Below are 288,358 nucleotides of genomic sequence, written 5' to 3' on the forward strand. Positions count from 1 at the left end.
ATCCAGCAGTTGTGCAGCCTCTACAACGTGGGTCGGTCTCGCACTAGTCCCTACCATCCAGCCGGTAACGGCCAGTGTGAGAGGTTTAATCGGACCCTGCACAATCTGCTGCGAACCTTGCCTACCGGGAGGAAAAGGGACTGGGCATCATGCCTGGCGCAAGTGTTGTTTTGTTATAATACCACTCCCCACCAGGCCACTGGTGAATCCCCTCATTTTTTAATGTTTGGGCAAGAACCAAGGCTGCCTATTGATTTCTTGCTCGGCCAGATACAAGAACCTGTGGCAGGCCGAGTACACAGGTGGATGGAGGAGCACCAGGCACGGCTAAATGTTGCCATGGAGGGGGCTCGAGAACGGCTGCAGGTTGTGGCAGGCCGCCGTAAGGCAGGACATGATCAACGGGTGAAGGAACTACTATTGAGCGAGGGCCAGTTGGTCTACCTGCGGGATTATGGGGTCAGGGGTCGCCACAAGATCCATGATCTGTGGAGTTCCACTGTGTACCAGGTAGTCAGAGCCCCTCAGGCTGGCGGTTCGGTGTATACAGTGGCCCCGGTAAGCGATCTGAGTCTGGTTCGAAATGTCCATCGTTCCGCATTGAAACCTCGAGTCCAGAGCGAGACCCCATTGGTCGATCTTCCCGAGAGCCCAGTTGAGTCATCGGTGTCCTTGGAGGCCCAAGTAGAACTGGAAGATGGAGATATGGCCTATGTTGCATCTAGGGCACCTTCGATGGTTTGTGAAAGGACCACCGTAAGTATGCTTCCAGCAGAAGAACTTGACACCGCTTCTCATCCGACTGATTTAGAGGTAGTGCCTATAGCGGAGGCCAGCATAGGTCCAGTGCCTGTGCTAAGGCCCTTTTCCACAGGACCATCTGATCTTTCTGTGATGGCTCCACGCCGTACAAGACGAGTAGGGGCGGGGCAACATTCCAATGTCCATCACTTACCGCGAACGGTAGGGCCCGGAGGGGTGGGAATTCCGGACCCTCCGGTGTGTGGTGTTAATACCGTCGCTGTCTTGTTTAGGCCTTGGAATTAGGATCTTGTGGGGTAATATCCTTTAGATGTTTCACCGTCGGGACGACGATGACAAAGGGGGGGATAGACTGTAGCAGTACTGTTTACTGTCTGTTGGGGTTACTCCATATGAAGGGGGAGTGCCCTTTAATTACGTTCTCTGTGTATATAGGGGTGTCGCTATGTGCATGCGTTCTCTCTCTCTCTGCGTCATCAGAGTGAGACACCGTGTTTCCGGCGGGACTCGTGAATGCTGTAGGGTTGGACGGAGGAACTTCGTGTGATGTCGCCATTTTAATGAGTGCTTAATACCAAGCTGGTTGGGTGCCGTGTGAATCTCACTACCAGGTGCGGGCCAACGTGCGCAAGACGTTACAGTGGGTTTCCTCTGGGTTCATCTAAAACGCCGGGTGGATGTTTCCCTTCTGCGGTTTGCATTGTGTTTGCTACTTTTTCTGACTCCCGTCAGACTCTTCACCGTGATAATCACACTGATTATTACGTGAGGCGGGGCTGTTCCGAGTGTGTCTCGCTCATTGAACTGGCGAGCGCGCTTCATTGACTGGTTTCAGCTCGTGTGTGACGCGCTGCTGCTTAACCCCGCGTCTCGTCCTTTGTTTACGTTCAGCGCGCGCTCCATCAGCTGGGCCGTGGACTGCCTGTGGGCCGTTGGCACGGTACATTATTGACGGTGTGTGAGTAAATAAATTGAGCCATAAACCTCCAGTGGCGCCCAAGTACTAGAACCGCCACTTAACTGTCACCAGCTCCTTTACATTTTGTTGTCTTTAGTTTGTGTTTTTTTTGTGAGTTCACTGTTTGTGGGCTATATATCCTTTCCCTTTGATTTGTGTTTGCTGAATGTGTTATTCATATATTCATTTGGTGTGACATATTCACTGTAACCACGCTTATTTATGAGTATGTTTCTTGTGTGGATAATCTGAGGGCAGGTGCTCATTATACCAGTGTTTGCTGTTTTGCCCATTTCTGTCCGCCCAATATTGTAGGGTGGCCGGACGCGACACCTTAATCTGATGCGCCAAACTGATTGTGGTGAACTCTTTTAAAATTGTGCCTTAAACGGCCAGCTGCTTTGTTTAATGTTTTAAATATTGTGTGTGTGTTTCGTGTTATTTTCCTTTTTTTCTCTCTCTTCAGAAATGGGGCAGCCAGTGGCAGAGAAATAAGCGTCTCTTCCTGATTGTGGTGGTGGGTTCTTTGGCCTGAATGCTGTGGTCACCGTGAGGGGTGCAGTGAGTGTGCAGTGAGTGTGCAGTGAGTGGGCACGTATGATCGCTATATCCGTTCTGCTAAAGCGAGCCAGTGCCCCATTCTGAAGTGAGCGTCCGTATCATTTTGTGTTTAGATTATGTTTATTGGTGTTGTATTGAATAAAATTTAATATGGTTTTATGGAGAAAATAAAGCTTTGTACTATTTTTCTACACATCCATGTCTGATATCTGACTCTGATCAACGAACCTCTGAGCCTTAGTTAACCAAAGGGCATTTTTCCCGGAAAGAGGCCCCCGGGTGGCGTAGTCGGTGACTCTTTTAGTATACCTCTAGTCAAAGCTGCCACAATTGGAACCAATTTTGTAACGCTAGCTCTAAACATTCCTGTCTATCTTCGGAAGTAAAAATGAGAGAAAAATAGCTCAATGCATTCCTTTTATGGACTAAAAATCGTGATTTACAAACTAAGAAAGAACTTCCCAAGACATCTTGAAGCCAACTAACTTTTAGCATCTTTATCTCAAAGGCTACTCCTTACGCTATTGTTTTTATTGTGTCTAATCAAACAGCAGCTTTTTCAGAGTGAAGTGCTAATAAAGGACCATTGAACTCCTAGTGTAAGTGTTTGTAGTCACTGAAACATGAAGGCTTTGTCTTATTAGTCATGGGTTCACAGATATGAAGAAGCTACATACTGTGTGATGAAATATGCCAACCTATATGCTTTTGGAGTGCCGATTATCAGTAGGCAGGACTGCTTTTACATGTTAGTATGACCAAATCATTAGTTATTGTGAAAATACAAAGCAGGTCATGTTCCAAACAAGTCAAATATTACATAAAAAAAAGAAAAAAAAAAGAATCAAGTGATTATTTTTAAGTGCTTTTTATTTGTGTAATATTTAATTAACAATATTACCCAAAGTAAGCAAGTATCAAATGGTTATTTTAAATGGTTATTAAAACAATTGTAAAATTTAAACTCAGAATTGTAAGGGAAATAAAAAAAAAATAAAATAAAATAATAATAATAATAATAAAATAAAAAGTGACATTCTTTATTTTTTTTCTGTGTCAAAAAAAAAAAACAATAATTTTGATTACTGAATACCATTACTGTGATATAAGATACTTATAATTATTATATTATATTATATTATATTATATTATAATTATAAAACTTATAATTATATAATTATAATAATTGTCAGAATGCTATACACACTTCTTATGTCTGAGAAATATCCTTCAACACAGGTGATGGTGGATCCAGTTTTATTGAATCATCTCATTAGTCTGAGTTTTATGCATGTATTCACTGAGTAAGGCAGAGTCTTTACTACAGCTCATAATTATCTCGAACACTGCTCCGGGTCACACAGCAAAACCGGCCATCAATTACCATAAATTATCTTTGGGGCTGCATGCATCAGGTAGCTGTATTGTAAGTAAGGTTGTGAGGTGAAGATAAAAAGAGAGGGAGACAGAAAGATGAGAAAGCGATTGGCCCCACGAGTGGTTTTAGCGGTGCAGATCTGAGCGGTATTCCCTATGAACATTATGGTGCTAATGAGGAGAGAGAACATGACACTTACTCAGCTAAAATGCTGAAAAAGGAAGATCTAACGGATTACACATGCTTTACATGGGAGAAAATGAAGGGTGTGCATTGCTCTTGAATATGATATTAATTTTTTTTTTGCGAACTATCGAATTAAACGACATTGGGATTTTTACTGTTTGTATCACTCCAATTATCTGTGCATTACTGTTATGGGATTTGTCACTGATTCTTTCTGCACATTATATAGTGGTGGTGGTGGTGACTGATTTATCTGTCAGCTGATTTGTTCAAAACACTGATTCAATCAGGAACAAAACAAATGACTGGGTGACTCAATGAATCATTTACTCAACCAATTTGTTCAAAATCGCAGATTCATTCAGAAATTAAACAAATGACTAAGTGACTCAGTGAAACATTTACTCAACCAATTTGTTCACAAACGCTGATTCATTCAGTAACACAACAAGTGACTGAATGATTCAGTGAATCGTTTATTCAACCAATTGGTTCAATATCGTGGATTCATTTAGGAGCAAAACAAATTACTTATGTCTAATTCTCATTTGTAAGTCGCTTTGGATAAAAGCGTCTGTTAAATGATTAAATGTTAAATGTTAATTTTCCATTACATAGTACACAAAAAACAGCACGCCCAGAGAGAAGTATATGTCTGAATTTATAGTATCCTGAAAACATTGCTTAATTGATCCTTTAGGGATTTTAAAAAGTCAGCTGTGAGGCGAAGCACAACATTACAAACTTTGATTTGTAAAAAAGTATTTACAAATTGGATAAAAAGTGTTCCTTTTGACTCAATTTGTTTGTCAGAATTATCTGATTGGTAGAGATTTTCTGAACAATAATGGGTAATGTAGTTTTGTAATTAAATGTACCCGGAATTCTGCTGTTAAATATACTTTAATAATAACAATAATAATGTTATGGGAGGATATTTCTGACTTATTTCAAAAGGAACTTCAAAGTGTATTTTCAGTTGTGTTTTCCATAATTGGACGCATAAATTGTGACAAAATCCAAACGCAATTGCAAATCTTATTTAGTTTACATCATTACATCTTTATGTTGTTTTTACCCCAAATGCATATGTCCTGTTAACAGTACAAACCACAACGGTATGCAGAATAGGTCAATATTCACCATTAACCAAACGCTTTTCACCAGCCTCAAGACCTCTCAGTTTACACTCTGACTGATGTATGTGAGCAAACAGACAGAGCGAATTCACTATTTTTAATAAATTAGCTATTTACTATTTATAACTATTGCACACTATAGGAAAGGTATCTGGCAATTGCGTCTAAAACGCAACTAAACTTAGGCTTTTCTTAAGACATTCTTTTTTATTTTAATTCATTCTGATGTTTGGAAAAGTGTTGCGTTTTAAAATACACCACAGTTATGCACTTACAATGAAAACCAGTAAGAAACAGCCATTTTAAATTTGTTCTCTTACGAGAGCACTCTCGTACTGCGTCTTAGCTAAGACGCTACGGGAAAAGTCTCTTTTCACGAAATACTAAAGCAAAAAATTATCCTTAATTTTGTATTTTTGTAAAGCGCATTTGCAGCAGTACACAGCCATAGGCGAGACGGCTCGTTCGCTCATTGGCTTGTTCTGCGGCAACTGCACAGCCTATCGAGCGCAGGCTGATGCAACATCAGACCAAAAAGGGCGCTTCGCGCCCTTCTTGCCACTTCCCGCAGAAACGGGTGTGGCCCAACCTATAAAAGGAGCTCGAAAAGGCTGACTCACCTGATTTTTCATCTGTTCAGCGAAGCTCACGCATCGCTGGATCACGAGGAAGCAAGCACCGTCTGGAAGAGCATATCAGCAGGACGAGCCATCCTGAAGCCGCTGGCATCGCCGCCTTCCACTGCCGTTCCTGCTGCGCTATCCGGCGCCCATATCCTTTACATCCTTGTTCTGTTATATCCTGTGTGTGTGTTCGCCCTGCGACACACATTCACAAAAGAGCTGCGTCTTTTTAAAGATGCCCTCGTGCGGCTCGTGCAGAGCCCCGCTCAGCGAAGGAGATCGTCACGTCATCTGCGTCTCCTGTCTGGGTGAGGACCATGCAGCGCTCGCGCTCGCTGACGGCGGATGCCCTCATTGCGAGTTAATGCCTATGGTGACTCTGAGGACACGCCTGGCATTCTTCTCGAAGCCTGCATCATCCGCTGCGCCGCAGCGCCGTAAGAAGCGCCGCTCGCAGCGACTACCAGAAGCTCGGCCGAGCTCGCCGGTTCCCTCCGCTTCGCCGGCCTTCCCTGCATCGCTTCCCGATGCTCAGCGTCCGCTGCTTGCCGACGCGTCATCTGAGGAAGTGGATCTCAGGCCCGCGTCGGAGGAAGAAGACACGTGCTCTCTGCTTGCTTCGGACAGTGAGGGTTGGGCGAGCTCCGTGGATCTCCCGCCCGCTGCTCAGAGGCCCAGCAGATGGGGGGATATCGATAAGGAGCTGATGCGTGTACTCTCGCTGGCCGCGGCGATATCTTCCGGATGAGCGCTCTTCCTCAAGCTCAAAGCACGCCCCTTTTCTTCCTGAGCTTCACGAAGAAGTCATCTGTTTCGCCAGCATTCTCCACACTGGACGGTGCTAAGAACAGAGGCTACCGGTCACTTCCGCCGGTGGAACAGGCTATAGCAGCGCACCTTTGCCCGCCCTCTGCTGGACGGCGGACTAAGGCGGCGTTGCCATCCAAAGCCTGCCTCATGACGTCATCGCTGCTCGCACAGATATTCTCTTCTGCTGGGCAGGCTGCGTCTGCGTTACACACCATGGCTACGCTACAGATTTTCCAGGGCGATCTTCTCCGCAAGCTGGATGAGATGGCACCTGAAGCGATCTGTCTCGCGGATCTGAGGAGTGCTTCGAATCTCTCCCTCCGCGCTACTAAGTCCGCTGCACAGGCCATGGGACAGGTTATGGCTTCCGCTACGGTGGCTGAGAGGCATTTGTGGCTGACGCTTTCTGACATCAAGGAGTCTGAGCGCGCTGCGTTCCTTGACGCGCAGCTAACTTCTGCCGGCCTCTTCGGATCTTCCGTCAACGAGTTTGTGGAGAGATTCGCCGAGGACAAGAAAGCTTCGCAGGTGTTCAAGCACTTCTTGCCGAAGCGCTCCAGTTCTGCAGCTAGCCGCTCTAGACCGGCCCCACAGAGCTCTCAGTCACGCCCACCGCCTCCTGCTGCGTCATCGCGACAGCGTCAGCAACGCAGCTCGGGACCCCGTTCTCGCTCTTCAAGCCGTCGCCCCGCGCCACGGGAGCCGCGGCAGAGGATTGCGGTGAAGCCAGAAGCCCCGAAAGCGCCGGTGCTCGAGTTCCGCTGCGGCCGAGCTCTCACCCAAGCGTGCCGCTGTTGCAGTTCCAAGAGTTGTGACTGCCTCAGTGTCTTCTGCAATGCGCAAGCCTGCACGAGTGCCCGCTTGCCTGCACACAAAAGCCGTTATCACGGCTACCCAGATGTTTCACAAAAAGAGTGTTTTTCTGGTGTTCCGGCCACGGCCGATGGTGCTATAAATGTTGTGACGATGCCCACTCCTCAGTGCCCATATCCACATGTAAGCACAGCCCTGCACACAGGGCCTGCGCCCATAATGTCGACTCAAGTCGGTCGCGCACACTGCATAGTAAGCGTGCCCACCCCTCAGTTCCCACAATTACAATGTCACACGCGTCATGTGGTTTCTGTAAAAACAAAACCCGTGCATGCTCGTCCGGCCACACTGCACAGGGCTAGCGTACATAAGATCGACACAGATCGGTCGAGCGCGCCGCAGAGTAAACGTGCCCACTTCCTAGTGCCCACATACACTATGTCACATACGGCGCGGGGCTTCTGTAAAAGCGAGGCCCGTGCACGTACATTCTGCACAGGCAGACAGCGAGTTGAAAGTGGTAAATGTGCACACATGCAGCCCACGGTTACTCGCAGATATATCGAGTCCCACGGGACCCGTTCAGCCTCCCCCCAGTCGGTTAAGCGCCGGAACAGGGTCGAAGAAGAGCGATCTGCCCGCTGTGATCAGCGCGCTACCCGCCTCAGATGCGCAGCACACTCGAGCGCTGCCATTGCCCAGTCAACAGAGCACGTTTCGCATCCAGCCCTTAGCCATTCATGCAGATGCATGGTCAGCACTTCCAGGGGTTTCGGATTGGGTGCTAGGCATTATAAAGAGAGGCTACTCGCTACAGTTTTCTCGACGCCCACCGCGCTTTTCAGCGCGCGTTGAAACTACGGTCAAAACAGAAGTAGCACACATACTTCGTGCCGAAATATCAAAACTGTTGAGCAAAGGGGCTGTAGAGCCTGTGTCTCAAGCTCAAAGCGAGGGGGGGCTGTACAGCAGATACTTTCTGGTGCCCAAGAGAGACGGGGGTCTCAGGCCCATACTGGATCTAAGACAGCTGAACAAGGCATTGATGAAACGCAGTTTCAAAATGCTCACGACCAGGAAGCTCCTCGCGCAGATTCGCAGAGGGGACTGGTTCATGTCAATAGATCTGAAGGACGCGTATTTTCAAATACAGATAGCGTCAAACCACAGGCGATATTTGAGATTCGCCTTCGAGGGCCAGGCATACCAGTTTACAGTCCTGCCATTCGGCTTGTCCGTAGCTCCTCGTACGTTTACGAGGTGCATGGATGCAGCGCTCGCTCCTCTCAGACTCAGAGGCATACGAGTGCTGAATTATTTGGACGACTGGCTGGTTCTGGCCCGATCACGAGCGGAGATCATGGACCACAGGGCCGTTTTACTCGATCACCTCGAGAAGCTCGGCCTCAGTGTCAATTGGGCGAAGAGTTCGCTGAACCCCAGTCAGACGATCCTGTTTCTGGGTATAGTTCTGAACTCGTGTTCCATGACGGCGCGGCTGTCACCACAGCGCGAGATGGGCATTCAGCGCAGCGAGTTCATTCCAAGAACAAAAGCGCGCTGTCACGGAGATGGCCGTGCTGCCCGCTTTATGCGTTCCCTCCCGTCTCCCTCCTTCCGCAGGTGATAGAACGGGTGAGAGAAATGAGATGTTCAATACTGCTTGCAGCACCTCTTTGGAAGAACCAACCATGGTTCCCAGATTTGATGCAGTTAGCAGATGTCGCCCCGTGGCCGGTACCGTTGAGGAGGGACCTCCTCTCGCAGGCCAGGGGCTCCATTTGGCACCCTCAACCGGAGTTGTGGTCCCTCCATGTGTGGGCGCTCAACGGTTACCCGCTGATCTCGCAGTGGGAGTGCTAAATACCATCACTCAGGCTAGAGCTCCGTCGACACAACGTCTGTATGACTCAAAGTGGTCGGTGTTCTCCAGCTGGTGCACAGCTCGAGGTTATTCACCTCTTAGTTGTGAGGTGACGGAGGTCCTCTCCTTCCTACAGGAGCTGTTGGATAAGGGCAGAGCCCCATCCACGCTCAAAGTTTATGTGACGGCCATCGCGGCGTTTTCAGAAACGGCGTCCGTTCAGTCAATAGGAAGGAACGATTTAGTCATCCAGTTCCTCAGAGGAGCTAGGAGGCTGAATCCTCCCAGACCTCCGTCAGTCCCTATGTGGGACCTCGCGGCGGTTTTGGAGGCCTTGAAAGGTCCCCCTTTTGAGCCTATCCAATCGGTTAGCCTTCAGCATCTGTCGTTCAAAACAGTATTTTTGTTGGCTCTCGCTTCTGTGAAGTGTGTGGGTGATTTGCACGCGCTCTCGGTGAGCCAGTCGTGCTTGGAGTTTGGGCCCAATGACTCAAGGGTCATACTCAAACCTAGGCACGGTTATGTGCCGAAATCCCTCAACATACCGTTTCGGGCTCAGGTTATTGCTCTGTCTGCCCTGCCGGTGTCAGGGGAGGATGGAGACTCGAGTCTTCTTTGCCCTGTCAGGGTTTTAAGAGCTTATGTGTCTCGCTCTGCTGCCTTTCGGCAGACGGAGCAGCTGTTTGTCTCGTTCGGTGGACGTTCCAAGGGAATGGCTGTTTCGAGACAGACTCTATCCAGATGGATAGTTGACGCCATAGCGTTAGCTTACGCTTCCAGGGGCCTTCAGTGCCCGTTGGGCGTCAGAGCACACTCCACAAGAGGCGTTGCCTCGTCGTGGGCGTGGTCTACTGGGATCTCCTTGCAGGATATATGTATGGCGGCAGGTTGGGCCTCACCATCTACATTTATCAGGTTCTATAACCTGGAGGTCCCCGCCTTGCAAGCAAGGCTGTTGTCGGTATAGTCGAATCAGGGCCCTGAGGGGAATTCTGAGTTCATGGGCGCTATGCGCTGCCGACTGTTATATGGGCAGTATTGCGTAAGACCCGCATTGCCACATTGGTCAGGCCTTGCCTCGGCTGTGTGATGTCATATTGCAGCATCTAAGGATGCTGCTAGATATAGGACGGAGGGCTTTTTCCCTTTTCTGTCCTGGACTCTCTGTGAGTCGCTCAGGTGACTGTGCACTGTAAATCCTGGGCGTTGCTTCAGGTTTATTGGTGTGTGTTCCCTGCGCGCACAGCGTTTTACATTGGGTTCCCGTAGCGTCTTAGCTAAGACGCAGTACGAGAGAGCTCTCGTAAGAGAACGTACTCGGTTACTAAACGTAACCTCGGTTCTCTCTAGAAGAGCGAACGAGTACTGCGTTCTCTGCCGTGCGTACGATTCACTCTGGTTCGCTTCGGCGATGAAATAAATCAGGTGAGTCAGCCTTTTCGAGCTCCTTTTATAGGTTGGGCCACACCCATTTCGGCGGGAAGTGGCAAGAAGGGTGCGAAGCGCCCTTATTGGTCTGATGTTGCATCAGCCTGCGCTCGATAGGCTGTGCAGTTGCCGCAGAACAAGCCAATGAGGGAACGAGCCGTCTCGCCTATGGCTGTGTACTGCTGCAAATGCGCTTTACAAAAATACAAAATTAAGGATAACTTTTTGCTTCAGTATTTCGTGAAAAGAGACTTTTCCCATAGCGTCTTAGCTAAGAGGCAGTACTCGTTCGCTCTTCTAGAGAGAACCGAGGTTACGTTTAGTAACCGAGTACGTTTTTAAAACTCAAAATGTGGTAAAAGGTAAATATTTTCAAATCCTATTTTGTTCCCTGCGAATGTGTTTTCGACAGAACAGGTACCAGGAGATAAACACTATCAACTCTAAAATAAGTCCTGTTGAGAATGAAATGAGAGCGAGAGAGAGAGAGAGAGAGAGAGAGAGAGAGAGAGAGAGAGAGAGCGCGAGAGAGAGACCATTGAGGCCTGCTTGTTCAAAGAGCCCTGTTTTCTTAAAGGCCAACTGACCAGCAGAAATAAACTCCATCTAAGAGAGTCTGACCTGGGGCGATCAGGCCTTGGATGATAGCAGAGACGCAGGGAGGAAATGTCACAGCCCATCCTGGAGAGCAGCCCTCAGTGAAGTCATCTGCCCCTGTTTCTGCTGGAGTATCGCAGCGGTGTCAATCATGATTTCTGCACAGAGTTTAGTTTTCTTAGTCCTGAGTGCACAGATGGTATTTTAAAGTCATAAAATGTTGCATTTAAATAACTGTGCATATTACATAATGGTGCATATTCTTAACTGTGGATTATGCAATTTGGCTGTAGGTCAGATGCAATTTCCATTTTTAATGTTCTCGTAAACTTTACATTTCATTTGCTTATGAGACATGGCATAGTTCTAAAAAACATGTAGATGAAACACTTCTCTGTGTATTGCATTCATTATCATGTACTATAATTACCTTACAGTGTCTGTGCAATTACCCATGAGTGCAAACACTCTTGCAGCGATAAATATATATATATATATACAGTACAGACCAAAAGTTTGGACACACCTTCTCATTCAAAGAGTTTTCTTTATTTTCATGACTATGAAAATTGTAGAGTCACACTGAAGTCATCAAGGGCTATTTGACCAAGAAGGAGAGTGATGGGGTGCTGCGCCAGATGACCTGGCCTCCACAGTCACTGGACCTGAACCCAATCGAGATGGTTTAGGGGTGAGCTGGACCGCAGACTGAAGGCAAAAGGGCCAACAAGTGCTAAGCATCTCTCGGGGAACTCCTTCAAGACTGTTGGAAGACCATTTCAGGTGACTACCTCTTGAAGCTCATCAAGAGAATGCCAAGAGTGTGCAAAGCAGTAATCAAAGCAAAAGGTGGCTACTTTGAAGAACCTAGAATATGACATATTTTCAGTTGTTTCACACTTTTTTGTTGTGTATATAATTCCATATATAATTCCACATGTGTTAATGTATAGTTTTGATGCCTTCAGTGTGAATCTACAATTTTCATAGTCATGAAAATAAAGAAAACTCTTTGAATGAGAAGGTTTGTCCAAACTTTTGGTCTGTACTAGGGGTGTAACGGTACGTGTATTCGTACCGGACCGTTTCGGTACAGGGCTTTCGGTTCGGTGCACGTGTGTACCGAATGACCGAATGCAATATTTTGTTTGCGGAACATAGGCACATTTTCGTGTTTCCAAACGAACATATTCAGTGGCGGATGTCTCCGCGTTCAGCGCAAATCCCGCCCTGCAGCTGATTCTAACTAAGGCTTGGTGACACACTGGCTGCGTGGCGTGAGTGTGCGTTTCTGCTGCGTGTCAGTTGCTTCGCGTTTTCTGTGTCTTTACACACCAGAATCGTGTCTGACGCGGCGCTGGTGCGCTGCTGCTGCTGTAGGTGACATAGAGGGAGACCGCCGAGGCGCCGACAGACCAGGATCTTGTCTTCACGACAACAATATCTATACTTCATGTTGAGCATAAATATAAAGCCTACTGATAAAGGACACCGTCAGCAGTATTGACGGCAAAATAGACTATGTTTGACAGGTGCAATATGCCAGTGTGTCACCGGCCTAAGGTTTTCAAAAACGGTTGATGCTGCACTTTACACTTTGGAAAAGTTATATATATATATATATATATATATATATATATATATATATATATATATATATATGAGCAGGCCTACAAGCTGGGATTGGTAATGCTGCAGTAATCATAGTTATTTATTTATATTTTTCATTATATTTTATTATATGATATTGGTTTGAGACTGAGAGTATTTTATTTAGTGGAGAACTTTGCAGCAGCATTTTATTTCTTATTCTTTTTTAATTTTATTATAAATTATATTTTATAATTTATTTTATTAAAATGTATTTTAAAAAAGTGTAAACAAATTGTTTAAAAAAGTTTATAGTAATAAACAACCTGCAGTTAAATTTTTGCATTTCTTTCCCTTACTGTACCGAAAATGAACCGTGACTTTAAAACCGAGGTACGTACCGAACCGTGATTTTTGCGTACCGTTACACCCCTAGTCTGTACTGTGTGTATATATATATATATATATATATATATTAAATTGTTGTTCACAAACAAGAGGGATTTGTACAATGATTGTAGTATATGACTAGGTTATATTTTAAGTAAATGTATATTCATAAAAATAATCAGTATGTGTCTAATAATTCACAGTTTTGACATTTGTGCCTGGGTTATTATAGTTAAATAAAACTAAGACCATAGAAAACCATGTTCATTACTTAATATAAAATACAATTAATTAATATTAAATTCAATTAAATTTAAATTAAAGTGTTCTAATTTTAGCTAGTTGGCATTTCTCACTTTCATTTTAACAAAATGAATAACAACAACAACAAAAAGCTAAAACTAAAAAAATAATAAAATAAAAAAATAATAAAAAATACACATTTAAAAAAAAATGTTCAAATGAAAAAAATAAATAAATTACAAATTACAAAAAAAAAATAAAAAAAATAAAACTTCAATTAGAATTGAATTAACAACAGAAAACATAGTATTTAATATTATTTAAATGATACTAAAATAATACAAATTACCTGCTGATGAAATAATTTATGAAATAAAAATTAGGCAATTTTTTTCACAACATACTCCTTGTCTTAAGGGAACATTATAACAATATGATAAAAAATAATAATAAATCAAATGAGGCTTTTCTCATTAATTGACCGGCTTAATTCAGATTTCCTGTCTATGCCGTTTCATTCACATTACTGTGTCTAATATTTCTTCACAGAAAAATATCAATAAAAAGCTTTGCAATGTTTCACTTTCACTGAAAAATACTTCCACAACACAAACCAGTACTAACTGTTGTGAGCTTCAAATTGTTTGATTAATATTGTACCACATCATTAAAATATCAGTATCAGTGTGGGGGTCTGTTGTCTGCATTAATCAGATTTAAACAATAAACGATTTAGCTGACATAACCATGTTGGAGTGGCACGTGGCATTAAACATTGATACATGCACCAATAGGAAAAGGTAATTTGTGGTAATCAGTGTCATTCATGAAAATAACCCCTAGACTAATGCCATGCTAATGACTTTATGAAATATTTAGCGGTTTGAGTGACTAATTGGTCTGTAATTCTCATGGACAACAAACCAGAAAGCACTTTCAGGGTCGGGCAAGGGCCAATAAATAAATGCACATGTCTGGTAACATCATACAACCATTGGCAGAGAAAAAAAACATTAGTGATTTACCCAAAAAAACTCACAATTACACATACACACAATTTGGACTCGTAATCTTTCTTTCTTTCTTTCTTTCTATCTTTCTTTTTCTGAAAATAAGACCTTATATGACCAGACAGTTTCTGGTCCCCATCGACTTCTATAGTAGTTTTTTACATACTGTGGGAGTCAGTAGGGTTCAGCAACTGTTTGGTTACCCACACTTTTTAAATATTTTATTTTATGTTCAATAAGAAATAAACTCAGATGTTTGGAACAACTTGACGGTGAGTAAAGCAGGTTTTATACTTTTGTCTGGCTCCGCTTCGCAAGCCTCCGCTGACAGGGACACTCTTTCCCAAACGGACGAGGCTTTTCTATTTGTCGCGTTCGCTGTTCGCTGTACTGTTCTTTGAAATGAAAGGGGGCGACGGGGAGTAATTGTCCTCTAAAACCATCAGGAATCACCAGTGAAAAGAAGTCCCTTGCTGTGCCATGTCATGTGATTAACAAGTTGATAAATTAATAATATACAAACTTAAAACAATCTTAAACTATTAGATTTATTTCGCATCAAACACAATACTTAAACAAATATGTGTATAACTAGTATCTAAGGAATTTTTATTCTATTTTTAACAGAACAACAAAAAGCCTTGGACAAACTATGCAAAAAAATAAAATAAAAATAATACAATTATGCATTGTTTTCCGTCAAAAAGCACCTGATGGAGTTTGAACTTCACATGAAACTGTTTTACACAAATGCCGGCACAGACGTGCATGTTTGACTAGAATCGCCCTGAACTCGTTCATCTTCAGCTTTGTGGAAAGTTACAAAAAAATGCCGTGCACACCTCCACGCAAAATGAGTTCGCAAGCAGTCAAAGCAAACTTCTGGCAACACCGCAATGATGTCATATTTTCTGCATGCACCCATGCGATCTTGCGGAAGTGTCGCATATAAATCAGCCTTAAATGATAGAATTCAAATTTTTGGGTGGACTAGCCCTTTAAAAATCTTTAGAAATTTTTATAAAGACACAAATACTGATGAAGAAAATGTTGTTGTAGTTTTACATTGTGTCTCCAATTCTTCACAAAGCAAGTCTGTGGAAGTGAGAAAAGTACCTTCCAAGGAAAATGAATGCATGGGAGTGAACGAGAGCTGGAAGGCAATGGGTGGAGGGTGTTTTGCATGACTTTGAAGGTTGTGCATAAATGACAAATGATATTTCAGACACATTATCAACAACAACAGCTGCTTTCCAAACGCACCTCCGGGATGTGTTCCTGGTTCGACAAGGGAAAATACCTTAAAAGCATTACCCCGAATCTGTCAAGCAACCAGGGATGTGTCATGGAAACGGCACTAAGCAGACACTCGTTTGATCGACATCTGCTGAGATTGATAAGAGGCGCTGATAAAACCCCTACAAGGGCCAAAAGAGAGGGGATCATTTAACAGATATCCATCTCAGACCCCAAGCCTTGTTTACAAGTTCTTCAAACGCACACGCCTCCAAAACAGATTTCCTCTCGTGAGCGCTGACTTTTCAAGATCTGAGCCGTAAACATCACTAAGCTATTATTTCAAAGTAAACAATTACACTGGAGTGTGTGGCGAAGCCTCTTGGCAACATCAAAGCTAGTGGGCCTGTCATGGCCGAATCCATATACGTGTATAATTTACACCCTCGGATGGACACAACCTCCGTTTGTGTTCCGAACTGCTTCAGAAGATGTCTGAGACAGGGATGGAATTGAAACTCTAGCCACACAAGCTGCTGAAGTAGCACATCCTAAGGGCCTTGGAAGAAATAGAAGGCTTTTGTTTGATAAGTGCGATGAAGGCAGAGGTCTAAGGGTTGAGGAACGTGTGCGTCTATAAGTGTAGGACACAAGGCGCAACTGTAAATTTTCCAACATTGTACATCTCACTCGGGTGGCAACAAACTAATCGGTTGATTTGTGAAAGTGTTGTCCGACTGGTCCTTCGTGATTGCAATGAAACAAGTGTGAATCACTAGATTAGTTCAAACAGTTAAAACCTGAATCTGAAAAGAAAGAGTGTAAGTTTATTACTGATCTAATATCACATTTTTCCTCTTTCAAAAAGGTGAGGTAATTTCTGCAACACTGGCATCACCAGAAAATCAAAATAATGACTCTTTCTAAGCAGGTTTCCAAAACCTGTCTGCCATTGGTTAACCAAACAGATAGCCCCGCCCCACAATGCTATTGGTTGAGCCATTGTTGGTCAGGATAGTCAAATAAACAATCAATAACAAATGTTGCCTACTTAATATTATAAATATATCAAATAAATATACCAATAAATATAATACTTTTTTCTCAACTCATTAAATGTATTTCTCTAAGTTCCATCAAATTATAAGTAATTTAGTTTAATTAAATTATAAATAAACCAATAAACAGACCAACAGCAACTCATTAAATGTCAGTTAAAACAGTTTTTATTTTTGGTGAGGCTGGGAGAGTTGGTTTTATATATATATATATATATATATATATATGGTTATTTCTGAGAATTCTGGGAAACAGTTCTTCCACTATGGTTTATTAAGAACGAATGTTAATACAAAATTTAATTGGTTATTAATTAAATTTAATGCTTCAATAAACAGTGCGTGTTTTGTGTGCAAGATAATGTTTTTAAACGATTAAAACCTACTCTCTTAAATTTTGAATGAAAACCCTGCTCCTCTGATAAAGTCAAATGTGAATGATTAAAATAAGATTTTTTTTATTTTTTTATCGAACTATAAAATCTGAATTATGAATGATGGGATTCCAAGGGAGTCACTCGACATGAGAAATATTACAGGCTGAAAATTACTTATTACGAACAAATTATTCACAGCTAGATTTTCAGGTTCAGCTAAAGCTTTTAAAAAATATTGCTTGTAGAAATAACAGCCTGCTGAAATGTAAAACTTATTTCCATAAAGGTTATGCAGCATCAGTGTCATTTCACGCAATTATCCCAGGATCTGATGGAATATTACACTCATAGCAGGTAAACATATTTAGTTTGGTCTAGATGTGTACCTTGTCTTCAGAGGTTACTGGGTGCTCGGTTTTTCATCTATTGTAATAGACAGAAAAACGTAACTATTACATGCATGAAGACCATTTTCTCTAATTTAGTTTGACAACTTTGAACCAAGACTGAATGAGTTTCTGAATCTTACATCGAAAATGTATTTATTGCACTGACTGTCTGGCTGTCAACGGGAATTTTCTAAACTCAATCACATGAAGTCAGACAAACGTACAAGGGATGAGAGATTTCTGATTTGTACTTTGGAGATAACCATTAATGGAATTTCCTTGCTTAACTTCAGGGATGTTGTGTTAGCAGATGCTCAGAACCAAGCAGAAAAAAAAATGCATTTGGATGTTTGAAACATAGTCTGCTATCTAGTAAATTTATAAAAAAAAAAAAAAAAATACATAAGCATAAGTTAATATATTATAATGTTTTCATACTTAAGGCTTTTAAATGAACCAAACAAAGATCTATTTGTATGGACCAAAAAGTGAATTGACTGAAAATCCCAATTTTCTTAGCATGAAATTTGTAGTTCCCACAGCTATGACAGATCCACTTTCAATTCATACTACCAAAGACCACCAGATAATCATAATAATCATAATATTCTTCATGTATAATGCTAACTACGAGTGCATCTCAGTATTAATTGTATTTGCATGTAATGTGTGGTTAACTTAACATACCATTGTCAGTATAATGAAGCTAAATGTAATTATTTGACATATTAACTACTTTACAGACAATGTTTCTATAAATAGAATATATAAAATATTCTATTAATTTTATAGGTTGATTTAATATACAAAATCTGATATCCAGTAATGTAAAAAAGAAGATGAAAATGAATGAAAAATGTCTATTGTATTTTAGCTAAAATAGTTGATGTATATCTTTGTATTGTTGAGAATTGGTTAGTTTTAGAGTACTTTTACATAATGGATGTTGTCAATATGTATTGCATGCTTGTGTATATCCAAACATATAAAATGTATATGTTAATTTTGCTTATTAAAATCTACAATTTTAATGAGATCATAACTACCTAATACATCAGCTTTAGGTTAAGAATATTGGTAATAAGACAGTTTTAATTAAAGATGTTGGGAATTAAACGGTTTTAGGATAAGAATGTTGGTAACCAAATGGTTAAGAATGTTGTTAATCAAACTATTTTTGATCCCACTGACTTCCATTGTATTTGTGGCCATACTATGGAAGTCAATGGGACCCGAAACTACTTGGTTACCAGCGTTCTTAACAGAAACCATTTGATTACCCACATTATTAACTAAAAAGGTTTGATTACCAACATTATTAATTTAAAGAGTTTAATTACGAACATTCTTAACCATTTAGTTACCAGTTCCATTCTTAATGGAAACTGTTTGGTAACCAAAATTCCTAACCAAAACTCTTTGATTACCGACATTCTTAATGTAAACCGCTTGATTACCAAAATTCTTAAATATTTGGTTAAAAAAAACATTTGAAACATTTGAATCTAATCCAAATCCAAAATCTTATCCATTTGATTCCCAACATTCTTCAAAATATCTACTTTCATGTTATAAAGATGAAAGATGTCATACATGCTTTTGAAATTACATGAGGGTGAATAATGATGACAACATTTGCATTTTTGGGTGGACTATCCTTTTAAGTTAAAATCTCCGTTCTAAATAAGTTACTTGTAACCGAGTTGTCTGATTTGTTTGCTACTTTATGCTCAAACCACACAGTCTCATTGATGTGATGTTAACAACACAGACAGCCACACTACTGCTATTTTGTTCAAACTTGTGCTTCATTTGGAGAGGCTATAAGGTCTCCATATCAAAGCCGCAGCTCATCTCTCTCCCTAGCAATGAACAAGTTCGACAAAAAGGCTCTGCTGACACACATTGCCAGCGAGACTAGACTTTCTTGGCGAATCGGGATCTACATCAAGAGCTCAGAAATCCAATTCAACAGACATGGGTGGCACTGGAGAAATCAATCAAAGATAGCATTAACCAGCTGCGATTCCATGATCGCCTCTATATCAGCCATTTCACACCTGGGCCTACTAAAAACGGCACAAAAATTCTCGCACCCCTACTTAAATGACAATAAAAAGGGTGATGAGCGCTCTGAATAACAAACCATAAAATGGTGCAGCCAAATCTATCTCGATGCTGCTTCCTCATTCAGGATGTGCTGTGTTTTGCATGTTGTTTCAAGAGGAAATGCTAATGCACTCCATAACTTGAAAGATGTCATTGTAATTTGGTATATCATGGTGGCCTGGGCCTGATCCCTTCATTCTTAGCTAATGTGTGACCAAATAAAAACCGCCAATGATGATAGCGAGTCAGCAGCAATTAACAGCAGTTCAGCTCTGAATCAAAAATTGCTACGGCCTCAGATTACCCATCATTTTCTATCTTTTTTTTTTTTTCTCATGTCAGTCACTGAGGAATAAATACATGGACACAAAAGGAGAAGAGAATGTGTACTTTAAGAAGAAATTTATGCATACCTCATACTACGGGGACCGTTGAATGCTTCAATCTGATTGGCTGACGAACGTTCTGAGGTGTGCGATTATTTTCATTGAAACGCATGGCGAATGTAGTTCCAGGCAGCTCTCTTGACCGCATTACAGTTCCATATCACTTCGCACAGTTAACTGTAGTAAGTGTCACACAGTTTGCACAAAAAAAGATTTTGTCAGTTAGCCTCTATAGTGTAGCAACTTGGCTACACGTGACATTTCTCACTAGTGATGTAATAACAGCGCTGTTTAAAGATGCACAGAGGTAGCCTAAGTTCTATCTCTCTTTCTTTCTCTTTGTGTCTCTGTCTCTCTCACTCTCTTTCTAATAACTTAATTAATAACTGCATTTGAATGTTATCAATGCCTTAAGTCTCCATTACAAGCTTTAAAATGATGTTTTGGAACTAGCAAAAGAAGCACTGGATGAGATGCGGAAGAAATAATCCTACTCAACTACACGATTTAAGATAATCCTACTCACAATAGCGATTTAAGTACAAACACAGGACGAATCCCTTTAAATATATCATCTGATCGATGTCTTGAGAAATAATTGACTCCGGGCAGTTTAATAATATTAAAAATAAAAATAATATTAGAAATATAATGCACACTCGCTTCGCGTCGTGGCCGCATCAGCAGAAGTGGAAAGAGTACAAAAATATTCTACTCAAGTAAAAGTACCATTACATTAATGAAATTTTACTTAAGTACAAGTAAAAGTACCAGTCTAAAAATCTACTCAAGTAAAAGTAAAAAGTAGCTCATTTAAAATTTACTCAGAGTAAAAATTACTTAGTTACATTTTAACAGTGGGAGGGAGTCAAAATGGGACAGGCCAAGGGTGTCAAACTCAGTTCCTGGAGGGCCACAGTCCTGCACAGTTTAGATATAACCCTAATTAAACACACCTGATCCAGCTAATCTAATCATTTAGGTTTATTTGAAAACTACATGATATGTGTGCTGGAGCAGGGTTAGGACTAAACTCTGCAGGGCTACGGCCCTCCAGGAACTGAGTTTGACACCCCTGGGATAGGTCTATTAATCTCGAACTAGTTGTTTTTAATTAAAGGAATCAGTTATTTAGAATAATAAAACATTTGGGCTGTTACCAGGCAAATCAGTATCAACAAACTCATCTTTTTATGCAGAAGATTCATTGGAAGTGGCATTTAGATGTATTACACTGTTTAGTGCAGGACAAGAATGCATTTAACCTGCAGTTACAAATGCATGAATAATGTTTTGATATACAAGACATAAAATGTTGAATACTCATTTGAAATGATAAGAAATTAATTATTTAAAAAAAAATCAAAAGAGACTTTAAATGTGAAATTAAAATGGCCAGTATGTGTCAGCAAGTCACTGTTAATAAGTGAGTCATTGCGATTGAACCGAATCATTTAAACGGTTGATTCATTCAGGAACGAAACACTGTCACGTTGCTCAGAGACGCAAAACTGTGCTTTGGTGGTTGTGTTTGGAATTATTTTCTATTGTAGAAATAGAGCTAAAAAAGGCAATATGGTGTCTAAAACGCAAGTCTCTTAATTAACTTGTTTACTGAACTGTTATATATATGTATGTATATATTCATGATGATTTTTGGAGGAAAAGATGGCATTCTTTGTGTGATTTTGATTTAATATACGTCTAAGTTGTACGTTTTTATGTGCATGAAAACGTAAGTAAATGTACGTGTGGTAGAACCACATTTAACGTAAAAATAGACACGTATTCTCATGAGATTGCGTTGCAACGCAGCATGTGAATTTTCTGCCCCTATATCTTAAATTTTGTGATCATTCTAAATGCATTTAGGAGACTGAATCACAGAGTGAAAGAACGCACTATAAATGCGCGCGCACATCATTAAAACAAAAATAGCACACTCCTCACCACTGTCTTTTTGGCTAATTTGTGCAAAACCTCTTGCTAAAATGTCAAAGCTTCATTTTAACCACCAATGCACCGATGCAATTATTTAGATTACCTCTACATTTTGCGAAGGGTTGATGTCTTGTCGAGATTTTATAAGCTGCTAGTTTGGTCTTCCTAGGCAAGTACAGCTTACACTGCATAATAGAGCATACATATGGCCAGGGGTTCACTTCATTTCCTTCGAGTTCAACTTCAGAATATGACGGGGTTTTGTTTTCAGCGGTGTCTGCACCACTAACGCCTGTTTTGTCCGTCTGCATCTATCTTGTGATTTTAGCGCCAGTTTGCCCTCCTGGCCATTATTTACTGCCGTAGTTTCCAGGGAGCGATTTATTTTTTTTATTTTTATTTTTTTTTACTCAGTAATTAATGTGTTTTAAAATGTAGCGAAGTACAATACTTCAAACAAAATATACTTAAGTAAAAGTAAAATTACAGATTTAAAAAATTACTTTAAAAAGTATTAGTACACAAAAAAGCTACTCAATTACAGTAACGCGAGTAAATGTAATTCGTTACTTTCCACCTCTGCGCATCAGCACATTTGGTGTGCATTATTTTTCGAATAATTCAACGGCCCGTCATAACTCATGAAAAGAGGTGGGTAGTAACGAGTTACATTTACTTCGTTACATTTACTTGAGTAAGTTTTTGGGGTAACTAATACTTTTCGGAGTATATTTAAAGATGGGTACTTTATACTCTTACTTGAGTACATTTTTGGGGAAAAATCTGTACTTTTACTTCGTCACTGTGGGCGACGCTGCTCTCGTTACTTTATCTTAATGCAATAAATGTTATAACTGCTTCAGTTTATTCCAAACGCGCCGTCTACTTTTCTCTGGGCAATGAGCGATGCCCATTCGCGAATGATTCATTCTTTTGAGTCAATTCTGTTCAAAGGCTTGATCAAACCAATTGGCAAACGAGTGAATTGGTTCATGAATCAGTTTGAAGGATTCGTTCAGTTCCCTGCCGCACGCGCTGAGCGTCTGAAGCGCTTCACTCGGAGTTGTAACGTTTAACATCAGCAGCGTTGAAAACGGGGCTATGGAACTGCACTGAATTGAAAGCAAATCTGCAAAGGCTATTATTTGCTAGCGATGGAGATCCTTATTAGATGAACACCGCGTGTGCTGTCTACTGTTTAACAGGTAATAACTTGGGCTTCATTCGATTACAGTACACGATACCACTGTGACATTAGTTTGTTGTACGTGTGTGGCTTATAACAGAGGGGAGTCAAGTTGAATGCAGCTTCCAAAAGACAAAAATTAGCCGATTAAGATTTTATTAATTTTAATACAATCACACCGTTGTGAGTACGTTCAGCAAGTCATAGCCTATCATCAGCTGCTTCAGATCTGTGATCGTTTGCTGGCGCTGAGTCAGAGATAGATGTGTTTTTACAGCACTGCGCATTATAACCAATCACACAAGATTATTTTGATCTTATTAAAGCATTGGCCAATCAGAGGCGTTCAGATGAGTCATCGCTAAAATGCCGGTGCTTCCTTCACTCGCTCACTGACTCAGAAACAACAAAGTGCAGATGTTTGTACGAATCTTTAAATAAGATATTGATTTCACAGTGTTAACAGGTTTAGTGATTTTAATGGGAGTTTCTGAGAGTGATTGAAATCTAGACTGTCAGTGAAAATTATCTTTAATAATGTAAATGTTATTTGCTCTCTTTCTGAACAATGAAAGATTAGTAGCAATATTTATATCACATTAACTTTCAATGTTAAATTCACATTTAATATAAAGTCAGTCGTATTAAAAATATGTTATGGCATGACACCTATATCTGTTACTTAAGTAAACAGACAGGGTTTTATAATAAATTACATAAATTGGAGTAAAGGCTGATGAAATATATAAATTTATACACGCACACATACATTACATACATTTTATCTATATATCTAAATAAAAATAGGCTCAGTATATGACCCAAAGTAACTAGTAACTAACTACTTGAGAAGATTTTTTATCCGATACTCTTTTACTCTTACTCAAGTAACTATTCAAGACTAGTACTTTTACTTTTACTTGAGTAAATATTTCTAGAAGTACTTTTACTTTTACTTGAGTACAGTTTTTGGGTACTCTACCCACCTCTGCTCATGAATTATTCCTTGCTGAAGTAGCATATGTAATTGCAGACTGTGTGTTAAGTGACACTTTCCATGAATGCTGTGTATCTTGGTGTCTTGTGTTTGTTAATTAATTAATTAATGTTTTTTTTTTGTTTTTTTTTTAAGTATTAAAAACTAAATTTCTATTTTTATTTTATTTTTTGAATTATAAATATACAATAAACTGTTATATTCATATCATGAAAAATATCCATAATTGTAAATATATCTGTATATGCCCTATATAAATAGTAGTTTTAGCAGACACAAACCAGGGTTATTATAGTTTAATAACACTAAAACTCAAAAAAGCCATAAAAACTGTCATTACAATATATATACAGCTACTGTAGTTCCCAATGAAACTTTTTTTTTAATTTAGCTTAACTTGTACAATAATAATAATAATAATATAATATCCAAATAAAATAATAAAAACCATGGTATATACAAAACAAATAAAGAATAAAATCAGGAATACAAATTATTCACACTATTAATAAAAATATATTATAACTATATTATTAATACAAAAATATTAACTGTATTTAATTAGATTCTTTTATAATTTATTATTATATTCATAAAATAATATAATATTTTATATAAATCATAATATAATCAATTTATTTGAATTCTTGATATTCAGAAAAAATATTATATTATCAAATTTTATTTCATAAAATGTAATATTTTGTGCAAAATATCTGTAAAATAGCCCATATTTTGAAAAAAAAAACAATTACAATAAATTAAATAAAAATCCTTAAATAAAGTGACTTCATTTGGCATCAGCATATCGGGCGCCGTTTGTAAAGCTGCTCATGCTGAAAATAACAGCAACATTTTGTCACATTTAGCTTCAAACAATGTAAAAAAAAACGGTATGAATTTTTTGACGGTCACTTTTTAGCACATTTACAACAATATTTATCAACTTAGAGATATTTTAAATAGTTAAATATAAATATTAAATGTTAAACCTAAATGTTAAATGTTAAATCTAAATGCAAAATATAAATATAAATATTAAATCTAAATCTAAATGTTAAATCTTAATCTAAATATAAAATCTAAATTTTAAATATAAATATAAATGTTAAATCTAAATGTTAAATCTAAATCTTAAATCTAAATATAAATATAAATGTTAAATCTAAATCTTAAATCTAAATATAAATGTTAAATCTAAATACTAAATCTACATCTAAATGTTAAATCTAAATGTTCAATCTAAAAGTTAAATCTAAATCTAAATGTTGAATCTAAATGTTAAATCTAAATCTAAATGTTGAATCTAAATGTTTCGATTGAAACTAAATATTTAGCTAATATGCAAATTCAAAATGCCGGAAGTGGCAAAATAAAAGCTCGATGAGGTCAGTGTGTGTTTATAGCATTGTGTTAAATAAGGAACGAATAAAAATCATCTCATCCGAGGAAATTGACTCTTGGACATGGATTATCGTGATAATGACTACCGTTTTTTCCAGACTATAAATCGCACTTTTTTAATAGTTTGGCTGGTCCTGCAACTTATTTATCAAAATTAATTTGACATGAACCAAGAGAAAACATGACCGTCTACAGCCACGAGAGGGCGCTCTTTGCTGCTCAATGCTCCTGTAGTTTTTATATTTTTTATATAATTAGAAAACCCCAAATCGTTATCTCTATAATATTTTTTCAATTATTTTATGTGATTTTATTTTTCTTGTATAGGATCTCATATGATGAACACGTTAAATTTTTATTTACTGTTTTATGGCGTTATGATTGTTATTGTTAAATACAACCGTCTTACCCTGATCTTTTATGTTATAAGTTTGGCAATAATAATAAAAAGAGGTACAGGTGCACTACCACTTCACAGCATCACTAACTCCACAGTCCAGTACAGTTTCTCTCAGCGACTCTGCAATGTCTGCACACGTCGAACAGCTGCTCGAAGATCTCACCTTTGGAGAAGACTGATGATTTTATACTCTAAAAATGTAAGTATTACTACTCAACAATGAAGATTACCCCATAATGAACTGCATCCTTTGCCAACCCCAACACTTACTTGCAATAATAATGATAAATGCCAACCAATAATTATATATTTTTTTTTCCCTTAAAATTACATTTAAATAAAATTAAAATTAAAATTTTAGTAAAAGAAGCCAAATGTATTTTCTGTCGTGACATAGCTATACATGAATATACACTAATGCAGTTGATGTGAATGCATCAGTTTTCAGTCAAGCAATTAATACACGAATAGATAAAATATTTATATTTTATTTACTGACAACAAGAAACATGTCTAAATGATTAAAAGAATGTATAAATGTTAGCATCACAATAAATGCATACATGTACAAGTCAAAAACACATGAAACAAAGCTTCATTCAAACTTACTGTTCTAACAATCATGTATTTACAGATGGTGAACCCCACATCTTACTCTCATCTCAACACAGCTGTTCTGATTCTGCTGCTGCGCTGTGCTTCACAGTCTCACTCTTCTCAACGGGGATGTCTTTGAGCAACAGGATGAGGAAGACCATGATGTCGGCTCTCTGAACCACACAACCTTGAAGCGAGAGCAGAAGAACACGTGCAGGACAATCTGACTGCTGTGTCTGCTCCAAACAATCGTGTGCCTGCTCTCCACGAGCACCACTACCTTTAAAACATTTACACATAGTTTACAAGTACATGCATTAATTTATTACTTTTGTAGTGGGCTAAACCACTGAACTGGTTCAAAACCACCAGTAAGTCTGTGAGCACGGCTCTTTTCTCCAGGTGGATCAGAGGATTGTAGGCCCCTGTAATAAGAGCACTGTCAATCACTTCAGATAAAGTGAAGTGACATTCAGCCAAGTATGGTGACCCATACTCAGAATTTGTGCTCTGCATTTAACCCATCCGAAATGCACAGACACAGAGCAGTGAACACACACACACACACTGTGAGCACACACCCAGAGCAGTGGGCAGCCATTTATGCTGCGGCGCCCGGGGAGCAGTTGGGGGTTCGATGCCTTGCTCAAGGGCACCTAAGTCATGGTATTGAAGGTGGAGAGAGAACTGTACATGCACTCCCCCCACCCACAATTCCTGCCGGCCCGGGACTCGAACTCACAACCTTTCGATTGGGAGTCCGACTCTCTAACCATTAGGCCACGACTTCCCCAGAATAAATGCTTTTGAAGCTTCTGAAAGTCAGCCTTCATTGTATAAACAGAAACCAGCAGAACAAACTTTACCAAAATCAAATCCTCTGTGTCTTTTGGTCTTTCTCTAGATGCTCTCACTGCTCTGGGGCCACCGATGAGGAAGAGACCACAGCAGCATCTGGTCCTGATGAGACAGTAAGAGCTGGAGTGATGGAGCATCTCATCCATATCTCTGGACCATTTCCGGATGCTGCAGTGGACTTCTCCATCCTCAGTGCACACACCAGTCTGCAGACATTTTCATAACCTACACAAATACACACACACACAATACAAAAAGTCATTCCTTTATTCTTTTGTTTCAGGTATTTCCTTTTTTCCCCTTTCCTTGCAGGTATTGCTCCACCACAAAAGATCTTCAGCAAATGCACAGAAATCAACAATAAGAAAAGTGCTGTTATAACTCTTTGAAATTACACTAATTAAAATGTTTCATTTATTTTTGTAGTGTTCTTACACAAATCCTTTGATGGCAGCATTCCTTCATCATTCACTCTACAGCAGATAAACATAATCTGTTCCTGTAACATCCAGACAAGAGTCAGTCTCCTCTGTGATTTATCTGTGATATACTGCATCTGCATGTTGAGTTAGTAAATGATGTAACTCGCTTTTTATCCAACACAAATGTTCCTAAAATTATCAATATTGCAAATGGACAAATAAAATAGATAACCTGTGTTTAGTTACTGTATGTAGGTTTGTTTGATTACATGACTTACACTCATCTAAAGCAGTGTTGACAACAATGAGTGAACTCAGATGCCTGTTTCATGTCTGTTAAATGTGCTCACCTGCGATACTTATCAAAGACTATCCTGTCAGATGACAGACATTTAGCAATAGTCTTCAAGATGTATATATGGTTTATGTAAATCCACTTTTGAGTCGTGTACTTAATGGAGCTCCCCTGTTAGTTATTCATTATAAAACGTGTTTTTACAGCACAATCACAAATATGCTATATTATGTAAGTAACAAACAGGGTTTAGATTAAGCCAGGATCAGGCCATGGCTCAATTAGTCTTGCCTGTGAAACCGGAGGATAGCGTCTTTACACCTTTTGCTTATATGTTGCTGACTTTACACCTTAGATTTAATAGATTATTAACTCCAAAATCAATACCACTGTATGAAAATAACTTGTACCCTTGCTCAAGGGCACCTAAGTCATGGTATTGAAGGTGGAGAGAGAACTGTACATGCACTCCCCCCACCCACAATTTCTGCCGGCCCGGGACTCGAACTCACAACCTTTCGATTGGGAGTCCGACTCTCTAACCATTAGGCCACGACTTCCCCAGAATAAATGCTTTTGAAGCTTCTGAAAGTCAGCCTTCATTGTATAAACAGAAACCAGCAGAACAAACTTTACCAAAATCAAATCCTCTGTGTCTTTTGGTCTTTCTCTAGATGCTCTCACTGCTCTGGGGCCACCGATGAGGAAGAGACCACAGCAGCATCTGGTCCTGATGAGACAGTAAGAGCTGGAGTGATGGAGCATCTCATCCATATCTCTGGACCATTTCCGGATGCTGCAGTGGACTTCTCCATCCTCAGTGCACACACCAGTCTGCAGACATTTTCATAACCTACACAAATACACACACACACAATACAAAAAGTCATTCCTTTATTCTTTTGTTTCAGGTATTTCCTTTTTTCCCCTTTCCTTGCAGGTATTGCTCCACCACAAAAGATCTTCAGCAAATGCACAGAAATCAACAATAAGAAAAGTGCTGTTATAACTCTTTGAAATTACACTAATTAAAATGTTTCATTTATTTTTGTAGTGTTCTTACACAAATCCTTTGATGGCAGCATTCCTTCATCATTCACTCTACAGCAGATAAACATAATCTGTTCCTGTAACATCCAGACAAGAGTCAGTCTCCTCTGTGATTTATCTGTGATATACTGCATCTGCATGTTGAGTTAGTAAATGATGTAACTCGCTTTTTATCCAACACAAATGTTCCTAAAATTATCAATATTGCAAATGGACAAATAAAATAGATAACCTGTGTTTAGTTACTGTATGTAGGTTTGTTTGATTACATGACTTACACTCATCTAAAGCAGTGTTGACAACAATGAGTGAACTCAGATGCCTGTTTCATGTCTGTTAAATGTGCTCACCTGCGATACTTATCAAAGACTATCCTGTCAGATGACAGACATTTAGCAATAGTCTTCAAGATGTATATATGGTTTATGTAAATCCACTTTTGAGTCGTGTACTTAATGGAGCTCCCCTGTTAGTTATTCATTATAAAACGTGTTTTTACAGCACAATCACAAATATGCTATATTATGTAAGTAACAAACAGGGTTTAGATTAAGCCAGGATCAGGCCATGGCTCAATTAGTCTTGCCTGTGAAACCGGAGGATAGCGTCTTTACACCTTTTGCTTATATGTTGCTGACTTTACACCTTAGATTTAATAGATTATTAACTCCAAAATCAATACCACTGTATGAAAATAACTTGTACTCTTAAATTTAAATAATTATTTCGTGAAAAAAATATATTCTCACCATTGTAACACACAGCAAGCCGTCATATTCGTCTTCTTCCCAGTTTAACGGCGGTTGGCATCCAGCTTATTGGCGCAATACCGCCCTCTTCTGTTCCGGAGTGTGGATCAGATAATAAAACTAAACGTACACATCACTCACATTGTTCCCTAACATTAATATCTACATACACTAGCGTACTCTTCAAATACAGTTTCTCCAAACGTGTTTATTACTTTAGGTAGTATTTATCAAGATAATCCATGTCCAAGAGTCAATTTCCTCGGATGAGATGATTTTTATTTGTTCCTTATTTAACATAATGCTATAAACACACACTGACCTCATCGAGCTTTTATTTTGGCACTTCCGGCATTTTGAATTTGCATATTAGCTAAATATTTAGTTTCAACCGAAACATTTAGATTCAACATTTAGATTTAGATTTAGATTTAACATTTAGATTTTACATTTAGGTTAAGATTTAACTTTTAGATTGAACATTTAGATTTAGCATTTAGATTTAGATTTAAAATTTATATTTAACATTTAGATTTATATTTATATTTAACATTTATATTTATATTTATATTTAACATTTAGATTTAACATTTAGATTTAAATTTATATTTAATATTTAGATTTAAATTTAACATTTAGATTTTATATTTAGATTTAACATTTAACACTTAGGTGTAACATTTAATATTTATATTTAACTATTTAAAATATCTCTAAGTTGATAAATATTGTTGTAAATGTGCTAAAAAGTGACCGTCAAAAATTCATACCAGTTTTTTAAACATTGTTTGAAGCTAAATGTGACAAAATGTTGCTGTTATTTTCAGCATGAGCAGCTTTACAAACGGCACCCGATATCAGCAGGGAATAAAATTTCTAACGTATAGGGTTTTAATATATAATACATTTAATACATTTGATATTTTTGATACTTAAAGTTTAGTCAATTACTAACAATATTTAGACATATCACAAATTTCAGTAACAGGTTTGTAAATATATGATTCTAAAAATAAAATTATAGTTCAAACACTTCCTTTGACTGAATTTTAAAAAAAATAATATATATATATATATATATATATATATATATATATATATATATATATGTGTGTGTGTGTGTGTGAATTCATATTGTTTGGAATTATTTGCGGTGCTATCAAGGAGCGATCTGGGAGCCGTACATCGGACACTGGATGATATCGGACTCATTTTTAATTAGTTCTATTGGCTCAGCAAGAGAGGATTTTCTAGATCATTTATTTTTTCGGCCTAAAACATCCAATTATTCACTTTATGGGGCCCTATGATGACTGCCATAATTCCAGACCCTTTTTATCGAGCAGGACAAGAGGCCTTTCTTAATTAAGTAAGATGCCTATTTCCATTTACTTCAACATTGGCTGTGAAGTCAAGTTCCTGAGACTCTTCGTGCTGAATAAATAGAGGATAATAAAGTGTGGACCTGAGAATGGTGTGTGTGTGTGTGTGGCTGAGATCTATATCTCAACGTCGACGGTCGTCTTGTTGGGTAATAATGCATTATGCAAATGCAACCCTCCACTAATCCTATTAAAGAAGATAGCATACCATTATGCATGCAATGAAATGTTTTTTGGAAGAGTTTCTTAATGTATTAACTTGTTAAAAAGGACACCAGATGCAGAACGTACTGTGACATGGTCTGAATAATAAAAGCACACATGTTCTTTGTATATTCAGCGCATGTAACTCACTTGAAAGGAAACAAACTAGTTTATTAGCGTCTCACACGGTCTGAAATTTCACGCTTCAATGACAGCTCATTTAATTTGTTGTCTTGTGTCTATTAGCACAGATTATTATACAAAAAAAAAAAATACTTGGGAATACAACACAGATCATCAATCTGATAAAAACGTACTGTTCCGGTTGATGCCTAAATTACTTTTAAGAACAATTTCAAAGTTCCCCTTCATGGTACTGCCGGATTTATCAAGGGCCTTCCAGTCATTAGGGACACACGGAAACACATTGTACAAAGAAAAAAATGCAATTCATAGAGACTCTATCATCATCCAAGCTATCATTTTAGATTAGCGAGAAGCTAATGTATAATAAAAGCAATCCATAATGCAATATAACAAAGACTCAATCGAAGACATCACTTGGACAGCTTCATGGTTTCAAAGTTCATGGAGATGTGCCATTCTTCTTGACATCATTGATCTGATCGCAGTGTCTTGTTAAATAAACATAGAGAGGCCAGGTGGCAGAAATAATCCTATCTTTTATAGAGGACTATAGGAGTGATTATCTGGCAACAAATCAAAGTCACTGGATATTAAGTTGGCATGGCCACCTGAGGCTCCCTCCTCGCTCGCTGTTAACAATTACCATGACAAAGAGATGCTTGCTCACTCACTCATTCGCTCGCTTTCTTTCTCTTTCTCCCTCGTCTCACTCTTTCACCTTTGCTAAAAAGTTGATAGCTGAATGACTTTGGATATTTGTCTCCCAACTCTTTTGGTGTGTAAATGGATGTTCCGACAGTCTCCCAAGGGCCTGAAAAAAAGACACATTACTATCACCAGGGATCAGAAAGAGACATGAAAGAATAATTATGAGGAATGGCATCACTCACTGTACACACATTGCATCTCCTGCTCTTGAGCGAACAGATTAATGGCTGTCGGGAAGAGTAAGAAACACCTGCTAACTATTCATCAAACCAGACACATTTTGGCAAGCGACCGGTTTAGGATGTTTAAGCATTATTACATTCATCTGAAAGCTGATGTAGTACATGGACAGGTTCTTCCAGATTCTATATTTCAGGGTATTTCTTGCTTTTTTGTAATTATGGGATTGAGATGATTATAACCATAATCATCGTTAGTGCAATTAATTATTTAATAATTACTCCTGGCTCAGTGTTAGGTAAGTCTGATAGAAGTTCTTTGGCAGAAGTTTATAGCTTGGCAGATGAACACCAATATCAAAAAACACCAAAAAAGTGCTCTCTTCAAAATATAGTAATAAACAAATCCTAAATCTGGAAAAGGATAAAGGAGAGATGTGCATTAAAGAAAAAAAAATTGCTCACTCTACACAACTGACTGTAGTACTTGCACTTGAGTAAAATTTAGCAAGGGGTATCTGTACTTTTACTCAAGTAATGAATCTGTGTACTCTGTCCGCCTCTGCAAGTATATGATACATCCATACAGTCAAACTGAAATTTATTCAGACACCTCATTTCACACATTATCACAATTTATTCACTATAGTTATATAAAATATGACAAGAATTCATCTTGATAGTGTGAGATAACACTTAAGCAAAACATGGTCAGGTCAAATTGTCTGAATAATTTTTGGTCATTTTTTTTTATCAGTTTTACTGGTAGTCCACTGTATTCTTTGAAGAATTTTGGGGTATAATATTAATATGTACTATATTTTGCTACCCTCACTTAAATAAATAAACTATAGTGTCCCAGCTAGTTAAATAAAAGTCTAAAATTATATTTGGTGTCTAAATAATATTTTGGTGTGTGTATATATATATATATATATATATATATATATATATATATATATATATATATATATATATATATATTGTAATAATGTACAATGTTGACAGAAGAAAACAGACTCTCGGCCACAGAAAGTTCAGGGGTCAAAAGTGCATCTTTTCTGTTTTTATTACACACTTTCAACTACACAGCCACTAACAGATTCATCTGACTTACGACTGGCTCTCCTTTGGGTCAAGGCATGTCCAGATGAGGCCTGTCATGCCCAATGTCTGCCTCTTCAATCTCCCAGCAGCCTCTGTGAGCTCACAGATCCATGTTTGCTGTCATCTTAGCATTCTATGTATTTATCCCACTTTTGTTTCTAATTTTAACCAGAATGGAACATCAGTATTTTGCAGAACACAAAATTCTGTTGATTTTTCTGATGCCCATGCATTTATATTTTTGCAGCCATGTCTCAGAGAAACAAAATATGGTAAACGCTTACCTCACATATACAGAAACGATTTATTGTTCAAAGAAAAATCTCCTCATGAGCTTATCCCTTATTGTTTGCTGGCAACCTGACACACTGTGGCCTGAAAAAGAAACATATTCAGAAAGTACGGGAATAAAAATGTCAAACGCTGGAGGTGGGGGCGAGACAAGCTCTCGGGTCTTTCACCTCAGTGGGAGGGCCCCGTGGACACTGAGCACACAATCTGGTCAGAGGGTGGCATCGATCACAATGACAGTCTCTGCCCCTTGTAACGTCGGAAATAACAACTCTTTCAAAACATTGCAGTGGGGGGTCACGACCCTGTGTCAGACGTGGGAAAGTCATCTTTGACAAGCTGCGGAAAATCTGTTTTGAGCACAAAGCCTTCAAAGGGCAATTTGCTTTGATTCTTTCACATGTTTTTTTTGTTTAAACTTTCTTTAGATTTAATAGATGATCCATTCCTTTCACAGTGTTCTTTATTCCATGTCATGTGATGGGCGAAGACAAATGGACAGAGGCTTTATGCTGTATTGCTATACACTTTCCCATAGATTTTCTTATATGGAAAAATATTAACTGCCCCTCACTGACTGTAAACACAAAATCTATTAAACTAAACATAAAATCTAACCATATTAGCCTAGTTCTCTCAACTGTGCACTGCCTCCCTAATAAACATCATACAAAGATTTAAAATCTTGCTAATTACTTATAAAGCCCAGAATGAGTGAGCTCTTATCGCATTATTGTCCTTAATGTCTGCCCAATCTCAAACCATTTGATAATACCTAGAATATCAAAATCAACAGCAGGCGGCAGATCGTTTTCCTATTTAGCTCCCAAACTCTGAAACAATCTACCTAGCATTGTTCGATAAGCATAGACACTTTTTTTTAGTTTAAATCTAGATTACGTCTATTTAACCTGGCATTAACATAACACACAATCACATTTCTATAATTCAGATCCATTAAAGGATTTTTAAGATGCATTAATTAGGTCAACCGGAACTGGGTCACCCGATGCACTCACTACATTGTAAAAAGGATGGCATCTACGCCAATATTAGTCTCTTTCATTCTTATTCCGAGGTCACTGTAGCCACCAGATCCAGTCCATATCCTGACCAGATGGTGGATCACCCCTACAGCACTGAATGCCAGTAAAGATCAATTCCATTTTTATGCCCAAACTTGTCCTTGGTGGCACAAAACTACAACCAATCACATCACTGATGTTTAATCAACAGGTATGTAAAGTGGAATGTTCAATAAGATTTCACTGTGGGCGGGGCTAATTGCAGTCAGTTCCGTCATATTTAGGACACGAGGAACAACTGGAAATAAAATTAAATTAAATAAATTTGTTTTGAATCTCCACAGTTTCATGAACGCACAGTTTGAGAATCACTAATTCTACAAAATGCAAGCAAAGGCAACCCATGTGACTCAGAGACAATAACCAGGAAGCCTATTGTGATTGGGAAGAAATGTAAGTGATTTAAAAAAATAAGTAAAATCGATGAACATCAGTCATATGAAAAAAGTTTGATAAAATGAAAGGATAAACAAGACGCGCACAAAGAGCAGAATCAATTAACCTCACTGAAAATTCATAAAATTTTCAGAATAGACAAACTTTACTTCAAGGTCCATTTTTCAACATCAACAAATTGCCCATTAAATGTTTTCACCCTGTAGATTGAACATTAGTACTTGATACCCAATCAAAAATAGCAATAATCTATTAAGAGGCTGCAAGGAGCAGGCATCAGTAGTTCTGTATTACATAAATGGATGTTGACCCTGCAATGTTGGAGGTGACATGAATATCATTATATTAGTGGATTAACAGGCCAGGGCTTATCCTCTAGCCCCCTTCACAGGACTCCTGTCATTTAGAGGACACCTCTGAAAACTTATTACCCAATTCAATATGCAAATGATTCGATTTTCACAGAAACCCAGTTTTCCAGTATTACTTTGCTAGCCCCCCTGAGGCCCACGTCTAAGACTCAGTTCTATTGCTCAGCGAATCGATAGCACCGTGCCAGTGTCAGCACATGTCAGAACTTCTAAACTTCTAACTTCTAAAGATGAAGGCCACCAAAGTTCTTGCTTTGACGTGCACAAAATAAATAAATAAAATAAAATAAAATAAAACTGTCATTGATATTACTTTATGACCAGAACTGCATTTACCATGGAGGAAACGTGCACTCACTGTCCTCGTAAGCTTCATGCTTTGATGATTTTTTCAACTTTTTTTTTATTATTCAGCAAAGGTACATTCAATTGACTTTTACATTGTTACAAAAGTTTTTGTTTCAAAAAAATGCTGTTCTTTTGAACTTTCTATTAATGGAAGAATCACAAATGCATCTCGGATTCCACAAAAACAGTAAGCAGCACAACTGTTTTCAATATTGATATTAATAAGAAATGTTTCTTGTGCTGCAAAGCATATTAGAATGATTTCTGAAGGATCATGTGACACTGAAGACTGGAGTAATGATGAGGAAAATTAAACTTTTCCATTGCATTTTAAAATATATAAAAACAGAGAAGTTGTTTTACATTTTAATAATATTTCGCAATAGTACCATATAATTATGAAAACAAATATTGTGTGCATTAACATCATCTATTACGTCACAAAAAAAAAAAAAAATATATATATATATAATAAAACAGAAGTGGAAAATATATATAAAAAAATTATATATATATATATATATATATATATATATATATATATATATATATATATATATATATATATATATATATATATATATATATATATATATATAATTTTTTTAAATATATTTTATAATTTTATTTTATAATTATATATAATTTTTTATTTTATTTTATAAATATATCTCTGTCTAAGCAGCTAATTTATCACTAGCAAAACATTCAGAGTTTCCCCTGAAACATATGGAGTCAGACAGAGGTGACAGTGACGGATGCTCTCTGGGAAGCATTTAGAGCCCAGGAGTTCCTAATTCTTGGCAAAGTTTATATTTCATATAGTAAAGACAAAATCCACCTTCTAGATGCACCTTTAAAACAACAGAGTTAGTGGTTATCAGTGTTGGGGGCATTACAAGTAACGTGAGTTATGTAATTGTATTACTTTTTTCAAGTAACTAGTAAAGTAGCAAATTACTTTTATATTTTTCACGAAAATATCTAGTTACTTTTTCAAATAATTAACACAAGTTTTTATTTTAACACTGACAACTCTGCCGGGCCCCATGTTGAGAGAAATTGAAGTACAGAGGCACAGGCACTTTCTTCAAAAAGTAATTAATTAATGATTTATTTATTTATTTATTTTTAAATGGAGTAACACAATGCTGTAATGCATTACTTTTAAAAGTAATTTTCTCAACTTTGTTAGTTCTCTTATTTTTACAATTTCACATATATTACAACAGCAATCCTAATGCGAAACCTTGTCTGTGTGTACAGATGAAAAGTTTCAGGCACCAATTATTTGAAAACTTTTATGAGTGTCCTTTAGATCCAGACTGATGTATTTGCCAAGCATAACGGTGAGTTTTAAATTGCAATGACTGAGTTTATTGAGTGCGTGATACAGGCTTTAATTGTGTTGTATTTCACCATATTTATGCATAAAAATCCAGTTTATATTGAGAATTCATTTTAAATGATATCCATTGGGTCTTGAGGGGCATGAAAACCGATTTTTCTATAAATCTGTTGCATGTTATTGAATTTTTATCAATTTTAGGCAATGTTGGCATATTTGTTACGAGTAATTTGCTGCTGTATTGAAACAATATGCAAAATTCTGAAGTCGTTGTTGAAGCAAGTCACATTATTCCATAAAATCATCAATCGTTGCTCTCTAATTTGCCTGTGATTAAGGAGCAGAATTAATGAGCTCATTATAAATGCTGATGATCAGCGTCCTAGCAATAAAACCTCTAATGGCAAAGTGATTAGTTGTGACATATTTTCCCATCTGAAGCTATTTGTTCTATTGCCTTTGGAGGGAACACTAGCAATCAATACAGTTTACCACACATAGCTCTGGTTATGTTACGGACCACACACACACATGCTAAAACGTATGCTAAACTCTATGCAGATACTTCATTTTCTCATGCCCTTTGTGTAGTTTATAATCCTCACTTCTAGACCTAATGCTATTTGAAAGCCCAGTTGAAAAATAGAGACAAATGGAGGGTCGGGGAGCATTAAAAGAAACTAATTAATGGCACAGAAGGAGCAAAATTTTTGATTTTGAGGGTCTGAGAGAAAAATTATTATGGCACAAATTTGGGGCAGGGAAGGAGTGCCAAAAGTGAATAGGAATCAAGGAAATAAAGTCTAGGTTCAGTGCTCACGTGTCAGACAAAACAAAGTGAATACTAATCACCTTGAGTGCCTCTCTGTGCAAATGGGAGCTATAACTCCAATTTAGTTGCGAGCTGCCTTCTCGTGTTAATAGCTAATTATGTACAGAGACCCTCCATTTAAGGAAGGTCTGAAAAGACGAGAGAAACTGGTCTGCTGAGCACAAATGGCTCTGAATGCCAAAGAGTTGTGTTTTTCGATACTAAACCGCTAATGTAATGCAAATGGCTGGTTCTTTAATTAGAGGCACTTTTGATGACTTGAAATCTTGAAAAATCTTCTTTCATCTGTGCTAAAACATTCATTGCATGGCGTAAAACATGATGAATGCTATAAAATATATATTAAGCAAGTGATGGCAATGACATTTTTCACTTTTTGGAGAAAAAGTTGGATGAGTTGTGCACGCAACAGGTTTGTTAGCTATAACTGATCTTGGAACCAACAAAAGAGTTTGTTTTTCAATTGAAATAGTAAATAGTAGGTTTTGTCATGGTACTTAATGCAGCTACTTTCAAATATGATTTATAATTATGTTAGAAATTATTATAAATAATAAAAATAAATAATATTTAAATATTATAAATATATAAAATTATAGTAAATTATCTTTGGACTTGAAAAATCTTAAGATTGTTTGAAAATGAGTTGGTTTTATATGGAATTATTATTTTTATTATTATTATTATTATTATTATTATTATTATTATTATTATTATGTTATATATAACATTTATAAAAACTATGAATATACTAAAATTAATAACATCCTGACCTTTAAATCATGCCTGTCATGGCCTGAAAGATATTTATATTTTATTTAATTTATATTAAATTATTAGTATTGCTGGCTCTTGGACAGCCTGCTTTTGTTCTTCTAATGGATAAAAGCATCTGCTAAATGCATAAATATATGTGTAAATGCTATACATATATATATCTATATAGCTATACATATATATATCTATATATCTATATATATATATATATATATATTATTTCTAAAATGTTTTGTGTGCTGGTAATGACAAGATTTCTTACAAATACATGTTTTCTCTAAAATGTTTTGTGTGATGACAACATGTACATAAAAAAAAAGAAAAAAAAGAAACAAACAAAAAAAGAAGGTTATTTCAATCTTGTCTAAAAAAAAAAGCTCCCCTAATTGATGAATCACCCATATAAAATAACCATCTGCAAGAATTAAATGCTGAAAAAACAACAGAGCTGGATCATAACTAGTTTAAATCACAGCATTTGGCAGTTTATCGACTTGTTTGGTTTTACAACATGATAGTTTGCATGTCTTTTACAGCAAAGATTTACTAGTAAAATCCTCACAGATTGTTTGTAGAATGGATATGAGAGGAATTATTTACAGGGAAGCTATAAAACGAATCATTTTAGAGATTATGGACACTAAATGAGCTCTGAATGATACACTGGGTCTCTAATGTCAGTGAAGTTATGCTGTGGGATGCAGCCACTGAATGTGAAAGGAAATAGAAACGGTTCTCACAATCGTCTTGTGTCATTATCACAGGCTTCTGTGGACGCAAGGACAAACACCAGAACCCCATCTGCCGATAGTGAAAGATGGAGACCAATCTTTGAAGAAGCTGTGATGAATAATGTCCTGTTGACTGTGTGGATGGAAAGACAAACACATTGGATTGCAATTAAAACACTATTGATCGTGGTTTCTGTGGGCGCTGGTGGAAAGTGAAGCAGATGAAGGTGTTTCTTAAAGAATACAAAAGCTGCAGCTGTAAATAACCATGTCTGATTGTGGATGAGAAATGATCAAAGTATGGCAGAATACATTCAAAATGATTATTTATTACTAAATCACAACTTAAAGAGGAAAATCTGACAGCATTAAAGGTAACTTTTTCTTTCTTTCTGTGGAACACAAAATGAGATGTTATGCAGAGAGTTATTTAGTTAACTTTTTATACAATATTATACAATAAAATTTAAAATGAATTAAAAGCATCATTAAACATACATGTAGTCAATATGACTTATGAATATACTTTGTGATTTGCATATCAAAATGTTAGTAAAACTTAAAGAGATACTGTAGAAAATGTCAAAATCCTTACCTCACCCAAACCTGCACTTTTATATTTTGTAGAATGATGGTAACAGTTTAGGTTCCCATTGACTTCCACTGTATGAAAATAAATAAATAAATAAATTGAGTCATTGGGAACTGTTTGGTTATCAACAACCTTCAAAATATCTTCCAGAGAAGAAATAAAGTCATACAGGTTTGGAACGACATGAAGGTGAGCACATGATGACAGAAATTTCATTTTTGGGTGGACTGTCCCTTTAAGAGTCTAAACGATGTGAAAAAGAGACATTTTCCAAAGCGTTTTCTGGCATTCAGAACTGCTCCAAAACTAACATATCACTCCATCTTCGTTCCAGCCACATGACAGGTCTTTAAGCTAGTCGAGATAGCTGTGTAACTCCAATATAATCACATTAGCTGAGCCACAGGGACAATCACCGGAATCGTGTTTCAGCGGGTTTGTGTAATGAGAAATACTGGAATGTTTACTGAACTTCCTTGATTTCGCCAATGATCACAGACAGCAGCACTTTAACAGAGATGTATTCTGCACTGTCTACAGCACATATGAATAATCACAGATGCTTTACCTAGCAGATGGAAGCATGATTTAGTTGTGATAAAAAGCTAAAGAAGACTGACAGTTGCAGTTGTATGGCTGAACATACATGTTTATAGTTTTTTCATAAAGAGTTTAACCTAAATTAAATTATAAAATAAAGTAAAATATTTATAAATTACTAATTGTTCATAAAGCTTACGCCACCACACAGAGTAAAGATTGTTTACTTTTTTTAGATTGAATACCAGATTTTTTTTTATTCTATTGCATTTTATTTATTTTTGTGCATGCCATGTTTTTTTTTTTAATAGAAACAGCAGAAAGTGTGTGTGTATATATATATATATATATATATATATATATATATATATATATATATATATATATATATATATATATATATATATATAAACAAATAGCAAAATGTATTTTTAATGATTGTTGAAGTAAAATCGCCCGTGTGTGTGTGTGTGTGTGTGTGTGTGCTTGTTTTTGTGACATCAGGACACAACTTTGTTTAATGACATGGGTATGACATAGTTATTACAAGGAGAGGGTGACTTATGAGGACATAACCCATGTCCCATTCCTGTGAGGGTTAGGGTTAGGTGTAGGGTTGGTGTAGGGCCATAGAATATACAGTTTGTACAGTATAAAAACCATTACGACTATGGGATGTCCCCACTTTCCACAAAAACAAACGTGTGTGTGTGTGTGTGTGTGTGTGTGTAAATGGGAACAGCCCAGCACTGAACTCCTGAACATACAGTGACACTTCCACAAACATACACAGCACTGAGCTTAACAAGAGCTGTCTAAATCTCAGGGGTGAGGAGATGAGAGGCGTCCACCAAGCTCCTGCCATTTCTCATTCATGTGTGAGAAAAGTGTGGACGTGTCATTCCTGCTGTCTGCAGACTGACACGAAGGATGTCAGTCCCCTGACACTGAAGTGTGGAGTCATTACCGGAAAGGTCACACTCCCTCAGATCCGTCTTTAACCCAGACCGTCCACTTCCAATCCTTTAAGCTGTTTGGTTAAAGTTAATTTGTTTGTTTCGGGAATCTAGCTACTGTCTAGTTTGGTATTTACAGTTTTTCTTTGACGTCTTTTGAAGTGCTAACTGGCTGTTTCCCTTTTTAACTCTGTCTCTGCAGTGACATCGTGAAAAGGACATTACATTCCCAAATGGTTTGGCTTTGACGAAGAGGCGCTGACATTTGGCACAATATTAAAAATCCCATAAAATCGACATGGAGTCTTAAATTCTCCCTCAAAGTCTTAAATGACTTTTTGGAGCTTCTGAAGGGCAACACAAATCTGGAGCCCATAATCAGAGAATTACCTGATGGGTAAGAAATGTCTTTTAGCTTGAATTATCGGCCTCATTTTCATGTTGTGACTGCTTCTCTGAAGCCCCTGTGCTGCTGACTGTATACAATCTCAATTTCAACAAGTGTATTTAGATATTTAGGATCCAGTAGGCTGAAAAAGAAGGATATTAGGTTAATTTGCATATACAGTAAATAATCACAGAATTAAATAATTAATATGTATATATATATATATATATATATATATATATATATATATATATATATATATATATATATATAGGGATGTTTATTTCCTATCAGAGAAACAGCAAGCCTGTACAAACATGAAAAATAAATAAATCATATTCACTATATGATAGCAATATATGTAATAAATATTATACTATTCATTGTATTTGTACATAATATATTATATAATATTATGTAAAAAAATTAAGATGAACAACAAATATAGACATAAATAAATAATGCATTTAAAATATATAAAACAACAACATATGTGAGTATAATATAATATACTGAGTATCTATATTGAGAGAAAAAAATTAAGATTATTATTATTATTAATTTATTAATTATAACAATTATTATTATTGTTATGTATTGAAAATTAAAAAATGTGCAATAAATATATTTTTCATAAAAATTTTTATTTTAATTATATGTGCAAAGTAACCTTTTACTCTCTATACAAACTTAACAATCATTGTTATTTTTGTGGTAAAATAGTTGCCTGATAATAAATCAACATTTTCCACATCTTACAGTTTGTTTATTGTAAAATAAAACCAGAAAAACTATAGAGTGAGAGTCATAAAAAAAAAAAAAAGTGGATCAATAGTTATAAATTCAGAAAGAGGTTCAGCTTGGGGTATTGAGCTTTCCATTACTGTGGTAAGCTTTTAAACACACACACACACACACACACACACACACACACACACACACACACAAAAGAAAAACCTAGTATTTTCTTAAAATAAAGCACTTGTAGGCTGGGATTTGACACTTAAATAATAAACTAATAAACCTTTATTGACTTTGGAGTATTAAAAATGTCAAACATCACTGTTTATAATGAAACTTATTAAGCATTTATGATGAAATTATAATTATGAGGAAAAATGAAATTAAGGTTGCTGAAAGCTTGACAGCTTGAGTTGTCTAAAGCTACACTGATTTAAACAATACAAACCTAGTTTAGATACATGAATCTCTAAACAAATAAAGCCATATGAGCCGTAATTTGAGTGAAGACAGGCAATATAGTATATGAGTATATTTTCATTGCAAGTTATTGTAATATTTCAGTCTATAGCAATTGCGACCCGTAACAAAAGCATTATCAGTAATGTGCAAAGCAATCATGCTCCAGCATTAACTTCAGCCAGTATGTAAATGGTTTTATAGCTTTACAAAAGATTTATTGCTTCTGTTCAGTGATGGGGAAAAATTTAATTGTTACGTAAACAATTAAGGAAGTCAGTGTTAAGTCAATCTTGAATGTACCTCTAGCACATAGTCACTCATGTGATTTGGTTTAAGGGCCCTGAATTTAATTACCACTCTCTGTCCGTTATCTCCATATTCTAATTTAATTAGCAGCCTGCTGAACAAAACCAAAATAAAAAGCACTCAGCTCATTAAGAGGAGAAGAGCAGTTATTTCACAGGAGGTATGGAAACGTGCTCCTTAATGTCTCCAATCTAATTCCTCATTGCTCTGTTTGAAACAGAAGTGATGATACCTGCATGATGCATTAGCTTTTATGAAGTGGCCATGCGCTGGTAAAAATGAGCTGTTTGTACATTTAAATACAAATGGAAGGGACAGTTTGCATAGCTTTTTATGAGCCGAGTGCATTTTCTTAATTAGTTTGTATTTATAATCTTGACTCCACTTAAAATGTCAAGTTGCCATAACTCAAAATCTGTCCTCATTATGAGTATTACATATTAAGTAACAGAAGATTTCTGTTTAAAGTTCTAAATTGTGGTCTCGTGTGTGTATGTGTGTGTGTGCGTATATACATGTATATATATATATATATATATATATATATATATATATATATATATGCAGAGTCTGACATGCACAACAGGTGGTAACTACTTCTTAAGAAGTGAAGTACAAAATTCTAATAAATCTGTACTGGAAGACATGCTCAAGTTAGCACAGTATCTTATTTTGCTTATTTGTCTGTGTGTCTGTGAGTGGCATTTGTTTGGCCCATGCTTAATTTATATTTCTCCCACTGCCAAGCAAGCACTTTAGTCACTGACATGGCACAACCTGTTCCTCCGCTTCCTGCTGACCCTGTCTGCCTTGATCACCGCAGGCTTCCACTGTCTACCTGCCCTGTCTCCTGGGCCTGGGCTATTTCAGTTCAGCTGACAGCAAGACGCTTCGGTATGGGGTCTCCCTTGAATGTTTGTTTCACAACACAAGCCTGCCATTAGAAAACAGAAATCAAGCATAAAGATGAGTCAATATGCATACAAGTTACAAATGTGCAAAAAGAGCTGAGGTATCAATAACCAATACAAAGCCTGCGATTACACTTTCTGTGTCTTCACCCTTTTCCACACAAGCAAAATTAATCCAAAATCAAACTTACATGGCAAGGATGATGGAGCAGAATCAGGTTGGGCATTTTGTCCATGTTTCCCTGGAAACAGTAACACACACAGCCAATTCAGAATGCCAGATGCTTTACCCCCATAATGCACTGCTCTCCTCCAGCACACATATAGCTATACCACTACATTAAAGGAATAGTTCACCCAGAAATAAAATTTGCTGATAATTTACTCAGGCCGATTAAGATTTGCAGAAATTAGGATTACATCACTTGTTCACCATTTGCATGTTTGTAATAAACAAATTCATCAAGACATTTTTAAACTCACAAAGTTGCCTCTATCCGTAATGTTGCTTTCTCCAGTGAAAAAGTAGACTTTTCTGAATCAAGAGAGAAATATGCAGAGATCAAACACTGTTTAGAAGCAAAAACAGTTTTAAACAAATATGTAGGTGAAGTGAGAGGTGATTGACTTTTATTCACTGGAGGAAGCGTTATTATGAATTATGGATTGGTATTTTGCCCAGAAAAGATAGTTTAAAATTAAAACACCATAAGGATGTTTGGTTATTTATTTCACAAACAAGCAGCTCAGAACAGTAACTGAACATCTGGAGTTGTGTGGATTACTTGTGGATTATTGTGAAGTTTCAGCTCGTTTGGACTCTCATTCTGACGGCACCCAATCAATGCAATGAATCCACTGGTGATCAAGTTATGCAATGCTAATTTCCCCAAATCTGTTGTGACGAAGAAACACATTTTTCGTCTACATCTTGGATGGTCTGAGGATGATCTGAGAAAATTTTTCAGCAAATGTTAATTTATGTGTTAACTATTTTTTCAACACTAAAGCACAAAACATTATATGTAAAATACCTATGAAAAAGTTTTCCAGTGGTGTCCCATTAATAATACTCATAATTGTTAGTATTAATATTATTATGTTAGTTATTAATAAAGAAGCTTTTGCTAACTTTTTCCAATAAATGCTCAACAAAAGTTCTAAAGTAATAATTTCATGTCAGATTGTGTTTGCACATTCATTTTTACATTCAAAACAGTGAAAGTGGGGGTGGGGGATTCACTTTAGTTAATCAGATCATTCGGACAGTTCACATAAATGAACCGGTTCAAAAATATGACTCATTGTTTCAAGTTTCTACACAAAAAGCATGCAACATTAGCATGTTTTATGGAGAAATTTTTATTTAATTATTTTGTTTGCCATCATGCTTTCGACCTAGAAGCTGGACATAAAATTAAACTAATCAAGTAGTTTTCTTTCCAATTGAGCCAGATTCGTAAACAAATCATTAAGACAAGAAACTGATTCAATTAAAAGATACGACTTAAAAGAATGATTTGTTCACTAATGAAGGATTTTAAATTGAGAAGCTTAACAAATAACTTGCAGCAAGAAACAGATTTATTAAAAGTATTGTTTTTTTTTATTAAAATATAAATAAATAAATAAAATTAAGGGAAATATCAGATTTTCCCATTTACTTGGAAATGATCATGATGACAGAGGCATCTAACGCAATATGGAATGAGACAGACAAACTTCACAAAGGAAATTAAGTGCAATATCTGTTGCCCTTACATCAACCTGTCAGAGAAACTGTAAGTGATGGACTCTTTATTCTGAAAAAGGATCTGTTAACTTCAAACAGCAAATATGGCTGTGACTGGCCTGGCTTGCAGCCTAATGTATCCAACTGGAGTGAATTCCTCCCTTCCAGGCATAAAACCACCATCAGCATGATTTAAGAGCTGCTAACATTATTAACAGTGAGTATGCTTCTGAAAACAATGTCTGGATTTTCATAGAAATCCACTAAGGGCGTTCAAAAACAGCTTGATATCATACAGACATATCAGTGTTTAAATAAAGTGTGGCTATACTGAACCTGCCAACGGTCGATTAAAATATTGTCAAGTGTCTGAATCATTTCAATCCTCCACTTCATGTGTTGACCTTGAGCAAGACTGTACTGACCCTGCATTTGCGTTTCCTGGCTTGTTTGTCAAAGTGAATGATTTTAAAGTGTAGGCAGAAAGCTTCACTTCAAAAGAAATAGGCGTGAAAAAAAGTCAGCCCACATTTTATCTGAACTAGAGTACAAGAGGGAGGGAGTGTGGTCTTTTCTGTACTCCAGCTATATTTGGTCAATGTTATGAATAAAAAAACAGATTAAGGAGCGTCTTGAAACTCGAGTCTGCAAAAACTTGGCCGCCGTTGCATCAGCTGTATCGGGTCAGTAGTAGATTAGATTTCCACAGAAGCTATAAATAATGTTTTTGAGGGAGTATGTGCAACTTTTGCAACCTGTATTTTACCCTCTGTCATTCCAGGAAACGCATTTGACTTGGTTTCTTCTGTGGAATACAAAAGGTGATGTTTAGCAGAATGTTCATGCTGCTCTTTTCTTTACAACGAAAGTGGATGGTGATCAGGGGCTGCTTTTGTGGTGTCTGCAATAAAGAAATTGGGTGATGAAAAACATACATTAAGTCACTACTATTTTTTTTGCAGCTGAGATAAATAATGACTCTTACATAGCACTTGCTAGGGTGCTGGTGTGTATATTTGTTAAACCTGCTCCGGAACTAGCGATACTTGGCTGCACGTTTGAAGGTCACAGTTTAAGAGGTGAATTTTGCTCCTTGGTACCATTCATTAATCTGAGCTGCAACCAAGAAGGAAAATGAATCTTTGTGATAAATGCTGCAGTGGAGAGCTCAGGTGTGTGCTGTGACTGGGAAATAGAACCAGAGTTTTATTTTTGCACTGATTCCACTGAAAGAATTTAACACACGCTAATTTAGCTAATTACAATAAAGATTACACAATTAATCAAGCAAACTGACTGTACTGTATGTATATTCTGCAATAAAATTTTGGGTGCTATTGGGAGTTTTGGGAACATCTTATAACAGTCGAGGTTTACTTGTTGTTGAGTGTGTGTGTGTGTGTGTAATATATATATATATATATATATATATATATATATATATTCTGTTTCACTGATGAAAATGGTTACAAACAAAGCCAAATAAGATGCATTTGCTTTCGAATGAATCATTTGAGTTAATGATTCATTAAATCATTCACTTGCTTTGTTTCTAAATTAATCTACTGCTTTGAACAAATCGTTTGGATACACGGACTTGCTCAGCAAAATATTGTTTAATAATCTTTTTCGAAAAAAAAAAACAAAAACAAATAATTATCTAAATTTAAGTTTTTAACATTTTTTTTTTTGTCAGTATCGGCAATTGCAGATGTTTACTGGAATGTTCTAATACAAAAAAAATAAAGATATTATATGTAACATTAATTTACAAAAAAAAAAAAAAACTTATAAATAATAAATAATAACATCAACAACAGAAATAATCATAATAATGCTAGTACAAATTCTGGAGCTGTGTGTACAGTATGTGATTTTATGATACACACATTGTTCCTAGAAGTCTGTAAATGTAATTTATGTTAGATCTCCTCTGTACCACACAGATACTGTCTGATATGTTTTATTGTACTGCTTTGAGTGTTCTATCTGAGAAAACATCGCTATTTTGAATAGGTGTGATTCGAGACTGAGTCTAAGCAGTAGAGCTAAACAGTCATAGACGGTGAGGAAATTCCTTACGGGTCAGAGAGGGAACAGTTGGGAGTTGTGGGATTGTGAGTGAAACAGTGGGGCTGGTTCGTCCCTCGATGTCTGCGGGAGTCACTTTAAACATAAAGAGTGTTTTAGTTTTTATCAGTACATTAAATTGTTTACTCTCAGAGTCACACATCCAGGTTTTCTCTCAGTGTGGCGTCCCAGCTCCTGTGTAGCTCTCATTCAGAGTACAAGTGATCTGGGAGAAAGCATGAACCAGAAAAGCAAACATTAAAAAGCTAGCCCATCTAAAGTGATCTTCACGGGCCTTTAAAAGCACCTGGTTGGACATTTTATGTCTGAATAGTTCATGAATAAATGTTCTTGTTGTTTGGCTGGTAGAGTTTGGAACAAGGAAAAAAAAACAAGGTCAATTATTATTAGTTTTATTTTTACCTGGATTTTTTGCATTAATTAATCATAAAATTAGTTCTAAGATTCAGTCTGTGAAACATGATGGAGGTAAATCACCATATCAGACATGGTCTCCACATGGTCAACCCCTGGTCACCACTACATTAAACAAAGACTAAGTACATGGAAGCAGCCACGGGTGTCTAAGAGAACGTTTCTGAAGTCAACAAAAAAAAGCATCTGGATGTTACACTGAGCTACTGAAAAAAAAAAAAAAATTTGAAAACAAAAAACAAAAACACATTTGAAAGCTGAAACCAGTGGAGTTGTTTGGAATAACACACAAGACTATGTTTGGAGAAAAGAAAGGCACAACACAGTATAGTATATTGGCCATCAAAAACTAATACAAATTTGAAAAGTGCATAACAAATTTACACAAATTAAAATGAAAACTTTCCATGCCAACAAATCCAAATGTATTTGCATATTTTGCTAATAGTTTTCAAATTAGTTTCTGATTATCAATAGAGGAACATGTTAGCTCTGTGTGCACAGCGATGATATACTGAGTTACTGCAATTATGGGCCATCCTTTTATCCTGTAACATCTGCTGACAGTCTGAACTAAACATCTCAAGACACTGACAGCTCACAGTGTACAACGCACTAGCATTTTGGGGCTTTGGTTCTCTTCACCCCAGACTGTGCAAAGGTGTAAAATGACTCAAAGCCATCACACCTGTCTGTTTTTTTTTTTTGTTTTTTTTTTCTCTGTCTACCTTTTTAGATCCAAACTGCATGCATGCAGTCTCCCACAGACATTCCTGTGGACCAGTTCTCCAGGGAAGTGCATGATACAGACAAAAGTAAAAGTTCACAGAAGCCCTAGAGGAGCCACCTGTAGGATGTTTTATGCTAATTCGGGCCATGACGGATGAACACTTTTTCCCTTTGGCCTCCCGAGGGAGATGGCATACATCATCACTGCCTATCGCTCTGAGAACTTTTTGCTTTGTGCTGCTGGTGGGCGACTTCTAACACTACGTGTACCAATACAGTTCAATACAGCTTTTTAGGTATTGCTTTTTTTATTTTAATTTTTTTACTGTCATGAGTTTTATTGATTGACAGGCGGTCAGTCTGTGCAGAAGTGGTGTCTTCATAAGTTACATTGAGTCACTGGTTCACTAACCAATTAATTTAAATATCAGCCGCAATCTTTATAGGATTCCCATGCAGCTATTTTTTTGCAGCCATAAAGTGGTTGCTCCTATCGACTTGAATGAGGAAAGACCAAATCTCTCTCTAAAAAAAAAAAAAAAAAAATTCAAGATGTCAAAATGACATTTATGCAATTTCACATGAGCGATATAATCTGTAGGGGCAGAGTAATGAAGGTAAGAGCGATTTCAAGGGCCTGACAAGGGAGATGGGTCAATATGCTCAAGTCAATTTTCGGTTCAGGGGGTCCAGAAACCATATTGGTGCCCAAGAAAATCTGATTTTTAGAGAAACTAAACTTACTGTACAGCGAAAGTGTAGTCAGATTCCAAAACAAATGACTAAGTCTCTAAAGCAAAACAAAATGACTCTTCCAAAACAAATGACTCTCTGAATCTCTAAAGCAAATGACTCTTATAAACTGGTTCTTAAGAGGATTAAAAAATACAGCGAAAGTGTAGTCTGATTCCAAAATAAATTACTTTTATGAGCTGGTTCTTTTTAGTGAATCAAAAAATACAGTTTAAATGTAGTCTGATTCCAAAACAAAGGAGTCTTATAAATTATTTATTTTTAGTGAATCAAAAAACACACAGATCGATCAGTAGTCTACAGATTCCCGAACAAAAGACAATTCTTTTTATGAATAGCTCAAAAACTGGTTACTATTTTGAATCAGTCTGTTACAAGTTTGAATCCTTCACTGAACTAAATCCAAAAGTGTTATTTGACTTGCGTACTAAATTAGCTAATATTTCTTTGGATTGGCCTAATCATGGTTAAGCAAGTTCTGTTTTTCAGTATAATAACTGACTGTCCATATGGCAATGAGTGACCAGGACCCAGACTTGACGCAGGAGAGACAAAAATGAAATAAAAATCCACAAAAGTCTACAACAATCCCTTTACATTCTTTGGATTGTACAGACTTCCCATTTTTACAGAAGCAGGTGCAGCTCTATTGGTATATAGTTCTCAGCTGCAAAAGCCATGATATTAATGTAACATTTCTGTCTGGATCAGTGAGGCCTCCCGGTGCCATAAACCCTTCAGCTGCTCGGAGAACATACCTACTCCCCAAAAACATCATTTCCATCTGAGCGAAGATGCATATGAATTGATAACAGGATTCTGTACCTCAAATAAGCACTTTATCTTCTTCAGTGCAGAACTCCAGCATACAGGAGAACACGGGAACATTCATTATTTCAGCATCCAGCTTGCTAACACCTTTGATCCTTATTACTAATACGGGCTAAGAGAGTGCTATATTTCAATTACCCTTCTCATCTGCACAGTCTGAGAGATGTAAACAGTAGGACACTGCGCATATCTTTGAGATCTGTGCACATGAATAATAGAGAACCCAGAGCTGTATTTTCTGAAAGTATATGAATAAATCAGAAACTTTTAATGTGGCAGCTTTGTATTTTTCATACTTTAAAATGCCTGGAGTTGCCCTTCATTTGACTGTAGTTTACTTTCTTTGTGGATATAATATCATAGCTCAAACATCTGCTCATTGTTTGGTCATTATAATTTCAAGCTTTTCGGTTGTTTTTCTTACATTAATTTAGCGCGTCTGAATGCTTTTGCATTGTAATGCTTCAGTAGCTAAATGATTGGCACCTAGGTATTTCAGCAGAATGCCCCTGTTTTTGAAGGTCAACAATATACAGTATAGGCTATTAAAAATAAAAAAAAAATCTGAAGAAGAAATAAAATCTAAAAAAATAAAATAAATGACAAGTTCAAAATCAAACAGTTAATAACAAATATTTTTGACCATTACATAGGCTATAATTACTGGACATAATGCATGTTTACTCCAGTTACTTAATGATTCCTGTAATTCACTGAGCGTTTGGTCCATGATTGACAGCGGCAGTAAGAAAACGTGACAGAAGGGTTTAGCTAATTGCCATTTCCATGCATTCTATGAACACAACGATATTGGTTTCACAAAATTTAAGTATTCAAAACTTCCTTCATTTCTAAAAGAACATCACTAAAAATAACAAGCCGCTCACTCTGGATCCAGGTCACTGGTGAAGGATATCTCACGGATTCCAATTTGTGATTCTTTTCGAATGTTTAATTAAAAGAACCGACTCATAAGAGTCGTTTGTTCATTGGATCAATAAAAATAGATTATTCCTGCATTTTGACTCTTCATTAAAAAAGATTTTAGGCTACATCAAGAACATGTACATGTTAGGAAATTTTGCTGATTGATAAATCGAAAGTAGGACTGTACAGTTAGTATTGGTAGCCACACAAAATAAGCGATACAAACTTCCGGTAATGGCAGCGGACTGATCAGTCACATTTTCAACTCTCCCGTTCCACGTTCCTGCTGTTCTTTATCTATCTTCACCCATCTTTCTCAAAAGCCATTATTTAGTTGCTTTATTGCTTCTTTATCATGCCCAAGCCGTCAAAACAGAACAAGCCGGACCATTCCCGAGGTTTTACGGAAGAATGTACTGATTCGAGCGAGGCTAGTGCTAGCAGTAGCCATGCGGTTAGCAATGAGAGCTCGTTACCTGATTTATCACATGGTGCTTTGTTGAAACACATTGCCGAAGTTGTTGCAGAAGAAGGTCGGCACACGCAAAAATTGATGAATGACTCCTTTGCTAAGCTGGAGACGGGGCTGGACGTTTGAGTATATACAACAAACTAATACAAATTTGAAAAATGCATAACAAATTTACACAAAATTTACACGCATCGATGAGGTTGCTGCAGCCACCGACTCCCTTGCGACGCGCCAGGCTGAAACAGAAACTCTTATCTCTGTCCTGGAGGATGACATTGCTCCACTTAAAGGGAAACTTAACTCGGCACTTATGGAGAAGGTTATGGATCTAGAGGGGCGTTCCAGACGGGACAATATCAGAATCCTTAATCTCAAGGAGTCCATTGAGGGAAGTGACCCCATACTTTTCTTTGAAACTTTCATTCCAAAACTGCTTGAGTTGTCAGTCCAGAATATCGCAATTGACCGCACACACCGAAGGCTCGGTACTCCTTCGGATGGTCGGCCTCGCCCTGTTATTATCGAGATTCATCGCTCTAGAGACATTTCTACAATTCTGACCGCTGCTAGACGCAAAGGCCAGCTTCAATACGAGGATTAATTTCTCCGTATCGCTCCTGACATTTCTCCTACAGTTCGTGCCGCGAGGAGAGCCTTTAGTCCTATTTGCGCTGAGCTCATTAAGAAAGGCATCCGCTTCCAAATGAACTTCCCAGCCGTGTTGGTCTTCAAAGCAAACGGCACGGAGAAAACTTTCAGAGAGCCGAAAGACGCCAAAGCCTATATGAACGGTAACTTGTGAATTCTCTTGGCTTTTCGATTTGCTGGTAATATGATCCATGCAACGGGTATGTTTATTCAATGATGGGTGTTGCCAAAAGGAATGGGAGAGTTTTCACATGTGTAAACGGTTATTATCGTGAAGTTTTTTTTATTATTATTTAAGCTGGGATTTTGAACAGGTGCATATCTTTTTTCTGTACTTTTAATGATTAATAGATCCTAGTTTTCCATTTGTTTCACAGAAGTTATAGACATGGGTGCGGCCAATCTTCTCCTTGTTCTGTTTTTGTTTTGTTCTAATGTTAGGTTTTCAAAGCCTGAACCAGAGAAGTTCCTATTTCCTCCCCATCTTTTTCCCCTATGGAAACTTTGTTTTTCCTGTTTACTGCATAGTTTACCTTGCTATTACTTTTTAAATGATTGATGGTGCCAAGCTAAATATTTTCAGCCTCAATGCAAGGGGCCTGAATAACCCAGTGAAACGAGTTGCTGTTTTGGACTTTCTGCGGAAACAAATAATTAATATAGCCTTCCTACAAGAGACTCATCTGTTAAAAAGGGATGCAAATCGCATGGATTATCGCTTTTTCCGGGTAGTTGCTTACTCATCAGCTTTAAACAAATAGAAAGGGGTGGCAATCATATGTCAGCGTAATTTGCGCTTTAAGTTGTTAGATACTTGGGCAGATCACAAAGGCAGAATAACAGTTGCGAAAGTTCATATAGAAAATAGAAGTGTTGCCTTCGTCTCAATTTATGCCCCTAATACTAAGACATAAATTTTCCTCTCGAATTGACTTTATTGTTTCTTCTAGATATTTGTTTTTTAATATTGTTACTGTTAACTTATTACCAGTTGCTTTTTCTGACCATAATACTGTGATTGCTTCTGTGTTGTTAAATTCAAATCCAGCTCGGGCCCCTAGATGCTGTTTAACACCTCGCTACTCCGAGATGAAGCATTTAAAACCAAGTTTTCAAGTCAACTATCAGATTTTATAAATATAAATAAAGGCTCTGTGGATGACCCAAGGACAGTCTGGGATGCTGTTAAAGGTTTTATTAGGAATTTTACTGTATGTTATGCCTCCAACATAAGGAAAGCTCGGTCATCCAGATTATACGATTTAGAGTCCAAATTATCAGTGTTAGATAGCCTATTACAACAAAGTTATGATGAGGAGGTTAGGCTTCAATTTGACCTTGTGAAAAAAGAGATAAATGCTGTTATGAAATAGCGGGCCAAATTTTTAATTCATAGGATGCGACAGTTGTTCTATTTTAATGGGGCTAGACCCAGACGTTTATTAGCCCTTAGATTGTGGTTCAATGAACATTTTGCAGATATCGGCACAATTAAATAAAAAAATGGTGATATTCTTAGTGTGCCCTCACAAGTTAATGCTACTTTCCGTAGCTTTTATGCTGATTTATATAGCTCTGAGATATCACATAATCAGGATACTTGTGACAATTTTCTAAACAAAACACTGCTTCCTAAGCTGTCTGAGGAAGACTTTCTAGAATTAAATACCCCCATTACTTTAGCTGAGCTTAAGGAGGCTGCTTCTGATATGCGTAGCGGTAAATCTCCTGGGTTGGATGGAATTCCACCTGAATTTTATACCACGTTCTGGGACAGTCTGGGCCCCCTACTCTTTTATATGATTCAAGCTGCTATTGAGAGAGGGTCCTTTTCCAGAGATGTGAATATTGCAGTTATTACGCTTTTGCTCAAAACAGACAAAGACCCCAATGATTGTTCAAATTATAGGCCTCTGTCACTTCTAAATTCTGACCTAAAAATTTATGCTAAATTGCTCGCGTGGAGGCTCCAGCCGGCCATGACTAAGCTTGTTAACTGTGACCAGCTTTATTAGGACTAGATTAGCATCTGATAGTGTTAGGAGGTTACTCCATATAATACATGGGTCATCTTCTCTGACTCCTCCTACCGCGGTCCTTTCCCTAGATGCTATGAAAGCCTTTGATCGTCTGGAATGGCCATATTTGTGGTCTGTGTTGAAGCTCATGGGTCTGGGATCCTCTTACATTCATATGATCAAGGTGCTGTATGCGAACACCACAGCCATGGTTTTGACAGGTCTTCACTGTTCAACATAGCCAGAGGTTCTCGATAGGGATGCCCTCTAAGCCCGCTGCTTTTTGCACTCTCGCTAGAGCCACTGACCCAGACAATACACATAGATAAAGGTATCACCCCAATCACAATGTGTGGGACCAACCATCATATTTCTTTGTATGCAGATGACATCCTTCTTTTTTTAGGCAATCCACTGCAGTCCATTCCTAACATTTTAACTATCTTTGGCAGTTTTGGTGAGATTTCCGGATATAGAATAAATTGGACAAAGTCAGCACTTCTTCCACTAAATGACGCAATGAGAAACTTAGCACTGCCCTCGGGTATACCAGTGGTCAAACAATTTAAGTATTTGGGCATTATGATTGGTGCTTCATTGCAGTATATAATTAAGACCAACTATGAGGGCATCCTGTCTAAAGTTTCTTGTAACTTGGATAACTGGTCATCACTTCCAAATTCCCTTAGATCGCGCATCTCGATTATCAAAATGAATGTACTCCCTCGAATTAACTTTGTGAGTTCTATGCTGCCCTTGCCTCCCCCTTCTCGTTTTTGGGATAGGCTACAGAGCATAATTACCAAATTTGTATGGAATGGCAAACGTCCACGTCTTAAACTTTCCACGATGCAACGAGATAGATTCACGGGTGGACTTGCACTTCCGAATTTTAAGATATATCACTGGGCTTTTACACTACGTCACCTGCTTAGCTGGTATAATGACAAAATGAATGTTTCGTGACATTCCTTGGAGGGAAATCTAGTTCTTCCTCTGAAGTTAGATGAAGTTTTATTTGCCAATATTCCTCTAAAAAAAGTGTACTCTCCGTTTCGGTCCTATAGTGTCACATGCTCTGTCCGTCTGGAGGGCAGCAGAAAAAGCTTGTAATATCCGTTCTAATTGGAATCCCTACTCTCCTATCTTTAATAATGATGGTTTACTAATTGGTAAGCACCCAATAAAGATTGGCCAGTGTCGACAGTGGTTTGAGACAGTGGCACAGGCCTTTACTCCTTTGAAGAACTTTCCATTCAATTTAACCTTCAGAGCTCTACCTTTTTTTTATTTACAGTTGAGGGCAGCCATGAAGGCTTATGGGGTTGCTTTGTTGGCTCCTCTTAAAGATCACCCTTTACTTAAAGTTTTACGTGAGACTCGGGGAACAAGAGGTTTGGTTTCTAAATTATATAATTTTTTACTGGAAAAAATGCATCCTCCTCATAGACTACTCATGGCGGGCAGATATTCCGGACCTTTCCCCCAGTTTTAATTGGGACAGTGTTTGGATGATGGTAATGCATGCCTCCAGGAATCCGGATCATCAACAAATCCATCTTAATTTTATTCATAGGACTTATATGACTCCACGTAAACTCTATAGTATGAAGCTTAAACCTGATCCTAATTGCACGCTGTGCCATACAGGGGAAATTGGTACTTTTTTTCACATGATTTGGGAATGCCCTGGGGTTGCTTACTTTTGGAATATGGTTAAAGAAAGTTTGTCCACTTTATTGAATGTTTCGGCCTCTTTGTCTCCATCTGTTTTTATTTTAGACTATCCAACTTAACAAAACTCAGAAACGAGTGTTTTTAGCTGGTTTGACAGCTGCTAAGAAAATAGTAGCAACGAGATGGAAACCTCCACATCCTCTTAATAAGCAGTATTGGGTTCTCACATTTATAGATGTGGTTTATCTCGAATTGTCCACTGCACGCATTCATGGCGCAAGAGAGGACACCATTAGACTCTTTTTTCCTTATTATTAATCATATATTCCAACTGTCGTAGATCTCTTTCAGCTCTATTCCACTGCCCCCCCCCCCCCCTTTTTTTTTGTGTGGATATTTTCTAACAATCTGTATTATTTATATATATTTGTGTATATTTTGAAGTACATTCTGTTTGTTTGTTTGTTTACTATTTGTTCATTATATATAGTTTTTGTTTCTGTATCTTTGTTATCCCACTGATATAGTGCCCTTTATATACTTATTTTACATTGTTTACATCTTAATTATTTATTATTATTTGTATTAATTGTGTTTTTATTTCATACTAGGGTAATTGCTGATTGTTTGTCTTTGATATGTCATGTTTAAACGATGTTATAACAATAAAAATTTGATTAAAAAAAAATAAAATAAGCGATACAAATTAATAAAATATGTATAGGCCATTTTGCATAATTTATCTTTAAAGTGTTTTACGGATATTACAAATTTTTAGTATATTACACTTTAATTATAACCTTTCTTGGAAATAGTTGTAAAAAAATGTTGCTCTTTTTTTTTTTGCATTCACATTGTTTTAACCAGTTCTCAAAGTATAGAGGAATGATTTCAAATGATTTGAAACAGCAAATCATTTTTGTGAAGCAATTGGTTCAGTTGATTCAGTCTTGAAAAGCCAAGTTTCTCGAGATGGAGCCATACTTTTAAGTTTTTTTTTTTTTTACTTTGTTTACTTTAAGCATTCCCACAAAACTTATTTTCTGTCAGTGCTGCATCTGTAACCGCATTCTCTCTGAGTAGATATAGGCACAATTACTTTGCGATTGGTAACATGGGTGCTTTTATTTTATTTTTTCTTATGTAATCAGTTTATTTTTTTTATGAATAATGTGAATTCGAACACACTACTCTGTTTACATATGCTAGTGTTTTTCGCCTATATATTAGGGAAATAAGCTAATTCGGATGCAGCCGTTATGTACTGGATGCTAGCATAGCATGCATGTAGCTCTAGTACCCTTATGGAGTCCATGGTGTAATCTATCACGCTTGGGGGAGACAACCAAAATACACTACTCATGCAAATTAAACTCGCAAGAGCTCTGGGCAAATCACTTTATTCTCTTATTCATTTATGTTTTTCCAGCCTATCATGGAAATCTCTTCCTCACTTCGCCGCCCATAATAAGCCAGGGGAAGGTGCTGATTCAATGCTTTGCGATAAGATTAGATCAGACATGCTTTGATATTCCCTCTGAAATATATCGACTTTTATGGCCCCCTCGGAGTGAATTCTATGCCATCTGGTAAATGCAGTCGAAGCATGTCGGTCAGTGTATTCTGTCGCCACAAAGGCAATAAAAGCCCCACTCAGAGTCATGTAATGTGATGTATGAAGTGCAATAAGTCATCTTCCTGTCTCGCGTGGCTCTCTGAGCTGCTGTGAAGCTCATCTTGATAGGTGTAATAGGCTAAAATGGAATATGACTTAGGTTACATACATAGTTTGCCTGTTTCTTTACAACAGTAAAATCTGCATTTGCATAAATGTTGCAAGCTGGGGAGTAGCAAAGAAATTGAGATTGAGTTATGTTGCTGTTTAAATTAAGCTGTTTAAATCTTCATAATTATTATTATTTTTGTTAGTAACATATTCATACAAGCTGTATCCAAGCTGTTGCCTGTTTTTAAGGTCTTTGTCTGATCCACAGGTTTTCAAAAAAAAAAAAAAAACTCCCAGAAATGCTCAGCATGTTGGAAGCCTTTCTAAAAGCGATTTTGTTTGGTTAAACAGTTTGATTCAGAAGATCACATACCTTTATTAAATCCAAAAAATAAAAAAAATAATTAATTTAAAAAGAGAGAGAGAGAGAGAGAGAGAGAGAGAGAGAGAGAGAGAGTCCAAGTGTTACAATCATTTTAGCATGGTTAGGCATGACGCTGAGTAAGACAACAGTTTAATTATTAATAATAGTAATATAGTTTATTAGCCCGAGTGTGGTATGCATCTGCATTTTTTTTTTTAAATATAAATTATATACTTGATGACTTCATTTTGTTCGTGCTGCCTTTTTTTTTTTATTGCCATGCACACTCTATTTAAGTTACTGTATGTTATCAAAAGATAAGTAACCTTGCCAGGCATTTCTCCAAACAGACTCAAAGAGCTCTTCCAAAAAATATATACAAGATCACTGAACAAATGTTGGCCTTTCGAGTATAATGGGGCATGTTGCCACTCTGGGAATCCCATTGTAACGGTGAAGAGTCAGAGACGTTCGGACCCAATTGCAGTATTTATTTAAACAGAATGGTCAGACAGGCAGAAATCAGGAATGATGTCAGGTGTGTCAGGGATAACCAGAATCGAGACCAGAAACAAGCAGAGATCGGGGCAGGCAGCAGAGAATCAGAGTCAGAATACACAGTCCAAACGTCGAACACGGGAATAACAAACACAGGGAAAAACACAGGAAGTGACAGTGATTCAAAAGGACTCAGATAAGAGGGTGCTGATAGGTCCGTTAAGGTGCCTACACTATCACCCCAGCCCAGAATGGGGTGAGACACGTAGAACATACAGGATTCATATTTAAATGGACTTTTCCGGCTTAATATTTACAGATATTAGTCCATATCGTGATTTGATGTAAGTGCAATGACCTATTTTGGATTAATTCATTCAAAATTTGGCAAATTCCGTGCCATTCCGCGTTAAACTAAATTCCGTTTTTATGACTGGATTCCGCGATTCCGTCCGCGTTTTCTGCATCGCGGAAATCATAGGGCCCTAGTTGTGGTATGCCAGCTCTATCTTGCAATGGACACATGCCACGACGTTCTCTTTACGTTTGCCCGCGCCCCCAAATCAAAACACTGCTGACTCCTTGCAGTATGCGATTTCTGATGCAGAGCTTGTGTCTCCTTCCGCTTTGTGGGTGACGTAAACACGTTGGGTCACATTAAAAAAATTATTGCGAAAGAACCTGACGTGAGATTTAAAATAAATTAAAAGAGACTTCGAGGCAGAGGAATTTGCCTCAATCATTTTTTGTAATCGAGTAACTCGAGGAATCATTCCAGCCCTAAGTGATAGCGATTGTGCTGCTTATCTATATGTGTAAATGAGGTGCAGGTGTAGCAAGGAAATTGCCTGATGAATGAGGTGCAGGTGTGGCAAGGTGATTGTGACTCATGGGGAATGTAGTTCAGGTGTGGTGCAACAGAATGAAAGGTGCTAGTGTCCAAGTGATGATATGATGACATCTGGTGGTTGATGGAAATAGAAGATGCCAGAGTCCTGAGTGGACTGCCCTCTGTAGGAGTTTATGGGCACTCCAGCTGATGATTGTAACACCCATATTGAAAATGATTTGAGAAACAAAAAATAAATAAATAAATACTCTTTTGAGATCGGTCAAGTATCTAATTGTAAACAAAAAAGTAGTCTGATTATATGACCTTATTCATTCCACATTGCGTGTGTGTCTGTGTGTGTGTATGTGAATAAGCAATTCATGAAGGAGTATTTGTGTAACTGTATTCTGGACGCAAAACCTGGTCATCAAATACAGCCCGTCTCCTTATATAGTAAGACTGTTGAGTTAACTTGACTGCACTGAGCCATGATTTTCAAATATATGAATGGTGTCTGCTGTCACATGAATTCATCTCTCAAGAGACTAACAAAATATATCTACCTCTATATCTGTTTATTTTGCAGATGCTGTTTATCTTGTGCACACAGTGTGAAATATTTACAGTCAAGATAATGTCTGGAGCATGCAGATAGAAATGAAAGCAGAACAAATAACTTTTCATAACACTGCATATGCATACATATCAATCATAGAGTTGATTTGTTAGTTTTTTATTTTTATTTTTTATGTTGCTAAAATATTTGAAAGCATGCTGCATATGGCTTTTGTTTCCTCATGCTGTATGTGTCATTGTCAGCATTGAACATATGTAAAAGGTTATGATATGACCCCTGGCCCAGAGTTTTGAGCTGTGTGAATAAATAATGTAAACTGACAAAATGACAAAGTTCTGCTTGCTCACCTCCAAAATTTCACATATGGTGTCTCACCAAGAAATATGCTGAACTGGACAATGAATTAGTGAATAATTTGTTTGTTTTCTTGGGATGAATCAAACGTATTGCACCACATGGAATCACAACAATTTATTTGCAGCTGGGGACCATCTTTTCAGCTGTTGCCCAGACCAAAAAAATCTGGGCAAATAGAGCAAATAGAAAACAAGTTATCATGGGAAATTATCAAAGTACACAAACAGCAGACTTTATACAATAATAATGATGGAGAAACGATACAGGATTAGGCATGAAAATCAAATTTACTGTATTTTCTTTTTTTTCTTTTTTATAAAGATGGGATTATAGACATGAAAATGTGGTTTATTTCTTTATATATTTATTTATTAATTACAAAAAAAGATAAGATATGGAATTTGAATGAACAAAAATAAATGAAATTAATATACAGGATTGGATTTAATTATTATTAATATTATTATTTTTATTTTTCATTTAAATGATAAAATATGAAATAAATGACATGGGATGATTTATTTATTTAAAGATAAAATATGTGATTAGGCATGGTAAATAAATGTATTTATTTATTTAACTAAAGATGGAATTACAGGCTTGAAAATTTGGTTTCTTTCTTTATACATTTATTAATTAATAATAATAAAAAGGATATTATACGGAATTGGCTTGAAAATTTTTAAATAAAGATAATATACAGGATTGCATGAAATAAAAATTATATATATTATATGAGATGGAATTATTTATTTCTTTAAATATATGCTACAGTATTATATAGGCATGAAAACCTAATGCCTATATGACTAAATTAAATAAACCTAACTAAATAAACTTTACTTGTATAATCCCAAATTGTACTTATGGTATTTATTTATTTATGAAAACACAAGTAAATAGAATATAAATTAATAAAGTAATACATAGATATATCTCTTTCATAATCCCATATATATATATATATATATATAGAGAGAGAGAGAGAGAGAGAGAGAGAGAGAGAGTCAAAATGATGTGTGAATCTGTCTGTTTAATCTTACAACAGACCACTCACTCACTCACAGACCAAAAGTTAAGACACACCTTCTCATTCAAGTTCGACATTCGAGTTATCTTCATTTTCATGACTATGAAAATTGTAGAGTCACACTGAAGGCATCAAGGGCTATTTGACCAAGAAGGAGAGTAATGGGGTGCTGCGCCAGATGACCTGGCCTCCACAGTCACCGGACCTGAACCCAATCGAGATGGTTTAGGGGTGAGCTGGACCGCAGACAGAAGGCAAAAGGGCCAACAAGTGCTAAGCATCTCTCGGGGAACTCCTTCAAGACTGTTGGAAGACCATTTCAGGTGACTACCTCTTGAAGCTCATCAAGACAATGCCAAGAGTGTGCAAAGCAGTAATCAAAGCAAAAGGTGGCTACTTTGAAGAACCTAGAATATGACATATTTTCAGTTGTTTCACACTTTTTTGTTATGTATATAATTCCATATATAATTCCACATGTGTTAATTCATAGTTTTGATGATTCAGTGTGAATCTACAATTTTCATAGTCATGAAAATAAAGAAAACTCTTTTAATGAGAAGGTGTGTCCAAACTTTTGGTCTGTACTGTATATATGGTTTTTATGTAATTTTATAAATAAATAAACAGGGTTAGACATGAAAAACTAACACTTAATATATATATATATATATATTTATTGAGTGAGTGAGTGAGTGAGTGAGTGAGTGAGTGAGTGAGTGAGTGAGTGGTCTGTTGTAAGATTAAACAGACAAATTCACATATCATTTTGACTTGAGACAGAGTTCAATTGCCAATCTACCATGTCACTGGATAAACTGAATCTCCTGTCAGTCAAGACTGAAACTGGCCCTCTCTCTCTCCACATCTTTTTGGCAGCCAGACAGATATCTCAATTCTCCAAAACTTAGATATAATTTGTGTATACAAATGTCAAAATGTCAATAGATGTAATCCTTTCAAGAGGTGCTGGGGTATGTCCATTGACGTTTTGGCTGCTTTCCTTAATCCAATACCAGCTGAGTGTTTTTCACAAGCTGCCGTGAGGAAAGGGAGGGCTCTGTTCTGTGGAGATGGCTTTTCTGATGGGATTTCTCGACCCTGGTGGAACTGATAGTGTTCCAGTGTGGATATCATATCAAGTGGACGCTGACATTTAGCCATTTGCTATGAAAACCTTAGATGGCTCATGAACTATTATCATTTCATTTATCTATCAAAATCTAAAACATATAAAACATAAAAAGAAAATACATACACTACTGTGGGAAGTCTGTAAAGTGTTATTTTTTATTATTTTTTGGAATGAAATTATAACTTTTTTTCAGCAATGATGCATTAAATTGAACAAAATTCTTTTAGACTGATTAAATTTGAGGATTAAATGCATTGGCTGAATTGACACTGAACTAACACGTTTTATAAAATCGCTGTATACATATACATTATAAAAAGCAAAATGTCAGTTATATACCGTATTATGTATATTTTATAATGCATTATGTATTATAGAAAGAGATTTGCTTACATTCAAAAATAACTTACAAAGTTTTACAGAAGAAAAAGTGTGTGGTTCTGGCACGCTGCTAGGCTGCTGTGGGTGGTTGCCAGCGCACTGCTATCTGCTTGCTAAGTTGTTCTGGGTGGTTGCATACTGGCCCAAGTCAAAAAGAGTCCACCCCCAAGAATCTTTGATATTTTGACTCGAGTTCACTGTAAGTCAGTGGGATTTCTTTCTCCCATTTGATCAACTTTCAGGCAAAAATCAAAAAAGTATTAGCAGATTGCATTGCATTACAACTGGATGTTGCCAAATGATGATGATGATAATAATTATTGTTATCATGTGACAGTTTGAAAGGTTTAAGAATAACACTTAAACTACAACAAAACTCCATTGTGAACATTTATTTTTAATTACAAATAGTGATTTAGGATTCATTTCAGACATAACAGAGAAAAAATAAAAATAAAACACCTCACAGCAGGGATGAAGCCAGTTGCCAACTCCATAACGAGTTTGAATCACTGAATCTCATTTAAACATAATGCTAACTTACAAACGAGTTCAAGTTTAGTGAATCATTTCGTTTTACTCAAAAACCTGATTCATAACACCGGATGCATCAGTTGTCACAACAGCTTGAGGCTATCTACCCTGAACGCGACAAAGCGACCGCTGCAAATCATTTGAACTTTGTGTCTGCATGTCATAAATAGAAAGATGCATCAATTTACTGTCGGAGATTTGTCGTGTCGTGTCATGTCGCACCATGCTGCATCCAGTGTTAGCAGCATCACTGATTATAATGGGTTCTATAGTATTTTGTCAAGAGTCATTTGTTTTCAAACAATCATGACTCGCGCCATTTGGAACATCGCCGGGACGCCGGCACATGCAGGTTTAACAAGATATCTGACAAAACCGCATTTTATAGAGTTTCCACGTTTGTTGTTTGTTGATTCAGGGTTAGCATCATCTGAGGGTCCTCTGAGGGTCAGCATCATCTCTTCTCAGGTGTTCTGGATCCAGACTGGAGCTTGTGTAAATCCTAGTTACCATGGGATGTAAATCCCCTGGCAAAACATAGAAACAAAATAGAGACATCATTAGCATAGCTGCTGATCCAACAAAGAAAAATTAATTAGTTTAACCCAAGCTAAAGAATAAAAATGCGCATTTGATCAGATGCAACTACACTCACAATTTAAGAGATACATTTTTCAAATGCTTGGTGAAAGAGATGCGTTTTTAATCTAGATTTAAACAGAGACCGTGTGTCTGAACCCCGAACATTATCAGGAAGGCTATTCCAGAGTTTGGGAGCCAAATGTGAAAGAGCTCTACCTCCTTTAGTGGACTTTGCTATCCTAGGAACTACCAAAAGTCCAGCGTTTTGTGAACTTAGGGAGCGTGATGGATTGTAACGTGGTATAAGGCTAGTTAGGTACGCAGGAGCTAAACCATTTAGGGCCTTATAGGTAAGTAATGATAATTTGTAACTGATACGGAACTTAATAGGTAGCCAGTGCAGAGACTTTAAAATTGGGGTAATATGATCAGGGGCGGGTCTATGTGGTGGCCAGGGGGGGCACCGCCCCCCCCCTGAAATTTGATTGGCCACCCCAGGTGCCCCCCCTATAAGATGTCTTTTGATTGGTTCATTTTATGGCCAATCAGTCTATAGACTCTACTGAAGTTCGCGATTCAAAGAAGTTCAGCGTCGTCAGAGAAACAACACTCGTCGCGATCTTGGACTTTTATTTATCAAATGTGGGAAGTCGAGACACTAGTGATGGGAAGTTCAGATCATTATACCGACTCGGACTTTTGAGTCCCGTTCAGCAAAATCTTTTTTCGAGTCATTTCGTTCATTTTAGCAAAATGTAATTAAAATGTTACGTGTTACTTCCCCAACACATCTAGTACTTACGCAAACGTTGATCACACTACAAACAATACAAAAATAAATGCTATAAGATACAGAAAAGATTAATTAATTCTTTACCTGGGTCTTCAGTCTGTGATTAACTCACCTCTTGTCTGACAAGTCTTCGGGTTCAAATCATTCCTTAATCACGTGACAGATCCATGCGCTATTTCTGACATTTCTGTCACTGTGATTTTGTTATTGTTTCTTGAGGATCTGTGGTGTTATTTTATAAATAAATAAAACCTTTTTATAAATAAAATATTGATTAATTTGTCTTTGACTGTCTATCAGTAAATAAACACTAGGCTATATAAAAATATAATAATCCAAGTATTTATAGCCTAGTTTAATTTTTAATCCAATTTTGAGTTTGCTGGTATAATAATTGCTTTTCCTAGGCAGAATTGACAAATTGGTCTAATATATGTATAAGATGCTTGCTCAAAAAGGACATAATGACATAAATTAAAAGCAAATAACATTTTGAATCCTAAACAAGTAACACTACAGTTCTGTAGACTAATCTGAGGGGTGAACTCAAAAGACATAAATCATACAACAAAGTAATTTTTGAAGATTGGAATCCACTGTAAAAAAACAATCAAAGTGATGTCGCCGTCATAGAGATGACTTGTTTTTCTCTAGTCACATTAAAGATTCGTTCAAAATGAACGAATTGTTCAACAACGATACATCACAAGACACCAAACAAAGAGCTGGTAGGTAACCTTTCATGTATGGTTTAATATGTTTGTATGGTTTTCTCAGATCAATGTTTTTACCCTGTCAGGCTCTGCTCGCGTTGGTCGTGGTTGATTTCAATCGAATGTTCAGTCAACGTTTAATAAAACACAATAAAAGTAAAATATGCTGGGCACTATCAAACAATATACAATCATGTTGATTTGCATATTTTGTATCAGATTATTTTGTGACAGTGACCACATAGCAAGATTGCACCAAATGACAAAATGCACAGAATGTTCCATAATAATAATTGTCTGGTGACACGTTACTTGTTAATGCATGAGAGTAAGTCAGTTAGATAGTCAGTTAAATTGTCAGGCCTAACTTAGTCATTTACACGTGAAATGACATGAATGCATTCTGTACATTTCATTCACAATTTGAATTTGAATAACAGACACACATAAGTGTTTCTTTTGAAGGCAGGGACGACAGCAGTGCCAAGCCATGAAAAGAAGATATAGGGAGTTTCTTTCAAAAAAAAAAAAGATTTATTCTCAAATTTAACTTAATGGATATATACAGGGATGACAAAAAATTTAATTAATCAAAAATGTGCTTTATTACTGCATTTGTTTACAAGTAAATTTATTCAAGTAAAAAAAAAAATCAATAGGATTTACGTAATATACTGTAGAATTTCGCTTTTTTTTTTCTTTTTTTTTTGGTCACTGGCGGCCACCCCATTTGGAGGCAGTGCCCCAGCATGGAAAATGCTCTAGACAGGCCCCTGAATATGATATTTTCTTGACCTGGTAAGGACTCTAGCTGCTGCATTTTGGAATACCTGTAGCTTGTTTATTGACGAAGCAGGACAACCACCTAGAAGTGCATTACAATAGTCCAGTCTAGAGGTCATGAAAGCATGAACTAGCTTTTCTGCATCAGAAACAGATAACATGTTTCGTAGCTTGGCAATGTTTCTAAGATGGAAGAATGCAGTTTTTGTAACATGGGAAATATGATTTTCAAAAGACAAGTTGCTGTCTAATATAACACCCAGATTTTTGACTGTAGAGGAAGTAACAGAACATCCGTCTAGTTGCAGATTGTAATCTACAAGATTCTTTGTAGTGTTTTTTGGTCCAATAATTAATATCTCTGTCTTATCCGAATTTAATTGGAGAAAATAATTTGTCATCCAATCTTTTACATTTTTAACACACTCTGTTAGCTTAGATAATTTAGAAATTTAATATGGTCTCGTTGAGATATATAGCTGAGTATCATCAGCATAACAGTGGAAGCTAATTCCGTATTTCCTAATAATATTAATAAACGTGGTGGGACTGTAAGTATACAGAACGCTGTATACTTACCCCGGACTTGTGAGCGTCAGCCCGGGATGATTCCAGCACGGATCTCTGCTCTCTCAGCTGGGCCTGCCTCACCTCCAGGTCGTGAATCTGCTTCTCCACGGCCTCGAGCTCGAGCTGCAACGTGTCCTCACCTGCAATCAAAGGTAGACATTCATCCACCATTAAAGCAAGTAACAGTGAGTACAGCAGTGGTAATGTGTGTGAATAGAGTATTAGCAATGTAAGCGCGTTTAGCAACAACCACACTTGCTGATGCTAACGGGCTATAAGCTAATAGCGGACCCAGGAGATCAAAATAAAACTAGTGATAACGAAGCGCTCTGGTTGTTTTAGTTGTAGAATACAATAGAGGATATATTCACACGTTATATAAACGGAAATTATGGTGTATAAAATTGATTTTTAAGATAAAAAGTCGATAAAAAGAATAGTGACGGAGCTCAAATGCAGTACAGGCACCAACTAAACAAATGAGACTTGGTATTTATGAAAGTTATGCAAGCAGAGTAATTGGTCTTTGCATGACTGTACAAAATGTTCTGTTGACAAATCCATAAACGTGGTGTTGAACGAGGTCAAATGGAGCTTGAAATAATTATGTCATGAGTCATGATCCCTTTCTTCAGATGTCCAGTGATTTATGTTCAAAGAATTGCTCACTTCCTGTTTGCCCAATGGAGTTATTGATTGAATTTAATTGCTCAGCGATCTCATCAGCTGCTGAGGCTAGGTGGTGATATTTATATATTTTTTTGATTGTTCATGATGCTTTCAAAGAGTTCACCATTTATCATTAGCCACCAATCAAGCTTGTTTTGCAATGATTTTGATTCTGATTAATTTTGCACTGCTTCTCAGTGGACACCAGACACAGATCAATACATGTGGCGTTATCTGAAACAGATGCAGCCAGAGATGATTAATCTCGATCAATCTCGCTGATGGTGTTTAATATAATGGCACGCTTCCTGTTTTTCCCTCTGCTGATATCGATTAAGTTTAATTAACATGAAGCGAAGTAACAGGAAGACCTTAGAGGTCAATGGCAGGAAGTTTCCAACTTAAACACTTGAAAACCAAGTATTTACCTATGATAGCATGATAGCAAAGTAGTTATATATGATACAGTTATATATAAATTTGTGACACAGTTTTCGTCCTCATGTTGATTATCGATTTGATTCCAGGTGTGTATTCTTAGTCCCTCATGATCCTGTGTTTAAAAGCCCCAGTCCTTTCGGTTAGTGTTTGTTGGTTCTTAAACGTCATTCTTCAGTTAGTTGGTATCGCTTTGTGTTAAAAGTGATTAATGCGTATATTTTAAGTCAATTATTTTAAAGTCCCACAATATCTTTGTGTGAGAATAAGGCTTAAATTATTCACAAGTTACCATCCTTTGATAATTGACAACTCAGTTTATTTCTTTATGGCCAAAAGATTGATTATTTTGTTTGTTGGCAGTCATCAATGTTTTGAAATACAAATCCTTTATTCCATTCAAGTGGCCTTTTTGATAAATCATCATGTGGTGGCTTTTTTGTGTTTTTACCATTTACTCTTAAGCTTTAACCTTTCCACTTACATAATTGATTTTTAAGAACTGGATGTATACCTTTGGCCTTAAAAACACTTGATGAAATTGAATGCAATTGAATTATGGGAAATGCAATTTTCCTAACAAAAGATTTTCAGACTGATTGGCAGGGGAAACATAAGGCCAATATGAGCTCAGATAAAGGAGTGTTCTTGGCAACGTCTACAGCATCAGTCATTTAGGACAATGTTACTGCAAGAACCTAGTCCAAAAGAGCATGTTTTTCAAAGTGGGTTAAGTGTAAAAACTCTTCTCATATGTGGAAATGAGTAACAGCGATTTCAATGTACAGTATGACAGAGACTAGTACAAACCCTATCTGAAAATGAAAATATGACCATATCAAAAACTGATGCCAAAAAAACAAACAAACTGTGAACTGTATCTCCAATGAACTCGGGACTGAATGTTCCTAAAACAATTCCTCCCCCATGAGGATTAAAACAAATGCTATAAGGAGGTTGAAGTAGACAGAAAAGAGACAAATATGGATTTAGAGAGAAAACCGTTTTTGTGATTGTGCTATTGCTACACATCTGTTTTTTTATCTATTTATTTATTTTTTATTTTTGGACAGACTGACTGGAGAGCAAGTAATGCTAAAAGCATCTTGTATGGCTAATTTTCAACTACTCCTTTAAAATTTAAGCATTATATAAAACTGAGGTTTTCATTCATCATTCATTCAAGTTTTCCAGTCGTACAGTAAAAAGGATCAGGGGAAGTGTTGCCTCTCTTGACATCCTAATCATGTGCAAAGCTAAAGCTGTCACACAATTTACACCAAACACATAAGGCAAAACATATTGCAACAGTTATCTTCTGAAAGCGGCTCACATGGGCCTGCAGAAATCTATACGTACAGTCTTTTAAAATTCATTGCAACTGAAACTTTTGTGATATATCCATAAAATGGCCCTAAATCCAGCTACAGGTTACATGCAGTGGAGTCAGCTCTTCTCCCGGCATCTCCAGCGCTGCAGCTCGATCTTGCAAGGGATATTAATCTAGCAACAGGGTCCTTGTGCCCAACCACTGCTGTCTCGCTGTCTACGATGACTAAATGCTCTTGTGTCGCTAACAGCGGGACCCCCGACATTAAGCCCCAGCACACACCACACACTAATGAAAACTCAAACACTCACCTTGAGAGGAGACTAAGGAGGCTTAAAGTGATAGTTCACCTAAAACTCTGTATTCTGACATCACTCATTCCAAATCTATGTTTTCTTTTCTTCCATGGAGACATTAACTAGAAAAAAATAGAAAATGTATTTAGCAAACAATCATGATAAGACATGTAGATTATTTTCATATAAGAAAAATGAAAATGAAAAGAGGTAAAATAAAAGTTAGCTTTTACTTTGCAATAACTTACATTGCAGTGATAAATATTTTATATATAAATATATATGAAGATTTTTACCTAAAATATATTGTGACAGGTTTTATATATAGCAATAAATAAATAAATAATGGTAAAAAAAAAAGTGCTTTACTGATATATAAATGGCTGCTAGCTTTTGTGAATATCTGTCTTTAGGGCTCAAACAAAGCCTCTTTACCAATATTTCATTATTCCGTCTTGTGAAATTAAACTGACAAATACTTTTTTCCCCTCATCATGTCTCTATGATCATTGGTCTTCAGGCCCTAGAAGTCACAAAAAGTGCGAGACGTTCCTCAGAGCCATGCACAGAAGTTCTTCTTCTAATTTAATTGCAACATATACTCGCTGATATTCAGATCATAGGCGCGCTGGCAAATGTAACTGACATTTGCACTCCACTAGAGGTCTATTGCTATGTCAGGTTTCACCAGAGAGCAGATGGCCGCAGATGGTTTGTGGAAGCTCTCTCTTGTGCCCTTGAATTTCCTCTTGATCTCCAGGATGGAATCGAGCAGCACATAAACCAGATTAAACAAATGTGCATCTGTGTTGCAGGAAATTGTTAATCTAAAATCAAGTATCCCTTCAGAACGTGATTCTGGATGTTGTCTTTTTACAGTCACAGCTTAAACATGGCATGTTGGTTTCACTACAGTGTACAGCAGAGTTATATTTCACAGATGTGTCCATAAATTTGTAAAAACCTGCATTTCCCTTTTCATGTCTTGGCACAGTTTTCCCAGAAATTCACACATCTCTGCTCACAAATTGCTTCTGTTACTGCCATTATTACAAGTAGCGAATACATTGAAGTGGGATATGAAGTGGAACCACAAATTTATGACCATGTGACATCCTCAAAGTGAACGCTTTGGGGAATTTGTCACAGTGTATGGAGGCAATAGATTATTTACTGTAGAAGTCATTAAACATGCTCAAAAGCGCTGGTTTTGCCTAATAAAAAGGACATTTATTAAAAACCGCTTTGTATTTCCCAGTCGCCTACTTACTAAGTATTATTAACTGGATTTATAAGTTGACACTGAGTTGTCTGGAGAGCTTCAAAGGAGCCATAAAGGCAGACGTCCTGCTGGTGTGTCATTAAAGAGGTTTGTCTAACAGTGGATACATTGTTCATAGTTAACCCTGTATTGCTCATTGCCTCGGAGTAACAAAGCCATTTTATTATCTTTGTAAACTTGATAAACGATGGCAATAACACTTTAAAAAATTAAGAAATTAATAGAAAGATATATCTTGTTCTAGATGCACTTGTGTTATTTATTTATTCATTCATTCATAAGTACATACAGTGTTACTTCCAGGTAAAATGCATTAAATGATCCCAAATATTATTATTATTATTATGTTCTTTCTTCTTTCCATGTTTTTTCAAAGTAGGCAGTTCTTGGCCATAATTGAAAGTTTCAGTGTGGACCAGATTTCATTCCGACTATTAAGTTTGTGGACGCCAGACTAGAGTGAATGAAAAGTTTTATATAATTTTGAAGAACCTGAAAAGTTCCTTCATGTGTGTGTGTGTGTGTGTGTGTGTGCGTGTGTGAAACTCTCTGTTCTGTAGTGTGTGTTCTGTCAATTACAGAGGCGTGGTGATGCTCTAAATCGGCCAATTACATTCATTCATCCCTCGTTCATCACTCTGTTTGTCTGTCGAATGTTTGCTGATGGATCAGATCCATGGATCCATTCCAGCCCTTTTCCACATGATTAGATGGAACTAATTATTCTCACATCTCAAGCTCAGTCTGGAATAAACTAATTACCTTGTCTCTTTATGAAGGGAGAACGGAATCCTACTAGAAATTCTGCAAACACCTTTCAAATAACATCTACAAATATTTGTCTGGAAGTTAATTGGAAGTCCAGAAGATTGAAAAAAAAAAAAAAACCTGCAATAACCAATAAAGAAAAAACCAAAACGCATATAAGTTAAATAAATGTGGTGTGAGACATTTGTTTTACCTTAGGGAGCAACACATTGCTGTTAATTGCTCGCTTGATTAATAGATCTGGTTAACCGAGAGCAGTGATTAACGTTTGTGACCAGGGGAGAGGAAGCTCATATAATTATTACACAAATCATTAATGTAAATATGAAAACAGGATTATGTTGTTTATCTAATGGACCAACCGACAACACATATTTAAATGTTTTTAATTATATTAAAAACATTTAAAAGCGTTAATTAAATTAAAGCGTTCCTATATATTGTTCACTGTTGTGCCCGGAAATAGCTATTTTTTACATTTGCAAAAGGCAGCAAAAATAATAATAAATGAAATAAATACAAACATATAATAATAATAATAATAATAAAGTAATGTGAAGCATTTATAATTATTCAAATGTATTTTAAATTTACGCCACATACATATTTAATATGTATATATGAAATCTAATTTATATTTTATATTTAAAAGACAAATGTACATAAAAAAGTTTGTGCATATATAAAATATAATATAATAATGTTAAAACAATTATGAATCTAATCTATATTTTATCTTATATTTTGATTGATAAATGTTACAATTAAATAAAATAAAATATTACACACACACACACACACACACACACACACACACACACATATATATATATATATATATATATATATATATATATATATATAGAACATATTTTTATACAATAAATATTACATCTGAATGAAACTGTTTAATTTCTTCCATTTATTTAGATTACATATACATTAATTGTTCATATTTAGTGTGTGTCTGTGTGTATGTATATATATATGAATGAAACACACACTGCATGAGAGTTTAGCGCTCTGTGATGTTCATCTCGCTGTATCCTGGGTCCGAATGAAATATCAGGTCATGCGCAAACTATCATGTCTCTTTGAGTTTGAATCTATATTTATTCACACCAGCTCTTGAAAACAAAGTGATGTCATGCCGCACACGTTGCTGTTTCTGTGTGGAGTCAAAAGGGTCTAACTCTGTGCCACCGCATAACAAAAGATGTGTTAAAAAGTAATGAGAATATATATATATCCGAGTCCTGATCGGGAGGTAACGTCCGATTCCGATCGAGTCTGAAACCACGCGATCGGGCCCGATTTTCGATCACGTGATCGGATCTGGACATCCCTAATATATATATATATATATATATATATATATATATATATATATATATATATATATATATATATATATACATACACACACACACACACACACACACACACACACACACACACACACAGTATATGCACACACACAAATAGTATATATGTGTATATATGTAGTATATACATATATTTAATTAAATTATATCTAATTTATATTACATTATACTGTATTAAACAATGTTAAAATGTTAATGTTAACATAACAATGTTATTTAATATAATTTATTTTATAAATTGATGTTATGTGATATCCTACTTTATATTATTAATTTAATATTTAAACGGAAAAATATTAAACTTCAAAAAATATATATACAATACAGACCAAAAGTTTGGAAACATTACTATTGTTAATTTTTTTGAAAGAAGATTCTTCTGCTCATCGAGCCTGCATTTATTTGATCAAAAATACAGAAAAAAATATAATATTGTGATATATTATTACAATTTAAAATAATTGTTTTTAAATGTATTATACTTTAAATTCAATTCAAATTTAAAATCATTTATTTCTGTGATGCAAAGCTGAATTTTTAGGATCATTATCACATGATCCTTTAGAAATCATTCTAATATGATGATTCATTATCAAAGTTGGAAACAGTTCTGCTGCTTAATATTTTTTCAGAACATGTGATACTTTTTTAGGATACTTCGATGAATAAAAAGTAAAAAAAAAAAAAAAAAAATCTATGTTTTTAAAATATAAATATTTTGTAATAACAATATACACTACTGGTCAGTAATTTTTTTCTTTCTTTTTTTTTAAAATAAAATCAATACTTTTATTCAGCAAGGATGTGTTAAATTGATAAAAAAGTGATAGTAAAGAAATATATAATTAGAATATATATATTATTAGATTTTTTTTTTTTTGTATTTTGAATAAATGCAGTTCTTTTAAACCTTTTATTCATCAAATATATTAAACAGCAGAACTGTTTCCAACACTCATAATAAATCAGAATATTAGAATGATTTTTAAATGATCATGTGATAGACCTGATGTTACATGTGACACTGAAGGCTGGAGTAATGATGCTGAAAATTCAGCTTTGCATCACAGGAATACATTTTTTTTAAGTATATTCAAATAGAAAACTATTATTTTAAGTTGTAATAATATTTCACAATATTACTGTTTTTTTCTGTATTTTTGATCAAATAAATGCAGGCTTGATGAGCAGAAGAAACTTCTCTCAAAAACATTAAAAATAGTAATGTTTATTAAATGCAATATAAATAAGGACAATCTCAGTACTCCCTCTGGCCAATCCACTCGCAATGGGGGCAACACAGACCTGTCCAGCCTTCAGATCAGCCACCAAAGATCTGGGGCAGTTCTGTCAGGCTGACAAGGGGCATGCTGGTGATGTGGTCATAGGCTATAGGGGCCAAATGTTGCTCATTTTTGCCTGGACATATGCGTCCTTCTTTAATCGGCACACAAACATAACTGTGAGCCACAGACCCAGGGTTGTTGTTTTTGTGCTACTGTAAGCTATTCACTCCCTGGAGCATTTTTAAACCACTTTGAGCAAATACAAACAGACATTTTCCTTGAGAGGTATCGGGGGACATCCGGTTTCCTTTTCTTTCTTTTTTTCAATGCAGCTATTCAGCATAAAGCTGTGTTCAGGACGCAATAGGGAGATGCAGAGCTGAGGTTCACAGACAGGGCTAATAGCGAGCAAGAGAGACAGAAAACTCGAGGGAAGTGTTCAGAAAACAATAACATGCAACGTATGCAGCACTACAAAGGGCGCACAGCAAAATGTAATCAAAACCAAAACGCTCGGTTAATTGCTGCCGAGTGAATTGTGCAGCTCTGAGTGAATGTGCCTGTTGTCTTCGCAAACATGGCTTTGCTCTCATCTGCTGCTTGACATTGTTAATGAAATGCAAAGATTTGAATGCAAAAATGTGTCAGTCCTTTGCGAGAGTCAATAAACCTTTGAGCTGAACAACAAGGGAATAATGATTTAGTAAGAAACTGCCCAAAACATCTTTTTTCTCTCTCTCTCTCTCTCTCTCTCTCTCTCTCTCTCTCTCTCTCTCTCTCTCTCTCTCTCTTAAAGCAAATAAATGTACTCACCCTCATGACGTTCCAAATGCGTATGACCTTCTTTCTTCTGTGGAACACAAAAGCATAACTTTAAGGATATTCAAGAATTAAACACAAAGATTGGTATTCAATCTAAACAGTGATTTTGCTTACTTTTCTAAAATGCAGCATTATTAATGGTAGAAACAGACATTTTGGCCTTCAGCTCCATAATTAGTCAGTTCAGCAGGACATGAGCAATGTGAAGCAGGAAAAAAAACAACACGGACCTCAAAAAAGGGCTGCAAAATACAGGCCCAAAGCCATATCCAAAAATGTCCTTTCACACTTAAAAAGTCTCTGCTCTGCATTTAAACTTACATCCAAGCTTTTCTAGTTTATTCCCAAAACTTGCTATTGCAACATTGCTAATGTTGTTGACTCATGTATAACAAAAACATTAACTGCTAAATGATTAAATACAAAAGTGATTAAATGCTACTTTATTTTAGTGATAAATGTTTGATAAATACTATAATAAAACACTGCTAAAATAAATATGAGTAAAATATAAGTCTCTTTTTGATGTCGATCCAAACAGATGTTCCTTCTCTGCTCTTAAATATCGCAATTATATTCATTAAAACAGTCAGGCATGACTAAAATGAGTAGAGCTTCATCTCTTAGGTGTTTGTCTCCGAGCACAGCACTGGAAAACAGCACCGCGGTGCTCATCGATGAACACAATGAGGCAGTCAGTGAAATGTATTCATACTGCATTACATCCAGCTGCTTTAGATCTGCAAGGAGGAAACATTTCATCTGTCTTTTCTCAATTCACCCATTTCTAATACTGTCTAAAACTACAAACAACTGGTGGAGCCAGTCACACACTACATACGGCCTATCAATGAAAAACATCCATTCATGCACAGCATGATGTGGTTGTTTTGAAGCACTAAAACATACACAAATATGTTTTTCCAAAGCTGAAATGTGGAATATAAAATACAAGACAGTGTTATTAACATTGGCAGTTATCGTTCTTGTTTTGACACAATAAACCTTAGTGAAAGAAAACTAATGAGACAATAAAGAAAAGACAATGTTTATTTGTAACCTTATTTTGTGTATGAACTACAAACTCTGATATCTATAATCGATCTCCATCTTTTTTAAAGGTCATGAAATAATGTTTACATGAAAATCAATCCAGTTTTCTTTTCTCGCTCTCGCTCTCTATCTCTCTGTCTTGTCTTTTTTTTTTTTTTTTAGAACAGGTTGGCACATGTAAAATTAATTTAAAAAGGTTTTTTTTTTTTTTTTTTAGTTTATTTTTGAAATTTATTTTTGTAGAAATCTACCACTAGAACAGCATTCCCTCTCAGAGACGAACAGAAAGTAGTTACGTGAAAAGGAGAGAAAAGCATCTCATCCACTCCTAAACTGAAACCCAAAACACAGATGCATGATGGGATTGAACAAACATACAGAAAAAAATATATAATAAACCACAATAAGTTGAAAAATAACAAAGACTATGAAAAAAAATTATAATATTATAAAAAACGACAAAGACCTTTTCCAAAAATAATGACAGTAAGAGAATGATTAAATTTCTTAAAATAAATAGAATGCAAAAAAAAAAAAAAAAAAAAAAAAAAACCAATGACTAGGTTTACTTTTGTGCTAAACTCCATTGATGATAAAAACATTTTTCGCTTTATGTTGAGGTTGATATCAATTTCAGTGATAATGCAAACTAAATTCAGTAAGACAAGGAAATTAATTAAAATTTGAAAGAGCAGCATATTTAGATGAAGAACAGTCTTTTTTTTTGCACATTTTGATATCTTGATTAGAGAATGTACCAGATGACCTTTGCTTCTAGTGGGCAGGAGGTACCCTCAAAAACTTTTTTGTAATGATCTGAAAAAGCAAAGCTGACAAGCATAATTGCATCAGATCTTTAAAAATTAGAGTGCATCTGCTGTGTGATCAAAATATGATCCAGAAAAGTTAACCAAATGCAACATGGTATCAGTCGGCATCTGTATTAAGACCAAAAATGCAAGAGAAAAATCTCCTTGACAGTCCCCTGTGTGATTTGCATGAATTATGAATGGCCAAAAGAAAATGCAACGAATCTGAATATAATGGCACAGGTTTATTGGTTTATTTCATATTACCTATAGACCTCTAGACTGCTTTATATTTAAAATGATGCACTTTAAATGAGTCTACTTTGGCTCTTTCAACCAGACTCACTCTACTCATAGATTTAAAGTGTCAAGCCAATGTCAGTCGTCTACCCCCTGCCCGCACCCCCCACCCTGTCCAAGGTCATTAGTTGCTTTAGTGACCATCTCAGTCCATTCTGATTTCATAAATTAATTCATAATATCAAGTCATTCCCCCTGCAGCCGAAGGCTACTGCGTGTGTAAAGCCGAAGATGGATGTATCATCCTCTGTCTGTAACGAAAATAAACTAAAGTGACTGAATATGATTTAAAAGTTTAATAAGAATTGCATAACTGCCTAAAAAGATTGACAGTGCAGAATGATGGAAGATAGAATATGAAAGAAATTCAGAAAAAAAGAGAAATAGTGAGAGGGGAAAAAACACAATCGGTTCACAATCTATAAAGACACACCTGTGGCATCTTTGGAAGCTTTAGATCTGAGCTGCACCGACTTTGCCCACTTATTTAGGGTTCAATGCCCAGCTTTTAGACCATTCCAGAATGAATTCAATCAACTCTATCCATGGTGAGCACCAAGACAAATGGATTGAAATGGAAATGGTGCTACGTCAGTACCAGCTCTATGCTTTTGACACATTAACCACTCTGTCGGCCTTCAAATAAAGGACTACAATCTTCAGCCCCCTGCCCATATAGAATAGGATGGCATAGAATGAGTGTGCTGCATCTGCAAATGCATCATAAGTATTGGGAAACTTTAGTACGGTATCAAGGATGAAATGCCACAGGAACACACAATGTTATGTTATATGAGAATGAACATGTATTTAAGAGCATGTGGGCCATCCCAAAATGCTAGCTTTATCCATAAATCTTCTGGTCCAAGCAAAGAAATTATTTGAAATTGCCCTGCATGCATCAAATATTCAAGTGTTCTTGACTTTTGGCCTGGTTTTAAATGGGGACATGTTTCCAGGGCTACTTGTTCTAAATTTTAGGGTGTAGAAGCCAGGTATACATCTGCATCTAATTTGTAATCCCTCTTAAAAAAAACTGATGTTTTAAGCACGTCTTCCAGCCTGTTTCGGTTAAAGTACTCAACACCACTCTAAAATCAGCCAACAGATGGACCTGACCAGGCTGGGAGGCCAGCAAACTGGCCTGATATGATTTACAATCCTCATTTTCAGCAAGGACTAAATAATGTTATATTGCCTAATACCAGTAATGGAGGAGAGTCAAGAAATTAATTGTTTTTGAATTAACATGGTCAATTTAAACAATTATTGTGTGGAAGTTTTCTAATATGACAATCTGTAACCTAAGATTTTAAAAGTATCACCATTGAATGGGAATCTTGAGATTTCAGAAAGATTGAAAGTTTCATCTGAAAATGACTTGGGTCCTCACATACAGAGCAACAGATTTAAACAGAGTTACAGATTTAAACAGAGTTTAAAAGCATATTAGTAAACCAACAACCCTTAAAATAACATTAAAAACATGGAGAAATAATAGCTGGAAAAAAATATAATTGCAGATTACATATTTTCTTGATTAAACCACAATAGTTATTTTTCTTAAATAAATAACTTCTGTTATGTAAAGACACTTTTGAAACGGTTGACGTACACTCAACTCCCAATGTCCTTTTCTACCTGTCCACATCCTTCTCATACGTCTTGCATGGGGCTACTGTGTCTTTGTTTTTGACAATCTTCAAAATCGATATGTCACTTACTGTTCCTTAAGAGTTTTAGAAGTCTTTTTTTTTTTCTTTGTTTAATCCCCATTATGAAAAGCAGTTCAGATCTGGGTTTCTTGTACATTGTCTTTTGAGCTAGCCCGAATTAGTAAAGGTTCGTGGGCAGAGCTGTGTATAGAATTGATGGTGGAGGCATGGCTGTACGCAGTCTTGTAGGCGTTGTAATGATTCAGGTGCTCATGCTCCAGTGGGGCAAGGGTGAGGTGGCCCTCCATTGTAGGTCCACCCGTTACACAATCCTCATCCACGTTGATAATCTCGATGGTTCGTGCCGGTGCATGGTGGTTCTGCTGGTGATGCTGTTTGCGCATTTTATAAAATATGATCAGCATGACAGCCGCCATCAGGGTGATTGCCACAAAGCAACCTATGATGATCTTTGTAGTCTTCATGACCTCATCCAAGGTGTTGAGTGAGCCGTCAATCAGGGCTGTGACAGGGATTGTGTAGGTCTTGTCGGTAGCCTTGGTGGACAGTGGTGTCCGTGCTGTTGTGGTGGTGGTGGTGAAGGAAGGTAGTAAAGTATCCCATATTCCAGAAGAAGAAGTAGGGCCACCCTTCGGTTGTACCGTAGGGTGGCCCTCAACATGTGCCGCTTCTGTGGTCTCCACGGTAACTGTAGTGAAGTAACTGAAGCCGCTGTTCTCTGTTGAGGACACGTTGAGTGTAGCTGAGGCTGTCGTGTTGCCTGCAGAGTTGCTCACCATACAAGTGTAGGTTCCCATGTCCTGCATTGTGACATTGGTAAAGTTTAAAGTCCCATCATTGAGCACGGATATGCGTACCTTGTACGCCCCGTGCGTCATGATGGACCCATTAGGTGTGATCCAGCTGACTGAGGTCAAAGAATTTGCTCTACATTTGAGTTCTGCTGCCATGCCCTCAGTCACGTTCAGGTCTGCTGGTGGCTCCACGATCACTGGTGCATAACAATTGAAATAGTTCTGGTCGAGTTCGCCAATGTAGCGCCCTTTGTGGCTGGTAGGTGATGCACAGCGGGCACAGCAACTGGTATTGGCCGGTACCATTTCCTTTAGCCACCAACTGAGCCAGAGGATGTCACAGTTGCAGTTCCAGGGGTTGTGATGCAAGTGCACCCTCTCCAAGTGGTGTAGTGGGGTGAAGAGGTCATGGGGCAGAAGGGTAAGGTTATTGTGGGCCAAATTGAGCTCCACAAGGGACTGAAGATCATCGAAGGCATTTCTTTCAATCGTCTGGATCTGCGCATGCATCATCCACAGTTTTTGTAAGTGGACGAGGCCTTTGAAAGACCCTGGCCTAACTATAGACAGCTGGTTTCCTGACATCTCCAACTCATCCAAACGAACAAGTGGAATGAGGTTGGGGATCTCCTTCAAGTTGCACATGCCCAGGTTCAGGTACCGCAGGTTGCTGAGGCCTTCAAAGGCACCTTCTGAGATATACGAGAGCCTTTTCAGCTCACCCAAGTCCAGCCTTCGCAGAGATGGTACACGGTTGAAGGCATATGAGGGTATACTCTCAATAGGGTTATTCCTCAACCAAAGCTCTTTAAGTTTGGACAGGTACTCGAATGCCCCATTGGGGATTGTGGTTAGACGATTTTCGAAGAGTTCTAGAGTGTTGAGGTTGGCCAGCCCATTGAAAGCACCGATTTCAATGTTGCGGATGTGGTTCTTGCTGAGCTGCAGGATCTCCAAGTGCCTTAGATGTTTGAAGCTGTCAACCTTGATCACCTGGATGAGGTTCTCCTGAAGGTTCAGGTACCTTGTGTTGGTGGAAATACCATCGGGTACATCTCGAAGGCCACGTCGTGTACAAATTACCTTGCTGAACTGGTTGCTACAAGAGCAGACAGAGGGGCATGTCTGTGCTCGCACCAGGCCAGCCACCACCAGAAGCTGCAGGGCCAGCGACAGCACGAACAATGGGTCGGACAGGGCCCGATTCCACCTAGGACCTCTCATCGTCTGCTGCATCAGGGAGGAGGTCATCTTGTTTATCATTCATAATTCGCTGACAGGTTCTCCACTCTTTGAGAAGGGTTTTATTAGGCCAAACTGCACAAAAAAAGAAAGAGAGAGAGAGAACCATGTAAGGTTTGGAATAATACTGTAGACGATACTTTGACTAACACAAATCAATGCTGAAACGTATAGATACAATAGATAATACACACTAAAATGTCATATATATTAAAGTACTGATTTTCTGTTGGTTTTTTGCACATGCTCTTCAATGCCTGATTCACTAAACAAATTATGCAAATTAGGTAATGCCCCTAACACTGCAATAAAAGCTGCACTGCAATCGATTTCCATGGTGCAATTCTCCACCAAAAGGGCTTAAACTGTTTAATAAATCAGTGAATTGGAAAAACTAGGGAAAATAGTTTTCCTTTGTTGCACACAAGCACAGACAAAGATACATAGGAACAGCCAGTCACTATATATGTGCTCTAGCATTGAAAACACTCTCTGTCTAGCCACACAAACTTAGCTTATTGGAAGTGAATTGCAGACAAAACATTTCTCACACACACATGCACCATAGGTGACCTTGGAAGAATGTTTCATATATATTTATGTATTTATTTATACATTTATTTTTTGAGTGTGTTAGTCGTCTGTGTGTTCATGTCTCTGCACGCACAGAAATCTCAATCTAAGTCACATAAAGCTGCACCTCAATACTGGGTTTGGTTTCTCGGTTTCCTCCTCTCCTCAGTCAGGGAGATATGAACTGCCTTGTCTGTCTGTGTCGGTTTATTTATTCTTGCAGAGGAGGCATGAATAAAAGCACGGCTTCCGACTTGATTCTTCAATAAACCTCACATATCAAGTGCGTTCGGCTCTCAAAAATACTTAAAGGCATGTGTGTGACCAGATTGAGAAAGAAACCTGGGACAGGAAGAGTGTGGACAGACACGTTAGTTTTAGCTTAAGCAGGTCTAATATGAATTTACATATGCATTTATGCATATGATACACGTTTTTATTTAAGAAAATACATTTTACCTAAAACGCAATGTCTAAGTAGATTCTTTCAGTTCTTGAATTTCCAAATAATCAGAGCAATGACCTTAGCATTTATAGCAGCATGCTAGTTTAAAAACACTTTTTTTTCTGAGAGTTTTAGCATGCTGCCAGTTTGTTTTATAAATTTGTATTGGGACCTTTTTGCACTCTGTCCTAACATTTTAAATACAAGAACGAGTCTTTTCTAAACCGCCCCCTACAGAAATATAGTGTAGTAAACATGAACCAAAATCTCAATTATATAATGCTTCCTCAAGAATGACAAGTCATTTAGAAAACTCACTGACAAATTGATTATGAAAATGTGCTGCAAATAAACAGTTCACTTTCTCCTTAGACACTCTGAGCACTAGAAAAGGTTTTGGATTGCAGGATGTGTAGGTGGCTGTGGGCAGGGGCGTAGCACCAAATTTTGGGCCCTGGGTACAAACCATCTTGCTGGGCCCCCAATACCGTAGTGATACCAATAGGTAAGGTATTGCATTTTTATCATAAAAACACTTAAAATGTAAACAAAATAGGCCACACTCTGATTAATATATTTTTGTTTTATTGTCGAAAGTACTACTTACTGAGATGACAAAAGGTCTAGCAGGTCCAAACCTGGACTAAATCAAATATACTGTAAAGCAGTTCTGAAAATGACCATACCAAATGAGAAAAACTTTGGTCTGAAACACAAACTAAATAATGTCAGTTTTTACTAAATGCCCATTGACGGGTCTTTGCATGCGCAAATTTGCTGATCAGGTCTTTAAAGTCCAGTTTTTTGCTAGCATTTGAACAATAGTTTTCCTGTGCTTATCAGTAAGAGTTGTTGGCCATAATCCTGGGTCCTCTGACAATCCCTCTCCAGTATCCCTAAGTCTCTCATTCTCTTCTCTTTCCTCTTCAGCTCTGTCCTCCTGCTCCTGACTACCTTCATCACATTCTTCACTTTCCCTCTGATCACTTATATGAATATCAACCTCATCTTCTATTTCTGCCTCTGCTACAAGAGGAAATAAGCAAAATGGGTACATTGTTATTGTACACATTTAAACTTTAAACTGTAAACTTTAAACTGTAATTAGTAATTACACTTTAAAGTTTAAATGTGTACAATAACAATGTACTAATTTTGCTTATTTCCTCTTAACACTTAATTACTAATTACTAAGTGTTAAAAAGCTAACCTTGTCTCACTGTCACACTCACATCCACCTCACTGTCACTGCTTTCACCTAGCCATGATGAGGGGCCTGCTGCTGCAGGGTCTGACTCTGAAACTGAAATATATGGCTTCAAATGGTTGCTAAAATATCCTTTATTGTCACAATACCTTTTTTTTAAAGTGTAGGCTAAGTACAAGATAATTGATGATTATTTGTCTGTTTAAAATAAATGCAGACTAGACTATAGAATCACAGGGTAAACTAACCGCCAAACTAGACATTCAGTCTTTGAATTATGTTTTAAAATAAGTCATTTTTCAATCATTAAGATGTGCATTATTATACTGAGAACAATCCTGTACTTAATGTAAGAGCGTGTGCGAGCTAATTTGCATAACAATACGGTAAAATAGGCGCTAACGATCTGTGTTTTCTCGGGTGTTAGATTTTGACAATGGAGGGAAATATACAGTGTTTTCATGTAAACTTCTGACTCTGAGAGTGGGGAGAACTGCAGCAGAAGAGGAGACAAGCGTTTAGGCAGCTGCCTGGAGTGGCAGTGTGTTGAGCTCCGTCTGCTTCTCACTCCCTGTTATTTACGTAAGGGATAATGTATAACGTTAGATTACATTATCCTCCGCTTCGTGTCGGGGTCCTGTTCAGCCTGTCAGGGTTGTTATTCGCTATAACGACCGCCTCTCTATACATTATCCCGCTTATTACATGGCTACCCACAAAATAAATAATTTGCCACGAATTATTGATTTAAAAAGGAGTTTATTGATTTAAAAACGATTGTATTGCTTCCGCCAAAGAAAATAGTCCGTTCCGCGTCCATAGCAACGCGCTGTTTTTCATGGCAACGGTCTGTTATACTTCGCAGCGGTCTGTTATCAAGAAATAACAGACCGCATTCTACATTGGAATTCAGCCAAGCCATGTAATAATCAGAAACATTGTTTGCTCGCTATGAAGGGTGTGATACTGTAAAGTATTGGTATATTATTCATAAATGCAAACATAAATGTATGCTATTCTACCGGGAGTAGATATTTATGTTAAAACAATGTCAATGCTTGATGATGCATTTGGAGCTCACCTCTCTTTTCCAAAAAATTTGTGAGCAACTGCTTGCCCTCATTTGCCCTTCTCTCTTTATTCTGCTTCTCTTTTCGTTTTTGAGCCCCTGATATTCCTTTCTTAAGGAGAGACATGACTCTTCACGGCTCACTCCAGCTCCTGTCTCATCAACTGATTCAATCACCGCGGGTCCGCAGCAGAAGCACCTGACCTGCGGGTCGTACCATTTGCATTGATTCGAGAGGGGTGTGGGGCCCTGCACAGCATGAAAATGACTTTTTTATACCAAACCAGCGCCTAACTACAAGTTTAGTTTTGCACAGGAACTTTTTTAGTTGTACATAAATGCTATACAAATGTTAGTGCATGTATATGTATGTATAGAAAACTGACTTCTAAGGGCCCCCCCCCTGCCTCGGGCCCTGGGTACTCGGTACCCTTTACCCCCCCAGTCCGACGCCCCTGGCTGTGGGCATTAAAACACCACGTTGAAAGCACTGCTAAACTGTTTGCACAACTTTTTCCTCTCTGGTTTGCCTCTCCTCTTCCTCTCGGCAGGGTGCTGGTCTTAATCTAATAGTGACTGCCTTAACAATCAATTATTTTATAGCAAATCTATTTTAATTGCTGCCCTGAAGTCTTCTTGACTGCTGGTGAGAATCACACAGGAAACATATCAACCGTGTTATCACTAAATGTTTTGAAGGAGAACGAATGAAGATAGTTAAATGATATGCATGATTGAGGGCTACGTTACTCCGCTCCGCTCACAGACAGCAGCGTGCTCGAAGAGACAGCTGTCCTGGAGCTGCCAAGAATGGTGAATGACATTTGTTCAGAAGCATGGTTTGATGCAGACAATAACCAGGTTTCCATCCAACTCATTTGCATTTAGGGATGTCAATATTCGATAATTTCCTTGATCGAAAAAGCTTTCTCACCCGAATTAAAGGGGTTTAGTCTGAATAAATTGTTAGTAGCAGGACTGTAAAATGAATAGATGTGATTATGATCATTTGATAAAATGAAGAGAGCGTGCCATACGTTTGAGATCATTTTACTTTGTTGACTGTTTCCCATCAAGGAGACCGCTGAATGCGCCTCTTTAAATGGTTTCGTGGTGCTCGTTGTTGTATTTTAAAACGCAATTCAAATGTTTTCAAATGACACTAGTTTTAAAAATAAAATGATCCCAAATGTTACTGTGGCGCTTGTGGCTGTGCTGCGCAGTCAGTGAACCGCTTTTTCACATCAAACATTTTATGCAAGTATTATGACCAGTACTTTTTTGTTTGATCCTGTTCTGCAAAATGTTCGATTTTGAATTTTTGAATATTAAGCAGCACAATCATTCAGCACTGATGATAAATCATTATTTAGACTGATTTCTGAAGGATCATATGACACTGAAGAAAATTCAGCTTTGGATTCACAGGGATAAATCAGATTTTAATGTATATTAAAATAGAAAAATTGTATTTTACATCATAATAATATTTACAATATAATTTTTCCTGTATTTTTGATCAAATAAATGCAGCCTTGGTAAGCAAAAGAAACTCCTGTAAAAAAAAAAACAAAAAAAAAAAACAAATATATATATATATATATATATATATATGTATGTATAAAATTGTTCTGATCCCAAACTTTTGACCGGTAGTGTATATAATATTAATTATAACATTTTTTAAAAAGATTTAACAGCCAATGATCATACTAATGACATACCAATATATACACTCAACTAAAGGATTATTAGGAACACCTGTTAAATTTCTCATTAATGCAATTATGTAATCAACCAATCACATGGCAGTTGCCTCAATGCATTTAGGGGTGTGGTCCTGGTCAAGACAATCTCCTGAACTCCAAGCTGAATGTCAGAATGGGAAAGAAAGGTGATTTAAGCAATTTTGAGAGTGGGATGGTTGTTGGTGCCAGACGAGCCGGTCTGAGTATTTCACAATCTGCTCAGTTACTGGGATTTTCACGCACAACCATTTCTAGGGTTTACAAAGAATGTTGTCAAAAGGGAAAAACATCCAGTATGTGGCAGTCCTGTGGGCGAAAATGCCTTGTTGAGATCATTTTACTTTGTTGACTGTTTCCCATCAAGGAGACCGCTGAATGCGCCTCTTTAAATGGTTTCGTGGTGCTCGTTGTTGTATTTTAAAACGCAATTGCAATGTTTTCAAATGACACTAGTATTAAAAATAAAATGATCCCAAATGTAACTGTGGCGCTTGTGGCTGTGCTGTCCAGTCAGTGAACCGCTTTTTCACATCAAACATTTTATGCATGTATTATGACCAGTACTTTTTTGTTTGATCCTGTTCTGCAAAATGTTCGATTTGTTAGGCCTATTTGTTTTTTAAAAATCCAGCATTTACAGTGCATTAGATCGTGCATGAGTGCTTGCATACGAGGACGAGCGAGCATGGGTTTGGCTAGATGTATTTGAAGGTTACTGCTCACGTCTCGTTCTGCACATATCCAAATGTTTCCATATTCACAATGTATCTGAATGTTATATAGTTAATATATATATATATATATATATATATATATATATATATATATATATATATATATATTATTATTATTATTTTATTTTTTATTTTTTTTATGTAAACTAGACGAAAAAGATCCTCCTCTTCACATGAGCAAAAACTTACTTGACATAACAGCAGAGTGGACTGGTATACTATGGTCTATTTAAACTGACCAGTGTAACCTTTTAAATGTTTGGTTGACAGTACTTTATTTTAATAACGAACATACTGCAATGTAAGTTTGAAATTAGAATGTACTTTGTTCTGTGTCATTTATATATATATATATATATATATATATATATATATTTCAAATAAGCCTAAATGATTACAACCCGAATTCCGGAAAGGTTGGGACGTTTTTTAAATTTTAATAAAATGAAAACTAAAGGAATTTCAAATCACATGAGCCAATATTTTATTCACAATAGAACATAGATAAAGTAGCAAATGTTTAAACTGAGAAATTTTACACTTTTATCCACTTAATTAGCTCATTTAAAATTTAATGCCTGCTACAGGTCTCAAAAAAGTTGGCACAGGGGCAACAAATGGCTAAAAAAGCAAGCAGTTTTGAAAAGATTCAGTTGGGAGAACATCTAGTGATTAATTAAGTTAATTGATATCAGGTCTGTAACATGATTAGCTATAAAAGCTTTGTCTTAGAGAAGCAGAGTCTCTCAGAAGTAAAGATGGGCAGAGGCTCTCCAATCTGTGAAAGACTGCGTAAAAAAATTGTGGAAAACTTTAAAAACAATGTTCCTCAACGTCAAATTGCAAAGGCTTTGCAAATCTCATCATCTACAGTGCATAACATCATCAAAAGATTCAGAGAAACTGGAGAAATCTCTGTGCGTAAGGGACAAGGCCGGAGACCTTTATTGGATGCCCGTGGTCTTCGGGCTCTCAGACGACACTGCATCACTCATCGGCATGATTGTGTCAATGACATTACTAAATGGGCCCAGGAATACTTTCAGAAACCACTGTCGGTAAACACAATCCGCCGTGCCATCAGCAGATGCCAACTAAAGCTCTATCATGCAAAAAGGAAGCCATATGTGAACATGGTCCAGAAGCGCCGTCGTGTCCTGTGGGCCAAGGCTCATTTAAAATGGACTATTTCAAAGTGGAATAGTGTTTTATGGTCAGACGAGTCCAAATTTGACATTCTTGTTGGAAATCACGGACGCCGTGTCCTCCGGGCTAAAGAGGAGGGAGACCTTCCAGCATGTTATCAGCGTTCAGTTCAAAAGCCAGCATCTCTGATGGTATGGGGGTGCATAAGTGCATACGGTATGGGCAGCTTGCATGTTTTGGAAGGCTCTGTGAATGCTGAAAGGTATATAAAGGTTTTAGAGCAACATATGCTTCCCTCCAAACAACGTCTATTTCAGGGAAGGCCTTGTTTATTTCAGCAGGACAATGCAAAACCACATACTGCAGCTATAACAACAGCATGGCTTCGTCGTAGAAGAGTCCGGGTGCTAACCTGGCCTGCCTGCAGTCCAGATCTTTCACCTATAGAGAACATTTGGCGCATCATTAAACGAAAAATACGTCAAAGACGACCACGAACTCTTCAGCAGCTGGAAATCTATATAAGGCAAGAATGGGACCAAATTCCAACAGCAAAACTCCAGCAACTCATAGCCTCAATGCCCAGACGTCTTCAAACTGTTTTGAAAAGAAAAGGAGATGCTACACCATGGTAAACATGCCCCGTCCCAACTATTTTGAGACCTGTAGCAGAAATCAAAATTGAAATGAGCTCATTTTGTGCATAAAATTGTAAACTTTCTCAGTTTAAACATTTGCTATGTTATCTATGTTCTATTGTGAATAAAATATTGGCTCATGTGATTTGAAAGTCTTTTAGTTTTCATTTTATTAAAATTTAAAAAACGTCCCAACTTTTCCGGAATTCGGGTTGTAGATTAGCTGTGTTTAATTAGGGATATATATATATATATAAACTGTGCAGGGCTGTGGCCCTTAAGGAACTGAGTATATACACACACATATATATATATTACCTGTTTTATATATTTAATACTTGGTCAGTTTATTGATTTGTTTTGTTAACTTTAGATACATTTTTTATTTTAATACCGTGCAGTGCACAAAATTAAGATTCGAGAGATGGTTCAAGTCAGTGCTCAATAAATGATGATAAGTTTAGAAATGTTGTGCATCCACTTATTATTAGTGTGACATTTAAGCATGCAAATTAAGGGGAAAACTTCAAGATATCGGCTCTAAAAATCGACAGCACATATAGGCCATCAGCTGACCCTGATCTCTAAATATCGGCATCGGCTATAGAAAAACCCATATCGGTCTATCTCTATTTACTATAATACAGATTTCTCGCTAGAATTAACATCAAGAGTGCAAAAAGTTAGTCAGAAAGATATACTTAAGCAAAAACTGACCACCAAACGCAACTTTCTGACGGCATCTTTTTTTTTTAGCTCAACCATCACGGAATGGAAAGCACAGGATTGTGGGATATCAAAGGCAGCGAAGGTTACATCTATGCTGTCTTCAAAATTCGATCAGAAGAAGGTACCTCCAAAGACAGGAAGTAAAGCAGAATTTGAATTTGAACGTGCCTTCTGAGAATGTTGTCTCCGAAGTCAGCAATTTAGAGTTTCCGGATGCAGCCGTAGATTTCAAATAAGCCTAAATGATTAGATTAGCTGTGTTTAATTAGGGATATATATATATATATATATATAAACTGTGCAGGGCTGTGGCCCTTAAGGAACTGAGTTTGACTCTCTTGACAATCTTATTTTTGCCTCCCTCCAAATGTAATCAAGCAATTTTTACTCTGAGCAAATATAGAAGATAATTTTTACTTTAACTTGAGTAGATTTTTAGACTTTTACTTGTACTTAAATAAAATGTCATTAATGTAATGGTACTTTTACTTGAGAAGAATATTTTGTACTCTTTCCACCTTTGAATGCAGGTTACACCCATGCTACAGATGCCAGTGATGCTTACAGAAATGGATAATTAGTCGTGAGTAATGCTGTCATTTTACAAACATGGCATTACATAACTGCTCTATTCAAAAACTTAAGCTATTGAGAAAAATAAAAGATTTCCTTTATATTTTTTCAACACCGTCAGAGAAGGAGTGAGTCCCTGAGCCCGGTTTCATTTATCTGCAGGCCTGCAGGAGCACAATTCATAGGTATGCTGGAAAGCATCAATAAACTATGATAGTTTAGCCACTGGTTTACAAGACTGGGGATTGCTTTATATAAAAGAAAGCAGGATTGGAAGTTCTCAACAGGGTCATTCATCTGCAGCCAAATGAACAGCTTATGGGCTGTAGAATCACCAAGTTACCTGCAGCAGCTGTGGTAATCTTCAGATATTACGATCAAGGACAACACGACCAGTAATTAGCCAGAGTAATCTTCCTAATATTTAGTAACTTCCATTTTTGTCACAACATCACTACTTACTTTGTCTATATTTTGCTTTGCCTGAGAAAAAACACTGCAGAACCAACCAAATTAATGACAATCTTGAAATAATCTTTTAAATATTTTTTTTTTCACAGTGCTTCAATGACTCACTCTTAGTGTCATTTGCTTCATCCTTCAATCAATGTTTTGAACAAATTGGATGAATGAATGCATCAGTGACACACAGTCATTTACTTCAATGATTCAATAACTTATAAAGATGTCCCTTCATTTATTCCTAAATTAATCAGTGTTTTTGAATGAATAGTATGAGTGAATGTTCAGTGGATCATTTATAAAGAGTAATTTGCTTCATTCCATCAATGTTTTGAACAAACTGGCTGAGAATGATTCAAAGACTCTTAATTTCTGAATGGATCAGAGTTATGATGCAATGACTCACCCAATAAGAGTCATTTACATGCTTTTTGAATGAATTAGTGTTGCGAACATAATTCGAGTGATAATTACTCATTCACAAAAGTCACTTGTTCCATTCCTGAATGAATCAGTGTTTTGGATGAGTTCATTAATTTATAAAGCCTTTTTACCACCTACTGGTGTAACAATGCAATTTCAATCACAAACAGATTTCAGTGATTTTGAAACAAGGACCAGATTCCAGAACCGGGAGTAATTGCTGTAGAAATTATCATTACTTACCTATAAGGCCCTAAATGGTTTAGCTCCTGCGTACCTAACTAGCCTTCTACCACGCTACAACCCATCACGCACCCTAAGGTCACAAAACGCTCGACTTTTGGTAGTTCCTAGGATAGCAAAGTCCACTAAAGGAGGTAGAGCTTTTTCACATTTGGCTCCCAAACTCTGGAATAGCCTTCCTGATAATGTTCGGGGTTCAGACACACTCTCTCTGTTTAAATCTAGATTAAAAACGCATCTCTTTCGCCAAGCATTCGAATAATGTATCTCTTAAATTGTGAGTGTAGTTGCATCTGCATTTTTATTCTTTAGCTTGGTTTAAACTAATTTTACTTTGTTGAATCAGCAGCTATGCTAATGATGTCTCTATTTTGTTTCTATGTTTTGCCACGGGATTTACATCAACTACAACAACTAGGATTTACACAAGCTCCAGTCTGGATCCAGAACACCTGAGAAGAGATGATGCTGACCCTCAGAGGACCCCAGATGATGCTAACCTTGAATCAACAAACAGAACTAACAATTATTGCTACATGTGTGACTGCATCATATAATTACTATTAATTAATAATATTGATAGTTCATCGTCTAGCTGACTACGTCTTGTACTATTATTATTTTTTATTTTTTCTAAAATCCTGTCAAACGTGCACAAACTACTAGCTACTACTAAATATTGTAGAAACATAATTTTCTGTAAAGTTGCTTTGTAACGATTTGTATTGTAAAAAGCGCTATACAAATAAACTTTAACTTTCTACAGTTCAATTCAATTCAATTCATGTACACAATAAGCATTTTTTTACAAGGTAGATAATTTCCCATTCTTAGAAACAAAGCTCCAAATAAGCATCCACCAAGTAAAGAGAGCTTCTCCCGAGGGCTCTCAGTAATCCTGTGAGTTCTGCAGAGAGATCTTGGTTCCACTAAAAAAACAGATGAAAAGGAAAAGACATGCCAAATCAGTAAAAGGCCACAGTGTTTTATTTGTAGGGCACTACGAAACTGCAGCTCTTTCGAAAACTATGGTGGAAAGGCAGAAAAAGGGGGGGAAGGGGTAACTGCATCCATCACTGTACATCATACTTGGGAATGATACAGAATAAAGTATGTTGGCTCTGTCAGACGGTTGCAACTGGAGGTTATGGCAAGGAAATGGGTTTTGGCAACGGCAAAAACAAAAGCAGGCTAGCACCATGCAAGTCCAGACCCCTGCGGCGGTGGCAGGTGGAGATGCACTGGCAGGGAGAGTGGTGGAAAGGCCCCCACAGAGAAAGACGAGGCAAGCACTGTCAGAAAAGCTCGCCTGATGAGTCTGCGACAGAGGATATGGAAAGAGGTGTCTGGATGTACACAATGACAACAAGGAAATACGTAAAAGATAAGAGTGATATAAATACTGGAGCGGTCAGCTGCATTTTTTTACAGCATGGAAATTAAGGGGAGAACAGTGTGCAATTAAAATGGTGGAGATGCCATTAAGCTGGATACTCTCTCTTCATCATCATTCCCAAGCTGAGCATATCCAGTGCCACAGCGGGATAAAGTACAGCACAGGAAAGTGAATGGATTCTTCTAGAGCTTATGAATGGATATTCATTCAATAATAGCCATGTTTATGCACAGGTGAATGATGTTAGATTAGGACCAGCAGCAAAAAAAAAAAAAAAAAAAAGAATAAAAATATTTTCACTAAATGTTTCTGGGGTGGGGTGACATACATGAATGTACAAGCAATAAACAATTTTATAACTACAATAACAATTAATATCATTAAAATGTGATTTTCTTAAAAAAAAAAGCTTAACAAAATTTGATAGAGGGAAAAGAATGTCTCAGGTTACGAATGTAACCATGGTTCCCTGGGAGGGAACGAGACACTGCGTCCTCTGAGGGGACACTATGGGGAACACCTCGTCGTGACCCGTGTCTGAAGCATACTTTGAAAAACGCCAACGTGTTGGCCGGCGACAGTCTCTGACGTCACTACCAGCGCGACAATAAATACACGCCCATAGGACCCGTCACTATCTTCTTCGTGAAGCTTGCGTCCGAAGCATGGCAGGGAGCTAGAGGACGCAGTGTCTCATTCCCTCTCAGGGAACCATGGTTACATTCGTAACCTGAGACGTTCCCTTTCAAGGGAACTTCGAACTTCCTCCTCTGAGGGGACACTATGGGGAACAGTATACCCACGCCGCCATGCTGAGGGGAGTGCAGACCAGAATCATGGCAAACACTAAGTACCAACTCTACCGCTTTTCTCTTCACCGGGAGTCGCCCCTGGGACGGTCTGACGGCTGCCTTATGACATTATCCCTTACAGCCAAAGGCCTAAGCTACATACCCAACTTATCCTGTAGGGCCCTGGCCCGGGGTAGAGCTAAAGGCTTGGAATCACAAAGATTCCTTTAAAGGGATACGGCTAAGAGCCTGGCACTTTCCTCTACGAAGTCTTTGCCTGTCACACAGGGGCTACTGCTAGCTTTCGCAAAACTTGCCGAAAGGGCTGTCCCCACAGCACTCTAGTAGCGGCGCCCTGTTCTAGATAGGTATCCGAGGATACCTAGGTGAAGTGGTGCCCAAGATGAACGGGGCTTAAACCAACTCAAGAAAGGGCACGAAGCAGCCGCGCAAAGCCCTTGCCATCTAGGGTTTTTAGAAAGAACGCAGAGACTAGCGTGCGAACTTACCACAATGTGGATTTCAGAAAGTGTGCAAAGACTTCACGTGCACACTTACCATAACATGGATTTACAAATACTGTTCTAAGGAGGGGCTCTCGTGGAACTCTGTCAGAGCAGCTCATAGAAGAATGGCCCGGGAGCAGGCAATTGGAGGCCTCAACCCCTGCCTCAGCAGGATGCCTGTTCTCACAGAGCGTCTCAAACAGTATGTGGTACTGGAGCGCTCTGAAGAACCGGGAATCAGTCTCCCAAGAGAGGAAGACTCCGAGCTCTGAGCAACATGCTCATAGGTGACCCTTTCAGAAAAGGGGAGCGCTGCTGAACTACCTGAGAATTGCCCACACAGCCCCCCCAAGTTGAGGGGGCTTGGGGTGTACAATAAGTACGCACCGGTTGGATGAAGCCCAAGGAACACCGGGGCGAATCATCCCAAGAAAGGGAACGAAGTGGAGGGCGTAACCCTTACCATACAGGATTTTAGAAAGTGCGCAGAGTCTTGCGTGCACACTTACCACTTTATGTGGATTTCAGAAAGTGCGCAGAGTCTTGCGTGCACACTTACCACTTTACGTGGATTTCAGACAGTGCGCAAAGCGTTAACGTGCACACTGACCACCATGTGGATTTGAGAAAGTACACAGGCCTAGCGTGTGTACTGAAAGGTACTTGAGAACCACCGTATGTGGGAGCTCACATTCAGAGAGGCCTGTGAAGCCTGCTACCTGATAACCACAATATGTGGGAGTTCACCTACAGAGAGGCCTAGAGAGGCCTACTATCTGTTACCAGATAACCACCTCAGTGGAAACTGAAAGCAATATGGAACTCGACTCCAGGGAGGCCTGGTGAGGCCTACTACCTGACAACCACAAATCGCGGGAGCTCGCTTTTTAGGAAACGCACAGTATGTGGGAGCTAAATCTCCAGGGAGGCCTGGTGAGGCCTACTACCTGGCAACCACAGTATGTGGGAGCTCGTCTTCAGAGAGACCTGATGAAGCCTACTATCTGAAAACCAGAATGTGCTATTTAGTGGAACGCACAATATGTGGGAGCTAAATCTCCAGGGAGGCCTGGTGAGGCCTACTACCTGGCAACCACAGTATGTGGGAGCTCGTCTTCAGAGAGACCTGGTGAAGCCTACTATCTGAAAAAGCCACAATATGCTATTCCGTGGAAACGCATAGTATGTGGGAGCTAAATCTCCAGGGAGGCCTGGTGAGGCCTACTACCTGGCGACCACCGAACGTGGGAGCTCGTCTTCAGAGAGACCTGGTGAAGCCTAATATCTGAAAAAGCCACAACATGCTATTCCATGGAAACGCATAGTATGTGGGAGCTAAATCTCCAGGGAGGCCTGGTGAGGCCTACTACCTGGCAACCACAGTAAGTAGGAGCTCGTCTTCAGAGAGACCTGATGAAGCCTACTATCTGAAAAAACCACAATATGCTACCCCGTGGAAACGCATAGTATGTGGGAGCTATATCTCCAGGGAGGCCTGGTGAGGCCTACTACCTGGCGACCACCGAACGTGGGAGCTCACCTTCAGAGAGACCTGGTGAAGCCTACTATCTGAAAAAAACACAATATGCTATTTAGTGGAGACGCACAGTATGTGGGAGCTAAATCTCCAGGGAGGCCTGGTGAGGCCTACTACCTGGCAACCACAGTATGTGGGAGCTCACCATCAGGGAGGCCTGATGAAGCCTACCACCTGATAACCACAATATGTGGGAGTCCACCCAGCCCCTCATGTTGAGGGAAGCGATGCTTGAGGTGTATAAAAAAATACACACTGGTTGAATGAAGCCCATGGAACCCAGGGCTAATCATCATAAGAAAGGGAATGAAGCGAAGCGCGTAACCCCTACCGTACAGGATTTTAGAAAGTGCGCAAAGTCACGCGTGCACACTTACCACTTTACGTGGATTTCAGAAAGTGCGCAGAGTCTTGCGTGCACACTTACCACTTTACGTGGATTTCAGACAGTGCGCAAAGCGTTAACGTGCACACTGACCACTATGTGGTTTTGAGAAAGTACACAGGCAAGCGTGTGTACAGAGAGGTTCCCAAGCATCGCAGAGGCGCTGGATCGCACGGGAGCGGTGAGCTCCAACCCTCTTTTCTAGGCGGAGGGAGCATCACCTGAGGCAGTAAATACAGAGCTTCTTGCCGTAACCACCACCTCCCCGGATGCGCCAAGCGGCCAAGCGGCCCCTCAGGGTGACCTGGCCGGACATCTTTGGAATTCCCTGCAGTGCTGTGCCAATTCTTTGGCCACCTAGCTACTGTAAAGGAAACTCACAGAGATTGTTAGTAGACATATAACCACCAGCAACATAACGTCCATAAACAGGTAGAGCAAGGGTTACGTACTCACCCACCCTCCTGTACTGGAGTCCCGCTTGCGGGGCGCCCCCTTCTGGTCCGGACCGCCAATAAGGTGGTTGCTATGAACATAGACCCAACCAAAAACATCATCGGTCCAGGTAGGAGACTGTTATGTGAGAGACTGTCCACCTAACCTCGATCAGGTGGAAAGCTGGTGGCTACAGGGGAATTAGGCAGGGGAGGACAAAAAACAGAGGTCAAAACAGAGGTTAAAACATCCGGAGCTACTAGGTCTTCCTACCGCTCTGACCCGGGCGAGGACGCAGCCTCGTCTGAATCATGTCCCTCAGACCCTGCTTACCACACCGTAACCCGCGGTTCCTCTTGCCCCTGCCCGTAGGCGGGGGAGGAGCGCGAGCCACAACACTAGCCTTCTGCGCCCATCTAAGATCCTCAGATCGAGATGGGCCAGGACCCCTGTGTTGTTCGGGCTCGGACCTGGACTCTTTTCTTTCGACGGTATCCAGGTCCTTCAGCAGGCCAGCCTGGTAAGCCTGAAACACTGCCATCGTGTGCAACGAAGCCACCGCCTGACCTGCTGCTGCGTATGTTTTGCCATTTAAGCGGGATCTAAAAAAGGGGGAATTGAGAGAGGACGTTTCCCCCACCGAGAGATAGCAAGCCAGCATCTCCCTACAGGGGGCATCCTCTCATAACCGCTTTCGTGCATGCCCCCGATATCAGCATAACTTGTATGCTGAAACCGATGGATGTGAGAGAAAAACGGCCTCTTCCATTCCCTTTCGACTTCTGCAGCTAACAGCTCCCCATACGCAGGGCAGGAGGATTGAGAAAGGCTCAGCCTCAGCTTCTTCTCCACTCTCAGACATCTCCTGCTCTTCCTGGGAAAAAACCCAGCAGAGCACTAACTTCAGTACAAGAAAGGGTTAATGACAACGCATTTTCCTCCCGAAGTTCACTCTCGTTTGCCGCCGGAGAGTGTGAAAGGAAAAAAGTCCCTCTCTACACTCAGTGAGATCCACCTGTAATCCCCCCGAGCTCATCCTCCTCCGTGCCTCGGCAACGGTGGGTCCTGAGCCGCGGGTTCCAGATGGCTGTCCCTCTTTCCTCGAAAAGAGAGGCAAATGAGAGAGGAGCTTTTTCACCGAAAAACACCCGCAGTGCACGCAGATTGCCCCCTCGAGGACATCACGCGCGTGCTCTCCGCCCAAACAAGAGACGCAATTGTTTTAATATCCTTTCAAATATTATTCATTTCTGTGATGTAAAGCTGAATTTCCATCAGCCATCAACTCTTTTTGTGTCCCAAGTGAATACTCTGTAAGCAAAAATCTGCAAGTTGCAAGCAACATCACTTAATAAACTTTATAAAAATATATGTTGATGGTGCAACACAACTAGACTTATCAATTAATGCCAGTAATTATCAAAGAAGCAAATACATGCTCAAGTAGGGCATGTTCTTCTATCAACAGCTTTGTTGGTTCTGGAACAACATTCTTACCAAGATTTTAATAAATTGAGCGCTTGGATTTGAGGCTATGTTGTTGCAGGACCAACACAAGATACTGACCTAAGATCATGTCAAATTTGAGTAAATCATGTTATGAGATGACTGTTTAAAACTGCAGATTATGCAAACGAAACAGTCAACGTCTATTCACACTGGCCTTGAAGACACACAACCTCACTAGATGTCTGACAACTTTTGCCTTCATGTTTCCAGCTCCAAAACTTGCTAATTGAATTAAGTTCCTATTTTCCAATCTGCACGACTTAGACTGAAGCATCGTAATTCTGCAACAGAACATGCACTTCAAAAGTAACAAGTGGCCATCTGGCATATTCTGTATTCCAGAACTCTTTTCAGAAACCACACTGTTTATGCAAATTAGTTATTTAGTCTAATAAGCATCTCTGCAAATACATCACTTCCCTGAACACGCCCCCTTATTGCTAGCCCCACCCCATTCCCGATTGCCAGATATCCTTCCCACTCGTTTCAAAGTTTCAGCTCAATGTCTCCTTGGTGACCACTTTTTCAGCTGGCACTGATTTACTTCCTGTCCTTGGTTGCCATGCAAACTATTGCCGGAGGCGCCTTCACTACGGATGCATGATGGAGACAAACTGTGATCAGAATCATCTCAATAAACAACAAAATACATCTTGACATGAAACAGTGACTAGACATGAATCTAAAATATCATTTAATGTAGATAAAAAGACATTGAGCTTAACAGATTTCAGATCTATGAATAGAAACTCTTCACAGCTATTTCTTGCTAGACTCAGATGAAAATACACTTAAGATGGATTTGGATTTTCCTCTCCAAACTTACTCTATTCCTGACACCGAATGGAACGATTCACACCACTAAGAGTTTTGAATTGTTAATGTCTTCACAATAAGACACACTGAAAGCGTCTCTTCATTGGGCTTGATTAAAATGTCAGTAAGAGAACCAATCTTCTCTCTGCCAATCCAACAAACAGACAAAACTCATTGTCCTGTGGCAATTTTTCTATTTCTATTCATCTTAAAAACCCCTGGTGGATTTTACGCCCCTTGTGTATGTTATCTAGAGGAATGAACCAATGACTGGTGATTGAAATACATTAAATAAACATATTCACCACAAATGCCACATGGCCTTTGATGTTAGCGGATGAGGGATTTTTTAAGAGACATTAATGTCAGCATTTTGCGCAGCTGAAATGGCTGAGGGATATTTTGGGGATGAATTTCTGTGATTGTTGGAGCAATAAAGTAGAAGAGAAAGAAAGAGTGTTAAAGAGAACCGGCGCACACACAGCAGGATTGTATGATGTAAGCTGTTCTTATGTAAAAATGCTCCCTAAAGGTTCATTCATGTAAATTGGATTGTGCAGAGCAGCACGTCGTTCATCCATTTGCAGGACTTATCATGATTATACAAATGGCAGGTCTGTGGGGAGACATTGCTCTGGGACTAAGTCTAAAGAACCTTTCGTAAAAAAAAAAAGAAGAAGAAAAAGGTAAACATCCTAAAATCTAAATATGATATGATTATGCTTTCAAAGAATGTTTAAAACCCACTGGATAAAGTTGTTTAATAAATAAAGCTTAAAACAGATTAAAGAAAAAAAAAACTTTAAAAATGGGGTGAAAAATGGGGTGTAAAGTAATTATCAACTATATATATACAGTATATATATATATATATATATATATATATATATACACACACACATATATATATATATATATATATATATATATATATATATATATATATATATATATATATATATAATAAATTAAATTAAATTAAATTAATAATTATTAACATTACATATTTAAATATATTAATAATATATCTGTGGTGAGTTGAAAATACAAAGTTTTTAACGTTTCTTACAACAGTAGCCTAAAATATTTAAATTATTAATACTTCATACATACACACACACACACACACACACACACACACACAGATATATATATATATATATATATATATATATATATATATATATATCCCACTTTGACATCCCTCTCTCTCTATTTCTAAAACAATTACACATTCGGATCCACATATCCCATGAAAACTTGACTAGAAATCGTTAACGCAGATAATCTCCTCACAGATACATACAGACATGATGTTATCGCCTACATCACTGCCACCTGCTTTGATGTATATCTGTAATTAGGCAGAACTGTGTCTGACACACAGATGCCGTATTGATCGGATCAGGAACGGACACCGCTGATCTACAGAGCATTATTCATGCTACTGTACGTATACTTCTTTGCAAGAAATCACATGATGTGCCATCTGTGTGCATGCAACTACGCTTGATTTCTCCAGCCTTGGGAGGTAGGTTGTCTTATTGAGGAAGTATTGATGTATGATGAAGTTTAACCTCTGGTGAAGGCATCTGTGCGTTCGCAACCGATGTTCCTTTCACAGCTGCGTCTGTTCGGCATCAAGGATGGCGGCCGACTGCCAACACATGGCTCGGAGGTACAGGCCACGTCTGGTGGCACATCGTGAGGCACAGCTGTACACCATCAGAGCTCATCAGGAAGAAAGTTGCCTGGACAGCACTTAAGGAAATCCACGAAAAAAAAAAAAACCTGACAACCTGTTTGCACCCTTCAATAATAATAATGGCCTCCCCGGAGTGTCTCTGGTAATGATACCACATTTGTCTTTGTTCCCTGTCATGTTACAAGGTTGTCAAGTGAATGTAGGAGGAGGAATACCTCTTTCAGGATCATAAAGTCAAACGGCAATTCTGAGCCTCTTCAGTCAGTTCCCGAAGTTGCAAAAACATTCACATCTGTGAAGCAATCACAACAATTTGTATTATATGGACACCTCAGCATCTCAACTGACATTTTGTCTTACAATTCAAAATAAATGAATACATGTTTCAGTTACACATATATACAGTCCAGAGTATGGATGTTTTTAAAATAAGACCCAAGCACACGTTCACACCACAAAAACGTGGCAGGGTAAATGTGCACAGCTCAAAAAATATCCTGTCCAGATTGGCCTGTTACCTGCAACAAGCAACAATATTGGTTTGGTTTAAATTTTTTCACTAGTCACTAGATGCATATATATATATATATATATATATATATATATATTATTTCTCAACAATATTATTTTAGATTTTTTTGTGCATGTTAAACAAAACTGATGTCCCAATAATGATATCACAAATTATTGCAAAAATGTTTTTATTTATTTACAATAACTAAGTTTACTGAGTAAAACTGGCCCACCTCTAATCATTTTTATTATTATTATTATTATTATTATTATTATTATTATTATTGTTATTATTGTTGTTGTTGTTGTTGTTGTTATTATCATCACTTGTCTCCCTCTGTCTCTATTAGATAATAAAAAAGAAAACAAAATAAACAATACAATATCATATTTTTACATTAATATATTATATGTACTCAGCATAATTATATTATTCTTAGAGTTTTTTTTTGCTTTAAATGATAATATAATATAATATATTCTCAGCCTCCCTGGGAAAGGGTACTGGAGAGGAGAATCCGGCCAATAGTACAACCTCGGATTCAGGAGGAACAGTGTGGTTTTCGTCCTGGCCGTGGAACACTGGACCAGCTCTATACCCTCTACAGGGTGCTGGAGGGTTCATGGGAGTTTGCCCAACCAGTCCACATGTGTTTTGTGGATTTGGAGAAGGCATCCGACTGTGTCCCTCGCGGCGGCCTGTGGAGGGTGCTCCGGGAGTATGGGGTCCGGGGCCCTTTGCTAAGGGCTATCCGGTCCCTGTACGACCGGAGCAGGAGCTTGGTTCGTATTGCCAGCAGTAAGTCAGACTTGTTCCCGGTGCGTGTTGGACTCCGGCAGGGCTGCCCTTTGTCGCCGGTTCTGTTCATGATTTTTATGGACAGAATTTCTAGGCGCAGCCAGGGGCCGGAGGGGGTCAGGTTTGGTGACAACACGATTTCGTATCTGCTCTTTGCGGATGATGTTGTCGTGTTGGCCTCATCAAGCCAGGACCTTCAGCATGCACTGGGACGGTTTGCAGCCGAGTGTGAAGCAGCTGGGATGAGAATCAGCACCTCCAAATCCGAGGCCATGGTCCTCAGTCGGAAAAGGGTGGCTTGCCCTCTTCAGGTTGGTGGAGAGTTCCTGCCTCAAGTGGAGGAGTTTAAGTATCTTGGGGTTGTTCACGAGTGAGGGAAGGATGGAACGGGAGATTGACAGACGGATCGGTTCAGCTTCTGCAGTAATGCGGTCGATGTACCGGTCTGTCGTGGTGAAGAAAGAGCTGAGCCGCAAGGCGAAGCTCTCGATTTACCGGTCAATCTACATTCCTACTCTCACCTATGGTCATGAGCTTTGGGTCATGACCGAAAGGACAAGATCCCGGATACAGGCGGCCGAAATGAGCTTTCTCCGCAGGGTGGCTGGGCGATCCCTTAGAGATAGGGTGAGAAGCTCAGTCACCCGGGAGGAGCTCAGAGTAGAGCCGCTGCTCCTCCACATCGAGAGGGGTCGGCTGAGGTGGCTCTGGCATCTGTTCCGGATACCTCCTGGACGCCTTCCTGGGAAGGTGTTCCGGGCGCGTCCCACTGGGAGGAGACCACGGGGAAGACCTAGGACACGCTGGAGAGACTATGTCTCCCGGCTGGCCTGGGAACGCCTCGGTGTCCCCCCAGAAGAGCTGGAGGAAGTGTCTAGGGAGAGGGAAGTCTGGGGTTCTCTGCTTAGACTGCTGCCCCCGCGACCCGGCCCCGGATAAGCGAAAGAAGATGGATGGATGGATGGATGGATGGATGGATAATATAATATAATATAATATAATATAATATAATATAATATAATATAATATAATATAATATAATATAATATAATATAATATAATATAATATAAAGTTAAAAGAAGTGTCTGAATAACAGTGTTATTTGTACAACGTTCAGCAAGAATAACAGTGAAAAGAAAAATAAATTAAGGAAGGGATTAAAGATTGGATGTCTGATCTGAAAGCAAGTCTTTCTACTGCATCAAAAGCACGAACTGTAAATGTAGCACTAAAACCCTGTGGTAGCAGGAGATGCAGATCGCACTCGAAATTCCTGCAGGGGTTTTGAGACAAGATATTCTCCTGTTACACTACATTGGTTGAATTACTAACAGATCATTTAGCTGCAGGTGCAGGCACACACTGTGCTCCCCGTGTTAAACCCAGCATCCAGGGTCTCCTCTCAGCAGATCTGTCACTGAACGGACTCCTGGATCAGAATAATAAAGCTGCTACTACACAATATGTTACTGCGCTTCCCCACTGAAAACAGCACATCTGGGTGTCCTCGACAGGCATCCGTACTTGGGGTCCCTAGACGAGTAGGTCTTATTTACTGACAGCTTTGTACTTTGCCCTACATAGCGTCCGGACAACAACAAAATATGAAATGAGACCCGAAAATGAAAATTCTGTTATCATTTGCTCTTCATGCCTTTCAAAAGCCCCATATGACTTTCTTTTTTTGTGGAACACTGAAGGAGATCTTTTGCAGAATGCGCTGGCAGTAAAAGCAGGGGCTGTCTAGAATTTTCGATAAATGAATAAATAAATAATTAAAATAAATTGATGTGTTACTTGTTGTTTCTTCATAATTATTTGTGAAATCAACTAGCAATTTCTGAGTGAAATTTTCTGTACAGAATTATTTCCATCTACTAGTGATGCGCGGGTCGGCTTTTTTTCCAACCCGCGGGTCCGGCTTTTCTGAAATTATTTGGCCCGCCCCAGCCCGCCCCGCAAATAAAGTAACATTTCTTGACCCGCCCCAACTCACCCCGCGCATCGGGGACATCACGGAAGTTACGTTGTTGCTTAGACCTTCGTATTGCGACCTTATCAAAGAACCTAATAAAATATTAAAATATATATTCCAAATATTTAATATAGGCTATAGGGAATTACACTAGTGATGGTTTGTACGTAAACGAATATTTTAGGTGAATGAGAATGATTCATTCACCTAAAATATTCGTTTACGTACAAACCATCACTAGTGTAATTCATTGACTCATATTTCTCGTTCACTGAAGTTCCTCCCTCCACAGCAGCGCATGAGCTCAGCGCAATTAGCAGCGCATGCACAGCTCGTGAACAACTCTGTGAACTGTTTCATCCTGTCAAAGAGTTACTCAAGATGTGACGGAGCATGTGATTTGTTGAATGTAGTGAACGAATACGATCTACTCGTAGGTGAACGAGTTGAATGAACTGATACATCTCGTTCAAGAACAAAATGAATGAGAGTATACTGGGTCAGTCGGCCAAGCATGTAAATCTTGATCAGCAATCAGCAGATACAAAGCGCAGTTATAGGTGCACATACCCTCATTTTTGTATTTAGCATAAAGAACATAACTCCACGTTTAATCACCGATTTATTAATGTGAATATATAATATATGAACTGTCTGACCAAACAATTAAAATGTTTAATTATGCAAGAAAACCTTGTGCTTTGTTTATCGGAACAACTAGACTATTTATTTAATGCGATCATACACGCACTTTAATAAAGCCAAATCAGTTTTTGTCACAAGTAAATACGTTCGTTGACTTAAGACATGACACAAGACACTCTTTTTCGCCACCTGCTGTGGCGTATTTGTGTAATATGAAGAAATGGTCACTGAACAAATCAGTGAACGAATCTGAACTAATCATTTTGGTGAGCGAGCTGAAAATAAACGAAATCTCTTGAAAGAATCTAAATTTCCACCACTAAATTCCACGCAACATAAATGGATTAAAAAAAACATTTTTAGTGACCCACCCCAACCCGCACAGCAAATAAAGTGCCAATTTCTTAACCCGCCCCGACTCAACCCACAGGTTATGAGACGACCCGCACATCACAACCGTCTACAACTACAAAAAAAAAAGGACAAAAAAGACTTATGAGTAAATTAATTTAATTTCATAAAAAATTAAAAAATTACCAAAACTTCTTTCTACTTCATGATTAATTCAGTGAGTTACTTGCCATTTATTTGTAATTATTTGTGAAATTCATCAGCAATTTCTGAGTGAAAACTGCTTCAAAATAGAATATTTTCAGTATATTAGAATCCCAAAACAATGACTTAAAAATTTTAATTAATTGCACAAAATTTACCAAAAGCACAATGAAGTTTGGAAAAACAAGATGTGGTATCTGAATGAACACAAACTTTTTCAGTACTATCCTTTTAAGAAAGGGTCCATTTTCATTTCCTGTTGTATTTAAACCACTTCATAACTTATCAGCCCAGTTCAACTATCGTTCAGGACAATCCAACCAAAGCTTCTGCCACGTGTACAAACAAACCCACTCACACAGTCATCCCTTCAATAAAACTTCTCCTGATCAAATGTCGATTTGCATGAGTCAGGACGGCCTTTCTGAAGGAGGCAGTCTCGTGCTTGATGCTTCGGACGCCGTGGGCCTAATAAGTGGTGTTTAATTTAACAAAGCAACAGAAAAGGCTGAGACAACTAAGGCGAGGGAGCAGTTGCCTTCCAATGTCACCATCTGTTATTTATACAGTTACCCCCTCCTACGGGAGACAGCAAAAGGCCACATATTGCAGAAAAAAACATAAATCTATCACTTCAACTCATTATCTTTTTAATCAGTTGACCCAGGCTCCCTTCTCAGGGGAACGACACAGCCGGGGTATGTTTAGGACAGACCCATAACTCACCAAACACTCCCCCATCCAAAGTAAAAAAAAGAAAAAATAGAATGAAACCTTACAGCCTGTTACAGTAAATGTGAGTGTGAATAATATGAAGTGCACTGGAGAAATGGTATGGAAAAACAATCTGCAAGTCTGGACTGTTAATGCAGGTTTTGATAGCACATACTATGTCCATCTATGTCTGAAAAGGTTATAGATTTATATATATATATATATATTTATTTTTATTTATTTATTTTTTTTTTTCTATTTAGTGCCATTCATACTACTTACAATTTGATTTACATAATGGTCAAGATTTTTAATCTTTGTTAATAGAGTTATTTCAGAACTCTGCGTCGACTTAAAGGCAGCATTTATTTAATTCAACATATAATCAAAAACAGTAATACTGTGAAATATTATTCCAGCTTAAAATAACTGCTTTCTACTGTTCATGTGATATTCATCGTTTCTTTTTCTTTTTTTTTTTGGGGGGGGGGGGGGGGTCGTAATACTTTTTTTTTCAAGATTCTTTGATGAATAGATTTTATTGTAATATATTGAAAAATTAATTAATTTTTTCATGTGGTGGCAAAACCGATGTTTCAGCAGCCATTAGAACATCATTTTATATTTTATTTTATTAAAATATTATTTAATATTTTTGTGGAAACCATGATAATGGTGACTCCCCCTCAACCTAAATTCTTGCTGAGTAGTAAGGTCATAAAACAGCATTTATAATTAAAAAAAAAAAAAAAAAAAAAAAAAAAATTTCACATTAAATACTACTGTCATTTTTTTATGCATCATTTAATGCATCCTTGATTAATAAAAGTGTTATTTATATAAAAATATTATTCCACCACAAACTGTTATTAGACCACAAACTGTTGAATGGCAGTGTTATTAAAAATATGTTTTTACAAAATATAAAACGTTTGAAAAGATCTAATATTATTTTCAAAGAAAAAATTTAACATGAGTAAAACATATAATGCGCACAGTTACCATCAAAGAAGATTTCAACTGTTTTGAAAAATATTTTACTCACTTACCAAACTTTTTTTTTTTTTCATGTGTTGTTGATCTGCTCTGTTTTGCAAGCCCTACAAACCATTGCATCAGAAAATCTGCATAAATATTTCATGAAAACAATTCCAAATGATGCGAGCAATTTCACTGCTGATTGGAATCTGAAATTACGCTGGTGAAAATGGTGGAGCTTCGCAAACTAAAATCATAACTAGTCTTTTTTTGGTGATTTCAGCACACGACTGGTAAAACAAAAGCAGAATTGAGTACAGAAAGTGTATCTTAACTCAAAATATTCTTTAGGAAATGTTTGAGATGGTTAATATATAAAAAGATTAGCTTGAGAATTAAGCTGTTTATTAATTTACCAGACAAAGAAATGAATAAACGCTAGACACATGGACTAATTGTAAATCAGTCCTGTTCGATCTCATCCATCTTCCTCTCCAATGAGACGGTTTCTACATCAGCTTGTGTATGTCACATAAGATCCCATCTTCAGACAGGGCTCAGTGCCTGATCTCCAATCAGCCAAAGTGTGTAACTCACAACCTGTTCCTGTACACTCACCTGCCAAGTCTTCCACAGTGCCAGCAGTTTCTGGACATCTTCATTCTCGGTCTCGCTAGCTGGCTTCGCCCTGCGCACAAAATAAATAAATAAATAAATAAAAAAAGAGAGAAGAACAGCCAAATAATAATTTCAAACCACTTGGAACCTGTTGCTTTCTCCGGCTCCAAATGTTAAAAAATGGAACCTCGGGAAGACAAAGTTTTGTTTGCAAATGCATTAAACTAGACGCCAAACTGTTCTCTACCTGGTTCTGAATACTAGATGTGATGTGCTTAATATAAACGCTAATATAAGAAATCCCCACTTGGACTTGGAGTGTTTCCTGAGTAGAGGAGATGACTCAGACGCACAGCACTGCTGCTAAACAAGCAGAAGCATTTCTGTTTGGTGCTAACATTTCTCATGTCTAATTGGTTTTGGTACTGTAAGTGTATAGTGTTTTTATTTTTTTTTCTGTATAGTTTGAAATGTAAATTTTTTTTTTGACCCAACAGCAGTGCATGTTCAAATAAACTCAAACTGGCTTCACATCAATATGATCAATATGGTTATTATATTTAACATTCTTAGATCAATATAAATTACAGGCAGTCGATCATGAGGACGAATCTGATCCCACACACATTTGCAACCGCTATGACTATTATTATGCAAACAAATATAAAGGAAACTAAATATAATGCATAATGCTCTCCTCTTAAAATATAGGTGGGCTTTTTTCTGTCTAAAGTGCAGTAGAATATGTACTCATCTCCACTAATGTTCCGCTCCTCCTGTCCCAGAAAATGAGGAGGCGTGTCACGAGCTACACTAGATGCTTTTCATGAAGTCTTATATAATACAGAGAGACTGAGACTAATAATATGGAGAGAAAGAGACGCGATATACACAAATGCACACATAAGCATTACGAGGCATTGTGTTACACTGAATCTCCCATGAGAGCTGCATCTCTCTGCAGTCTTCAGAGAGCGTGGTTCCTCAAATTAATGAAACCAAAAGACAACCTACAATCCATTCACTGACCATGGAATGCATATTTAACATAAAACCAGCAGGGACTTTCTCAAACCAGCAAGCTCTAATCCGATTGGATGGCATGATACCACTTCTGTGATCTACAGTGGATCGGATTTTAGTGGTCTGATTGGAAATAAAGTTCTTTTTACAAGGTACCCGCAACTAAAATGAGATCTGAGATTCATTTCAGACTATAACCTCTAAATGTGCCAATCAAAATATCTCTTTCTCTCTAAATAGGCGAGAGCTGCAAAACGGATCAGATTTTAGTCAGTTAGAGACTTTGATGTCATGCATTCTTCCAATAACTGTCCAGATCCTCTCAGCAAATTAATGTGATACCATAAGCATGCATATATACAGTACAAAGCAGCTTGAGTCTGTTTTATGTGCAGCTCTTGCTGAATGCTTTTGTTTCATCAACCCCAGACTGCACTTCATATGTTCCTGCAGCACTGATGCTAAAAAGAAAAGTGATTCCGTACTCGAGCTCCTGCTAATGCTTAGACTCATCATAGCCATGGTGAGTGCCACAGTCCATTCACCAGTTCCGCTCTCCCTTGACAGCGCACTAGATCGGCTTTTTACTTTTTCCCACCTCATTTGAAATAGCCACATATTCCAGGCAGGAATGTGGCTGACAAATAGGAACACCCATATTACTGAGAAATTGTATAATCACAAATAGTGCTGTCAAATCGATTAATCGCATTCAAATAATAGTTTGTGTTTATGTACTATATGTGATACACACACACACACACACACACATTCTCTGATAGTAATATATAATTTTTAGGTTTTATTTTAAATTATGGGAAATTTATCATACATTTATAATATTCATATAACTGTATGACCTTCATAAGTGGATTTCTGGAGAAAAGGATAAATATACCATGCATATTTTGAATTAGGAAAGAGCTTTGAGTTCTCAAAACTACATCAGCCTATTTTTCAAGTACACAATTTATTTTAATTTTTTAAAAAATTTTATCTCAAAAGATCTGATGAAATGACCCCTTTAACACCAACTCTGAATAAAAGACACATATCTGATCGATGTTAGCAGACTCAAACAAATATACAGCGGAGTTGTGAAGCACAATGTGTCGGTCCATATCCCACAATCCACCTTCACTGCCCACACATCCTTTGCCTGCTACCGGCAGCATCAACCCTGACCCGACAATCTATAAATATGTTTCCCATCACGCTCCCGAGGCTGGTTTTTGATGCACTCCACTTTGGAGCCCTTTTATCTTTAAACTGCTGCTGTGCATAGATCAAAACACCAACAGTGCTTTTGAGAATGCAAATGCAGCAGCGTATTTCTGTTGTACTGTGGTCAACTTGTTTGATCACCTCTGTTGTCTTGCCCCGCCCCCCCCCTTTTTTTTTGTTCTTTGTTGTTCAGTGTAACCTAGACCCATCCTTTAGTCCCTGAAGCATAACTCAGCTTTGATTCAAACCCTAGGGTTAGGATGTATCATCCTCGATGAGAAAAAAAAACACACATAAATGCAGAAGGCCCTCTTCTAGAAACGAATGCCGAGAGAAGCTTGAACTTATACAAGATAGCTGAAACCAGCAAGGTTGTCTGGTCCATTTGTCTTCTTTGAATGGTAAATCTATCTGTGTCTGAACAGGGTCCCACAACGCATGGGAAAAATAATGATGACCCTACGGGAGACATAATGAGGCATCACGTAAAGGTAGAGAAGAGACAGCGTGAGATTGAGAGAGAAGTAAGGCCGACCATAAATCATACCTCAGATCAAAGGCTACCTTGACTTCAATATAAATGTACTCTTTAATGCATACTTTTTATAACATTTGCGAATTTTACTTTCTTAATCTGACTGAAACTGGATATTCAACAATGAAAAAGTAGTACATGTTTAGTCAATGCCTTAATTGTTAAAAGTTGATCAAAAGTGATAGTAAAAATTATACTTACAATTCTAAATTCTTTCAATAAATAGTGTTCTTTTGAATTCTCATCAACGAAATCCTAAAAAAAAAAAAACACTTTCCACAAAAAATATTGAGCAGAAAACTGTTTTCAGCACTGATAATAATAAGAAATGTTTCTTCTGATGGCTGCTGAAAATTCTTCTTTGCCATCACAGAAATAATTTTAAACCGTTATTCTCAATATCAATGTTTTTACTGTATTTTTGATTAATGTATAATAAACCCTGGCCGCAACATTTTACTTCCTTCATCTGACATATCATTCTGAGTGAAACTGGGCATTCAATGAGAAAAAAAAAGTTGAGTGGGACTATTTCATCTATCACTATTGACTGGATCATAAAACGTGGGTGTTACATTCCAGAATCGAGACAGATGGTTGAAGGCTGAAAAAAATAAAATAAAAACACTGAGGGCTTGGTAATGTCAGCCAAAAAGGAAAGTCGTTTCAGAGACGGAGCAAGTTGTTACATTTTGATAAAATATTTAATCATGCAATCAGTACACTGATAAGTCTTCCAATAAGTCCGGGAATCAGTATTAAGTCATTATTTCTACTTTGTTGTACCAAAAAAAGTATAGCTACATCAGAAACACACACTAGAGCACGACTCATCAGGAAGACGTAAAATTTAGGGTAGTTTTCCACCCTGTCTTTCGACTTTCCTGAGCTAAATTGATTTCATTCATTTTTTTCTTTTTTCTTTGGGCTGTTAATGTACTGATACAGCATGCTGATCATTAAAGAATATTAAAAAGGAATTACTGGAAAGCACCCCAGACATTTCCAATTTGGTCCAACCACATTCATGCTGTGAGGATTTGAGATTCTAATTAATCTATATTCAAATTTATTTTATTAAGGATGCAGTAACTGTAATTAATGTAATATCACACATGCTGTCCTAACCTGTGACTAGAAGTGCTCTGAATTGCTAATTACATGTCAGTTTGTACATCGGCAAGAGTGTATGGCAAAACAACAGTTCAGACTGTTATAATATGTAATATAAGGAGCAATATATATATATATGCTTTTCAGGAAAATATATTATTTTAACCTTCATATATTTGCAATTTTAAAATATTATACAGATTCAAAACTATTATTAAATTAAATGACAAAAAAAAAAGATTGAAACCACATTCTAATATTAAAATCATTAAAACAATAATTATCTGAATAAAAATTAAATATTTCATATTTAAAAGAATAATAATAGCAATAGTATTATAAATAACACTCACCTAGTTAATATCAAGAAAAAGCAAGGTAAATAAAATGTATATATTTTTTTTTTGTAGGTAATTTACAATCAAACAGCAATTTGGAATTAATTATGCATAAAGAGTGAAAAGTGTAGTCTTTTCTGCAAGAGAGTACATAATTTAACTTGTGGGGGAAATTACATTTATCAAATATATAGAATTAAAAAGTGAAAGAATTATAATGTATGTACTGCATACTGTATATTACATATAATTGTGAATTAAATCAATACTTTATACAGCAAAGATCAAAAGTTAAAGTGAATACGTAACAGAATATTTATATTTGTACATGTGTATATATATATACATATATACTGTATCAGTGGTGGGCCGTTATAGGCATTAATGTGCTGCGTTAACGTGAGACTTTTATCGGGCGATAAAAAAAATATCACCGTTAATCTATTCTCAAAGTTGGGTTGGGAGCTGGGTCTATACTATGCGAGCTATGATGACTTTCACCTTGATATTTTAGCTCAGATGTATACCTAGCTGAATCTGTAGGGGCGAGAACGAATCTTTAAACATGTGTGTATGCCTACTGTGAAATTACCACATCAAACGTGACGTGCTAACATGGATGCAACTAAGATGCCGCCGGGTTTGCTTCAGGGAATTTTTTTTTTTTTTAAAGAAGCTTCCCAATGGAAACCTCGACAAGACGCATGCCTGTTTCACACATAATCCGTCTGCAGTGCGTATGCAGTCCGTGTGCGTTACGTATGTGGTGCTGAAGCAGCACGGACTCTATGTGCTTTCACACAGGATGTGTTTGCAATCCGCTACTCGGTACGTGAACGATCGCTGCACTGCAGCAGACGCAACACTCCTGGAACTCACTGACGGACTGCAACCGCGTGAACGCTGGAATCCATTAACATGGGTGCGTAAAAAAAATATGCAACGCATACGCACTGCAGATGGATTATGTGTGAAACAGGCGTAAGGTTGTTTGCACCTTGTGCAATGTGGAATTAGTTTACCGCTTTCTCAAGCAGTTTGTGATGCATTTTGGAAACAGGAGATGAGCCCCTGGTCTAATGCACCACCTGGCTTGAGAAACCCGTTCTAAAAGACTTACTTTTAGTCATTATTTTATTTAGGGAAGCACACATATTCTGAATGCCTTCGGCAGAATTCAAATGAGACATTTTAATCTAGATTTATCTAGATTAATTCCAAGATTACAGTGAGATTAATCTTGATAAAAAAAAAAGATCTATGTCCACCACTAATATATATATATTGTGTGTGTGTGTGTGTGTGTGTGTGTGTGTGTTTACTGTATCTTTTATCTAATAAACTCTTGAGAGACTTTTTTTAAACCATTTTTTATTTTTTTCTGAAAAGCATCTGTACTCATTAATGTATGCATAAATTATCATCTCAAAATAGCACCAGTTTAGATACCACCACTGCTGGATGCAAAGTGAATGTTAAAGGCAAAGCAATAGCAACCAAAAAACAAAAACAAACAAAAAAACAAAGCAATATCTGGTTCTTTATAGTGATATACACCTTCCTTTAATACCTCCCTATGAGAGATCACAAAACGGTTTCCAAAATCAGCAAAAAAAAAAAAAGTGTCTTTCCAATGACATAGCATCACAGTAATGGCCTTGACAGATGGTGTGTGAATACCCTGATCAATACCATTCCAGACCTCTTAACCTTCAGTAGCGCAAAGCAAGACCTGAAGAAAATGAGACTATTGATCAGGGCAATAGAGTGGAAGGATGCGTGCGGCATGCTAGCAACACGCTAACTGCTGCATTTGTACTTCCACTAATATACTACATCACAACCAATGTGTATCGAAGCAAACTCTGTAATGGAATTACAAGTGTATGTTTTATATCCACACCCCCAACAGGAAAATAACAACTCGTGCAATTATATCAGTAGAGCTAGTGTTAACCCCACCAACTAGTGCAGGTTTTTTTTTTTGTTTTTTTTTTCGGCTGTTTAGTCTTGATGCTTGACCCAAAATTAAGTCAAGGGAACAGTTCAATTTGTCCATTCAATATGTAGATAAGTTTGTTTCTTCATCAGATATGTGTATAGTTCTCAGGTGTTGCTCAGATCTTGGGATTCTGGTTTACTTAAGACTGAGAATCGGTACCGATAATAAAACCTGTTTTGGTCTGGTTCCGGGGCCATGTGTGGCCCGGATCTGGGCCAGAAAACATTTGCTATGTGGGGAAACACTGACGAGAACTGACGAGAGCCAATGAGCGTTTGATACCGCTGCCATAAAACTTGTTGTAAAACTTCTTAACAGCAATTTTTTTTTATTACTATAGCTACAGAGGAAGGAGATACATATTGCCAATGAATGCGGTTTGAATTTAAATCTGTTCCTCACACCAAGCATCACATGGATAAAGGATTTAAATAAAGATAAAATACTTTCATGATTATTTTATTTAATGCTTGTGCATGACAGCATACTAATAAAAATGATGCGCCCCCACTCTATTATAAATCAGTGTTAGCCCCATGGTAAACCAATAAATATTACATGATAATGGTTAAATGATCTCTCTCTCTCTCTCTCTCTCTCTCTCCATGTAAGGATTCTAAGATTATTTGTACCAAGAATAATAATAGAAAATGTTATAAAATTATAATTAAGTGCAGTTTAATGCACTTGACTGATTTGCTTAATTTTGAAATGATAATGTTTCATTCTGTTTTGACTTGCCATTTCAAAGACTACATTTTAACAATACTACACTTCATTAAAATGTATGTGATCATTTAACTATTATCATGCACAAAGAAATGTGCACAAAGCATTGTTTACAATTGAAAACAGTCCAAAACAGTTCTTAACAAATACGTGAGTGGATTTTGATGTGAGAGAACAACAGGGGATGACTTTTTAACTGGATGACGCATTTTTACTGTATGGGTTATAGACAATTTAAAGTTAAAACATATTAATGTTGGATTTGTTTCTTACAAACACGCAGCTTGCCACTTCATAAAATGTTAATTGATGGATTGGAGTGTTGTGGATTACTTGAGGGTATTGTGATGTTCTTATCAGCTGTTTGGATTCTCTTTCTGACAGCACTTATTCACTGCAGAGGATCCATGTGTGCAAGATATGTAATGGCAAATCTGTTCAATGAACAAACAAGCATGGATGCCCTGAGGGTGAATAAATGTTCAAAAAATATATATTTTTGGGTGAACTATTCCTTTAAAGCGTAACCATGTTTGTGTTTACTCTAGCTCTAAGATCTGTCCTTGATCTACTAGCAAAAAGTCTCTGGATCCAGACTTCCCACTGCGGTGGGAGCTGATCAGTGCCGTAGTCCGAGAGATTAGCGGCTCCTAGAGCATGTAAGCTTCTGTAACCACACAACTGACACAGAACAACAAACACTGAAGTGACTCACTCCACATGCTCAATCAAGGTATTGCACAAAATCAGAAAGTTGGCTCCTCCGAATAAGAGAGAATTCTGTGTATGTGCAAAACCGTCGCTACAACTCGATTTTCTTAAGAGGATTTGGGATATCAGCTAAAAGCAGAGCGCTTATACAGGTATCTGTAGAGTTTATGGCTGAGTTAAGTCGAGTCGTGCTGATGTTGTGCCAAGAAGCAAAATCTACACACTACAATATATCACGAGTAATGCGGTTTGGCTGAATCAAATGTGTTAAGTGTCAGATAAATGTTTGCGCTTGCAAATCTTACATAAATGCAACGCTAGCTTGATTGTAGATCATTGCAAGCATTTTAGTAGGTGTTGCTCTTACATTCTGATTTGAAACCAATTTAGATATTTTCAGTATTGGAAACTAAGATGAGAAAGAACGAAATTGAGAATGTAAAGGTATAGTTCGACCAAAATTGAAAACTCTGTCATCGTTTACTCATTCTCATGTCGTTTTAAACCTTTATAACTTTCTATCTTCTGTGGAAAAATAACAAATCTTTATAAAAATAGCGTCTGTCTCATACACCGTTTAGTTATTGTTAACTAAAAAAAAAGAGTCAGATGAACTGGTGATGTGCAATGACCCAATGAGAGTAGCATTTAGCATAAGCAAAGCTGCAACAACTGTGAATACGCCTTAAACAAACTTGTCAGTTCCTCTACAGTGTTACTGAGACCAGTAACTCATCTTCTGGCTTATTTGTACTACTACCATCCTCATAAAAAAAAAAATTAAAAAGGTAAATAATCCCACTGATAATGAAACTGATGACAAGAAAGAAAGAAAGAAAGAAACTAAAGACTAAATAAAAAAATGATAAAATATATGAAAACCCTGCCAGTTTACCCATTATCCATTTAACTTAATTATTGCAGAGTAGACTACAACTATCATAATTCCTTAAAAATACATTAATGTAGTTACTTTAACAATGACTACAAACTACTAGACAAAATGACACTTTCATTCTGCCTCGACAATCATGGCCACTTTCCGACCGAAGATTTCAGAGTCAGTCAAGCTAAGCTTCCAGCATTAGCTTGACTCCCACAGCGAGGGCTTCCACATCGGCCAATCACAAAGCCATCAGAGCAGTAAAGCTTCATGACAACACTGATACCATGACAACCCAGACACCATCCCCTCCATCTGTAAACATAGTCCAAGTCCACTATCACCTGCGCATGAGTTCACAAACAAGCCGCTGGCCGCACTTCGGGCGATAAAAGAGCAGTGGGAAGATGGTTCCGTTATGGTTCCTGATGGAGACAAAACAAAAAGGTCAGTCTATTCAAGTTAAATTTGCTGGGTTCTTCTGTGTTTGCCGGAGAGTTAATGTGATATATGGCCATAGGCTGAATCTATTTGCATAAGGGCCTCTGCCCTAGGCTCATAGATCAGTCAAGCAGCCCTTGCTTGCTCTGTACCTTCTGTAATGAATGACTGCAGAAAGAAGCAATGCAGGTGCACCTTAAGAAACCCTAAACTGGGGAACAAGCCACGGCAGGGAAGTTAGGCAATCAGGCAGGTTATAAATATTTGCTCAGGCCATTCTTCTTTTTCTAGTATCAAAGAGCACCCCCAGCCGGGTTGAGGAGAAATGAGATGCATTAAAATATGAAACATGAGGAAGTGTATTCTTAAAGGGATAGTTTACCCAAAAATTACAACTTTTCTCATTTAGTCATCCTTATATAGCTCTATATCAGATGATATTTTTTTTAATGCAATTTTATTATGCAATTCTTGTAAATATGTAATTCTGCAATAAGTGAAAAATGTGAAAATATGTCATACTTTTTAGTTTTAATAATATTACATAGTTCTAAAAGAAACCCAAGAATCTTTTGAGTGTCTTCAATCAGCTCTGATTCTAGCACTCACGTACTCTAGTCTGAACCAGCGATACAAACAGTGCCGAACTTACTCCAAATGACAGTTTACAGCCTTTGCTGGAATACATGACAAAACTAGCCTTCCCAATCTTGACGTCCAGCATGTGTCTGAAAAAGAAAGATGGGTTGTGTGTGAGCGACTCCAGATGAGAGCGAGAGCAGGGCTGATACAGATGGAGAGTGATAGTGGTGTTCAGGCAAGCAAGGTGGCGGACACCTAGTGAAAGAGAGCAGGTTTTTTTGCGGCAGCTTTCAGTGCGAGAAGAGGCCTGTCTGAAGAGGTTATTTATTTTTCATCTAGAAATGGAAGGTTGCTTGAATTACACTGGAGACTGTGAAGGCGCTGGAGTCTCTCGCTCTCGGCCGTCTTGAGCTCGAGGAGGGAACCGTTGCTCGATGTTTCTCTCAAAGGCTCCTCAATAAGTGTCCTCCTTCTCATTTCCAACTCAATTATAGCAGCAGTAAAAGCATAGTGCTCCATAATCAATCCACAGTCCCATAAGGACTCAGAAATGTGCACTTCGTGGGATGGCTCATTAAGGGCCCACTAGTACACTTTGGCTTATTATGGAAAACCTAGTTTACGTTGCATCCTGCATGACTCGGTCTCACAGAGCAAAATCTAGCACGTTTCCTGCTTAGTCTCAGTAGTTACTGCTACTTCTGTTTTGAATTAGTAAGGTAAAAGAGTGAGGACTTCTATTGCTCCAAAGTAGACTGAATTCTGCATATTTTACTATGACACATTTCTTCCCTTTTTTGTTAAATGAAGATCAAGTCTTTACCATTTTTTTATTTGTTATGTCTCTCAGGTACATATTTTTATTTATTTATTTGTTTGTTTGTTGTGTGCTTTAATCTCAAAATACGATACTGCTCACCAAACATATTTATTAATTATTGAAAGGATTAAAACTATCTTCTGATATAATTTAATTAAAAAAAATGAAAATCATAATCATTTATAAAGAGTAAAATGTACTCAGTTCAGTAAATAAAATGTAAATAAAAATAAAGTATGAATTCAATTCTCAATTTCACAAAAAAAAAAACAAACAAAAAAAAAAACATTCCAATACATGGTGTGGTGTGAAAAAAAAATATTCTTATTATTATTGTTGGTGTTTAGAATAATAAAAAGCTAGCAATGAAAAAAATTAGCCTTCCAAAAATATTATCTGCAACATAATACTAAATTTGACTTCAGGTTAAAATTACATATATGAATAACAAAAGTGAGATAATTACCATGTGATGTGCATATATAGACTGGCAATCAATAGTTTGATTAAGCTCATTAAGTTTATATATATATATATATATATATATATATATATATATATATATATATATATATATATATATATATGTATATAATGACATCAGCATATTAAAATACCTTCTGAAGGATTATATGACACTGAAAACGGTTACTTAAAAATGTAATAACAATTTTTAATGTATCAATATTACTGTTAAACATAAAAGACTTTTCAAAGACAGTAGACAACTCAATAAAATGGTTAAAAGTGTGTTTTTGGAATTTATGTTCTACAAGTCCACAGGATCAAAACTAGAAGAGCAGAAGAAACTCCCCAAAACAAATGGGAAGTCCACTGAGTGACACCAGTGGGCTTAACTAGCTTGGTGTCTTTACTCGCCACTACTTTTAATGAGCAAAAATGTCAAATTCTTTCACAGCAAAGATCTCATCGGGGAGGTTCTGGAGAGTGTCGTAAAAAGTAATATGCTAAAAATAAGCGCAGCTGCACTACCCAGCACAGAGGAACTTTCCCTGTAGTAATCAAGCAAGTTCTGAGTTCAAGTTTACCGAGGGAGAATAATTAAGGTGACACCAGTGCTGCTCTGATGCATCCTCTTACAAACTCTCACCTGATGATGGTGTTGGGTCCTTTGCTTTCTGAAGGCGATCGTGGCGAATGTACGTCAACACTCAGTTCCCTGTGCACGTAGCCACCGGAGCCGAGGGGACTCGATATGTAACATGGCCTATTTTTTCTCGTTCGGCAGAGACTGTGTGGTGCTACACCATCAGGGGCACAGAGCGGGCGGCCTTGATTATTTCCTCAAATAGAAATACGTCCACTGGCTAATCTCCTCGACAGAGCCAGAGCGGGTGTTTGCCTTCAGCCCGTGACAATGGAAGTGGGCAAAATCACATTTTCACACCTCTTTTATTCCCTCCTTTCTCTTGCCCACACACTCCTTTTCAAGGAATATTCTGGCTGCAGTACAACTTAAGCTTAATTGACCACTTGTACTGTACCTTCTTTTCTTCAAAAATAAATAAGTACATGTACAATGGAAATCAATGGGGGAAATTTGTCAAGTCAAGAATTATTAATATGCAGTTATTGCATTTATTATTATTTTAAATTATATTTTATTTTGTATGTTTTTCATATTTAATTTTATATATTTTAGTTTACATTTGTTATTTAATTTTAGTACATTATGTTTTTTTTCATATTTATATTTAGCTTTAATTTACTTTTAGTTCAGTTTAAATGTAAACGTATATGACTTAAGTTAATAATAATATTATTTATTTATTTATTTATTATTTTAGTTCAGTTAGTAGAGGCATTATTTCAAATTTCAGTTTTTCTTTTAATATTTATATTTAATTAAAGCCTTATTTCCATCTCGTGGAAATCAGTTAAAACAGTGTTGCAATTGATTAAATACTCAGTTTCAATCACAAATGCTGATAACTGAGCTTGATTTGTACCGAACCTAGAATATAAATTTAATCATCTCTCCACCTGCCACCACCATCCTCTGTCCAGTCGGCTGAGAAGGGGAACTGCTGAAGAAGCAGTCCATGGCAATTAGGCCTTGGAGTGCACATTACTTTGGTCCTCACTGCCAAATTAGGTTATATAATAAATGAGAAAGAAAGAGTGAGAGAGAGAGAAACAGAAAAATGACCGATAGAGAACAGATGAAGTCTAAATTTAAACCCCACTCAACGTGAGTCACTGCCCCCAATGCTTTGGGCTAGCCGGGGTCTCGCTGCTGTCTCAAAGTTGTTGCAGTGAATGCACTCTCGCCGACACTCACCATAAGTCACACGATACACCATCTCACCTCAGACCACATCTCTGAAAAAATGGGAATTCAGAATTGAGAACGGCTAGATTTCATGTTTTTTTTTTCTGCCAACATGCACAAATGGATCTCAGCTCTACACAACACTTCTAAAAAGGTGTAGAAAAGCCTTCACTAAATAACCACAACATTAACTGAAACCTTCAAAGGTGTGAGCGAAAGGCCACAGGCAGAAAAGAGTGTGATGCAAGCAAGAAAGGCTTGACTATATACAAAGCTGTATTCTGATGCACAGTGTATAATACCATGCTTAACAACTAACTGCTCTGAATATGTCTAATCCAGCCCATATTTATTTAAATGGAAATTTTATTTTACCATTAACAATTATGCGATGTAAGTAACTTTTGAAGTAAGTTCATGACTTTTTAATAACTTATTGTTGAATTTGTTAGGCTGATTATTGTATTCACATACTTTAAGAAAGGCTTATCATCAACTAGGAAGTTCTACCTGAAGAACAAATGATGCAATCAAATTAAGTACAGACTAACTAGCAGCAAAGCCCCTGAACACATCAAAGTTTCATTTTTATGTTAGAGGCTTGTTTAAATCCCAACACTATGTTTGAGCAATAGTAGAAGTGATGCTTGCCTTAGCAAACACCACAAATCAATATTGCAAAGTAAAAGTCATGATGGTTGATTCTAATTAAACTAGAATGTTAACTGAAATGATATGCATCTGGTTCTGGCAGAAAATGAGTTAAACATGGAAATGCATGAAGATAAAATTCAGCTTTACTTTCAAAACAGAGACCTCGCCATGGTGCATTCTGAACTCAGCAGAACCAATCTTGAATTGGATTTAAATAGATTTTGTGTCTGTTTCCCAGCACTGCAGCATTTTCAATCTCTCTTGTATTTCCCTTCAACCCCTCTATCTCAGTATCGCACAGGTTTGGCCTCTATATGATGCTTTGGACATTTTATATAAGACAATTGCAGTCACCCCAACACACTTCACCCTCATAAGCACAACTGTTTTAATAATGGAGCAGATACTCTTGTGCTTTGCTTCTCCAATCACCCTGTCAGTCCTGCGTGTGACATCGAAACAATAATAAGCAGGTTTGTGGGGTTATTTTTAGAAATCAGAGGAAGTGGGAGAGGGGATAAAAACGAAAACGAGTCAGAGATGCACACTCTACACATGGCTGTATTCAAGAATGGCACGGCCTAAATCCCTGTTATAGTCTTATCGAAAGTTTGCATTTGAATCTCGCACAGACTAATGAAATGGAAAGGCAGAGCAAATAAACCATCTAAAACAGAATATTACTCTTAAAATTTTGCCCTTTAAACATAAATAATCCTCAGCATCAGAGAAGCTAATCCGAGTAGTTTTGTCAGCTAATTAGACAGACCGAGTTAGACAAGTTGTACATGTTTGGAATCTGTTAGTCTCTATCCTGATCAACAGCCTGAAACCTTAGCAGAAACATATGCTACACAACAAAGCATGCACAAATACTAACAACACAACAACAAAAAGTTACAGGAACACTTCCTATTATGTGGAATTGCATTGTTATCCATAGTGCAGTTATTCATGCATCATAACTCGAACTATAATACTGATTTACCCCTAAATTATACATATTAGTACATTAAAGGTTAAAGAAGGTACATATTAATACTTAAGAAATGCATACTGGCATCTAAAGGTACACATTAGTACCTTTTAGCTTTTTCAATTATATATATATATATATATATAATTTTTTTTTTTTAATTGTGCCTAGGATAGCTAAATAAAGAGGCTTATCAACTTTTAAAAAGAGAAGTAAACGGCTTCCATATATTTTGTCGTTAACGTCAAAAATTAACATCCAATCTAATGCTATAGCATTTTGGGACTTTAGAAGCTAGTGTAAAAACAACTTTCTACAACATTTTAAAAGTTGGCATAATAACAACATAAGGTATGGTCACAAATGTTCATGTTCAAAATCCAGTCATTTTAATAGGAATCCACACGATTGGGAATTTTGCATGAGGGCGAAACATTGTGCAAGTTGAAGTTTCCATCACAGAAAAAAATAAGATAAATAAAATAAAATAATAAAAAAAAAAAAAATGTAACAGAACCTATAATATAACACTTGGTTTACTTCTAGCAAAAATAAACAGGATTTGTTTCATATAAATAGATTTTTATATTCAATCATTTAGTATAATAAAATATAATAATAATACATTACAAAAATATTTTAATATATACTATTGTTATTATATTTAACAAAATAGTTTTTAATTTTAATTGATTGTAATTCATTAATATGATTACATTTTATATGTTTCTTTTTTAAAGAGCGATATGTTACCATTTGATTACAAATGAAAAATCTGAGACTTGAAGCAAAACAGGTTGAGATCCTCTGAACTTTTGAAAGTTTTGTAGACTTCTGGTGTGCCTGTACTTGATCTTAAAAGAAAGGAATACATAAATGAGGGATTAACCTGACTATGTATTAGTGTCATTTTCAAGTTGGCACTGCCGCTCACAAACTGTTTTTAACATGATGTCATCATCAGCCTGAGAGGTTGCACTGATCCATGACACCTCTCCCTCATCAAGCAGCCTGTTTGAAAACTATAAGCACAGCACCTCCATTTCACAAATAAAACCTCAGCATCTGCCTCTCAAGTGTTCCAAAAAATCCCTACCCACCTTTCATGCTTATGTTACTCATAAGCATTCGTTTGCTGGTGTCTCCATCTGTTGAAGCTGTAGTCCTCTGAGACAAGCGCCACCTTTTGCACAACACAAGAGATGCCTGCAGGAGCTGCGGCCAGTGAGCGAGACATCCGTCAATGCTGGGCCAATTCCCCATATGCATGCATATAAATTACAGTATACATGCTGCCTCCCTGTATGGCCCGCAGCTCTGCAGGAGGCATGAGGACGGAGGAGAGAGATAGAGAGTGCTTATCTTAATGAAAATGGTGGAACACTGCCCTGACTATGGCTGCACCGAGTGGCCTGAGAAAGGCAGAGGGAAGAGGAAACAGACAGGATGATTGCACAGGAGGCTCTTGGCCATCCTTTCAGTGGTTTTGTCAAGGGGGTACTTAAAAGTGAGGAATGAATCGTTGTTTTGAGTGGAATCTTTTTAATGTATCAGTTTAAGGAATTCAGAACAGTCTGAATTATTTGTTCATCAGTCTGAGTCAGTAACTCCAGGGCTCAACAACAAAGATTGCACTCTGGTTTAGAGAAAGTTTGGGACAGTTAATGGAATGGTTTATAGAACAAGAAATCTTATACATACATTAAATTACAACCCGAATTCCGGAAAAGTTGGGACGTTTTTTAAATTTTAATAAAATGAAAACTAAAAGACTTTCAAATCACATGAGCCAATATTTTATTCACAATAGAACATAGATAACATAGCAAATGTTTAAACTGAGAAAGTTTACAATTTTATGCACAAAATGAGCTCATTTCAATTTTGATTTCTGCTACAGGTCTCAAAATAGTTGGGACGGGGCATGTTTACCATGGTGTAGCATCTCCTTTTCTTTTCAAAACAGTTTGAAGACGTCTGGGCATTGAGGCTATGAGTTGCTGGAGTTTTGCTGTTGGAATTTGGTCCCAATCTTGCCTTATATAGATTTCCAGCTGCTGAAGAGTTCGTGGTCGTCTTTGACGTATTTTTCGTTTAATGATGCGCCAAATGTTCTCTATAGGTGAAAGATCTGGACTGCAGGCAGGCCAGGTTAGCACCCTGACTCTTCTACGACGAAGCCATGCTGTTGTTATAGCTGCAGTATGTGGTTTTGCATTGTCCTGCTGAAATAAACAAGGCCTTCCCTGAAATAGACTTTGTTTGGAGGGAAGCATATGTTGCTCTAAAACCTTTATATACCTTTCAGCATTCACAGAGCCTTCCAAAACATGCAAGCTGCCCATACCGTATGCACTTATGCACCCCCATACCATCAGAGATGCTGGCTTTTGAACTGAATGCTGATAACATGCTGGAAGGTCTCCCTCCTCTTTAGCCCGGAGGACACGGCGTCCGTGATTTCCAACAAGAATGTCAAATTTGGACTCGTCTGACCATAAAACACTATTCCACTTTGAAATAGTCCATTTTAAATGAGCCTTGGCCCACAGGACACGACGGCGCTTCTGGACCATGTTCACATATGGCTTCCTTTTTGCATGATAGAGCTTTAGTTGGCATCTGTTGATGGCACGGCGGATTGTGTTTACCGACAGTGGTTTCTGAAAGTATTCCTGGGCCCATTTAGTAATGTCATTGACACAATCATGCCGATGAGTGATGCAGTGTCGTCTGAGAGCCCGAAGACCACGGGCATCCAATAAAGGTCTCCGGCCTTGTCCCTTACGAACAGAGATTTCTCCAGTTTCTCTGAATCTTTTGATGATGTTATGCACTGTAGATGATGAGATTTGCAAAGCCTTTGCAATTTGACGTTGAGGAACATTGTTTTTAAAGTTTTCCACAATTTTTCTACGCAGTCTTTCACAGATTGGAGAGGCTCTGCCCATCTTTACTTCTGAGAGACTCTGCTTCTCTAAGACAAAGCTTTTATAGCTAATCATGTTACAGACCTGATATCAATTAACTTAATTAATCACTAGATGTTCTCCCAGCTGAATCTTTTCAAAACTGCTTGCCTTTTTAGCCATTTGTTGCCCCCGTGCCAACTTTTTTGAGACCTGTAGCAGGCATTAAATTTTAAATGAGCTAATTAAGTGGATAAACGTGTGAAATTTCTCAGTTTAAACATTTGCTACGTTATCTATGTTCTATTGTGAATAAAATATTGGCTCATGTGATTTGAAATTCCTTTAGTTTTCATTTTATTAAAATTTAAAAAACGTCCCAACTTTTCCGGAGTTCGGGTTGTACATAAAATATTTTGATGATAAATCAGCATAATTGGCTGATTTGTCAAAATGTATATTTGTTTTATATAAGGCTTATATATGTATGAATATAATGTATAAATAATATAAATACAATGCCGTTCAAAAGTTTGTGGTCAGTAAGATTTATTTATTGATTGATTAATTGATTGACTGAAAAATAATGTATCTTTTATTTAGAAAGGAGGAATTAAACTGATCAAAAGTGACATTAAAGACATTTATGTTACAGGATTTTATTTATTAATTTTTTTGTAATTGAAAAATGTATCACAGGTTTCACAAAAATATATAGGATAGTTTTAACATTGATAACAATAGGAAGAATCAAGCCAGATAAGCATATTAGAATGATTTCTGAAGGATCATGTGACACTGAAGATTGAAGACTGTTAATTGATTTCCAGGTGTGTCTAGTTTCTTCCCCATGTGTTCCATGTCCTCGTTAATTTAGTCATTCCATACACCTGTGTTTCCCAAATTATCCTGAGTTTAAAACCCCAGTCTATTGAGTTCATTTTGATCGGAGATTATTTGTCTACGTGTTTTGTGGGTGTGTGTGTGTGTGCGCGCTCTTGTTTTTGTGACATATCAGGACACAACTCTGTATAATGACATGGGTATGACACAGGTATTACAAGGAGAGGGTGACTATATATATATATATACATTGTATACATAATACATTGTGAAAAAAAATCAATCATAAAAAGATATTAACAATAAAAGTTTATAAAACTTATAAACCTAAAGTAAACAAATAAATACTGTGGAGGATAGTCGCGTGGACTACTTTTATTATACTTTTGCATTATTTTGAAGCTTTACAGCACAGTCTTCAAATTGTTCTATGGAAGAAAGTTTAGAAAGACATGAATGTGAGTAAACAATGACCAAATTTCCATTTTTTATGTAAACTAATTCTTAACTCTTCTGCCATTTTGATTCCAACAGTGCAGTTTTGTGTGTTTTTTTTGTTTTTGTTTTTTTTTCATGAAGGGTAATGTTGACATATGGCAAACTGCACAAACAGGGTTTAAAAGACGGCGGTCTGTTGTGCTCTGACAGTGCACAGCTGCGATAAGATTCTTCGTTGTTGGGCTGAAGTCCTGGAAGACTGACTAGCCCAAAAGATCTTTATATAGACAGCAAAGGAGGGTGGTACAGGGAGAAAGAGAGAGAGAGAGATGGAGGGGGCAAGGAGGGGTCTTAATTTCGGTCCACAGAGACACTTTACCTCACCGCATCTGAGGAGTGAGTGAGCATTTAGCAATCTGTCTCATAATTAATCATGCACCCTAATCAGTCATGGCTGCCGGATCTGCACGTCATAGATTTTATACCCGAGTCCCTCATCAGTGTCTCTGGAAGAAGAAAATAATGCTCAAACTCTGCCATGCTGCTATCCTCGCTCGGTCGTCCTCTTCTTTTCCATGTCATTATGTCTAACAGTTTGGAATCTGATTCTGGTTACTATCTTTGTGGATGCTGGTCTAATCTGATTAAAAGTAGGGAGATTAAAAGCCGGGATATGTTTGCCGCTGTTTTAAAGATGTCCATGACGTTGCAGTGTAAAAATGTATTATTTATCTGTTCTGTTATTTATCTGTTATCTGGTGTGATTTAGTCCTGTTGAGATTATATAGGTACTTATCAGATCCTACAATGTCAAGTATAAAAGTACATGGATCCGATTAGCTATCCTGAATAGGGAGAAAGCATGAGGACGGTACTTGAAAGTAACAACATGACTAACAGTTCACCCCTAAAAAAGACATTTCTATCATTTTTTACCCACCCTTATGATGTTCAAAGCTTGAGACTTTCTATTAACTGCAGAGAACAACAACAACAACAAAAAAGATATTTTGAAAAATGTACTAGCTGTTTTTGTCCACTGAATAAAAATCAGTTGGACCCAAATACAGAAAAGACATGTAATTACTTTGAATCACTTCAAATCAAAACGTACCATCTGAACGAACCAATTCACTGAAATGAATCATATCTGTAATAAATGTATGAGAAAAAAAGAAATCATGCAAGAGCATGTGAAACATCTGCACTGTTCACGCTACACAGCTTCTTGTTGGAAGTGTTACACAATTAACAGAAAAAAATAAAAATAAAAAACATCATGAATAGCATCATGCAGTTGCTGCAGATTTGTTGGCTGCACATCCATGATGTGAATCTCCTGTTCCACCACATCCCAAATCTGCTCTAATGGATTGAGATCTGGTGACTTTGGAGGCCATTTGGGTAAAGTGAACTCATTGTAATGTTCAAGAAACCAGTCTGAGATGATTTGAGCTTTGTGACATTGTGTATTATCCTGCTGGAAATATCCATCTGTAGATGGGTACACTGTAATAGTAATAAAGGGATGGACATGGTCAGCAACAATATTCAGGTAGGCTATGGAATTTAAACGATGCTCAGTTGGTACTAAGGGATCCAAAGTGTTCCAAGAAAATATCCCCCCACACCATTATACCACCACCACCAGCCTGAACCGTTGAGACAAGGCAGGATAGATCCATGCTTTCATGTTCTTTACACTAAATTCTGACCCTACTATCTGAATGTCGCAGCAGAAATTGAGACCAGGCAACATTTTTTTAATCTTCTATTGTCAAATTTTGGTTAGCCTGTGTGAATTGTAGCCTCCGTTTTCTGTTCTTAGCTGACAGGTGCGGCACCCGGTGTGGTCTTCTGCTGCTGTAGCTCATCTGCTTCAGGGTTCAACGTGTTGCACTTTCAGAGATGGTATTATGCATACCTTTGTTATATCGAGTGGTTATTCGAGTTACTGTTGCCTTTCTATCATCTCTAACCAGTCTGCCAATTCTCCTCTGACCTAACATCAACAAGCCATTTTCGTCCACACAACTGCCGCTAATAATGCATTCAAAAGTAGTGTATGGTGCACTTTTTTTCATTTAAAAGTTGGCCAACTGCTATATGAACAAAAGTGTAATAACATTTGGTTTGCAAACACTTTAAATAAATAAGGTGCTTTTTACAGCAGTCTTCCTTTTACATAGTAGCAGTTAAAATATTTTTTGTAGCCAATCTCAAATTATAACATTAATGTAATTTAAATTAAATATAAAACAAGCTATTTGTCACTGCCAGGACATGAATGTTTTTATAGAAATTATTTTATATTTCGTTATAGAAAAACAAGTTATGCTCAGAGTCCAGAGCCTCGATCATAATATTGTAACAATAACATTTCTATTAGAGACCTGCACGATCGCGGGACCCATCTCAGCAGTGTGAGGCGCGGGACAACACTTGATGGGCGGGTAGAGACTCATGTGTGCGGGATTCGGGAGAATAATTAGGGTTTGCCGGAGCACGTTTGACCCCCAAAGCCTGGTTCATTTGACTAGTGTGATTGCTCCATTTAGCAGTCCCTTGCTCGGTTGGGAGAGATGGGCAAGAGTGCTGTCCAGTTATATATAGATCAATGAGTGTGAGCGTTAACCGTGTCAGAGCGCAGATCTTCTGATACGTGCTGCATGATTACATGAATATTTCCCACCCTATCTCACAGCAAATTCGTACTAATTCATATTAAATTAATTACTAAACTAGTTACTATGAAACTAATTCATATGAAGCGATAGAACTGTAAGGCAATACATTGTGAGAGGGACGTGTGTTGCAGCGTCCCATACGACTCAAAATAATAAACCACAAAGTTAACAAAACGATTAACTCCACTGTGTTGAGTGAGTTTGAGCGTGATTTCACCAAGTACAACATGTTCCTGGATCAACATCCTTGTTGATTCAGGAACATCATTCCAATCAACCAATCAGAACTGAGATATAACTTTTCAGAAAATGTCAGTTTTAGGTTTACAATCAGGATTAGGTGCTTCTACACCCTTGTTAATCAGCTATAATTTTAAGAATAAATTATGGGTAAGGTTATGTTTAGGAGTAGGGATTGGGTTAAGTTTGTATTTGTGGACAGTAATGTTGATCCAGGAACATGTCTTTCTTGGCAAAATCACGCAGACCATTGAGCGAGAGCGCTTCTCTGTTGTCTTCACGTGCTATCGGAAACTTCCTATTCCCAACTTATAAAGTCATGATTATAAGCTCACTGCATTCTTTTCTGTTAAAAATAACAGTGGACAGTGGTTTTTGAATGTTGATGCTTAGCCTAAATAATTTAATCGGGAGCATCTCCTCTTGTGACCCATGATTTGTCAGTATGTGTATACAGAGCCAGTGAGCAACTGACTTTCATAAAAATAAACTGTATTAACTCGCGATAAAATTATTGTCTGCATTAATCAATTAACATGTTAATGCAATAATAATGCAGTAACTTGCCCACCCCTAATATAAATATATACATACAGTATATGATATAGGCTACTCATTTTTCTACAATGGCCAAAGTCCAAATGTGAGGGGAAACAGAGATACACAAGTCCAAAATAAAGCCAAAAATGTCATATGAGAGGATGAAGTAGCTTCACGTCACTGTGACTGGCTGATTAACCTGTCAAAGCAATAATTAGCTGCCTCCCTGTTTGCCATATGTAAAACATAGTGCACATGCCACAATATGCAAAAAAAAAAAAAAAAAAAAAAGAACAGAACTGTGGAACTGTGGTTCCTGTGGAACAGGAACTGTGCTGAGGAGCAAAAAGACTGCCTTACTGGGGGGAAAAAAACAACCAAAAAAAAACAAACAGCTTTGTACAGCCAGTTACATGACATCCAACACAAGATTATAGACCAGAATATAGCACTGAAGGGGGTAAAAACAGAATTAAATTAGACAATGTGAGAAGGAGAAAGAAAGAACGAAAGAAAGAAAGAAAGAAAGAAAGAAAGAAAGAAAGAGAAAGAAAGAAAGAAAGAAAGAAAGAAAGAAAAAGAAAGAAACCAAAAACAAGAACTAGAACTAGAATGTTCAGAATGGCATACTAATGACATGCTGTTTTTATATGAAAGTATATGAAATATGAAGTATGCAGATTTTCGGTAAGCATAGAATAAATACCAAGTGACCTACTACATTTGACACATTGTGTAGATATTATGTTCCACAATGCATTGCACACAACTTCCATAATGTGCATACTGGAAGCAAAATTATTGCAGTGGCACACTGATAGATGGATGGATGGATGGATAGATATTTAGCTTTCAATTCCACTGTCAGAAACTGAGAGCAAAAAGCAACCGAAAGACAAAAAGCACAAAGCTGCCACGGCTTTAAGGTCTGGCACTGAGGAAAGAACAGGGATCCTTCCCTTGGCCTGGTCCGAGGTGGCCCAGCATGAAGGCGTGTGTTTGCCTGAGTCTAGCAGAGACCCTGAGGTGAGCGTTACCCTGCACTGGCATCTCAGGCTCACAGTGCTCCTCTACAGGGAGGTCTTTGAATAGACAGCCTGCCATTTCCCTCAGTACAAGGGGGTCTTTGATAATGGCACTACGGAAGCCTATAGGGGCCCAAAGGACAAACAGAAACACATGCCAATTATACTCGTTCATTGACTACAAATGAGACCGGTTAGACTACACTCTGTGCTCGTGTATTCAGACTCGCAAAAAAAGAAAATAGAAAAAAAAACGGACTCCCCAAAGGTGGAATGCCATGCATGAGAGAAGCTAAACATGCTGTTTTTGTAATAGTGTTTCCTGAAAAACCTAATGTGCCTTTTGAGAACGAATGATGAAGCAGCAACAAAGAGCCTTAGGGACGTGCAACTTTGTAGCGTTATTGATGCGAAGAAAGACTGCGCGCCTTAGCATCAGATAAAGAACGCTGCTGCATGCCGTACTGAGCAAGGTTCACTATGTGGCCTTACTATGAGCGTACAATTGTTTCTGAATGTTTGCCGGAGAGAGACCCACCACAGTTCTGTCGACTCAGCGTCTCTGAGGGCAAAGGGCTATATGGTTTTGGCTTTAACCTCAACCTCCAGAAATACAACACAACTTTTCCAGCTGACATAGCAGGATGCGGCCCTGCCATTATGCCACTGTAAATCGATATTCAATAGAGCTGCATGATTACTATATGCATCACAATTTGAATGATGAATATTTATCAAATTTTGACAAGCAAGGTTCACCCACCTCAACCTTCATCTTCAATAAGTTGCTTATTGGTGCATTTGTTTCCCAGCATGCATTATAGCTACTGGTTTTGTAATTAGTTTTCTTTTAATGAATAGTGAATATTATATATTAGGGCTGGGCAAGTTAATGCGTTATTATCGCGTCAATGCATGAATTGATTAACGCAGACAATTATTTTATCAGGCATTAACGCAGTTTTTTTATTATTATGAAAGTCTGTCGCTTACTGGCTCTGAATATACAGTACAGACCAAAAGTTTGGACACACATTCTCATTCAAAGAGTTTTCTTTATTTTCATGACTATGAAAATTGTAGATTCACACTGAAGGCATCAAAACTATGAATTAACACATGTGGAATTATATATGGAATTATATACATATAGTCTTGAAGGAGTTCCCCGAGAGATGCTTAGCACTTGTTGGCCTTTTTGCCTTCTGTCTGCGGTCCAGCTCACCCCTAAACCATCTTGATTGGGTTCAGGTCCGGTGACTGTGGAGTTCAGGTCATCTGGCGCAGCACCCCATCACTCTCCTTCTTGGTCAAATAGCCCTTGATGCCTTCAGTGTGACTCTACAATTTTCATAGTCATGAAAATAAAGAAAACTCTTTGAATGAGAAGGTGTGTCCAAACTTTTGGTCTGTACTGTACATACTTGCAAACCATGGGTCACAGGAGGGGTGGAATATTGATCAGTACTGACTTGGGATGGGTGTCATCACACATCCTCAACTAATGAGAGCATTTGAGGTGTGCCTAAGACAGCAGCGCTCAAATGAAAATTATTTAGGCTAAGCATCAACATTCACAAACCACTGGTATTTTTAACAGAACATAATGCAATGAGCTCGTAATCACGGCTTCATAAGTGGAAAATTGGAAGTTTCCGAAGACAGCAGAGAAGCGCTCTCACTCAGCATAGTGTAGTTCATCGTTTTGTTAACTTTGATTTATTATTTTGAGTGATTTGGGACGCAGTAACTGCGGCCCTCTCACAATATATTGCTTTACAGATCTATCACTTTTGTCACTCAGAAATGTTAACGCAATCGAGCTGCACGTATCAGAAGTTCCACGCTCCGGCGCAGTTAACGCTCACACTCTCTGATCTATATATAACTGAACCACGATCTGAATCACCTCTTCCAACCAAGCCAGGGACGGCTAAATGAACCGGGCTCAAAACCGGGCTTTAAGTTGAGATTTACAATACATATTTTAACTGCTACTCTGTATAATACCGCTGTAAAAAAACACCTTATTTGTTTAAAGTTTTTGCAAACCAAATGTTATTGCACTTTTATTCATATAGCAGTACTTTTAAATGAAAAAAGTGCACAATACACTACTTTTGAATTTATTAATGAATTTTGTGCATACCAGTGTGATTAATCATGATTAATTGCAAAAAATCCAGCGTTTAATTGCGATTAAAAATTTTAATCATTGCCCAGAACTATATATATATATATATATATATATAATTTATTTATTTTTGTGTCAAAAAAACTAAACTAAATTTAGCCTTTACATGTATGCATTCAGCAGATTTTATCCAAAGCAACTTACCAAGTAACAGGTAGCAAGCTAGCAAAAAAAAAAAAAAAGAAATAAAGAGAAAAATGCAAAGAAAAGCAAACTGAAGTTTATCACTGCATATATGTTTCTAACCAAATTAAGTTTAAAAAATTTAAACAACCTTGTACTTGCAATTGGATGTGACTACCTTAAAAAACTTTGTCCCTACAGTCAAATTCAGCACACTTTCTCATGTGATTCTGCTTTAGAATCTTTGACCATTCTGGTATGTCGAATACAGTGTAAGTGAATCCAACACCACTGGCCCACTTTCCGTCTTCATCAAGTCTTCATCTGCTAACCAATCACAGCCCCCAGACAGCTTCTCCTGCCTGCTTAAATGCATCATTTGCTTCTCTTGGAGATAAAACAGTTTGGGTTAGTCACCAAATTGAGAAAGCGGAAGCAAGTGAGCAAAATGTGATTACAGAACAACAGGGGCGAAGTGGGTTGGCTTGTGTGTTAAAAACAGTTCTGGTATCAGTGAGCCAAATGTTAGCAATCTGTTTGAATAGGTTTTGTTTAATGGTTTGTGTGGTAATTTGTGCAGAGGACCATTCATTTTGCACATAGCCTAGCTTCAGACAGGTGCTTCAAGTCCTTTTTTTCAGCCATTATGAATAATTGATCTGTAGTTTAACTGGTTTTGCTTAAGGACCCATATTTTACATTAGGCATCAAGTGCCCTTATAAAAGGAGATAGTTCATTCAAAAATGTATAATGTGTCATGTTGTTCCAAACCTGTAATTTTTTCTTCTATGGAGCACAACGGAAGATATTTTGCAGAAAGTTTCAATTGTCCAGTCACTGAAGTCTAAAACAACATTGATTGGACCCCATTGACTTTCATTGTATGGAAGATAATGTGTTTTACATTTACATTTACATTTATGCATTTCGCAGACGCTTTTATCCAAAGCGACTTACAGTGAATTCAGGCTATACATTTTTTTAATAATTTTTTTTTACCAGTATGTGTGTTCCCTGGGAATTGAATCCATGACCTTTTGCGTTGCTAACGCAATGTTTTACAGGATAAATAAAGCCATATAGGTTTGGAATGATGAGTAAGTGATAATGAACTATCCCCTTAAAATTCATTAATCATATTTTTTTGGACTGCAAATCCTTTTCGGAGGGTTGCACACCTCAGTAAAAGATTTATTTTATTTGTGTAGCATCACTTTCAAATGAAGTATTAATTCTAAGAATGCTCTGTTCGTCCTGTCTCTCCTGACCCAGGAAAAATCCAGCCATAAATAGATATCTCTATTCTTATTAATGTTTCCTCTCAAAATAACTGTCACTCATAGCTCATTATAGTCTATGGGTATGGCCTACATTCAGGATGAGTACAAGATCTCACACTGATCATGAAGCTTACATCACAATCAAAATTGGGGTCATTTGCATACAAGGAACATGAATCTAGGAATCGGTCTTTATGCATAAATGTCTCCTTAGCCTCTGTCTTCCCACCTGCAAATTAATTTTATCAAACTGTACAGTCTCAGAGACTGATACACTCAGAATCAGTGAGACGTAAGCTGAGTGCACAGTGCAAGACAAGCTATTCGCTCTTTCATGTTTTAATTCTGAGGAACAAAAAAGCCAGACACGGATGCTCTTGTATCGCAGATGCTATGACATATTCCAAACTATGAAGTAAGGTTAACCAGCGTTTAGGTTTGCAGCCATTTCCAACACGCAACCCAGATAGCACACGTACGTCTGCAAGATGTCTGTGAAAGATACCTTCATCTGGAAAGCATCTGCTGTGTGCAAACATCTCTAAGATGTCAGTTTTACAAACATTCTAAATCGTTAACATCTTAAAGTCATTTTTTAAACGTCAATTTGATATCTGATAGGAAACGTCCTATAGACATATTGCAGATGAGCAAACACTCATCTGAAAAAAAAAAAAAAAACATTTTGCAGATGTCAAAAAGACGTTTCTGTGATACGTGTGCTATCAGGGAAAAGAGCAGTATTGAGCAAGAACCAATGAAATCGTGAGAATAATGAAGATAGTGCAAATGAAGGGCAAGGTAACCAAAATGTTTCCTAGCCCACAACCCACATTCATCATTTTAGGCTGTTTTTCCTGCTCTACTGTGTAACAGTCTATCTTCAATTAATGAAGCTGAGTAGTTTATCAAGATGCCTTCTTATTTAAATTTTGTAAACTGATATTTTTTTTTAGCAGAAGTACTTCAGTAGTTTGCACAATAAAATCAGAAAAATTGTACATGCAATCTTTATCTTCCATACTGCAATTGGTCAACTGGTTGTTCAGGCAATCCACTAACTATTCATTGTGTACACTGTGCTTCATGACATTGATAACATGGCAAGAAACTTTTACTAAACACATCTACGCTGACCAACATTCTAGTCTGCACTTAAAAGTCCTTTTAGGACAAGATGGTTCACTCAGTGGTTTCACCTTCAGGAACCCTTATGAAAAGTAGCCATTGTTTTCCAACAAAAAAACAAACAAACAAACAAACAACAACAAAAAAACATGGTTAAAATAGTTAAACCATGGTAACCAAAAATTAACATGGTTAATTTTAATAAGGGTATCTATTTTCTACATAGGTAATACAACTACTTCAGTAGTTAAGTTGGTAAGTCCCTTTGAAATAAAATAGTCATCCTTTTGATTTGAAAATTTTTTGAGATTTTAAATTAATCTGTAAATAATTTATTGACACATTCACATGTTCACATTTCTCTGGTAATGTTGATGTTTTAAACTGTTTTAACCCTCAAGCTTTTATTTTGTGAGAAAAATGCAGGGAGAACTCTGTGTTTAGTTGACAATAAACAAGTAAAATGCCAAAAAAAAATGTATATCAACATAAATATTGAAAAGTAAGTAAATGAGATGAACCAAGCTTCCTGAGTCACTAAAAATATTTTAAGCTGCACACGTGCAATTGACAGCATTGCCATTAAATTGGAGTAAAATTGCAGCCTTTGCCATTTAAGTATTAATTGTATCAAATGTAACTTCTATAACTGAAATACTATGGAACAGAAAATGGAACAGAACCTCGAGAGATGTGAAAACAAGGAATCATGGGACAGTCGAAAAAAAAGAATGCAGGGTAACGATAAAGAGGGAAACGTGATGAGCAATGACAGGCCAAACCAGGTGAGAGGGAGAAGTGAGGGAGGAAATGTGAAAGACAGAAAGGGAGAGAGGGTGTCAAGGTGAGAACGAAAGAGAATTGGACACAATGGAGTGTGTCCATAGTTGTAACACATCATATCTCACTCTGCATCTCAACAGTTTTTCTCAGACCCAGGGGTACTGAGCCAAAGAGGTGTGCGGGGGGCTTTATTACAGAAAGCGAGAGAGAGCGAGACAGATACTGGACCCTCATACAATGGAGTGGCCAGCTGTTCCTGTAGGAGTGAATGGGTGGTTACAGGCTGTGCAGATTAGTGAAGGAGAGGATTCTGGATAACAGAATTAGAAGGGTAAAGGAATATTTTACCCAAACATGAAAAATTGCTAAATATGTATTCACTTTCAGGCCATCCAAGATGTAGATGAGTTTGTTGCTTTATCAAAACAGATTTGGAGAAATTAGAATTGCATCACATCCATTGGATCCTCTGCAGTGAATGGGTGCCGTCAGAATGAGAGTTCAAAAAGCTGATAAAAAAATTCACAATAATCAACAAGTAACAGACATGAGTTAGGTCCATCAATTATTTCTTGAAAAGTGAAAAGCTACGTGTTTTTATTAAAACAAATCCATCATTAAAGCATTTTAACGTTTTTAAATGTTGCTTCCGGCAATCCATAATAGCGCTTCCTTTCAGCAAAATGTTCATCTATTGTTGTCCTTTTATATCAAAGTCCACCAACATATTTGCTTGTTTAACTGATTTGGACAGTTTTCACTTATAAATGGTGCTTGATCAATGCATATTTCTCTCCGGATGAAGACAAGATGAATTTTTTTTTTTTTTTTTTTTTTTTTTTTTTTTTTTTTTTACTGAAGAATGCTATAAAGGACTTATTTTTAAGACGTATTTTATTTTATTTTTTATTTATTACAAACATGCAGCTTTTTGCTTCACAAATTATTAATTGATAGACTGGATTGGTGTTGATTACTTGTGAATTATTGTGATGTTTTTATCAGCTGTTTGGACTCTCATTCTGACGGCACCCATTCACTCCAGAGGATGCATTTGTGAACAAGTTATGTAATGCTACATTTCTCCAAATCTGTTCTGATAAAGAGACAAACTTATCTACATTACATCTTGGATGGCCTGAGGGTGAGTAAATGTTTTGAGTAATATCGGAAAAATTAATAATAACAGCAAAAAAATAATAATTATTATGTATATAATAGCTTGTTGGCTAATAGTTACAATTCCTCCCGAGGTGGAACACGCCTGGTCTTTTTCTTCCTTTTAAATAAACTACACTGATGAATTGTGCAAAATGACAGTGTTTCTATTCAAGTCTCTGACTAAGTCTCTAATGACATTCAGAAATAAAGTAGATCATGTGACAAAAAAATGAATAATGACTGGTCTTTACATGTACATGAACACACTCACGCTTCAGCACAAAGCCATTGCACATGCTCGTCTCTCTTACTCCACGACCACCAGGAGAACAAGACTCCAGAGAAGAAGAAATTAGATGAGATTAAATTAGATAGCTATCTATTAAACTGGGACAAATACAGTGCTATTATAAAAGACCTGTTTTATGTATGCTAACCCACTAGAGCTATCATTACATCATAATCTATCATATACACAACTGACTGGGTCTTTTTAGATCAATTTTATGCTTTGCTTATGAGTTTATCTGATGCATACCAATCAGTCAGAAGAGCAGATTTTGGCAACAGACTGTTTTCCCTTTCAAATTTCTTCTTGGAAACATTTGCCAATTAGCATTCATACGTGAGTACCTAATGCAGCATGCAGCAGATGATGTATGCTAGGCTAATGTTAAAATCTGAATATCGAAACGAGCTTTGCTGTGCTTCCGAGTGATGAAGCACTGTGGCTAAAGGGGCTCGCTGTTGTTCTAACTCTATAAAATGTGAAGGGAATCGTCCTTTGCCAGTCTAAATGACACCAGCTGTGCTTTAATGGACCTGAATGGACACATCTCAGGTGTGGTGGGATACTGTTATTGCCTGGAGCTATGTTTCTGGCTGGATGGATGCCTTTATCTTTAAGCCCATATAAAAACATCGGGGGGAGATAGTAATCGTATTGTGGCATCAGGAGGATAGCCTGAAAGTTTAAGTCAATGTAATTCAATCAAAATGTCATGAACCTTCCATACTGTATATTGTATCTCTGAGCGGTGAGGAAATGGAATAAACCTTTTCTCAAAAGACTAGTGGTTGACAGATATGGTTTTTGCCAGTAGACGTAAGGTATTTTTTGTAAATGTCTGACTTCTGATTAATGAGCCTCTATAGATAAATTACCAGAAGAAAAAAAAATTACATTACAAACCATTTTGCAGTATCTGGAAGAATAATTGACCAATTTTGTACAGATAAAATTACTAGAAGGTAATAACACTAAAAGCCTTATTAAATATAAAATTAAAAATTTAATTCAGCAATGAAATTGTATCCATTTGCAAAATCATTTTTGAATATGAGTCTTTTGTTTATCAATTAACCAAAGAGAAATGGTAATCAGTCAAGGCAAAAATTGCATAAATACTGCTCAATGCTACAAACTTAAACTGTGTATGTTTACAAAAACAAACTTTTGCTCATGATAGTCTCATGATTTGTAGAGACCTGATGTGCACTCACTTGGCTCAGCACCCAATTGTTAGAAAATAACTGTGGTCGTCAGAGCAGAAGTCCTGAGTTGCCTTCTCGCTGCTTACGATTCTGTTTACAACAGAAACTATTCTCTGAACTCAACCAAACAAACTGTGCACAGAAACATACTGCAGTTTATCTGGACAAGTTTTTTAGAGTTCATTGACAGTGGTTTTAGGTTGGTCGCTAGTGGGCGTTCTTGCCACTGACAGTCCTAACATTATAGCTGGGCTGCATGGCCAACTATTGAAGTATTTAGCTATTGAAATATTTGATGTATATGAAATATATATTAGTTTCAATAGGTAGCATTTCATCGGTCTGTCTATCTATCTATCTATCTATCTATCTATCTATCTATCTAGTTAAAAAGGTAAAATAACTTATACTTCCTTAAATTTCCCATTTAAATTGCAATTATTGCTTCAACTCAGATTCAGGAACTCTATTGGGAATCATAAGCCATTCTCACTTCAGTGCTGAATGGTTTTAGGTCACTTTGTCATTTGACATCTCTCTGACTGTGTGCACGTCCTTTAACACTGGTAGCTGTTCGGGAAGAGACACTTACGCCACTCTATTAAGAATCCTCTTTCGATCGATTCCACTGCCAAACCTTGAAGTGCGACAACCAGGGCGTTTACAACTCTCAGGTGGAATGATGTACTCACAATTAAAGTGTATCAAAACCAAGACAGGCTAGGCGGTGTCCGTAAGAGCCTCTCTATATGTAAATAACTGAAGCCGGCATCGGAGCACGGCAGCAAAAAACCCTTGTCTTCTTCAGCAGTCTAAGGCTGCACAGGCTGATCCAGTCATTATTTGAGCCAAAGAGCTTTTCTGCACAAGCCTTTTGTGAGAGGAAATTGCGTTAATGAACTCTGATAAGAACAATCAACTCCAGCGGCTCTTATTTTATTCTACTCTCTCAAATAACCTATTTAATGTAGATTCTCCCAAGCTTCACCATTAACAACACACTCTCTCTCTCTCTCTCTCTTTCTTTCTCCTATGACAGGAGGACAACTGAACCTCACCTCAGTTAAACAGGTGCTTTAGTACCAGAGGAACCAGGTGAGCGGCAGTCCGTCACCTCCTCGTCTGCTAGCTTTAACCTTTCAATTTAGCAGCAAAATTAATATGGCCAGTTCCGCACTGCCTTGAACAGATGTCTCACAGGTGCAACCCAGAAAGGGAGAACGTCTCGGGCACAGTTTTCACACACATACACAGACACACCTGTAGGTCACGTTATTGGTAACAGGCACGGCTTGTCTCTGCCCAGCTGCAGGCATCCACAGAGGTCGACTGACGTCAGCCCGACCATGACTTGAGTTACAGGCTGATTCAGGTCATTTTCTTTTAGCTGAGCTTGAATCTGGGTTGGGTGGGGGAGTTTACCCCTCATTAAGTCATAAGGCCTGCTTTAGCTGCGTTTTGGCCAGTTTTGCTTAATTATCTGAAAAATGATTGTTATTGTTAAAATTAATATCTCTGTGTATACATTTTTGTTTGGCATATTTACATTATGTCAGATGTATAAACCTGAAGAGAAATAGAAAACGAGTTAACAGTAAAATCTAATAATTGTGATTAATTTAAGTATATTTCAATTTCTTTTTTCTTTCTTTTTTTTTGTGAACATGAAATTGGCCAGTCATGACTTACATGTAGAATATATAATAAATAAATAAATAAATAATGAAGAAAAATCATATTTGGAGATCTGTGGTATAAAAAGTCTGAAAAATCTATGTTTAGTTATTATATATTATAATTTTGCCCATTTTACCCATGTATACATGTAATGATGTCTTATTGGTGAATGAATCATTCTTTTGAGTTAAATCACACTGATCTGGACTCAAAGATCTGGTTCAGTTTTGGTCTGTTCCTCACACAAAGTTTTTGCCTAACTCCAGAAAATATGGAATATAGTCAACTCTTCTCTTGATTTAGCATTTATTTTGAAGCTTGAAAGTTTTAGTCCCTGTTCAATGTAAATACTTGGAAAGGATCTACGAGCCTCACATTCAAATTCTCTCCATTTATGTTCCACGGAAGCTAAAACGTCATACAATGGAGGATGAAGTCTTTTTTGGATGAACCATCTCTTTAACAATGACCACATCATAGATTTCAACATCTGGTTCATGTCTAAAATGCAGCTAAATATCCTGAATAGAGTGTTTCACAAGACATCAAATGATGGTTTAAAAGCTCTGAGATGTATTATCGTGTTATATATCGTCATACACTCTCTCTGAAGAAAGGTCGACCGGCCCATTTCCACACACTAGTGCAGTGAATACAAAATACACAGCATTTGCTGACGGCTGAATTCTGACATAGAAAAAATGCACTTGCTTTAAGACGGAAAATAAAGAGACAAAAACTTAAATTCAATGTCATCCTCGCCACAACTCCAGCCCATTAATCAATACACACTACCTACATAACCTCCCTTACGTGGCCTTGTAGTTTGACTCCAGGGAGAGAAATCTCTATGCTGTGACATGGAAGATTTAGACAATAGAGTGAGGTTGCTTATCAAGCCGGGTTCTCTCACTTTTTAATCTGCCTTTCACTCTAAACCAAATCCCCCTGAGAGAAACTGTACCTCAGGACAAAAAAAAAAAAAAAAACATTGACAGACAGGTTGCGTTTTTGATAACAGTCTCCAGCAGTTTAAGAAATGAATACTAACTCACGCCCAAGCTGGGTTTTACACAAGCTAATCTGCCTGATTTGAAAGTGTTTATTATGTATAGAATGGGGTGTAAATTGAAGAACTGACGGATTTAGCTTGGGAATCACATGGTGGAGAAATACTGTACACACTGCAGATGGGCAAATTCAAAATGAATAACTGGCTTCCTTTTATATTCAAGAGTTGGCAACAAAACTAAGGAAAATTATTTGGATTGATTAAGTCTTCTTCCACCCTGGAAAATAAAAGCTAGTATGCTAAATATGATGGAATATGCTACAGTTCAAATATTTGAGGTCTTGATTGGAGATAAATGCTAATTAAAGATTTCAGCAGTTACAAATTCAATTGATCAAAAGTAACGTATATTTAAATAAGTTGAATTCATAATCTTGAAAATTCCACTTTGCCATCACATGGACAAATTCAAATTCGAAATATAGAAAGTTCTACAGTTCTATGATTTTTAAAATCCACTTACACTGTTATATTCAAATTCACATAATGTGCACATAATGTATGTTACATCTCTAGAGCTTTATTTATTAATTTATTTATTGCTGGAGTTATGTTCATCTTCCCACAAAGGTGATTCTCAATGGAAAATGACAAAAGAAGACTTGATTTACACCTTAAAGAAGTAGCTTTATTTTAACTGTGATTAATTGCTGTTCATGCCCACAGAAGCTCACTTTGTAGAAGCCACCCAAGAGGCTCATGGGACTGTCACACTCGAACAGTAAAATAAACCAGCCCTAAGTTGCTTGTGTTTCCAGAAATCCATCAGTATGCCCCATAAATACTACGGATATGAAACGCAGATTTTGCTTTGTGCTTGAAAAACAATGTCGTTCATCAATTATGAGGCATTGAAGACAACATAACCATTTCAGTAAATCTCAAAAATCTCACCAGAGGCAATTCCACAAATCATTTACGATGTGAATCTCAATCGTAATGCTGGACAATAAATGTATTGACATTTATATTTTATGACCGAACTGGACGTTCTGCCTTTCCCAGTGGTTTGTGCTGGGCTGAACATGTAGAAAATTTTGGAATACGCACAGAGTGAGATATGGAGTATCTCCACAGAAACATGAATCACGCTGCATCATTCACCAACAAACAAATGTCATCCCTCTACCCCACCCAACCCGACATCTTCATCATGCTAAAGCTCCTGACAGCAAAGGAACATAAAATGAGCGGCCCAATTCATCTCCCCAAGGCAACATCACGCCATCATTCCTCTGCTTCTTTTCCTCCCTTCATCAAGTGCCTGGAAGAGAGCGAAGATTTTAAAAACATCCTTCGTTCACCTCAGGGAATAGGGGCCGGTGCTTTAAGGTATGAATGCGATGAAGGCTTTGTTTCTATTCGGTTGTTAACAAGACATAAGACAGATCCGAAATAATCTAAATATAGTTATGCATGTTTTCTTATTTAACTTTCATTTGCAATTTCCTTGTACTTGTACTTATCTGAACAATGTCTGAAACTTTGTATTATGAGCACTTTCTGAGATGCATTGCTTGTTGTATTCTTCAATTCTCATTCGCTTTGGATAAAAAACTTATGCCAAATGAATAAATCTAAATGTAAATTATGACAAAATGTGTTTTTTTTTTTTGGTGAACTATCCTTTAAATGTCTATCATCCTGTACACATATAACATCTCTGTAAAGGGGTCTTGTGGTATCGCAGGCCTCTAAGCTTCAGATCGGGCGTCAGGCCAACAGGAAGCTCTCCCAAAGGGTGACGGAGAGTGGGCGGCCATGCACTGGCTGCTTTGAAGGAACAAAATGGAGTTCGTCAGACAGATGGACATTACTCAGTCATTACACACACTCAGACACTGCCTCTGATTCATCCACTCGGCTTTCAGAACAATAACATTACTATGCTGTACTTCACCTTGTGACCTCAAAACGTCAAGCAGAGCAAGAGCTTCACGTTCTTGATCTTAAAAAGGAAAGGAAAGATGAAAGGAAAGTCTAGATTGTTTATTCTGAATAAAATAAACTTTGAGAGGAGATTTGCTTTAGAAGAAAAACTGAGGTTTGAAAATGCTCTATGCACTATGAGCCAGTGTCTTCAGAACAAGTAAGCACAAAGACTGTCTGACTTCTGCTTTAAAGGTCAGTCTGGTCAACTTCTTCAGATCACACATTAACAAGGCATAAGCTGTTGGCTGCAGCCTCATTTATCACTTCCTTTTCAAACCAATACACATCAACCGGGATGCTGTGAATGCAAAACATCCTGAACTGATCTGAATAAAGAAGGTTTATCAGATCGCTTTAGCCATCACAAATTAAAAAGTAAAAAGGCCAACTTCTCTGCCAATGTTTTATTGACTTCTGACAAACGACAATGAAGTCAAAAAGAAAACCGCTGGTACCAGTGATACAAAGCCACAGATAATCGTTTTCCTCGAGTAGAGAGAACAGTTAATTATGACTGACAGCTATGACCTCAGAATATGCGGCATGGCTAATCTAGGCATGTTTGTTCAAGTCGATCCTCTTATTATCCTGATGTAGATCCTCCTTTCCTGTGAGAATGTAATCCAGTCTTTAATATTGTTGGCTTGGATTGTACGGTTAGCTATAAAAATAATACTTTGCCACCTCATACGCTGGATGTTCACAAGGCAGAGCAGCATAAGGCAGTGGGAAGTAAAGAAACACAAACAGCAGTGCAGTTCTGCTGTTTTCAGGCAGGGATTTCAGGACCACGGACAGCTACCGGACCAAGTCCAAACTCTGCCAGCCTTGAATCATATCGTGTCTATACTATGGCCTGCTTATTAAACAGCACAAATTCGGCTGTAAATGCATTATAAAAGTTGAAAAGTGAACATTATTTATTGGAATTTAGTTGCTTTTATATTAATATCAGGCTTAGTAGCAATGGTAACATTAGCAATTTGTTGATTATATATTGTCTGCATATTTAATATGTTTATATCCAAGAACTGTGTGTGTGTGTGTGTGTGTGTGTATTAGGTCATGTGATTTTTTTTATGCATATAAAATGATAAATAGAGGGGTCTGACCAATCAAACAAGCAACAGCCTGCATCTCTGCCTCCAGCACTACAACCCCGCATTCTAACCAAATCTAAACTGATAACATCTGAATAACTGCTCATTTTTATTCTTACATAATAAATTGTGTAAAAATATGACGAACCGAATCATGCCATATCACACTGAGACTGAATGAATGAAAGAATGAATGGAAGAAAGATTCGACCGCAAAGATGGAACACTGTGCAGTTGTCAATAGCGCACACATTTATCAAACACGCGCGCGCACACACACACACACACACACACACACACACACGAGAAAGAGAGAGATAAAGACTGTGAAAAAATATATAAATAATAAAAAGGCTCACTGCCGGTGAGAGAACGCTTCAGTGGATAGGTGTACGAATATATACTGAACGACAGTTCAAATTACACAAGTGATTGTGCTGTGACCTTTTTAATAATTACTGTTGTATAGTAAGTGCCATTAGACGTTAAGGGCGCAATATCTAGTAAGCTTTTACCCCAGAAGACATCTTTGGTAAACAGATGCATTAGGTGTCAGAAAGATGTCAACGTGTCCAGTGATGCCAATATCAAATCACGAATTACTTACTTTCTCAATCTGTGAGGTTCAAATTGGAGGCAAAATCACCGTTCCGTTCGCTTCCAAAGCACGAAAATCCATCTGCAATTCTCAAGCAGTGAAGCGCGATGCCAATAAAATGTTCTTCAGCGTTTACTTTGGGCTATCCAAGCTATCCAAGAGCAGTTTTGCATTCACAAGCTTCTATGAGAAGAAATTTGCTCCTGTATATCCATTCGGTCTTCCTGTCAGTGCCATCATATGGACGAGTGCCCCTAGAGCAGATATCTCGATGCTTTCTTGCCCCGCATCATCAAAACCCGGTGTACCAAGTCTTTTTCCTGCTGATAAATCAATTAATTCGACGTCTTCCTGGTTTTGCCATTTATTATTGGCGTTTAACAACAAATAATTGGGGTTTCACATTCAGCCAATACGCATCTAGATGGGTTTTATCCCTGAGATGGATCATTCCCTGCATCTTCTTCTACATCCCAATCTTCAGCAGACCATAAATGCAGACCGGTGATGTCCTTATTCCTCAGGCATGGTTTAAAACGGAACTTTTCTTCCTCCTTTACGCACCCGATCTGATTGGATTTCTACTCACAGCCCAGTGCGGATTTCAAGATGCTTATTTCCTTGAAATGTGATTATGTCCCACGGAATGCCTTGAGAGGTGAGCCTCGTGCGTTGGCAAAGGCAAATATTCGTATATCACATCCTATCCAAGACCACCAGAATCATTTGGAAAGGGGAAAAAAAGGACAAAATCATCCAAGGTTCTTTTTTTTCTGTTTTCAGGAATGTGGATGGAAATGCGCCAAATGTGAGACAAATCTTTTTTTCTTTTTCTTTTTTTTTCTTTTATTAAATGGCAGATAAATATACTAACCACAGTCGTAGTTCCTTTTCAAATGCGTATAAACGTGTTATAAAAGAGATATTCTTCAAAAGCTACATCCCAGCAGATACTCAATGGAGTTCAACTCAACTCCGGCAAAAAGCAATCCAGTGACGCGACGAAAATCCACGAGAATGATGCTGCGCTCCGCGCCAAGCCGTGGAATTGCGCAGCGCGCGACAGCCGAAAAAGCCACAAGTGAGTCACTCCGCGAGCAGGAACATCTAAAGAGATAAGGATCGTCGAATACGTCGAGATCTTGTCGTGAATTAAGTTCTAGTGTGAAGTATCTAGCGTGATAACCAATGACGCGCGGCTCTCCGTGGGTATCGGCTCAGCGCGCTCCTCTGGTGACACCAAAAATCTTATAAAACGTATTGATGTTGCCCTCAGCCCAAAGTCTCACTCTTCTCACTGTCCTCACTGGCGTCTTCTCGGATGCGTAAAAGTCAATGGTCCAATAATCTTTTTAACTCTTACCAATGATTGGTCGAGTGCAATAACCCTGAAAGCAATAGATTATATGACGAGGTATGTAGAGCCTGTTTGACGCACACATGTGCGTGTGTGATTGTGTATAGCCTGTGTACTGAGTATGAGTGTTTGATGCGCTGCTTCTTCCTGTTTAGTGCAGAAGGGACACGACTGCCATCTACCGGCGCTCCGTCCCCTGTCTAGACGCTCAACTCAGCCATTCGACCGCCTGAGCCTTTCGTAGAAAAAAAAAAACACCTTGAAACAATCATGTAATTTTCAACCTACATATCATAAGCACGTTTTGTTGACCTGCATACGCCTCCAATGGTTATGAAGTCCGTAATATATGCTATATGTTCAGGGGTACAGTTAACGCACAGACCTCAGATCACATACATTTCTACAGTAAAGTGATACATTTACAGCTGGATTAGAGATGGAGGAGAATGCATTGTAAAGAAAGAAAGAAAAAGAACAATTGGTGAAATCAAATCAAATAAATGAATGGCCTCAAATTAAAATGAAAGTGGAATCGAAGTGACAACCTGCACTTTTACTCACTTTTAACTGAATAATCAGAGGAAATGTAGTCAAGCTATCAAATCGAATAAAAAAGCTGTGAAAATGGATAGTACTGTATATATCATATATCAAGTATATATCATGTTTCACATACTATAAAATGTATGTTTTACATATATACATTGAAACTGTAGGCTATATATATTTACATTGTTTTATGATTCAGTACACTGTAGTTCATTCCATTCATTAAGTTTTTTTTTGTTTGTTTGTTTGCGGTTTCGCTTTAGATCAGATGTGATGTACTGATTCATCTCTACACTGGTTGCCATAGTTGATGTCTTAGAATTCTTTAGCGAAGGAATTTTATTTTATTTACTTTTTATCTTTTTTGTATTATCATTTTTTGCCCTATGAAGAATGGGGAAAATATTCCCCATGCATTTTATTAGACCAAAATTAGTATTTGGATACCCCTGTTGAGTGCAAGATTAGCCTTGAATATTTTGGTCTGTTTTCTCCAAAAGAGAAAGAATGACCATTTTAAATGCACATGTCCTCTTTTACAAGCAGCTGGTCTCAAAGTGAATATACTACATCTAAAACTCATATTTTTGAAGGAATAGTTCATTTATTCAGCCTCAGGTCATCATCAGAACAGATTTGGAGAAATTTAGCATCACATCACTTGCTCACCTAAGGATTCTTTGCAGTGAATGGGTGTCGTCAGAATGAGAGTCCAAACAGCTGATAAAAACATCCCAATAAACCACAAGTAGTCCACAAAACCCAGTCCATCAACTAATATCTTGTGAAGCTTAAAAGCTGTTTATAAGAATAAATCCATCATTAAAATATTTTTACTTTAAACTGTTTAATCTAAACAACATTTGAGTCCATAATCCATAACAATGCTTCCTCCCATTAAAAAGTACATTCCCAGCTGTCCTCTCACATCTGCAAAACATAATTATAACCGAAAGTAACAGTTTGAAGTTATAATGTCTTAATGATGGATCTGTTTCTTACAAACACGCAGCGTTTCACTTCATAAAACATTAATCGATAGACTGGATTCATGTGGATTATTGTGATGTTTCATCAGCTGTTTGGACTCTCATTCCGACGGCACCCATTCACTGCAAAAGATCCAGTGGTGAGCAAGTGATGGAACGCTACATTTCTCCAAATCTGATCTGATGAAATAAACTCATCTACATGTTGGATGACCTGAGGTACAGTAAATTTTCAGCAAATGTTGGATGAACTATTCCTTTATGCATTAATTTCAAAAAGGGATCTTCTCTTTGACTCAGTAAATCCTGATTTACATGCCAAAAACACTTCCAAACTTTTGAGTGAAATTTCACAAAAGCGTTTTCTCATTGCTTCAGCGGAGTATGCTTGTCAGCATCTCGTCACATCCTCACGCTTCATGGGCATCTTGTCATTTTTCTGTCCGCGCATGTCCATCCTCCCATCAGTTGCAGCCAAATCATCTAAATATGGGCGAAGATCAGCTCCTCCTCTCCTGCTGTCTGATTGAGTCATTTTAATTGTTTAACATACAGGTGTGCTTCTTTGACTGACAGTCCAGTCTTAATTACAGTCTACTCACACACAAGCTCCAAACATGCAAATGCATTTGCCCCTTAAACACAGGGCCCACTTAACAACAGCTTTAACAAATAAATACATTATCTGAAAGCTCCAGGTTGACTTATATGCCTACAGCATCGTGAATTCTTGATGGCAAGGTAGCCTTGTTATGACAGCCTTATCTAATGGTCCAAATTTAAAGCTTTCATTTTACAGCCCTCCGATGATTCTCCTGCAACCACTACATTTCACTTAGAATGTTATTTGCTCTGTGGGAACCATCTGAATGACCATAACATCTATCTTAATGCAACCATTCATTTCTCTACAGGGATACCAGAGGAAGAGGTGATTGACGGAACATTTCTATAGCAAAATGCTTTCATTTTACTTCCAAGCATGTTGTGTGCTCAAAAGAGAAGACACTGAATTAATTAAAGCATGCATTTACCTCACACTGGCTATAATGTGAAAGTAGACAGACAGTCAATGGTCTACTGTATTTGAACATACTTTAACAACTTTACACTGTCTTGGCACCATAAATTCAAACTAATAATTATTTAAAACAATGAAAAATTAAATAATAGATAATAAACAACTGAAAATGTGGTGAGGTATTAAATTACAACTGAGTCCACAACTACACTGATTCACGTAACTTAACACTAAAATGAGCAGGCTCATAAGAATCACTCGCTCTGGAATTGATCTGATTACTGGTCATGCTGTATGTCTGACTGACTAACAAGAAACAATTTGCTTTTAAACAAATACAAATGCGGTGAGGTATTACTAAATTTGTAAATTTAACATTTACATAAAATACTATAAAATTCACTATATTGTTAACTACGCATTATCAGATGACTAGTCCACAGCTACACTGATTTAATTAGCTCATTTTGATTCACTAAAAAGAACTGGTCTATAAGAATAATTAATTTGGAAATCGGACTACACTGGTCATGCAGTTTGTGTTTGATTCATTAAAAATAAATAAATAAATAAATAAAAACCTTTATAGTATATAAAAATGAAATAAACATGCATTATTTATTTTTCTCTTCTTACTGCTGTCTCTGTGTATTTTTTGTTTCCTCTTCGGAAATGTCACAGAAATACACCAGTGAATTTTATTTTTGCAGCTGAAAGAAATGGGAATGAAATAATAAAATAAATAAATCTACAGTCTCCCTTGTATCTCTAAAGAAGTCCGTGTTCCCCTGCTATAGTTTACTACAATTTGACCTGTTCTCAGTTTTCACCCCTAAGTAAGGGTTTGTTCAAATCCCTAAGTCTAAGTAATATACTAGTAATACTGATACATGCTTCAGCAAACACATCTTATGATCTAGTAGGCCACAACAGGCGACAATGACCTTAAAAACAACTCTTCGGTGGGAATATGCCAAGAGGAAACCTCAAAATTAAACACATCCCGAGACCTCCAGCAATGCTGCCTCTAAAAACCTTTCTATTTGTCCTGGCTAATGTTGCTGTGTCCTTCAGAAAAAGACCAAAGAGTACCGTCGACTCTCCATGTGAGAGAATAAATCTTTGTCGCCCTTCAGTCCTTACATCCTTTCTATCTTCTGGGAGTTTCCAACTCGGGGGTCAAACATCACACCAAAACAATCGCTATACAGCATAACATATTGAGCACAGGGTAGGAGTTCAATATTACAGACCCTGCAGGACACCTCATTGTTATTGCCTGACCGAGGAAACATCTGGTTGCGTTTTACATGCAGCAGACTAATCTCTGCACTTAGACCAAAACAGAAAATACAGATACGAGGATGAGAGCAGCTGTGGTTTTTCTGTCCTGGGGTGAAAATGCTGCTAGCAGCTGAATTAAACATGTGAGGGATGTGGGATAATGCAATATCCATGCAGCATGCATCAAGACGGACATATTTCCTTTATACAGCAAACACCACTGATACCAGATCTCTGTCATTGCCTTTCTCAAGGTTGTAAGAAAAGATCACCATTACTTGCCGAAGCAAACAGCTTACTTGGAAAAAAAAAGAAGCAGGATCATATGGAATCAGCATGGAGAAAATCGCATATAACTTTTTATATTTAGAACGCACATCATTCACACATGCTTTGCCCCTTGTGTGTTTATTAAATATGTATCTAAATATAGTAGCTTGCCTACAGTATCTATTAAATGATAGGGGTATACAAAAATGGCAACAACCTGTAAACGATCTGTATTCATCCATATTTGCATGCCAGTTAGTGAAGTGAACAGAATCATACATACACATACACAGACACACTCACCTCCAAAAATCATGTTGCACAAACATACATATTACATATAAATATATACACAATTTGCAAATAAACACATACTGTAAATATATTATACTGTTTACAAATATATATACATATATATATATATATATATATATATATATATATATATATATATATATATATATATATATATATATACAGTACAGACCGAAAGTTTGGACACACCTTCTCATTCAAGGTTTTCTTTATTTTTATGACTATGAAAATTGTAGATTCACACTGAAGGCATCAAAACTATGAATTAACACATGTGGAATTATATATGGAATTAAATACATAACAAAAAAGTGTGAAACAACTGAAAATATGTCATATTCTAGGTTCTTCAAAGTAGCCACCTTTTGCTTTGATTACTGCTTTGCACACTCTTGGCATTCTCTTGATGAGCTTCAAGAGGTAGTCACCTGAAATGGTCTTCCAACAGTCTTGAAGGAGTTCCCCGAGAGATGCTTAGCACTTGTTGCCCCTTTTGCCTTCAGTCTGCGGTCCAGCTCACCCCTAAACCATCTCGATTGGGTTCAGGTCCGGTGACTATGGAGGCCAGGTCATCTGGCGCAGCACCCCATCACTCTCCTTCTTGGTCAAATAGCCCTTGATGCCTTCAGCGTGACTCTACAATTTTCATAGTCATGAAAATAAAGAAAACTCTTTGAATGAGAAGGTGTGTCCAAACTTTTGGTCTGTACTAATATATATATATATATATATATATATATATATATATATATATATATATATATATATATATATATATATATATATATATATATATATATATATATATATATATATATATATATATATATATATATATATATATATATATATAGTACAGGCCAAAAGTTTGGAAACTACTATTTTTAATGTTTTTGAAAGAAGTTTCTTCTGCTTTTTAGGATCATTATCACATGATCCTTTAGAAATCATTCTAATATGATGATTCATTATCAAAGTTGGATACAGTTCTGCTGCTTAATATTTTTTTAGAACATGTGATACTTTTTTAGGATACTTTGATGAATAAAAAGTAAAAAAAAAGCTATGTTTTTAAAATATTAAATATTTTGTAATAACAAGATACACTACTGGTCAGTAATTTGGGGTCAATAATTTTCTTTTCTTTCTTTTTTTAAAATAAAATCAATACCTTTATTCATCAAGGATGTGTTAAATTGATAAAAAGTGATAGTAAAGAAAATATATTATTAGAATATATATTATTAGAATTTTTTTTTATTTTGAATAAATGCAGTTCTTTTTAACTTTTTATTCATCAAATATATTAGACAGCAGAACTGTTTCCAACACTCATAATAAATCAGAATATTAGAATGATTTCTAAATGATCATGTGATAGACTGGATGTTACATGTGACACTGAAGGCTAGAGTAATGATGCTGAAAATTCAGCTTTCCATCACAGGAATAAATTATTTTTTTAAAGTATATTCAAATAGAAAACCATTATTTTAAGTTGTAATAATATTTCACAATTTTACAGTTTTTTCTGTATTTTTGATCAAATAAATGCAGGCTTGATGAGCAGAAGAAACTTCTTTAAAAAACATTAAAAATGGTAATGTTTCCAAACTTTTGGTCTGTACTGTATATATATATATCATCATGCTACAATACTGTGTTTCGGAACTTTTTGAATATCAACATTCTGCACCTCCTGCAATATGTGTCCTGGATACACTGCGCTCGCTACATCTTCTGCGCCGGCCAAAATACGTTCATAGGGCTTGGGCGCCAAATTGCATTCTGGGGTGTGTAGTGGCCATGTTGCTGGCCTCGCGAATGTAAACATACAGCAAGTTGAACGAGAAGAGCAGAGTTGGGAAAAAGAAAAAAGATGTTAAAATCGCGAAAAGGTTGTGGGATTTATAAGGATACGCTAAATAGGGATGCCAGAGACCGGTATGTGGACAAAATCGGCACTATTAACGGTTTGGATCCATATGAAATTCCCAACAAAGAGTGGAGTACCAACGAAGACTTGCTGCCGCACTTTTGCATTTCAAATATCTTCGGCTACCTTGTTTGTTTTGTGAGCGCCTACACTTCAGAATAGTTCCGAAGCTACAAGTCATTGAAGTCTCATGTACAGTTCACAAATGGATGGGCTCAGGAGCTGCAAATCATAGAACCGGAACAGCGGCAAACAGTATACAGTATTTTTAATTAATCAAATTAAGACACGGGTGAGAGGGAGTATGTCTAAACACTGTGCAGTAGTCCGAGTAGCAGTAAAGGAGGTCATCAACGTGGCGGCCACGCCAAGTAATGACGTCACGACGCCCAAGCCCTATTGAGGCTCCCGTCGGAATTTGCAAGTAAGCGGTGCCGGTGTAAACTCAGTTTGGACGCAGAGGCATTTGGAATGTCGTTATCTATCTCCGCGACTTGTTTGTCCTGCAAACTTTTCCTACCTTCAGAAGTCTACTGCATCCAGAGGTGTCCGTCTTGACACAATCAGGTTTGCACATCTGAATGCTCGCTCTATAAACAACAAGACGGCTTCGATCTGCGACATTGTTGTGGATAAAGAACTTGACTTTTTCTGCCTCTGTGAAACGTGGTATCAGAAAAATTATGAAAAATCTTTATCTAAATATGTGTGCTCTGCCTGGGTAGACTTATATAGATCGGCCGCGTTCCACTGGTAGAGGTGGTGGTCTTGCAGTCATTCATCAATTGGACTTTGCTTTAACTGAAGTTACTTGTTTTTCATCTTTTGAATGCTTGGAATTTAAACTGAATGGTCTCTCACCAGTTTTGGTTTTAAATATTTATTGTCCTCCCAAACCTAACTGTGTTTTTCTCAGAATTAACTGAGTTTCTAACGCTTGCCAGTGCAATCTGTCCAGTTGTTCTTTTAACTGGTGATTTAAATATTCATGTTGATAACATGGATTGCGCTAATATGGCGAGCTTTATGGAAATTCTAGAATGTTTTAATCTCACTCAGCATGTTAACTTTCCAACGCACAAACACGGTCACAGATCTGGTTTGCACTTCAGGAGTAATCCTTGAACAACTTGAATGTACTGATGTTTGTATAAGTGACCACAAGCTCCTCACGTTCAATTTGATTCCTCCTTCCTTGTGAAAGAGCATGTCATCTGTTTTAGGAAAATTAGGGATATTGATACTGACCATCTTAGTCTTACTATTGGTTACTTATTGGTTGTGGCCTAGGTTGACCAATATAACGCTACATTTTCATCTTATTCTGGATGAGGTTGCCCCTCTGAAAGAATGTGTTGTTTCTTTCAAGAGAACATGGAGTGATATTGCTGACATGTCCAATTATCGGCCAATTTCTAATTTACCATTCATGGCAAAAATTCTTGAGAGGGTGGTTGTTAGCCAACTCCAAACTCATCCTTACACAAATAGCCTATTAGAGACTTTTCAATCTGAGTTTAGGTCTGGACATAGTATGGAGACTGCTTTGGACAGGGTCTTGAATTACCTTCTCGTTATGGATGATTCTGGGGCTTGTGGCATTTTGATTCTGTTAGATCTTAGTGCTGCATTCGATACAATATGTCATAGCATATTACTCGACCGACTACATAGATGGATTGGTCTATCTGGAACTGTGTTGAACTGTTTTAAATCTTATCTTCAGAACGTTCTCAGTTTGTTTACCTGGGTACTAATAGATCTCAGACTTTGTCTTTATGCCAGGGTGTCCCTCAGGGGTCAGTTTTGGGACCTGTTCTATTTAGTATTTACATGCTGCCTCTTGGGCAGATTATTCAGAAGTATGGCTTGGGCTATCACTGCTGCGTGGACGATACCTAGATTTAAATTAGCACTCCTGATTCCACTTCTTCCTCTCTAACTCTTTCTGCCTGTTTGCTTGAAATTAAGGCATGGATAAAACATTACTTTCTAAAACTAAATTGTTCCAAAACTGAAATTTTATTAATTGGCACTCCATCTAATGTTAATAAGTTCAGTAATTTTAAACTTTCAGTTGACAATACTCAAATATCACTTTCTGCTCAGGCCCGTAATTTGGGTGTGATTTTTGATGCTCAGTTGACTTTTAATTCTCACTTCAAAAACATAACTAAAGTTGCTTTTATCCATCATCGTAACATTGCTCGCATTAGACCCTTTCTATCTAGGCCTGATGCTGAGAGGCTTGTTCATGCCTTCATCACATCACGGCTCGATTACTGCAATTCTCTCTTTGGGGGTTTACCAGCAAGTTCTGTTATTCAAAACTCAGCTGCCCAGGTTTTGACTTATACATCCTTACGTTATCACATTACCCCAGTGCTCCAGTGTTAAGATCCATCTTAACACACTGAATCCTTTTTGCTAAAAAATCTGCTGAAAATACAAAAAAATGTCTGTTTGTGCCGAGTCATTAGTACCATTTTTTTGATCATAGTATTCAAGATTCATTGCCATCACAGCTGTGAAACGGCACATTACTGATCACGGTTACTAATCTCTCCAAAAAGCCTGACTCACAAAAGCATGTGTCATAAATAATAATTCACCATTTCTCCTAATTAAGAAGAAGGCTTCACACACCTCTCACCACTTCTGTGTGATTTTAGGCTTCCTGGAAACGAGGGATAAAAAAGAAATTGAATGAAAAGAACTCCTCAACGGCATCCATGATATTTGCACCAATTCAGCAAATTTCACAGACTTGCTAATTAGAAGCATTGATGTGTTTGCCGTCCTGTTTAATCTCCACTTTGATCCAGTCTAATCTCTCATCGTGCTAATTATCCAAGAGTTCTTCTGGCCCAGAGGGTCTGTGATCGAAGAGCACACTTCTGATTTACAGCACAGACTGGCAGCCGACTTCATTTCTCTATTACAACCCTTCATCAAGGTACATTTGAATAATCGTATGGGTTTTTCTGTCCTACACTGGGGTCACTAGGGGTGAAAAGACAGACAAGGACATTACTGAGAGCTTTTACCCCAAAATAGTTCAGACCCAAATTATAATTCTGCCAATCATGTTGTAATGAGGAGACACAATAAAAATAAAGACTCTTTATTTGCAATTTTGGTTATTTTTAAGAATGCAGTGTGAACGTTAATCTAAAGAAACTTTTTCCACTATAAATAACTTTTTTTGTGGAATGGAAAGGTTCATCATGGCAATTCCAGTAACAAAGAAGTGAACAAAGAAGTAAACAGATTTTCAATAGTTTAAATAGTACATTACATATACGATGTTGTGTGTAAACATGATTTTAGTAATAATAATAATACATAAATAAAAACTATTAGACTTTTCTGTGTAATTATTTCCAAAAAAAAAAAAATTAGGATTTACTTTGAAATATGTTCACTCAGAAATCAGTCTATAAAAATAATAATAATAATTAAAAAAAAAAACAGTAACACATTGATTTAAACATAGGGTTGCTGAGAGGTGGACAATTTCCAGTAAATTTCAGAAACACTCAAGAAATTTAGGAAATTTTTCAGCATTTCAACCAAAATGTTGACCAAAGGGCTGTATATTGAAATTCTCTTTTTTTATGTATTGTTTTTAAGTAAAATACACACAGCACATGTACAGATATGGTGAGGGAAGACTCTGCTTTAGTGTTAAAGGTTCCCTCCTGCTGGGTGATGACATTCTAAGTTGCATCTTAATTAGTATTATGAACCTGCACAGTAGTATACACAGCAGATAAATGAAAAGCCAACACAACATGCCTCTTTGAATCTTGTCACTGCTAAGGATCTTGGGGATTAAGGAGGACTTTTTCTACTTAAATTTGGAGTAGGGTTGGAGTAGCAGTTGTTTTCTGCTAAGAAAAAAAAAACACACATAAGCACTATAAGAGCTTCCAGGCGCATTTTCAACTACATAATGGTTGCACATTACTGCTTACTACTGCCAGATTATGGAATAAATAACTGCAAATGCAGGCACACTGTACATTGCAAAGGTTGCCAAATGAAAAATAAATAAATAAATAAATAACTGCTGAAGATAATCAAGCACTCAGTTTTGCATAAATCTCAATGGATGGATGGATGGATAGATTCTAATAATATTTAAATATTTTAGATTAATAATACATATTTTAATGTTTTAGATGTTTTAGCAAATATATATTTTAATAAAGATTCAGGATTTGGCATTGTAACATCAAAGCAAATACATATGGCCATGTTGCATTGCATTGAGTTATCTGTGCAATATTTAAAGTAACACGTAGCATCTGCTACAGTGGCTGACAGTGATTGTTGTGACAAAGACTAAGACAATAATGGCCAAGATGACCAAATTTTATAGTTGAGTGCAAAGAGCATGAGATGAACCCTGTCCATGAGACCAACAAATGGATGGCAACACAGTCAACTGCTGCACCACACGACGCATAGGAGTCTCTGAGACAACGCTCTTTAGGAATCTTCCTGTATTTTTATCACTCATTTGCACTAGAAAGCTCTTTAAAAGAGACCTACAGTCCACTGAACTCTGAGGTTGTTAGCAGGTAATATATCAGTTTGATTTCAGCAGAATTTAAGAAAAAGAAAATAAAAAACTGCACTGCCTATAATCCCGAAGAGAATGACCCACCAATCAGAGCACGAGACTTCCAGTCTGAACTGCCTCTGTTAATAAAAATAAAAGGAAAATGAAAGGAAACAACAGAGGATAATAAATATTTAACACAAACAGTTATGGATTCAGTTATACAGGATTTGTTCAGACAGGCAGCAAAAAAATCTGATTATTAATTTAGTTGGCATTTGAGTCTTAGATCTGTTTAGTTGTCTGTTGTATGAACAGCTAAGTAAATAAATAATTACATTAAGTTGCTGTTCATATTACAAACAAATAATTAATAAACAGAAACAGAATAATAATAATAATAAAGAAATAAATCACATGTATACCAACCAACCAACATCCATATATAATCTTTTAAAAATAATATTACAATATGATTAAACACAGTAGATTTGCTCTGTATTTGGAACAATGTGTTTGAATAAATAAATAAATTTGATATAAAAATCAATAAATGTATTTATTTGGTTGCTGTTTAGACTACAAACAAATAATTAATTAATAAAACAGAAAGAAAAAATACCAACTAAATCCAAATCGCATCCATTTATAATTTAAATTCAAATATTGCAAAATAATAAAATAGAGTAGTTTTTCTCAATATCTGTGACAGAGTGGTTTGTCACATTATCTACAAAATGCTAAAAAAGGCACCAGAATAGCACCCTGGTTCAAACTAAAATTCACTTATCACACACAATATGTGTTTATATTTTCCATTACTATATTCTTAATTATATATTTTCTTAAGTATGCCAAGGTAAAGCACTCTGACACTTAACATTGTATGTTAAATGTCCCATATAAATAAACTCACCTAATTTTCAGTTTAAAAATATGCAGAAACCTATTTAATGGATTTCATAAATAGATTAATTATATAAATTTATAATGGTAGATAAAAGCAAAAAATGACTATACTTTTTCTTGACATTTGTAATGGCTTATTACAGACAAACTTGATAACCGTCATCTCCCACATAACGTCTTGTTTGTTGCTCGGTGGCATTATGACGTTCAAATGTGAATCTGCCAGCACGGTTGGTAATTGAAGTCATATTTTCAGCACATTAGCTCAGTGGTTACAAATAAAGTGAGTGCCAAATTGATGCGACCTCTCGATTAACCTCCACCAATTATGTGTTAATGGAGAAAAACTGTTTTTAAAAAGAAGGCATATTTTAAGAATCAAGCAGATACTTAAATTATGCCTCAAACTGCAGAGCATAAAAATCAAACTGGGCTTGACTATTAACTTAACCTTGAATCCATATTTTAATCTGGGATCTGATTTTAACATACCGTATTGATACATTTTGTAACCTGCAACTGATCCAGCCAGCAATTTGTTATCTCCACATGCAAGCTGTATCTTAAAGGAGGAAGCCAGCTGAATTTGAAAAAGTATCTTTTTTTGTTTTTTTTGTTTTTACTGTTTAAGGCACCTGCTGAGGCATACAGGAAACAGCAGGGTGAGAGGTCAAAGAACATGATGAAATGGTCAAAGGTGATGATAATGATTGAACATTTATTATAGTTCTTCCATTATGTTTTATTCGGAAAGGCACCTACAAATCGCAGAGCACGACCCCTGACCGCCCCCATGATCTTATATACCATCAAGTCTATTTTTTCTGCATTCAGGTTACTAAGGTTGTGCTTTCGGCAGGTGTTAGCCACTCTCAGAAGAACATAATAGCATCTTATCCTCTATTTTCAATGATGGATAGAAATGTTTTCCTGTTCGTCACTGTAGTCAATTTAATCTGTATTGCGTTGTGTTTTAAGGCAGTATGTAATTATGAGATAGATATTAAGTCATATAAACAAAATTGTGAAGTACTGATTCTAATAAAACGGACCAAGATGAACAATAATTGGAGTCTTGGACGATTCATTCTTCAGTGGATGATATCTAAGGGTTATTTTTGCTAGTAAAACACTTGTTAGTGGAGGAAAAAAAAACAGAAAGAAAGAAAAACAAGCACCCGCCTAACATCTAGGACGGTAATTTAACCTTGTAGATTTCTCTTTTTCTAAAAGCATGTGTTTTACTGACCAATAATGTGAGTTTTAGTCTATTTAGAAGACAGGGATTTATTGTGTGTAATTCCATGGACTATATGTATAAAATAAATAATAAACATGTTTCATAACATAAATAAATACAATGATTAGTTATTGTAATTATTATTCTTATTATTAAAATAATGTATTATAAAAAGTACATATATATTATTGTATTAACTGCAATTATTAATGTGTGTGTATGTAGTGTATATATATATATATATATATATATATATATATATATATATATATATATATATATATATATATATATATATATATATATATATATATATATATATATATATATATATATGTAGTGGTACATATATCAGTTGTAAATATATCATTTTTATTTATTATTAATATTATCAGTGCTATTATTAATATTATAACCTATTAGTAGTAGTAGTTATAATAATGATAAGAATTATCGTTAATATTATTACTTATTATCATTAAATAAATAAATATATACATACATACATTTATTTGGTTGCTATTTAGAATAGAAACAAATCATTAATAAATTCAAACAAAAGAAAAAGAAAATACCAACTTAATCCAAATCGCATTTTTGATTGATTGATTGATTTAAATGTTTATTTAATTGTATTTATTATTATATCCATAGACTCTTTGTTGGTCAAATTAAAGAAAAATAAATAAATGAATAAATAAAATAAAAACACTTATTTTCTTTATTAATTTTTTCCTCATGCGGGGTCAACTCCTAGCTACTTTACCAGGGAAAGACCTACATTTTAATTCAAATGTAATACCATATTCAAAATAGCATTAAAATCTGCTAAAAATATCACTTAGATTGATTCTTCACCTCAAATCACACAAATCATACTGTCTCTCTATACTGTAATCAGCTTCTACAGTAAAACACAGATTAAAATACCACAATAACACAGTGTATATTATGTTATTCATTTTAATTAACACCCAGCCAAAATAAATAATTTCCCTGTGTATAAAGGCCTCAAGGTAACAGACAAAGTTCAAGTTCAAGTCTGCTTTATTGTCAATTTCCACATGTACAGTACATACATACAGAGAATCGAAATTGCGTTACTCTCAGACCCCGGTGCATACAGATAAAATTAACATTAAAGCCTAAAAATCTAGATCAAATATAAAATGTAGATACAGCTATACAATAAGGGAATGTAAAAAAAAGGGCATATAATAAAATTTAAAATAAAGTTAAATAAAGCAGCGCAAGGCAAATGACAGATATAGTGCAAACCAATAAAGTGAACAACAGTGCAGATAAAAGATTTTTAGTGCAAATAAATCCCTTATTAAAAATACCTTATTAAGTCTGATTAAAGTGACAAGTGACAAAAGGCTCAAGAGCAGTTATTTTATTTAACTGACTGATGAGGTAGTGGAATGACGTCAGTTCCATGCTGAATGAACAAAGCAATCCATCTAGTGAGCAATCCCAAGCCACAGCCCCTGTAGTCATAATGAGCGAATAACTGCACTGTCAATTTGACAACACCGGAAAGCAAATTGAAGGCAGCAAAAAAGGGTGTTTTGGCATACAGGAAAAATGGCCAGATGGGTGACTAGATGAATTGCTTGTTAAATAAGAAATTCCACAGAGTGACATTATTTTAAAAGGCTCGTAACAACCTCACTGTATAATCTGTGAAAAACAATCTTTGCGGAGCGCGCTCCATTCGTGATGGCTCTCTGTATGGCATCGTCTCTTTAGCCAAGGTTTGTCCCAGCATTAAAGAATTCTCCAGAGCCATCAAGGACTCTCCCCTCCTCGCGTCCTTTTGCAATTAAACTGTGAGTGGGACTGTTATCGATCCAGTCCCTATGACGGGGCCATAAAATGTTAAGTACGACTGAACTTGTGCATGAACAGAAAGACATGACATACTTGAAGGTTTTGTCAAGCGAAAACATATATAACAATTCTGTCACGCTGTCTGGTCTCTGTTTCCCTGGGTGTCCACTAGTGGTCTCACTTCCCCGTAGGCACCTCACCGCAGGCACTACAATTCCCACAAGCCTTGTCCCTTCATCACAGTAATTGCACTCCTGTTAATTGCACTCAGGTGTCTTCACTTGTTAGTCATTATCCTCCCTATATTAACCAGTCCTTTTCTGTTTGTCTGCATGGAGTCCTTACTTTCCATCACGGGGTTTCCTCGTGTTCCTAGTTTTCTAGTTCCGGTTCTTGATCCTGTTTTTTTATTTGTTTGTTTCTGTCTCTTGTCTCTGTTTCTTGTCTCACGTCTCCTGTGTTCCCGAACGTGACAGAAGGACTCCATCATGCCAAGATCCAGCGGTGTGGGATTTCGTATATGTTCCCCAGCCACCATAGAGGAGTGGATGGGGAGACTTTCAAACCTAACCACTCTCCGTCAAAAGGGGAGTGAGGTTGGTGGCTTGGCGCAAATGTTCTGGACAATGGCAGTGGGGCTGGGGTATAATGATGAGGCCCTGAAGGACCTATTCAACGACTGCCTGGATGACCCTTTGCCTGGGTGGGAGATGAAGGGGCTGGAGATCCCGGACTTTTGGGGGTTCACCAGTTACCTACAGCATCGATCTCGGTGGGATGACTCAGCCACACCTGTCTCTCTCGGTGGGATGGCCGACTCTAGACCGGGGTCTACAGACAGTAGGACCGCCAGCTCAGCACCACTGCACAATATGGCCACCAGCCCAGCACCACAGTACAAGGTGGTCACCAGCCCAGTGCCACGGCGCAAGATGGCCGCCAGCCCAGCGCCACAGCACAAGGTGGCCGTCGGTCCAGCGCCACTGTCCAGGATGGCCGCCGGTCCAGCGCCACTGCCCAAGATGGCCGCCGGTCCAGCGCCACTGCCCAACATGGCTGCCGGTCCAGCGCCACTGCCCAGGATGGCCACCAGTCCAGAGTCATGGCACAAGATGGCCGCTTGTCCAGCGCCTCTACATGGGATGACAGCCACAGTTGACCCTCCAGAGTCGAGTCAGGTTCCCGTTGTTAATTGCAATCAGGTGTCTTCACTTGTTAGTCATTATCCTCCCTATATTAACCAGTCCTTTTCTGTTTGTCTGCATTGAGTCCTTACTTTCCATCACCGGGTTTCCTCGTGTTACTAGTTTTCTAGTTCCTGTTCTGGATCCTGTTTGTTTATTTGTTTGTTTCTGTTTTGGACTGATGTTTGGTTACGACCCCGGCTTGTTTTGACTCTGATTTTGGATTGCCCAATAAATCTCACTCTGCACTTGGAACTCACGTCTCCTGTGTACCCGAATGTGACAAATCCAGAGAGCCATCGCAAGGGATAGCAACCCTTCAAAGCTTAAAGAACAAGTGAATTCTTCACGTTTACATAGGCCAGTGTGGCAGAACGTGACGGCATCTATACAAACACATGAAATCCTGTTTGAAAAATACAGTACAGCAACAACTACACGAGGGACTGGCACACATGTACAAGGGTTGGAAACGTAGAAATAGCTGGAAGGCATATTCTCTATTTGAGTCAGCGTAAGAGTTTCCTTCTCTGCACTATGAGAATATAAATAACAGCAGAGAGGAAATACACACACACACACATACACACACAAAAAACCTGCTGGCAAAAAGGCCCTTGATCTCTGCCAGTGCATGGTATAAATACACAAACTAGCGCTAAAAAAGAGAAATGTAGCTAAGAAGCTGTTTTTTCAGTGCTTTTTGTTCAATGAAACAGGAGATTAGATGTGGTCAGGCCGACTGAGGAAAAATGCTGTGAAAATGCATTTTGTGAAGAACAGAGCAGGTGGGGAAGAGGGTTGGTAAATTGACCCTGTTGGCCATCAAGCCGTTTTAGCCGCATTTGAAGTCCGGTGTGATTTAAAGCAATGGTTCATTCCAGGGTTGAGTGGAGACAAACGAGCAAACGATGAAGCAGTTAACCTTGATTTGGGTGTAAACACACCAGATTTGGAATATGGAACATTCCCAGAAATGCCTCCATTGTGTGGGGAAATTTTGTTTGCAGAAGACCATTGCTGGAGGCTGAGTGTGAAATTGACAGTTACTTTCAAGGGGTTTGTTTTACTTCAATACAGTATGAGAAAATACTATTTAAGTTTTTTCTACACTGAAAATAAAAATAGTGTGGAAACCATTTATACTCTGAAATGAATAGTACATTTCACAAACAATTTCAAAGAAATGGCATGGAACATGCTGCTTTATTTAAAACTTTGAAAAATTTTTTACAGTGTACATCAAAATTTCACATTTAATTTATTGCATTACTTAATTGTCATTTCTTTGTAATTCCAAACAACTATTAAACAAAATTTTGTAGCAAAAGACTTTTATAGAATTTTCTTAGAGTATTTTCTTGTGTGTGTATATATATATATATATATATATATATATATATATATATATATATATATATATATATATATATATATATATAAAATGTTTTTTTTTTGTGATAAATGGAAAGGGTTGAGAAAAAATCTTATCAAATCATTGTTCAAATATATATATATATTTTTCAATAAAATTTTTATTTAATTTCGCTTTTTATTATTTTAATCATTTCAAAATAGTATCATGCAACGCTGAAGATAATGAGCACTTTTGAGTAAGGCAACAAATGTTATAATACTGTGTGAATATACTGGTCCTTCTCAAAAAATTAGCATATTATGATAGTTCATTATTTTCCATAATGTAATGATAAAAATTTAACTTTCATATATTTTAGATTCATTGCACACCAACTGAAATATTTCAGGTCTTTTATTGTTTTAATACTGATGATTTTGGAATACAGCTCATGAAAACCCCAAATTCCTATCTCAAAAATTAGCATATCATGAAAAGGTTCTCTAAACAAGCTATTAACCTAATCATCTGAATCAACTAATTAACTCTAAACACCTGCAAAAGATTCCTGGGGCTTTTAAAAACTCCCAGCCTGGTTCATTACTCAAAACCGCAATCATGGGTAAGACTGCTGACCAGAAGACCATCATTGACCGCCTCAAGCGAGAGCGTAAGACACAGAAAGAAATTTCTGAACGAATAGGCTGTTCCCCAGAGTGCTGTATCAAGGCACCTCAGTGGGAAGTCTGTAGGAAGGAAAAAGTGTGGCAAAAAACGCTGCACAACGAGAAGAGGTGACCGGACCCCGAGGAAGATTGTGGAGAAGGACCGATTCCAGACCTTGGGGGACCTGCGGAAGCAGTGGACTGCATCTGGAGTAGAAACATCCAGAGCCACCGTGCACAGGCGTGTGCAGGAAATGGGCTACAGAGAAGCAGCACTGGACTGTTGCTCAGTGGTCCAAAGTACTTTTTTCGGATGAAAGCAAATTTTGCATGTCATTCGGAAATCAAGGTGCCAGAGTCTGGAGGAAGACTGGGGAGAAGGAAATGCCAAAATGCCTGAAGTCCAGTGTCAAGTACCCACAGTCAGTGATGGTCTGGGGTGCCATGTCAGCTGCTGGTGTTGGTCCACTGTGTTTTATCAAGGGCAGGGTCAATGCAGCTAGTTATCAGGAGATTTTGGAGCACTTCATGCTTCCATCTGCTGAAAAGCTTTATGGAGATGAAGATTTCGTTTTTCAGCACGACCTGGCACCTGCTCACAGTGCCAAAACCACTGGTAAATGGTTTACTGACCATGGTATTACTGTGCTCAATTGGCCTGCCAACTCTCCTGACCTGAACCCCATAGAGAATCTGTGGGATATTGTGAAGAGAAAGTTGAGAGACGCAAGACCCAACACTTTTCATGAGCTGTATGCCAAAATCATCAGTATTAAAACAATAAAAGACCTGAAATATTTCAGTTGGTGTGCAATGAATCTAAAATATATGAAAGTTTAATTTTTATCATTACATTATGGAAAATAATGAACTTCATCACAGTATGCTAATTTTTTGAGAAGGACCTGTATATATATATATATATATATATATATATATATATATATATATATACTACAGTGATATTTCACCTGTCCAATATTGCTGTGGAAAGAATAACAATTTTGGGGTTATTCATGATCTGTAGAAAGTATCTTGCTTAAACTTTTACACTTTTAAATGTCATATTTAATTATTGCGTTCAAAGAGCGAGCCTTTTACTGAGCGTTTACAGCTTAATTGAAACTACACCCATCATATTCGCAAAGAATCATGGGGCATAGCAAATAAGGTGGATAAACTACAATAAATTTACAGATTACACATATAGCATATTTTCTTTCAAGCTAAATGCATAGTCAATAAGCTTACGCTATAGTACATTACAAATGGCCACTACTAAGAAAAGGTACAAATTTGACAGCATCCAGGTTGTAGTTTCAAGCAACTGTCATTGAGTTAAATGGGAATGCTTAGAAATATCTGTTTCCTAGACCTCCTGTTCAAACTTTAATTCACACTCAAACAGGAGAATATCATTTTAAGATGTTTGTGTGAGACTAGAAAATCACTGCAGGTTCATCATCTTTGAGTCATGAACAAAGCCTGCTAAATTAGCTGAAATGTCCCAAAAGCTATGAAATCGGATAGACTCCTTTTCTGGACACATTTAGTGATTTATGCGCTTTTAATGTACTGACACAGAAAAGGTTCTCACTGGAATTTTTAGATTGGCAGAAAACATTAATCTTCGAGCCGAGCTCGAGTCAAGATGTGCGTGCATTAGGATTACTTAATTGAGATTTGCGAACAAACCCTATCAAAGGCGTCAGAAATCCAGGTTATTTTGGTCGAGACATTGTTTAGCTAATTGATCTATGTCTTTATTCCCGTCTTAAACAGCTCCGTAGAAGATCAAGCAGCATAATAAGGCTGGTACAACCTTGGTGCTTTTGTGTCGCAGTATAATGTGGCTCATCGTGAGTGCTGGTTTCTCGGGAGTGATTTTATCAGAATGAAATAGAATGAGACTTGGAGGTGTTCAATCTCAGCAGAATGAGATCAAGGGGTGGAGACAGGAAGGTGTCTGTGACCATGTCAGAGTGTGCAATGAAGCTGCTCTCCGGAATGCGAACGTTTGCTGTTGTGTTCCAGAAAGATGTCAGTGTGACATGCGACTGCACACATTACAAAATGCAGAATTAAGACATTTTTCAATTCAAAATACACTAACTTTGATACAGTATTGCTCCGGCTTCCAATGTGTTCGGGAGAAAATAATGCAACACAATTCTAAATCACGTTCATACAAGAAACCTAATTATTGGGGCATTCTGAATGGGTGTTTTTTGGTGTGAAAATCAAAACTACAGACAATAAATTAAAATAATGAATTAATGAATTTGATTTGGTTCTGATGATTTGGCCAATTATTATTATTTTTTTTTTTATTTTTTTTTAACAAATTAAAAAAAAAAACAATTAACAAATCCTTTACACTTCTGTATATGTCTACTCACAATTTATTTTGAGACAAGTATTATTTTTTCCTATTTTTACCCAAAATAGGAGGAATGGGCTTATTGAGCGCTATAAACACATGTTATGTCTATTTCATTCATACTGGAATCCGGAGGGCGCCCTAGAGCAGAAACTCCACATATGCATAACAGAAGCGATAGAACTCATGACACTCAAGGAAATCCCTAATATGCACAAACGCCTCTTTAACTGAATAAAAAGAAGATAGAAACTTTTGAATATGTGACATAAAGATAAACAGTCAGCTTTTACAATACATCATTTATCTGTGTTCTTCAAGCCATCTCAGCTATTTTCATAATAATTAAGTATAGCCTATTTGTAATCCATTGCTAATTGCCATACTCACATAGCCTTTATTTTAGTATAGAATATATATTTTCTGCATCATTCTGTGGTAAGAAGCCACATTACAAAAATAATTTATATCAAACATTTGACTGATGTTAAAGCGTGCTATAATGTTCTCTTTTGTTGGACAACAAGTTTAGAAACACTTCTCATTACAAATCACTTACAAGGGAAGATGTTTGGCATGTTGCTATTTCAAATACATGTCATAGACAGGGAGGCATTTCCTCATCTCAGTGCGCAGACTCAAGGACACACAGGGCCAATTCGGAAATAGATCAAATGCAGAGAAGTTATTTAGACACAAAATAAAAAAAATATAATTTACAATTGTGTACAGACACAATACTATTATTAAAGCTTAAAAACAGCTTTAAATTTCACAACAGATTTATGCCTACAAGTAAATGGTGTGAACTGCATCAGCTAATGTCTTACATCAGAGCATCCAAATCTTACTATCTTATTATAAATGTCAATGCTTGCACATTACATCAACACAGAAGTTCTCCAGCAGTGTCGCATCCCCTTACTTCCATCTGATTTGCAACCATTTCTCATCTAAAATACACGAACAAGGTTATTTGTGCAAAAACACCTATTGCTGCACCTACAGCATCGCTTCTAGGAGCCCATACACATTCACAGACTTCATGAACTCCATGCAAACTTTAGCAAGCAGTTGGCTGCAGCTCGGAAAGTATAAAGCTAATTTAGATGCTTAATCCTTGTCTACAGTACCTGATGTTGAAGCTCTAGCTCCTGGTTTTCAATAATCCTCCCTGGTTTCCTCAGAGTCCGGAGTGGCATGCCGAGCTGGATCCTTTTACCCAGCAGGGATCAACACACTTTATCCACTTTACTCTCAATGTGGACCCAGTGGGACCCCATCTTGCATTAACCTCTTGCAGATGAATGGCTTAAGGCTTCAAGATTCCATCTGTTTGTCCTAATGTTCACATGCGAAACATCTCTTTCAGTATGCTGTACCTCTAAAACTAAAGAACTTTCTGTCAAACTTTCTACCCTAGCAAGGATTTCCTATATGAAGAGAATTTTATTTCACAAAGCGCACATAAACCTTTTGTTAAATTGCAATTGAACCTTTATGTTCTTTCATTTATTGTATTTTCCTTTCCTGCGTTTCTCTCAAATTGACATTGGCTCTGTTGCTGTCTGGAAATTGCAGGGTTTGTCTAGGTTCTCTGCTTGCCACAAAGCACAAAGCACACTGATAAAAACAAAGTTCACGGGAAGCTCTTAGTACATTTCCCAGCACTCAGGAGGAGATTTTTTTTCAGGAGAGTTTTCACCTTTATAAACTGCATACGCAACTGCAGATTTTCGGTTTCCGACTTTGTGTTATATTCTTTCAGGTATTGCTTAGAAACAGTCTCCTTTGTTTTTTAAGAAAAAGTTTGTAGATCTCAGAGAGATGTGATCATTCTCCAACCCTAGAGGCCTAGTGTTCCACCAGCAGGGTCAATGCTTTTGCTCTGAAAAAGGTTCTGACTGGTTGTCGTAGTAAGTCAACTGTGATGAGTATTTTTTTCCTGTTCTGGTTTATGAAAGGATGGGAAAGATAAATAAACCATGAAATTAATCACCCGCGTTTTCCACCCCTACAGCAAGTTCCCATCCACCCACACTTTCTGAGGGATTATGGGTACTGAATATGCCCCCCCCCCATATATATATATATATATGCATTTGTGATTGCAGTTTTCTCTGCAGACGTTCACACTCTCTTTGGTTGGGTTTAATGGGAACATTTTGTACAATGCTGAACCTTAGACTTTGAAAGACTTCATACAAAAAAAGTGACAAATGCTATTTGCAATCCAAAGCAAAACAAGAAATTCTCATTATGAACAGATTCATAATAAAACAAATATATTGTACAAATAAATTAGCTGTTGCTATGCTATGCATGGAAACAGAATGCTGTTCTGACACAATATTGCCTGATATTGTGACATTTTGTATAAAAGTAAAAAAAAAACAAGAAGTTGATATTGAGTTACTTACATTTTAGACATCACGGTTATTTTATTCTCTGTCATTGAAAATACGAATGATCGCATGTCTCCAAACAACACAATAGTGGCATTCTGAATTAATCAGTGATTTTGAACGTATAAGTTAAGTAAATGATTCAACGACTGGTTTCGTTATTGAACGAATCATGAGTTCCCTTTCATAGGTCACTTCGATGCTGCGGTGACGTCACCACGTATGGGAACACCTTCGGTGTGACGAATGTCTGAAGCCCTATACCATCCCGCCAATCCTATTGGCCAAATAGCGCATGGCACCGCCCATGCATGCGTACGCATATATATACCTGGTGCCGTGCACCATTTCACTCTGTTTTCATTCCTTCAGTACGAAGCGAATCTTCTGTGCCCTATTATCTCGCGTTCTCAGCGATCATCAACGAGCAGTATACTCCTCTCCACGGATGCGATGAGTCAACAAAAGGTAGGAGCCGTATGATGGGTTATCACGAGGAGGCACTTATGAAAGGTTCGTTGCAGCCTCTCTACAGGTTCTCTCCTTGATAGCCTACGGCTACAGTAAAATATGCATACACTTCCCCTGTGCACAAACGCCAATAGGAAGTATCCGCGCTCTGGAGTGTATTTCTTAAGTCGCCTCGCGTCTAACCCCCACCGTTTCGCTTCTGCGGTCGCCGAGGCCCTGCACGATGTGTTGGTTGGGGCGATATGTGCGGCTTGACTATGAATACAGCGATGCACTGGAGTTCCATGTGCTCGCTCTCCCCCACTCGAGCGCGTTAATCAGCAGTTTTGCTCTTCAAACTAGGCTCTGGCCGGCATACGCGGTTCTCTCCCTCCGAGCGGACAGGAGAAACGCGCCTCTCCTTCCTCAGTGAGTTATTTATGTGGCTACTCGCATGGTGGATTACGGCTCTCACAGCCGCCGCGTTTTCGCTAGCGGCTTGGCCCGATGTTATCTTGTTGGATTAAATCCTGCCGTGGATACGCTTCAGGATTATATACAACGAAATGCAGCGAGTTTGACGCATACGCTTTTCTTCATGTTAATATGCCAGGGACTATGCCCTTCACTGAGAGTGCTGTTAGACTGCTAATGCACATCTACCCACTTTGACCGTCTCGCAGCAAAGGCACCTCGAGGGTCATTGAACGGAGCTATCATTCGCGCGCCCCCTCAGACACTCTGCACAATCCAGCCTTCAGAGTTTGAGGGACGGCGCGGAGGCTGGCAAAGATGGCCAGCATATGACGGTTCACACAGCCGCCGCGTTCTTGCTAGCGGCGTGGCCCGATGTTTATCTTGTTGGATTAAATCCTGCCGTGGATACGCTTCAGGATTATACACAACGAAACGCAGCAAATGTGATGCATGCGTTTTTCCTTCATGTTTGCCAAGGACTGTGCCCGCCTCCAGAGAGCGCTGTTGGACTGCTAATGCACATCTAATCCTCTCACTGCAGTTTCCACACTCTAACATTTGACTGTCTCGCAGCAAGGGCACCTCGAGCGTCATTGAACTGAGCTATCATTCGCGTGCCCCCTCAGACACTCTGCACAATCCAGCCTTCAGAGTTTAGGGACGGCGCGGAGGCTGGCAAAGATGGCCAGCATATGACGGTTCACACAGCCGCCGCGTTCTCACTAGCGGCGTGGCCCGATGTTTATCTTGTCGGATTAAATCCTGCCGTGGATACGCTTCAGGATAATACACAATGAAACGCGGCGAGTTTGATGCATGCGTTTTTCCTTCATGTTCTCTAACATTGACTGTCTCACAGCAAGGGCACCTCGAGCATCATTGAACTAAGCTCTCATTCGCGCGCCCCCTCAGACACTCTGCATAAGCCAGCCTTCAGAGTTTGAGGGACGGCGCGGAGGCTGGCAAAGATGGCCAGCGTAAGACGGATCACACAGCCGCCGCGTTCTCACTAGCGGCGTGGCCCGATGTTTATCTTGTTGGATTAAATCCTGCCGTGGATACGCTTCAGGATTATACACAACGAAATGCAGCGAGTTTGATGCATGCGTTTTCCTTCATGTTCTCTAACATTGACTGTCTCGCAGCAAAGGCACCTCGAGCGTCATTGAACTGAGCTCTCATTCGCGCGCCCCCTCAGACACTCTGCACAATCCAGCCTTCAGAGTTTGAGGGACAGCGCGGAGGCTGGCAAAGATGGCCAGTGTATGATTGCTCACACAGCTGCCGCGTTCTCGCTAGCAGCATGGCCCGATGTTTATCTTGTTGGATTAAATCCTGCCGTGGATACGCTTCAGGATTATACACAACGAAACGCAGCGAGTTTGACGCATGCGTTTTCCTTAATGTTTGCCAGGGACTGTGCCCTCCACCAGAGAGTGCTGTTGGATTGCTATGCACATTTAACCCTCTCACTGCAGTCCCCACACTCTACATTGTCTGCCTCGCAGCAAACGTTGCTTTGAGCAGCATTGGATTGAGCTGTAATGCCAAACGTTCCCTCAGACACTCTGCGCAATCCATCTTTCAGAATTCGAGGGGCGATTCAAGGGTCCTGCACAGACGACCCATTTATGACCGCTCGCACAGCCGCCGCTTTTTGCTAGCGGCAGAGCCCGATGTTCAATCTGTTGGCCTAATTCCTGCCGTGGACACGTTTCAGGATTATACACAACGAGACGCAACGGCTCTTATACATACACTTCCCCTGTGCACGAACGCCATGAGCTTTTCGTGCCCGGACATTTTAACATGTATGACAGCGTTGCAGGAAGCGGAAATTTTGAGACCGCTAGTATGGTCTCGGGCCGTGTGTGAACGCTTGCCCGACATTTCTCTATGGGTGTTATGCACGATTTGTCACGGATACACCATTCAGTTTTCAATACAGCCGTCATTTTGTGGTAAAAAAAAAACAAAAAAACACGGCGGATTACGACCCATTCTGGATTTACACCATCTGAATCTTGCACTCAGGCCGAGGAAATTCAAGATTTTGATGATCATCAGGAGACTCAGGAAGTTCCTCAGATTCGCTTTAGAGGGCAAAGCGTATTAGTACTTCTCAAAGTGCATGGATGATGCGGCCCCAGGACGTTCGTGTTTGAACTATTTTAGGCGATTGGCTGGTGTTTAGCGCAATCGCAGACTCAAGCACACTCTCATGGGGATCTTGTGCTGAATCATTTAACAGCCTGGGCGTACGCATGGAATGTTTCACCCCGTTGTCTCCGCATCGGACAATTCCGGTGACACGGTGGTGTGTGATGTCGCTAAAACTATGTATGTCAACCGAATTCTCCTGACCGGAGTCCGGCTGGGGATTTGCGCTTCCCGAGAGACTGTCACGACGGATGCGTCTTTGACCGGCTGGGGAGCTGTTTGTCAAGGGAGTTGGCACATAAACAGGTTGGAATTACTGGCTGTTTTTCTGGCTCTCCAGTATTTCTCGAATCTGCTGATCGGCCGTCATGTGCTGCTCAGATCAGACAACACAGCGGTTGTGTCATACCTGAATCATCAGAGAGGATTATGCTCTCGCCCCCTGTGCAGGCTGGCGAAACATATTCTTTTGGTTTCAGAACTAAATTCTATCGATCCGAGCTGTTCATGTCCCCGGACGTTGGACTTGGAGCGAATTTGCTATCCAGGCAGACTCTGGAGCAAGCGGAATGGGGATTGACACCCCCAAATGGTGAGTCTCCTATGGCAGATTTTCGGGGAAGCGAAGTGGATTTGTTTGCGTCAAACAGGACTACGCATTACCCACTTTGGTTCTCCCTATGCCCTCCAGCACCCCTGGGCTTGGATGCATTAGCCCACAACTGGCCCAGGACCAGTTTGTATGTGTTTTCATCCAATCTGTCTGATTTTGGCGGTATTATGCAGAATACGGGTGGACAGGGTGGAACAGCTGCTGCTGGTGGCTCCGCGGTGGCACACACACAGCCGTGGTTTGTGGATCTGATCAATCTGTTAGCGGGCTCTCCATGGGAGATTCCCCTCAGACAGGATTTATTATCACAAGCACAGGGACTGATTTAGCACCCGAGGCCAGATCTATGGAATCTGTGGGCGTGGCCTCTGAGCGGAGTGAGTTCATATGTCCCGGTCTTTCTGCTGAAACTACCGAGATTATACTGAATTCTAGAGCAGCTTCTATGAGACGCTCATATGCTTTCAAGTGGAGACTGTTTACGGCCTGGTGTGAAACTCATAATATGGATCCAGTTTTACTGCCCAGTGGCGTCAGTACTGGAGTTCCTTCAGGAACGTTTTCGGATGGAGTGACACCAGCTACCCTAAGGTTTACGTGGCAGCCATTCAGCTTACCACGAATATATAAATGGTGCCTCAGTGGGCCGTCATCCACTGTTTCTCGTTCATACAGGGTGCGCGACGGCTGAGGCCTTTCCGCCATGTGCGAGTTCCTTCATGGTTTTTCCATTGTGTTGCATGGTTTATCAGGGCATCTGTTTGAGCCCTTGGAATTTGTTCCGGATAAATCCTGACTTTTATGACACAGATTCTGTGGAAGTGTTGTTGCGACCAAGGCCTAATTATGTCCCTAGGTCGCATCTATCCCTTTCGCTTTCAGCAGGTGGTCCTGGAGGCTTTTTCCCCTGCTGTGGCGAAGTCTGGGGATCTAAGTCTTGCCCTGTGAGAGCTTAAGACTTATTTGGATCGTACTGCCCCATGGTTGAGTCTGACCAGCTGTTGTCTGTTTGGACAAAGGAATAAAGGCCATGCGGTTACAAACAACGCATGTCCCATTGGCTGGTGGAGGCAATATATTTAGCCTATGAGGCGCGCCGGCTCGCTTCGCCCTTAGGAGTAAAGGGTCATTCCACGAGAGCAGTGGCTTCTTCTCAAGCTTTTCTCAGTGGATCTTCTATGGATGATATCTGTGCTGCGGCAGGCTGGTCCTCACCGAGCACTTTTATCAAGACTTACAGTCTGGATGTGAGGATGGCTCTTGGCTCCCGGGTTCTCTCCGCTTAAGCAGATGCTTCCTTGGATCCAAGCTATCAGGTACGTCAGGCGTGATGGTATAGCGTTCCCATACGTGGTGACGTCACCGCAGCATCGAAGTGACCTATGAAAGGGAACATCTCGGTTACGTATGTAACCTTGGTTCCCTGAATAGGGAACGAGATGCTGCGGTTCTGGCCGTGCCGTACCTTGATAGCATTCTTCTTCAGTCATGAAATCTGAGTGAAATGGCGCACGGCACCAGGTATATATATGCGTACGCATGCATGGGCGGTGCCACGCGCTATTTGGCCAATAGGATTGGCGGGATGGTATAGGGCTTCAGACATTCGTCACACCGAAGGTGTTCCCATACGTGGTGACGTCACCGCAGCATCTCGTTCCGTATTCAGGGAACCAAGGTTACATACGTAACCGAGATGTTTTTTACAATTCGGTTGAATAAACGATTCAAGGATTCAGTGATTCATTCATAAAGTCTCTTGTTGCCACCTACAGGCATAATGATGTAACCTGCAGAGAAAACTGCAATCACAAATGCATAAATGACTTGGAAGATTGTAAACAAGACAAATTTTTTATTTCAGTTTTCAGTGGGGTTCAACTAGGACAGTGAGCCCTCATTTTTGAAAGGTAAAGAACTAGGAAATATCCTTCTTTTCTTTCCCACTGGAGACAAACATTTTCATTTTTGAATATCATGAGGTGATTCGACAGCAACATTTTCATGTATGCTGCTATTTCTTTAAGATGTACTTCTTCATCATTGGAAATTAGGCTAATATGTGTATTTAAAGATTTTCACAGCAATATAGCCTAGAGCTTCATTGTCATAGTTTCAGTTAAACAAAAAGCGATTCACTACAATAAGCTCTCACAGTATGTTTCAGAGGTGAACAAAGTTTAAATATCTCTCCATGCGGCAATTAAACCCCTGCTAATTAGCACAGTAAACATTAAACACACCAAAAAAAATGTGTTTTGTGAAGCTATAACCCACTATTTTGTATTTCAGAGTATTTGGAGATGCAACAAAAGCACCTTTACTGATTTTCAAAAACCTCTAAAACTCTAACCTCAAAGCAAACTGATTTTAGAGCGCAGATTATCTCCCATAATAAACTATGTGGAAAAAAATCCAAAACATGCTAATTTATTTAACAAAGTAAGGAAAACTCTTTTGCTGATGATGAAATTAATCAAGGCAGGTATTATTTGAGAATTGAGTGATTGTTTTTTTTCAACAGACCTTTACATTACAAAAAAAAATGATTACAGTTAACCAATGTACAGTAGTCATGTGGGTTAAGTGTTTCTGCTGCTGGCAACAGAAATGCAGGCCTTGGACAATCAGAACCATTAAGTGAAAAGCCTGGCTTTGAACCCACAACTCTGCTGTGGACAACAAGGAGGCATTGCCAAAGGCAATAGCCGGAGCTTACAGTAAAGGTGCTGTAAGAATTATAATTATTTATTATAATTGTATATTTCTGCATGTTATCAAACTCAATTATAAAGTAATAGAACACTAAAATAAGACTTTATCATCATTTACTCACCCTCATGTCTTTCTAGACCTTCAGAGCTCAAAATGAGTCATTTTGGAGCATAGCCTTCAAGCCTCGAAAATGACCATAAACTAGCTAAGCTTAAACAAATTTCTATTAGCATAGTACATTGCCATACTCTTCTGCCAAACTAGCACTAGCATGGAAATTCATGCAGGTCTAAGCAGTTACAGAGTTACAATTATTTGAGAGAAACAAGACATCCTAGACATCAGCTTATAATAGCACTAGGAAAACTGTCAGAGAAATCAAACAAGTGAATGAATAACAGCGCTGAGCTTAATTAAAATGCCAAGGGTGAACCATAGACTGTATAAAAACATGGACGTAGTGTCCGTGACGTCAGCCGTAGACTCCTGAAGAGAGTTTTTGAAGCCTAAAGTGTGCAGAGCGAGCCGTCGCCATCTTTGCAGCGCGTCACTGCGCGACTCCCCCGGACAATCGAAAATGGGCAAAAGGGAAACATGTTTTTTTCTGCTGTAAAGTTGGGCATTTTAACATGGGGAGTCAATGGGATTGACTCTCTTTTGCAGCCAGCCTCAAGCGGCCAGTCGATGAATTGCAGTTTTAGTCACTTCCTTATTGGCTTCACTAGAGAGAGCGGGAGGTTGCCGCTTAGGGTGAACTGTGGCAATCATTGCTCAGAATCTGTCCTGATTTAGAAGGTGTGAAGTATGTGTGAGGTGCATTCGGAGGAGTCATCACTGGCCTGTATAACACTCAGATAACCTACTGGAGAGGGATTGGTCATGGGCCATGAGTCCTTATCAAACGTAACATAAATATCAGGCTTGAGTTTCCTAAAAGCCTCTTTGAGTTGAAAGGAGCTCAAGGTCATGGATTTTTTTCCCTGCACTGGTGTAGCCATTCAGCTGATTGAAAAGATAAGGAGCATTTCAAGTTACAAACTGTCAGATACTTCACTAAGAGACTAACAATTCTGATACTGATATTACCTTGATTCTGGGATTCTTCTTTTTTTTATCACCTGTCAAATTTTAATATTTATAATAGTTAATAATAGTTAAATAGTCAAACAGACTTTTTTATGTTTTTGAAAGAAGTATTTTGTGCTCAAAACGAATACATCTATATATAGTACTGTATTTTCAGCAGCCATTACTCCAGTCATCAGTGTCACATGACACATTAGAAATTATTCTAAGATTATAATTGGGTGCTTAATGGTTATCATCAATTTTGAAAACAGGGAATATTTTGCAGGGAACCATGCTACATATTTTTTAAGGATTCTTTTATGAATAGAAAGTTCTGTGAAGCATTCAGCATTTATTTCATGTTTAAGTTAAACCTCAAATTAATAATCCTGTAAAAGCTTTTTAAATCGCTAATTACAATTGAAGCATATAATAATAATGAACAAAAAAGTGATATGAGACGACCTGGATATGTGACAAAAGATTCAGAGTTTATACTTTACTAGGACTCTGCATCAGAGAATTTTGAACATGTCTGGACGAAGAATACCCGTTTTCCATCATAGCCTTGGGAGCCAAATAATGAGAAGAACTGAAGTAACACAGAGGCTTCCCAGCTGGCCATTTTTTTTTTCTTTTGCTTCCCTTTCCTGTTAACTAAAATCCGTGTGAAATGTAAAAATGACAAGCTGAAATTGGTCTGAAAATCCCTGTACCTGTCTTAAATTAAATAACTCTTTTGGAAGTCTTCAGAATAATTAATAACTATTAGAAGATGTTGTTGTGATGGTGCATTTGATAGACATGCACTGTCAAAACATCCACCTACACACATGTGAATATGCTGCTTCATACATTAGGGTTTTTGTGGTTTGTTTACATTTATTTTGCCCTTCTCAGAGTTTCCTGTTTATGCTGAGGGGAAAGGGGAATGATGATTCCGACAGATAATGACTTGATGGCCTGAGGTGTTCTCACAAAACAGGCACAAAGTGTATGTATGTGTATGTACGTGTGTTTGTGTGGGATCTGAAGTCTGGCCATACAAATCAATACCATCAAATGGCACCCTGCAGATCTCTGATCATTACAGAGCAGGATGTGAAAAGGAGAGCATAAAGGAATATTTCAACCAAAAAAAAAAAAAAAACCTTCATTATTTGATTACCCTTGTGTCGTTCCAAACCTGTGTGACTTTTCTTTGGCCTTGAAACACAAACAAGGAATTTCTAAAGAATATAAGCTAAAAAAAAAAATGAATTAAAAGTTCTAATCTTCTTAAGTTATATGATAGCTTTGTGTAATTAATGAATGGCATTTCTTAGTGAACTAACCATTTAAAGGTATGCTATTATATGTTTTTCTTCACCACTCTTCTGTTTTGTTGCCAGAATCCATCTTCGACTCCTCGCCCTTTTAAAGCTGACATATCCAGTTCACGTCAAGGCTGTGGTGGGTGAGAAACACTCTCAGGTTCTCTTCTACTGTAATACCTGTGAGCAGCTACTCCCTCCTCGACTCAGTAGAGTGAATTTATTTCCAGTGAGCGAACACCGACTCATCTTTGCAATACTAAAGTTTACCTAGGGCGAGAGACAACAACATGTGAATACTTGTTTATTTTCACCCTTCCCCTGAATTTTCTGCAATGCCTGCTCTCAACTTTATTTCAGTTTATTTTCTCCCAAGATTCCAGGAGGAAGCATGAATAAAAATAATGTTAAGGACACAAAAGAAGATACAATGAAGGCAGGAGATTTATAAACAAAAGAATCGCTTGTATCGATTGATTGAATCAATGAAGTCATTAGTCTGAACAATCATAGATCATACAGATTGGCAACCTTTGATATTGTGGCACCGAACGGCAGGGTTTAGTCAGAAGTACGATTCAAATTTCAATAAATATGGGAATTTCGTCACTGTAGTCTTTCAACCATTTAAAGTAAAGCAGAAGGTTTATATTTGCTTGCTCCGATTGAGAAAAAAAAGAAAGAAATAGAGAAAAGGCAAGAGAGGGAGATGAAAGCGAATCTTGCATTAACACTTTCATCTATTCTCACAATAATGCCCTTTAGAGTAAATGAGCTCCATGTTTCAAATGTGACAAGCCTCTCTTGAACTGATTAACAGTCATATTATACTTTCTGCCCACAGTGGCTGCAAATGTATGAACACACAGGCACAATATAGAAATGTGGACAAATGAAGAGGAACTCACCATTTTCTTATGATGAAAATGAAAACATTGTTATATTCTTCTTAAGATTTTTAATTAAGATTTTATTTTGTATTAAATTCAGCGTTGCATCACATGAATAAATTACATATGAGTTTAAATTGTAATAATGTTTCACAAAGTTACTGTTTTTACTATGGTTTTAACCAGAAAAATGCAGTTTTGGTGAGCATAAGATACATAATGCACACACACAAACAACAGTCCTAAAAATCTATTAAATGCACAAATAAGAAGCTAAAAGTGTCACGGTGTCTGTCTCTGTTTCCCTGGGTGTCCACTAGTGGTCTCACTTCCCCATATGCACCTCACCGCAGGCACTACAATTCCTACAAAGCCTTTTCCCTTCATCACAGTAATTGCACTCCTGTTAATTGCACTCAGGTGTCTTCACTTGATAGTCATTACCCTGCCTATATAATCCGGTCTGTTTCCATTTGTTTTCATGGAGTCCTACTTTCCATCACCAAGTTTCCTCGCGTTCCTTGTGTTCTAGTTTCTTGTTCCCTGTTTGTTTGTGTTGGACAGATGTTTGGTTATGACCCCTGCTTGTTTTAACTCTGATTTTGGATTACCCTATTAAACTCACACTGCACTTGGATCTTCCGTCCCCTGTGTTCCCGAATGTGACAGAAGGACTCCATCAGATCAGATCCAGCGGTGTGGGATTTTTTCTCCATTCCCCAGCCAGCATGGAGGAGTGGAGGAGAAGATTCAGTAAATTAACCACCCTCCGTCAAAGGGGGAAAGAGGTGGGTGGTGTAGCGCAGGAGTTCTGGACGTTGGCGGTAGGATTGGGGTACAATGATGAGGCAGTGAAGGACATATTTAATAGCTGCCTGGATGACCCTTTGCCAGGGTGGGAAATGAAGGGGCTGGAGATCCTGGATTTTTTGGGGTTCACCAGTTACCTACAACATCGAACTCAGTGGGATACCTCAGCCACACCTGTCTCTCCCAGTGGGATGGCCGACTCTAGACCGGGGTCTACAGACAGTAGGACCGCCAGCTCAGCACCACTGCACAATATGGCCGCCAGCCCAGCGCCACAGCACAAGGTGGCCGCCAGCCCAGCTCCACTGCACAAGATGGCCACCAGCCCAGCGCCACTGCGCAAGATGGCCGCCAGCCCTGCGCCACTGCTCAAGATGGCCGCCAGCCCAGCGCCACAGCACAAGGTGGCCGCAAGCCCAGCGCCACAGCACAAGTTGGCCGCCGGACCAGCGCCACTGCACAAGATGGCCGCCGGTCCAGCGTCTCTGCACATGATGACAGCCAGAGTTGACCCTCCCGAGTCGAGTCAGGTTCCCGTTGGCCCTCCAGAGTCGAGTCAGGTTCCCGTTGGCCCTTCAGAGTCGAGTCAGGTCACCGTTGGCCCTCCAGAGTTGAGTCAGGTCACCGTTGGCCCTCCAGAGTCGAGTCAGGTCACCGTTGGCCCTTCAGAGTCGAGTCAGGTCACCGTTGGCCCTCCAGAGTTGAGTCAGGTCACCGTTGGCCCTCCAGAGTCGAGTCAGGTCACCGTTGGCCCTCCAGAGTCAGGTCAGGTCACCGTTGACCCTCCAGAGTCAGGTCAGGTCACCGTTTACCATCCAGAGTCAGGTCAGGGCACCATTGACACTCATGAGTTAAGCACTACCACAGTGAGACCTCAGGAGTCAAGTCAAGTCACCGGTGTTCTTCATGGGCAAAGTCAAGTCACCACTGATCTTCATGTGCAAAGTCAAGTCACCAATGATCTTCATGGGCTAAGTCAAGTCACCAGTGATCTTCAAGGACAAAGTCAAGTTACCGGTGTTCTTCATGGGCAAAGTCAAGTCACCATTGATCTCCATGTGCAAAGTCAAGTCACCAATGATCTTCATGGGCAAAACGTCAAGTCACCAGTGTTCTTCATGGGCAAGGTCAAGTCACCGACTATCTTCATGGGCAAGGTCAAGTCACCGACTATCTTCATGGGCAAAGGCAAGTCACCAGTGATCTTCATGAGCAGAGTCAGGTCACCAATGATCTTCATTAGCAGAGTTAAGTCACCATTGATCTTACTGAATCCAGTCTAAACTCTGCGGAACTACCAGAGTCTCTCCACGTCTCTGCTGAACTACCAGAGTCTCTCCACGTCTCTGCTGAACTACCAGAGCCACTCCACGTCTCCGCTGAACTACCAGAATCTCTCCACATCTTTGCTTAACTACAAGAGCCTCTCCATGTCTCTGCTGAACTACCAGAGCCTCTCCTCGTCTCTGCGGAACTTCCAGAGCCTCGTCACGTCTCAGCCAAACTCTCTGAGCGCTCGACTGATCCTGTCATGGCCACGGAGGCCACCCTTAACTTGTTCATGTTCTCTGTTTCAGACTTTCCTATCCAGACTTGCTCTCCTGTGTCATCGATCCCACTGTGGTGGTCCTCGGCACCACCCTGGTGGGCTCCTGTCTCGACCGCACGGATGTGGTGGCCTTCTGCGCCGCCCTGGTGGGCTTCTGTCTCGACCGCACGTGGAATTGGACCACATTGGCACTTCCTGTCTCGGTTACCCTCTATTACCTGGCCCTCCATCCCTCCCTCTGGTCCTCCGCCGGTCCACCTCCCTCCTGGTCTCCTTGTTTTTTTTTTTTCACTTCTTGTCTCTGTTTCCCTATTATACCTGGCCCTCCGTCCCTCCCCCTGGTCCTCTGCCGGTCCACCTCCTTCCTGATCTCGGTGTTCCTTGGTCTGTTCTTGGGTTCGGGTGGAGCATCTGGTAGCTGCTCCGTGGAGGAGGGGGTAATGTCATGCTGTCTGGTCTCTGTTTCCCTGGGTGTCCACTAGTGGTCTCACTTCCCCATAGGCACCTCACCGCAGGCACTACAATTCCCACAAAGCCTTGTCCCTTCATCACAGTAATTGCACTCCTGTTAATTGCACTCAGGTGTCTTCACTTGATAGTCATTACCCTGCCTATATAATCCATTTGTTTTCATGGAGTCCTACTTTCCGTCACCAAGTTTCCTCGCGTTTCTAGTGTTCTAGTTTCTTGTTCCCTGTTTGTTTGTGTTGGACTGATGTTTGGTTATGACCCCTGCTTGTTTTAACTCTGATTTTGGGTTACCCTATTAAACTCACACTGCACTTGGATCTTCCGTCTCCTGTGTTCCCGAACGTGACAAAAAGTGACTGAAAAATCAAGGAGAGACACATCCCTGCATCCCTGAGAGCACACTTGCACATATTCAATTTTTTTCAATTCAATTCAAGTTTATTTGTATAGCGCTTTTTACAATACAAATCGTTACAAAGCAACTTTACAGAAAATTATGTTTCTACAATATTTAGTAGTAGCTAGTAGTTTGTGCACGTTTGACAGGATTTTAGAAAAATAAAAATAATAATAATACAAGACGTAGTCAGCTAGATGATGAACTATCAATATTATTAATTAATAGTAATTATAGGATGCAGTCACACATGTAGCAATAATTGTTAGTTCTGTTTGTTGATTCAAGGTTAGCATCATCTGGGGTCCTCTGAGGGTCAGCATCATCTCTTCTCAGGTGTTCTGGATCCAGACTGGAGCCTGTGTAAATCCTAGTTACCACGGGATGTAAATCCCGTGGCAAAACATAGAAACAAAATAGAGACATCATTAGCATAGCTGCTGATCCAACAAAGTAAAATTAGTTTAACCCAAGCTAAAGAATAAAAATGCAGATGCAACTACACTCACAATTTAAGAGATACATTATTCGAATGCTTGGCGAAAGAGATGCGTTTTTAATCTAGATTTAAACAGAGAGAGTGTGTCTGAACCCCGAACATTATCAGGAAGGCTATTCCAGAGTTTGGGAGCCAAATGTGAAAAAGCTCTACCTCCTTTAGTGGACTTTGCTATCCTAGGAACTACCAAAAGTCCAGCGTTTTGTGACCTTAGGGTGCGTGATGGGTTGTAGCGTGGTAGAAGGCTAGTTAGGTACGCAGGAGCTAAACCATTTAGGGCCTTATAGGTAAGTAATGATAATTTGTAACTGATACGGAACTTAATAGGTAGCCAGTGCAGAGACTGTAAAATAGGGGTAATATGATCATATTTTCTTGACCTGGTAAGGACTCTAGCTGCTGCATTTTGGACGACCTGTAGCTTGTTTATTGACGAAGCAGGACAACCACCTAGAAGTCCATTACAATAGTCCAGTCTAGAGGTCATGAAAGCATGAACTAGCTTTTCTGCATCAGAAACAGATAACATGTTTCGTAGCTTGGCAATGTTTCTAAGATGGAAGAATGCGGTTTTTGTATAATATAATAATATAATAATGCCATAAGCAAACTCTGCCATGGCTGTGACAATATTGCTCTATTTTTATTCATCCTGTTTTACAGGTCCAGAATTAGTACAATGGTTCAAGCCCGGTCATTGTTAGGTCTATAAATGTGTGTTTGTCACTGTTAATCCAATCTTTTTCAATCTATGCCAACTACAGCTCTCCCTTAAATACAGAAATGTAGACTAGAAACTTATTTAATATAATGTGCACAGCTTATATAAAATAATACTCTGCAGTGTGTGCATTGCACCTGATTTTCCAGATTACACCGAGCCACAAAAACCTCTTTTTTTTTTTTTTTTTTTTTTTTTTTTTTTATGAAGAAACTGTTAATAACAATGAGATAGGAGAACATATATCAGCATTTGTAGAATTACTTTTCTTTTCTGGAAGTGGAAGAACAGAGTAAGAGAGAGAGGGAAAGATACTAGGAGAGCCATTAGAGCTGGCCTGTGAGATCTCATTAATGCGAGTGTTGAAAAGGCATTTATAAAGGTCCTCGGCCAGTCCTAACCCAACTGTACTTCTGTAAGTAATGATTCTATCTCCATACTCCCCAAAGGACAGAGAGACTCTTATTACTGCATCAGACTGGTAATGAGTCTGCTTCCATTACACAGCCGCTTCACGTGGCATGCATGTGGTCCTCTTTAATCACAGCCACTTGTAATGACAAACACGAAGGTCAGGTCTGGATGTGGGACTCTTGAACATGACCTAGACTCTGTTCGCCTGTCTTTTTTGACGGCTTACCTATCTGTCTATCCATCTGTCAATTTAACAATACATTACTCTTTCCAGTTTATTTCTCTTTTCATTGTCTATCTACCTGTCAGTTTATTGGTCTGTCTATCTATCTGCCTGTCTATTTATCTATCTATCTATCAATTTGCCATTCTATCTGTTCTTCTGTTTGTCTTTCATCTGTCTGTTCCTCTATCAATCTATCTATCTATCTATCTATCTATCTATCTATCTATCTATCTATCTATCTATCTATCTATGCAATTTGTATATAAATCCTTATGTCTATCTATATATCAAATCTGCTTATCTGTTCTATCATCCATCTGCCTGTTTATCCATCTGTCAATTGTTCAATCTATCATATTTTAATGTATCTACTTGTATATCTTTCCTTGTGTCCATCTACAGTAGCTATACATTTATCTATCTATCCATCCATTTCTATCCATACAGTTGTCCATCTTGTCGATCTGTGCAATTCGTATATCTATCCTTATGTCTATCTACCTGTCAAATTGACTATCCATCTCACTATCTATTCCATCTCTCCATCTACCTATCTGTTATTCTCTCTGTCTATCCATCTGTCAATTAATATATCCATTCGTATTTCAGTTTGTCTATGCAATGCATGTCTATCCATGCATCTATCTACCTATTAATTAGTTTATACATCCTTCTGTCTACCCATCTGTCTGTTCTGTCTATTCATATGTCTATATACATATCTATCTGTCTATCCATTCTTCTGTATATGTATTGTAGGTACACTGTTCAAATACCAGCTTCATTTTAAATGGTTTATCACTGTAGCTACTGTAGTTTTATATTACACATAACACATGACAGTGTGTGTGTGTGTGTGTACCTGGTATTCCCTATGTTATGGGAACCAAATGTGCCCACATGTATAGTAATACCAGTACATTTTGGCCTTGTGAGGACATTATTTGGTCCACATGAGGAAACAAGCTAATAAATAACACATAATTGTCTTTTTTGAAAATCAAATCTTGTGTAAACCGTTTATGTGTGATAAATATTACTGTGATATGAGCCGAAACTATGCTTAAAAACAACCAAAGGCAACAAACCAGACTCTCAGCTCTCAGTTTCTGATATATCATTAAGTTGCTCACCAGAGGCTGGTGGAACTCATGGGACACGTCCCAGACGTTCATGGGACCTGGTGGGACACTTTAGGGAGTTGTTTGTGACTGTCTTCAACAGGACTTTGACAAGCAATTAGCAATTTTTTCATTAGATTAGACAACACATATTACTCTACAACGACTAAACTTTCCCCTCTTTTTAAAGTAACCATAACACTTGACCTTGAATGTCGTCATTTATCAATTGTAAAAACAGTGCTCTGTCTTACTGCAATATAGCCACTTTGACAGACAAGAGTATTAAAATTCATGGCTGTCAAAAATCTCTCTAACTTTTTTTTTTCATCCCTGCCTCTGCATTCACTGTCCAGCTGCGTGATAAACTCTTAATCAGTGTAAAACACTCTTGCCGTGTCTACTGATTGGCTTACAAAAACTAGCCTGTCCGCTGTCACTTCTTATTGCCGGATTGGAATGCTCTTGAGCTGTCCGACGAAAGGCAGATTTGATTCACACAACAACCAGTGAGCGGCTGTCACTTTTCACAAGGAATGAACGAGGGCAGTGTGCACAAGAGGACTTAGTGGTTTCTGATTTCTGATTGTCAGGGCTACAGGAAGCCACAATTTTTCGTGTTTGATTTGTTGACATTCAAATTGGATGCACATTTTTTTTTGTGTGTGCAAAATGAAGAATATTTAATATGGATTCCAAAAAGTCAACATGCATCAATCCATTATATATATAATATGTATTTTAACATATTTCTAAATGAAACCAAATATTCAGTTGGTTTGTGAAGATAATATTGTAATAACAGACAGAAGCAAGAGATTTTGTTTGATATTCTTTAAGCAGCTGGTTTCTGCAAATGTCACCTTGCTCTTTTTGTAGCCCTACATGTCAGACTGATCAACAAATGGAGGTCTCCTTCAGCCCCTGATGGTAATTGGTCCGACATCTCCAGGGGTTTCTTCCCGCGAGTCTCTCAGCTTGTAAAGACACCTTATATCATCACACCCCTTGATCAGCTCTCTCCATTAGAAGCTTAAGAATTATAAAAGATTAAAGGCTATGAATTATGGCTATGTAATGACTTTGATCGGAGCAATATGTGTAACACAAGTCACTAATGATGTACACCCCCTAAACGCAGTTCCAATTACACAGATTCGGATTATGAGTATATTTGTATGAAATAATGTGCCAAACAATCCATACATATAGCCTATATGTACACAAATGCAATACAAAATTCAGTGTAGATAGATAGATAGATAGATAGATAGATAGATAGATAGATAGATAGATAGATAGATAGATAGATAGATAGATAGATAGATAGATAGATAGATAGATAGATAGATAAAGTGATTGATTGTTTGAATGAATGAATGAATCAATGATTGATTGATGGGCTGCTTGGTGTCGATTAATCAACCTCTGGACAGGTTTGACGTGTTGCCTATTTAATTATCAGCCTGTTTGTTTGTTTATTTAATCTGTATGGCAAAAGCAGCAAAGAGGAGCAGATGGCATCTCAAAGAAACATCTCATCAGGACATCCAAAATCCCCAGGAAAAAAATGGGGGAAAAGGGAAAATCCACGTGAGTTTTGGCAGAGGCACACACAATGACCTTCTGTCCTGTCTGTCCGCCCATAGAGTAGCCCATATTATCCTGTTATTAAGTTCCTCAGGCCTGTTTGACTGATGGCTGAATGAAACGGGCGTCAATTTATTAGGGGAGCCTGTTCTAAGGCAGAGGACAATGAAGGACAATGGTCAATTTGTCGTCTTTTACATGCCACTACTGATTCAAGAAGTTGCTGCCACTGAAAACACAATGATTACAATGACAGTCTCAATGAAGTATATCCAATAAACTATCAACGTGCGTGATCAGCTTGGTATTTAAAATGCCTCATTTGTACATTACTCTTTGATTTGAAGAACTGAATCACAAAAAGAAATAAACTACCAAAAAATCTACCAAACAATATTATTTAGTTTAACATATAATAAATGTCTTCCAAAGCTTTCTTCAACCTTGCAAAAAATGGTGCTAGTGTAACAGATCCAGCTTGTTAGAGCTGTGCAGGTTAACCTCACTCCCCTGATCTCAAGAGGCACACTGGTGACTGATCTCGGAGGCTGCGGTCTTTAGCGTCTTTGTCAGTGTGCCCGCCTCCCATGTGGAAAATGCTGGTTTGAATTCCCCTCTGAGCGTGTGAGGCAAGTAGAACCGAAGGGGTCATATTGGTGCCGTGACCCGGATGGGAGTGAGGTTTGAGGGGGTTGAGTATAATGGAGGCCAGCTAGTAAAAGCTATGCAGGCAAACCTCACTCCCCTGCATGTGCCTACCTTCCATGCCAGAAACTCTGATTCGATTCCCGCTCAGAGTGAGTGAGGTGAGTAGAACTGGAGGAGTTACACAAGCAGTGTCAAAGTCAGTTAAAAGTGTGTATTAAATCAACAAATAAATAATAATAATAATATATTTATATATATATATATTATTTTTGGTTTCCTAAAACTGAAAATAAATAAATAAATAAATAATTGGTATTCGTGGATGATTGAAAGATACAACTAAAGCTTTTAATTTGTTCATGGTGTTGACAAGCTTCTATACTCTCAGTTTGCTTTAGGCTGGAGTACACAGAGATACAGAGATAAAGAGCACTGGTAAGTAAACTTGGGTCACTAGGCATTTGCTTTCGGTTTTACATTAGATCAGGTCCAGCTTATTGTTGGTAGCCAATAGTATCCCTCATAGCTCCATTACAACATCTGGAGACTCGCCGTGACAGCAGTTCAACTTTAGACTGATTTGCCTTACTGTCTTGGACACAATGGCTCACTAATGACTTGTGGGTAAAGATCAAGGACAATGTCTTTCTAGGACTGAGGCAGAGAAATTCAAGTTGAATTTTGTTAAGCATTTATTCTTGTTGAGCAAGGATAGAACATTTTTAACGAACACAAAAAATCCCACCAAATTTATTTTGCAAACAAGACATTAAAACGCAAAGATGAATGATGGGAGCCTGACATTTCCCACCAAATGTCTTTTCTGTCTTTACAAACAAGATGTAAAGATGCAAAGATGTATGATGAGAGCCTGAAATTCCCCACCAAATGTAATTTCTTTCTTTACAAACAAGACAGGAAATCACAAAGATGAATGACGGGAGCCTGAAAATTACCCACTAAAATTTATTTTCTTTATTTACAAACAAAATGTGAAAATGAAAAGATGAATGACAGGAGCTAAAATTTCCCAACCATTTTGTTTCTTTCTTTACAGACAAGATGTGAAAATAGATGAATGATGGGAGCCTGAAATCCACCAACCCACCAACTTGATCCCGAAAATGTTTAAAAATTAAGCAAGATTTGTCCGCAATGCACATCCACACAAAACACAGTGGCTGTGCCAAAGGTATAATGGTAGTATATTGCTATGTAAACCAAGTGCAGTTTTGGGATTGACTCCACAGTCAGATTTCATTTAACACTTTCAGAAAAATTCCCTCACTTTTTTTTTTTTAAAGGTACCTTTTATAAAACCTTTGGTTCACTCTGTGCGGAAAAAAAATAAATCGTAGGCACTCTTAATCTGAGCATGTACATTAAGGCAAAAGCACATTTGGTTGAATTTTGCTTTTAGCAATCAAATGGATTTTAACTGCTTGTTTTCCTCGCTGTATATTTGCACATTTCTGCCCTACATTTGAGGTAATTTCTATCCCACAGCCCCCCCACCACTCATTTCACACTCTCTCTTTCTCTCTCGCTCAGCATTCCGGGCTGCACCAACAGATGGGGAGTCATTAACAGGCCCCCCAGATGATTGTGTTTGATTGGCTTGCCCTGACCCTCAGCTCTGTGCTTCATAGAATGCCCCCGAGAAGAGTTCACACCTTTGACTGTCCGCCCGCTAGACTCTCCACTGTCCCACTTTGAACATCAGATAGAGAAGCATCTACTAAGGAGACTCATTTGGAATATAAAGAATTCCTGATGGTTTCACAGCGATGAGAATAACCGAGATTAAAGGACAAATGACAATGGTGGCAAGGCAATTAATCATATGTACCGAAATGTTACACAGTAAAAGTGGATGAGGACTTGGGTAGTCAAGGCTCAAAGTGACAAAAAATAAAAAAAAATAAATAAAAAAAAAATAAATAAAAAAAATAATATATATATATATATATATATATTTTTTTTTTTTTGAAATTATGGCCAGTGCGTTGTCAAAAATACTGATGTTAAGGTAGGGTTTTTTATTCTCTGTGATAAAAATGAAAAAATGGCATCAATTTGAATCTAAATATGAAAAGACAACAAAAACAAAATGACGAGGACAAAAATAAAAAGAAGTTACTAATAATGCACTTAAAAAAATCTAGAAAAAATAATAAGTCATATTAACACTGAAGTAATGTTAATACTAAAATAAACATAATAATTGACAGGTTTTTTTTTTTTTTTGGCAAGAAGAAAATTCTGAATAAACTAATCCAACAATAGTTAATAATAATGACTGGGATTTTCACACTTTACATTAATATCAATTTGCTAAAATGTAACCAAATATTTATTATATTCATGAATATAAAAAATGCTATCAAATTATATCAAAAACATGACAAGAAACAAAAATAAATATTATAATATCATATATCAATAAATGGTTGATATAATGATATAGCTATTAATAGAGCTATTCATATAATTATAAATCATTGTATGTGTATGCATGTATATAATTTATTGATATTAAAACAAACACAATAAAAAAAAAAGTGGTGCTAAATGACACATAAGATAAATAATAACCATCAGTCTAGTCATGTCCTATATAGAAACAAGAATTAGAGCAAACCACCCTGGTCTTCATTTCCTCATCATACAATCAGTACAGTGGGACCCTGAGATTCGTGCCACAGGGGGCCACATCTCTCCTGCCAAAAGGAGGTTTATTGAAGTGGGTTCAGGCCCCAGGGCTAGCCAAAGGCGATAGAGATATGGAGTATCACTGCCCGCAGATAAACTTATAAGCAGCTTCGAAGGGATGCCTTCCTGTCAAAGTACAGATGCCGCATGTCCGGGCTGGGGAAACAACTTAAGCGGGCCTGAAGAAAAACCAGAAGCCACTGGAAAAAAAAAAACGAGCGGTAGCCTGCAGACAGAAACATATGTTCACCCACAGGTTGAGGTAAAAGTTGACGACAATTTCTGGTGCTGGTGCACTTTTAAGGTGCTGGATTTACCATCGATGGCGTTAATTATAAATAATTTGTGGTAAATAAGATTTTGTGACTATAATTAATGCTGTAAGTAATTAAATTATAATTAATCCTAGTTGTAAGTGGTTGAGGAAAAGGATGCGGCTGCATCTGGTTCATAGAGCTGGACACTAATTGCATTAGCCTATTGATTCATTCACATGCACAAAATCCATTAATTCCTCCCGTATGCTTTCGTGAGACCCTCTTACAAGCTCACTGAGTACATGTATATACCACCACGCAGCACATATTGAATACTGATGTCGGTCCTAATAGCAATTCCACTGCTTTTATGGTGCTACTGCAACACTGTGCATGCATTTGTATATTTATTGGAGCATAAGCACAGAGGAAGAAATAGAAAAGGGCAGACACGGGGTAATGACATTCACAGATTTACAATTTGCTTCATTTAGATGTGAACCAATTGAGAACGAGATTTTTCTTGAAATGGCAAAACAGGATGACATGTTGTCGTCATCAGAGTTGTGTGTTTTCACCACAGTAGGATCAATTAGAAATTCTTTCATTGCTAATCTGGGAAAGCTGACACATCTCTTAAAGTGAAACTGTATGACCCTGGAAAGGAAGCAGAATATTAAAGTTCCCCTATTATGTCATTTTTACGGTTTCTAATATTGTTTTGGGAGTCTCCTACAATAGGATTACATGCATGCAAGGTCAAAAAACGCATTCGTTTTCTCAAAATATGCATGCAATATCACCTTGTTTTCCAGCGATTCTCAAATGATTAGTTTGAAGTAGTTCAGATTCACTCTCTCTAAACCCCTCCTTTCAGTGAGCCTGCTCTGCTCTGATTGGTCATAGAGCCTGTTGTAAATGGTCTATGTCGTACAGCGGTGTAACATGGAGTCAGAGACGTTCGGATCCATATGCAGTGGTTTGTTATCAGAATGGTCAAAAAGGCAATGATCAAAGGACAGCGTCAGGTATGTCAAGGGATATCCAAAATCGAAAACAGACACAGGCAGAGGTCGGGGCAGTCAGCAGAGAATCACAGTCGGTATAAACAATCCAAAGTCAAACACGGAAGGAACAAACACTAGGAAATCGCTCGGAAATGCCAGATAGAACTAAAAGACTTCGCACTTATTGAGAGTCCAAACACAGTTTATATAGGGGAGTGGTAATAGGTAACACCTGGTGGTTATTAGCCCTAAGCACGGGATTATGGGAAATGGAGTTGGGAATGGAAATACAAGAATGCCAGAGTCCTGAGTGGAGTGCCCTCTATTGGAGCTCATGGGCACTCCAGCTGATGATCGTGACAAGCGGTGTCAGAAACGATATGCCTATGTTAAAAGTTTGTATTTTGAATGCATTATAGAAAATATAAACATAAATTATTTATCATACTTACAGGTTGTGATTCAGAAGAGCAGATGCTCCTAATAAACAGGGTACTGATCCATCTATATATCATGCACTTTCAGCTTTACAACTTTGTAGATCGTTTACATTCACATACAGCTACATTACACACTACATGAAAGGCAATATTGGAAATAGCATAATGGGGCACTTTAAGGAAACTGCAACGGAACATGTTGTTTGATGCTTTAATACAAGGATTTAAGATTAAATTATTTACTAAAAACTATAATAATAATAAAAAGCAGAGATTGATGTAAAACAAACTGATATGTTGTTTACCTACAGACAAAATTGTATTTCTTGATCATGGTTCAGGTTTTAATTTAGGTTTCAACTAGGGCTGGGACAACGCGTCGAGGTCATCGATGACGTCGACGCAAAAAATACGTCGACGCAAAATATGCGCATCGATTCGTCGACCTGTTTTTATTTCTCTAAAAAACATTTGCAAAACGTTTACCTTATGTGCGCTGAATATACGCGATGGCCGGATCAACATTCTGTCCAACATTATATAACCAATCCAGGGGTTTTTCTGCATTGATCTTTTTTTTTGGCGGCTGTCAAAGCCTTATTTGATCGGTGAGTTATGTAGAATAGAATGACTGTGCTGCGCCTGACAGGGCGCGTACGAGAGAGAGCCCCGGCTGTGCGCGCGCACTCACAGTCTTCAAACAACACGAGCGCTTCTTGCTCTCTCTCTCCCTCGTGCATATTAATCAAAATCATTAAACACGATAGAAAAAGGGCGAAACACCCAAGTTTCACGCGCACTCGCGCACTCACAGTCTACACGAGCGCTGTCTTGCTCTCTCTCTCTCTCTCTCTCTCTCTCTCTCTCTCTCTCTCTCTCTCTCTCCCTCGTGCACGCGTGCTCGCGCACTCACAGTCTAAACGAGCGCTGTCTTGCTCTCTCTCTCTCTCTCTCTCTCTCTCTCCCTCGTGCATATTAACCAAAATCATTAGACACGATAGAAAAAGGGCGGAACGCCAAAGTTTCACGTGCAGCATTCGGAGATTTTTTTTTTCTACATGACAGGCTGCTGGCTCCCACTGTTAATTTTTATTTTTTATTTTTTGGAAAAGCACTCTCTGTATTAGCTTAAAGCCCTAAAGTTTACATTGGTTACTGTATTCTTTCAATTGCTCTAAACAAGTATTTTGGGTGAACTTTTTTATTGAATGCTAGACATCAAGTTGTTGTTATTTTCATCTGAAAGAAGAACTTTTTTTCAGTAAGCTAGGCCCTATGTGTTCAGTAAGCTTGTTTCAGTAAGCTATGTGTTTTCAAGGCTTCAAGGTTTTATTGAATGCTATCTCTATACAAGTGCAAAGTAATGCATTCTTAGTCAGTCTTTTATTTTGTAATTTTAAGAGCAATAAACATATATTGCAATGTTAAGGAATACATGTTTTTTTTTCATTCAGATATGTAAATCAACATGTATAACATGTATAGCCTTGATGCATGAGACTTTTCAAAATTTTAGAAGTAGCCATATCTTTTTGATCATCTCATCTCATACATACAAACAAGACAAAAATATGTGTAAGAAAATCTGAGCTGCCATTTCCCAACGCACTGCCTTATGGCGACTAAAGCACCTGCACATATGCTAACACCAGGTTGCCTCGGGAAGTATGATCCATGGCAGGTAATACCAGGGTTAATGAAAGCCGAGGATGAAAACACACTGGCTGCCTGCCACCTTCATGCAGCTTTGAGTCTCAGAGTATCCATGGGAGATGACCTAACCCATCACATTGTTCTTCTCTCTCCAGCTGAGCCTATATAGCCCTCATCTCTGACTCTCTTTCTTCTCATCCTTCTCTCTCTTGTCGTAGTATGGCCCATGCTGAGTGCTAGTTAGTCTCCTTCGCAGTTCCTCTCCAGCATGCGCTCCATTTCCCTATTCAGAATGAGATTACACCATCCTCACGGGGTTAGCATTTGATGTGCAAAATAAAAAGTTGCTTTGTGTCCTTTTTGATATTATTATTCTGCTCCTTCCCACAATGCACCTGTCTTGACCATTGTTCTTAATAATTCTATTTTAACTGCGGTATCTGAAGTAAGACCATAGTAAACAGGTAAAACCAAGAATGTTTTTTCATTACCAGTCCAATTATAATTTCTTTAAAACCAAACTAGTGGTTTATAATGGGATCAACCTTTTTTTGTAGAAATTCTACTTGCTTCCACTGACATGTAATGCACAATATTGGGTTAGCTAAAACTAGCTTCTCAAGTTAAAGCTAATCCTCATTTAAAAGAGTTAAACTAAAGTCTACAACTGTAAAGGGTCATTTACACCAAGAACCATAACTATATTAGCATCAATACCAATGCACAATAGCATTCTGTTTATTACAAGCTCACTTCAGTCATTGTTTTTATTTATTTTTTTATTTTTTTATCAACTGGACAAATAGTTTTTGAAAGTCGTTAACAGTTGTGATGTGGACTCCACTAGTCTCATAGAATTAAAATTATTATTAAAATGGTATAGTTGTCATTCTTGGTGTGAGTGTGTTTAACTACAGTGAAAAAAAATAGCATCACAAATTTTAAACTATTTTAAGCTCCCCAAGCAAATGTTCATATTTAGAGAGATTAACAACAGTGGAGCTAAACACTGAAAAAAATTGTTAGCTTTGCTAATGTCAATTTATTTTGAAACTGTAGCTTCCTAAGAAAAAACATTACTCCTCATTTAAAGTAGTTAAAGTACAGTTATAAACATTTGAAATAGCAACGTTTGCTGGCTGAATTGCAAACAACAACAACAACGACGACAACAACCAACACAATAATTCTAAACATTATTAAAAGTGTATTTCTCCAAGCTACAAGCTAATTATTTTAGTCAATCTTAAAAGTTATTTAATCTTAAAACTTTCACGTTACACCTGTAAAAAAGAAGTAACCTCTGCATACTTGATTTTTGTATTTATTTAACTGAATAATAATTATTATGGAAACAATATTTTTTTAAATATACTTGCGCAAACTGAAATTTAATGTTATTTGCAATTAATTGAAAGAGTATTACAGTACAAAATTATATGATTATACAATTAGTTAAACTCAAACTGTTTTGGCTACTTAAATAGGACTTAAGTACATACAGTATTTGTAAGTAATTTCATAATTCTATTGTCTTTGAAATATGGCTAAAATGTACTGCTGAATATACTGACAAGCAATTATATCATTTCTACTGATACAAAGAGTACATTTTAAAAGCACTTTAGTGTGTTAAGAGACATGACAGTCATTTAAGTGGACTGTCTTTAAATACACTTAAGTGGCCTTTTATTTCATTAACATTTTATTATCTTCATGTACAGGTTTTTTTTTAATATATATATATATATACTTGGACTGTCAGCTCACTCTAGACAAACACATCTCCTCAGTAGTTGCGTCAAGTTTTTTCCAGCTCCGTCAGTTATCAAAAATCAAACACGCTCGAGACAGTAGTCCACGCCTTTATTGTTTCAGGGCTGGACTACTGTAATTCTTTATATAGTGGTATTTCAAAAATGCAACTAGATCGGCTTCAATTAGTCCAAAATGCTGCTGCGAAATTTTAAAAAAATGGCCGTAAAATGACCACTCCACCCCTCTACTCCGAGCCCTTCACTGGTTACCAATCCTGTACAGAGTAAATTTTAAAATAATTTTATTCGTTTACAAATGTGTGCACAATCTGGCCCCAAGCTATCTATCTGAACTCATCTCCCCATACAATCCCACTCGAGAGCTCCGCTCTGGAAATCAAAAGCTGCTCAAGATCCCTTCATCCAGACTTAAACGCAGAGGTGACAGAGCTGTCTCTATCGCAGGCCCGAGATTGTGGAACAACCTACCAAGCCACATCAGAACTGCTCCTTCACTAGATATTTTTAAATCTCTTTTAAATCTCCATCTGTTCTCCCTTGCCTTTTTGGATTGACAGGGATAGTTTTTATTACGTTCATTAGTTACAGGTAGTCGTGTGTGAAAACATAATATTTGTGATAAAGTGTTAGACATACTGTCTACTGGAATGTAAATTTTCACACTTGGTGTCTTTAAATATTATGTACCATCAAATGCTCAATGGAAGCTATACATTCCTTTACTTGGACTGGCATGTAACATATTCTAGTGTTGTCAAATTCTATCTGCTTTATTTTTATATGTCATGCATTTTATTTTGTACAGCACATTGGTCAGTCGGGTGACTTGAACTTGAACTTGAACTTAATTATATTTTTTAAAAAATATTTAAATAAAACACATTTATTTTAAATTGTAATATTTTGTACAATAAATTGTATTGCATCAAATAAACATAGCCTTGGAGAATATAAGTGACTTCTTTACAGTAAGATGCATAGCTATTGTGAATTAACATAGAACAACAATTTTCACAGAATGTATTAATCTATCAGTTATTCACTCTCATGTCATCTTATGTCATCGTGGCCCCATATTATGTGATTTTCTTCAGAATCAGTGCAATAACATTCATGACAAACTGACCAAATATCAAGCTATTAATAGCTTATAATCATCTTTCACTTTCCTAAAATGCATTTCTTTTTTTATGAAAGCAAATAAAGCATTTTGTGAAATTTAGCTTTACATCATTTGCTCACCAATGGATCTTCTGCAGTGAATGGGTGCCATCAGAATGAGAGTCCAAACAGCTGATAAAAACATCACAATAATCCACACCAATCCAGTCCGTCAATTCATGTCTTGTAAAGTGAAGATCTGCAGGTTTGTAATAAATCACTCATTAAAAAACCACCGAAGTCCTCTATTCATGATATTGCTCTATCCACATTCATTAATTGGCATTAATTGATGGACTGTAGTGGTGTGGATTACTTGTGGGTTATTGCAATGTTTTTATCAGCTGTTTGGTCTCTCACTGTGACGGCACCCTTTCACTGCAAAGGATCCACTGGTGAGCAAGTGACGTAATGCTATATTTCTCCAAATCTTGGATGGGCTAAGTGTGGGTACATTTCCATCAGTTCATTGTCACGTTTGGGTGAACTATTCATTTAAAATCTCCTTTGGTGTTGCAGAGAGCAAAAAAAAAAAAATAATAATACTAGAGAGTTCGCGTAGATTATGACAAAAGTGTCAATTTCCTTTAATGTTACATTTCTTTAATGAGAATAAAATTAACATAGTTTTATATAAAGGCTGTCAATACTGCAGTTGTGGGCATAATTGCAGCCTGGGGACTTAAAAGGCCTGCATGGCAATTAGGTTTAAATTGCGGGTAGGCCAGAGGCGGAGAAAGTGTGAGAGGAAAAGGAAAAGGAACAGCTGTCCAGCTTCAGCTAGTCTCTTTCTTTCTCTCTCCACACACTGGAGCATCACCGTCTGTCTGTCTGTCTGTCAGAAGAGTGCATTTTAAACAATAGCAGAGCCGACATGTGGACAACATACCCATAAACATTAGTTGTGTTCTTCCTCTATCACATACACCCGACCATTAAAACAGATAAAAAATAAATAAATAAATATTCTGCACACTAAAAGTCTAATCTGAGAGCTAAAGCCCGGTTGTGCATGGGTAATAACTTTTCGGGGGCAGCACAAAAAGCCTTTTGCTGACCGCATTCAACTTCTTTTATTATATATTTATTTGCATGTCAAGCCATTGCCAGCCTGTCGTTACAGCTTGACAGCGGCAGCATTTGGAGCGTGACAAGTCAAATTTAAATAAATGCGGGGTGGGACGTAAAAAGCAGGGCAATTTCCATGTCTGCGCAGATGTAATCGAATGGTGTCAGCAGCATAAACAAATGTGTTACGGAGGCGGTTTTTTGAGATATGATAAAGTGTGTGTTCACGGATCCGAGCACGCTTGTCACTCAGCGTTTTCAAATGAGATAGCGAGGCCATTTTGCGATTATGGAGAACATTTGGCCACATGGGACTCATGGATGTTTGGATTGTCTGAGCTTGTGTGCCTGAAGTATACAGCTCTAGCATTGAAAATAAAACACTTATAAAGAAACAGCATTCCCGAAGGATTACTGCTTACTGCGGTTTGGCAAGCTGACACTGTTTCTATAAGAAAAACTGCTTTTATTAACTAATCCAAGATGGTATGGACTAGGATTATATCAACTATAATGTCTAAAGGTTAAACCAGTGTACTCTCCTGGTCTGTTGCTTTATGGTTAATGCTGAAACATGGTAAATTCCCTGCAGCTTTAAAATATGAATGTTGAGCGTGGCTTGACTGGATGTACACTTTGATAAACTAGAACCTAGGGGTTGCTATATTAAATGCTGCTTGCATTACTTACTGTTCCACATGAATGTACAGTGGCATGTAACATGTTAGCGTGGTGAGCAACTGGACTGACTTTGAGTGTCTGCCAGGGTACTTCATTGCGGCTATTTGTAGATTGAGGAATCACAAGTCAAGTATACTAGTAAACAAGTGCAATGCCATAATACAGTGTGGTGATGCATACTAATGGATGTGTCATACAAAATGGCAACAAAACTATGAAAAGGTGGTGTGAATCTATGTGAGTGTTGACCACTTATACAGAAATTGAATTGACTGTGATTAGCATAAATGAGAGAGAGAGAGAGAGAAAGAGAGAGAGAGAGAGAGAGTGTTGGTAAAAATTAAATATCTGAATTTCTGCATGCAATTGCAAACAACGCAGTTTAATCTTCATCCGAGTCACTATTCTAGACAAACACAATCTGACTAAACTAATTACACACAGTCGTGCTTTTCAGAAACAGAGTTCCGATATTATTCAAAAGTCTAATAGACTTGGTAAAGGGGTTTTCTGCTTAAAGAGGATCTACAAGTTACTAAGTTCACTTACCTTCACTTACTCTCTACACTCCATAATGCAAATCATTACTCAAGGCATTCAGTGCAGTATACAGTTATTCGTTTGCATGTTATTAATTCAGCTAGATTGTGTTTATCTAATTTTAAGGTTAATAAATATCAGACCACACTTTATGAGTAATAAATGCAGAAATCTAGACATTTTCAAGGGGTTCACGAACATATTCGTGCCAGTGTGTATGTATGTTATAAAACAGAAGTTGGTAACACTTAACCGTTAACTTTCTTTAATTTTTAAAATCAAAACTTGTATCTGTTAAAGTGCCCCATTTTTAAGGCTCCTAATATTGTTTTGAGTCTCATACAATAGGTTTACATGCATGCATTGTAAAAGCTAACAAATATTAACGTTTTGTTTTCTCAAAATATGTATTTAATATCAACTAATTTTTCAATGATTTGTTCAAAGCATTCTGATTCAGTCTCTCTAAACCCTTTCTTTCCTTGAACCTACCATATCAATAGAAAATATAACCATCTACTAATAAATCAGGCATACAGGTTGTGATTCAGTGGAGCCAGCTGGTCTAAACTGTGTACTGAGCCACCAAGCGTTTTGTGAATCCCGCGTTACACTCCCCAAGATTAGACGAGAACATAAAAAAAGACTGTAACATGTAACAACTGTTTCTATGTTTAACAACTGTATTGCCACATTTCAGAACAAACAAAAAGATGACTCATACCAGTCCACTAAACTTCTTTAAAGTAAGATATATTCATAGTGTTGCACAGCTACCCGGCATTAATCAAGTAATGCACATCGGGGGAATAATTTATTTTTGAAACAAATCCAGGACAAGCAGAATCCAGCAATGATTCCTGCTTAATTGCTCCCTATGTGAGAGCAGCAAGTACTCAGTAAAGAGAATTTACAGTTTATGCAATCAGATTTGATGTTCCTATCAGCAAACTGCAGATGACAAATAGCGAGTGAAATTTACTACATCAAGCAAGCCCTGCGTCGATAGCATACGTCGAAGATGCAAACCACAGTTTTCATGCATATCAGAATCATAAATCAATACAAACACCTATACACTCGAAATAAATTGGATTTATCGATTTATTGGCGTTAACGTGCTCCGTTAACGTGAGACTCTTATCGGGCGATAAAAAAAATATTGCCGTTAATCTATTCTCAAAGTTGGGTTGGGAGCTGGATCTATACTAAGCAAGCTATGATGACTTTCACCTTGATATTTTATATAACCGACTGACTGAGGCCAGCCTAAAAAGATGCTCAGGACAGTTGACGGGCCACTGCTGCGCATCGTCAAGAAAGCTTATCTTTTTCACGTGTTTTTAAGCCTTACCGCTTGTCGATTTAAACATTAAAGCATCCAAAAACAAGAAGCGGAAAAGCTGAACAGAGTAGTTGGTTACTCTCGCGCTGTGTTCGGTGTGCATGAGAGAGAGAGCCACGTATCACGGGCAGCGACACTGAACTGAGCTCTCTTCTGCGAAGTTCTCCTTAAAGTCCCTCCTGCACCTGAACGAACAAATACAAATCGCAGTTTGAACAAACAAAAAGATGTAAAATAGCCCAATTCAGTACTCGCGGTGTTCTGGTGTTCAGGACTCACGCAGAGAAAGGCGTCTTTAAACACTTGAACACCGAATTTGCTTCTTTTTGCTCTTGTGCCGACAAATACATACAAAATATGTCAAAATATCCACCTTGGTAATGATGCTCGAAAAAACTGTCAGTTATTTCTTAAGTGAAAGTAAACAGTTGAGGAAAAAAATGGGAGGTGTATTATATTGGATGCGTTCATCGTCTCTTAAAGTGACCACACCTAATTTAGCTACTGGCTGCTGTAATGTTAATCCAAGAAAATGATGTGCTTTCACACAGGACGCGTTTGCAGTTCGCTACTCGGTACGTAAACGATCGCTGCGATGCTGCAGACGCAACGCTCCTGGAACGCAACTGGAATCCGTTAACATGGGTGCATAAAAAAATATGCAACGCAAACGCACTGCAGACGGAGTATGTGTGAAACAGGCGTAAAGTTGTTTGCACCTTGTGCAATGTGGAATTAGTTTACATCTTTATCAAGCACTTTGTGATGCATTTTGGAAACAGGAGATGAGCCCCTTTTCTAATGCACCACCTTGCTTCATAAACCCTTTCTCAAAGACTTACTGTGTCAATTTTATTTGGGTAACACACATATTCTGAATGCCGTAGGCAGAATTCAAATGAGCCATTTTAATCTAGATTAATCTAGATTAATCTAGATTAATTTCAAAATTACAGTGAGATTAATCTAGATTAAAAAAATTTATCTCTGCCCACCTCTAATATATATATATATATATATATATTTATAATATTAACACTTCACAACATTATTAATATTAAAAGTTTTAGCTGCAAATATTATTTAAATTCAAATTCAACAATTTGACTCAGCAGATGACTTGAGCAGTTTATAATATTACCTGTAAATAAAGACTTAAAAATGTTACAATTATACATAACAGTAGTTTAAAAAATCTAATCTAATCTAATATAATATAATATCAATTCTAAAGCATTTTATAAATTTCATGTTAAGTTCAACATTTATTAATAGGTTATCAAATAGTTGTTTCTAACATTAACAATTAACAGTTGTACTTTTATAAACTAAATTTAACAGATAAATAAATACTGCAACAAACAAATTGCTCATTGTTAGTTAAAATGCATTAAATAACATTAACTAATGAGACCTTATATATAATATTAAAAAAAAAATAAATAAACAAAAAACAATCAAATTAAGTTCAGGGATAGGCCTATATTTATTTTTAAGCAAATCAAATTACGCAAAATAAAACCAAGCAGATCACGTTTAGGTACAGTAAATAATTTTAATTGTGTGCTGTTGCACGAGAAACTGTGTTTTTACAAATGTTTCCTGCTGTTTTTACAGCCCTCGAAGGAATTCAGGTCTGAAGTGGGGGGTCTGTCTCTGTGATTAAACCGTCGAGCTGTGAGCCAATCTGGCAGGCCACAGCGCGAGACCGGTTTTGGGCTCGCGTTCAATACAGCTGACAAACATTCATGGTTGCACTGTCACAGACACGCATGACCAAATGTTACTGTGAGCGAAGCTTCTGCTCAGGAAAAGAGCCTCTCACGGTGCAGGCTGACAGAGCTGAGAGGTAATCATCCGCCATGGAGTTTAAGCACATCAGTGCATTAGAGGTCTTCACGGGTCCAAAAATTTGTGCCCGAACCCGAAAGAGACCCGTAATGTACTACACCGAACCGACCCGGACCCGTCTAATATTTCAAAAGCTGGACCCGGACCCGTGTAGATCCGAGAAATGCCTACCTGGACCCGACCCGGACCCGTATATTATTTGAAAGCTGGACCCGAACCCGTCGTGAAGACACAGACCCGACTGGACCCGATTGTCACATATTCCACTTTAAATTGCTATTACAAGTCAATAAACATGTTGCGGAAAAAAACCTATATCTTAATTTAAGGAGCCGTAGTCTCTCGTCCTTGTACCTGACTGCCTGTGATGCATTATAATCCTCAGACAAGAAAGTTATCTATGTCATTCCGCTCGTTATTCCAAGTCCAAGCTTAATCCACTCATTATTTCAGCTTCAAAGTTCCACTTGATGTCACGGTGACAGACATGTACATGTACATTCTGACTCGAGTTAACTCGCATAATAACTTCGACTGTTTGCCTTTTTGAACTATAATAACGAACGCTCCTTCAGTGCCATGGCCGCTTACGCTATCATCTCTGTGCTCTCTGCTCTGCGTCGAGTCTGAATCTGACCACTAAAACTTTGAGATTAAACGGTTTATTTATATTAGTATAAAAATGGGAGAAAATGTAAAGCGCGGTTTGTCCCTCACTGGTTGCCATAGAAACATGACACGCGCTCGAGACTGCACATGCGTGTTAGCTGGATCATCCTAAAATATGATTTAACGCAATTTGAGCGTCATAGAAAACATTCATGTGACAGTTCACCTCCGATTTTGTTGCTGATTTGAAATATATTAAATATGAGTGTGTCAAGTCTGCAATTATTACCATGCATGCACTTGCATTCTGCGCTGTTTTTTTTGTTTTTTTTGTTTCTCACTCTGTTCTTTTCCTAATTTTACAAGTTGCAAGTTACAAAAAACACAAGCAGTGTCTGATCACGGCCAGGTGTTCTCCGAGTCCGATGACTCCGATCGCATGGGTATTATACACAATGTTAAACAGACCCGGGACCCGAAGTAATAGATTCGGACCCGACCCGGACCCGGCTGATCATTTAAAATATAGACCCGGACCCGTACGGGTCCCGGGTCGGGTCCCGGGTCGACGGGTCTCGGGTGCACTGCGAAGACCTCTACAGTGCATACATATTCATTACACCATCAAGCCCTGTCATGGGATACAATAGGAACCAGGAACTGAACGAGAGAGAGCATTGAAGAGTATGAGATACAAACAAGCTACCAGGAACTACTTTATTTAATTTAAAGTTGAAATGAAGCAGTCAGTCAAGTTTACATCTTTTAGGAAAATAACAAAACAAAAATATTAACGAACATGATTAATGTAATCATTTTAAAAGGTCATTTTGTTATAGCTTTTGGAGCGAGGGCGTCATATGGTTGGTTTGCGCTGATGGCCATTTTAAATTTTGTTCAATAACTAATATCCAAAAACTAACAAAACATAGTTTTTTTTCTTTAAAATGGTTACATTAATCATGTTGGTTATATATTTATAAATCAAAGTGGAAATCAGTTTACTAAATAATGTTAACTTAACTGACTGCTTCACTTCCACATTTAATTTATCTTGTTATTTATTTGCAATGTTATTACAATTGATTTGATAGAGTATAAACATGCATAAAATTAATCAGTTTTACTTCGATAGTGTGACTTAATAAGGAGTGAAACTCATGAAGCCTGAACAAACTCAAGCACATTGAATAAATAGCTGTTTGGATATTAATTAACATTAGGGATGCACTCATACTAAATTTCAGCCAATAACTGTTGTGGCCAATAAATGACAAATGACTGATATTAAATGTCTATAGCTACTGTTTGCTATGAAAAAGAATGGGAAAAAAAATTAATCTAGTACCCAAACAAAATCTTACAGATTTTTTCTCAATTTCAAATTTGGAGAACAATTAGTTTTTGGCTTTTTGTTTGTTGTTGTTGTTGTTTTTTACCATATAATCCCCTAAAAATACAAAATAATACTTAAAAAAAACATTATCAAACTAAAATATATTTCATTAATTACATTGATTTTGTTTTTTTAATAAATAATAAAATAATAATAAAAAAGCAATGTGAGGAGCACCAGAGGGATAAATAAACTGTAATATTGGCTGATTATAGTTATAGTACCATTACATTTTGCATCATTACCATTATCAAATTATTGATTGTATTTTAATAACTTAATGAAAATAATTGAAAACAATTTTGTATCAATCTCCACAAAAGCTAAAGAGGGTCAACTACATGCTCAGTGCAAGTAGCGATCCACATCAAACATGCAAAACCGCCATCCATCAGCAGAACTACAAAGCCTTTCATCACATCTATATGTCACAACAAACAAAAACCAAACTGATGTATAGTGTACTTATAAAACAGCCCTACAAATCCACTGCCTTTTCAACGCTACTGTCACTGTTGACCAATCAGAATTGACTGTGAAGCATGTGCACCTAGCTTGAAGACACTGTCTCTTTTTTTTTCAGTCAGAGACACTTGACATCACATTTTCAAGAGTCTGCAGGCAAAGGTAGGAAACACATTACACACTCCAAAGGTGTGATGATGAGCAAAGATCACAAAGCAGTTTACTGTCTCAACCCAGCAGGATTTGCCCATTCAAGACCCACTGAAACATTTAATAAGACACATCCTGTGATTTTCCCCCTCTTACTGAAGGCTCACGAGTTGACAGGCCTCACTTTTCCGTTGCCATTTTTAGAGTCTGTCTCTTTCAATTACCCAAAACTCAACCGGAGACAAGAGTCAACACCAGAATGAAATGTGACAGTGTGACAACATCGAAACGAGGCTCTTTTCCCTTACTTTTTTCCTCACTTTACCCATTCCCGCGTTGTTCCGTTCCCTTGCATTTTTTAATACTCGAGATGAAACTGCAAAACTGGGATTGAAACCTGTAATCAAACACATTTTTGGTGTTCTACATACAGATGAATGTCACTATGAGCGATACTTCCCGAGGTAATTCCAGCAAACAGGCAATTTGAGTGCCTGCAACAGCATCTTAACAGAGTCCACATTCATCTCTGAAGAGACACTCAGGCGAACCAAGTTTATAGTCTCTAATTATCCCTCGATAACGGCGGAGAACTGTGAAAACACGTTAACTTGATTTTAGCTCTTGATACGTGTCGGAGCACCGGCGAAACTGACTTTTCGAGACAGGATGGAATGAAAGTCCTATGTTGTTACTCTGTGATGCTTTACCCTGCTTGTTTAAAAGAGGAAGGAAGTCCTCTGATCATGATGCTCCCTTAGATTCCTCAGCTCCTGCTGGTCTCTATATGGAGAGGAAAGAAAGAAGAAAGACTGCGGCCTGCTGATACGAGCACAATCCCGAACCAGAAGTCTGCTCTCGGCGAGCCGTCCAACTGTGCAAAGCATCGTGAAATGTGTATCCTTGACTATTGCTGTAAAAGCAGCGTAGTTGTAACATTTTCCACCATGCGTCCTCTTAAATAATGGACCAGCGCTTTGATTCTCAGTCTCTTTAGTAAAAAAAAATCTTGTTTCTTTGATAAGGGGATCATCTGATGTCAATCCCAATGCCTGTGCAAGATCTAGGCTCTTTGGAAGTCTCTTTTATGTCCCAGAATGCTGTTCTTATAGACCACGCAAATTTAAAAAAAATTAGGTAGTAATGAATTGAACTAGACATTTGTGTTGTTCATTTGCTTGCACTGCATTGTTTTTGTATCCAGTGCAATGCAAGGAATTATGAAAATCCCTTAACGGTGCATACCCTCCAAAAAACATAAATAAAAAAAATTAAATAAACCCATGAAATTTAAATGGCAGCTGTGGTTGCCATAACTTTACTGTTAAAGAAAAAGTTTAGATTTTACCTGTACATACCTCAACTTAAATGTATATATCATTAAATTATATAATTTTAATATTCCATCTATTTTGTTCCTGTATAATATACCAATAACCACTGTAATAGCACAGGCGGTAAAAGAGACACATGGTAACACACATGCACTAAAATAATTCAATAAATGTTAAACAAACATCATAAGAAGCAACATAAAACCCAAATGTACAAAATGAATTACAAAAAAAATGACAAGAGACACAATTATTCAAACAAAATACCATCAAATGTAAAATGTCACACAGGGAATTGTGGGAATACAAAAACTGTTTACGTAAAATGTTCTATTAGATTATTACAGGTTTTTTTTTTACCTGATTTCACAGGAAAATGTAACAATTTTACAAAGTGAATACAAAAATGCACGATTTAAACCAATTATTATTTGATCATCACCTGATGAATAAGTGCTGCCATGATCACTAAAAAACATATACTAATGTTTCTAGTCAGTAAAGTTGCATTTAGGCCTGACTTTTGTCAAAAGTAATAGTGCAAATAATGGTGATGTGTGATCTATAATACGATTTACAAAAGTGCTAGCTGGGTTTCCACCATCCTGCTTTTACGCGTATTTTGAAGTATCACATCAGAATCGAGTGATAGAAATGCTGAATTTAGAATAAAAATTGCCTTAATTTGCAAAAATAAAAAAATAAAAAATTAATGCTCTCTTGAGGTGGTTTTTCACTTGTGGGAAAAAGGGTTAATGCGAATAATGGGAGATTGAAATGCATTTCCCAAATGCGTTCCCAAACAGCAGCATCCACCTCCGATAGCATCAATGCTTGTTCTGAGGTGCAAGTAGTTCATTATATAGGAAAATTATTATATTCAGTAGTTTCTCCTACTTTTTTAGTGATTTATAATGCTAGTTTATCAAGAAGTGATGATTTTGTTAAAGTTGTTAAGTTAAATTTGCAACTTTGGATGGAAACTATGAAAAATTAAAAATGACAACTCAATTTAATTATGAATGTTGTAGTATTTAATAAGCAAATTACAGGTAATATATATGGTATTTATTTATTTACATATTTATTTTTTACTAACATTACAATTCTGACCGATATCTAAGCCAATAATTATTTTCATGTGACCAAGCGCAGATAATTAGTACAATTCAAAAAGTGTAATGTCAGGTTTAAAAAAAAAAAAAAAAAAAAGATATATATATATATATATATATATATATATATATATATATATATATATATATATTAATTTTGACATTTGCTGATTACTTTTAACATTGTTAAATTATTAGTGTTTTTAAAAATCCACTTTAAGTGTATGTTAAACAACAGCAAAAGTATTCTAAACGGAAAGTAAGCATGCATCAACTATTGTATGATAATTAAATAATAATAATAATAAAAGGTCCATTATGGTCCCAATATATTGTACCTTCCTAGAGATACAGAAGTGACATTTTAGCTAAACATTGTTTTTGTAAAATAATATATGATGCATAATAGTTAATGCAATGCAAGTACCAATTGCTAAACACCTGACATTAAAACGCTCCACCTGCCATACTGGAATGGAATTTGCAAATCTGAAAAGCTGGTTCTATAGGGTCCAGATATGAACGGATTTAAAACAATTTGAAACCAGTGGGCAATACTGAGGAAAAATTAAGCTGGGTAATAAATGTATGATTTTTTTAATCCTTGTCTGCAGAGTAAATTGAATCCCAGACTGAGAGTTCCAGCGGACGAGAGCCTGCACTAAGTGGTAATAGATTTTCTTTGAAGGATGCAGTACAGCAGGGGCAGCGGCTGCTCCCATTAATGATTCCATATCTCGACAAAAACAACTCCTCTCCTTCTTTGAAGAAACAACCAGTGGTGGCCTGGTAAATTGTATGGAATGTGAATAAGCCTTTTGTTATACTGAAGCTGAACATCTTTGATTATCATTCAATTACTGATGAAGCAGTGTCATAAATATTCAGCTTTTAGTCTGAACTGTCAGAATGTCAAAGGAGGTAATTGCAAATGCATATTTTAGTGTGCACTTCTTACCAAGTGTGGCTAATTCACTTAAAATATTAAATTTCTTAATTCAACAAACACTTGTGTATCCAATTACAGTGTATCCGGTATCTGCTCCATTATTTGAATACAATAATTTTGTATAATGTATAATATAATCATGTATAATATAATTGTATTGTGCGTGTGTGTGTGTGTGTATGTTTGTGTGTGTGTGTGTGTGTGTGTGTGTGTGTGCGTGTGTGTGTGAAATTAAAATGCAACGACATTTCAGTTTTGAATGCACTTATAATATTAAGATAGGATTAGGACTATTGTTATATAATATTACATAATGAATATGAATAATTTATGTTTAAAGTGCAACCTATATATTTTTATTTTTATTTGAATGTATTTATAGGAATATTGTTCAACCAAAAATGTACAAATTTCTTTGAATTGTTCTGTAAATTAATAAATTGTGGTAAATTCCATCACTGTTATTGTTAACTAAAACTAAAACTTTTTTTATTAGCTGAATCAAATTTAAAGGTAAATATAAATATTAGATTAAAAACGTAAACTTTTAACTTTTGTAAAAGTTGTCTTGACAAGCAACCTTAATAAAGTAAGTTAAAAACAAATAAATCAATAGAAATGTAAAAACTTTAATGAATAAACTAAAATTTAAATGAAATGAAATGAAATAGAAAAATAAAAGCTATAGTTTATAAATATAACTAAAATAAAACTGAATTCTGATTAAGTGGGTGTGGCAAATTTGATTCAAATTCCAACTCATGAATTGCAAGTGAGTTATGTAATTAACGTATTCATTCATTCATTCATTCATTCATTCAGTCAGTCAGTCAGTCAGTCAGTCAGTCATGCGTGCATTCATTCATATATTATTATTAGATAATAGTGTAGCTGCAATGTTTTTGCTTGTAGCTCAAATATTTTGGAACTGTAGCTTGTCGAGTGACATAGCCCAACATTATCCTTAAAAGCACAGGCTGGAATGTATATTGTGTCTGTCTACATGCAAACTGACTCACTCCCAGAGAATCCACAGGAGTCCAGCCGGAGTTCTGCTGGAAAACAGAGGAAAACAGAGTTCAAGCCCTAGAAGTTGTAATGCTGGCCAGAGTGACAGTCCTTCAAACTCCATTAGTGGAGAGCAGAGAGAGCGAGGGAGATGAGTAGACTGAAGGATCGCTGGTGAGGGGGAGGTCTGGATGAACTGGGGGAGTTACAACCATCTACACATTGACAAGAGAGAAAAGAACCACTTGTCCCTGCAGTCCTACAAAGTGAAAAAAGCTTGGACTGGCTTTTAGGCACACATCCTCTTCACATTCACACATTAGCAAGAAAACAGATATGACATATGCTCAGTTCATGCTATATGGTGATTCAGTATTAATGCTTGCTTATAAGCATGCACAAACACACACATGATGTAATATTTTGAAGTAATCTTCTGATTTTTTTTTTCAAAGAAATTGATGAAAATTTATACACTTTCAGGCCATCCAATAGGTCGTTTCTTCAGGAACAGATTTGGAGAAATGTAGCATCACATCACATTACAAAACAGTCACCAATGGATAGTGAATGGGTGCCGTCAGAATGAGCATCCAAAAAACTGATAAAAATATCACAATAATCCACATGACTCCTGTTTAACAGTTAATGTCTTGTGAATTGAAAAGCTGTGTGTTTGTAAGAAACAAATTCACCATTAAAATGTTTTAAGTCATTTATTTTTGCTAAATATAAACTATTCCTTTAAAACCATAGAAATTCATAAAGCAAAGCTGCAGTTTTAAAAGATCAAGCAGTTCTTTCTGGTTCGCTTATTAAGATTGTGATTACTTAGCACTATGCTAAGTGACATGATTAGGATGTATATTTAGCATAGTGGTCTTGCGTTTCTCAAATTATCGCCATACTCTTTTTTTTTTTTTTGTCCTTTTGTCTTATTCTCCGCTTCATTTCTTCTGCCAGTCCCAATGTATTTCACATTTGATTTATAATTGCTCTTCATGTTTGTGCCGGAGCCATAATTCAGGAGTGGAAAACGGGGTCTCTTGGGTCTGGATCAAAGCTGGCGCCTTTCTCACATGGGTTCAGGTGTTTGAGAGTCATGGCAGGAAAGCAATAAAGCCGAGCAGCCCAACACTCACAGAATAAGATGAATGAATGAAAGAAAGCTATGATCAGAATGGAATACCAGCTTACTACTAACTGTATAAAGCTTAGAATACACTATTCTATTCTAACATAACACACAAATAATAATTAAATAATATAAATAATTGAAGCAATAATAAATGTAATGAAATATATTTAATTTATATAACTATAACATTATATTGCTGTGAGTTTGACGTTTATGCATGAAATATACAACAAAAAAAAATTGTATAAAAGTATTATTGAAAAATTAAGTTATTGAATCTTAATTGCAAATATATATATATATATATATATATATATATATATATATATATATATATATATATATATATATATATATATATTCACTTATTCAAATATATTCCATATTAATATTTTCTATATAATATAATTAACCAACCTAATTAGTTGATGTATATATATATATATATATATATATATATATATATATATATATATATATATATACACACACACACACACACACACACACACAAACACACACACACACACAGACACACAATAGAAATAATGTTATCAATTTGACATGTTTATGTATGCAATATTCTAAAAATCATAAATGATCTTATTTAATTTTAATTGCATGCATGCATGTATGTATATACCACCCCCCCACACACACACACACGCACACATACAGTACATACATATTATATTATTTACATTATTTATATTATTCACATATTATTTACAGATAGTTTTATTTATTAGTTATAGTTAGTTACTTCTATACACCACTGGTTGGCCAATAATGCAATGACAGCAGACCGATATCTTTTAGCAACGCACATAATCCCAGGTTGCTTCAGGCGATGTATGTAATAACTGTTTTGAGCTGCTTTGAATAATATTATCTACTAAATGACTTCTTATTTCTATGTCCTGTAGGAAAGCGGTATACGATTCGAGACAGGATACCACTGGGATTATGACATATTAGGTGAGTTTCAAAGTAAATCCACTTAAATGTATAAGAAGTATAAGAGAGAATAAAACATCACACATCCAGGTCTTGCAGGGCAGTAATGAAGCATGACACCTTTGCTAGCATCAGTAATTTTGCGCTAGCTGCCGCCATCTAAAACATGCATTGTTGCACAGCATGTTGTGGCCTTGAGAGAAACTGACTTCATACATCCAATGAAAAACATCATAATTTTAGTTATTTAAAAGTAACTGGGAAAATAGTTAGTTCTTCAAAAATGTGGCAAATAACATAAGCCCAACTAATCTATGTTCTTTTATTCATGTCTAATAGGCATGAACAAGTTATTTGAAAAACATCTATGACCTTTAAAACATGTCTTCATGGTCTATGTTGAGTATGGTTTCACTAATAATAAACATAGATTTGCATAAAACATCCATATTTGCCCATGTTGATTGGAGTATTAAAAACATGAAAAAGTATTAATTTAAGGTACATTTAGAACAGATAAAAATGCTTGATTAAGTTGCAATTAATCACGAGTTAACTCATGACAATCATGCGATTAATCATGATTAAATATTTTAATCGATTGACAACCTTAATTTTAATTAACAACTATGCACTTGAATTAAAAAAAAAAGAAAAAAAATCCATTATTAGAAGTTATGGTAAGAAATGAATTTTATGTTGCATTTCCTGAGTTGAACTGATGCTATTGGAATGTAAATTGAATTTGATTTCATCGACATTCTCAAAATGAATGCACCTTGAGTGACCCCAAAGCATCACTCCTACCCTCAGCTGCCATCATTACAGTCTCACAATGGGTTGCTGAAAAAGGTTGTCTCCAAAAGCCAAAATAACATGGCCTCAAATCCCACAGGAAAGCAGGGCAAGTGTCTTCCTGAACCCAGTGAACATTAACTGAAAAGGTCTTTTCACTTCAGGGAGTTCCTTCAAGCAAAGACTGGGTGTGCTGAATGTCACATGGCCAAAAAAAAGAAAAAAAAAAGAAAAGGCATATAAGTTTCATACCTACACAAGTTTCCTTGATCATAATACAATTTAAGCATAAAATAAAACATTTTAATGAGAGTCCTAATGCATATGACTTGAAAAAAAGCTATAAGACGAGATGAGTTTGTCTCTTATACATCTAGATAAAAGAAAAAAAGAAGTGAAAGTAAAGCTTAAACGTCACTATAGGTCCTAGTGTGGGAAGAAAGAAGTTTGGAGAGAAAAAAGCACAAGACAGTTCTATCCGTGTACAATATTAATGAGGTTGTCCCCTCATTTTCCTCTTTAATGAATATTAAAATGCCCAACACCCATTTAAATATATCTGTATGTGTAACCCAAAGCTGACAATAAAGGTCTATCACGTCTACTGTGCTCAATCAGAGCCCTTCAAAAAAGGCGGGAAAAGGCCTTGAGACATTGAGAGAGAGAGAGAGAGAGAGAGAGAGAGAGAGAGAGAGAGAGAGAGAGAGAGAGAGAGAGAGATGTTTGCTACCCAGCATGCCTCTCACGTACTGCCCTAATTTCAGTTGGGTATGAGGAGGAGAATTGTGGGGTAGAGCGCATCATGCACCCTCCTCGAGATTTGAGACATCAATGGCAGTTAAATCGAGCTGCATGCATTGCCAAATAAATACAAGCGTGGCCAACTGGGTGGTACTGAGAGTCAAGTATGTTTTAACAGGCAGTGCTACACTGTACATACAGTATACAGTAGGTGCAAAGCACTGGCTTTTGCATGTATATCATAACAAAATACTAATGCGTTTATACAGTAATGATTTATTTGATGCAATGAACTGCACCGTTTACATTATACTGTTGAATGAAAAAAGACTCACAAAATGATTTAAACTAAGCCAATGTAAAACTAGTTACAAACAAAGGATATTTAAGATGTTGTTCTTTTTAGTGGATCAAACTCATGCAGCACAACCAGTGTAGTCTGATTCATGAACAAATGACCCTTATGAGCCAGTTCATTTGAGCAAATCAAAATATATAAAATTACTAGACTAGAATGACTTTTTTTATGAGTGTTGGCTGATTCACAAACAAATAACTATAAAAATTAGCTGCTCAGTTGTAATGAACAATAATAATAAAAAAAAATACAAAATAAAAATAAATAAAGCACTGTGCAACCGACATTGTCCAAATCTCAAACAAATGACTCTTTTGAGAAGATTATTTTCTCTTCTTTTTGGTGACTCACTGGCAAACAGCTCAACCAGAGCAGTCTGATTCACAACGCTCACCCAAAGAACGATAACTAGAATGATAAACTACAAAGCTTTATAAAAATAGTCCATATAACAACTAGAATGACACAGAAGAATAAAACAAATGACTCATATGAACCAATTATTTTTTTGCCAATCAAAAACATATAGCACAGTCAATATAGAATGAATCACAAAAATAAAATAAAATTAATAAATAAATAAATCAACAAAACAAATGACTCCTATGAACCAATTCTTTTTAGTGGCTTAGTAACACCCAGTACAACCAGTGTAGTCTAATTCATGAACATGACTCTTATGAACCAGTTATTTTTTAGCAAATCAAAAACATATAGCACAATCAATATAGAATGATTCACACACAAAAAACTGTGATTATGAAAAACAATAACTCTTATGATTTATTTTTGTACAGTTTTCAGAACAACTAGTGTAGTTTGATAAACAAGCACATGATTCTTATGAGCTGGTTCTTATTAGAGGAGGGGGCAAATGCAACCAGTGGAGTCTGATTCACAAACAAATGACTTGTGTCCATTATGTTTAATGATTTAATTTAATGATTCAGCACAAACCTGTTAAGCCCCGTTTAAATTATGAATGGTATCAATAATTAAAAACTTAAAAGCTTTGTAGAACAGCAGAGTTCACAACAACTAGAAATTGTTTTAAGTGGATCATTTTAATGAATCTAAAACATATGACACAACCAGTGTGGTCTGATTCACAAACTTATGAGTCACCAGACTGCATTAAAGCAACTGTATGACTTTAGAAGACATGGAATATAGTACTTTTGAGGTGTATAGATGCGTTCCACTGAAAAAAAATAAAATAAAATTGTCAAGAATGTGAGTAAATTATGCCACGTTGTTATTTTTAAGTGTGCTTTCCCTTTTAAACGGTTGTTTATTTGTTCGAACAGCAGATCAAACAATACATGTGCTTTTTTAAGCATGGTTGACACACTAAAGCTCAGAGATACTTATGAACAGACAAACAAACCTAGATGAAAGAGACAAAGGCAAAAAGAATTCAGCTGTCAAATAAGCTCTGAAGGGCACTTCTATCAGACTGGAACACATGCCACTACACAACAGTATAATCAAAGGCAAAAACTTCACTTAATAGTTAAGAATGTTCTGTGTGGGACTATCATAGCAATATCCAATCAAATCCAATTAACTTCTTGGAGCCTCCCCTCCAGAAAAGTGCATTACAGCAGGATTAAGCCGCTATCTGTACTGGACTTGATTAATGACCATGTTAATTAATGCTGAAGGGGCTCGTTGGAGCGGTTCCTCACATACAGCAGCTCAGTGATCCAGCGGCGATGTGGGGACCAGGCAAATAGAACCATCATGAGAACAGACAGCCTGTCCCACAAACACTTGTATACTTCAACAGACTTTTGGCTGTGGAAGAGCTAAAGTTTGGCCTCCGAAGTACTTGTAAACTCCAGCGTATGCTGCCACAGCCTGGGCCATGATGTTTAAGGGTGGGTTGCCAAGTAGACCATACCAGGAAAAAAGAATGTTATGTTTTAATAACCATGTGGTTCAATATACAGTATATTTGGATTATAGAGTGAACTAAATGCACTGAACTGTGTGTGCCAGACTCCTATAGTGGATTATTTTCTGTTTTAATTTTAGAACAGTGACACAAATTAGTGTTGCTATCATTAACTAAAACTGAAACGTAAACTAAAAAAATTAAAAATACAAAATAAAATTAAAAAATAAATAAATAAAATCATATAAAAAACTAAGAAAAAAATATTTAAAAAACAAAGAACATTTTGAAATGCTGCTTTGGCATGTTGCTTTTAAAATAAGCTAAACAAAGGTATTTTAACAAAATGTCTAATATTTTCACTATAATTAATCTGAATAATGAAAATATAAACACAAAATCTAAAATATTATTGAAAGCTAAAATATTCATTAAATTAAATTAAATTAAATTAAATTAAATTAAATTAAATTAAATTAAATTAAATTAAATTAAATTAAATTAAATTAAATTAAATTAAATTAAATTAAATTAAAGACAAAAACCAACATATTGTTCATAAATAGGGATGTAACATTCTGGCTGATACAAAAAAGCAGATAAGTTTAATTAATTTTACTGCCAACAATCAATCAATCAATAGCATTCTAAACTACTTTTTTTCTACATAAATTAAAAATATAATACTAAAATCAATTGTGTTACAAGTTAATTCAGGCATCAGTTAATTATAATATACATTATTAAAACAATACACATTTATGACCTTTTTTAAGATAAATAAAACAAAACAATAGGATAAAAGAGCATGCATTACTGAATAGCCAGTCTTGAGTGATTTATGAATGAAAATCTAATATAATTCTAAATGATAAAATACAAAATATAATAAAAAAAAAATGCTGACTGATAACTGATATGATAGAAATGTATCGTGGATCCCTATTCATAATCAAGGAATGAAAATTCAGGAATTTTAATGAAAAGAGCTTTATATTACGCAACACATTAATCAAATTCATATCACTATAAAATGGCCAAAATACACACAACTATGACTGCACATTATTTAAATCAATAATAACGAGGCAAGTTGCAATGCAAATAAACTGTTACATTCCTTAACGAAAAGTCCTTCATCACTATCACTCATTGTACACTATCTGCTCTGTATTTCCTTTATCACCTTGCCTTGTAAATAACAATGCATAATGTCCAGCCCAGAAATTTTCCTGAAAATATATGATATCTAATGGTATAGCAAATCTGAAGCCCAATGTATATTTCATCAGCAATTACTCGCAATTACAGCAATTATAATCAAGCGTGAACATTTGAATAAAACAACTCTTTATCTCAACAACAGAAAATACCCAACCCTTTCTTCACAGTGATGCCACTCAAGATAGCCTCAAGGTAAAGCGGTTCCCACTCATCGGAAACCATGCAAACAAATTTAACCGATTGCAATCTTGGGGCAATAGTTCACCTTGTTGTTTATTCAAGCTCCAAACAGACTCACAAGACCTCCAAAATTGTGAAATTATGAAATCTGCATTACATAACAGAATATGAAAATGATCCCTCAGATTAAACAACTTTTGTCATTAATTAATATGAAAAGCTCATCTCGGATAGGCCCACCGAAGCCTTTTAGTGCTAGAAACAGCTGTTAGCTCCACAGGTACGCTAGTGCTAATCTGTGTTAGCCACTGATGGATGTAATTAACAGTTATCCAACACCTTCTCATTTGTCTTGTTAAGAAAATTGCAGATAGGGTTACGAGACGGTCTCTGCTGGAAGTGTCAGGGTTGGGAAGGTCCACCCGGGAAAAAAACAAACAAACATCAGTTTAAGATGGTAGCCATGTTTGAAAACATGCTAACTACCTCCTAGCAGGTACAAACTGAATTCCCAGGCTTTTCAAAGTCATTTTAATGAATTTGACATTCTGTTATGCAGTTATTTCCATTGATTTTTTAAACATTTTATAGGAATCATTTTAGCATTTAGAGTTTGGCAAAAGTAGAAAAAAATGTGTATTCACTATAAACAAATCCATGATTTTAACATCACTTTTCAACATTTTACTGTTATATTTTACTGAAAGCTACAAACTTGAGTTGAATTTTCCAGCAGGACAGTCAATGTCAATATACACAGCATTTTACCATGGTAAAAAAAATTCTGCTCACCCATTTAACAACAGTTCAAAGAAGACTCCAGTAAATCCAAGTAAACTCCAACCTCTGATTCTCCGTATTAGAAATCCACACCCATCCAGCTCATATCTGGAGTAAATATACAGATCTAGAATTCAGGGAGAAGATAAAATAGATCAAATTTCTGATAAGGTCAAGCTTCCTTAATATGGCTATATGATTGTCATTCATTGCTTTGAGATAATCTTTTAGATAGAGGCTCTTTCAGATCACAGATTTCAATGCTTAAAATAATTCAGAGTTGAAAAAGTGTTCAGGAAGCTTCTTTGAAACTGTAGTTTCCTAATCTACAAGTTAAATCACAGTAAAACTCCATTTATCTGGCACAAAAACAATAACGATCTCAATTAGAGAGACAGCTATAAATTTCACAGATCATTTCAAACTAAATACAACTAATAAAACTTCCCATTTGTATGTGTTGAAATCTATGAAAGTCCATTTCCCCACGAAATACTTTTTTTTGAAATTCTTCCAATTATACGAAAAAAAAAAAAAAAGTCAAAACTGATATATGCATGGAATGGTGATATTTAAACCCACATTTCTGAGGGTGGGGGGGGGGGGTAATAAATAAATACAAAAACAATAAGAATAAAATAAAAGTCATAATTGTAAGATAAAAAGTTGCAATTACCTTCCTCAGAAAACACAGCAAATAGTAATATTCAATAAAATAAGGACTGAATCTGTCAGTTCATTTAAATCAAACATCTGAACAAACTGTCTGTCCAAAATGAACAATCTTATTTTTTTGAATTATTAGAAGCATTGCTTCTATTAGTTGCATAATCGACACCAAGACAGAAAGACACTAAACTAAACTAGACAGATGCCGTCTCATCCACAGGCCATTCTCAGACATTAAAAAGCCCAATATATTCAAGAGGAAAAGTTCAGATCCATCCCAGTTCATAAATGATGGAGGAGCCTTAGTCTTTCAATATTTATTGATCCTTTTTTGCCAAGGAAGAAAATCTGTCTTTTCTTATAATCTGTCTTGCTTGTTCAAGCTCAAAATTACTTAATATCCCATTTGGAATGTTATCAGTGTCACCAGGAATGGAATGGTATATTTCTTGAATACTGAATTGTATTTGATAAAGACTGCAAATTTTGATTAACGTCAAACGTGAGAGCTATGCCTCATGTTCAAACATTTTCAGCCAGCTAGAAGAAAAAAATTGAAATGGGTAATTTACAGGCCATTACAAATTTTAGTTAGATGACATTCAACTAATACGAAAAGTCTATTATTTTCCATGTTATGTCCCGTGATAATAATGATTTCCATTTCTTACTTTCCAGTTTTCATATTGCTTTTTCATTCTCCGCACAGATAATTCCCATAACCAATTTCAGTAACACGGCCAGTTGTAAAAGGCTGAGATTATTCTATATTATTATTTGGGGTTTTAGAAGTGTGTGACCTCTTTTAAACCATTTATATATTCGAATAGCCCTTACACAGCTTTTTATGGCTCATATTATATAGTTCTGAACAATATTAAATAATAATAATAATAAATGTGTGTATGTGTTCATTTAATTTTACATTATGATATTTTTATTTTTATTTATTATTTATATATATATATATAAATCTTGAAATTAAGCATGTTATCAATACACAATACACACAATACCTGCACAAAACAATATTGTTTTTAGATACTATTTAGATTTTTAACAATTTTGAAAATTATTTAAAAAATATATTACATATAATATTTAGGATCTCTATGTCAATCAGAGAGGGACTAATTATTAAGAAATTCTGAAATGGTTAAAATAATAAAACTAATTAAATAAATGCATAGATAAATGTATACAAACATATCCATTGTCACTAGTGGTTTCAAAATGAAAACCTACTTCATAATTTTGTGCATAAAGAAAGCTGTATGGGTTAATTTGTACGATCTAAAGGCCTCACTTGAGCTTTCTTCATGCTCTCTTTGTACTGTGAAGTACAGCAGCTCACACAAGCTCGCCCCCGTTCAGCACTCATTGTCTTTGAATCCCGCACCAGTTCCCTTTAATTGAAATTCCAATGATATGTAGTCTACTGTGGGCAGTTTAAACCTTGAAGTAATCCGAGTGATAACAGGCTCACTGTTGCTGTGGTTGGAAATGGGCTGTAATGGGGAATTCTGAAGACATGCTGCTGTGTATTGACAGCTGAGCCTCTGGGGTGAATCAAATGATATTTCCACCCTGCTCTGATTTCTAGGCCTGCCAGGTAGCCAGCTGTCATAATTAAGGCCATCCAGACAGATACTGAAACACAGGCAGAATATTAATGGCGATAGTGCATCACAAACAAACACACAAATGCATGGGCATTCAGAACACTTCTAATACGCAATAAGTAAATGAAAGACGTAATAATTATGATTTCATTTAACATATCTCATATTGTTACCTAGTGTGTGATCCTGGCATAAATATTACGTGATAGCTTCAGTGCAATTCTCTATACCCTCACACTAATAGCACTCAATTTGAGTTGAGTCTTTGGAGGTGATGAGGGGAAATTGAGACAGCAGGGCAAACATGGGGTGAGAGGAATTCTGGGATTGCTTATGAATACTGAGCAGCCACTTTATGGACCACATCACCAATTTGAATATGGAGTTGCTAAATGTGGCTTACATGATTTCTCTACATGTTTCACTAAAATCTTTCCTTTATTAAAGAGACAATGCATTCTTTTACATACTGCTGATGTTTTCCAATGAAGGGAGGGGTGACCAAAGCCTGTCTTGCTGCAAAAATTACAAAAAAGGACCACAAATGTGACCAATATGAGTATATTTCAAGTATTCTGAAAGTATACGATAGCTTTGTGTGAGAAAAAGAACTACAAATTTTAATCAAATGCAAGTTTGTTTTCAAATAAATATATATAGAGATTACAAAAAAAATTACAAACACCAAAATTATTGAAATTTAAATAAAACAAAAAAATAGCTTGGCCCCTTTTCAGTGCTGCATTCATTGTCTTCTGTCTTGCATTTATATTTCCACAGTATGAAGGTAAGGTTGTACAAATTTATGAATGAACCGCTCATTTTAAAATGTCTATAATAGTACTGTATATACAAAAGACTGAAATAACACTAGGAAAAACATAAGGGTTAATAATTCAACTTTTTTCAAACTATCTTTTTAAGATGATTAATATATAAACATTATTATGCTTCACATGTTGACATCATTCATTAAACATTAGTCTGACCATTAGTATGCAGCACATGTTTCCTCCGTCCTCAAAAGCTAAATTTATATTTCAGATATTCAAACCTTCTCCTAAGTGATGGACATGACATAATTGAAATGCATTTTGGTTGCCTTGGAAGACCTCCTTTACTTCAAAGGCTAGTTTGGTCTTTCTTGGACTCAGGGGTCCTTCTTATAAGAGGGGCGCCCATGTATGAATGAGTGAATCCTGTTCATCAGTATCCAGTGACCCCTCTGGAGCCACCTGGGGCTTCACCTGAGCTGTTGATCCTGCCAGACGACTACCTGAATAATGGAGGTGCCGCTAGTTCACTTAAAGTAGCCCGTTCAGAGGTTGCTCATTCATGGTTCAGGGAACTTGCTGAATCATTTAAATGGTCAATCAAAAGTTTTTTTTTTTTTTTTTCATGAAATTACTTGAAGGAATGAAAATAGAAAATAGAACAAATGACACAAATGTCATACAGTAATTGACCTATAAATTTTAATGTGCATTGTAATAATAATAATAATAATAAATTGCTTATTTACAGTTTAGGATATTTAATGGAATTATGTATCATTTAGGTATCAACTTAATCTCAGATGTTTTGAAAAAAAAAATACTTATAAGATATATATATATATATATATATATATATATTTTTTTTTTTTTTTTGTATTAAAGTGAGATTACTTGGGTTTTTCGAAATTTTCATTTTGGCTAACTAACAAAAATATATAGATATATTTGACATCAACTTAATTAATAAACAAATAAGCCTGAACCTGGAGCTGACTTAAACACCTTGAGCTAGGGATGAGTGTATCGATACTGATCAAAGGTACCAATACAAAAATAAAAAAATATAGATACCACGTTTTTATTTTTTTAATTTACAATGATTTTGTTTATTTAACAAAAAATATTAATAATAACAATGCGTACATTATGCATTGAATTGGACAAATAACTGTGTAGGTTATAAATATTTTCCTGTTAAATTGAGCACATGCAAATGTTGCAAGACAGAACCAATCAATCAAAGAGAGCATTATAACAGTGCATTCAAACTTGGCTGAAATTCCTATTGATGCTTTTGGAAACAGCAGCCCAAAACAGAGGACAGAAAAAAACATATATGTTTTAGTTATTTCACAATGAATAAACTGACATTTTAGTCTAAATAGTTTTGAAATTACATTTATTTGAGCCCAATGTCAGCATGAAGGTCATATTGATCATGTTCTGTTCTGTAATGTTAGAATACACTGTCAGAATAAAAAGGTTGCATTGTACAGTACGCATACAACAGCCTGTCACTGGCAGTCCCTTATGAAAATGAATCATGGTTTAACTAAAGTGCGAGTAGTTCAACTATAGTATTTGTACAGTAGATTTCCATGGTTACTTACCACTACGGTAAATATATTTACAAAAATATAACTTAATATGTTGCAGTTAAGGCATATTGAATGTTAAAATTTGTTTCAAATATAAGGTTACGTGGGTATCAATACCTATTTTACCCGTAATAATTAAATAATTGAATAAATGTAATAATAAAAAAATTCAGTTTATAAGTATCGTATCGGTATCGATATTGACGATACTGGCCTTTAAAAGTATCATTATCGTATCAAAAAACAAAATAAACGGAATTGCCCATCCCTATTTTGAGACTCAAACTCCTTGTGCACAGCTATGGCATATGAGCGCTGCCCACATGGCTATTGCTCCTATAATTCTATATAATATATCTATATATACTTAAATTTACCTGGCAGAATATCTCTACTAATAGTGAAGCTGTATTTTAGTTACTATATGCTAGAACTTTTCAGATTCTAAACTATTTTATTGAGAAATACATTTTGAGCGCTACTGAATGATTCTGTGTGCTCGCGATCTGCGTGTGATGTACAAGCTACTGTCAGTAGCACCAGTGCATTAGATTAGAATGGCGATTAACTTGTACAATAAGCTGTTTAAAACGTGCATTCTTCCATTCAATTTCGAGCATGCAGATGTTATAATTACACAAGTCTTGTGGCGCATTTATTTGTTATTTTAACTGTTTGAAAACAGAGCGTAAATGAGGACTTCTGAGATTTCTTATCCTTTTGTGCCATCTATAGGGCCAGCAACTAGTCGATGTAAAGCTTAAAGCATCATGGCAGACATTAAATTTGACTAGTCAAATATATTTCTTCATCATTAAATGTTGTAAATGGCACAAAATTGAGGTATTTTTGGTCTTTTTATTTAATGTATTTTTTTTTTTATCATGGGTAATGATCACAGACTTTGGTATTATAAACTTCCTCCATTTCCTCAGTACTGTCTTGATAGATTGTCTTTGAAAAAACTGAACAATAATATTAAAGTTCAAAATCAGATTTCTGACTTTTGATTGCATGAAGTGAAAAGACTGGGTCACAATTTGGCACATTAACTTCTCTCTTCCTCTTTACTAGTTATAACATAAAGTAAACATGTTTCGACCGCAGAAAGATGTCGATACACACCATTTTACATGTTCAAGTCCACTGACATTACGCCTCTGTCTGGCAGATTTGGCGTTATGATTGGTCAGATCGCCTGTCAAACAAATGCCCTGCGATTTTAAAGAGATCTAATTTGAGTATCTCAATCTAATGTAGATTTATTTTTTTATACATTAAATCTCAAAGTTGTCTTTGGGACATAACTGAGATATTAAAACATCTCATTTGGTAATTTTTCCTTCTCATGTGCAGCAATCATAGACTTTGGTATCCTACGCAACATACTCCATTTCCTTAGAGCAGTCTAGAAGAGAAACAATTGAAATATTAAAGAAATCTTTTTGACTTTCCCCCCATATGAGGTTTTATATGCATTTCTGCTGCTCTTATATGCAAAAGCTAAGACAGGAAGTGAAATAAACAGGAAAAATAAAGCTCTCAGTATGGAAGGAAGGTATATGAGCTATACTGGATCACATCTATGAAAAATAGTGTCTTAGATTATTTGGTGTGCTTTTATTTCCAGGGCACCGACGCAAGCGTGTTTGAATAATGCATTGAGGTTCAGTACCCACTTCAATAGATTTGTGCAATCCACTTTTACCAAATTAATGTCGGCTCTGCAAAATATGGCTCTTTTTATTCCCTGCCTGCATAGAGTACCAGAAAGTAACAGATTTGCATGATAATCAAGATGGCAGAGACAAACTTGAATACATGAACGTATGTGACTCCAAATGAGCATCTGCCTCTAACATGGATTTGAGCGCACAGAGAATAGAGCGTGAATAATAGTCAGAAAGAGTCAGAGACAGAGGGAGGGTAAATGGAGATAAATATTGGTATCAGTTGTTTCACTATCACAAAAACAGTGCTGATTAATATCGCAGGAACTAAACGCCTCACCTACCGACAGGACAAGATGACTGGCGTCATTTAAACTGCCCGTTCCACCTCCAGCCTGTTCTTTAGTTGGCATCTGACACCTGGCAGCTCTTAAACCCACTGATCTGAGGCCAGCTGGATGGACTCAACAGCATATCTGTCCCACTCACGCTCAGATCCTAATACAGTCTGACCCAAATGAGATTCACACAGCCTGCCATGCTCATGCTAAGAAACTGAAGAAGATTGTCCAGCATGTTGAGAGTGAAGCATTTTGTTACTCTTAACCAATCGTTTTTGCTTCATAATAATATAATATAATATAATATAATATAATATAATATAATATAATATAATATAATATAATATAATATAATATAATATAATATAATATAATATAATATAATATAATATAATATAATATAATTAATATATGACCAGGGCACATTTAACAACAACAACAAAAAAAGGTACAAAGCAGCAATATTATGAAATACTATCGCAATAAAAAGAAAGAAAGAAAGAAAGAAAGAAAGAAAGTAATTCAGCATCGTTACTTCATTCTTCAGTGTCACGCGAACCTTCAGAAATCATTCTGAAATGCTGATTTGTTGATCAGAAACTTTTATTATTATTATCAATGTTGAAAACAGTTTTTTTTGTGGAAACTGAGATGCATTTTCCACAATTTATGTATTATTTGATGAAAAGAAAACTCAAATGAAGATTTATTTGAAATTTGTAATTTATTGTTACATTTAATCAGTTTATACTTCGTAGCTAAATTTCTTAATTTCTTAAAAAAAAAATAATAATAATAATAATAATAATAATAATAATTAAATAATAAAATAATTAAAAATTTACTGACCCCCAAATTTCAAGTTCAAATGGTGGTGGGTATATTTTCATTAAGTTTAATTATTTGTTTAATTTTTATCAAAATATTATTTATGTTTTATTGTCTTGTTTTTTGTTTTTATTTTTAACTTGCATGAATATTTTTTTATATATTTTTAAACAATTTTGAGACCACAAACTTAATTATATATATATATATATATATATATATATATATATATATATATATATATATATATATATATATATATATATAATTATATTAAAATATATAAAAAAATATTATATATGAAGTATCTTGTTTTAAGAATGTTTATGTATTTTTTTTCTTCTTTTTTACATGTTTTTTATACTTTATATTTACAGAAAATGTGATTAAGAAATAGATTTTTGTATAATTAAAATAATTTATTGTTGCATTTAGTCATCATGCAACAGATTATTTTTCTATTCTCATCATCATATCAAACACTAATTACCCATTAGCAAATAAATGAACTCATTGCCTTGGAAACAGATGGGAGAGCTGGGAAAATAATCAAGATGGAGAGATTGTAACACTAAACAAACACACGCAATGACACCAAGGTAAACACATAAATGCTCTCCTGGCTCCAGGACAAGGTGCATTTACCTAAAGCCCCTTCAAATGAGAATGGCTCTGATATTCAAAACACACACAGCGACTTCACTGGCACTGCTAGCACCTTAAAACAGCAGCGGATGAAAATACGCCTGACACCCGGTGAAGTAAATTGCAGTGGATCAATTGAAAATGTCACCTTCACGGACAGATTGATTAAACGTAAAGTGCTGAATGCTCCTTATCCCTCAGAACGGCGGCCATGAGTCTGAGATGCAAAGCAGTCTGAGTATGCAGCGATGGCTGATGAGGTAGAAAATTACAGCATGCAGCTGATTCTGTTCATGTAAGCGCTGAAATGCACTGACATACTTATTTTTGCCTTTTATGGTGCTTAATATCAATGTTAGAAGGTGCAGATATGAACTTTGTTTCTCATCACGGTACAATCTGTTACAAGGCACTTGAATTTCCTTTGAAATGTTTCTAGTGAATGTTTATTGAAGGTTATTTGGTCCTCAGTCACTTCAAATGATTTAACTAGAGAAAATGAGGGCAGTTTATCATCTGACTTTTTAAGTACTTACAAAGGGCTCTGAGTAGTACTTCCAAAGTTTTAATAATGTTAAAGTTGTTTGCTTGCTAGAGCTGTGACTTACAAGCTAGAAAAAAAGCTAAAAAAAAAATTACAAAATTCAGAAATGTTGCTCAAATTTTGACCAACACAACACAAATTTTTATTGAATTACAGAAACCAACTTTAGATCACTCATCCTATAAATGAAAGTGAAAGGCAAATAATAATTGTTTATAAGTACTTTACTTTATAATAACTTAACATCCTTAAAACATGGCTAATTTATCTAGACAGCAAAATTACACAAATGTTTTCAGAGTTTTGTTTGCGTGTGTAATCCATAATACCAGGAGCGGCTCGATCCCTCAGACTCTGACATGATTCCTCAGGTCATCAGCATATGTTTCGCCCAAATACAGCACTCTCCAAGCAGGTAGTACACTCTCTCTCTCGCTCCCTTCCTCTCTCTCAGTCCCCAGCAGTTTTGAAGTCCTTGCTATCTTTCTCTGAAGGACAGGGCCATTTATAACGGCCATCAGATTTTGGCTGCTGTATTTGTCGGCCTCCAAACAACTGCCAAGATCTGAACTGATACACTCCCGGCTCGCCCTGCCTTCGCAGTGGGTGCTGCAGTTTTGGAGTCCTTGTAATGATTAGCGCATTATGATTATATGGTCGGGTTCACAGATCAGCTGAAAAGGGCTCATAAATATTATATATATATATATATATATATATATATATATATATATATATATATATATATATATATATATATATATATATATATATATATATATTTAAAAGCTGGGATCCTATTTTGAGATTAGAAAGATGTCAGCATGCTACGCATCATTAATCCACAATTGAGCGATAGAAAAAGAGTCGCAGAAAACATTTGAAGTTTCCAAGGTCTTTCATTGCGTTTTTGCTCTTTAAAGCGGTGTCATTTTCATTCGCATCTTTCATAAGTTAGAAATCAAATCCCTGGCCATTTTTATTTATTTATAATTTTTTTGGAGGAGATACAGAATCTGAAGAGTTTACAGATAGTAACGAGCCTCAAAAACCACCAGAAAACTGATACCGAGAACCCAAGCGCTGGGAACGGTGCTATCGTAAATCAAGTCCTGAACATTGGAGGTAAACAACACCATTCAAAACTACACAATGCAACATGTTTAGTGAGTAAAGAGTCATTTATCTGTGAGATAAGAGCCTCAACCAGACCTCGGTGTGTATGAGAAGATTAATCTTCTTTACTCTCCATGGTTTACCCTGTTGCAACAAATTAAACAGACACTAAAAGGTAGGTCCACATTCAACCTGCATTATATAAAAGAATTGGAGCTGAGAGGCACTGAGAGAAGAGTGAGAGCGAGAAATATACATTAGATCGGGATAGTATGGTTGTAAAAAAATTTGATAGTCCATGCTGCTGTATAAATGCTCTGGGCAGGATGCTGGTAAAAATATGTCAATTTTTGATACGATTTAAACTGCAGTAGATATACTTGCACAGTCAAGACTGCTTTATGGCAGCTTTATGAGTTAACATGATTTTTTTTTTTTTTTTATTGTTGGCTAACAACATTATAATATCCCATTCAGTATTGCTTCTGTAAAATTTCTAGAAATGTATCTACATTCTTAAAAATAAAAGATTCCAAAAAGTGTTTTGTTTTAATTTGAAAACTCTGGGGTTGCATTTCTTTTCAAACGGACCGAAACGGAGACTTTCGAAAACGATGGCATGGCTGCGCACGTGATCTCTGCGTATTCTTGACGACCGTGTAACCGTATCATGAACAGTAATCATGCTCATTGTTGAACCTGCCAGTGACTAGCAACCGACTTCTTGTTTACATTGTAAACACATGCCCAGTGTGCCAATGGTCACGTGACATGCGTTTTCGGTTATGTAGTATAGAGATTGTTTCTGAAATGCAGCTAAAATGCCAGTGTAAATGCGGATCATTTTAATTTTTTTAACGCACTCGTGTAAATGGGGACCCTTAGTGCAAATAATATTTTACAAATATAAAGAACCTTTTTCTGGATGCTTCTTCATGGAACCATAGAACCTTTAGTTCAATGGAAAGGATGATATAGAGTCTTCATGAAATCACAGATGCAGTTGAACACTCTTGAAAATAAAGGTTCTTTATTGGCATTGATGGTTGAACCTTTCAACGTTTTGTTTAAGTGGAAAAAGGTTCTTTAGATTTAAAAATGTTCTTCACAATAAGAAAACATAATATGTGACCCTGGACCACAAAACCAGTCATAAGGGTCAGTTTTTATTTTAATTTTTTATTTAATTTTATTTTTTATTGAGATTTATACATCATCTAAAAGCTGAATAAATACACTTTCCGTTGATGTATGGTTTGTTAGGATCGGACAATATTTCAACAATTACTTTCGGACAATTAATTTGGGTGTATTTCCGAGATACAACTATTTGAAAATCTGCAACCTGAGTGTGCAAAAAAATCTAAATAGATAAAATCACCTTTAACAAGTTGTCCAAATGAAGTTCTTAGCAATGCATATTACTAAGAAAAAAATCGGTTTTATATAATTTTGACCCATACAATATATTTTTGGCTATTGCTACAAATATACCCCAGCGACTTAAGACTGGTTTTGTGGTCCAGGTTCACATATAATAGTTATTTTGAGAACTGTTTACTTAAATGGTTCTTCTATGGCATCACCACAAAAATCCCTTTTTGGAGCCTTTATTTTTAGGAGTGAAGAATAATTATTATTATACAGATACTTTTACAGATATTTTTAGTCAAATCACTATCCTACGCTGAGATGTTAAAGTTTTGATTGTCCTGTCAGGGTTTATTTTTGGTAATTATGACAGTTCATTATACCTTATATACATATGTCCTTAGTGTGATCAAGCATAAACCATTCGACATATGTAAGAATTTGGTCACACCTTTCAACCCTTATATTGTGAAAAGACGGCAAACAGCGATGTCAAACCAACAAAAGAAGAATATGGAGGACAAGAGTTCACCGGGGGACAGAGGACACACAGGGAGAACAGAGAACAGAGGCTTTGTGCGAGAGAATTAATATCAGCATGTCTTGCACAGAATATTTTTAGAGGCAGAGCACTAGCAAGCATCCATCAGTTGGACCCAGTGGCTGTACTGATGCCCAATCGGAGCTCAGAGGGGAGGGCGGGACGGGGATGAAGAGGGGAGTGGTTTGAACCATCACTAGAGCCATGTGCTCATGCCAAAGCGAATCTCATCTCATCTCCAGGCGTAAATCTAGTCAGCTTTGTTTTCCCCATTGGCGGGAAAGCGGGGGCTCTGAGACAGGGCAGATAAATCAGATCGGAGTCAGGCTTCCTGGGCCGGCGAGTAAGGTGGGACGGGAACAGAATTGTTACATGGACCCCTGCCTTTAATGACATACACTAGGACTGCAGAGAAGTGTAAATCTGGTCCCTCTCTTACCTCCTCCTCATCCTTCCTGGTGCAAAGTCACCTCTTGCTCTGAAAGCAAACTGAATATCAACGTTGACTAATGTGGAATCACAGTCAGCTGTGATAATTGCAGTTCTAAGTGTTCTCATTGTTCTAATTCAAGAACTCCAGATGGAGTTGAGTGCCGCTCCTTCTCAACCCAATTTATGTCAGTGGTTCTATGGAAGAGACAAAACCCAAAGGAAAGACAAATCACAAATGACATCTCTTTAATATCTCAACTGCTTCTACTAGATAGGAGTCCTATCATGAGGAATCAAATGTTCATTGATCTTTTGAGATAAAAGCACTTCATCTGAATATAAAAATATACTTTTTTCAGAATTCAAAATTTTCTATAGTGCAAAAAGTGTGCTGATTGAAATAATGCTGCAAAAATTACTCATTTAGAACTTTTGCACATTTTTTTAAATCAGACAGAAGTCTACATTTAAACATTAGATTATCAGAAACAAGTCATGGTGGTCCGTCCAAGTCATTGTAAGGCTGTAAGAAGAAAGCTAGACTTAAAACCGTTAAGGTTAAATATGGAAAAGTTCACCAAACTTATGCAATTCCTTCCCGATTGTAGCACCTTCTGCTCTGCAGACCTTTTTGTAGGATGTGGGAAAGTTCACCAAACTTAAGCTATTCCTGACTGAGTGTAGCACATACAGCTCTGCAGACTTTTCTGAAAGATCTCCCCATTTAAAACAAGGAGCTAAAGTTTATCATTAGCACGGTCCCTGATCATTTCCTCAACAGTTTGTGTGACATATTCCAGTTGTGCAATCCTGTTAGACATCTGTGCAAAGACATTGATATTTTTAGATGAGGATATTGGAGGGGTCAAAGAGATTGTAGGAAATGGTCATGTAATTATGAGTGGTTTTTGCACTAAAAAATTTACTAACGCCGTGAGTGGACCTCTGGGAAAAATTAAATAATTTAAAAAATGTATGTGACCCCTTTAAGTGACCCCTGCATCTCAGATGTTTCTCCAGAGGAAAAATACCCCATAAATCTCACATGTGCCATCTCTGAAATTTCAAAAAATATCTACAAACTCTGTTCAGATTTGCTAAAACTAGACAATCTGTAATCATAAATCTGAGATCTCAGTATGAACTCCATATGAACTACCATCAAATTCATCTATCACTTTATCACAGTATATCTTTATTGTGTGTCAACAATTGTCTTAATTCGTCTCATTAATTCAGAATCATATGAATTATTATGATATGAATTAATTCATAATATTTGATTAAATTTTTAGAGAAAAAAAAAACAAAAACCTTGGAGCAATATTTTTCCCTGAACTAAAAAGGTAACATCATAAACACATTAATTAAAGACTGCGAACACTTTAGAGAAAATTATTTAGCTTGCTTTATATATATATATATATATATATATATATATATATATATATATATATATATATATATATATATATATATATATATATATTAGTGCTGTCAATCGATTAAAAACTTTAACTAGATTAATCACACATTTTTTCTGTGATTAATCGCAATTAATCTCAATAAAAAAAGAAATGTTTTTGTATGTTTTTAATATATTTTTTAATGTAATAATTTCACAGTTAATCAAATTAATGTAGAAACAACATAAAGACAGTATATTTTAAATACTTGTTTAAATGGCATCTTTTTATGAAGGAAGGCCAGTATTACTGATATTAATACAGCTACTGATTTTTTTCTATTTTTTTACATTTATTATTAGGCTTCAAAAATATAACAGTTTTTAATTTAAGTAAACTTAAAACAATGCTAACATAAACCCATAATAAATGTCATGTTTACTCCTGCCCTTCCTGTCTTAACAGTTAGGAAATATACAGAAATTTAATGCAGTCTGCACTGCATAAACTATAAATTAAATAGTTAATCCTTATTAAAGCTACAAAAGTTATTTAGTCAAGAGCAGCGAGTCATTTTCTCTGTTCCCTTTGTTCTTTAACTATACTGACAGGAAGCTTTATTGGCTGCTGTCCCTTTAAGAGCAGACAGACACGCGGATCTCACTGTTTATATACTGTCTATGGATCTCGCCTCATTCTCTCACAACTCTTTTTGTTCATTTTAGACTTTATATAAATCATTTAAGATCGCTCCTATGAGGATAATCGACAAAACTGGCACTTTGGGATGTTTATTGTTAGTTCAAGCGCTTAAGAGAACTGGATTCTGGCGCCCTGTCTATGCATTGTGTGTGTGTGTGTGTGTCTGTGTGTGTGTGTGTGTGTGTGTGTGTACGTGTGAATGTACACTTTGCGAGTGGCGCCGATACAGGATGGCTGCCTCTGTGACGTGCTCTGCAGTTGTTTTTGTGTTTTTGTTAGTTTGTCCTGTCTTTAGTTATATTCCTGCAATCAGTTTCACCAGGGACGAATTGCTGGATATTCGGCAACACACATCTCCCGATATTTCACCGGTTTTCGACTATTCTGATGTTTTGCTGGAAATTCTTGTCGGCGGAGCGGCTGCGCTGATCACACGCTTCAAGAGGACGCGCAGACGGGGAAAAAGAGCTGGCGCGCTCGTGAGACTCAGAAAACGTGGATTTCGAACGCCGTTGCCTAGCATCCATCTGGCAAATCTCCGCTCTCTACCCAACAAAACGGACGAACTGCTTCTGCTCTCTCGGACAAATAAAGATTTCTCTCACTCTGCTGCTCTGTGTTTCACGGAAACTTGGCTGAATGACACCATACCGGACAGCGCGCTCCATCTGCCGGACTTTCAGCTATTTAGAGCGGATCGCGACGCAGAATCAACGGGGAAATCGCGCGGCGGCGGGACATGCTTTTACATCAATGAACGGTGGTGTACAGATGTAACTGTGTTAAAGAAGACGTGCTGCTCAAATCTCGAAACGCTCTTCATTAACTGCAAGCCGTTCTATTCGCCGCGGGAGTTTCATTCGCTCATTCTGGTTAGTGTTTACATCCCTCCTCAAGCGCAAGTAAGTCTGGCTTTACAGAAACTCGCTGAGCAGATCACAGAGACAGAACAACAACACCCAGACTCTGTTTTAATCATTCTTGGGGACTTTAATAAAGCCAATCTCTCCCGTGAACTGCCAAAATACAGACAGCATGTTACTTGTCCCACAAGAGACAGTAATATATTGGATCACTGTTACACAACAATAAAGGATGCATTTCACTCTGTTCCACGAGCAGCTTTGGGACATTCTGATCACCTTCTGGTTCATCTTATACCGACCTACAGGCAGAAACTAAAATCAGCTAAACCTGTATTAAGGACTGTAAAAAGATGGACTAATGAAGCAGAGCAGGATTTACAATCTTGTTTTGACCTCACTGATTGGAGTGTTTTTGAAGCTGCTGCCACCGATCTGGATGAACTCACAGAGACCGTAACATCATATATCAGTTTCTGTGAGGATATGTGTATTCCTACCAAGACTCAACTAAATTACAACACTGACAAACCGTGGTTCACTGCAAAACTCAGACAGCTCCGTCAGGCCAAAGAAGATGCTTACAGGAAGGGGGACAATGTCTTGTATAAACAGGCTAAATACACACTGGAAAAGGAGATCAAAGTGGCAAAGAGGAATTATTCTGAAAAAATAAGGACTCAGTTCACTTTGAACGACTCCGCATCAGTGTGGAAAACTCTAAAGAAGATCACCAATTACAAGACACCACCCCCCAGCACTGTGGAGAATCAACGACTGGCAGACGATCTGAACGAGTTTTACTGCAGGTTTGAAAGAACACCCATCACCTGCCCTGAACACCTCCCCACACAACCGTTCACACCATTCACAACTCCTGCAACCAACCCTGAATGCCTCTCCAAACAACCATTCACACCACTCACAACTCCTGCAACCCATCCTGAACACCTCTCCAATCAACCGCTCTCACCATTCACACCTCCTGCATCCCCCCTCTCCCCCACACCTGCAATACAGATCAGCGAGGATGCGGTGCGCCAGGTCTTCCGGAAGCAGAAAAGGAAAAAAGCACCAGGCCCAGATTGTGTTACACCAGCCTGTCTTAAATCCTGTGCTGACCAGCTGGCCCCCATCTTCACACAGATCTTCAACAGATCGCTGGAACTGTGCGAAGTCCCTTCATGCTTCAAACGCTCCACCATCATCCCTATCCCAAAGAAATCCAAAATTACAGGACTAAATGACTACAGGCCTGTGGCTCTAACGTCTGTAGTCATGAAGTCATTTGAAAAACTGGTGCTGGCCCACCTGAAAGACATCACTGGACCCTTGGTAGATCCTCTTCAGTTTGCCTACAGAGCAAACAGGTCTGTGGACGATGCAGTAAACATTGGACTGCATTATGTTCTGCAACACCTAGACAGACCGGGGTCCTATGTGAGGATCCTGTTTGTGGACTTCAGCTCTGCCTTCAACACGATCATCCCAAACCTCCTCTTGCCCAAACTAACTCAGCTCTCCGTGCCCACCTCCGTCTGTCAGTGGATCAACAGCTTCCTGACAGACAGGCAGCAGCTAGTGAGGCTGGGAAAATACACATCCAGCACCCGTACAATCAGCACCGGAGCTCCCCAGGGCTGTGTTCTCTCCCCACTGCTCTTCTCCCTGTACACTTACGATTGCACATCTAAGGACCCCTCTGTCAAGCTCCTGAAGTTTGCAGATGACACCACACTCATCGGCCTCATTCAGGACGGTGACGAGTCTGCTTACAGACAGGAGGTTAAAGAGCTGGCTGTCTGGTGCACTCTCAACAACCTGGAGCTTAACACGCTCAAAACAGTGGAGATGATCGTGGACTTCAGGAGAAACCCCCCTGCACTCCCCCCACTCACCATCATGAACAGCACTGTGACTGCAGTGGAGTCATTCAGGTTCCTGGGCACCACTATCTCTCAGGACCTGAAGTGGGACATTCACATTGACTCCATTGTGAAAAAGGCCCATCAGAGGTTGTACTTCCTTCGCCAGCTGAGGAAGTTTAACCTGCCACAGGATCTGCTGAAACAGTTCTACTCCACCATCATCGAATCCATCCTCTGCACTTCAGTAACTGTCTGGTTCAGCTCAGCCTCTAAATCTGACCTCAGAAGACTACAGAGGGTAGTCCGGACTGCTGAGCGAATTATCGGTACAACCCTCCCATCTATTCAAGAACTGTACTTATCCAGAGTGAGCAAAAGGGCTGTTAAAATCACTCTGGACCCCTCACATCCAGCACACTCCCTCTTTGAACTGTTGCCATCTGGTCGACGCTACAGAGCACTGAGCACCAGAACGACCAGACACAGGAACAGTTTCTTCCCTCAGGCAATCCATCTTATGAACAGCTGATAATAACTGTGGGACACACTACACTATTTATATTTATATACACTACACTTTTTATCCAACACACATACTTAGCGTACACTTAAATCTTTTGCACATAATATACATGTACATACATGGAACACACTACACTACTTATATTTATATTTATATACACATACACTTATTTATCCAACACACATACTTAGCGTACAGTTAAAACTTTTCCACATAATATACATGTACATACATAAATGCTCATTTTAATATACCTGCCATACATTGTCAATTTGTATATTGTCAATCCTTACCCACCTATTTGTATTTTTTTGTATTTTTATTCCTTATTGTGTTTTTTGTTCTGTCGCTGTTATGTTGCACTGCGGAGCTCTGTCACGAAAACAAATTCCTCGTATGTGTGAACATACCTGGCAATAAAGCTCATTCTGATTCTGATTCTGATTCTGATGTGTCACATAAGGGCATTCACAGACAGCGCATTCTCTTTTGTCTTGCCGTGCTTGAAATGTTTAAAAGCATTTAAATGAATAAGAGCGTGATCATATAATGTAAAGCTAGCCAACGGATGGCAGAAAACACGGATGATGCGTTAATTGCGTTAAATATTTTGACACGTTAAACCAGACAAAAATTAATCGCATGCGTTAACACGTTAACGTTGACAGCACAAATATATATATATATATATATATATATATATATATATATATATATATATATATATATATATATATATATATATGTATACACACACACACACACACACACACACACACACACACACACACACACACACACACACACACACACACACACACACACACACACACACACATGGGGAAAGTCGTGGCCTAATGGTTAGAGAGTCGGACTCCCAATCGAAAGGTTGTGAGTTCGAGTCCCGGGCCGGCAGGAATTGTGGGTGGGGGGAGTACATGTACAGTTCTCTCTCCACCTTCAATACCACGACTTAGGTACCCTTGAGCAAGGCATCGAACCCCCAACTGCTCCCCGGGCGCCGCAGCATAAATGGCTGCCCACTGCTCCGGGTGTGTGCTCACAGTGTGTGTGTGTGTGTGTGTGTGTGTTCACTGCTCTGTGTGTGTGCATTTCGGATGGGTTAAATGCAGAGCACAAATTCTGAGTATGGGTCACCATACTTGGCTGAATGTCATTTCACTTTCACTTTCACATACACACAGAATTTATAGCAAATGTTACAAATTTCCTTATATGTCAATAATCTAAAACTACTGTAGTGCAGAACCTTGAATATTTATTCAGTTGCATAACTTCTAAAACACTTCCTCTATACAGTATTTTTAGATTTACAATAACAAATCTGTAATGTTCAATATGTTACCAGAATTTCAGTCCCCACTATATATAATACCAAACTGGCTGCAAGACCCCTGTATGTGTCTTGCAGCCAAACATTACAATAGACACAACTCCACGGTCAAGATTTAATCAAAGCTCTTGGGTCACGTGTGTGTCAATAATTCAATCTCACAAGGAAGACTGCAGCAAATCTTTTTAATTGAAAAGACCTGGCTGCATTGATCTGTCCGAAATGCCCAGAGAGGGTGATGTGTGGTTCAAACACAGATCAGGGGAGCTCCAATGGTGTTTGGCTCATGGGTATACTTGATTGTTCCATTGAAACCTTAGGCAGAAAATCTATCTGACAATAAACTTAAACAACATGACTCTAGTGCCATACCAAGAGCAAAATCTAGACACTAATCAAAGGGTTTGAAATGCATTTTAGCCCCAAAAAGTACCAGGCTGCTTAAACAGAAGCTTTTTTGCCTGTTAACATGAATATATCAAAACTGGATCCTAAAATTACACACTCCATGCACATTTTGAAGCAAAATGTTAAGCCGTAAGCAAAGATTTTTGGTGCATGTCTAATTTTGCATCCTTATTTTGAAATTGCATGATATAATTTGTATTTGACTTCTCTAGAACACTTATGTATGATGAAATATTCATGCATGCACAGATTCAGGCTATGTTCAGGCTCTGGAGAATGGGTGCTAGGCTGATGTCAGAGTGATACACTTGACCTTGTGCTTTCATCCAGCACAGAGGGAAGATTTGCAGAGCGATCACTCCATACAGTCTGAGAGCCGAATGGGACTGAACGGATGAAGATGGCGTGCTTGTGAAAGTTGGGCATCTCATATGGAGTGAGTGAAGTTTCTCACCTTTTGTGTGCCTTGTTTGTGCCTTATGTAGTTTCAGAAGTTGAGGGAAATATTGATATGGCATAGGAGGAATATGTTAAGAAATGGAAATGAATGAGGCATGAAATGGCAGGTAGATCTAAGTTAGTTTGTGATTGTAAAAACATTTTTTACTCTTTCACATCACAAGTAAAATAAAAATTTGAAATAATGTCTGTATACGCAATGTCTTTCATGACACAATAAACTACGTCATAATTATAAATAAAAAAATGAGCTCTACTAATTAAGAAAAGTGATTTTTGTAACACATAATTTGTATTTTGCAGGTGTTATACAGACTGTAAAGTGGACAAAAAAATCCCAGAAATGGAATTGTGCCATGACAGCAAGCATCTCTGGACACATTACACCTGATATTACTACCTGTGAGGAAGGCTATTTCAAACACCATTATATGTTGTTGATGTGACATCAGTCCCATCAGAGTGCCTAATGTAACAAACCCTATCATTTCAGTTCTTTCAGAGAGTATTCAAATTATAGTAATAATAAGCAGCTATCAGTGCACCCCCGATCAGTGATAAAAGGCCATACAATTGAAGTGAAAAGCAACATTATGTTTCAGTTGATGTTGAATTGAATGGCAGATTTTTATTGTATATATATATATATATATAATTTTTTTTTTTTTCTTCAAATGGAAAAGCCACAAGGGTCTCTTACAGGTCCTTTTGATTTGTGTTACCTCTTGTCGTTTTTGATTATTAGAGTGCCAGAAATGGTGAACAATTAATTTCACACAGAGAATCACCATGCCCATACAAACTGGCACATTCCCTCTCAGAGACAGGCAGAAGAAAGAAAGAAAGAAAGAAAGAAAGAAAGAAAGAAAGAAAGAAAGAACACATGCATACATAAAGCGGGGGAACTAAAGTTGAGCAAGAACTGCCAATAGTTCCTGCCTAAAATAAATAAATAAATAAACAAACAAACAAACAAACATCTTTGTCATGTCAAGTTAGAACCAGCATAGTTATATTGGGAGTAAAATTCTAAAGAGTGGCTGTTGATCGTCTATAGGTTACGTATGTAACCCTAATTCCTCGAGGGAATGAGACACTGCGTCGAACAACACTTTGGGGAACGCGCTTAGCGTGAGCGACTCTGAATATCGTGTGTAATCAGTCCAATGGAAGAGTGTGACGTCACAGGCGGGGTGACGTAAGCAACCAGGAAGCTATAAAAGCACGTGTCGCGCAGCTGGCGTCAGCTTCGAGTACCAGCAAGCGCCGGCAGGGGTGCCGGGGGTATGGCTCCGAGACGCAGCGTCTCGTTCCCTCGAGGAACTAGGGTTACATACGTAACCTAGAGATGTTCCTCTTCAGGAACTCGAGCTGCATCGAACAACGCTTTGAGGAAAGAGTACCAACGCCGCCAGACTACCAAACCCCTGCCTAGTGTGTATCCGAAGAGCACAGCTTAGGACGAGAGGACAGAAGCGCCTGGAGTGACTGGCATGTCTAGGCCATAGAATTTAACAAACGTAGAAGGCGTGGACCACCCCGCAGCATTGCAGATTTCCAGCATTGATACACCTGCTAGGAAGGCCTTGGAGGCCGCCATACCCCTAGTAGAGTGAGCCTTGGCTCCCGACAGAGGGGGACGACCAGAGGACTCATAGGTGGCATTGATAGCCTCGACTATCCAACGACTAATAGTCTGCTTAGAAGCAGGAGAACCCGTCTTGGGGGGACAGTAGCATACAAGCAATTGGTCAGTTTTTCTCCACAGGGCAGCTCTGTGGACGTATGCGTCCAGCGCTCAAACTGGACACATACAATTTAGCTTCGCTTGGTCGGGCTCCCGAAAGGGAGGAGGACAGAAGGCCTGCAGCACTACAGGTCGTGGTGTAACAGAGGGAACCTTAGGAACATATCCCGCTCGAGGGTATATGAACGCTTTGGTCATGCCAGGTGCAAACTCAAGATAAGTGGGGGCCACAGAGAGGGCCTGAAGGTCTCCTACTCTCCGCAGAGAAGTGATACCCAACAGAAAGGAGGTTTTAAGTGTAAGATGTCTGTCTGAAATATCTTGAATGGGTTCAATCGGGGGTTTGCACATTGCCTCTAACACCACAACCAAGTCCCACGGGGGAATACGGTACCGTACTGGAAGTCTCAGCCTCAGCGCACCGCGGAGGAAACGTGTAACTAGGGGGTGTCTTCCCAATGACTGGCCATCGAGAAGGGCGTGGTAGGCCGCAATGGCCGCCACGTAAACCTTCAGCGTGGAGTGGGTCAACCCTGCAGAGAGCCTGGCCTGTAGAAACTCCAGAACTGTACCAACTGGGCAGTTTGCTGGGTCTAGATGGCGGTCTCTGCACCATGAGGTGAAGAGTTTCCACCTCAGGGCGTACAGTTTCATCGTTGAGGGAGCTCTGGACTGGAGGAGGGTCTCAACAACCTCGGTTGAGAGACCAGCTGCTAAAAGTTGTGCCCCCTCAGGGGCCACACCCACAGCTTCCACAACTCCGGGCGAGGGTGAATTATCGTGCCCTGCGCCTGTGAGAGTAGGTCTGTCCTGATCGGTATCTCCCATGGAGAGCCGTTGAGGAGCGAGACCAGGTCTGCGAACCATACTCGGCCCGGCCAGAACGGGGCTACTAATAACAGACTGACCCCTTCCTGGCGTACTCTCACCAGAACTCCCGGGAGCAGAGCAATAGGGGGAAAGGCATACAGACGAAGCCTCGGCCAGGTCTGTACCATGGCGTCCAGTCCCAGAGGAGCTGGATGAACTAGAGAGAACCAAAGGGGACATTGTGATGTCTCTTGAGTCGCAAAAAGGTCTACTTGAGCCCTGCCAAACACTCTCCATATCTGTTTCACCACCTCTGGGTGAAGCCTCCATTCCCCGGACCTCGGCCCCTGCCTCGACAGTATATCTGCTCCCATATTTAATTTCCCAGGAATATATACTGCTCTTAATGAGAGGAGTTTGCTCTGGGACCACACCAGCTTGTACAAAGGGCGCGAACGCAGACCTTGCCATGTTAGATGGCGACCGCTCCACAGACCACGGGCAGGGTGGCCACTCATGAATGCACCCCAGCCGGTGAGAGATGCGTCCGTCGCTAGTATTACACAGCGACAAGGAGCTCCCAGCACCGGTCCCTGATTGAAGAACCAAGGTTTCTTCCACATGTCTCAGGCATGGAGGCAGCGCCGCGTGACCTTGATAGTGCGAAGTAGATGCCCCTCGGGGAAAATCCCTTGGTCTTGAGCCACCACTGTAGGGGTCTCATGTACAGCAGGCCAAGAGGTATCACGTTGGACGCAGCTGCCATCTGACCAAACAACCTCTGAAATTGTTTGACAGTAAGTGACTGGCCTTCTCTGACTCTCTTGACTGAGATGAGGATCGACTCGATACGAGCAGGGGACAATCGTGCCTGCATCGCGGTCAAATCCCATACTACGCCTAGATAGGTGGTTCTCTGAACCGGAGAAAGTACACTCTTCTTGGCGTTCAGTCTCAAACCCAGCTCCCCCATATGTGCGAGAACGACATCTCGATGCCGAGCCGCTACCTGCTCTGACTGAGCTAAAATCAACCAATAATCAATATAGTTGAGAATGTGTATGAAGAGTGTATGAGAATCTCATGAACTGAACGATTTAAGACCCTCAAGTCTATAATCGGACACAACCCCCCATCCTTCTTTGGAACTATGAAATACCGGCTGTAAAATCCGGACTCCCTGTCTTGAGGAGGGACCATCTCGATGCCCTCCTTCTCTAATAGGGTTTTCACTTCCTGTTCCATAACCAGACCCTGCCTGGGGCCGACTATCGTCGGGATGACCCCGTTGAATATTGGCGTAGCTTCTATGACTGCCCTAAGATCTTGTTTAGGCTTAGAAGACCTCGGCCGAGAGCTCTGTTTCTGGGCCTCGCGATACGAGGAGCTAGGGTGCAGCTGGGACATCTCCCGCCCAGATGCCCCGAGAGAGTGACGAGGGAGGAACTTATGGAATGCCGCCGCTTGTTTGCAGGCCTCCTAAAACCTGTCAATGACAGAATTGACTGCATTGCCGAACAGGCCAGTCGGCTGAATCGGAGCGTCTATGAGGCAGACCCTGTCCCGCTCTTTCATATCGGACAGGGTCAACCATAAGTGCCTCTCCGCGGCCACCATAGCTGCCATGGACCGCCCAATCGCTTGGGCGGTCTCCTTGGTGGCGCGGAGGGAGAGATCAGCGGTCCTTCTTAGTTCTGAGATATCATGGGACTTGATCTCCTCTCCCTCATCTAGCTCTTTAAGCAGGTCGGCTTGGTATGCCTGTAACACCGCCATGGTGTGCAGACATGCACCAGCCTGACCTGCAGCCGCATACCCTTTGCCCACCAAAGCCGATGTTGTTCTGAGTGGCTTTGAGGGCAATGCCGGGGCCTTCAGAGACGATGCCGCTTAATTTTTCGGCGGGCCACTCAACGCTTAATTTGGCCACCGCCCGAGTAACCACCTCCAAGAGCTCCTCATATTGCGGCAAATGGGGTGGCGAATCCCTGTCGACCGACTCCACATCGACCTCCTCGGAGAAAGAAAGGCGGAGCGTCGATCCCTCTCCCTGGGTGGAAGGAACCGCAGAGCGTGCTTCCGACTCCAGAGATCGGGCGTCGGATCTGGCAGAAGTGGAAGGAGATAGGGACTGGCCCGTCTCCATTCCTTCCACCAAATCCACTTGCGAACCCCACGAGTGCAGCCGCCGTTCTGCCTCGGCAGAAGCGGGACCAGCACCACGGGGAACGCTGGCGAAGGCCCCCTCGTCGAAGAGGGCCCTCCAGGAACGAAGCAGCCACACCAACATACGCTCACAGTGCGGACAGTCGGCCCCCTCGAGAGCCGACTCAGCGTGCTTCGATCCCAGGCAAACCACGCACAAGCTGTGTGGGGAACACACAACCTATAACGTGATTTGGAATCGCCATCACAATGCTTAGATTTCGCCTTGCTCTTCGGCATGACTTGGAGCTCTAAATGGACAGACAACAGTAAATAAGATTCACAAGACCAACAAGTGACATTCACACACAGAGCGCTTGCTGAAAGACGCGAAGCTGACACCAGCTGCGCGGCACGTGCTTTTATAGCTTCCTAGTCGCTAACTTCACCCCGCCTGTGACGTAACGCTCTTCCATCGGACTGATTACACACGATATTCAGAGTCGCTCACGCTAAGCGCGTTTCCCAAAGTGTTGTTTGATGCAGCTTGAGTTCCTGAAGAGGAACTCTGTGACACTGTTGAAAAATAATGTTTTACACTACTTGAGGATGTGGCAAGTGCGATACTAAGTGTTTTCATTGCTCACTTTGTGTTTTTTATGCAACATCCGCGCACAAAATGATCTCTCTCTTGTACACAAAAATCACTGGTGTGTAATTGACATTAGTTGATGGGATCGAGGCCGACAACAGGTGGTTCACACTGTTAGCAGCATTGATTTGGTATCACTATGAGTCACTATGAGTTGTTGATGAATTGGGAGGTTTAATAAAGCTCCTTCTCAATAAAACTTGTAAACCTTGATGTTCGAACAACAATATGACCTTTAACACTGACCTGAAATCAGCTCTGCTGTCTTTTCTAAAATATTTAGACAGGTTTTGGGTGACGGAAGCAAAACTTGGTCTATGGAAGGTCAGTAAAACTTCCTATACTGAACATATGCATATAAAAGAAGAAAGGCATTGGAAATGGAAATTTACATCAGTATTTACAATTATGGCTATAATGCAAATTAAAAACACTCTAAATTATAAGGATTTTGCTTTACAATGCACTTTAGAAACCGCATGCCTTGCCATGTTGAAACAGAAGCAAATCTAGAACACGTCTTCCAGGAAAGGCATGTATCAGCATGCTTTTAATCATCCAAGTATTTTCCTCCAGCAAACATGGATCAATATGTAGTCTAAGAGAGAGATTTCATTTCTGCCCAGCCACCAAGCTCTTTTAATTACGGGTGAAGTGCTGTTCAACTTTTTTAGATCAAAGAAAAATGTTTACTGTGCCAAACAGAGGCCATATATACTGTAGTATAGGATATCCAAGTTAATTTTCGTATTAAATAATCTTTGAAATGAACAAATGACTACTAAATGTAAGAATAATTAATAGTCAATGTCAACCAATAAATAAATCACTGCACTGGCTATAAGAGCCTCAGTTCACGCTTCAGGCCTGAAAGTTTCTGCAAAAATTAATAAATAATAATAATAATAATTCCCCATTAATATTTCAGCTTATAAAATATTGATGGTACTGTAAGGTCTGTGAAGAAAAGGGGAGGTGATTTTTTCTTTTATGACAAAGAAGAAAAAAGATAGATAAATATGGAGACAGGGAACAAGACAGATTGGGATAATATGTACATGGACACACACTTATGTTTTGCTTTATAAAAACCAAAGCGTTCTCGACCCAATCGCTGCATGGTTCAAGTACCAAGGAGCGAGACGCAAGCATGGCAGATGAAGGAGGTCATGCTGATGCGCTCATCGTGAACAGGCTCTGGGCTATAGCTCATCTCGGAGTACTGATACGTTACGCTACTGTCACACCACATTAATATAATTACACAAAAACTATGCTGACAGGCTGGAGACACGCAGCTCTCATCAGTTAGATACACATCAGCATTTCTGGGTGGCACAGGAATATAGAAGGGTGGCAGATGAGAGAGTGAGAGAGAGAGAGAGAGAGAGAGATGTGTTATGAAAAAAAGGTAATAACTGGCTCATCCTCCAAACTTGAATAACTGTTTGTGAAACACAAAAGTGTCAATGTTTTAAATATTCTGAAGTCATATGAAAACGTCCCCAAAAAATCCATTATTTTATTACTGAAATATTCATTGAAAAATATTATGCTCGCAAATAAATAATAAAAACCCAAATTTATGTTTTATAAATATAATAAACGTAAAAGCATCATATATTTGTCACACACCTGGACTCATTTTGTGTGTTTTTGCCCCTGTGACCCAGTTTCTGTCTTCCGTGTGTGGTTTGATTAGTTCCCAGGTGTGTCTAGTCATTTCCGCATGTGTTCCATGTCCCGGTTAATTTAGTCATTCCATCCACCTGTGTTTTCCCTATTATCCTTTGTATAAAAGCCTTGTCCTTTCAGTTCTGTTTTGTCGGGTCTACTCGTTACTAGTTACTTGTCAACTTGTTACCTGTTACTTGCCACTTGCCACTTGCCACTTGCCACCTGTTATTTGCTATTTACCTTGCCTATGTTTGATTTAATAAATCCTTGTTTCGTTTATCCCTCGGCTCCGTGTTCCTTCCAGCAGCGTAAGCCGTGACAGAAGACCCGACCTAAAAAGTTAAAAACTGCGTGTTTTCCCTCCGTTTTGTTTTCCGTTTTTTCACAGTCTTTTTCTTTCCGTAGTGTGTAATGGATCCCCTCTATCGCCCCGAATACCTCCTTCTCCTGCTGGAGCAGGAGGGACTTTCTCTCGAGGACCATACTAGACGGTTTCTCTTCCTAGCTAATGCCACCAGCTACCCGGACCACTCGCTCTGCACCTTTTATCACGCCAGCCTGAACTCCAGGTGCAGAGCGTTGTCGCCCGAAGATGGTCCTCGGGAGGATTTTGCCGCATTCATAGAGTGGAATCTGGTGAGAAATGGGTCACCTCTCACGGTCGGCCCAATGGAGGATCTCGCCAGGTCCACTCTGGACCCAGAGCCCAGCCTACAATCTCCCCACGGTACGAGGCATAAGCCCGAGCCCACCGATGACGGAGAGCCAGAGAGCAACCCGTCAGACCAGGTGCGAGAGCCGGTGACACTGCCCACCACGAGGGAGCAAAATGTGGAGCGCCAAATGGGTCAAAATGAGGGGGTTTCCAATTCACCTATGCCAGATCCTCTGTTAAGCCCAGGAAGGGCTCCTGATCTTCCGTTAAGCCCAGGACGGGCTCCTGATCCTCCTGTAAGCCCAGGACGGGCTCCTGATCCTCTGTTAAGCCCAGGAAGGGCTCCTGATTCCCCGTTAAGCCCAGGACGGGCTCCTGTTCCCCCGTTAAGCCCAGGACGGGCTCCTGATCCTCCTGTAAGCCCAGGACGGGCTCCTGATCCTCTGTTAAGCCCAGGAAGGGCTCCTGATTCCCCGTTAAGCCCAGGACGGGCTCCTGTTCCCCCGTTAAGCCCAGGACGGGCTCCTGTTCCCCCGTTAAGCCCAGGACGGGCTCCTGTTCCCCCGTTAAGCCCAGGACGGGCTCCTGTTCCCCCGTTAAGCCCAGGACGGGCTCCTGTTCCCCCGTTAAGCCCAGGACGGGCTCCTGTTCCCCCGTTAAGCCCAGGACGGGCTCCTGAACCCCCGTTAAGCCCAGGATGGGCTCCTGAACCCCCGTTAAGCCCAGGATGGGCTCCTGATCCTCTGTTAAGCCCAGGACGGGCTCCTGATCCTCCGTTAAGCCCAGGAAGGGCTCCAGCCCCAGAGCTTACTCCAATGCCTGCTCATCCAAAATTCCCACCCTCCTACCCACTCCTGCCTCCTCCTCCGCTGTCGTCTGGCTGCCCCTCTGCTCGCCCTCAGCCTACCATCATTGTGGTGCGAGCTCAGCGGGACCGCCATCCTCCAGCGACGCCTTGGTCGGCGTCTCCCTCACCTCCGCCTCCAGCCTCTGAGGCCTGGACTCCGCCTCGGCCCGTTGACCCGTCGGCTCCACCATGGCTCCTAGCTCCTTCCTCTCCGCCGTGGCCCGGCAGTCCGCAGGCTCTGCCTGGCTCCCTCGTCCCTCCGGCTCCGCCTTGGTCTGGCGTCATCCATCCTATGCCTCGGGACTCCACTCTTCCGGCTTCGCCTCATCCCTCCGTCCCTCCGGCTCCGCCAGGCTCCTTCATCCCCTCGGCTACACCTCAGTCCTCGGTCACTCTGGCCTCACCGCGGCCTTCCGGATCCACATCGCCACGTCAGTCACCAGAGCCATCAGTTCCGCCTAGGACCTCCGGCTCCTCCCCGTCACCCTGGCTCTCCGTCTCCGCCTCGGGCTCCTCCTCCACTTGCTCCGTTGCCGTGGGTCGAGTCCCTGGAGTTGGTGACCATTCCTCCTCCATGGCTCCTTCCACCGTCGGCTCCACCTTGGGCCGTTATGGCTGTGGCCTGGGTCCTGCTGGGTGCCTCCTGCTTCAGATCCTTCCTGTCTCCTCCCTGGCTCCTCCCTCCGTCATCTCCTCCTTGGCTCCTTCCTCTGTGGTCCCTGTCTGCTGGCCCCCTCCTGGGAGGCTGTCCTCCACCGGAACCTCCTCCCAAGGTCCCACCCACGCCTCCCTTTGTTGTTTCTACGGTGCGAGGACGCACCTACCGGGAGGGGGGAGTACTGTCACACACCTGGACTCATTTTGTGTGTTTTTGCCCCTGTGACCCAGTTTCTGTCTTCCGTGTGTGGTTTGATTAGTTCCCAGGTGTGTCTAGTCATTTCCGCATGTGTTCCATGTCCCGGTTAATTTAGTCATTCCATCCACCTGTGTTTTCCCTATTATCCTTTGTATAAAAGCCTTGTCCTTTCAGTTCTGTTTTGTCGGGTCTACTAGTTACTTGTCCACTCGTCTACTTGTCTACTTGTCCACTTGTTACCTGTTAGTTGCCACTTGCCACCTGTTATTTGCTATTTACCTTGCCTATGTTTGATTTAATAAATCCTTGTTTCGTTTATCCCTCGGCTCCGTGTTCCTTCCAGCAGCGTAAGCCGTGACAATATTGGCATCATTATTATTATCTATTTCAAAATAATATTAGTGCATTTATTGTCATTTAAATGAGACGATAAAAATAATATATAATATAATAATAATAATATATGAAATAAATATTATTATCTATTTATAAATAATAATGTGATTTTATGTAACGCTAATAATAATAACAATTCTTTTATTTATTAAATTTATCAAATAAGTATTATTATTATTATTATTATTTTATCATCATCCTCAATGATTAACATGCAACTTCTCACAATTAAAGCAGGAAATATATTCTGAAGCAACACATCTAATACCCATCTAATATTATCATATGATATAAAACATAATATTATATCAAAAGTTTGGGGTCAATAACAACAGAAAGTAAGTCAAACTAATTTGGAACAACATTAAAATCATGTCGTTAACAATTACATAATAAGCATTCTGAGTGAGCTTTCCTTTTAACAAGCTTTTTATTTTTAATTCCGCACTTGAACACATGCCCAGTCTAAAGGTTTCACATCACCGCATTACTGATGAATCAAGCTGATTATCCTGGGAATGTTGTAACTGCAAACTATTGTGTGTGTGTGTGCGTGTGTGTGTGTTTAGTACCATGCAGCATTAAAAAGTGTTTAAGGTTCTCTACTTTTAAAAGGCATGATTTCACCAAAGCGCTACATGCTTGTTATCCTCCATATCAGCTGTTAATTAGAGAATGGGTGCAATTATATTATCATATAATTAGAGTCCTAACTGACGTTTATAACATTAACAAAGAGATGCAAAGAACTGATAATGCTAATAAAAAATACAATTTGGTCTAAAAATAAGATTCATTGGTTGAGGCAGTGAAGTTGAGCTATGATTTAACAACACATAATACAGGCATAAATAGGACACTCAGAAACTGTCTGTGAGGCAAAGCTCTTATCCAGAAGTAGGTTAAGTCCCCTCTGGATGAGATGGTCTTCTGTCCTTTATTGTGACACTAAAACCTGAATTTCTCCAGGGGTTGCTATGACTGGCCTCAGCTTGCAGACCACAAGAACTCTAATGTGCCTGAGCCACTAAACACAAGCGTGGGTGGCCTGTATTTTAAACTGTTAGGTTTGCCTCTTTCAATGTACCCACACAATTTACGGTCCTCCATCTGATGTTTTGCACAATGTAATCAACATGAAATCAAAAATGACACTAAAGTAGCACTATTAATTCAGGTTCCTGAATTTATTGTGCTTGATTAATCAGTTCAAGTTATTGCAAATCAGCCTTATGATTTAGTCTACACGGTTGCCAGGGCATTGCTACTGTATGCATTTGCTAAGGTGTTCTAAGTATATGCAAGAATGTTTTTAGGGTTTTCTAGTCAAAAGAGGGTACCACCAAATACATATGTATGTCAAAATCTATATTTTTATTTGGTATGCAGTTGAGGCCAAATTAAGAGATAATATACAGTCAGATAATGATGATGATGATGATGATAATAATAATAATAATAATAATAATAATAGATGTTTCATTAAGTCACTTTAGATAAAAGCGTTTACAAAATGTATTGTAATTAAATATTGCAATATAAAAATAAATGAATATTAATTAATATTTTACTTACAGACTTAAAGTAATATAATATAATATAATATAATATAATATAATATAATATAATATAATATAATATAATAATTCAATTAACATTCCAATATTTTAAGTTGCTTTTGATAAAACTGCATATTAAATTTACTATTAAATACTGCAATATAAAAAATTTATATTAATAAATATTTTAAAGAAATGGATGTATTCTCTAAATATAATATAATATAATATAATATAATATAATATAATATAATATAATATAATATAATATAATATAATATAATATAATATAATATAATATAATATAATATAATATAATATATGAAAAAAACATTCAGTCAGAAATAGCTAGTAAATGTCACAATTACAAAGAAATGGCAAATCATTGAAAATCAAATTTGACAAATTTGAAGTTTTCTTGTAAATATGCTCCAATAAGCTTTGTTTATCAAATTAATGATAATAAAAATCATCATCATCATCATTATTATTATTGGAAATTATCAGGAAATAATGGGAGAACATGAAGCTCAAGGGATTGAAATCATCCTAAAGGGGTTTATTCTATAATAACAACTGACTTACAGTACATTTTCCCACATATTATACATCTAATCATTATATAAATAAGCAAATGGAACATTACACATACATACTAAACATACAGTTTAGTGGTCATTACAGCGGAGAATGACACAACTGGCAAGTCCATAATATAATCAACAATTCAACATCACTCTTTTCATCATCCAGATTCACTTTAAAATACTGTACATCATATTACAGAAGTTATAAATGCCATTCAACATTGTTTGTAAAGTCATTTAAGGGCTTTATGACAATACTGACATGGTCCAGATGTCCAGAATCCATCACATAACAGCAGAGCAAAGACTGGGGCACAATATACTCTCTGTGAGCAGGGGCAATTTTACACCAGCTCTGACCCTAATGGAAAGTTCAGTGAACTGAGCCTTCTACGAGGTAGCATTCCACATTCTGCAATCCCTCGCAACGCCAAGCCACTGTCAGCTTTACTTATTCTCAGGGTGGCTGCACATACACTGAGAAATGTGTGGTTTAATACAGCCATATTACATAAATCTCACAAAACTAGATTCTGGTGAGGCTGAACCGCAGTAGTGCATGGGGCTTTCTTAGACAGGGTTTTATAGCTCACTGACAAATGCAGTTAGATTTTTCCTTGCGCTGTCCACAAACAACTTTATTGTTTGTGTAAAGGTCATACACAAGGACACTTCAGGTCTCCCCGGAGCTGATGCGGTCCTCAAGGATTTGCTTATTAATAGTAATTGGGGCACATGACCAAACATCAATCTGTAGGTTAAGAAACATCACAACAAATAAGTTGCCAACACACAAATGGTAATTTTATTTTTATTATGACATTATTTTCATCAATAAACCACATTTTGTCCGCCAACTGTCAGATTTTAATTTATGCTGATTTATAATGTTTAATTATAATTATAATGTTTTTCTTTCACATAACAGAAATTAGATATTATATATGTGTGTGCTCAATTTTCTTAGGGTCCCAATGCAATTACACACACACACACACACACACATTTACATGCTCTCTAATTGTAGGGACAGTCCCTCTGGAATATCTAACGCATTCTCAAATATCCTGCCAGTGTCTTGCTCAAGGGCAGGATTGTAGATTTAGTAATTCCCAACTGCAGGGACGCCTTTGCTCAGGACTAACCAGAGGCCTTTGTGTTGAACAACCCAACTACTTAATCATTAGGCTTGAAGAACACCTTATAACATCCAACTCCCTTTATAAAAATTAAAACCGGTCGAGTTAATGAAGTTTAAGTTAATAAAGTGCAATTCATTTGGGTAATATAGATATTGGAATGAGGGCATTAGCATCCATTTTCTGGGTCTTTAATTATAATTCAGCTTTGACTCAACAACAATTCACAAGTGTGATTTCCCAAACTGTTTTTAAGAGGAATTTATCCTCTACTTGGAGGCTTGTGTGAAGTCGATGCACTTTTTAAACAGATGCAGTAGATTTTCCCATTTCCTGAGGGGTGTTTGTATCAGGCCGTAGCACTCCAGCTCTTCCCATCGAAACAGCTGTTATCTCTCCGTTCCCTCCGAGGTTAAAAGCTCCTACATAGACTGAGAAGGTCCATTTATTATTTCTGACATCCACTGGCCAGTGGCTGAAAAGGTGGGGGTGGAAATCCGCATCTTTGCTCCATCTGTAATATAATTGGAGCGTAACAGACTACATTAAGGTCCAAATGGTTATGCGGGAATTATGCAAGTGTCGTACGCACGACCCTGGGTGCGCCAGCTCAGCGCGGTCAAATCGTTTGTGACCTCTCTGTGAATGCAGTGGCACAAGCTCAGCAAGTTGCACATGGCCGATTCATCTGAAATGAAGTGACAGATTGGGAGGACAATATCACAGGACAGATGCTCAGAGTGGCTGCACCATGGGCCGTGAGAGGCCGAAATACATCACCGTGCGATGCCGAGAGTTATAGACGGAAGATTGGTGACTCAGACATAAAACGAGCTCCAGGAGTCAAAGTTTAAGTTGTACCAATGGAAGAAAAAAAGGTTGCAGCGTAAACAAGATTTCAGGAAGAAGCATAGATGCCCACTTACAGTACATGATTTTGTTTTTCTATGATAAACAAACGCAGAGCAAAGAACTCAAACATTGTATTACAACATCCCAGTGCGAAAATCCCAGAGGCCTTATATTTAATGCTTTTAAAGTGTATTGTTGCACAAAAAATGTACTACAAACAGAAATGATACTTCAAATGCAGTGAAGCTTGTTTATAAGAGCTTGTGCAATTATTATTTTTTTTAAAAAGAAAAAAGTTTGCTTAATGGACAATAGTAGCAACTACACAGCAGCATGCTAGAAATCACTCAGTAAAGCAACGTGCCAATAACCATTCATAACACAAGCGATTGCATATAGATATATATGCATATATGCCTTATTAGTGTCATCTTGGAACAGTAAATGTATCGTCACTCACAGTAAATATCCCGACAAACTCCCGACATAGAGGGATAACCTTTGACAGGTGAGAATGTGATGGTTTGTGTTTTACCAACCCAATATTACAGGTTTTTGTTCTACGGTAACTTTTTAATGTCATATTAGCTAAAGCCTTCATCTTGTTTTAAAGGCAAGCATGTGTTGTACAAGAAAACACATCTCAGATCATCGTAGCAACCTCACAGCAATTCCCTATCCAGAACACTTTAGCATCAAATCATATTTTTACACTAGCAAAGGGAAGAAAAATAAATAAAAAGTTTACTAAAATATTTTGTGCTAAATGATTTATCTATAAGGCAAAAAGTTTAAATAAACTCGTAAATCGTAAACATTTTCACATTTGCCTAATGCTTCTAAAAAAAAAAACGTACAATGGGCATTTGTCCAAAAAACTCCAGTTCAGTTAAGACCGGTCTGATGTGTTCTTCGTATACTAACAGTACAGAAGCCTCAAAAATCCTTCAAACAATAATCAAACGCATCTACTGTAGATGTGAGAATTGCTCTACAGATCCGTTGTTAAAAGCAGATCACAGAGTTCACTTCTGGCCTGTTCTGAAAGATTCATGTGGTGGCCCTGTGAGGGTGACACATAAACATCATTTAAAAGTGACAAGACATTTTTTTTTACATCAGATGGAGGACAAAAGTATCACTTTCACATATGAATGTTACAATAGGATCTCACTAAGTGTTTGACTGCTGAAAGCTTGTATGTCTTATTGTCTTAAAAGTTTGACGTAGCCGGTGTTTACGGTCAATTGCGGCTTGTCTCAAATAAACTTGGCTTGTAGATGCTACTGAAGCCTCAGTCTCTCATGAATCTCTCATGGCTATATTCATCTCTCCATGTTATATCATCTTGGCTATGTTTTTGTTTAGTTTAGCAGTTTTGGAGATGGCGCACAACCTTCCCTTCTTGTCTGACTTTGTTTAGAGAGCAAATTTAACCTTGAAGGTGTAGAGTGCCACAGAGCCCTGATAAATCATAGTAGAAGAACACTGCACCATATAGCCAATTACGTTCACTCAAGGCTGGGAAGGGACTATGAGAATTGACACACATGTTTGTTGCAAAGATGTGTGGGCATAGTTTGTTTTGTTTAGAGGACTCAGGAGACTCAGGGCACTCAGGTGGAGACACAATGGAATAGGACTAACTTTGTGTTCCACTTGGCTGGTTACTTAAGGAATGGAAAAGAGTCAACACCACCATAAACAGGCTACTTGGTAGTTCTCATCCATCTACTTGCACAAACTAAGTGTAATTTCTGCACCACAAACAATACCAAATGGAAACACAAAAATACAAACACAAATTAATGAATGAAACAGTTTTCCCCAAGACACAAAGCCATTGTTTGCCACCCCAAGGTTATACCACTGGTTGAGCCAATACAATATTATTTTTCTTTATATATTTTCATTTCATTTTCATTTTATTTTCACATATATATATATATATATATATATTAGATATATATATATATATTATATATTAGAATATCATCAAAAAGTTGATTTATTTCACTAATTCCATTCAAAAAGTTAAACTTGTGTAAAAAAAAAGTAAGTGAAAGTCATTTGCCACTTCCCCCCACCTACAACTCCTGCCAGCACCAAGACTCGAACCGGTGACCAGCACCTCTATATGTGTGTGTGTGTGTGTGTGTGTGTGTGTGTTTGTACTGTAACAAATACAAACCCTTAAATAATTTTCATCAATTGAAATAAAACTGAAATATTACATAGAACTTAAGCTTAAGAAAATTATAATTAATAAAATAACTATTAAAATTGCTTTAAAAAAAACATTAAAATGAAACATACTAAAATTACTAAAGCCTTAACTAAAATTTAAATGAAAACCGACAATAATCTAAGTATTAGATGGACAATTTTAAGCTTAAAAAACCTAAATGAAAAGTAGAACGGTTGGCTTAAAATCAAATTAATTGATTAATAAAATAATTAATAAAATAAAAATGCACACACTCACACACACACACACACACACACACACACACACACACACACACACACATACAATAAATAAAATGAAATAAGCAAAACATATACAACGATTACTAAAACCTAAATTAGAATTAAAAAGAAAACTGAAAATTTAAAAATAAAAGCAAATTAAAATGAATTAAAATAAATTAATGGAAAAGCCTACTATAAGAGTATATAAATAACACTTAAATAAAACTGCAGGATTTACATTAAATTCATGGGCAAATGACAAGGTGAAGATTCCTTGCTGTTTTTACTACAAAGTGAAGAAAGAATAAAGTTGTTCTTGTCATTCTTTAGCAACACTGTTTCCACTGCTTGGTTGTGTTACAGATATGAACATGTTGTGAATTAGAAATATCTTGAAATGAAATGACCCAGTGAACTTTGTCTTTTAGATAAAGAGATTACATTACCGCAGGTAAGAATAAAATAGAGCAGACGAAGCTCTAAATTTGGCACAAAATCTGTGCTGAAAACAAAGACAATTCAGAGTGGGGCAAAGGTACAGAGCATCTGGGTGAACCCAAGAGAGCTCATGCATATTTCATTATCAAGGAAAACAGTCACATCCTCTAAGAAGTTAAGAATAAATCTTACATCTGAAAAAAGCTTTAGAAGCATCATATCCTGCATTTAATAATAATGAATACGGAATCAGCTTCAGACTGAAACTGATACAGTTGTCAATAAAGTGGCTTACTTCAGATATGTACAATTATCAAAAACGCTCATTAGACAATAAGTCAGTTTTCACTTGCCTGAAAAACACAAAACAGTTTAAACCACAATATGTACTATTTGTATACACGGGTTTCTTGTATACAAACAATACCGGATGCGCGCGCAACCAGGAGGCAGAAAACTGCTATCTGTTATGCCGAGTTCAGTAAAAGAACATTGTAATTAACGTAGATTTCGCATTGTTTGTAATTTCTTGTTGACTCAATAATAAATTGCAATTTCAGAGTTGGATCTGTTTGTTTGTGTTTCATATTAATATATTTTTAATATAACATTATGTAAAACGTCCAACTGTTTACGAATCAAAATCCGGACATACGTTGAACATCTGACACCCAGCACTGGCTCGGTTGGTACAATTGACAACGCAACAACTCCTTGGCATTTTGACTAGCGACAACACCACCACCTAAACCATTTACTCCAGTACGAAGAGCGCGGGTCTTTTGCCTCTTGGTTGCGTGCGCAAGCAGTGATGACATCGCCGAGAAATCTATGTATATTTATACTATTAAAAAAAGTAGAACATAGATATGTTGAGCTCCAAACATGGCAAAACACTAGAGTGTTGTTTCCTTACAACAGCGTGTTGTTTTCTCTTAGGTAAACTTCCTCTATTTCTTCAGTTTTTGGTTTAAAAACCTTTTGGCTTTTGGCTGGTGGGTCAAAACCTGTTAGCTGCAACTGAGCTCATCAAAAATTAAATGTCAAAAAATCCTCTACACTTTTGGTTTTCCCAAATGTCTGACAAAGAAAGTAACAATGAGAACTCAGACCACAAACTGTCAACTTCATTGTCCCATTGTCAACAGTAACAGCAAACACAGCTTTACAGTAAAACTACACACAAACGCAGCAACGCAAACACACACTCATCAATCGAAACCCACATATCACAGTACTGTCTGCCTTCTGAGTGTCTCTGTTCAGCTAATTCTCCAGCCCTTCTCTGTCTCAGTTTACCTTCCCATGTCCTGTGATGTCAAACACTGCAGCTGTTTTTGAAGTTTAAGCCCATTGTCGGCGTTTACTCTGAGGCAGCAAGAACGCCAGACAACGGTAATTAACATCTGATTAGTGATTTAACACACCACCCAACTGAGTAAGTGGTCAATTGTGAAGTAAACATATACTGATGCAAACAATATCTAAACAATCCCACAACCCTACCTCAGTATGTAACTGTGCTCAAGATGCATCTCATCAGGCTGGGGAAGCTATTTATACCAAAAGATGCTAATTAGCTGGCGTGCTAGAGAGGACAGTCAGAGAGCAACCAAACCAAAGGGCCTCTCTGCCAGACTGAAACCCTGATTAAAACAAGCAAATCTCCATAAAAATGCAAGCAAATACCATAAAATTTTCTGACTGTAAATCTTCTTTGGAGGTAGAAAGATGGATCGCTTCAGGTTTTCTATATGTGCCGAGAATGTACAATGAAACCATGTTGAGTACTTACATGTTCATATTCTGTCTGAGCCAATATAATAATCCTAAATGTACAGTTAAGCAGCTGATGCCATTGATTTTCAAGCATTTGCATAAAAACAAAGGCCAAAGTTAAAAGCAAGTCTGTTCTCTTGACGGCCATCTTGGAAACACCTGCAAGCTGCCATTTACTATGTAAGTAACAGGCATACAAGCTTCTTTCTGCTTAAATGGAAAAAGACTGCAATCTCTAAAACAGTTTTATCAGGATTATTTATAAATAATAAAAAATTTGCTAAATAAGGTCACAGCTCTACTCTTTTCGAAAGACATCCTGGGATTTTAAATGACCACAGAGAGTCAGGACCTCAGTATAATGTCTCATCCGAAGGACGGGGCTTTTTAGTTTCCCCATCACTATACTGGGGCATTAGGACCCACATGGACCACAGGGTGAGCACCCACTGCACCTCCTCCAACAGCAAGTTTTCCCAGGAGGTCTCCCATTCAGCTTCTGTGTGTGTGTGTGTGTGTGTGTGTTATGCCTATAGTTATATATACTTAAATTAACTACACTATTTTCTATATATCAAAATGATATATGTGTGTGTTCGTATTTGTAATGTGTGTGTGTATATATATAAATATATATATATATATATATATATATATATATATATATATCAGTGGCTACACATGCTTGTATGTTTTGTCAAATACACATACTATTATATGTGCTGTGCATGTATAAAAAATAATGTATTTTTATACATGTAATTTATATTTATATATATATATATATATATATATATAGAGAGAGAGAGAGAGAGAGAGAGAGAGAGAGAGAGAGACGATTTCAACATTTTGTTATTAAAATAGTCTTATTAACTATATGCTGTAACCTTAACAAGCACCAATGCTTAAAAAGTGCTTAGTTAACCCCAATATTTAATATATTCAAATGTTGGGAAACAAAAATGCAAAAACCCTAAGAGTCGAAGAACTCAATTCTTCATCCTTGTTTCTGCTTGTTTTATTTCAGCTTTATCCTACCAAACTTGTACAGTATGTTTTACAAAACACGGGACAAAAAAAAGGCTGACATCTTGGATATATGTCTAACAGAAAACAATGACAGGCCCAGTGTGAGCGGCAGAGAGAAACTCAAACGTAAAATCATGGTAGCCTGCGGTTGTCTTGTCAAGGGGGATGGAAGCAGACGCTCAGATACGGCATGCTCAGGAAACATTTGGGCCCGCCGGATCCGGGATTTTATTTTTAAGGCTGATGGATTTGATTCCACATGGCGCCCTCTCTGACAGCCAGCACTATGGAGCCTAGATGATTTAATCCGAAGATAAGCAAGAAGAAGGTAGGATTTTACCTGCTCACACACATATAGACACACTAAAGCAAGAGAATCATTCACTGTACCTCAGGCCAATCTCTCTCACGGAGCCTAGGCCTCTGAAGTCACCACCAAACAGATGCTTCTAGCAAAGAAATTTTGAGGCTTTCAACAGGTCCTCAGAAAAAAAAAAAAAAAAAAAAAAGTCAAATGTTAAGTGTACCCTGAAATCCCCAGAAATTCCTGCTGAGGGTGTATGCATTCAAAAAAGGAGGCAAGGACCTTCTCTGTTCAAAGGGTAGAAGTAGGTCGCATTTTCCGGTGCCTGACGCTGCGTGTGCTGCATTAGCAAAACATGAAACGAAAAAGTATAAAACTGGGCTGTAGTTTTGAGCTTACACATTTTGCTGACTTTTTGACAGAGTGTAGAGTATCTATTCCCATTTGTCATTAGCTAAGCACACCATGTAAACAAGCTGGCTTGGCCATAGCAGTGCTGTTCAGATCTGAATCTTCAATATGATGGTGGCGTTTTTTGTTTTTGTTTGAATTTTTGTTTACTGAAGTCACTCTCTTGTGTTTTGCGCAAACACATAGTATTTATGCGGGCTAAGAATCATTGGTTTGTCCGAATGAACAAATATAGCCTTTCACAGAATTTATCAGCTCGAACGAAATGAAGTGAAAGGGGCCATGTTGAACTGAAAAAACATGCGAGTCAGTCTCATTCAAAAAGGATAAAATGTGGATGTGAATCCCAATTTATTAAATGTGTGTGTAAAAATGACATTAGCAAAGCACACAATGTTAACCAGCTAGCTTAGCCAAAGCAGTGTTGTTCAGAGATGATGGTGGTGTTTTGTTGTAAGTGAACCTGTAGATAAACTAATCATTGTCATTTTTGACTTTGTATTTACTGAAACTCAAGTTCTGGCACAAACAAATAGCATTTGTGCATGCTAACAAGTTGCAAATCATTGGTTCGTCTGAACGAATGAACATGGTCTTTCACCAAGCGAGTCAGTTTTCAGTTGACTCGAAGACATTTTGTTTATGACCACACCAAACAAACTAGGACATCTTGTTTGTGAATTACTTGACTGAACGAAGGGAGTCATGTTGTTAGTTCAGTTCAACATGCGAGTCATTATTAATACAGATGACAAAAGCTTCTTTTAAAAATATAAGAGCTTATTTATTTTGGCGAATCACTAAAATTAACAATAAAGAACACTGCACTACATTTTTAGACAGTCTGCTCTGTTGCTAGTTGTCTTCTGCCTCCATTCAGTGCTAAACTCGTCACGGAAAGCCAGTGGACTTTGCTGTCTTCCATTTCCGTCACACTTTATCCATTTTCTGTCTTTCAGTCCCCACACATAAACACAAACATAAAAACTCTGGCGTTTGAGCCGAAGACCATATCAAGGTCACACTCTTATCTCCGGGCCACATGACTCACCCCGAACCCTCAGGGCAGCTTGTGTCCCTCTGCGACCCATAATCATGCACTGTGCTGAGCCTTTGAGTCATGATCCCCCTTACATTTCACGTATCCCTGAGCTGAAGCAAGCGTGCATCCAAAGCACTGCTGGTAGAAAACGCTTTATGCCTTTTATACCAGAACAAATGGCTTTTTAGTGGCTTGGAATTGAAAACAGGGAAGGTAATGACATGAGTTCTTTCTGTAAATGATACAGAGAAGGAGAAAACACTGTAAAAAAACACATATGATAATTTTGTGGGTCAAACAGACCAATTTAAATGAGTTATTGTTATGGCATATAGTTACCGGTCATGTTTACTTATCATCTTCCAATCTAATGAGAAGTTAATCAATGCCAACAAATTACTGAGTAAATGATGACAGAATTTGTAACTATCCCTTAAACCTTATGCTGTTATTTTTCTTAGGAATGTGATCAAGGCCACAAAAAAATAGGTCTGTAAAAGGAAAACTGTCTTTTGTAGAAAATAAAGTTGAAAGCGAAGCAATTAAGAGCAATCAAACTAAAGAAGTGAATACGACAGAAGCAATTTGTGGTCCAGGGAACCCACAGCTGTGCACTTGAACTCTCAGAGACTGCAGTATGAGTACAGTATGTTTGGTTCTAATCCTAACCCTAACCCTATTCTGTATCACAATTTTAATGTTTACTCTCCCGAGCCATTGTAACAACACAAACAATTGGGGCTAAAGTGGCCCAGTGTGAAAGGACACATTTTGACCTGGTGAAAAACACAGAGAGTTGCCTTTTGAAGTTGATTTCAGATCAAACCGGAGACTCAATAGCTACAGTAAGTCTAGCATAAAAAGGCAAATGTTTGCCCAGCAAAAGGGAATCTATTGAAAGTAGCACAAAGTGCGAAATGTTAACTTTAAATCACAATGTGACGAGTGGGGCGGGGCCGAGGGATGTGGGAACACGAGTGAGGCCGGTGGAGTGATTGGGAAATCCGCGACACCTGCGACCCACCACCGGTCTTGAGTCCCACAGAGGAAATGGAAGGATATAAAACTGGAGCGACGACAGTGTGGTGAATCCGCGGTGCCATCGAGCAGGCGAGGAGTGTGCCGCCATGGACGCTCGAGGCGGTGGGCTGGAGTGAGTTGCCGGGGACGGGCGAGCTCGCTACCGGCCGCCCGCGATGTGGAGGGGCGGCTGCCGTCCGTGAGGGAGCGGAGGAGTCGGCGCCGTTCGCCAGGTGGCCGGAGCCTGCTGCCATCCGCCGGAACGGGGAGGAGCAGGGAACGGGGGACTCCTGCCGGCTGCCCAAAACCAGAGGAGCTGTCGCCGTCCACCGGGTGGCGGAGGAGTGTCGTGCCATCCGCCGAGGGCCGTCCAGTGCCGCCGTCCAGTGCCGCCACCAGGCACCGCGGAGGAGATCACCCAGCTGGTGGAGGGCCAAGCAGCAGTGCGTCTGGGAACCGAAATTTATTTATTATTTTTCTCTCTCCCCTCTCTCGTCTCTGTCGCTCCTCCTTCCATCTCCTTTTCTCTCGCCTCGTCTGTCCTACCCCCAGGTTCCCGCAGGTCCCCGTGAGCGGTCCCCCCCGGAGGGAGGGGGGGGGGAGTAGAGCGCAGTCTCGAGGGTACCCCCCGGCCTGCGAGGGGCGATGGGGGTATGTGACGAGTTGGGCGGGGCCGAGGGATGTGGGAACACGAGTGAGGCCGGTGGAGTGATTGGGAAGTCCGCGACACCTGCGACCCACCACCGGTCTTGAGTCCCACAGAGGAGATGGAAGGATATAAAACTGGAGCGACGACAGTGAAGAACGAGAGAGGACCAGGCCTGGGCGTTATTTTAGGTTTTGGTTTTATTTTGTGCGCATCAGTCGTCCGTGAGGGGCTGGTGCGCTGTTTTGTTTTTATTTTGTAATTAAAGCTTCATTTTGATTGTCAGCCGGTTCCCGCTTCCTTCTTCCCGATGAATATGGAGATTTTAATCATTACACACAAGTTTATAACAACTGTGAGATATAAACTCAAAATTAAAGAAAAAATCTGAATAATAAGATGAAATGGTTTATATATATATATATATATATATATATATATATATATATATAAAGTTTATATCTCATATTTTCAAGTTATGAATTTGCAATAAGACTTTTTTTTCAGAATTTTGATAGGCTATATATGCTCACAATCACAAACCTTATAGCTCATGTTTTTTTTTTATTATATATGTGTATATATATATATATATCCTGTAATTGTATGTTTATATCTCACATTCGCAAGGTATAAACTCACAAATAAGACTTTTCTTCTTAGAACTACTAGATTTTAACTCACAATTTGCAATTGTCAGTTAACTTCGCAATTCTCAGAGAAAAATAATAAATGAAAGCCTGCAAGATAGAATTGAAGAATTGTAAAAAAGTCAGAATTGTGAGATAAACAGTCACAATAACCATTTTTATTTTATTATTCCATGACAGAAATAAGCTTCCATAGTGAGTCAGGGCCTGTTGATGAGTAAATGTCTACACGCACATACATACAGAAAACATTCACCCTCACTAACCATCACTTTAGTGCCTAGCGCATAAAAGAACCGATTCGAGAAATCTCTTTTCATTCATCCTCCCTTTTTCAGACACAGCAGACACATATTAACTTCACAAAAGGGGTCTTTTAAGGCATCCAAACCAGGGGGGCTTGCCTTTTATTTCAATTTAATTCAAGAAATGAACTCTTCATGGACAATTTAATGAGGCCAGGCTCTATTTTTTTTTTTTCCTCCAGACCTTCAGACCGTGTGCGTCCTGTGGGGTGGAGATCGAGACAAGCGTTACACAATCTGCTCGCTGTTTAGGGAATAAGACGGCAATATCCAGTTGAAATGTCAGCGAGAGACAACAATATAATACTCCCACATATCAACTTCAGTCCCTGTGGGCGTTGTAAAAGGGAGGCGACATTTACGAAACAATGCCAGCAAATACCATGCAAGCAAAGATGGAATGCATCTCAGAAAGTACCTTGTTTTAGTGTCACAGGGAAAATTGGTGCATATGCTAACAAAGTTTACTTTAATTTTTTAATTCCACATGATGTATTAGTTAAAAAGAGTCCATGTTCTTCCCTGTCTGTTGTGTGGTCCACGGAGAGGCTGTTTTTGTGCTCCTGTCTGGTCATAATAAGGCCCACGAAGGCAATGTGAAGACAGACGAATATTTTCCTTGACATTGATGAATAGCTTGCGTGAAACCATGGCTTGCTCAATAGACTGCTGAGGACATTAACATGCTACCATAAAGAAACAGTGAGCCGAATTATATATTGTATATTGTAAATATTTCTCATAAATTTATAGGCAAAATAAAAATGTTTATATATAAAACTTTAATGTTAAATATACCTTCATAGATTTTTTTTATTTTAATACATATCATTACATATATTGCTAATATTTATATACTTTTTTTTCAGTTTATTTCCAGAATATATAAATATTATGTGTAAATATTAAGCAGCTTTATAATTTTGAACATCCATCTGATGATGCATGTATTTTGGATTATTGTGTGAAGAAAAATGTTATGAAAATAACTAATTTGATTAGTTTATCTTTTAATTAGAGCTGGAATCCAAATATATATGACAATATGACAAGCCTGACATTAAAATTGTGTGTGTGTGTGTGTGTGTGTATGGGGGGTGGGGGGTAGAAAGAAAGAGATAAATTATATCTAATTTATTGGAAAAATAAATACAGATACATATTTTATTTTGTGAAATCCTGCACTTATGTCAGACTTGTCATCTGTTATGGATAATCACATATTTTGGTTTCCATACATATTTATGCATGTCTATACACAAATATTTTATTTCATTTTATTATATTTTTGCATTATTTCATATTTTGTCGTCACTGTCATATGCAATACTGCCCACTGATAGCCATGCAAAAATATACAAAAAAACTAACATAGATACATTTTGCATTTGATTTGTTATGAATTATTCGCACCTGTTTCGCAACTCATTCCTGAATGAACATGCGTCCACCTCCTCACTTGAGAGACAGATCGGAAAGAGGGGCTGCTGTGATGGGAATACGGTAGTGTGTGCACCCACTTCCAGGCATGACAGTGTAGGAACACACCCATTATTCCAACGCAAAGCTGTATGACGACACGCGGCCTCCGAGCGGGTGTCATGATGGATGGCGGCCATTAATCACGCCAGCGCCGAGGCCGGAGATTGATGTGCAGAAAATCAAATCTTAAAGCAGCGTTTTGAAATTAAAGCAGCGAGGCAAGGTTAGGGTCCTTCCTGGTGACGCCTAGGAACAATGAGCTCCCCGGGGTAAAGGAATCTCACGCAGACGTTGGGAGATATTTTAACCTTTGAACCGCCAGCTGTAAGGACACCTGAGTGTTGCCTTGTCAAAACCAGTTGGTGGAAGAACGGAAGAGATGGCGAAATAAAACTCCTCACTCAACTTGACCTCCAAATCCGAGGCCATGGTCCTCAGTCGGAAAAGGGTGGCTTGCCCACTTCAGGTTGGTGGAGAGTTCCTGCCTCAAGTGGAGGAGTTTAAGTATCTTGGGGTCTTGTTCACGAGTGAGGGAAGGATGGAACGGGAGATTGACAGACGTATCGGTTCAGCTTCTGCAGTAATGTGGTTGATGTACCGGTCTGTCGTGGTGAAGAAAGAGCTGAGCCGCAAGGCGAAGCTCTTGATTTACCGGTCAATCTACATTCCTACTCTCACCTATGGATATGAGCTTTGGGTCATGACCGAAAGGACAAGATCCCGGATAAAGGCGGCCGAAATGAGCTTTCTCTGCAGGGTGGCTGGGCGATCCTTTAGAGATAGGGTGAAAAGCTCAGTCACCCGGGAGGAGCTCAGAGTAGAGCCGCTGCTCCTCCACATCGAGAGGGGTCAGCTGAGGTGGCTCGGGCATCGGTTCCGGATGCCTCCTGGACGTCTTCCCGGGAAGGTGTTCCGGGCGCGTCCCACTGGGAGGAGACCCCGGGGAAGACCTAGGACACGCTGGAGAGACTATGTCTCCCGGCTGGCCTGGGAATGCCTCGGTGTCCCCCCAGAAGAGCTGGAGGAAGTGTCTAGGGAGAGGGAAGTCTGGGGTTCTCTGCTTAGACTGCTGCCCCCACGACCCGGCACCGGATAAGCGGAAGAAGATGGATGGATGGACCAGTAAAAGGTTTATGTAGGTATTTATGTATGTATGTATGTATGTACAGTACAGACCAAAAGTTTGGACACACCTTCTCATTCAAAGAGTTTTCTTTATTTTCATGACTATGAAAATTGTAGATTCACACTGAAGGCATCAAAACTATGAATTAACACATGTGGAATTATATATGGAATTATATACATAACAAAAAAGTGTGAAACAACTGAAGATATGTCATATTTTAGGTTCTTCAAAGTAGCCACCTTTTGCTTTGATTACTGCTTTGCACACTCTTGGAATTCTCTTGATGAGCTTCAAGAGGTAGTCACCTGAAATGGTCTTCCAACAGTCTTGAAGGAGTTCCCCGAGAGATGCTTAGCACTTGTTGGCCCTTTTGCCTTCAGTCTGCGGTCCAGCTCACCCCTAAACCATCTCGATTGGGTTCAGGTCCGGTGACTGTGGAGGCCAGGTCATCTGGCGCAGCACCCCATCACTCTCCTTCTTGGTCAAATAGCCCTTGATGCCTTCAGTGTGACTCTACAATTTTCATAGTCATAAAAATAAAGAAAACTCTTTGAATGAGAAGGTGTGTCCAAACTTTTGGTCTGTACTGTATGTATGTATTTGACTCACAATATTAATTAGATGAGAATCAGAGTTATTACTGTAAACTACTGTAGAACTAAAATCATAATAATAAAATGATAAAAAAATACGTAAATACTGTATATAAACATTTTTTTGTATCAGTTATTTGACAAGGCAGTATTTATAATACTTGATGTAGGGCTACAAAACTAACTAATTAATAATTATAAAAAATACACAACACAATAACTAAAACTTTGATTAAAACATAAAGAAAAATACAAATTAAGATATAATATAAATATGTTAAAATAAACTAAAACTGAAATTGATACAAAACTAGTTAGACATTTTGATTAGTGACATAAAAATATACTCTGCAAACTGTGACTTTTTTCCATAATCTGGTATATCTTCAAGTGAAACGGCAAAAAGAGCAGTACATGATTTTATCCATCTGGAATTGATTGGATTTTGAAAAGTGAGCAGTACATATCACAAATACAGCTAGGTTGTTGGAAGAGAGGGTTGAAAAATAAAATTGAAAGGCATGAGTTTACAAAGACAAACAATCAATTGTGCACCATGAATTTGTATGAAATTTAGATTTTATGTTGAGTTTATGATATTTTAGCACAAAAAGGTGCAGGAACTGTGATTCTTTCACTGCACAGTCATGCATCTCCATAGCTTGTCACTTCCAATAAGAACCAACTGTGAGTTCTGACCTTTTACAAACAACAGCACATCGTATAGATCTTGTACTGACCATACACCTTCAACAAAGCAATACATTTGGATAAAAATATATTTTCTATATGTGGTTCCATTTGAATCAGGATGCTGCCTGTGAAGACATCAAGTCAGCTCACACAGTTACAGAGTTTCAAGATTTAGCGTCAGAGATGGGTTATGGCTAAGTTCAGCAAGAAAACACAGATGCATTTCCGCAGGCTCAATAATTCAGACTCCTGCTTTTCCAGGTCACAGAGACATTTACGGTTATTCGCACCACCAGTTTGGTGGGAGTCGCTGCTCAAAGCCTCAGCGCCGAGAGGAATGTTTTACAGTGGAACATAAAGCAGAGAAGCGGACGGGAGGTGTTCGACATCATCGCTAATAAACCTTTGAATCAAAGAAAACTGAAATTGAACCAGAAAGGGAGTGAAAGATTTACTGTGGCAGTGTTAAAATGCCTGCACGGCGACAAAGAAAAAAAGAAAGTCACTTGAAAAAACATTACACGCTCTTGTGATCTCAAAAGCATGTTAGGAGCGAAATGCTAAAGTCCTCAGAGGTGATGATGTTGCTCATTTCTGCTGAGGGCCCACAGCATTGACTCCAGCAGGGACGTGCACAGACATTTTGAGGGGCAGGGGCTCAAGTGAAATAAAGGGAACTTCTCATAATTAGTTTTTTTTTTTTTTTTTTAAACAAAAAAGTATATATATATATATATATATACTAAACGCAACTCTGACTTCCTTTTAAAAAAAAATAATTTAAAAAGTTAATTAATTTTATCTTCCTCAAACTCACGCAATTGTTTCATTTTCAAAAGATGTCTACAAAATAATCAGTTCACAGAAACCATGGTCTCTTTAGTATTCACTAGGTTTATAGAGCAGCAAAGGAAAGCATTCCACAATGTGCATGTTTTGAAAACATTTTCTATGCTACTAGTTTCAAGTATATATGAAGAGTTATATATACGTGCCATCTCTAAGTGCCATCTGAAATTTTCTTATGAGCTTTTTTTTTCAAGCTCGTATTTAAGTTCAGTAATTTAACTTAGATGACAATTAATAGGTAATTTTCATTGCCAGTAATGTGAAATAAGTGAACATAAACACACAAGCTTGATAAAAATGATCATTATTGAAGGAAATTTCAGATGGCACTTAGAGGATTTTTCATCTGAACTCTTCATATTTAGAATAACCTAAATAACTGCATCAAACAGAGGGGCGTGTTTTACTAATAATTTGTTTATTTTTGCACAAGGCACTACATCGTTTTAATTATTTTGGTGTTATCAGAATACATAACACTTTAAAATTAAACTTACCAAAATAATTGAGTAAAAATTCAATAAAAGCCAATGTCATGTATGTATTTGTGGTGGTATGGAATACTATTTTATAAAGGTTTCGAGGAAATAAAAAAAGTTAACTTACTTAAATAGTTAATTTATAAATATTGTTATTTTTAAAGTTTAATGTTAATTTATTTCTACTCAGTTTTATTTATTAATGTACCAGATGCAGTTACTCAGATTTACTACATTTTTTAGAGTGTATCCTCCATCTGTTTGCATCTGTAGATTTCTTCTAAATTCACCAATTTAGATTTCTAAATTTCAGGGGGAAAGACTCTTGATGTAAGTCAATAACTGGGGACGTTCTGTATGCAAATTAGGCGTCAACTAGTTAAAATGCGCACATTTGCATCTAATTGACAGGGAAATGCAGGTAAATAGGATAAACAAAATAACTAAAGCATATCACCTGGTGGTGATATATGCTTATTTTATTAACTTATTTTATTACATGGCTTGGTTGAATTCCAATGTAGAATGCGGTCTGTTATAACCAACAGACCGCTGTGCGGAGTATAACAGACCGTTGCTATGAAAAACAGAGCGTTGCTATGGACTCACAGGATTCTAACTGTAGAGACGGAGCGGACTATTTTCTTTAGCGGAAGCAATACAATCGGGTTTAACAATCGGGGGGAGAGGGAGAGGGAGCGCTTCAGAACTCCTGACCTGATATTTAGATACTATATTTCAATAAATATATTTGTTTGACAGGGAAGCTGTGTGCAAACAGAAATATATATTATTTTTCAAAAATAAAAAGAAGCATCCCAGAAAAAAGGGCACTTTCTCTCAAGGAATAAAAAGGGCAGGTGCTCAAGCCCCCTTTCATGTCTATGTGTGCACGTGCCTGGACTCCAGTGCCTTTCCATAAAGTACCTAGATCTAGAGGGCCCTATAAATTCAGTCAGTTGGTATCAAGGGAAAAGACAGTGTCGCACGCTGTTAATTTAATAAAGGATTTGGGAAATGGATTCCAAAACATCTCAAACTTTCCAAATGGCTTATTAACCTTCCGTTGCATTTCCTGTCCTTTCCTTTTCCAAGAATTATATTGGTTGCTTATTGAAAAGCTGGTTAGGCTGAATTTATTTCTTTGGAATTAGGGGAAAAATATATTTAGTCATTTGCAGAGGTCTCTTGTTATGCCTCAAGCAGTGTTAATAGTCTCAAACAAGCCTTTTATATCAAATTGGTTTCATGAGCCTTAAAGAGGCACAGACGTTCCTCCTTTATTAGGACTTGGCCTCATGCTTTGTGTGGATTATTTCTCTTCAGTTTAGTGCACGTAGATATTGCTTCACCGAGCCTCTTTCTGAAGAAGGGCTTAAGGGCAGATATTATAAGAAGAGAAAGAACAGAAAAACACACTTGTTCATGCTCATTTCAGAGAAACTGAAGTGTCTAATTTGGCCATATATATATATATATATATATATATATATATAAAACACAGTATATATTACTTATATAATTTCACATATATCGGTATGTGTGTGTGTGTATATATACATATATATAACACAGTATATATTACTTATATAATTTCACATATATTGGTATGTGTGTGTGTGTGTGTGTGTGTGTGTGTGTGTGTGTGTGTGTGTGTGTATGTGTGTGTGTGTGTGTGTGTGACGATTGGCTAAATATAAGTAGCTTACGAAGGTGTAGAGTACAACGAAATAGTCTTTAATTCAGTAATCCACAGGAGATGGGGTATAAACACAGGAAACACATCCACTTTACAGACAAGACGGGACAAAGAACTGGACAAAACGGAGTACTAAACGAGGGGAGTAGAGAGAATTAATGACCAAAGGTGGACATCAGCACAAGGAAACTAGGTCACAGAGAGCAGAACTAAAACCATGAAAACACAGAACAGACAAATCCTACTTTGTAATGGTCATATAAAATGAATGTTGCTGATGATTTGTTTTTTTTTTTAACAAAGTTTATCAATTGTAGCATATTACTAGTATTGTGTAATGTATATTTTCTTTCATCTCTTTGACATTCAGGGTTTCTAGTAGATGAGCTGTGTGCTTCAAAAATGAATCATTTTAATCAAGAAACCACATTTGATGAAAGAATCTAATTCACTGCACTCTTATTCTGATTTGTATTACTAATTATAGTCCTTGACACAGATGAGCATCGATGAATATATTGTTATCCTTTTATCATTAGCATAAGGTGCAAAAATGCAATTACTGTCAATAAATGGTCATTGTTATTGGTCAATGAGGCAAAACTGCAGCAGTGGATTGAGAGAGGAGCTGTTTCTCAGCTCACGGCCATGTGAGAAACTGTCATCTACAAGGAAGAAAGGAAGAGTTCCAGGAAGAGCCTTCTATAATATTTGAACATTGATTCTGGGACAATAGGAGCCTTTAGCCACTGTAAACCCATCAATTCCTATTGCATCCTTGACTGAGGGACCCTCTGGAAAACTGTAACCATTAGGAGGTGAAAAAGAGCCAATTAAAAATATAGAAAAAAGCTGCAGATGCTCCCAAATATGCTCAACATGTTCCCCTAACAAAACTCAAAGTCAGCTCCTCAGTCTAGTTCAACCCAATGGGGACAAGCAGCAAATGCAGCTATATCCAGACATTGTTATATTAGGTATATAATGCCAAAAACATAAACCAAAATGTTATTGATAAATAACAAATATTAATAAATAATAAATTTGATTTATATTTATAATCAAATAAAAACAAATACAATTTAATATAAATATAATAAATTACATATTTTAATTAAAATATATTAGTTTGCATTTAAAATGTGAATTATTAATAAATAAATAAAAATATATTAATAAAATAATAATACCTAGCAATAATAATAAATTAAAAATAAAATAAATGTATTAATTAACAGATACTATATATATTTTTTTTATTATAAATATTTTGTATTAAATATGTTTGTATTTTTTTAGGAAAACAATAACAAAATGTGACAATTATATACATGATGAGCAAAAAAAGAAGAGAAAAAAAAATCCTACAGAGGAGAGGAGGTTCAATTATCATATAGCCAATAAAGTTTCCAAAAAAATGCCAGTGGCTTTTGTATTTTATGTTATTTTTTTGCGTATTTTAATTCATTAATACCATGGATGAGTGTTTACTGTGAAATTATTTCCCCAGTCACTTTACATAAAACAATAAACACATATTTCTTGAAGAAGACGTGATGAATGTCATGGAAGAGCTCTGGGGACCGTCATGTAAGTGTAGACACGCATGTGGAAATCAAGATCGTCCCAAGGGCCGAATCCCCTACAGCTTGGCAGGTTGAAAAGCCGGCAAGAAATAAAGACTACTGCCAGGCAAAGTGGTGCCCATGGGAAAGAGTGTTTTATTAAAAAATAAGAGAAGTTGGAGACAAGCCACTATGAAGAACAGAACTGAAGTAAAAACCAGCTGGGAATTCAGTTTGGAGCCAATTGGATATCATGCCATACTTGCAAAAGAAGCCGGCTTTTATCGACATAGCACATATTCCCGGTGTGTCAAAATAAAACTGGTGCCTCGTGTGAATTAAATAGTGAGAGGTCAGTTTTGATGTTCGGGTGAAGCTTATATTTGACCTGAAAATATGTTGATGGGATTCACAGGTCATTTTCAGGATGCAGTCTGTAGAGGTTTGTCTCTCACATCTGCAAGTGTCAGATCCGTAATCAACTTTTGTTGTTACAGGGCAGGGGCTATGGGGTATTTTCACTATGAATTTTTTTGTCTTTTTTTTTTTAAGCAAATTATGATATGAATAAACAAATTATGAAAAATGTGTTCTTGAACTGGCAATTGGTTCATTTTTTGTTTAGAATAATTGGTGACCTGACTTAACGTTAGTCATTATTTGAAACATAAAAACAAGAATTAAAAAAAATAGTCTTGAAAGAATAAAAAGAAATGGCCATTAATGTTATGGAATATAATCATAAAAAAAAACGAAAATAATATAATACTTTTAATTTAGTAAATTTTATTAATTTTATCAATTGTATATTTTAATTCATATTTTATTTTATTTATATAAAGATAAACCATATTAGTAAAAGCATACTTTATTTATTATTTAAACATTATTTTATTTATTTTATTATTTATTTTATTAAGTGATAAGAAACCTTACATATATAAAGAAACCAAACCAACTTCTAAAAATACATTGTGTTTTTTTGTGCAAACATTTTATCAAAAGTGGAGAACAAGAAATTGTATAAAACAAAATCACAAAACACTACACATCTTATTCAGTTGCAAAGTTCATATTACTTTGATATTGTATTTATTTCTATATACATTTTAATGTCAGTTTTAAATTAAGGCATAGGCATTTTCAGAACCATTTGACTTTATGACTTTAATAATAAACAAATATAATAATTTACTTGAAAATGAATACTACTGTAGATCTATCACCATCCTATGAGAAACAAAATTAACAACAATCGTCAGATTAGTTTCACTCCCAAAACTTTTCACAAAGCACTATATTTAATGCACTACACTTCTGGAAGACGGTGGCAAAAAATGCCCATAATGCTTTGCAACACAAACAGAATTGTTACACAGTTATGGCATTATACAAAACTTTAAACAGGATGTTTACACTGTAATCATGGGAGTCATAACCTTTTTAATTCACACCCCGCTTAATAAAAGTTTAGAGGTATAAAGTCACTCCTTCCTGCAACCGGGCATTTGCTTCACACATTTCCATCCAGCAGGACAAGACATTAAACCTTATCACTGATTCTACAAAAAAAGTAACTCAGAAGAGGAGATTCTTGAATTCTAATTGATTTCATCATCTCTTCTCTCACTCCACACTCAGACAAGAGCATACGCAGTCCCACAGCACTGCTATCATTTATGGGGAGAATATTAAACACTCAGCTCTATTGATCCCCACCACTCTTTATGTGACGTCTTCCTGCTGGGAATAACGGCTGAGACCTTGTTAGGCACTCGTGAGGAGAAAAAGAGATCCTGTCAAGAGCACTGATATCTTTTCCCATAGCAACTTAACATGGAGGCCCATCATTTTTACTGTGTCAAAGGATTTTCTACCAATGCACAGCCACGGTACAGTTTTCATGACTTTATCTCTTAGTGTGTACCACAAGCAAAAATGGACAGTGAGGTTATGTATATAGTAGGCAAAAAACAGTATGTGAAATAAGAGTGTGTGTCTGAATTCACAATATTCATTAAAAAAAAGTAGTTTAAATGTATCCAGATTACTTAATATTTCCCATGAGACTCTAAAGTGGGCATCCATACACTTTTCATGAGGCAATGGGAAAGGACTTGTGAATGGCAGTGAAATGACATAACTGATGCTGGTAGGTCACATGATAATGACATCCTCTCGAATGTAGTGCATCCAGATTAGATTCATTCTAGTACATACCTCTTCAATGTTGATGAAGTGATAACTTTTTCAAAAGAAGTACCTGCTCAGAGGGTCTGCAATTTTGTATGCAGCCGCTGTCTTAATAGTGAGTCATTTATTAATTGATTTATCCCATTTGTTAAGAAACACCAATTCATTAAGAAACAAATCAAAAGTAAGAAAATCATTTAACCATTCACTCATTCAATTCGTTCAGAAAAACTGATTAAGAAACAAATCTAAAGTAAGCAAATCCTTTAAGCATTCACTCAACTGAGTCATTCAGAAACATTTATTCATTAATAAACAAATCAAAAGCGAGCAAACTATTTAAACATTCATTCATCCGATTTTAGAAAGACTCATTCATTAAGTAATAACTCAAAAGCAAACCGTCATTTAACCATTCACTCAAGTGATCCGTGTGTGGTGGGACATATGGTTGCGTCCCTAATTTACCTAATGCTCTTGGGTCCAGTGGCACAAAAAGTGGGTATGCGCCATATGCGGTGCATAGGGGCGCCGCACCATGAGGGGCGCCAAAGCGATGGTTAATTTTTTTAATAATAAAAAATAAAAATATATATTAAAAGTTATATATATATACGAAAATATATACATTTTAGAGGACTAACAGGCGCCGGTGCCCTCATAATATTCCATCATAGAATTTAGACATAGAACCTCGCGAGTGGGTGGGGCACCGTGAGCGCTGAGTAAGCAGCAGTAACGTTAGTGCGTTGTCGTTGAAACTCGAAAAAGATAAAACAAAAAAGCTCTCGGGGGCTAAAAATAGAAAAAGAAAGAGGGAAAAGGAGATGGCATGTCAAGGGATGCGACAGCAGCTAAATAAGTGATTGGAGAAAGGCAACAGGTAGGATTTAAAATGTGACGTCTATGCCCGGAGAATATGTAAAACTGGAGTATGAGCTGTCATTTATAGACCCCTTAAAAGTTTGTAAACATTGCAACGTCTCCGGGTGGGCAGGGCTTAGCTGGAGGCAAAAAGAGGCGTGACGCAATGTTGACAAGCGTAAACTAGCAAGTTTTAGGAGGGATTTATTAAACATGGATGCAGAGGAAGGTTCGGAAATGGAACTACCCGAATATGTACAGTAACTGACTCTGCGGGACCGTGACCAAAAAAATAATACTAAAAAAAAAGGGGGCATACATTTATCAATTAATTCAGTTGATCACTCAGTTCACTGACCAAACTGGTTAACTGACCAAAATATAATGACAAGTGAATAACATTACAGTAGCCTACTTTTTTTTTTAGCTTAACCTGGTGTTGTTCTTGTATATTGTTCTCATTGGAAACATTTTAACCAGGTTTTGGATATTTCCTAGACAACATATGAATTACTTTCGGGTGGTTTGGGGAATTTGGTCAAGGCTTATTATCTAAAGTAACCTATCGCTGGGCTAACTATGATTAGCTATGTGGATTATTTTAAGGCCACACCAGTACATATGCATAGATTATTTTACCTAATATGAAGTGTGCACTGCAAACACGAGCATTATTTATGATCGTCACCGTCCAGTCTGTATGCCGTATTGCATTCAACCCCAAATGTCTTCTGTGAAGAAATGTCGGCCGGGATTCGGTGAAACTTTATTTTTAAACCAAAAGTGCTGTTCCTTCTATTTTGGCAGCCAAAAACACAACAAGACAACATTTTAAAGTCAAAACCTCAAACCTTTAGCGCGCCTGCTATGAGTTCTTCCTTATGTTTTGCCTCCATCTAGAGCGGTGACGTCACAGTGATGTAGGCGATTAAGGGGTCTATTCCATCATCACCCGGGTGCACAGATGAGACCTAAACAGCACACGTTTATATCTGTGTTTAAACTAAACTAATTTAAGCTTTGTCAGTTTAAACATTTAAGAGGCAGAGGACGCAAGCTCGCGCGCGCAGTGAGAAGATTTGTGCATGCGCTCATCCGAAGCGCATAAACCCGCGCCTCAGAACGCTCGCAAATATAAGCTCTCTCTGAAGTATTTTATTTAATTGGACAAATTCAGACAAAAATTGTCAAAATGCCCGTCTTGCTAAGTATCCTATAGCAGACATAGCCAGCTGAACGTAGGCCACTGTATCAGTGCATTTTCTTAAAGTGACAGTCTTTTATATTAATCGAACAGCAACAACAAAGAAATCACTCACTGCTCTTAATTAAAACGCTTTTGTAACAGATTGTTCAGTTTCTCCTAATCTTGGCTCGAAAGGCTATAATGTTCAAATGGGTTGGTAGTGATGCCCCCTCTACTATGATGTGGACATCTATGATATCTGAAGTTGTAACTCTAGAAAGATTGAGGTATTGTCGCAATGGTAAATCGCTCCTGTTTAAAAAATGGGAGAATATTTTTAAGTGTCTAAAGATTAAACTATCATAAACAAAAACTGGATAAAATTTAGGTACAATCATATGATGAAATGCTGTATGTAAATTGTCCACATGTTCATGAATATGTTAATTATTTCCTGTGCTGTGTTTTTTTTAATATGTTTTTGTTTGTAATAATTAAAATGTTTAATAAAAAGAATATCCAAAAAAAAAATATATATATATATATATATAAAAAAAGCTTTAGTAACTTTAATAAAGAACAATCTTTAATTTATAGTCAAATATGCGATGCTATTTTACTATTTTACCTCCATGTCGTTCCAAACCCGTAAAAGCTTTGTTCGTCTTTGGAACACAATTTAAGATATTTTGGATGCAACTGGGAGGATTGTGGCTGTCCCACTGACTGCCAAGTAAATACAACTGTCAAGGCCCAGAAAAGTATGAAAGACATCATCAGAATAGTCCATCAGTGGTTCAACAGTAACGTTATGAAGCGACGACAATACTTTTTGTATGCAAAGAAAACTAAAATAACGATTTATTCAACAATTCGCCTCCTCTACGCATCAGTGTAGCACCATTTTGGCGAGTATCTGTTGAACTGTGTCAGCTGGGTCACATGGACAGGCTTTCTATGTTTATTTACGCTTTGATTTGAACGAAAACAAAAATAAAGTCTTTGTTGAATAAAGTTGTTCTTTTTGTTTTCTTTGCATACAAAAAGTATTCTCGTAGCTTCGTAAAATTACAGTTGAACCACTGATGGCAGATGGACAATTCTGACTATGCTTTTCATACTTTTCTGGGCTTAGACATTGTTAATTGTTTGGCAGTCAGTGGGCCAGATGCAAGCCTCCCGGTTCTCATTCAAAATATCTTAAATTGTGTTCTGAAGACAAACAAAGCTTTTACGGGTTTGAAATGACATTAATCACTGTTAATCACGTTAACAGTGATTGACTAAACTGTCATTATGGGGTGGAGTAACCCTTTAAACTAAATAAGTAACCTTTTTCGCAAATGAAATTACTTAAGTAAAACTTGTTACCTTTAAAAAAAATCAAGTGTGCAAAAGATGCCTGCTCCCAGTACGCCAGACTGAAGTTGTAATAAGGCTCCAAATCCAGCTACAAGTATAGGTATGAATTCACAACCATCTGACCCTCAAATAGTCAAAAGCCACTGGGTGCACCTGAAATTAAGAAATATTGTAGAACTGTACCACCAATCAAATTAAATAATTTACAGTGCAAAATTTCAACTGTGTAATGACATTAATGTTTATACAATACAATTAATAAACGTTGGAAAAATGCAATACTTTTTAAATGTGAAACTAATCCGCCATTAGGTGGCAGCGAATAACTTAATGAGTGAATCAACTGAGTCATTCATTGAACCAATCCGTTCAAAAAGCTGAATCATTCAGCAAAAACACCGCTTAGTTTTTGTTTGAGGATGAGCAAAATAGTTTTGCTTTGGTCTTTGTTTGGAACTATTTTCGTTACTGAAATAGAACAACAGTTAATATTGTGTTTAAAAGAAGTAAGTGACTTGTTAACTAATTGTTTATTGAACTATGTATTTGCAATCGTGATACTCACGAAAACAGCTCACTTGTGATGCTACTTATATCATATGTTATAAATAAACTCAACAGTTGAACATTTACCTCGTGTATTTCCCGTGAGTTTATGTGTGCCGTTAAGCTTGTTTTGATGTTGAATGAAAGATTAATATAATCAGAATCAGTCTCGCGTTTCGATGCTTCCTCAGTTTTTTTTTTATGTTTTTTTTTTTTTTTTTTTTTTTAATCAGGCTAACTTGTTCAGTCGGGCATAAAGATGTATTTCACTTATTATAGTAAGGCGTCACGTCAATATGGGACAGTAGAACACATATAAACAAATGAAATTTCACATATTTTGCTCTTCGTCAGTTATTTCGACAGATAGTAGTTACTATGACAATCGTTCGCATTGGGCTTTATGATAAAAGTTAGGTAAACACTACTTTAAATGCTCTCAATATGAAAATGTAACTTCCAAAAATAGAAAAATTGGCCTAACTATGCTATGATAGCAATTCCCAGTACTGCACAGAAGTTACCAAAGCCACTTCTCTAAATGTCAGGATAGGAGGTTATTGTGACATGATATCGCTTATACATTATAAGTATATACTCAAATAAATATAAAAAGGATATGTTTCTCTAGTATATTTAAGTGAACTTACCAGGAATTATGAATAAAGCCTCTAATCTTCAATCGTTCTCACGCTGCTCCAGTCGGCTGGGTTTCAGATTTGAATAATGCGCGCGCAATCCCATAATGCCACACTACAGTAAATTAGTGTAAAAAGCAGGAACTACAGTGACAACACCTGCTTCTTGTAAATTAATTACAGTTGACGTGGAAATATACTGTTAACAACTGTAAAACCTTATTTGACCCATAATGCATTGCGAATTACAGCTGCATCTTGTAAAATTCTGTAGAATTTTGCTGTAGAAACTACAGCAATTTTTTACAGTGTATTTATTTTTGCTGTTGCTCGTAGTTAGATTTTTTTTTAATTATAGTTTCTCCATAAACATAGCACATACCGAACTGTACCGAAATGTGACTCTTGAACCGTGAAACAAACCGAACTGTGAAAATTTGAACTGTGCCACCCCAATAATAATAATAATAATATATATGTGTGTGTGTGTGTGTGTGTGTGTGTGTGTGTGTGTGTGTGTGTGTGTGTGTGTGTGTGTGTGTGTGTGTGTGTGTGTGTGTGTGTGTATGGGGGGTAGAAAGAAAGAGATAAATTATATCTAATTTATTGGAAAAATAAATACAGATACATGTTTTATTTTGTGAAATTCTGCACTTATCATCTGTTATGGATAATCACATATTTTGGTTTCCATACATATTTATGCATGTCTATATACAAATATTTTGTTTCATTTTATTTATTTTTGCATTATTTCATATTTTGTCGTCACTTTCATATGCAATACTGCCCACTGATAGCCATGCAAAAATATACAAATTTTTGTATATTTTTATGAAATGAATAAAAATAGGGGTGGCACAGTTCAAATTTTCACAGTTCAGTTTGTTTCACGGTTCAAGAGTCACATTTCGGTACAGTTCGGTATGTGCTATGTTTATGGAGAAACTATAATAAAAAAAAAATCAAACTACGAGCAACAGCAAAAATAAATACAATAGAGTAAAGAGGTCTAGTATTAGTTTTTAGGTATATACAAAAAAAAATATTTATGAGCGAGTCATCAAATCATTTACTAAATTATTCGTTCAAAACACATGTGTTGCTCAGAGATGTGTAAAGGTTTATTCTGCCTCTGCTTATAGACAATTTCTTTGGAAAGAAAAAAAACAAGGTAACTGCAAATGCATGTAAGTTAGTCAGTAATAGAAGGATCTGGCACTAATTTGACCCAGTTTCATTCTGAAGTTGTCTCATGAAGCAGCACTTACTTTATGTGCTTATTTCATTCGGAGGAAGGTCAAGAAGTTGTAGTTTAGTCAAGAGAGAGCCTGTTAGATAACCAAAGACTGCCTGTCCTTTTATTATTAGTCCTACCTTTCATTCAACACAGTGGGATGCCATTTCTGGCTCAGAGAGCTCGAACTCCCCTAAGGATACCCTGCTCTGCAGATACGGTGTAAAAAAGGGAACAGACTGGAGCAGTATTAGTCAAGCCTTTAACTTTATCTTGTGAGCGCCCATATACACATGTGCATTTGCACTCAACAATCACCACAGCTAAGCAGGAGTGAGAAGTGGCAGGTACCTGGTGATACAATATTATTTATGTTTAGTCATACATCAAGTATTCCTATTGAGTATGGTCATGTTGAAATTTTGCTATTTTGCAATGTTGCAAACTTTTCTCTCAGGAGACTGCAGTAAAAGACTTGAGACAAACGGGAACTCTTAAAATATGCTAAGTTGACAGGCATCTTGGATACATTTCATTGAAAACTTTTTGGGACAGAAGATAAATACATTTAATAACAAACCCTAATATTTTTTTAAAGTCCAGTACCTCTCTGAACAGCCTGATAAATGAAAACTGTATTTTAATGTACAATTAATTTTAGAGGTAATGAAATCAGAGTTCCCTTTCAGTCGGTCACTGTTGATGTCACGTCACATGTGCAATGGCAGCCTGTGCAATGCATACCAGCTTTTCCAGCTTTGGAGCTGAGAGACAACATCATTCTGCTCCTACCAGTATCTTCTATGTGTGCAATGAGTTCAACACGCTCATGGAAGCTTTTTGTGTTGGCGAACGGTGCTTCGTTCCTGTTTGACTGGGTTGCACACTTTAGGCTGCACTACCCCCTGTTGTGCTGCAAACGGCCATATCCACTGTGCGTCTCAGCACATAAAAGAGCATTTCCCTGAAAGAGCTCACTTGGGTGTGTCTTTGTAAAGACAACAGATTGTCTTTTTAAAGATGCCATTTCACCCATGCATTTCTGGATGCGGTCATTACGAGGCGCTGGGTGATGGTCACGATCGGTGTCTCACGTGTCTGGGAATTAAACAAGCTGTGGTGGTATTCACAAATGAGTCATGTTACCATGTTGTGAAGATGACCTTCTCTGAGCTGCTTCGTTACCTCCAGAGGTGCGGAGCTCTGTTGCTTCTGTGTGTCTGTCCTGGCGGCAACCAGACGAGGACTACTTCTGGCAGGATCACGGGCAGTCTGAGGGTTTCAGTGATGGAAAACCCCTCAAGGAACCAACTCTGGATTGCCCACCACTCCTCTAGTGCTTCGCAGCCAGTCGAGCTGCCATAGTAACACACTGGGCCGTCTTAAAAAAGTGTAACAGTGGAATCCTTCAGTGTTCCTCCCGATGACCAGATGCCAATCACTGCATTGGAGGGAGAGCTCTCTGGAGAGGAAGATTCAGATGTGCTGCTACCGTCCGGGATGGTGGCAATTCTTTAATCGGATCCGGAGATGTCGGCTGTGCTTTCACGGGCTGCCGGCTCGTGCTGGTCCTCAGCCTTTCTTCCCGTAGGTGCATGAGGAGCACACCAGGTCGTGGATGGCAAATTTTACTTCCAGAAACCGTCCTGCTGGTTCCTCCATCCTCACCACCCTCGACGACGGTGGAGTGGTTGGATGCGATGCAGCTATGTCCTAAGACCACATCCTCCTGGTGGGGAAACCTGTCGCTCCCCTCCCGGCCTGTAGGCCTTCATCTGGTCTGACCGGCAGTGCTTATATGGCTTGTGGAGAAGCTGCCTCCGCCTAACATGCTTTGGCGTTTCTGCAGGTGCAACAGGACAAGGCACTGAAGGAACTGCATGAGTGTGGTCACGATCTGGAAGATCTGAAAGATCTCCAAACCACTACTGACCTCACGCTCTGAGCGACGAAGGTCGCAGGGAGTTCTCTGGGTCATGCAATGTCCACACCTGTGGTCCAGGAGAGCTATCTCTGGCTGTGTCTGACTGACATGAGGGATGCAGAAAAAGTATGGTTCTTCAATTCCTCTGTGTCCCAGACCGGCCTCTTCGGCAACGCAGTCGAGAACTTTGCCCAGCAGTTCTCGACTGCACAGAAGACTGAGACAATATGCATTATAATTCCAATAAGAATTTTGGTAAAACTCAAATAAAAAAGAATTGCCACATTGCTTTTGGTTATTAATATTTTTAATAGGTATTTAATATTTTTTGTCCAATTTACCTTCTAATAATTATTTGCAATGAAATTATGCGTGTGTTTTATGAATTAATGTCATATATATCCAATGCGAACAAAGTTTGCATATATATAAACATTAAAAGTAATAATAATAATAATTCTACATATATATCGATATATCGATATTGGTTCAGTCAGGCCAAGGAGGCATAGGCTGCGACCAGCTGATGTGGTCAGCTGTAAAATAGATCCAATCACTACTATTCTCCTTTTAGACACAGGACATATATAAGTGGCACTACTGCTTGGCAAGTTGTCAAATGGCTCGCAACCCTCCCTCCCTCCCCATTATAAACATGAGCATATTACCGTGCACCTTCTTGTTGTCGTCTCTTTGTTTCAGATGACTAAGGCTTTCAAGTCCCGTTTGGCATGGACCTCACTGCTGAGAGACACTCATCCTCATAACCAAGCTACAGGATAGATGTCCCACTGCTACTTCTACACGATTACCACTGTTTGCTTTTAAAGACATTTATTAAGTGTCTTAATTGTCATGTATTTCCAAGCTGATGATTCCGGCGGGTTAATGTTTAAGCTCTTGTATGTTCAAATAATTTGGGAGCAAGAACCCCCATAAGGAACCATACTGCATAAAACCATATATATAAAGAATATACAACCAAGTGTCTTGGTTAGGAAAATAAACAATGTGGCAACCTAGTATAAAATGTTTATTATAAAATAATAAATATAATTATAAAATAATCTAATAAAAATAATATTAATTATTATAATAAAATATGCATTATAATTTATATTATTCCAATCTGAATTTAGGCTAACTCCCCACATTTCTTTTTTTTTCTTCTGATAATCACTTGTACCGAAAACAAGAGTGGGCTTGCAGAATTAATCTCCTGTGTTTGCACTTGTAACAAGAAGTTTTCAAACCCCACAGCTGTGTACAGACTGTTCCTTCCCAAGCAAGCCAATGTCATACTGCTTCCGTAAATCCTGATTGATGGTCCATTTGATGGCTTTCACCGCTGATGAGTTACCAGGATGTCATGAGGGAACGGGACAGGAAATTAAGCAGTGACAGCCAATGTGGGTTTCGTCTGTTCAGACACTGGATTAAAAGCTTTGACCAACTCTTCAGCATTTGTGATGTCCATCTTGTTCCTTCTTTGGACAGTATCGCAGTATCCCTTTTGAAATTGTCCTCTGGAAACTCCAACATCTTCTGACTTTCAAAAAAAGTCAGCATAGAGAACATAGGACAACACAAGCCATCACATTTAATTGTTACCACACGTAATTGCTAAGAAAATGTGGGTATTAAAACTAATAAGATTCATTTTTTATCGTACCTCAAAACCTTGTTTTCTAATGCACTATTAAATCAGAGCTCCTTACACATGAAGAAAACCATAAATCAAGTTGTCTAGCTAGGATAATTCTCACCGCTAGTGCTAGAAAACACAAATGTATTTTGCTTGAGGAAGGAAGGAAACGGTTGCTTGTTCCCAATTGCCAAAGAGAGAATATTTCACAGCCTTGTACGAAATATCACTTAAGGGTCCATGGTATCCATTTTTACTGTTCGTTCAGTATGATGTCTGAAATTTCTTGCTATGTTTGGTGTGGTTAATCTAATGGCAGATTTGTCTCTGACCTTGCTAACAATTTCTAAGCTGTTGTTAGTTTAGAAAGAGTTATGTGAACATGATTTGTGGGGTTTGCACTGCCATTACGAACAACATGTAATACTTTTCTACAAAGTAGTTTCAGAGGAAGCCTTGCTACTTGGATTCATGGTTCAACAGAGACAAGAACAGACTGATGGAGCCAAAAGATGAGGATTAGGAGTCTATGACTGTTACAGTACATTGGGTAACATTAGCAGTCAAACTCAATCTGCATAATGTTGATTACCACAAAAGTTTTATTTCCATTTGTGCCTCTTTTTTATTTTGCACTTAAAACAGAAGTGACATTAGATGTTTAAAATATGTTCTATTAATGTAAAAAAAAATCCATTCAGTTAATTTATTTAGTTACAAACATCTATATATCAATAAATATCACTTATATAATATATATTATTGATATATAGATGTTTACAACTACTCCTGAAAGACATACCTAAATAAATAATCATCTAAAAATAAATAAAATAAAAAATCGTTTAGGTAATACATTGTATATAAACCCTTTTATACAATATTAAATATTAATAATAAATAATAATAATTATAATAAATTAATTAAATTATGTTTAAACATGGTTAACATGAATTTAGTGGGAAAATACTTTCTAACATTTTCTGTGTAAAGTTATATCCAATTTTAATACTTCAATACAATCATAATGATACTGTTACACAATAAACACTTAAAGTACAAAAATAAATTCAAAAGATTTTAAACTCAATGAAACAAGTTTTAACAATATAATTATTGTAAGTGCTTTTTATAAATGTATAAATGAAAAACTTCTTGTAATCCTCCACACATTGACCCCATTCACCTTGATGAGCAAAGATTTTGCCACAAAAGCTGTCAGTTGATTTTAACTTTGAACCCAGAATAATCTTTAAACAAACCTCAAGATGTGACCATCCAGGTAGTTGCCTAGCCAAACCCTGCTTAGCTTTCAGAAAAAAGTCATAGGCTTAATGGTGAAGCAAACACAGACAATAGTTTCTATAAATGTGCATATTTGAACAAACTTAAGACTTGAATGATAGGCCAACTAAAATAAAATGACTGTTAGTCACATACATTCAATTGTAAGTTTCACACATTTATATTATTAGGAACCGAGTAACTTAAAGCAGCTTCACTTTATTTGTCTCTAATTAATCAGGCATCAGTGAGCAAGAGTTTAATACGACTTGTCGAGGTGCCATAACACATTTATGGTTCGGTAGTTTTAAAGTATAAACTGTTTATGCTTTCATAAAAGTGAGAATCAAAATAACAACAGAGGAATACTTGGTTTGTCAAGAGCCGCTAGTCTGAATTTTAAGATGAAAAAGGGAAATTTTGGTGCTCACTTAGCAGGGAGCATTCGCTCGTGTAGCCTGGCATGAATAATTCCCTCTGAAGGGGGGTGAGAGCATTTTTCTGTATCTCTGCAGATACCCGCCCCATTTAACTTCAATGCATTTAGCTTTGCTGTGTTTCTGTACTCACAATAACAACCAACAGTTTTCTTATTTACTCATTGTCATGAAATAAACAAATAATGAAACAAGCCTGCTGTGTCTAAAAGGATATCAGGGTATGGAAAAAGACTCGGCTAAGCACAAATAGAGCCGTAATTGGCACAGACTCTGTAAACAATAACAGATATAATTGGACTTGACATAGGGCAATTGCTCACAGCCTCAAAATCGTTACACATAATCTCCTATTTGTCAACTTTATTTGTTTTTGTTTAATTGATGCATTGTGATTTCTTAATTATTTAATTGCAGACAAGGTCAATTTTAACAAATTAACTCATAAGACAACCTTTTCCGGATGCAGACCTGAGTAAAATTACGCTTCCAAGAATAGTCTCGGTCGTCGGTATTCGGCTGCTTGTTTCTCTCCCAACTGTTTTTGTTGTTCTTCTGTTTTTGTTTTGGATTCTCAGGGGTCAGCAGTATTTTGTCCAAGTCACTGATTGCATGAGGTTTGGAGTGAGTCCTGTCGATTGAAACCTCTGCCACTTTAGAGTGTTTTAACTGCTAACTCACAAACCCACCACAGTCTGCAAAGGCCAAAGCCTCTGTGGCCGTGTAGATAAAAAGCAAGTGAACATGAAAAAAGGTCTGTATATGCTATCTGAAGTCAATATACAGTACAGACCAAAATTTTGGACGCACCTTCTCATTCAAAGAGTTTTCTTTATTTTCATGACTATGAAAATTGTAGATTCACACTGAAGGCATCAAAACTATGAATTAACACATGTGGAATTATATATGGAATTATATACATAACAAAAAAGTGTGAAAAACTGGAAATATGTCATATTCTAGGTTCTTCAAAGTAGCCACCTTTTGCTTTGATTACTGCTTTGCACACTCTTGGCATTCTCTTGATGAGCTTCAAGAGGTAGTCACCTGAAATGGTCTTCCAACAGTCTTGAAGGAGTTCCCCGAGAGATGCTTAGCACTTGTTGGCCCTTTTGCCTTCTGTCTGCGGTCCAGCTCACCCCTAAACCATCTCGATTGGGTTCAGGTCCGGTGAGTGTGGAGGCCAGGTCATCTGGCGCAGCACCCCATCACTCTCCTTCTTGGTCAAATAGCCCTTGATGCCTTCAGCGTGACTCTACAATTTTCATAGTCATGAAAATAAAGAAAACTCTTTGAATGAGAAGGTGTGTCCAAACTTTTGGTCTGTACTGTATATGTATGTATATATATTATTTTTTTTATATATTTCTTTTTACTTTTATTTTGTTATTTTTTTCTCTCTCTCTGAGAAAGTTTGGACTCATCATAAAGATAGGCAGTGTCATTTTGGAGAGGGAAAATGTTCAATCTTTCAGGGCTGTGGTGTGATTTCTTTTCAAGGTGAAAAGCCCCGTTTTTCCACCGTCTATTCAATTATTGCCTGAAAGGTCTCCTGGAGACTGCAGAGACCGTTCAAATATTTATTCATTTATGGTTGCATTCATTTCTCATTTCCTTTTTTCACTGATGTATTTGTTTGTTTTGTGAGCAAGAGCAAACGATTTTATACGCCAAAAATATCTTATAAGGTTACTGATACATTTACAATGGGTTCTTCTTCACAACTTAACTATAATCCACAGTCTCAAGTGGCTTTCTATTTATAAAATGGCGGCAATATGATCAAAATGCTAATGTTCAAAAATAGTTACAAATATAGAGTAATAGTTTGAGTCATTTATATGTACATTTATATAATTTCTTTATAGAAAATATACATATTTGAAAATATTTGGATTCCGACTTTCCAATTAGAATTTAGGTTGAAATTCTAATAAGAATTTAGGTCAGAACAGAAATGATTTCTGACATTGCTTGTGATTATAAGCTATGGGCCATTTATCACAATTTACGATTTAGTCTCTGTCGTACCTTGTAAAAGACCATTTATACTAAGAGCCCCTCTAATAATTAAAGACCAGCGATTTAAAGATGCACACACACACATATGCACGGGTCACAGACATGATGCCGATCCAAGGGGGAGATCTGACCTCAACAGTCCAAGACCTGACACTGGGGGATCACGCCCATGTTCGGCAGCATCTTCTTCCTCTATTTATAGTTTGCACAATTAACCAGAGGAGACCATCATTAGCCCGTGTTAAATCTTCAAGACCTGCCCTGGCTTGCTGAACAGGTGTTCTTTAATAATCGCAACCCGGTCTGCCAGACGCATCAGTGTTGAGAGTTTCTCCTTCTCTGTTCAATCTGTTCCAGCTCTTCATGCTGCGTTACGCTTCACGGCATTAAACAAACTCCTGATTAACAGATGTACCAGACACTGGGTTTGGCAAGATAGTTTTGCAGCAGCATGTTAGTCGGTTTGTTAGATTCTTAAACAAATTACAGCATCCTAATGTATTGACTCTGAACTGAGGTAATGCAACACTGCTCTGATTCCAGGATAGATATAGAAAACCTTTAGGAAATTGCTGATATGCCTTATTTACCTTAATTTTGTGGACCTTTCCCCATTTTTATTAACAGTGTGGAAAGCCAAGTGGGTTTACATTCTGAAAACCTTTTGTTTTTAAGTTGCAAAAATGTTGTGTATGTTGTTCGCATGACTCCTTGAAACCTGATTACCGTAGTACCATCCAACTTGATACTAAAGGTCATTGTCAAGTACATTTTTCAAAGTAACATTTGACCAATAACATAAAATAGTATTAAATCTGAGAAAGAGAGAAGGATATAGATTAAATATGAGATTCTAGAGTTGTCTTTTTGTTTTCATAATTATTTGTCATTCTGCAGATCTTCAACCAGATTGGTTCAATATACTTAAATGGATTTTAGCATAGAGAGCAAATGAAAAATGACAATGACATGTAAAACAACCATTTTTGCTCTTTTTCTCTCTAGGATACTGATTGTGCAACAATAACTGCTGTTTCGATCAGTATGAATGAACTATCTTGAATCAAAGAATGTTCCCATTAGTTCCTATTAATCTCTATAATTTAAAAGAACAGTATGTATGTATGTGTGCATACATGTGTGTGTATATAATTATTAAATTATAATACATAAAATAACCTTTTTCTATGGAAGCTTATTTCTGACACAGAATGAATAAAATGTATGAAAATGTAAAAAGGTGACTTTTTTCTTGTTAAGGGTTTATATCATTTTGACCAGTTTATATCTCACAATTAATTATTTTTCCACACAATTCATATCAGTTTATATCTCATATATCTCACATTTTGTATACCCTTTTCTTGTGATTCTAAGAATTCTTCAGAAGAGATATATAGTAAGATTTGCGATATAGCTTAAATTCACAGTCTGGGGAGGGACTATTTATTGTGAGATAAATAGTTGCAATTACTTTTATTTTTATTAATATTATTATTTTATCCCATGGCAGAAATAAGCTCACTTTCCTTTCCCTTCAAGAATGTGGTATTTGTTGGATATTAAGAAAAGAAATTTGGTGGGAAATGATTTTAACTATCAGGAATTCATTTAATGTTGAAAGATATTATACATATCAGAATAGACTCAGACTGCATTCAAGCTAGCGAATTCAGTGCTTAAATTTAACTTTAATTGTTTTTCTCTTTCTTTGCAATAACATGCATCAGTGCATAATTCAAAATAAGATCAAAATGCACATTATGAAAGTAAATGGATTACTTATTATTTCATCGAAACTTTAAGTCCAAATTCAGTTGTAATTTATTGAGCCAGAGCTCCAAATCTGATGTATTTTCTGACCATATTCTTCAGAAATCTATGATTATTTACGATCCTGAAGTCTTGGTCAACACATGCCCCAAAGAAATCTATTTGATTTCTTATCAAAACCCCAAACTGCTGTTCTCTGAGGATGGAAAATGTGCTGTTCACATCAGTGATATCTAAAGCATAACCATGCATGGTAATCTGAATTATTACTACAGGCAAACAACACAAACAATGTTAAAATCGTCTTTCCGGCTAATACACAAGGCCTGGGCAGAGAGATGTGATGTTAATACAGCAGGTATGACAGGGACAGGCTTCTGCGCACCGGCGTGTGAATCTCCCTACAGCCCCACAAATGCAGAATCAGCACTTTCCTGCAACTTTTGTGATCTGATATGAGGAACCGGGAGGAACTGTAGGAAATCTGTTAGCACAATACATTCACAGCCTTCACATCACATTGGGAGATGCCAGACATCTCCCAATTACAGCCGGAAAATCTTATAAAACATGAAAACACAATGACCAGAAATAGGACAAAAAGAATAATCTCTAATAATATTTGCAAATTTCATTTAAATTAAGTTGGCTTATAGATTGGATAAACTGAATTTCACATAAATGAAAGAAAAAATTACCGTTTAGATCAATTTTAATAACATAGTTGAGCTTGACAAATGCAGTGAACAACATGTGGCAAAAAAAAATAAAATAAAATATTTGCTTGTTTTTTCTGCCATGCTTCAGAAAAGGTCTAAATGATGCCGCAATGTTACAGTTAAAACTAAAACTAAAACCATTACATTTTTGTTTCCTGAACTAAAACGTAGAACATTTTTAAAATATTTATTGAAACATATTTTATTAAGAACCTATTTTATTTTAGCTTATTTCCAGGCAACATTTTTCATCTTAATTTAGTTTAACTTGGTGTACTAAAATAACTAAAACTGAATGAATTAATGAATGAATAGATGAATGGATGGATGAAAAAAAAGACAAAAACACACAACACAATTACTAAAACTATATAGACATACAGTAAAACTAATAAAAACCTTATACTAAAACAACACTAAAATTAAAATCAAGTATTTTAATACAAAAATATTTATACTGATTATTTTAAAACAGTGTTGTATGATTTTAACAGTCTGAAACATCTCAGTTTTTCATCTGGTCTCCCTACATAAAAACAAACACAAGTTCATTGTAGTTTGACCTGAGAAAGATTTGAGCACAACATACAGTAAAAAATAGCATTTTCTCTGAACTGATCACGGGTAAAGGTGTAATGAATGTAAAACACACTGTTCCCTCATCAAAGGGCAATAAGGGTTGGAGACCAGAAAAGAACTGCAAACAGTGCAAGATGGAGTGAACAACATAGAAAATTTTCATCTGTTCCAATTAAGAGACTTGAGGCACCCAATGTCTCAGGCCTTTGAGGAAGAGAGATACTCCCAGCAAATCCAGTAAATGTTTTGATGTCAAGATCTCAAAGGCATCATGGAGGCAAGTTTATGAAGCAGGCTAAAGGCATTTTTCCCTTTTTTTTATTTTTTTTATCTGACCCCCTGTGTATCTCCAGTTGCATGGAAAAACAATTATTT

General features: G+C 37.6%; 1 protein-coding gene across 2 annotated transcripts; it reads right to left on the reverse strand.

Annotated features, from left to right (window-relative positions):
• Window positions 1-79,285: 79,285 nt before the first annotated feature.
• Window positions 79,286-217,386, reverse strand: LOC132133230 (leucine-rich repeat-containing protein 4C-like). 2 transcript variants are annotated; one of them, XM_059546017.1, is made up of 3 exons: window positions 217,340-217,386; window positions 107,794-107,863; window positions 79,286-82,000 (listed from the first exon to the last, which is right to left on the reverse strand). In XM_059546017.1, the coding sequence occupies exon 3, from the start codon at window positions 81,944-81,946 to the stop codon at window positions 80,003-80,005; it is 1,944 nt and encodes a 647-aa protein (XP_059402000.1). In that variant the 5' UTR covers window positions 81,947-82,000; window positions 107,794-107,863; window positions 217,340-217,386; the 3' UTR covers window positions 79,286-80,002. The 2 variants fall into 2 exon arrangements, with proteins under 2 accessions (XP_059402000.1, XP_059401999.1); XM_059546016.1 differs by lacking the exon at window positions 217,340-217,386 and adding an exon at window positions 145,352-146,890.
• Between the last annotated feature and the right edge of the window lie 70,972 nt (window positions 217,387-288,358).

The sequence above is a fragment of the Carassius carassius genome, chromosome 50 (assembly GCF_963082965.1).
Source record: "Carassius carassius chromosome 50, fCarCar2.1, whole genome shotgun sequence".
Classification (NCBI taxonomy): domain Eukaryota; kingdom Metazoa; phylum Chordata; class Actinopteri; order Cypriniformes; family Cyprinidae; genus Carassius; species Carassius carassius.

What these genes read in the sequence shown, in the direction of transcription:
- LOC132133230 (XM_059546017.1), bottom strand. Translation starts at nt 81,946, where the DNA reads ATGATAAACAAGATGACCTCCTCCCTGATGCAGCAGACGATGAGAGGT.